The 288,358-nt window shown below is 40.0% G+C and overlaps 6 protein-coding genes across 14 annotated transcripts; 2 read left to right on the top strand and 4 right to left on the bottom strand.

The window, feature by feature from the left end:
- The first annotated feature begins 1,980 nt into the window (after positions 1 to 1,980).
- Positions 1,981 to 17,960, top strand: ufl1 (UFM1-specific ligase 1). Its single transcript, XM_044106518.1, has 19 exons — positions 1,981 to 2,280; positions 2,433 to 2,578; positions 2,652 to 2,680; positions 2,761 to 2,858; positions 3,683 to 3,797; positions 3,922 to 4,052; positions 4,216 to 4,274; positions 4,854 to 5,000; positions 7,882 to 8,057; positions 9,383 to 9,562; positions 9,653 to 9,779; positions 9,844 to 9,966; positions 13,043 to 13,163; positions 13,249 to 13,415; positions 16,232 to 16,362; positions 16,440 to 16,520; positions 17,127 to 17,212; positions 17,311 to 17,491; positions 17,557 to 17,960. Exons 1-19 carry the CDS (start codon positions 2,204 to 2,206, stop codon positions 17,761 to 17,763), a joined length of 2,382 nt encoding a protein of 793 aa, XP_043962453.1. The 5' UTR covers positions 1,981 to 2,203; the 3' UTR covers positions 17,764 to 17,960.
- A 6,025-nt stretch (positions 17,961 to 23,985) lies between these two features.
- On the bottom strand, positions 23,986 to 35,375 carry gpr63 (G protein-coupled receptor 63). Its single transcript, XM_044106361.1, has 3 exons — positions 34,752 to 35,375; positions 34,523 to 34,673; positions 23,986 to 28,238 (listed from the first exon to the last, which is right to left on the bottom strand). The coding sequence occupies exon 3, from the start codon at positions 28,042 to 28,044 to the stop codon at positions 26,914 to 26,916; it is 1,131 nt and encodes a 376-aa protein (XP_043962296.1). The 5' UTR covers positions 28,045 to 28,238; positions 34,523 to 34,673; positions 34,752 to 35,375; the 3' UTR covers positions 23,986 to 26,913.
- Positions 35,376 to 38,863: 3,488 nt separating this feature from the next.
- ndufaf4 (NADH:ubiquinone oxidoreductase complex assembly factor 4) lies at positions 38,864 to 49,325 on the bottom strand. Its single transcript, XM_044106360.1, has 3 exons — positions 49,141 to 49,325; positions 48,937 to 49,028; positions 38,864 to 40,044 (listed from the first exon to the last, which is right to left on the bottom strand). The coding sequence occupies exons 1-3, from the start codon at positions 49,274 to 49,276 to the stop codon at positions 39,739 to 39,741; spliced, it is 534 nt and encodes a 177-aa protein (XP_043962295.1). The 5' UTR covers positions 49,277 to 49,325; the 3' UTR covers positions 38,864 to 39,738.
- Positions 49,326 to 60,815: 11,490 nt separating this feature from the next.
- dse (dermatan sulfate epimerase) lies at positions 60,816 to 102,204 on the bottom strand. Of its 3 annotated transcripts, XM_044106891.1 has the most exons (6): positions 102,028 to 102,204; positions 97,598 to 98,063; positions 87,159 to 87,412; positions 76,286 to 76,525; positions 72,522 to 72,729; positions 60,816 to 62,935 (listed from the first exon to the last, which is right to left on the bottom strand). In XM_044106891.1, the coding sequence occupies exons 2-6, from the start codon at positions 98,017 to 98,019 to the stop codon at positions 61,189 to 61,191; spliced, it is 2,871 nt and encodes a 956-aa protein (XP_043962826.1). In that variant the 5' UTR covers positions 98,020 to 98,063; positions 102,028 to 102,204; the 3' UTR covers positions 60,816 to 61,188. The 3 variants fall into 3 exon arrangements, with proteins under 3 accessions (XP_043962826.1, XP_043962828.1, XP_043962827.1); XM_044106893.1 differs by lacking the exon at positions 102,028 to 102,204 and having other exon boundaries at positions 97,602 to 97,659; XM_044106892.1 differs by lacking the exons at positions 97,598 to 98,063; positions 102,028 to 102,204 and adding an exon at positions 90,690 to 90,812.
- A 2,257-nt stretch (positions 102,205 to 104,461) lies between these two features.
- On the bottom strand, positions 104,462 to 193,371 carry nt5dc1 (5'-nucleotidase domain containing 1). 7 transcript variants are annotated; one of them, XM_044105947.1, is made up of 14 exons: positions 192,641 to 193,310; positions 189,852 to 189,943; positions 187,176 to 187,247; positions 186,985 to 187,094; positions 185,272 to 185,351; positions 185,082 to 185,163; positions 131,367 to 131,541; positions 119,172 to 119,269; positions 116,127 to 116,248; positions 111,954 to 112,127; positions 107,961 to 108,129; positions 106,781 to 106,874; positions 106,588 to 106,684; positions 104,462 to 106,423 (listed from the first exon to the last, which is right to left on the bottom strand). In XM_044105947.1, exons 1-14 carry the CDS (start codon positions 192,731 to 192,733, stop codon positions 106,391 to 106,393), a joined length of 1,491 nt encoding a protein of 496 aa, XP_043961882.1. In that variant the 5' UTR covers positions 192,734 to 193,310; the 3' UTR covers positions 104,462 to 106,390. The 7 variants fall into 7 exon arrangements, with proteins under 7 accessions (XP_043961882.1, XP_043961883.1, XP_043961885.1 ...); XM_044105948.1 differs by having other exon boundaries at positions 106,588 to 106,654; XM_044105950.1 differs by adding an exon at positions 188,229 to 188,283 and having other exon boundaries at positions 104,462 to 106,684; positions 192,641 to 192,655.
- col10a1b (collagen, type X, alpha 1b) lies at positions 176,790 to 185,009 on the top strand. The gene is made up of 3 exons (XM_044105943.1): positions 176,790 to 179,749; positions 180,165 to 180,294; positions 182,596 to 185,009. Exons 2-3 carry the CDS (start codon positions 180,180 to 180,182, stop codon positions 184,449 to 184,451), a joined length of 1,971 nt encoding a protein of 656 aa, XP_043961878.1. The 5' UTR covers positions 176,790 to 179,749; positions 180,165 to 180,179; the 3' UTR covers positions 184,452 to 185,009.
- Positions 193,372 to 288,358: the final 94,987 nt, after the last annotated feature.

The raw sequence follows: 288,358 nt of genomic DNA, 5'->3' as shown, positions 1-288,358 counted from the left end.
TTACCACAGAGCTCAAAACAGATCCAGAACCACCAGGTTCAGAGGGTCACTTTACTGCCCCAGAGAACCATACAGAGATTCCTGGTAAAATGGCTAAAAATGCTGGAAAAAGCCGTTAAAATGCTGATAAAGAGTCATAATAGAGGTCCCGGAGTGTCGAAGGACTTAGTCATTTTTGCTCCAAGTCCTCTTTCTGAACTCTCCCCTACAATCCTGCTAGTGGGATTTTATTTTTATAAGGTCTTGAAATCCTATTGGTCCAAGAGGTTTAAAGGTTATCACAGCAGCTGATACTAGTTGCGGGACTTCGAGTGTTATCCCGGCTTCTGTGAATATTTCAACCGCACAGGGCTGTTCTCTGGACTGCAGGCTATCAGACCATGGTTGATTTTAGCGGAAAAAAATGCATTTTTGACCGTTTTAGAAGCCCTTCTGGGGCTAAACGTCTGGGATTTTTCCTGCCTCCTGTGAATGTCCCAGAAAGGAAACAAGCACACCAGGCTACTCCTCAGACTCTAAGCTTTCCAGCAATATATAACTTTCCCCAGGGAAACGCATTTTTAAAGATTTTTATGGAAGTCAAAAAAGTACCAGGACCTCTCAGAGCTCGGGTCGCAGGACAGTGAGGTGCTACGGATTCAAACACCTTTGCATGTGGGTCCCTCTGGAAGTCCGAAAATTTTATTTCATCCCAGGCCTACGGGAGTCATATCTATCTATCTATCTATCAATCAATCAATCAATCAATCAATCAATCAATCAATCAATCAATCAATCAATCAATCAATCAATCAATCAATCAATCAATCAATCAATCAATCAATCAATCAACCAATCAATCAATCAAATTTTATTCGTATAGCACATTTCAGCAGCAAGGCATTTCAAAGTGCTTTACATCAAATCAAACACAAAAACACAATGCAACATAGAATCAACAATAAAAACAGAACATCAAGTCAGATTCCGTCATTAAATTTGCAATTGATTACATTTCAAATACAACTCTAAACAAGTGGGTTTTTAGTTGAGATTTAAAGGAAGTCAGTGTTTCAGCTGTTTTACAGTTTTTTGGAAGTTTGTTCCAGATTTTTGGTGCATAGATGCTAAATGCCGCTTCTCCTCGTTTGGTTCTGGTTCTGGGGATGCAGAGCAGAACCAGAAGACCTGAGAGTTCTGGAAGGTTGATACAACAGCAGCAAATCTTTAATGTATTGTGGTGCTAAACCATTCAGTGATGTATAAACTGACAACAGTATTTTAACGTCTATTCTTTGAGCTACAAGGTGTCAGTGGAGGGACTTTAAAACTGGTGTTATGTGCTCTATCTTCCTGGTTTTAGTGAGAACGCGAGCAGCAGCATTCTGGATCAGCTGCAGCTGTTTGATTGATTTGTTGGACAGACCTGAGAAGACGCCGTTACAATAATCAATACGACTGAAGATAAACGCATAGATGAGTTTCTCTAGATCTGGCTGAGACATTAGTCCTTTAATCCTGGAAATGTTCTTCAGGTGATAGAAGGCCGACTTTGTAACTGTCTTTATGTGGCTCTAGAGGTTCAGGTCAGAGTCCATCACTACTCCCAGATTTCGGGCTGATCGCTGGTTTTTAGTTGTAATAACTGAAGCTGTGCACTGACTCTAGATCTATAATAGAATAGAATAGAAGTACTTTATTCATCCCAGCAGGGAAATTACTTCGCAGTTGCAGCATAAAGACAAGAAACAGTAACAACTAGTTGTGGATAAAATAAAATAAATATAAAATATAAAATGCTACAAATTGTAAAATTATAAAGTGCTGTAAAATATAAAATGCAACTTAAGAGCAGTCCTTACAGAGATTCAAAAAATGCAGATATGTATATGTAATATATGTACAAATGTGGCGGGGGGCTGCGGATAATCGCCTTCTTCATTTCCGGAGTGCAATTGTCCCATTTCCAAATAAAGTATGCCAGTGTACTGCCAGTGGTCCATCTCAGTCCCTTTCTGTTTGCTGCAGCAAGGTGTACTTGCTGGATTTGGCCCAATGTTTTGGGGGGGAGGAGGTTTGACCTACAGGCTTGCCGTCCTACGTCACCGTATGTTGACGTGTTACTTTGTAGCAGAGCTATTCTTCAGTTAGCAAACTCCTGTGGACAGGTGAGGTAAAGTGAATCGCTGATAGCGGACTGTCCTCGTGCCTTGTTAGCGGAATAATGGCTGCTGACTGGGAGGAGATTCGCCGGCTGGCCGCGGACTTTCAGCGGGCTCAGTTTGCGGACACAGTACAGAGGTGAGACCGTTAGCCCGAATGCTAACATGAGCTAACCCAGCTGGTTAAGGCAGCTCACTGTGGGGACTAATTGGTTCAAGTTTGTAAATGTGAAGAAAGCCTTCGTGGTGTTAGTTTCTAAAGTCTCTACCATGTCTCTAAACCGTTTCCAGGTTGTCGGAGAGGAACTGCATAGAAATTATCACAAAGCTGGTTCAGGACAGGAAGTTGGATGTGGTGCACACTCTGGATGGGAAGGAGTACATCACTCCAGCTCAGATCAGCAGGGAAATCCGGGACGAGCTGTATGTCCATGGAGGTCGGTACAACATAAAAATATATCCGACAACCTGTTGAAACTGCAGATGGTTATATTTCAGTGTTTCCTGCAGGAAGAATCAACATTGTGGATCTGCAGCAGGTTTGTTCCTATTCAATGACCTTCCATCTCAATTTGCTGAAGTTGTTGTTGAGATGTCCTTTAAATGATACTTCCTTTAGATCATCAACGTTGACTGGGTCCATGTGGAAAATAGAGCCAGCGACATTGCCAAGTCAGACAAAGGGGTCCAGCTAGTCCTGGGACAGCTCATTGATGAGTGAGTACAAGCAGAGGATGACTTTCATCCAATCAGCTTTCAGTTAGGAGATGATTAATTTAATGTAATCAATTAACTCAAATTAATATGGTAAAGTCTTAGCCCTAATTGTTTTGCTTTTTTAAAGGTTGTATTGGCTCTAGTGGCTTTGATTTTAAAGTGATTAGGCAGGAAGGTAGGTAATGAGAGAGGGAGAAGACATGTAGCATGGGTCAAAAGGCAGGGACTCGAACCAGTGACGGCCACGTCAAAGAATAAGACCTTTATGGGTTGCGCTTGCGCCACCACAGCACCACCCTTATTTGACATTTTAAATTACTTTTTAAGATGCATAAATGGATTTTATATCTCTATAGACTCCCTACATACTGTATGCTCAAAACTCAAGATTTGAGCATACAGTATGTTGAAGGTAAAATTCTGAATATTACACAAGTCACATGTAGTTTCCTTTCATTTCTTTTTTTTTTTCCTCCCTCCAGGGGATCTTTTGTGGGCTCTAGTGTCCGTTATTTGAAAGTAGGCTGAAAGGAAAGGGGAAGACATGCAGCAAATGTCAACGGGTCCGGGAATCGAACCCGGGACGGTCACGTCGAGGACTCAAGGCCTCCAAACATGTGTCGCGCTATTCCCTACGCCACCGCGGCACGCCCATTTTCTTTCATTTCTAATAAAAATGTATGAAAAGCCTAATCTAATCCTGTTCTTAATCCCCCTCCTCCAGACACCTGGCTGACCTCCTAACTGAATAAGGAGGGAGATAATGAACCTGAGATGCAAATCCTGCACACATTGAGCTGTTTTCTGTATCCTGTGCTGTGCAGCGCCTACCTGAACCATCTGGCTGAGGAGGTGAACGACAAACTCCAGGAGGCCGGTTTGATCAGCATGGCAGAGCTGTGTAAAAGCTACGACCTCCCAGGAGACTTCCTAACTGAGGTGACTCACCTCATAATGATCTAAGACTTGCCCCAGGCTCAGATATTCAACCACAGTGGAGTTATTGCTGAGTCAAGCATTTGAGGGTAAAAAGCCCCATCAGGATTGTTTTTTCTCATTTCAGGAAGTGTTGAAACGCCTGGGAAAACTAATCGAGGGAGAAATGGACCAGTACAACAGAGGAGTGATCTTCACCAGAGCTTTTGTTGCACGTCACAAAGCCAGAATCAGAGGCCTGTTCAGCGGAATCACAAGGTACAACTGAATACTCCCATAACATGTACACTGAGAAATGAGGTGGCTTATTGCCACAGAAACAGTGTGTGCACATCACACACATGTTTGGACTTATTGGATATCCAAACAAAGTTCCAAGAACTTTGTTTGGATATCAGTCTGGTGATGTTGTGCTCTGCAGACCAATACCCATCAGCAGCATGATTGCAGCGTTTGGATTTCAGGAACACCTCCTGTACAGTAAGGAGACTTTACATTGATCAATTCATATCATTTAAGGGGGCAGTATTATGTATAATTTACTTTTTTGAGCTTTACATCTTCTTGTATTGAAGCGTTGCTTTTATTCTTTCATGCATGTTTGAGAAATCATTTAATTTCCTGCGGCAACCATTCAGCTGTGCAAAACCCTGGGTGGTCATAGCCCCGAAGCTTGGCAGTTTCCAAGCTTCTACCACACAGAGCAGCCCTCCTCTGGGACTTCTCTACTCAACTCCTCCAGACTAGTGACCAGCAAAAACCAAACACCTAGTGAAACTGCGCATTTGCTGAGTGCAATGCTGGGAAAAACATTGTTGAAGGTTTAATAGTGATGTTGTGATAACTTCCTGAAGGTGGAGTTTCAGGAAGCCCAATTTCAAGACGTCAAATTTCTTTGGTTGTGCTTAAAAGAAATTATAGCATTTCTATAAATTATGAAGGTAATACAATTACTTGATAAAGCTACAAAATGGCAGTATATGCCGGGAAAATACATAATACTCCCCATTAAGTGGTGTTTTGTTTATGTGGGTCTTGATTCGTGCATTTTTGTCCCAGCTGTTTTGGAGGAGCTGGTGAACAGCGGACGTCTGAAGGGAATCGTAATGGGAGGACGACAGGACAAGGCTGTGTACATCCCTGACATCTACACCAGAACGCAGAACGCCTGGGTGGACTCCTTCCTTCAACAGAACGGATACCTAGGTATTTGCTTTTGTTACTGGAGAAATACACTAGATCAAAGGAGATCAAACCCTAGATCAAGTCCAATCCTCCACCCTCCATCGCTTTTCCAAAATGAGTGAGTCAAAAGGCTGACTTCCCACACTAGCAGTAACTCAGCTCTGCAGAGACCTGCTAGTAAGCCAGTCATTTGATCGAGGGGTTTTAGAAAAGGAATACATCTAAAAGTTGCAGGGTGGCAGTTCTTGAGGACTGGGCTTCAGGATCCCAAGGCAAACATGGTTTACTTAGGCATTGATTTATGACCTCAGCTGTTTGCAACAAGCGAAGGGGAAAAATATCTCTTTCTGTAGAACCTTGAAATATCTTTAATTTGGTCATCTTACCCTTTCCTCACAGCATTTTGTGACTAAATGGGAAATAATACATTTTCCCTTAGATTTCAAGATTACCACTCTCTTCCATTCTTAACCCTCTGTCTGTCTGTCTGTCTATCATCAATAGATATATACATACATACAGTGCTTTGCGGAAGTATTTGGCCCCCTTTTCAACCTTTTGCCTCTATTCAGGCTTTAAACATAAAGATCTAAAATTTGTATAATTTTGTGAAGAATCAAGAATCGTGAGGTGGGACAAAATTTATTGGATATCTTAAACTTTTTTTAACAAATAAACTGCAAAGTGGGCAATGTAATATTATTCAACCCCATTACTTTCAGTGGAGCAAAGTCACTCGAGAAGTTCAGTGAGGATCTCTGAATGATCCAATGTTGTCCGAAATGACTGATGATGATAAATAGAATCAAACTGTAGAATGAAGTCCCCTTATAAATGCACCTGCTCTGTGATGGTCTCAAGGTTGTGTTTAAAGCTCAGAGAGCATCATGAAGACCAAAGAACACACCAGGCAGGTCCCAGATACTGTTGTTGAGAAGTTTAAAGACAGATTTAGATACAAAAAGGTTTCCAAAGCTTTAAACATCTCAAGGAGTACTGTCAAGTGATCATATTGAAATGGATGAAGTATCAGACCACTGCAAATCTATCAAGACCCAGCGATCCCTCTAAACTTTCATCTAGAACAAAGAGAAGACTGATCAGAGATGCAGCCAAGAGGCCCATGATCACTTTGGATGAACTGCAGAGATCTACAGCTGAGGTGGGAGAGTCTGTCCATAGGACAACAATCAGTGGTACACTGCACTAATCTGGTCTTTATTGAAGAGTGGCAAGAAGAAAGCCATTTCTCAAAGATATCCATACAAGTCTTGTTTAAAGTTTGCCACAAGCCACCTGGGAGAAAATGTACAAAAATGTGCTCTGGTCAGATGAAACCAAAATCAAACTTTTTGCCCACAATGCAAAATAATATGTTTGCCGTAAAAGTAACGCAGCTCATCATCCTGAACACACCATCCCCACTGTCAAACATGGTGGTGGCAGCCTCATGGTTTGGGCCTGCTTTTCTTCAGCAGGGAAGATGGATGGACCCGAATACGGGACCATTCTGGAAGAAAACCTGTTGGAGTCTGCAAAAGACCTGAGACTGGGACGGAGATTTATCTTCCAACAAGACAATGATCCCAAACATAAAGCAAAACCTACAATGGAATGGTTCACAAATAAACATATCCACAAATTAGAATGGCCAAGTCAAAGTCCAGACCTGGATCCAATTGAGAATCTGTGGAAAGAGATGAAAACTGCTGTTCATAAGCGATCTCCATCCAACCTCATTGTGTTGAGCTGTTTTGCAAGGAAAAATGGGCAAGAATTTCAGTCTCTCCATGTGCAAAACTGATGGGCATACCCCAAGCGACTTGCAGCTGTAATCCCAGCAAAAGGTATTAACTGAAGGGGGCCGAATAATATTGCCCCCCCCCTCCCCCCCCAAAATAAATTACGTGTTAAAATAATTTAAAATGGCCAATAAATTTTGTTCCACCTCACAATTGTGTCCCACTTGTTGATTCTTCAAACAAATAATAAAAATTTTAGATCTGTATGTTTAAAGCCTGAAAAGCTGTTGGCAGACATACACTGTTTGGTAAGAAAAACAACCAATTAGAGGAGGGTCTTAGTGCTGTCAATCACTGATTGGTTGTATAATGACTCTAGGACAGGGGTCTCAAACTCCAGTCCTCGAGGGCCGCAGTCCTGCAACTTTTAGATGTGCCTCTGCTGCACCACACCTGAATAGAATAATTAAGGCTCTGGAGAACTGATTTACACAAGGTGGAGGTATTTAAGCCATTTCATTCCAGCGTTTTGTACCTGTGGCACATCTAAAAACTGCAGGACTGCGGCCCTTGAGGCCTGGAGTTTGAGACCCCTGCTCTAGGACTACCAGGAGGAGGCAGAGGAGCTTAGTTCTTTTCACAATTTATCTGCCTCATATTATACAACATGATGGCAATTTTAAAAAATATGTAAAAAAGAAAACATATTTTTGTAAAATTTACATGCTGTGGCTTTAAGAAACAAATGGAATAATTAATTTGATTCTTATATCTCCGATTTTATTAACAACTCAACATTCATAAATATCCATTCTGGGACGTTCATATTTTATGCTTCACTTTCATCAGTTCTACAGCAGAATGCTCATTGAATTCATGGCCTCTCACCTCCAACTAACATCCTGTGTGCAGTCTGGTGGTGGCTCAAGTCTAGGACGAATTATGTAAACTATGCAAACCATAATTAACCATTAATGACTGTAGTCATTAATGACAAGGTTTTGCATCATTTGTAAAAAAACAAAAAACAACCAATTTCAGCTGTTTTTAGCTTCCTTCTCTAGAACTATTCTACCCTTCCGCACCAGCTTCATGTTCTCCTATGATATGTATCTGCTGCTCTCTTCAGCTTGAAGCATCTACTCCTTTTCTTTCTGCAGAGTTTGATGCGTTGCTCCGTCTCGGGATCCCTGACCCGTCCAGCTACATCAAGAAGCGCTTCAGATCCAGCAAGCTGCTGTTCCTGCGTGCCACCTGTGTAGGTCAGGCTCTGGTGGACCAGGTGGAGGCCTCTGTGGAGGAAGCTGTTAACTCTGCCACATGGACCGACCTCCAGGTAGTCAGCTCAGATTACCATGACAATCTCTTCACCCCCCACCTAGCTCCAATTAGACGTATGGATATAGTCATATCCACACGGAGGGATGAATAAAGGAGGGATAGTGGGTTCCTCAGCTAGATTTGGTTTATTTATTTGAATATTATGCACCATTTATGGTGTCCAGCATAAGTAGACTGACAAGACTATACATACAGTTGAAAGGGTGTCATTCAATAGTCAAGTTATGTTCTTCAGACAACCAAAACAGATCAGTTTTTATTTTGCGTTTTGATCAACATATTATTTCCCAGATTCTAATAGAATGTTAAAATATAAAATTAAATCTATCTTCAACCACATAAAGTTCACAAAACTCCCATAAATGTTTTTCTTCTGGCAACCCCCTTTGAATCTTCCCACTTCACTCTCCAGAGGCAGTGTACATGTTCTTAATGAATACATAGAGACCTCTGTCTTTGTTATGTTTAAAGTGGCAGTATTATGTAAAATCCACTTTTTGAGCTTTACGTCATATTATAATGTTATTCAATGGGGTGGTGCTTTGATTCTTTCATGCATATATAATAAATCTCCTTCAGCAACCATTTAGCTGTGGAAAAAATGCTTGAACCTAGCCCCATCTTTGAGATGCAGCTCCTCAGAGCTACAGTTTCCAAGTTGTTCAGCTTCCTCTTAACTGAGCAGCCTTCCGCTGCGATGCCCCATTCATCTCCACCAGACTAGCCAGCAGTTGTTTGCAAAAACCTGGTGGAACTCCACATGCGCTGACTTCATTATTGGAAATACTGTTCAGTAAAATGCTGTTCAGTAAAATGCATGTAAAAAAAATGCTGTTAAAGAGGAGCCATCTTGTGGTGACTTCCTGAAGGGATAGTTTCAGAAAGAGCAGGAGTTTTTAAAGAGAAAGATGCCCAATTTCAAGGCGTTAAATTACCAAGTACTTTTAAGTCATATTTGCTATATACAGCATTTTTTTAACAACCCAAGGTTATTATATTCCTTCCTGCTGCTCAGGAAGTGATGGTGCCATTTTACACCACCATGCGCTTGGAAAACACATACTACCCTTTTAACTTTACAACCATCTCGGTTTGAAATGCATCCTTAATCTGAATGTAAATTTTAAGTTTGGGTTTTCTGCCAATGTTTTGCCACCCCTCATCTGTATACATCTTGAACATATATTGTTCAAGATGTATAAATCACAGGATAGATTATCTTTATAAATATGTAAATCTCAAAGAGAAGAACTAGAAATTCCTGCTCTGTGAAGGTTTGGCCTTTTTCTAGTTCTCATTGAGCTTCTGGTCGTGTTCCAGTCGGTCCTGCCCAGCTGTCTTTCCATGGAGGACATGGGGATGCTCATCAACCAGGCCCTGAGGAACACCAATGTGCAGTCGCAGGCCAGAGTTCTCGGGGGCACTGTGGTGGTCAGTGAGAAGTTCATCGGCATCTGCCAGGCACTATTTGAAGATGCTATGCAGCAGAAGGCCCAGAAGGTACATTGTCTTGTCCCTGGTTCCTCCCTCTGTGGAGAATTCCTGTGCTGAGCCAGCATGATTTCTGATTTCTGCTTCTGTGCTGCTCAGGAAGTGAAGAACAACCCAGTGTTCCTGATAACAGAGGAGGACCTGAAGCAGGCGTCCGCTCTGGCCGAGAGCGCTGCTACCTCCAAGAAGGAGAGAAGGGATGCCGAGCGCAGGAAGAAGGCTGCAGGTCCGTCTACTTCAGTAGTGGCGAGATCTATGTGAGCGTTGGGCTCTAACTTGTTGTCTTCCAGAGGGTAGCGGCAGCACCAAGGCTGGTGGGGGGGGCAACGCCAGGGAGATCCGCATCCGTAAGACCAAGAAGAAGGGCAGGAGGGACGAGGACAGCGACGAGGAGACAGGAGCATCACAGCAGAGTATGCCGGCACCATTCTCTTTGACAGAATGTAACAGTAGCTGTATTTTCTCTACAAATATGTGCAATTTTTTGTCTATATTCTACTGAAAAAACACAATTTCTCAATAATGGTGTTTCCATTAAAGAAGGAATTAAAGTGAAATAACACATGAATAAGCTTGTTCACATGATAAGTCATTAAAAGAAAACAATGCACCGACTGATCTAAACAGTAACGTGATATATTCTTAATTCAGCCATGGCACTAGCACTCATCTACTGGCCAATCAGAAGAGACATCTGTGTCTCATTCAGGTGCTGGAGTGGCTGCGTATGCTGCTTTTTTGGGTAAATTGTAATCTGTGATTTTACAGAAGAGGTTTGGAGCCAACATTTTCGATTGACACACAACAATATACAGCAAAACAAAAAACAACCATTATCCTTCTACAACTTCCTGTCACTTTCTGCCAGGTCAACACATCCAGCTGTTGATCATATGATGAGTGTTATGCAAAAAATGTATTTCCATTGTAGTTTTGTGAAATACATCTATTTCAATGCGGCCAAAAATCCACCTCACCCTAGTGTAATGACTTTTTTATCAAAAAAATGTTTTTGTTTTTTTTTTCCTCCAAAATCCCAGTGTTTCCATTATACATGTAACCACTACTTAATTTAATTAGCAATAAATTCTGTTGAAAAGTTACTTTTGTTCTAGGGTGACACAGGAGCATATAAGTTTTAACAACTCAGGTTTATTTTTTTCCCCACAAAAAGAATTGCCTTAATAAAATTAAGGTATAAAACTTAAATTGTAACCACTACTTAATTTAATTAGCAATAAATTCTGTTGAAAAGTTACTTTTGTTCTAGGGTGACACAGGAGCATATAAGTTTTAACAACTCAGGTTTATTTTTTTCCCCACAAAAAAAAAAAAGAATTGCCTTAATAAAATTAAGGTATAAAACTTAAATTGTCCACCGTTATCAAAAAATCAAATTAATATTCAGAAAAATTAGGGTAGGTTTTCTAAACTGTAGCTTTAAAGTTCATTTCAACAAAGAAATTACATATTCCAGTTAGTCCTTCAATATAACTGTTCAGTCAGTCAGTTCAGTAAATGTGCACATAAATTGTCAAATTTGAAAATGTTCATGAACAAATAGTTTATGTAATAAAAAAATTAAAGGATTGGGGGCCTCCTTTTCTCGTTCAATAATCTTATCTGTTGTCCAAGCAAAATATCAAGCTCCAGTAGCATCAGTCCCTCTCCGTCGTCTCAGGCTTCAGTCCGAGTCACAAAGATGGAACTCCACTGGGTCGTTCAGACATCAGCCATCCAAAAAAACCCAACCTGCACGCAGAACGTTAAGGATCATGCAGGTATACGGAAATCAGAGAGATCTTTCAAAAACGCTCAGTAATAAAAAACTTACTTAACAAACATCACTTCATCATAAACAGTCTCACTTCACAGAGCTATGGACCTTACCATAGGGGCCGCTTTTCATTGGCTGATGCCCATTCTACGTAGTGGTGCAGCTATCACGTGCATATCGTATTTGTGATAAGGCCAGCTATATTATAGTAGCTGATATAAGAAGGGGTAGGGTAGGGTAGCTGATATAGAAAAAAAAAAGTCAGATTTTTTTGTAGTGGTACTAATATTCTCCCGTACTTTTAGATCTTTCAGACAAACAGGTTTTATTTTGAAAGAACTCTTCTCCCTCCAATACTTCCCGTTAGCGTTACATTATGATTACATTATGATTACGTTAGCTAAACATTATCATTACAGCATAATGGCAGTACTGATACAACAGGCTACACACGCTACACGTAAGACTGTGTAGCCTGTCTGCTACACAGTCTTACGTTAGCTAAACAGATCAATATCCAATGTGTAGTGTATCTGACATACAGTAAAGATTTTATTGTAGCAGAAAAGTTTTTAACGTAATCTTTGCTGGTTTTGGGGTGCAGGCAGTTGCCACGGTAACAGGTGTGCTTAAACTACAAAGAGAGAGAGAGAGTAAAAAGGTAGGAGTGGTTTTGAGTTGATCACCTGTTCGGGTTATTTTACCTTTGTTTACCTTTGCTGTGGCTCATTACAGCCGCTGTAGTTTCTAAACGTTGGACTAATTACCTCGTTCCTTTGTGAGTTTACATCATTCACAACAAACATCACATAAAACAAATAGAATTCATCAAATTTTAACAAACGGCTTCTACCGCGATAATTATGTGAAATTAAATGAATTATATTCCAACTTCAGAAGATTTGCCTTTACCTTTACAGAGTTCTTTGGTTCCTCCTATCAGGCTGTAGCTTCTCATATTGAGGTCATCAAACCAAATTTCAGATCTACCATAACTGACTGACACCTGTTGGCCTCAGGTTTGCAACCAGACTGTGACTGAGAAACCAGTAACCTCTTCCCAGATGATGACATGACCTTGTTAGTTCCTCCGTCCACTGTAGTAGCGGATATATTATGAAAATCCGGTAGAATTGATGCACTAATCAAGTCACGTTCACATAGAAACAACACACGGTGAGGCTTTGTTTGTGAGACTTGCGGTCATGTGGGTCGGGTATGGGCGGAGCTTGGTAAGGTACCTGCTACTTACACAGCGACACCTTATACTCCGGTTGGGTTTTTTTTCCAGTTTGAAAAAAACTGAGCAACGTTAGCTCCAGCTAGGAAGCCATTCTGCGTAAGTAAACAGCTGAAAATAAAAGAACAGACTCACCGGAGAAATCTCAGAACAAACTGTACATTATCCAGTTCAAGATAAACAGATTTCTTTCATATTAGAGCAGCACTTATGAGTAGTAACTTCTCTACTTCTGCTGAAATGTGCTTAGTCTGACATTTCTTTTCCCTTCTCTGCTCTTCTTACTCTTCTTCTCGTACTTCTCTTAATGGAAAGACAGCTGTGTCTCTGGATGCACATTAAAGCTGCTCACTGAGCTTTTCTGTTTGCTTGGCACCCAACACCCTGGATTGTCGGGCTGTTTTCCTTTCTGAGTGGCAGATTTAGTGGGAGTTTTGCATTGAGGCTCATCAGTGTATTCTACTCTACCAAGGTCGCAACAGGCCAGCTGAGGCTCCCTTCATGGCCCAGGAGGAGATTGCTGCTATTCTGGAGGACAGACTAAATGACTGTCCTGAAGACATTCTGTCTGAGCTGGCCGAATTGCTGGTCAGGTAACAATCCGCCTGTCGATCTCCCACATCTGGCTCACCTCACTTTCTCCTCACACAGCAGTCAGTGTCCTCTCTGTCTCTACAGGCCTCTATCCAAAGCTTACCAGGAAGTCCTGAGGACCGTCTTTATGTCCTCCAACAGCTCGCTTTCAGCAGCCTGCAAGAAGAAGAGCATGAAGGATCTCCAGGAGGAGATAAGCAACCTGTACAACAACATACGGATGTTTGAGAGGGGCACCAAACTATTCTCAGGTCTGCACCGCTGCACTGTTGGTCTTGCATACAACTGAATCAGTGCTGCATGCAGCAGATCACTAGTTTATCAGGTATGAAATATGAAATGGAGTCTGTGATTTTACAGAAGAGTTTTGGAGCAAACATTTTAGCTCCAAATGCCATCCATCCATCTTCTTCGGCTGCTTATCTGGGGTTGGGTTGCAGGGTAGCAGCTTCAGAAGGGAGGCCCAGACGTCCCTCTCCCCAGCCACTAGTTCCAGCTCCTCCGGAGGAATCCCGAGGCGTTCCCAGGCCAGCTGAGAGACATAGTCCCTCCAGCATGTCCTAGGTCTTCCCCGGGGCCTCCTCCTGGTGGGTCATGCCCGGAACACCTCACCAGGAGGCATCCTGACCAGATGTCCGAGCCACCTCAACTGGCTCCTGTCGACTTGAAGGAGCAGGGGCTCTGCTCTGAGTCCCTCCTGGATGACTGAGCTTCTCACCCCATCTCTAAGGGAGAGCCCAGCCACCCTACGGAGAAAACCCATTTCGGCTGCTTGTATCCATGATCTCGTTCTTTCGGTCATATCCAAAAGCTCACGACCATGAGGTTGGGAACGTAGATTGACCGGTAAATTGAGAGCTTTGCTTTTTGGCTAAGCTCTCTCTTCACCACATCGGACCGGTACAGCGCCCGCTTGACGGCAGACGCTGTGCCAATCCGCTTGTCGATCTCCTGCTCCCTCCTTCCCTCATTCGTGAACAAGATCCCGAGATACCTGAACTCCTCCACTTGGGGCAGGACACCCCTCCACCCCCCAACCCTTTTCCGGCTGAAGACCATGACCTCGGATTTGGAGGCACTGATCCTCATCCCGGCCTCTTCAGCCTTGGCTGCGAACCGCTCTAGCGAGAGCTGCCTGATGAAGCCAATAGGACCACATCATCTGCAAAAAGTAGAGTTGTGATCCTAAGACCACCAAAACGGATCCCCTCAACACCTTGGCTGCGCCTAGAAATTCTGTCCATAAAAGTAATGAACAGAATCGGTGACAAAGGGCAGCCCTGGAGGAGTCCAACTGTCACCAGAAACGAGCCTGACCTACTGCCAGCAATGCAGACCAGACTCTGACATCGGTGATACAGGGACGTGACAGTCTGTATTAAAGGGCCCGGTACCCCATACTCCTGGAGGACCCTCCCCACAGGGCTCCCTGAGGGACATGCTTTCTCCAAGTCCACAAACGCATGTAGACCGGTTGGATAAACTCTCATGCACCCTCCAGGACCCTGCTGACGGTGTAGATTTCTTGAGTTCAGATCGGGGATGCCGTTCCTCCCAACCATGCCCCTCCAGGTTTCACTGTGACCCATGTGAGCGTTGAAGTCCCCCAGCAGAACAAGGGAGTCCGCAGGAGGGGCACTCTCCAGTACCCCCTACACCCTAACCCAAGAAGGGTGGGTAATCTGAACTATTGTTCAGCCCGTAAGCACAGACAACAGTCAGGACCCATCCCCCCACCCACAGGTGGAGGGACGCTACCCTCTCGTACTGAGGTTAACCCCAGTTGCTCCCCAGTTACAGGCGCCAACTGGGGAGCAACAAGTAGGCCCACTCCTGCCCAACGCCTCTCACGTGGGAACTGCAGAGTAGAAGTATGTCCAGCCCCTCTCAAGGAGACTGGTTCCAGAACCAGAGCCATGTGTCGAGGCGAACCGACTATTTCTACCCGGAACCTCTCAAACTCACACACTAGCTCCGGCTCCTTCCCCACCAGAGAGGTGACCTTCCATGTCCCAAGAGCCAGCTTCTGCAACCGAGGATCGGACCGCCAGGGTCCCCCTCCCTCGGGGGATCACACGCTGCACCCGACCCCTTTTGCCCCTCTCACGGATGGTGGGCCCATGGGAAGGGGGACCCACGTTTCCTCTTTGGGCTGAGCCCAGCCGGGCTCCATGGGAAAAAGCCCAGCCACCAGGCGCTCACCATTGTGCCACCCCTCCAGGCCAGGCTCCAGAGTGGGGCCCAGGTGACCAGCGTCCGGGCGAGGGAACACGAAGTCTAATGTTGCCGTTCGTGATCGGGGTCTTTGCGTCTGGTCCCTCACCTAGGACTTGTCTGCCTTGGGTGACCCTACCAGGGGCATGAAGCCCCTGACAGCATAGCTCCTAGCATCATTGGGGCACTCAAACCCCTCCACCACGATAATGTGGATATATATATATATATATATATATATACTGTACTGTATATGTATATATATATTACATTATTAGGACTAACAATTGAAAAAAATAAATATGAATAGAAGTTTTCCTTTTCTAATGGATTAAAAAGAAAGTTTCTAAAACAAAATTATATGCTTAATAGGTCCATTAGATTTGGTATCTCATAAATTCACTTAAATATTTTTAGCAATCAGTATTCTGGTGCTTGAATTTCTTTTGAGAAAATTACACCTTTGCAAACAGCCAAAATATTGTTTCTGCTTTTTGACCACTAGCCTACCTTAAATCATGGTTTTAAACTTGTCCTGTGGTTTTTAACTGTTCGTGATCAAAAGTAATTCAGACAACAAACTTAGCATTAAATATTTAAAATAACAAATGGCAAATAGTAACTTTTCCAAAGTTGCCTTAAATTCTGATAATTTGTTGGTTGGTTCAGATTCTAAAAAAACAGGTGAACTAGCCTTTTTCTCTGCTGAATTAGTACCATGTTCATTCCTGATTTGATAAGATGATTATTTTAAAGGTCGAAGTTCTGTTTAGAATAAGTGTTTCAAATATCTAGAAAATAGAAGCTTTGTGGAGTCAGCATCAGTTTCCAGTTCTGAATCTGCTTGGTACAGATGAAACTCAGATCCAGATCACCAAACACATCCTGAAGACCCTGTGCACTCATGTGACCAACATTCTGGTGAACTTCCTGGCTGCTGACCTGATGATGTCTGTCGACAACCCCAGCACCATCACCACCGAGGTCTGCTTCTGAGATTCCCACTGAAACCAGCCATGGTTTTGATGGGTCTGATGACACACTGTCCTGTGTTGCTTCAGGTCAGAGTGAAGATTCTGGGCAAATTGTCAGAAGAGACCAGAGGTCCTCTCATGAAGCTGCACAACTGCCTCAATGGCAAGGTGAGCTGTGAACTGGAAGGTGGGACTCCTGAAGAAAACATAGGTCAGTGTTACCCAAAGTTAGTCCTCAAGGGCCGGCATCCTGCATGGTTTAGTTCTCTCTCTGGTTTTACACACCTGGATCAAATGATGGCTCATTAGGGGTGGACAGTCCTGATCGTCGAGGGCCGGTATCCTGCAACTCTTAAGATGTCTCCCTGGTCCAACACACTTGAATCCAATAGCTGAATCACCTCTAAGTGCCTTGACTGCATAATGAATTACCTCATTATTTGACTCAGGTGTGCTGAAGTAGAGAGACATCTAAAAGTTTCAGGAGATGGCCCTTGAGCCCTGGAGTTGCTCACCCCTGCAAGAAGAACATTGACTTGCTGAAAAGGTCATTACTACTACCAGGGCAGTGTTTCTCAATTCTGGTCTTCATGTCCCCCTACCCTGCATGTTTTAGGTGTTTCCCTTCTGCCACACATCAAAGTGAACCCCAGCTATTGGGCTGGAGGCCTGTCTCCAGCCCAATAGCTGCTGGAGACAGGCCTCTTGTTTCTTTTGATTCTGATTCTGAAAACTGATGTCCTGTACTCTGAAATCTATTCCTGTTTATTCCAGACAATGGAAGAATTTCTGAGTAACTTGGAAGCCTCTGCAGAGGTCTGCGGCTTCATGCTCAAGAAAGGAGACAAGAAGAAAGAAAGGTAATAGGAGCACTGGGATCTGAACTGTATCTGGATGTTTTCACAAATATTATTAATGTATAAATTTTTATTAATGTGTATTAATGTGCTGCATGTAGACAGGCTCAGTTCCAGCACCGCCAGGCCCTGACGGAGCAACTGAAGGAGGCGGAGGACCCAGCGCTTGTGCTGCACCTGACCAGTGTGCTGCTGTTCCAGGCCTCCACCCACTGCATGCTGCATGCGCCGGGCCGCTGCGTTCCACAGGTTATCGGCATACTGACGGGCCGCATCCCACCGGTACGTCCGGCACAGGTCACTGCAGATCCACAAATACCCAGCAGCTGATGTGTGTTTGTTTCCAGGAGCAGCAGCAGCTGCTGTCTGCCTACCAGGGCCTGGTGGTGAAGCAGCTGGTGTGTCAGAACCAGAGCAGAAAGCAGGACGAGGAAGATGGTGATGATGAGGAGGAAGAGGAAACCAGGAAGGTCCGCGCACAGTTGCTTACCCTAACACCCCAGGTGAAGCAGCTGGTGCTATCCCAGAGGAAGACATCTGTCAACGAGGACTGAAGAAAATAAAACATCCTCCTTGCTGCTCCTGCTTCAATATGGAGTACAGTAATCCTGCATGTCATGACTTATAAATGTGGGAATCATTTCAAATCATGAAGTGAAATTCCTCTGTCGGATGAGTCTAGTAAACAACATTAGCATGGAAGTCCTCGGTGAAGTTCTGATTTTCATAATAAAACTGCTTCTTATTTCCACATGTGATCAGTTCATTTCCCCTCAGTGAATCATTTCTCAGCATGCTGAGCCAAACCAGAGGAATTGCTGTGACATTACAAAAAGCATGCATTAGGAGCAGAGACTGAACAGCTGCACAACTACACACTGCAGATCGTAGGTGGCCCATGGGCCAAATTTGGCCCGCAGTGTGTAGGTGGCCCGCCAGGCCAGCTCTAAATGACTACTAAAGCTGGCCTGCCATTATTATATAGGTCCCCAACCTTTTTATCGTGGCAGACCGGTCAAGACTTGACAGTTTTTCTGCGGCTGGGTGAGACGGGCTTCTGCATATGGCTTAGCTCATATGGCACAATTTTACATTTTTTGCCCCGATTTTCCCCATATGACAATCTTAGAACCTTCCGAGTTCTACGATTGTCGTTCCGATCTAAAATTGGGCTTATTCAACGTGTTGGATCTCGGACCGACTACAGCAGCGTGTGGGGTTTTTCCCTGACTGGGAGCAGGAACGCAGCCTATTGAATGTGACAGGTAGCCAATCAGAAAGCGCGGTGATTTAAGCACGGAGGGGATTCCCAAACAGCTGAAATGGCGCGAAGAGAGTCCGGCGGACATCGGAGATTATATGTGGAAACAGCATGAATGTTTATTCTTCATTTTGTACGAGAAATATAAACAGAAATGATAAGGAAAGGAACAGAAGCGAAACTAGTTCCGCAGTTGATAAACCCGGTAACTTTTCAGCTATCCATCATTAACGTGACATGACTCTTGCTAGCTTAAAATGAGTCCACAAATTACCTACATCGTCATCCGTGTTTGTTTACTCTAAATTCATGTATGGTATGTTGGGGGTTTTATGGATTTTCTTCTGGAATCGGGATGTTTGAGTGAAATCGATTGTGTGTGACACCAAAATGTTAGATTGTTCTTTGAGTTGTGGAAGTTGGTAAAGTGTGTCCGTTAAAGAACGCCGTACTTGGCGTCCGTTACGGTGCGCTGGCAGTACAACGGTCAGTATTTGCTGTGAATTCTGAAGGTAAGCAATACTGACCGCCAGCTCCTCAATGTAGCCAAATGTTACTTTTAATGTCCAAATAGTTAGTTTTGTATCGTTTTGTCTTTTTCTTCTTTTTATGTTGACACGCAGTATTTGCTGTGAATTCTGAAGGCGAAGCCGCTGCGCTGTCGGGTGGTCCGAATAAACGGTCTGAACCGCGATCGCAACCGCCGTGTGTGTCCGATTCCTGCCTCAAGTTTCCTTCCGATTACAACAATTAAAGAAAACGTCGACTACTTTAGTAGTGTTCAAGTTGGAGCAGGGTTGAGATAGATCTGCTTGGGTAGGGAAAATTAAGTTCCGTTCAAAACACTGTTGAAGCAACTCTTTGAGGCTTTGGTCCCCGTTCTGTGACGTGCGGTGAGGTTCTTAGCTGGTTAGGGATTGACTGTTAATGCTTCACCATTAATAGATTTACACAGCATTAGTAGGTGTGTAAATCTGTAATCAGTTTAATGCAGATTTGTATGTTTTTGTTTACATACAGAAATTTCACGCATGTGCACAACGGCAAAACGACTATTTCACATGCCATCCAAAGCCCCACTGCCACCGTAGAACAATCTCGTTCACTCAATGACACTTGGAAACCTGGGTATTATTAATTTAGTGTTATGCTCCACAGCAAAGGGAAAAGTACAACTCAAATCGACTTCTTTCTCCCCCCCTGTGTCGGCTGAACTACACACAGATTTGTTGCCATAGCTACTGACAACACCACCACTTTATGTTTCAGGAAAAATACTCAATTATTTCCCACACAAAGAACAGAACATTCATTCTTTTGTGTTATTTTTCTGTTTATTTTGCTGCTAATATAAGACAGCACTTTGTGGGTTGTTTCTTTTCTGCAGTGCGCACGTCTCAATAAAAACAAAGCAAAAGAATGCTATTGCAATGTTATTTAAACCTAAATCCTGTACCATTGATGCTTACAAGTACAATGTTCTGGTCCTGGAGAACATTGAGTACTTGAGTACTGCAAATCTTTGACTCCTTAGGTAGAAACTTTTTAAACCAATTTTAAATGATGTTTTATAGTTCGGATCAATTGGAATGTTTGTGTGATTGAATTGAAATAATTTTTTGTAAAGTGCCCCAAGAAGCTATTTGTTGTGAACTCACAAAGAGTTGTGAACAACGAATAAATAAATAAACTAAATCTATTTTTATTATTTTATTAATCATAAGACCACCCCACCTACAGAGAATTATGTGGTGTGGTCTTTTTGAGTCTAATCTATTTACACAGATTAGACTGGAGATTGGAGGGCAAAAAGACTTTTACATTCCTTTATTCCTTTCACATTATCCATAGCCATGCTGCCACTTTGCTCTGTTAACTTACAAGTGCTAAGTAGTTTTTCTCATTTAATCCTGGAGGATCAGAGTGTGTTGCTCATCTCTGAATCAGCATTCCTAGAGAAACAAACAAAAAACAACCAACAGAATAATATAAACACATATGAGAAGTGGAGATTATTTGCAGATTTATTTTATACTTGAATCATCTTCTGAGAGTAGGTGGCTCTGTTTTTGAACCACTCATCCTTTTTAAATTGAAATTCCTCAGACATTTTTCACTGGGTGTCAAAGAAGAAACCATAAGAGACGGGTAAAAGAAGAGAAACTGGCCTCTGACAGAAAAAAACTTGTTTCCATGGCAATTTTGAGCATGTGCTCCTTTGTATGATGACCTCACAGATGCAAAGCCCTGCTCATTACTGCCTCCTCCTCCTACATGGATGCGGCGTGTCTGCCTCCACACTAAACATGCTGCGGTCACATAGGAAGCTGGGCTTTGTGTTGGCAAAACTGCTTTGCCTGTTATCACAAAATTTAACTACATTACACCGAATTAACATCTGAAGCTTTTTCTTCCTGATACATTTCCTAACATAGAAAACATTGTTCTATATAAAACCATTTTGCTCAGCTTTTCTGTTCCCTATAATTTCTTGGCTTGCTCTCATTCCTTTGAAGAGAAACTGGAAATTATAGTCAAATATTACAGGAATATCCATCATTTTTGTATATGTGGGGGGAATTGTAGACATATCAATATAAAAATGTATTCAAAGATTCAAAGAGTTTTATTGTCATACCATTTTGATATGATTTGAACATACACAATGGTTGCTTGTGGTGTGAAATTCAAACTCAGGTTCAAGATTAACAAGTCTAAATAATAAATAATGGTGCACTCTATACTACACACGTCCAATATACCATGTGTAAATAAATCAATAATTTTTTTTAAAATTAAGTTGTAGCTGAATTAAGTGCAGCTTGAGTTCAGGACTCTGGAGTTCGGCTGAAGCTTTCTCAGCCTGGTGACTGAACAGACTGTGTGCAGGATAGTGCAGGTAATGTCAAACTCCTGCACCGTGAAGTGTTGAGGTCCGAAGTCTCCTTCCTCCTCGACAGATGGAAGGAAGAGTGATCCTTCCTTCCATCCAAGGTGGACCCTGGATTGCTACATGTGGGCCTCCTCTTCACTCTTCTGCGATATAACCAAGGATGGAAATCAAAAATTTTCTCCACCAACCACAGTGACTGGAAGAGAAATTTTTTGCCGGCTACTCAAACATTTCACCAGCCACTGATTTTTTCTTTTGAAGATTACAAACCCCACCTGTCCAAGCAAATTATATAAAATAAAATGTATTCTTCTATGAAAACCGATTTAGTGACGATAAGTTTACTAAAAGCTTATTGTCACTATATATTATAATTATGATAAATTATGTATTATAATTTAACTAATTTAACATAACAAAGCATGGACACCTTAACAGAGGTGTAAAGCAGTAAGTTCACTTGAAGTAATTACTAACAGAAAAACTTTAACTACACAACCTTAAACTTTTTGCAATCATTTTCTATGTTGAACATTTTGACATTTTGGCTACAATTCCCCCAGATAGTATTAAGTTAAGATGTGTCTAGTGACTTTTTAAAACAATTTTTAAATGGTTTTAATAACTGTTCCATTTGTTTCCCCTTAATTATTACGTTTTCTATTGAAATTCACAATTATTCTTACTTTTACTAAAAACATCTCAGAACATGCTCATCATTATTATTATTATTATTATTATTTTCCCTCCAGAGGGTTTTTTTTTGTGGGCTCTAGAGTCCCTTATTTGAAAGTAGGCTGACAGGAAAGGGGGAAGGAGAGGAGGGAAGACATGCGGCAAACGTCGGCCGGGTCCGGGAATCAAACACGCGACCGCCACGTCGAGGACTCAAAGCCTCCAAATGTGGGTCGCGCTATCCCCTACACCACCACAGCACGCCCAGAACGTGCTCATTATTAATTCCACGGCCGTCATTATTCCTGCGTTATCCCAGAGCTTGTCTGACTACCTGCTGGCTTAGTGTTAGCTTTCCCCACTCACTCAGACCTGCCCTCCTGCCTCTTCGTGAACATGTTCACTTTTAACCGGGCAGCAGCTTATCTGAACTCTTCCTCTATTAAGGAAGACTTCAATTTTAGTTGTTTAATTTAAATAGCTTAAATTTAGAAGCTGGGATGTGGCAGTAATTTACCCTCCCCAGTTCAGCTTGGCAATGTAAAATGAGTATGTATCTTTATTGCACTGCACCCATGCTTTGGGTCATGACCGAAGGAATGAGATCGCATATACAAGCGGTCAAAATGGGTTTTCTCCATAGGGTGTCTGGGCTCTCCCTTAGAGATAGGGTGAGAAGCTCAGTTATCCGGGAGGGACTCAGAGTAGAGCCGCTGCTCCTTCACGTCGAGAGGGGCCAGTTGAAGTGGCTCGGGCATCTGGTCAGGTGTTCCGGGCACGTCCCACCAGGAGGAGGCCCCGGGGAAGACCCAGGACACACTGGAGGGACTATGTCTCTCGGCTGGCCTGGGAACGCCTTGGGATTCCTCCGGAGGAGCTGGAAGAAGTGGCTGGGGAGAGGGAAGTCTGGATCTCCCTTCTGAAGCTGCTACCCCTGTGACCCAACCCCGGATAAGTGGCAGAAGATGGATGGATGGATGGATGGATGGATGGATGAAATTAGTCAGTTTGTGAAGATTTTCTAAAACACATCTTAAATATTTGAAAGACAATGTACCTTGGGAAGCTGAAAGAAACAATGTTGGCACTTGCAATTCAGTGAATTCAGGTCTGTTTTTAATTTTCCCAAGTTCTGACTAGCTGTACTTTATCTGTGTGGTTGTACTTTGTGTCTAGGAAAAAGCAGCCACTTAGGGCGCTATCCCCTACACTGTGGTGGTGTAGGGGATAGCGCAACCCACATTCGGAGGCCTTGAGTCCTCGACGCGACTGTCGCGGGTTCGATTCCCGGACCGGACTGACATTTGCCGCATGTCTTTCCCCCTTTCCTGTCAGCCTACTGTCATATAAGGGACACTAGAGCCCACAAAAAAAGTGACAAAGGGCAGCTTTTTTTGGAGTCCAACTTTCACCGGTATCAACACTCTAACACCAGTCGTACAGCCACCTAACAATCCGTATCAAATTTGAATACAAATGTAAAGTTAAATGCTGCATCAAACCGGAACACATTGCTTCTCATTCTTCCACTGCGGGTCTGCTCTCATTTAGACCGGAGCTGTCCTGACTGGGGAACATCGCCTTTTTTTTAAAGTTTGCTTTATTTTTAGACTATCTGCAAGTCATTATGATATGAAAAATACAAAAGAAAGTAGTTGAAGATATAAAAGTAGTTCAACAATCTCGATTACTTCATTAAAAAATTCAGATGCCTAGACTGCCCAGACACATGGAAAATCAAGCAAAAAGCCACTGAAGACCGTTTACCAATGTAAGAAATGTCTAGGTCTTTATTACATTCAACAGTACAGTACACCAAAATTGCACATTTTCACCAGATAATAGCAGCATTCTGACTGGCAACAGACTAATTCATAGGCACAATGAAAACATTAAAAATACAAATATACATTTGAAATGGGCTGTGGCACTTCAGCTGTTCATTTGCATGCTTCAAAAAAAAAAAAAAAAGAAAAAAAGAAATCCACACTATTGTACATGCTGTTTCCCCACCATCGCCTCATTTTCAGTGTTAGGAAACAGACAGGGTCAATAAAAAAGTCAGCCTCTCCTTTACTTTCCAAACATAACTCTCACAGAGTACAAGTCATTCAGTGCAATCCTGGTTCAGTAAAGTCTTTTCATTTGCTTTTCGTAAAAATCAACTTCTTTAAATGCTCGTCTCCAGAAAAGCTGAGATGTGGAGAAGAAAGTGATCAAAAATCTCACGAATCATTTGAGGTACTCCAATATTTTCAGTACCATGATTATTAAAATTCCTTGAGTCACATTACCTGCCTCAAAGCTTTGTTAAGTTATGTTTTACTATGTAGCGCAGCGTGTTACAGACAGGTGATTATTTTTGTTGCGTAATGTTCTCACTTCCAGCTTTGACTTGTTCGGGTTATGCTAGAAGCAAAACTTCCAATTTTCAAGTTTTTCCAAGGAATCCAAGGGGATTTCATTGATTGATGATAAAGTCCAGCTTTTAGCGTTTTTCGGGACACCAAAGAGCATCCTGAAAATGACTGGCATGGAGTATGACAGCAGTTCTTTTGCCTAGTTGCTGGTTCGGTGCACAGTGGGTGTATGAATATGGGTGGAGCAAAGACTGATGCAGATAGACAGAACTCAGCAGGCTCCTGTAGCTGATGCTTAGTGTGAGCGTAGCTTTACGGACAAACCAGAAAATAGATTTACTTCCATGGATACAACAAATGGATGGCGACATACATGTTTCTGTGTGTAACGAAAGGTGCCAAATCCCATCGTGCACTTGGACACAAAAGCTAGAAGTGGTTGAGACTTCACCAATTAAATTGACTGAAGATGATAGACATTTTTTATAAGTGCCTTTGTGAGCCTGCTGCTTTATTATTAAGCTGAATATAATTTAAGATTTTGCCAGAATTTTTGTCAAAGTTAGTCAGCTGTTATAAGTTTTTAAGCTACAGGAAAGTAATTGCTTTCCTGTAGCACAAATACATAAATTTTAGCCGATTTTGGCCAGTATGTGCCAGTAGTTTATTTGATAAAAATTTTTATTTAATTACTCACTTAATTGACAGAATAATGAATACAATACTCAAATAGTAAAATTATTGTTTATAACAACAGTACAAGGTTTTATTCTACTTTTGTCTAATTCCAGCAGTGTAAATTTGTTTAAGAGAGAAGATACCACAATTCCTGTGGCTGTGAACATATTGTTGCTTAATTTTGGCCAAAGTCTCTCATAGCTTCTTACGTTTCAATGCAACTTTGGTACAAACGTATAATAGACCTGAAACCTGTACATGGACTCAATTTCACTTACTAAAATAAAACCTTTCTAATACAAAAGCAGCCTCTGACGGTGGGAGTGTCTTTGATTTAAGATGATTTTAATGGTTGTTCGATTATTCAAGCTGGGAATAATTTTAAATGCATATTCAGACTCAAAATGCAACCACACTTCCATTTTCACCAATACAGTGAGCTTCAAGATTTAAGGCTGGGGGAGATAACAACTTCAATGGGAGATGTAAATGTAATTAGAAATCATGCATAAAGATGGAAGGCAGGATATTTCTGAAAACATGGTAGTAGAACCTTAACATCTGCTATACAATGTTAAGGCCATAACCAGGCACAGTTTAGGACCAGTGCCTGGTTATGACCACTGAAGATCAAAATTTAAGATCAGAAATTTGAATCTCAAAGGACATGTTTGGGTCTGAATATAACTTCTTCCTGCTCAGTCACCAAGAAACAAACTGGTTGCCAATGATGACATCACAGTTGTGATGAGTTGACTTATGTCTGATAACGTTCTGCAACTGCATCCATCTGTACATACAGCCTGTAAACAGCAGGTTCTGATGTGACAGGATTAATTGCAAGCTGCAACTGATGAGTCACTGAAAACTGCAGTTGTTGAGAATGAAAAGCTTGTTTCAAAAAGGAAACAAACTTTCTTGTTTCCTTTTTGGATGGTGGTGACTGTTAGAAGCACAGTATAGTGGGGGCTTTGGTAAATGACCTGTATAGTGGACACCAAAACACTTCACACTACATTCAGACATTCACCCTTTCACACAGTGGTAATGGCCCTTGGGCACACTTACAGAGGCTGCCATGTACCACTGAACACCATCAGCAAGCAATGCGGGTGAAATATCTCAGCTAAGAACTCGTGGACAGAAGTGGACAGAGAGGGACTTGAATGGGTAAACTCCTACCACCATCCCCATTTTAGGTTTAGGTTGGGGCTTTAGGTTCAGGTAGCACACACTACCAAAATCAAAATGTCAAAAATGTTTGAGAAAAAATTTGAGAGAAATTCATGTTTTCTAGAAAAAAAACAGAAATGCTGAAAAATTTAAACGACAAACGTTTCCTTCCATTGTGTTGCTGTTGGTGAATGTGTTTCAAGAGGGGTATAGCTGTGGTAATAGCTGTGGTATTTACTTGTAGCAAAAGATTATGGAGAGTTTAAAGTAGAAAAGCAATATAGGTTGTGAGGTTGCTTTTACACAGTGTCAAAAGTGTACAGAAATACATATAATATATAAAATATCTCCAAGTATCAGTTAACACCCATAATAGCAGTATTAATATCAAATATGCGTGCATCCCTAGATTAAACCCCTGGGTATTTGCAGTGTTCTTATATCACACTGCACATGAGAACACTCCAAACAGATCTTCTAGGTATCTAGGAGTCTGTCCTTTCAGCAGCTACTTATACCAACTCAGGCCCCCTGGCTTTTCAAAGCAGTGCTACTTTCAGCGTGAGATTCTACTGAGAGAAATAAAATACCAAGCAACCTCAAATGCAAGTTACATGTATTAAAAGTGGGGTTTCTAACAATATTATAAGAGTGGATTTTCCCTTTAAACCACAGAGCGATGCTCTCCACATACATACACAGCACTGGGCTGGATGCGTCTCTTGGTGTTGCCCGGCAGCTGAGGAAGAAACTTGAAGTATTTGGGCATGAGATCGAGGCAGGCATCTCGGAACTTTTTGATCCTCCAGTAGTAGATGAGAGGGTTCAGGGCAGACTTGAGGTAGCACAACCACAGGAGCCATGTGCTGATTTGGAAAAAGCTGTCTTTGTGGTAAAAGCCAAAACTGAAGGTAGTCACCAGACTGTAGGTAGTAAAGGGCGCCCAACACACTGTAAATACAGAGAAGAGGATGAGGATGGTGGTGAAGGCACGGGTCTTGAAGCGCATGTCTATGTTCATTTGGAAGGGCTTCTGGAGGCTCAGCAGGCCCAGCTTGCTGGCCTGGCTCAGACACATGCTGTCTGGGTGGCTGTGGATGCGAATGGCGTTGTGGCGGATGGTGTTCAGGATCCCCATGAATGTGTACAACATGACCAGAAAAGGTATGAAGAAGAAAACTAGCATGAGGATCAAGACGTAAGCATGGTATCCTGGGTCAGTGCTGTAACCAAAAACACACTGAGGGGCTCTGGGGGGGATTTGCAGGCGAGGGGAACCTACAGCCAGAGGAGAGGAGAAAACCGAAGAGAGCACCCAGGTGATCACAATGAGCAGCTTGGCTCTCTGTGGGCTGAGCTTGTCTTGTTTCTGGACAATAATCAGAAATCTGTCAATGCTTATTATAAGCAAAATAGCGCCACCTTCAATCACAAACAACCAGAAGAGCATGGCAGACACCCGGCAGAAAGTGTTCCCAAAGATCCATGTAGTGGTCATAACAGTGACTAAAGCGAACGGCATGTTGAAGATGGCCAGCATCATGTCTGCAAACGCCAGGTTGGCCAGGAGGATGTTGATGGCAGAGCGCATGGCAGATCTCTGGTACACCATCAGGCACACCACCACATTTCCTGCAAGGGCCACCAGTAGGATGGTTGCCATGACAAGGCTGAAGAAGACCTGCAGAGGTAGGCCGAGGCCTGGGGCCATTGCTAAGGACTTCTCCGTCGGGGCGACTGGCTGCGGCGCAGACCCAGAGCCCAGGGACGTGTTAGCCATGGAGACGTCCTCCATTAGCACCGTCTCTGATGGGTTAGAACCCCCATGACGCAGTGGTGAAGTGTGTTAATGTCCCACAGTTCTGGAAGGAGTACAGTGGAGCGAAGCCTTCCTTCCCAAAGTAAGTGTGCATCATCATGAGAAATATGGTGCTGGAGGTCCATATGTCCCTCCTAAGGTCATGGTGTCATCTTCACAGCTGTAGAATCCTAGAATTCAAACACAGACAAAACAGAACACATGAATCAGATCAAATAAAAAACATTAAAATGATATTTCAGATTTATTTAAAGAGGGAGTTTTATAGATAATGAAACCAACGTGAGTCTGAGGAAAACAGAGAAATTCACAAACTGAAAAACGATGGAAGACTGTTCAAACGAAAAAGACCAATTTAAATTTGTTCACTCACAAACGTAGGTTCATTAGATACAAAACATTGAATTTTATGTTTATACTTAAAATTACGTGAGCTAAGAAGGGCTATAACAAGGTGTATGCCATGCCACTGTTGAATATTTTTCTCTTTTCTGCTACACAATTCCAGCAACCCAGCATGGGTAGAAGCAGAAGAATTCCCAGTTACCTTCACACAACAGAATTTACAATATGTTGTAAATATGTTTATGATATGTTGTAAATTCTGGAATGTTTTTTCCCAAAAAATTTATTTGGTAAAACTTGGTGAACTCTTGGTAAGAGTTCCCTGGACTCTTGGAAGGCCTGTTGTTCTACAGGCAGAACAATAAAACTTGGTTTATACTTGACACAAGATATGGAATACATTTAAGATATATTTTCGGAGCATCTATACTCTATGCAGCTCATTCCCAACAGTACTGTATGAGGTGAGTTTGGGCACTCCGATAGAGTTCCATAAAAAGATCAGAATGCAGACGTAACATGGGTCACGCAGCTCCAGTTCCAGGATTGAACGTAGTTCATTCTCAGTGTTTCAGAAGAGTTTCTATGGTAGCTTTATGAAAATAGATTTTCTTGCTATTGTGAAGCATTAGCTTACTGTGCTGTACCCCAATTTATCATTTATTTCATGTCTCCAGTTTTACTTAATTAAGCATTTTTTCTTGCTAGTTGTATCTTAACTGCAGCTATTTCATGGTGAGAATGATTTATTTAGTATTTATTTATTTCAGTCTGTCTATTATGCGTTTTACAGTATCCATTACAATTTAAATTTTAAAAGTTTTTTTTTTTTTTTTTCATTTTTGTGGTAATTCGAGATACTGATCAACATCAATTAAAAATGTTTATCCTTTTATCTGCACAACTGATGTGAGAGCAGCAGAGTGCTTTGGAATGCTTTGTTGCTGCTTGGGGGTTACTCTGAATATCACCATAACAAAAGCTGTTTCCACATTTCTACCTTCTCTTTACAGAGAAGGTAGAAATATTCTGCGATGCATCTAGATAGTCTTATACTATTATAAGACTATCTAGATGCATCGCAGAATATGTGGAGAGCCATTCGTGAACAAGATCCCGAGATACTTGAACTCCTCCACTTGGGGCAGGACACCCCCCCTGACCCAGAGAAGGCACTCTACAGTTTTCCGGCTCAAGACCATGGCCTCGGATTTGGAGGCACTGGTCGCCATCCTGGCCGCTTCACACTCGGCTGCGAACCGCTCCAGCGAGAGCTGCAGATCACGACCTGATGAAGCCAAAAGGAACACATCATCCGCAAAAAGCAGAAATGCAATCCTAAGGCCACCAAAACGGATCCCCTCAACACCTTGGCTGGTCTAGAAATTCTGTCCATAAAAGTAATGAACAGAATTGGTGACAAAGGGCAGCCCTGACAGAGTCCAACTCTCACCGGAAACGAGCCCGACTTACTGCCGGCACTGTGGACCAGACTCTGACACCGGTCATACAGGGACCTGACAGCCCGTATCCATACTCCCGGAGAACCCTCCACAGCGCTCCCCGAAGGACACGGTCGAACGCCTTCTCCAAGTCCACAAAACACATGTAGACTGGTTGGGCGAACTCCCATGCACCCTCCAGGACCCTGCTGAGGGTGTAGAGCTGGTCCAGTGTTCCACAACTAGGATGAAAACCACACTGCTCTTCCTGAATCCGAGGTTCGACAATCTGACAGACCCTCCTCTCCAGAACCCCCGAATAGACCTTGCCAGGGAGGCTTAAGAGTGTGACCCCCTGTAATTGGAGCACACCCTCTGGTCGCCCTTTTTGAACAGGGGGACCACCAACCCAGTCTGCCAATCCAGGGGAACTGCCCCCGATGTCCATGCGATATTGCAGAGTCACATCACCCAACACAACCCTGCAACATCCTGAGCCTTAAGGAACTCCTGGCGGATCTCATCCACCCCCGGGGCCCTGCCATCGAGGAGCTTTTTAACCACCTCGGCAACCTCGACCCCAAAGATTGGAGAGCCCAACCCAGAGTCCCCAGGCTCAGCTTCCTCAATGGAAGTACTGAACTAGCTTGGTAAAAAAAAACAAAAAAAAACTGCTTTCTGGAGACATGGACTGTGTTGACATTTTAAACGTTACCCAATGGCTACCGTTTGCCCATGACATATGTATGGGCATCAGTTCGATGTCAAGAAGATTACCAGAAATTCTGTACTGTAACCAACTGACCGTCAGTGAAAAGAGGGAAGTTCCAATCCAAACGGCTGTTAATGTTAATTCAATATTTTAGTTAGATAGAATGTATGTCACAGTATCATGCAGATTTAACATTTGCACACGATATTTTTCCTTCTTGTGTATGTTTTTTTCCATCCTTTTCTGCGGAAAAACATCCCGTATAATAAAATGAATCCATCCTCTTTTTTGCAAGCTTTTTCCATTTTTATTTGTTTTAAAACCTAAAAGAAGAAATAATTATTTTTTTTCTTTAATAAGTACAGTAAATACTACAGTACCTATACTGCTGCCTCACTCTCTTTGTATTTGGGTCTAAAAACATACTATAACATTCCACAATGTTATGTCTTTTTAAAAATTATTATTATTATTACTGTGGGTAAAAACAGCTCTTTGAAACCAAGTCATTTAATTTATCTTTCTTTTTACCTGAACAACTTGCTGCTCAGTAAGTAAAGTAGAAACACTGTTCCACGTATTATTTGTTTTGTAATAAAGTATATTACAACGGTTGACCGAAGGGTCTGTTTATCAAAATGTAAATGCAGGAACCTCTCCTTGACTGCTAGACCCAGAAAATGGACAGATGCTGATTGGTTACCTAAGCAATGTTGCTGCTATGAGCAGACTGTCTTTTGTGCTGATCTTAGTTTTCTCCTATTTCTCTTAGTTAAATAGGAGTTAAGATTAGTTTCATATTTAGGAATAAAGTCCGTCCTGGCGTTACGTCCTAGGGTTAGGATCCTGGCTGTTTCTCAATGATAAAACTACTTCCCACCTACTTTTGGGAAGCAGTTGGCCATCTCTAGGCAAACCATAACAACCATAATTTTAAATTTTAAGCTAATATTTTTTACTAGCTATTATAACATTGTAAGTGACAAAGATTGAACAGCTATTCACAGGCATTTTTGTCTGTAAATCTCTTGCTGATCTCTTGTAACATAATCTGTTAAAACCGAGCAAACAGCCAACATTCACCATAACTACTGGTGTCTTATAATTTTAGCAGCAAAAGCAATAATTTGAGCAATCCTATCAGTTTTTGGTTTGCATGCATAAACAATTAGGCTGCATAACTATTATTGCAGAGTGAGTAATTTCCTTTATCATTTTTACCCTGAAAAAGAAAAAGAAAAATAATCAGTTATGAACTCATTATTAATCTCATTGAAAACTCTACATGAAGACAATTTTATTTTGGCAACAAAAAGTGAGAGCTTTTTTTAGTTCATGAAACAAAGTAAGCATAGCTGGTAGAAAACACTCAAAGGTATGGCTCCGTTTTTCAAAATGAGATGCAAATTATGTTCGCTGCAATATTTGCGATGTGAAGTACAAGGCCAGCGGTTGAAACATGTCTAGTTTGAGAAAGAACCTGGTTAAGCACAAGATTCTTCTTATGGCCGACGAGTACACAATTTTTGACAGCCTCAGACCTACAACTCCTGCATTAGCCTCCATTACCATGCCTGCATCTGTCAGCAACTCTTCATCTGTAGCCAGAAACATGCACCAACAAATGCTTAATACATTTGGAAATGGCGACAGAGACATTTATGATGCAAGTGAGGAGAGATGATAAATAGGAGTACATGAAGCTGGCTTTTAATTTGTGCAATAACAAAACACTCCATTGTCCATCTCTAGAAGAGTGTAAGCTCTGAAGAGTTTACACTTTAAAGAAATTTGTCAAACATTTGTTATGTTACAATACAAGGAGTTGGACATTGTCTTGACATATTTCTATGTACTTACAAATAAATATTAAAAAAGGAGAATGTTGGGCGTGCTGTGGTGGCGTAGGGGATAGCACGACCCACATTTGGAGGCCTTCAGTCCTCGACGTGGCGGTCGCGGGTTCGATTCCCGGACCCGGCTGACGTTTGCCACATGTCTTCCCCCTTCTCCTCCCCCCTTCCTGTCAGCCTACTTTCAAATAAGGGACACTAGAGCCCACAAAAGAGCCCCTGGTGGGAAAAAAACAAAAGGAGGATGTCTCCAGCTGGCACTCAGAGAGCATCTGTAATCAGAACTGTGGCTATAATAATAATAATAATAACAACAACAACAAGTGGGTTGTGGTCTAAGAGAAAAATTCAAATAATTGACAAAAAAATGGTTTATTATCAAAAAAACAACACAGACAAAAGTAAATTGGTACCGTCGAGTACCGACACCGATTCCCAGGTACTGGATGTTAGTACCGCATCAATTCAAGTACCCATCCCTACTTGCCAGCAGCTGCAGTTCTGCACTGGGTCTCATGCCACTCCATTTTTGTTAGCATTTTGTGAAGAATGAAGTTGCACTCAGTGTCTTCTTCATAGGTTTTTGTGTGAAATCCTTCAGTGGTTCTTGGTGCAGCGTCACTACAGGTGAACAGGTTTTTCATAGGGTTAGTTCATTTCATACTGAAGTACCAATGGAGGATATCTGGAACCACAGTTTGCAGACCCTGGGGTACCTGATGAACCTCTGCCCTCAGTTTCTCAGGTTTTCCTATTCTGAATTTGGCTCTATCATTTTCTCATTAACTCCTACCAAATTCTCTGTTCCTGCTAAAGTAAATCATCCCCACAGCATGATGCTGTCCCTGCCAAGTGTCCAATTTTTTCATAGGTATACGGATACAGTAAGTGCAGCTGATGTAAGATATGCAAGGCAAGTTTAGTTCTATAGTAACATACATTCACCCCTTTACAAACATAAAACAAATGAAGAAAACATTTTAGCTTAAAGGGGCAGTATCATATAAAATGTACTTTTTTGAACTTTACATCATGTTATGTTATTCTGTCATCAAAAACATCTTCATAGTCCTGCCTTTATTATTTCATGCATGCCTGAGAAATCTTTTAATCTCCCAGGGCAACCATTCAGATGTGCAAAACGCATGGTTGGACTAGGCACCACCTTCTAGGTGTAGCATCCCCTCAGACTCAAGCTTCAAGCTTCAAGTTTCCAAGCTTCCGCCTCACAGAGCAGCCCTCCCCTGTGGCTCCCCCACTCTGCTTCTTCAGACTAGCCTGGAACAATTAGCAAGCACCTCACTAACATTATGCATAATAAGCATAATAACCGCTCATTATGCAAGTTACTTCTCAGTGCAATGCTGGTAAAAGCATTAAAAGGTTAATAGCAGAAATGTTTAAAGACACAGAGGCCCAAGTTCAAGACATTAAATCAGGAAGTAGGATGTCTTTTAAGTCATACTTAATATATTCAGCATTTTTATAACAAATGAAGATAACAGTTACTTGATTATGCGATAAATGGCACTAGGTGCCTGGAAAACCCCCCACATAACCCCCAACTGTTTTATAATAGGACATTTAAGAAAAAAAAAAAAAGCTCAGATTTAAAAGGCTAATTTAAACAGTGATCAGGAAATCGTTTATCAGAAAGATCCTAAAAGGTTATACTTTAAATTATTTGAACAAGTGTGAGTACTTCTGGAAGGAACTGTGAAAAACGCCAAGATAAAATAAGCTAACATGCTGCAGCGCATTCTGCCATTTTAAAGACATTAACTCACATTTAACATTATTTGATGTTAATATTCATTTGTGAACATTAGAATAATTCACTCTACAGTTGGCCAGAAGCAGCTTCTGTGTTTTATCTCTAAAGCTGTTCTATGTTGACTTAAAAAAAAAGTCGTTTTAGACTGAGGGAAGGCAGACCATGGAGGTGACCATAGAGGACCAGGCCTGCTGTCCATTCACCTCATCCAGCTGAGGAGGCTGGCTTGGGCAGCCATGTCAAACAGAGCAGCTTTATTCCACCAAGCAGAGATTATCTGATTCCGTCACTATTATCTGACCGAGTTCAGCGTGTTCCAGATGATTACCTGCTGCTGCTTCCTCCCATGGTGGAGCTCAGAAACGACTCTAGGGTGGAAAATCAGCCGTCCAAGAGGAGCATCCGAGCGACCAGGCTCTCCGTCCGGCCTCGGTGTGTATGAAGATCCCTCACCAGATGTTCTGCTTCCAGCTATCAACCTGTTTTAGGACAGCTTTATCAACAGCGCGACAGCCGCTGATGAAACCACCTACACGGATGAAATGTTTGATCCTCACTGGCGTTTCGGCGTGGCTTTGTTTCCACCAGCACCGTTTTTCCTTGTTTTCAAAGAGCAATCCAAATTTTTTTCACCGCGGTTTTCCTCCGTGTTCGATCCTCCAGATGTTCTCTGAAGCTAAAAGCTGTTAGCAGCTCCGGCTGTTCGGAGTCGAGTCTTCCAAAACTACTCTTCACTGAGGGGAGAGCTGCGGAGCAAGGCCACACACAACCACTTCTTGCTTGGGCTTTCAAAATAAAAGTCCACTCATTATTTACACCCGCTGCGGCTTAAAAACGATTTAATCCCGACTGGTCTGCTCTGTTTGACATTCATCACCATTTTTATTGTGACTAACAACAAGTCAACTCATGGCTAACTCAGCTATAAACCCTCATTTAAAGGGACAGTATTATGTATTATCCAGCCAAGTGCCATTAGCACAATCAAGTAAGTATGATTTTCAGTTGTTATAAAAAAAAATGCTATATATGAAATCTAACTGAAAATGAACCTCTGTCCCTTAAAGAAGTTCCTACACTCAGCACTTCATCACAATAATGTTCCTCCATTAACCCTTTAACAACATTCATGGGTCTTTGACTGAGAAATAGTGATGAGCTCAACAGACCAGCAGTTCCATCAAGTGTTTGATTATTGCTGCTGCCACTAGTCTGGAGGAACTGAAGGGGGTGGGGGGCTATGGGTAAGAGCTGCTCTGTGAGGCATAAGCTCGGCTGGAGACTGCAGCTTTGCCAAGGAAGAATTTTGTGGAAATAGGCAGTGCTTTGTTTTAGCAAGCGTTTAGGCACCCTGAATTGTTGCCATGGGAGATTCAAGGATTCCTCAAACATGCATGAAAGAATCAAAGCAATACTCCAGGGGTGTCTTTGTTGTTTTTCATTGTAGCATGATATAAAGATCAAAAAAGCTCATTTTACATAATATACCACCTTTAAGATCTGGTCGTTGTACAGTCTTGTGGTGGAACTTTATCAGTCTGCGAGTGAAAAATACCTCTCGACATAAACGAGACACAAGCAAAAAGCATAAGGATTGGGGAGAATTTGAAAAGGAAATATTCTGATGCTCGGCTTCTTAAAGGTACCCAGAAGCATGAACATATAAGGCCAATATTGCCCTCTTTACACTTGCTGCCTTTTTCATATCGGATAGTTTAAGATTCTTTTAACAATTTATACAATTTTAAATTGGTTGGCCCCTTCTTATCTTTATAGGATCTTTTGAAACTTCAGTCTTTATTGTTTTACCCAATTATTCTTACAGTGACTTTAAAGGTGGAGGGTATATGTGGCTATCTCAAGCAGTAATGAGAGGTGGGACCCATCCACGGTGTCCATCCTCATCTGTTGTTGATGTGTCCAATAATTGTGCTCAGCATTTTGGGGGTAATTAATTACAGCTTAGTAATTACAGCTCAGTTTGGTTGGTTTTTCTGTATAAATATTTAACATAGCCCTGCGACAGACTGGCGACCTGTCCAGGGTGACCCCATCTCTTGGCTGGAACGTAGCTGGAGATTGGCACCAGCAACTCTCCCGACCCCATTAGGGACAAGGGTGAACAGAAAATGGATGGATGGATGGTGATAGGGTTTTATGTTAATTACAAATCTAAATACTTAGGACTGTAAGATATTATGTCTGCTTTTAAGTGATGTTAGCAGCAGAAAGCGTGCCAAGTCGGGGAGCAGAAGGCTTGGAGATAAGAATTGACACCTAGGAGGAAAGTACATCAAAGACTAAGGGTCAAAGTTTTATGACCTAGAGGGACACGAGAACTGAAGTTTGCGAACCACAGGGGGTCGGGAGATGATCCAGAGAATCTCGGGAACTGGAAATACAGGACGACAGCATTGTTTAAGAAGATACTTGTGACTGACTGTGTTGACAGCTGTGTTTTCTGTTTGCCACACCTTCCATGCAAATGATTTGTTTTCCCCCTTTGAGAGTTGCAGCGTCCAATGTGATAGGGATCCTGAATGCGATAAAAAGAGAGGAGCAGGCATATGTGTTTTCAGAGCAGTTGGAGATTGTAACTGAAAACACATCTCTGTCTGTTCTCCTCGCGAGTACAAGAATCTAACTCTCTTGTCTTTCCTGTGTTGTTTAATTTGTCTTTAATAGGTGTTTAAACCTGACAGATGGATATTTAACATAAGCTAAATAGCTTGTCTTCACAAAAGCAACTTTTCATAACAATATAAAAGCAGAAAGCGATTGGAGTTTTCTAATCTTATTCTGAAAAACCAGCAGTATTTCCGTAATCACATGCACACTATGTGGCTAGCTTGAAGTTTTTGTGATCCATGCGGACTTGGGCGAAGTGCATTACCCACAATTAATCGCTGCATGTGTCGTTTTGAGTTAAAATGCGGAATTATGGCAATGTTTTGTTGGTTTTCTTTGTCTTTATTGAAAATTCAAAGACAGGGTCAGCAGAAAATATAAGAAATAAAAAATAATAGTCACAAACTAACTGTGAGGAAAGTCAAACAAAATGTAAGAAATCCAAGACGACTTTCAAATCTTAAAGTAAGCTATTAACATATTGGCATAAAGATTGGACTTTGTGATGTTGGATGTTATAATGTTAAGCACTCTTAAATAAAATTTGTTCTCTTTAAAAAATGGAGGTGATTATTAGAAAGCCGTATTTGTGAATAAAAACTTAGCCAGAGGATTGAATAATTAATATATTTTAACTCGTTATCCCCTGTTAGACCAAATTTTATTAGAATAAAACCTAAAGATGCAATATATATCCACTTTTGAAAATCTTTCTAAAACTGAAAGAAGTTGCAACTGAAAAAATATGTATTGTCTGAAAATCTCAGTCACAAAATACACATGAATTGATTTATATGTTGAATTTCTTAAGTAGAAAGTAATTATAGGGAAAACTTTATTCAATTCATCTAAAATTGATGCACAAAGAATATGAGAACTCACATCTAGACATTTTTGTGGGAGTGGAATACAAAGGCATTTGGTTCTTATTTTCTTTAAAGATTTCATAATTTTAAAAATATTTTCTTCTCAGGCTAGAGGAAGAAAGTTGAATTCCTTGTGAATTTCTTGTAACATTGTTGGTCTATAAAGTCAAACATTCATAATTTATTTTAAAAAGGATATTTTAATTCCATTTGTCCTTTTATTTCTCAAAATGTAGCATCAGGCCTCTTTCTATTTGTTAGCACATCTGCTCCACTTTATATCTAACTTTGAAGCACATAAGAGACCTTTTTTTTCAAGAAACAACTCAAAATGTAATCATGTCTCTTAGTCAAACCGCAGGGAGACTTGCCTTTACGACTGTTAAATTCAATGTTATTACGTGTTGATAAGTAGTTTTTATCATGTTGGAAATATAATGTTCACAGAGCAAGTTGTCTGTCACAAAAAGAAAAGAAAAAAAACAAGTTTCAAGTGTGAAGTATTGAAATTTTTGCTTCACTCTACTGAGCATGTGCAATTAGATCAAACTTTGCTCTGTATTCAACAAGTCTTAGCAAAACATGTTTGAACAGTGTGGAGGTTCCTCCACAATTAACCCAGTGTTAGTATTTATTTAAACGTTTTCATACCATACATTTATAATTTCATTTGTTTGTGTGTTTATTGTTTTAGGTTGTTTACTATTATGGGTGCACACATTTAGTAAATACCTTTTGTTTATGGTAATTATTAACTATTTTGTTTTGCTGAGTTGAAGGACTGGCTGAGGGAGAAGACTGGTTGAAAGGCAAACCAGGAAGTGGAACAAACCATCAGGCTGCTGGACGCAGGGGACCTGATGTTAAAGAACTTTCCTCTTTCTAGTTATAGCATAAGTCCTTAAATATTTTGATGTTAGGTTTGATTTGTGTTTGTTATGGTGTTGTAGTTAAAATATGTTGGTTTAAATTAATCGTTTATGTTTATACATTGTTTGTCTTTGTCTCATCTCCCACCCCTTCTTGTGTGTGTGGGCTAGCCTTTGTGTTTAAATTCCCCTGTGTGTTCATTGTGGAAGGTCAGTTTTGGTTTGTTATCCTGAGTTAGGTATGCTTTAGTTGTTTTCTTTTGGGCCCATTTTTGTCATATTTTGGAATTTGATGTTCTTTTTTTTGAAGAAATAATAGGAAAATAAATAGAATTTATTCTTTTTATGCCTTTGTCCCTGTGGTTTACTGGACGGACCGTAACAAACAGCTAAACATCTAGCAATGATGCTGGAAAGCAAAAATACTGTACATTTAGAATCAATGTTTTTCTTGTAGTTGTCTATTTTAGCAGTCCAAGTGCCAAAACAGAGAACAGTCCCACCATTTTGGATGTCAAAGTTACTGTCCCAATTCTCAAATTTTTGAACACTAGTAATCTGCACACTTGAACACTTATGTTCCCTTTGATTGAGTACACACTTTATAGAGGGTAGTAGGAGAACTGAGAGTATTGGTGCAGTTCAACCACAGCAGCAGGGTGACCTGAACAGGAGGAGGCCCTAAACAACAAAAAGAAATAAATAAAATAAAATAATAGTTCTACTCATTCAATCATCAGCATAACTTTGGATCAATAACAATTTTTGTCATTTGGAAAATAATTCTACTTCTTTTGAGTTAAATTTAAAAGTAAATGCACAAACAGTACAAGGTACTTTGTCATTTATGATTCGTAAATAGAAATTAAAATCTGTAGATCTTCACTGTAAAACAAACAGACAAAAAAAATACACTTTGTTTTGTGCATCTCTACTTTGCACAACAGGGGAGCCCTGAACAACCAACTGGAGAAGAGATTGTCGTCTTCATGGACTTTTTTTTAAATCAGATCACTGTGAAAATATCTGGGGGTTTTTGTTTCATCTATTCATATTAAAAATGCTTTATTGTTCCATATAACATCACTTAAATCATGGGAAAGCTACATCCTTTCCCACTCTAACATTACAGAACATAAATAAGTGAGGTAAAAGCTTCTCCATTCCTCCTGACTCCATTCTTAGGAAGCCTTTATTTGCTTGGCAGTTCTACTCTTTGGAGGGATGACCTCAACCTTGAAAGGGACAAAGAATTCAACCACAGATTTTGTGTCTTTTAATTCCAGGCAATATTCCTGAGCAATCTTTTCCGCCGACCAGGTCCGGGGCTGGTGCTGGTGGCTGCCGAGAGCCGTGAGAGCTTCGGTAAGGGTCAGCTTCCCTTTAGGAACATCTGTGAGCTCAGGCAGGCTGAACACGCTTCCTGGTAAACTGACTCTGAGGGGCCTCCGGTCGGCTTCTTTACCTGCAGATGCATCCCCCGAAAACTGTGGAGAGATGACACAGCAGGCAGTTGGAAACAATTATTTTAGTATTTAAATAATCTATTGATTATTCTGACAATTAACCAAGTAATCAAATAAAACATTTGATAAAATACTGGTAACTACTCCCATAAAGTATTAATCAACATTGGCCCAAATTTACATTTGCATTTCTAACAATTAACTTTTCTGCAATTTAAAAAATGGAATTGCAACAATAATCTTAAATAAATCTCAATTTTTAAGTAACCTGGATAAAACGTATTAAAAAAATTTGAAATTATATTCAAAATAATACAATTACATGCATAAGAAGGTTTAACACATTAAAATCTATGATGTTAATTAATGCATTAAATGTCCCGACAATAATTTTTAGCAATAGTGGCATTGCGGTGCATAATTTTGATGTAGAAATAAAAAATTAATTTTTGTTTATGTTTTACAAATAACATAAAAAATGTGGTATACTTTGGCACTTCGCCCAACCAAATCAGATCTTAACAAAACTTATATTTATTACCGCTGTCCTTAGTTTACATAGCCAAAGGCCAAACAATTTAGCAGATTTCTTCTTAGCAACACATAGATTATTCAAATTGGATCATCTCTACAACAATTTGTCAAAAATTGTTGTAGATAAATTTTTGTCTACAACACAGATTTTGTGTGTAGACAATAGGCCTGTCGCGATAAATGATAAATCAATTAATCGTTTTAATTATTGGCTTTATCATCTCTTCCGGCCTTTTTCTCTTTCTGTTGATGACACTAAATGAATAAAGGCTCAACTCTGATGCTCTCCACTGACCCTCATTTCCTCAGTGTAATGTCCAGTTCACGCTACACCATCTTAGAGCTGTCGGCCGATTGTCGGCCCATTTTCAAAACCTGAGAGATCACACATTAGCCAACAGAAATCCTAGGTAGAACGGTTCAGGTTCGATCTGCCGTGTGCTGTCCAACAATAGGTACAAAATAATGGCTACAAGTCCAGTTAACTAATTTTAAAACCAGGCATTAATCAATGCTTTACTACAATCCAGGGCCGTGCAGAGACCGATGGAGGGGCAGGGGCTCAAATTTAAAAAAGGGGCACATTGAACAAAAACTCAGTACAACATAGCTGCAGCTGATCCAGAATGCTGCTGCTCGCGTTCTCACTAAAACCAGGAAGATAGAGCACATAACACCAGTTTTAAAGTCTCTCCACTGGCTCCCTGTAGCTCAAAGAATAGACTTTAAAATACTGTTGCTAGTTTATAAATCACTGAATGGTTTAGCACCACAATACATTAAAGATCTGCTGTTGTTATATCAACCTTCCAGACCCCTCAGGTCTTCTGGGGTTCTAATTGGATCCTACTATATTATTGCCATCATCCGGGGAAATGCAAAGCAAATATAATCTATATTTTCCCCAACAGGTATAAAGTTTCGGTTTCTGCTGCTGACAATACTGGAGGTCTGAGTTGATCTGAGATTGTGGCTGTTAAACAGACCAGAGGAGAGAAGGTCTCTGGTTATAAAGTTATGAAATAAGCAAATTTGCTGTCATTTTACCAGACTCAGATATACTAATGAGCTTTCAGGATCGGCAACATAAATTTCACCTAGATAGAAAACATTTCCTTAAATATCTCCAACTCAGAAACTTCATAAGAACAAATCAAAAATAATAATGAGTTGACAAAACCTGCCAAGTCAACTTTAGAAAAAATGTTAACAAAGGACAGTTTGAAGAAAGGCATCATATCAGAGTTTTATCACTCAATGATGTTACATACTTCTGAAGGATCCCATGATAGAAAAATACTTCTGCAGGAACAGTGATGTCATTAGCTCAAAGATCATGACATCACTTATGACATAGTGATGTCATAGTCAAAGACTTAGACTCTGTCAGAGTCCCTGTCAGGGTCATTGTGTTCCAAGAGTTCCAAGGTAAGACCACTTTCTCTAATTGCAGGCGTTAAGAGACTCATAGCGATTGCTAAGAAAATGAAGCGTTCAACGCAGGAATCAAAAACCAAGGCCAAGTCGGTTCAATTACCCAACAACGATCCCGAATCCCAGGAGAACCTCCAGGAAAATGAATCTGAAAAAGCCAGAGACGAAACACGGCCATCCATAGTGCCAGAGGAAAACCAAAGAGCATATTCAATATGCAGGGAGAGGCTTCTGAGTATTGAAAAAGATTTACGGATTCAGCTGGAGAATGTGTGTCAGCAGAAGAAGGAAAATAAAATACTGGAGGTTAAACATTTTAAACTTTCCAACAAATACAGAAGGATTACAACGAAACTTCAAGAAAGTACAACAAGAATTGAGGAACTAGAACGTCAGGTAAAATTCATGGAGCGAACTATTTCAGAGAAGACAAATTCTCTCATGTCTGAAACTTTACGGAGGCGTGAACTGGCTGAGAAAGTGGCAGGACTGAAGGTGTACAAAGATCGAGCGCTGGACGCAGAAAAACAGGTGAAAGAGCTTAAAGATGACAACCAAAGATTGAAAATAAAGCTAGACGCGTCTCAGGTAAAAGCAAACTCATTTAGAAAGGAAACAGAGGATCTTAAAGTTGAGCTTAAAAAGCAGGTGGAGCTTGTGAAAACTAAAGAGAACACAATTGGCAGTCTTAAGGTCGCATTGGATGCAAAACAAAAGAAAATCGATGCTCTAAAAGAAGAGATTCAGAGACAACGCAAAATTACACAAGAGATAGAGCTGGAGGCGAAAAGAACTCGCCAGAATGAAGAAACTTCAATAAAGCGGATGAAACACAAAGACGAAGAAAATTTGAGCCTACGAAAGGAAGTCACGTCATTATACAAGTCTTTGCATGATTTGGAGAGAAAGATGTCACAACAAGATCTGCAGTGCCACGTCCTCCAGGAGAAATCTGAACAAGCTCATACAGAAAGAGCAACCCTGCAGAGAAAAAATCAAAAACTGGAACTTTCTACAGCGAATCTTGACAAAGAGGTTGTTGAAACCCAGAAGCTCCTGGAAAAGTCCAAGGAAGAAAATCACTTTCTTAAGAAGCAAGTCGAACAGATTAAGGCAAAGCTGGCTGAAACGATTGAGAGCAGCAAGAAAAATCAGATGAGATTTGAAAAGGACCTCCTGCGTACACGGGAGGATTATAAGAAACTGAAAACGCAGAGAGAAGAAACTGTGACAACAAACAGAAGAGCCGCAGAAGTACTTCTCTGTAACAACAGAAAAATCGGAATACAGGCTGATATAATTCGCGAACAGGAATTCAAGATTGCAGAACTGACTAAGGAAGTTCTGCGACTCCATAAGAATGAGCAGAAATTTCAATTGGTTAAAGCAACTTATTCTAAGGTGCAACGGTTGGGGCTAAATAAAGAGAATGGAGATATTATACTTCTCCCAGACACCGACAAGAAAACGGAAGAACTCAAAACGTATCGCTCTGAGAACCGCAGATTGTCCACAAAACTGGAAGAGAAAGAGACAGAAATTAAGGATCTCAAGCTCGAGGAGGAGAGACTGCAGAATATGGTGAAACTTCTCCAATCTAAGTTAGACCATCTGCCGGAAGATACAATGTTTAAAGTGCATGAGAGTCAGACCACCATCAAAGCTCTCAGAAAACAGATAAAAGCACTAGAGGCAGAAGTAAGTACAAATGTAGCAAGAATAAAAATACAAGAAATCGAGATCAAGGAGTTGAAAAATAAGATTAAAGACATCTCTTGTTCAAAGACGGAAAAACTTCTGCCCGTTGTGTCAAAAATTAACAAACCAAAATCTGAGGACTCAGAGACAAAGACTACGGTGAAACCCCAAAATATTGTTTTTCTACCGTCTCTTCAAATCACGTCATATGGAAAGACAAAACGTTAAAAGGATGTGATTGTTTATGCTTGACTGCCTCTGGGCAATCACAATGACAGTGAGACCTGGAGGTGCGTGGTTGATAGGAACGCAGTTCGATGATCGACTTTCTGCAGTCGATCACTCGGGTGACGAGAGGTGTGGAGCTGTCCACTGACCACTACCTGGTGGTGAGTTGGCTCCGGTGGTGGGGGAGGAAACCGATCAGACCTGGCGGCCCAAACGTGTTGTGAGGGTCTGCTGGGAACATCCGGCAGAATCCCCTGTGAGGCGGAGCTTCAACTCCAATCTCCGGCAGAACTTTGAACATGTTCCGGGGGAGGAGGGGGACATGGAGTCTGAGTGACCATGTTCCGTGCCTCCATTGACCAGGCAGCCTATCAGAGCAGTGGCCCTAAGGTTGTCGGTGCCTGTCGCGGCGGCAACCCTCAAACTTGTTGGTGGAGACCTTCGGTGAGGGATGCCGACAGGCTGAAGGAGTCCTATCGGGCCTTTTTGGCCTGTGGGACTCTGGAAGCAGCTGATAGGTACCGGCGGGTGCAGCGTCATGTGGCCGAGATGGTTGCTGAAGGAAAAACTCAGAAGTGGGAGAAGTTTGGAGACACCATGGTGAAAGTCTTCCACAAGGCTTCGAGGCGATTCTGATCCACCATCCGGCGTCTCAGGAGGGAGAAGCTGTACAGCACCAACACTGTCTATAGTGGGGATGGTGTGCTGCTGACCTCGACTCGGGACGTTGTGGGACGGTGGGCAGAGTACTTCGAAGACCTCCTCAATCCCACCAACATACCTTCCATTGTGGAAGCTGAGCCTGGGGACTCTGGGTTGGGTTCTCCAATCTCATGGACGAGGTCGCCGAGGTGTTCCAAAGGCTTCTCGGTGGCTGGGCCGTGGGGGTGGATGAGATCCCCCCAGAGCTCCTTAAGGCTCTGGATGTTGTAGGGTTGTGTTGGCTAACGCGACTCTTCAATATCGCATGGACATCGGGGGCAGTTCCCCTGGATTGGCAGACTGGGATGGTGGTCTTGCTCTTCAAAAAGGGGGACCGGAGGGTGTGCTCCAATTATAGGGGGGTCACACTCTTAAGCCTCCCTGACAAAGTCTATTCAGGGGTCCTGGAGAGGAGGGTCCGTCGGATAGTCAAACCTTGGATTCAAGAAGAGCAGTGTGGTTTTTGTTGTCGTGGAACACTGGACCAGCTCTACACCCTCAGTATATACACAAACCTTTTCTGTGGACAAACTACAAAGCGTGAAATCTCACCTAAAATCACCTGGAATCTGACTATAGTCATTGTTATGTTATTTGGACCAGGAGGCATCAAACCCGATGTTCTTTCATGGCTTTAATATTTTATTGTTAAAAGGTAAACTGAACCACATTTGTCACATGTACTGCACAGCATGTGCTGTGTCACAATTGTGCTAGGTTTAGGTAAATTGTAGTCAAAAGGAAGGGGCTGCACAGTGGCGCAGTTTGTAGAGCTGTTGCCTTGCAAGAAGGTCCTGGGTTCGATTCCCGGCCTGGGGTCTTTCTGCATGTTCTCCCTGTGCATCGTGGGTTCTCTCCGGGTTCTCCTCCCACAGTCCAAAAACATGACTGTCAGGTTAATTGGTCTCTCTAAATTCTCCCTAGGTGTGAGTGTGTGTGTGAATGGTTGTGTGTCCTGTATGTCTCTGTGTTGCCCTGCAACAGACTGGCGACTAACATGGACTTGCACCATTCAGCAAGATAAAATGAGTGTATAAGCTAAAATTAGACAAAATGCTAATGTAATCCTAAATGCTGTCAGTAGCAGGTGGGGCATTATCAGCATGTTGTCTGTAATTGACCTACTTCATTCAGTACATTAAGCATTGCTAATGAATAAGATAAATAGCTAATAGTTTATTTAAGGTAAAAGGCTAATGCTAATGAAGTGCCTTGCTGTTCATAAATGGATGTGAAACTTTACGCGAATGTAAATAGTACTTTTCGTCAGTTTTTGTTTAAAGATGTAAACAAAAACTGCATCATCACAGCATCGAATGACGCTTTAATGTCATGCATCGAAGCTCATGACATGGATCTATGGGGCTATTTCATTCTCACTAAAAGAGAAAACAGTTGGATTAACAGATTAACTCCAAACAGTTTGATTATTTTAAGGTGATCAAGGTGTGTATACAATCACATCTACATAAGCATGCGCTGTGTCACAATTATGCTAAGTGTAGGTAAATTGTAGTCAAACGGAAGGGGCTTCAGAGTGGTGCAGTTGGTAGAGCTGTTGCCTTGCAGCAAGAAGGTCCTGGGTTCGATTCCTGGCCCGGGGTCTTTCTGCGTGGAGTTTGCATGTTCTCTCCCTGTGCATGCATGGGTTCTCTCCGGGTTCCTCCCACAGTCCAAAAACATGACTGTCAGGTTAATTGGTCTCTAAATTCTCTCTAGCTATGAGTGTGTGTGTGTGTGTGTGAATCAGTGACGTGCGGTCAGGGGAGGCAGGTGAGGCAGTGCCTCACCAGCCATCATGGAAAGAAAGAAAATATATAATCATAAAGTAATTTAAATTGTTATATTCATCCGGTGGATTGTACTAAAAAATATTTATTTTTCATGTAGCTTCACCAATTTCGATTTTTATTTGTTCAAAATCGCTGAATTTTCTTATTTTCCCATTCAAATGCTTGGAAGCGATGCCGGTGAGGCAGCAGCGAGCTCTGCCTCACCTTGGATTGCGCAACCCCTGGCTCTGCGCTGGCTGCTAAGCGGAGAGAGCATGTTGCTGCTGGCGTCAATAAAATGGTTTAAACAAATTTAATATGTGAACTTATTTCCAATAATTTAGCTTATGTATATAATGTACAGTGCTTTTTGTCACCAACTGTGTTTGTGTAACGTGTTTCGTGTAATGAGCGATTATAAACGGCAGAGAACAGGTTCGAGGTGAGGCAGGCAGTTCTCTTGCCTCATGGCAGGGGGCGCTCAAGATCCCAGACGTTCGTCTTGTTCACTCCTCAACTGCCGAGTAAGTGACAGCGAGCTAGGCTAAACGATTCGGGAAGCAAGTCAAGTGCAGCGATAGATTATAATAGAGATAGTGATTTTTTTTCCTCTCGCTTATCCCGACTTTCGACATGGATGACTACATTACAACACTAAAAAAGTTTTCTCAAGTGGACTTTCAATCGAAGCAGGAGATAATATGTGTGTTTTGTGAGCTACAGTTTGTATGTGTAAGGGTGCAGAAGTGAAACATAACCTGTAAACTGCTGTCAATCTATGCATCTATTTGCAAATCTGATTCTGATGACGTCAGTGCCTCACCAGCTATGAACCTCACCGCACGTCACTGGTGTGAATGGTTGTGTGTCCTGTATGTCTCTGTGTTGCCCTGCGACAGAGTGGCGACTAACATGGACTTGCACCATTCAGCATGATAAAATGAGTGTATAAGCTAAAATTAGACAAAATGTTAATGTAATCCTAAATGCTGTCAGTAGCAGGTGGGGCATCACTAGCATGTTGTCTGTAATTGAGCTACTTCATTCAGTACACTAAGCATGGCTAATAAATAAGATAAATAGCTAATAGCTTATTTAAGGTAAAAGGCTAATGCTAAGTTCCCTAAACTGAGAGAAAAAGATAATGCAGGCTAATATTGCATTGGCTGTGGCGGTGCACTTGCCTGATGGGGATGTTAAGGCTTTTATTTTGGGTTCGATCCCTGGCCTGGGGAAATGAATCATTTCAGTATGAAATGATTCATACTAAAAGTCCTGACTGAATGAAAATCATTATAACCTATTTATGTCACGTTAACGAAGAACAGCTGAAAAGTTACCGGGTTCATCAACTGGTAGCAATTTGGCTCCAACTCCTCCCCTCCTCATTTCTATATTCTTTACACCAAATGTTTTATAAACACACCACACACTACAGGATGATCGGTTAGAAAATCACAAGCAACTATCTTAAGGGGAAAATGTAGGTGTGAACTATTGCATCAGGTAGTCGATGTTCCATCTTCTCTATTTAAATCTAATCATTACTGAAGGGCAATATGGTTTATTTATTTACACTTTGGTGTTTTTATTCAAGTACATTTTTGTTAATGGAGACTGAGAATCCATTTTATTTTTGGTTGTTTTGTTTATTTTATCAGTTCCAGTGTTAAATGTTCTTTTGAAAATAAAGTGCATCTATCTTTGGCAGGAAATCACATGAATTATTATGTCATTTCCATTAAATCAGTGTACAAAGGTCTTCAAACAATACTATCGTTTATAGCAATAATTTTTGAGACAATTAATTGCTCAGCAAATCGTGACAGGCCTAGTAGACAACAAAATCTACACACAAATTTTTTGTGCGCCTAGTTAAAATGACGCTTTAACTAGGCCATTTTATTAGAAGCACATGATTTGATCTGAGCCCTTTCACTGATGCTTTGAGTGGATGTTCAGGATCATTGTTCTGCTGGAGGGTGGGTTCCCATTCTCAAACCCTCCAATAGGTTGTTTTCTGAGACTTCTCTAGAGTGCATCTGCATTCTTCTTCCCTTCACTGAGCTTGCAGAATAACAGCACCCCAAAGCATGATACTGCCATCACCATGCAGTAATGATGCTTTGCTCAACATGATGTGCAGTGTTAGATTTCTGTCACACATAGCTCTATGCATGCAGGTCAAGCTGAATTAGTCCTGACCCAGGTGGACTCCATTTATTAATCACATGACTTCTGAAGTGTATTTGTTACACTGGATTTTAATTAGCGGTATCAGGGTAAAAAGGGCTTCATAAGTAGATATACGCTTCACTTTTAGGATTTTAACGTCTAAAATATATTAGAATCATCCGAGTTTTTTGTTTAATAAACAGACATGCTCAAGTTTGTGTTGGTCCATCAACTACAACACCAATAAAATACATTCAGTCAAGTCCTGTCCTTCCTGGTCTAACTGAGGACAGAACTGAATATTCTAAGGTCCTGCTGTCATTCAGTAGAGACAGGGACAGAGATAGAGACAGATAGGACTCAGTCTGACCTCTGGAGCTGCTGTTGGATCCGTGGACTCTACATACACAGCCCTGAGATGTTCCAACAACGACTCGTTCTTCTTCATCACCAACTCCTCGACTATAACACACAGAACAAACCAGTTACCACACATAACCCGAGGCAAGTTCTAGAAAACCGAGCCCACAGTGCGTATGACCCTTGAGGTTACACAAGCAGCTCAGCCTCTCACCCTCAGAGCTAACGGCGGACGGCGTCGCTGTGGTCGCGTGCCGGGGTGCTGACCTCGGCTTCTTTTTGGAGATCTCTCGCAGCGCGCGGTCCTCCACGTTAAAGTTTCGGAAAATCCGCGCGAGTCGAGCGCCCATGCTGGATGTTTTCCCAAAACCCACTATTGCTTCTTCTTCTTCTTCTTGAAATTTATTGGCGGTTGGCAAGAAACATTTAGTGAGCATTACCGCCACCAACCGGTAAGAAGTGTGGACCACATGAAATAAAAACAAAACAAATAACAAAAAAACTATTTCCGATTATACAACTTACAGTGTTTTAAAAAATCAAATATAGCCTTATATCATATGCTTCCTGAATCCTTTTGCAGTAAATCAACAATATCAAAATTCATTTTTATATTACTAAGGTTCCTAATTAACTTGTTTCTCTGAATCCAGTAATTCCTACAATGCAAAAATAACATGGTCTACAGTCACATTTCCCTGTCTGATGTTTCCCTATCAAAAATAATGAGCTATTCTGACATTACAATCAGTGTGTCCGATTGTAAGTCATGAAATAGTTATTTTTTGTTCTGGAAAAAAATTATTGCCAAACACTGTCAGGTGAAATCACTCAATCAGGTTTATTTGCATATTGTGCACAATATAGAGAGCTTGTAAGACAGTCAATAATGAAGAAGTTCCGAATGAAAAAGCTCCCTCAGGCAGAGTCAACACATACAGTAGGTTTTATACCAGGGATACTGGATCCAAAACATGGGAGAGACAGTCTGGTTCCCATCCAGCTGTAGGAAAACAACTTCCAGCCGTGTGTGTGTGTAACCCAAACAGGTTCTTTTGGTGAAAGTTCACAAGCATTTAATAAAATATGATCAGCAGATGTTAACTTGTAATCATTTTCCACCACAATTTCCCCCTTTTTAATGATAAGAAAAGATGTAATATTTACTATTAATCGCACATCAAATTTTCTCCCATTCCCACTAATTATATAAAAGGAAATTTCAAAAGTTTTTATGGTGAGAAGTGAAAAATTATTCCATACATTTTAAGACATTACATATTCATTCAGTCCTTAAAACATTATTCTGCTAGATCTAACAAAACCATATATGCAAGATACAAAAACCTGCCGGCATTCATTCGTTCATCCCTTTATTGTCACTTCTGTTAGGTAGGAAAAGTTATCCTGCAACCTCTCTTTGCTGGAAAGACGGTCTTCTATATCTTTTGTCATCTTTAAGAAAACCTTAAAAGGAGAAATGCTGTATTTGGAATAAATACCTCATTTAATTCTAAATTCTTCCCTGCAAAATAAGTGCATGCATTTCAATCTTTAGACCTCCCTAACACTTGATATTCATGAATTATTACATTTTATGTTACTTATGTTAATGAAAATGTAGGTCTTATACTTGGGTTAATTATTTCAATCCTAAATTAAAATTTAAAGTTAAGGTAATACTAAGTCATCCTCTTATGAAAATCTAATTCAAATTTAATACAATCGCATCCTCTTTGATTTTAACATAACCCGTGTTATAATCAGCAAGTAAAATCTTAATGTTGCCCCATTTGATTCTAATGCACCCACTTCAAAATAAAACAAATCAATTTCAAATGTAACATCATCCTCTTTGATTCTAAATAAATCCAAATTATAAACAACCAAGCAACATCTGATTTCATTCTCTTTGGACAAAATTAAATATATAAAAATCCATGTAATTTCTGAAGTTTTATTTCTCTTTTTGAGTGCATATTTAAAGATAAACACGCAGGAGGGGGATATATTTTTGTGTAAATCAGATATTTTTGTTTTAAGTAAAAGATGGTATTAAGAAAGTCATTGTAAGTATAATTATGAAATAATGCATAAATTCAAAAAGCATTCATTGGTCATTTAATTTCTTCAAGTTGGTAGCTCAGCATTAAAAGTTAGAAATGTCTTAGATTGAGTTTTAATCTTTATGGAGTTAACTGAAATTTTGTCAAATCAGATTTTTATGCTACTTTAGTAAAAATCTCAACATGTATGTTAACCCCTTCACTTTTGATTTTATGCACATTTTCCTTTCAGTGTTGCAGCCTGACGTTGCATATTAAGACATTTAGTTCATTTATCTAATCTAAACCTTAAGTTCTTATTTTAATGTGGTAACAGAGAACATAAATTAGTGGATTTCTGATGCTTAGCTTGTAATTAACCAAGTCTAAACTTTTAAACTTATCACTTTTAATTTTACACATATTTGAGTTCTTTTAAGTTGACTTTTCTTATGGTTAAGAAAATGAATTTCTAAACTTGTAAACTTTCTTTGGAGTCAAACAACTAAGAACTATCATAATTAAGTTACCCAATTTCAGGTGGTTTCTAGAAAACCCCGTTAAAGCTTATATTGGTGCAATAAAGGTTTTGATAAGTGTCCATTCAAAAACCCAACAAGGAAGCATAGATTTTCCCACCTGGAAAGTAAAGTGTTTAGAAGCAGGAACACTGATTACAGTCGATCTGCTCAGGAGGATTTGTTGCCTCCTCTCAGAAACGTGTTGGTACAAATCTTCACTCTCTGCTTCAGCCTCTCGCCAGTGGACCAGCAATAGTTCTAAGTGGAAAGCCCTTCAGAAACATTTAAACTAGATGTTATTCTGGATGTGGTCCTCTTTGGTGTCTGAAGTTGTAGTACTTGATACTTGGTAGATTGAAGTTTTGCTACTCATTCTGTTGTTTCAGATTTAGAGTTGTGATCTAGACGGACATTACAGAGAGGTTCTGGTACTACCTTGCAGTGGCTGGAGTGGATTCAGGTTGTTCCTTCCTGAACTTGCAGGTGTGTTGGTCATGAGTTGCAGCTGGAATGGCGTCTGGAACGGCCTCTGCCAGCTTAAGGAAGAGATTGCGTGATGGAACCACCTAGACCCATTCTTCTTGAATTGGGTAGGATATCCTTTTTAAACTGCAAACATCTTTGCGGAATCCAACAAATCAGCTTTGTTGTTGCTCTGCCTCTTCATCCTCTAAGTGGGGCCTTTATTTACGATAAAGGTCTCTAAGATACTCTAAAGTTTGGTTCCCTCAATTTAGAAAACCAAAACTTCAGTAAACACCTTCCTTATTTACAGATAAGGACTTTCACTAGGACTCATCCTAGAAACCAGTGGTTCCACTTCCTCTATAAAGATTTTTCCTCAGTGTTTCCAAGCAAAACAACAAATCTTTATGAGTGTCTTTTCCTCTCTGACAGACACCCCAAGTAGATATCTTCAAGGAAAATCTTATTCTCTTATTTTTAAAATATATTTATTTTCATTTACATTTTTCTTCTTCTCTTTTTCTCCTTTATCTATTTTAATAACCCGTCAATCTCTATTTCCCTGGTTGAAAGATTTATTAGATCCTGTGCTATTTTGGATTTTATAATTTAGAATTTATAAAATGAATTTATTAGCCTGATTAAGTATATCATCAGAAAACAGTGGATTGATTTTGATGATCCCAGCGCTGGAGCCGTGGAGCCGACCAGCAGCCCTCTTCTCTTTAAATCCTAAGCGAGGTTTGAGGCTGGAGCCTAGTGTCCAGGTCGGCGCCTTGCTCGTCAACATCCTCGAACGTCCAGTCGAGGCATCCGGGTCATGGCACCAAATTATTGTGGAAAAAAAAATTATTTCCAAGCACTGTCAGGTGAAATCACTGTCAGGTTTATTTGCATATTGTGCACAATATAGAGAGCTTGTAAGACAGTCAATAATGAAGAAGTTCCAAATGAAAAAGCTCCCTCAGGCAGAGTCAACACATACAGTAGGTTTTATACCAGGGATACTGGATCCAAAACATGGGAGAGACAGTCTGGTTCCCATCCAGCTGTAGGAAAACAACGTCCAGCCGTGTGTGTGTGTAACCCAAACAGGTTCTTTTGGTGAAAGTTCACAAGCATTTAATAAAACATGATCAGCAGATGTTAACTTGTAATCATTCTCCACTACACTTTTCTCTCCTGTTTCATTCTGTTCTTCTCATTTGTCCAATTCTCTTTTGGACTTTATTAAACCACTGTCCTTTCCTTTCTTCAACCCATAACTTTTGCCACTTTTCTTTCATTTTTGTCTTTAATTATACCCTTTATTTCTATTAAGCTAAAACCAACGTTAATGTCTATCTTGACCTGATCGGCACGCTCCTTAGCCATCATATCTGCAATTTCATTTCCCTTAACCTCATGATGTGCTGGAACCCAAACAAAATTTACTGTTAGTCCCATCATATTGATTCTATAAAGTGTTGTGTTTCAATCAATATATCTGGTCTACTGTCTGATTGATTATTTTGCAAACTGACTAATGAAGTACTAGAATCTGAGGAAATTATTGATTTTAATGGTCTGACGAACTGCTAAAAATAAAGTAAGCATTTCTCCTGTATCCACTGAAACTCCATCACTAATCCTTTTTCCTACTTTAATTTGAAACTGTGGCACAATAAATGATATCCCTACCCTATTAGTTGTATTTTTGATGCATCTTGGTATTTGTAATTATAATACTGATTTAAGTATTCATGTACTATATATTTATTCATAATGAGAAATTTATCTTTGTTCTTTTTTTCTAATAATGAAAAATGTGCTTCCTCACCAGGAAGTATCCAAGGTGGTACTGCAGGTACTGTCTGATATATATCTAATTGATTTAAATTAATTTCATTATCTTTAGAATTTATTGTCCTTGCAAAGCTAAAGAGCTTTGCAAAGGAAAACAGACAATTAAACAATTGTCTGTTTTCTTTTTCCCATCCAGTTTAAGCTCCTCTAATGTTGGATGATCATTTCTTTGTCCCTGTAAATTTGACCAGCAGTTTAAAGATATTTGATCCATTCTAACTTTAAGAGGCATTTCTTCCATTTCAACCAGTAATGCTGCTGTTGAAGATGTTTTAAAAGAACCAGTACATTTTCTTAAAGCCTGATATTGGATAATATTTAACTTATGAAGGTTTGTATCTGCTGCTGAGTTATAAACTATACATCCATAATCCAAGACTGACCTAATTAATCCAGTATAAATTGCTTTTAATGAATTTCTATCAGCTCCCCACTCCATTCCAACAAAACACCTCATGTCGCAACACATCTTTCAACATTTATTGATTATTTTCTTAATGTGAACACCCCATATCATTCTTTCATCAAATCACATCCTAAGAAATTTAAATTGTATAACTCTTTCCAAATCCTAACCATATAACTTCAAATTATTTTTTTCCTCTTTTCCTTGTAAAAAACATTATTTTAGTTTTCTCTACAGAGAGTTTAAAACCCCATTTACATGTCAATTTTTCTACAACTGAAATTGCTGCTTGAAGCTTCTTTACACTAAATTCTAAATTTCCTCCTCTTTCCCACATTGTTCCATCATCAGCTAAAAGTGAGAATCCCATTCCACCCTCTACTTCCTGAAACATATCATTAACTACCACTGACAATAAGAATGGACTTACTATACTTCCCTGTAATGTCCCATTTTCTAAATTCAAACTTTCAGAAGAATCCTTCCTTATCCTCTCTTGTATTTTTCTTTGTTCTAGAAGTTTTTTAATCCATCTAGACATATGCCCATTAAAGTCCCCACATCAAATAACTTTACTCTCTAAAAATACCCCAAATTCCTCCATTAAATTTATTGAAAGTCTTTTACATGGGTTATAGAAATTGATTATTTTAAATTGCCCATTTACTGTCCAAATTTCAATAATTCTATATTCTCATTCTCTTCCTTTAGCCAACAGTCCAAATTGAATTCCCTGTTTTATGACTGTTATACACCCTCCTCCAGATCCTCCCTCTCTGTCTCTTCCAATGCTTTCATATCCTTTTATAACAGAATCGAGATTTGGTTTAAGCAACGTTTCCTGAATACATATAATATCTAGATCTTCTTCAAACTCTTTAATAAACCCTCCTGTCCATTTGCAATAAGGCTTCTAGTGTTCCATTGTAAGATGATCAGTTTTTTGTCTACTTGTCCTCCTGCCTTCCCTTTTGCCCCTAGTCTCTTATGTGTTCCCAAGATATATCCTTCATACCAAAAAAATCAATTAGTTTGACTTTTTTCTGTGTTGTGCTTTACTTGATCTGTACAATGAATTACATACACAATGAACAACATAACCTTTTGAACTGTTAACACAGTTTCAGTTCCACTATATGTATGGTTCAAACAGAATATGTATCTTAAAATGCATTGATATGTATAGTGGAAGCAGCTTAGCGCTGCTGACATTAGTTTCAGTGAGGTGCTTGCAGACACTAACATCTAGCGCCTTCCTGAGACTTTGTTTATGAAGACCCTTTTTTGAACGGTCTTTTGACCCAAATGGCTTTATTTTAATTATGTCATTTTACCTTACCAGTAAAAGAACATACTGGTAAGGTAAGTTGTCTTTGTTAGTTTAATAGCCTTTTAACATGTTTTGTGATTATTTTGTATTTTATGTCTTTGAATGTTTTGGTTGTTTTTCCCTGTAAATCACTTTATGCAGCTTGTGCTGTTGTCTATACCAAACAGGAAACTACCTTTAACCCTTGGGGGAACAGCCAATCAGTGTCAAGAAAAACAAATGGTGCTCCTGGATTGCCTGATTTACAAGCACCAGCCAATAGTGTATGAAGTAATTTTGCATATGGGTATTTCAGCTTATAAAGCTGCATTTTAGTTTGGATATTTTAGATATGCTCCAAATATTTTTACTCAAATAATTGGGAGTTATGGTCTAAAGGAAAATCCGTAAATAGTTGAATCTGCGAAAAGAGAACTGTGAATATTTTGTGTGTCCATTGCAGTCAAGTCAATTAATGTGCCTTACCACTTTGAATGAATTAATTAAATGAAAAATTACATTCAGAGACCTTTACAGTATCCAGAGAATTATTTGAGACAAGGTTTCCGCATGGTAGTTAATTCAATGAGCTCAAATTAAGACCAGTAAAAAGTAGTAAGAAGTAACTAAAGGTAGTAAATTTTTTATCGTCCCTTCAAAATATTTTTAATTTTCCATTGATGCTCACTTATTGTTTTAAGTTTATTTAACTAAAATCTGTATTAAAAAAATTATAACTACCGTACTGGCATGACCTGAGGTGTCACTGATAGACTCCAAGCTGCTGTGCGCATGCGTTGTGTTGGAACCAATACTAGCTAGTCATTTTGTGCTTCACCAGTGGCGATTCTAGCCAATCCTATTCAGAGGTGCTGTATCTCAGCACCCCTGAATATGATTGTCATCCACCCTATAAAATACGGAGTCGTGCCATATTTGACCGTTAAATGTGCGTCCCGTATTGAACCGATACATAACTGTCCGAAAGACATGCCTATAATACAAACAGCAACACTAAGTTCAATAATAATGGCCAAAATAAAACACAGGAAATATTAAAGTCATCTGTTGTGGCGGGAGCTAAAGCTAAAGGACCCCAGAACGCTACGGACCAACGCTGCCGTCACGGTTGCCTAGAGACGGACACTACGCAGCCGCGGTGAGCTGACATCAACCCGCGTCATTTTAAAACGTCCTCGACCCGATTCCATGTTCTTAGAAGCAAAAACGCTTTTAAAAATACAGACGTGAGTGAAAAGACTCGCATTACAAGCTGAACAATTTCAGTTACGAGGGATACCGTGTACATCGAAAGAGAAAAAAAATGTGTCCATTATGGCACACGGTGCTAGACACAATGGCTCAGGAGAGGAACACTGCAGACCCGTCAGAACCTTAAGAACCAGACATCAGCGTCTCTTCATCCTCAATCATCTCCTGAGGCTGATATGGTACAGAATATTTGGCTATGATTGACTGAGTTTCTTATTGTGATTTTAGTTGACTATTATGGTTTGATTATTTGCTTAGGATGTTGAGTTTGGATGATATTTAATAAATAATAGCATTAGCCAAAAATAAGTGGTCATTTAAAGCAGTGGTCCCCAACCTTTTTAGTACACCGGACCGGACCCGGACCCGGACCGGACCGGACCGGAGGGGGTGGCGGCGGCGGCATGTAAGGATCGTGAGACAAATGCCGTTGTTTCTTACGAGGGGGGAGGGGGTTCATTGTTCATGAACTGTGAACTGAAATAGTAAAACCCTGACTCATAATGTCTACTTTTCCATAGACGGACAAACATTCTTGTTCAAAGAAGAAAGGTCAACAGCTGCATAACATTCAGATAAAAGGGTTAAGCAATTTCTAAGTATAATTTTCAAATAAAGTTCAGGTTAATGACTCATTTTCTCTAGTCATTAACCCAAACTCCTACCTTCTACCAGATATTGGCTGGCATGATGTAGTCTTGAGGTTTTGTTTCAAACTGATGAAATAAGCTAATTTGCTCCCATGTTACTAATTAAGCCATTATAATATCTATTTAACCTCTAGAACAACCTGGATGCAGAATGATTTATAGATCCTAAAAGCTCAAAGGGGTTTGATGTTAGCAACTCTGAGACCTAGAATTATAAGACTGGAATGTCAACGCAAAGAAAACTCAGTAGCTGCTGGTAGGGGCCATTCAGAGGCCTCCAGACACTCAGGGGCCCCTAGAAATTGTAAGACAGGCCATAGATCTAAACTTGTAGCATCATTTATAGAGAATGACAATGTTACTAAATTTTATTTAATGCATTCAGCTGAGAAAAATAAATAGTACATTTAGGATTTAACTAGGACATTTACTTTGTAGAAGTTTAAAGAATCATCTTGATAGTTTGATTGTTGTTACCATGGCTACAATATGGTGTAATCTTTGTCTTTGAATTAGGTTTGTTCACAAATACATCACAGCAAATAACCAATAATCAGTGATTGATTTTAAACTGGGCCAATAAACCTGGTCTCCCTCTCACAGATTCACCTTATTAATATTTAAACATGTTAGTGATGCTGAGGTTCTTAGTAGGACGGTTCCGGAGGGAGGGGGGTTCTGTCCAAGGCCCCATATTACCTTGAGCCGGCCCTGCATGAGAGCTGTTGCCTTGCAGCAAGAAGGTCCTGGGTTCGATTCCCGGCCCAGGGTCTTTCTGCATGGAGTTTGCATGTTCTCCCTGTGCATGGTGGGTTCTCTCTGGGTTCTCCGGCTTCCTCCCACAGTCCAAAAACATGACTGTCAGGTTAATTGGGGTCTCTAAATTCTCCCTAGGTGTGAGTGTGTGTGTGAATGGTTGTTTGTCTTGTGTGTCTCTGTGTTGCCCTGCGACAGACTGGTGACCTGTCCAGGGTGACCCCGCCTCTCACCCGGGACGCAGCTGGAGAGCAACCAGCAACCCTCTCGACCCCATTAGGGACAAAGGGTGTATAGAAAATGGATGGATGGATGGGCTCTGCATGCATCACGGATAAAAAGGGCAGGGGCTCAAGCCCCCCCCCCTCCCTAACGATGATCTGACAGAGTTGGTGTATTTTGAATTGTGAATTTTGCTGCTCATGGACATTTGTTTATTTAAACTTTACAATGATCTGTGAACCTTGTTATCAAGTTGTCTAGTGTTGACAAATAGTAGCAAACTAATAATCTATTGAGAATAAAACATTGGCTTGTGAAATTGAAATGTCATTGCATTTTACAGATATTAAAAAAAAAAACATATATCCTAAGTTTTTTGGATTTAAGATAAGCACGAAAAATAGTGCTTTCTGTTTTACATATATGAGGTTTTGGTCAAGATAAAGTCACAGTTAGACTTTCAAGTAAGTTGGGTAAATTTTTGTCTTACATCTTAAATGGGTCAGTGCACCGATTGCAGCTTTTTCGCAGATCATAGATTATCAATCTATAAAACGTTTGACCTGCCGATTTTGATTTTAGCTAGTGCCATTTTTTGATTGAAATGTCTATCAAAAAGCTAAATATAGGAAGAAAGTCTCTGAGTTGGTGACAGTGGACCTTGCAGACATGACCTGGTAGGCCGGTCTATCAGTCAAACCTCTCACTGAAGAGCAGAAGAGGAAAGTGGGCAATTTTTAGTCCTTTGCTGAAGTAGAAAAGATCAGACAATGAGATTGGCTTCACGTAAATATCGAGCGATCACCGATCTCCCAAAATTGAGGAAATCTGTGCGAAATTGGCTCGATTTTTATTGGTAGTAAAAATATTGTAAAGGTAGTAAAAAGTAGTAAATTCAACTCTGGGATTCCTGTATGAATCCTCTGAGAGGACCCAAAAATGTAAAAAGAATTTTTTCAGCCTTTTCCATCCAGTGTCATTATGTAGTTACACAACTACTGGAAGACTCATTTGCAAAACATACAACGTAGTCTTGATTTCACTCATTTGGTGTAAGGTTAAAACCAAAGCAGAAATTACAGCCACCTGAATTTAACCAAATTGTAGTTTTGCTAAAAATACAACTGAAGTTTAAATGCATGCAGCCCTGGAGGACAATGGACCTTACCAAGCTCCGCCCACAACCGACCCACGTGACCGCAAGTCTCACAAGCAAAGCCTCATAGCGCATTGTTTCTATGTAAACATGACTCCATTAGTGCATAATTTCTACCTGATTTTCACAATATATCAGCTACTACAATGGACAGAGGAAATAACAAGTTCATGTCATCATCTGGGAGGAGGTTACTGGTTTCTCAGTCACAAGCTGGTTGCAAACCTGAGGCCAGCAGGTGTCAGTCAGTTATGGTAGATCTGAAATTTGGTTTGATGACCTCAATATGAGAAGCTACAGACTGATAAGAGGAACCAAAGAGCTCTGTTACGGTAAAGACGCCATTTGATTGTTAAAATTTTATGAAATCTATTTGTTCTATTTGATGTTTGTTATGAATGACGTATAATCACAAACAAACAGGGTAATTAGTCCAACGTTTAGAAACTACAGCGGCTGTAATGAGCCACAGCAAAGGTAAACAAAGGTAAAATAACCTAACAGGTGATCAACTCAAAACCACTCGTACCTTTTTACTCACTCTCTCTCTTTGTAATTTAAGCATACTTGTTACCGTATCAACCGCCTGCGCCCCGCAAGACGAGCAAAGATTACGTTAAAAACATAACATCCAGTCCGTTACGATATCAAGTTTCCAGGCTTGATATTTATTTCTGGATTATTAATCAGCGCTTCCCTGAACACAGCGATGGTTGATTGACTAGCTGTAGCTACTTGGTGCTAGAGAGGCTAACACGAGTAACAATTTAGTCCAAAGCCTTTTCTGCTAAAATAAAATCTTTAGTGTGTGTCAGATACAGTACACGTTGCATATTGATCTGTTTAGCTAACGTTAGACTGTGTAGCAGACAGGCTTCAAGGTGTAGAAGTTGTATCAGAACTGCTATTATGCTGTACTTAGCTAACGGGAAGCTCGTGTTTGTGAGACTGCCACCCACGTGACCACGTAGAATGAGCATCAGCCAATGAAAAGCGGCCCCTCTGGTAAGGTCCATCCAGTGTGATGGATTGTCCTCCATCACACTGGCATGTGCTGTGTGTGGTGAATGAAAGGTTGGTTGGATGATTGGTTACTGAACGCTTATAAATTCCTGTGTAGAGTGTCAGTTCTGGATAATGCCGTTAGTTAACATTTCTGCTGACTTCCCCCAAACATCTGTGGGGGAAGTCAGATGTTTGGGGGAAACATCTGACTTTCAGGCCCCATGAAAACCAAATGGGTGAGATAAGCATGTATCTTTACTTGATAAAAAGGCAACAAATGTTAAAAGCTTACTAGTCTTATTACAGAGAATGATAAGACATTCCTAGAAGAAAGAATGATATTCAGAGGGTGGAAATCAAGAAGAAAATGTATAATTAAAAACTGAGTGGACCAAGATTGTACTACATCCATACACTTAGTGCTCTTTGTCTTTTTATGTCATTTTGGTTGTTTTCCTGGACAATTACAAATTAACTTTTTAAAAACCTTTTTAAACATTTCTAAACAGTGGCCTTAATGTTTTGCTGTCAGGCCTGGCACAAAGAGGAGCGTGTTTTCAGTTCACCCTGAACAGACAGGACATCCTGTCATGCGGAGGAGTTCAGGGTGTCAGCACTGTGTGTGAGAACACGATGAGTAAAGGTACAGCAGGATGAAGCAGTCGATCAAAACGATGGTGTAAAAGCACCTCTGCGTGTGCAGGCTCCGCCCCCTCTGAAATCGAGTAAGCAGAACAGCCAGCAGTAGGAAGAAGGTAGTGGTGTTCATAAGCAGGAACAGTCTAATGTAGGAGGGGTTACCAGAGAGCCCCTCACTCCTTGCTGTGGTCACAATGTGAACCTCCTTAAACCTGCGGCCTTTAACTAAGCCCCCCTTCCTGTTCCTGTGACCAGCTGGATAATCCACAAAGGCCCTCGAGTCTGCATCCCCTTCCTCTGGACTGTCCTCATATGTACGCTTTGATATCCTCTGTCTCTCTTTCTTTTCGTTGACCTCAATTTGTGCAAAAATGTCAGGCAGGCTCTCGGACAGCTTCTCTCCAAGGTTTAACCTCTTTCCCCCCTTGGCCTTGTTCTGTTTCTTGGACATAGCAAACATCTTCTTAATAACCTCCTCTGTCTTCTTCTTGTCAGAGAATTGGAGGAGGCGCTCAGCGGTCCTACGGAAGCTGGCAGTGTTGAGGACTTGTCCCAGGATGTGTCTTTCCATCTGCTGGAAGACAGGTTTGACATGCTGGAGATTGTCCTCCATCACACTAGCATATTCTTCAACTTCCACAGGGAAGTTGTCTACAACAGCTGCTGCTCTCTCAAACACAATCTTTTTGTGGTCCAGCAGCACTATGGCAAACACAGGCTTGCTGGTGACCTCCCCTGTCAGAAGGTAGATGGTGTAGGTATGGTCTTTGGTGGAGAGGTAAATATCCACCCGTTGATCATCCCCACGTAAGCTGAAGCTCTGTACATCCAAGCCTGGTCCAAAGAAAATATAGGCCACCCTCGTGTGCGGGTACCTCAGTGGCATTGTTACATTCACGTAATTGGAGCCATTATAGGGATACCCTCGAGGGTAACTCCAGTAACCCACCACCCCTTTGTTACTGGAGTTGGTGTCATCCATCCAAAACATCTTATAGTTCTCCTTCCCATGTGTTACAAACGCTCCATGAACACCATCTACTTTTGTACTCTGAAATGGCAGCTCTGTGTTGTGAAAGAAGGCACTCATGGCCCTGGTTGGGCTGCCTGGGTCCAAGTGGATGTGGTCAACCATGAGCAGAAGCTGTGGGTGAAGAAGCAGCAAGTTCCTCTGGAAGTTCTTGATTTTCAGTTCTGGGTTATAAGCTGAATGCCCTTCGCCACGAATGAAGACCATTCCCTCTCTCTTTATAGCAGCTTCCACTCTGCCCTGGGCATCAGCTGCAAGGCCCACCTTGTACTTTAACCACTTAGAGTCACAGGCTTCTGTTACTTGTCCAGCCCATGGTTTAAAGCAGCTTCCAGATAGGGTTGAGCCAAACAATCCCACATTATTTAACAAAGTGTACTTAGGTCCATACAGTGCCTCGGTGATGAACGGGACACCGTTGGGTGCAAAGGTGAAAGAGTTCTGATCTGGGTGCTCGTGACCAGCGTTGAAGTTCCTCCAGCCTTTGATCCACTCTTTGTACTTGTTATTGTGAACGATGTCAAAGATGGCGCGTCCCCCTAGTTTCCCAGACTTGAAGGACAGAAAGGAGCTGTTGGTGCCAGAAGGCAAAGCACTGCCATACGTCACCACACCCCAGTCCTCGAAGTAGTGGAGCTGAGACGTTCCAAAGTCAGCTGGGGGTTTGGGGATCAGGCCAGGGTCATACCTGCATCACAAAGACGAAGCAATAATCAGATGGGGAAGAGAATGTAAACCATACCAAAAAGACATCTTTAGCCACTTTTAAAGTCTGAGTTGTTTGTAACTTGACATAAAACTGATCAGCGATAGTGTAGTGATCAGTTTCATGTCAACATAACCTCTTATGTTGCTCAGGTAAACCAAAACATCCCTGTCCCAGCGACATTTTCTTGCTTCAGGAAACAGGAATGCGAGTTAAAATCTCAACACATGCTTTCAGTCAGGAACCAAACTTGTAAATTGAAGGACACTTAATAACTCCCCTGATTGCTTGACCTCCTAGACACAAGGGTTTCATTTGAAAAGAAAAAATGAAGGCAAATTTAATAAAAGCATAAAACAGTTACAAGTTCAGATCTCTAAAGCAAAATCCATTTACAAAAAGACTTACATTACATCCAAAAATCCTTTCTGTCAAGCGGTCTCACTCTGCTGGAGGGAAGAACTAAAATGCTACACCCAAATCTAACCAAAAAGTCCCAACTTAACAGAACTGAGTGAACTCTTGCTTATATCAGTGTCCTAAGCTACGTTTTAAGAATTATTATGCACGACTAATACATGAGAAGGGATTACAGAGAAATAAAAAATAAAAATGCGTTTGTCTCTGAACACAGGGGCTCGGAACAGAATTCCTGTGTAGAGCCACTACATTTAGAAGAGAAAGCATCGATGCCCTGCTCCGCTGCACGCCTAATATGCAGTTCCTTTTAGCTTTCAACAAGATCTTTTGTAGGAAGCTCCTCTGTCCACAACTCCCCTGTTTGCTTGACCTCAGGTGGTGCCAGGCAAGTCCCTCTCTGCAGCCTCTAAATGCTGTGACCTGAACCTCTGAAGGACACCTCCAGTCTCCAGCCTGGAATCTGACACTGACGCTGACCTCTGGGCCTTCAGCGTCCTTCAGCCACAGAACTTGTCAGTGGCTTTTAAATTTTCACACTTGGGATTAATGACAGATATGTATGAAAAACTTTGGAATTTTTTCCTTATTCTCAGATTTAGATAAAAACCTGAATTTGCCTTTTGATTTTCTAAAAAAAAAAAAAGAGCTTCTACATTAAAATCTAGTTTTCTCTAGTTTCAAATCATTGATCAATTTGATATTTGAGATATTAGGCACTCATGAATTCCAAAACAACAACAACAAAAAGCAATTCCAACATTTTACTTCTGGGTTTTCTGGAAACCTTGAAAAGGATTCAGTTAAAAAGCCAAACAAATTCCTGTTCCAGTTCGAATTCAGCTGATGGAATATCTCAACAACCCAAGGGACATCTATTGGGAAATCTATCGATGACTTGGTCTTCTATTAAATTTTTTGTCTACTGACATTCAAGATATTAAATGCACATTGCACACCACGATCAGCTGAGTCAGCAAAGCTGAAGAAAAGAAGTGGAATTGGTGAAATCTGCGGCTTTGCGGCATGCTCAAAGAAGAGACAGAAGATGAAAGGATCAAGGTGGTGGAGGAATGTCAGAATATAATCCCAAACTACAAAGAAAAGCTTCTGGAGGTGATTGATTGAGACTATTGGCAAGGCCAGAGCTGGCGAACCAGTTCAGCATTAAGAGCTAAATAAAGCCCATCATCACCATAAAGAGCCACACAACAATTTCAAGATTAGCTTTATACCATGTTGCTTGCTGAAAAAGCTTTTTTCTTTGTCCCTGAGGCTTTGGTGGGACACCTGATGGTTTAAATTTTTTTTAATGTGTCTTTAGATCTGGGTTGTACTCTGTTATAGCTACACAAAGCAGCTCTTTCACGTGTCAGTGAAAAAAGGACAATTATTAGACTTGTTAAAGTGTAGCAAAAATTCATTCACAGACATACAGAAAAACTCTGAGCTCCGTCTGCCAAACTGGCAGATGTACAAGTGTCTCATGCAGAACATTTTTGAAACATGTAGGACAATTTACTTGAATGGCTCAGTTTGTGGAAACCTCTACCATTTGCATATTTTACACTGTAGTTTAACTATTATTTTTGGTGTGACAACCAAAGATCATCACTGGCCCCCTTTTAGCCCTCTTTAAAAACTTCCTGGATTCATTCCTGCTCAAAAGTTTTAAGGGGGCATTTAGTAAATATTAATATTCAAGCATTAATACAAATTAAACCTCACTCAAAAATTAAACACAGTAGGTCTGAGAGAAAACTTAATAATTCTTACTCTCATAGGAGTCTCTGTTTCTTTGTGATATTTCTCACTTTTGTTCTTTTTTTTCTGCAGTAGAAAAATCGCTCCTAATCTGAAATCCACAAACCTGCCACTCTAAGCTTCACTGCGATACGCATAGCATCAAGCCCGGATTTTAGATTTTAGCTTACCGGGGCTCTAGTCCAGGGCCCTGGCACTTTTGGGGCACCCACAGATGCTTTGTATTTTTGTGAATGAATAAGATCTCAACGCCTTAATTTTATCACTGGCTAAGAGGATTTTGACGGTGTTGTTGAAAAACTGTCTGATTTGTTCTTTCAAATGTCCATCATGAAAACTCGATTTTTCTTGGTCCAAATTTGTCGCGTCTTACACAGTGGGGAGGAGCACCAGTAAGTACCGGTAATACGGTACAACATAGGAACAACCCATATTAATCAAGAATCTATTATTTAATCAGCTCATACTGTATCATTGTCATTATGTGGGCACAATGCAAAGCAAATATAGTCTATGTTTCCCTGATAGGCATAATGTTGCTATTTCTGCTGCTGACAGTCCTAGAAGGCTGTATTGATCTGACACTGTAGTTGATAAACAGACCAGAGGAGAGAGGGTCTCTGGTAATGAAGCATGTTATGAAATAAGCAAATTTGCTGCTATTTTACTAAATAAGCCCTACTGCTTCTACTTAACCTCTGTAACAACTTGGCTACAGACAGCTTTAAAGCTCAAAAAGCTCAGATGGGTTAACTCTACATAATGTATTGATGTTAGCTCTTCGGAAAGATCTAGAATTGTAAAGTTGAGAGAAATCAAGGCAAAGAAAACTCAGTACATCCTGGTAAGGCTCTCCAGACATTCAGGGGCCCCTATGAATATTTGAATTGTAACATAGACCATAGACATAAACTTCTAGCATTCATTTACTGAGAATAACAGTGCTATTAAATTTTATTTAATGCAATCAGCAGAGAAAAAATAAATAAATAATACATTTAGGATTTAATTAGGAAGGCTACTTTGTAAAAGTGCAAAGAATTTTCTTTAGAGTTTGGTTGTTGTGTTACCATGGCTACAGTATGGTGTAATCTTTCTGTTTGAGCTGGGTTTGTTCACAAATACGTCACAGCAAATAATAATCAATAATCAGTGATTGATTTTAAACTCAGGCAATAAACCTGGGCTTCCCATCACAGACTTCACTAAATTTATATTTAAACACTATTAGCGATGCTGAGTTTCTTAGTAGGAGGAGGGTAGGGGGCTAAATCTTGATTCTGTGTAAGACCCCATATTACTTTGAGCTGGCCCTGCGTGAAGAGCGAGCCGCTGCACATCTCTGCTGGAATCTACCTGGAATCCCCTGGTGTTCTCTGCCAGTCTGCCAATGCTTTTGGGACATTTATATCTATTTAATTGTGGCATGTTTGGCTTTATGCTGCAGTTTGAATTATTGGTACAGTATTTTCGCTGATTTATGTGATTTTTTGTGAACTCCAAATGTTATGGGCCGAATCTTTCTTAAGCATTTGAGGTTGTGCAGTAACTTCTATTCACAGCCGCGCACCTCCAGCCTGATCTGGGCTATCAGCACCGAGTTCCCTAGTGTTAGTTCAGAGTTCCCTAGTGTCAGTTCAGAGTTCCCTAGTGCCCCTAGTGTCAGTCCCGAGCCCCCTAGCCTCCCCAGTGCTTCTCCCGAGAACCCGCCTTCTTGTGCTCCTCACCCTGCCACCGGGCGGCCCCAGGGACTCTTCGTCGCCCTCAGTGCGGACGGCCGCCGGACCGCCTCCGTGGTTCCCGTCTCCGGCGCCGCGGACGCCCTGCGACCTTTCCCCGTGCGTTCCGCCTCCTGTGCCTCCGCCCACCCTGTGGGTAGTTTTTTGTGTGTTTTTGGACACTTGGCCTCCGCCCACTCAGTTGGGTGTGTTTTTTGTTGTTTGGACTCTGGCCCCCCGTCCGACTCACCTCCACCCACCCTTGTTGTGCTTTCTTGGAGCCGCCCTTTAAGGGGGGGTTACTGTCGTGATCTGTGTTTTTGTGTTTATTTTGAGTTCTTCTGAGTCTCCCTGTTGTCCTGTCTCCCTTGATTAGTTCCCAGGTGTGTCTCGTTCCCTGATTACCTCTTGTGTATTTTAGTGTCACCTGTGTGTCTGTGTCTTTGTCGGATCCTCGTCGCACTTGGCGTCCTGTTCATGTAGTCCTGGTTTTTCATTAAATTCATTTATTTACACTCCAACCTGGTTTTCTCAGTGTCTGCCTCACCTCCACCATCGCAATTCATGACATCTTGCTTCACTTTAACGTTAGATTAATGAAGCAGAGAGCGAACAGTGAACAGGTGTTACCGGGGCTTTGAGGTGCATTGTGGTGACAATCGCGGTAACTTTTCTTTATATCAGAATGTCTCATAAAAAGACAGACATTCTTCATATCTTTCGATGGGATTGACTCAGGTTGCATTTAGTCCAGCACTGGGGTAGCTTGATAAAATTAAAGTTAGGAGTTTTCTCTGCAGCTCAACCATCCACCCATCCATTTTCTGTACACTCTTGTCCCTAGTGGGGTCAGGATGGATGCTGGTGCCTATCTCCAGCAAACGTTTCAGGCAAGAGTCGGGGTACACCCTGGACAGGTCGCCAGTCTGTCGCAGGGCCTGCAGCGGAACCATTTCTGTGTTTAGGGGAGAGAAGGGTTTTTTGCTATTGCAAAGACAATTACGAAAAATAAATATAAACAGTATTCTAATTTCAACATCATACCTACATTTTTATTCACAAACAAGTGTATTTTGAAAATAAATATTCTTGCCCATAATTTGATAGTTAGAGGGTGCAGATCCGTTCCCCTCCTCCTCACCATGGAACCGGTCTCTGAACAACATGGAGGCAGAGGCACTGAGAATCCTGTCATTATTAACTGAAGGCAGACAGACTAATTTATTTTGCAAAATTATTATATTTAGCTAAATATTATTGTTGAGCAGGCCTCCTGACACAGATAAAAAAAGGGCACCAAGGATAAAAGGGGCAGGGGCTTAAGCCTCCTCTGTCCCCCCCTCTGCACGTGCCTGATGCTCGAGGACAGAGGGATATCACTAAAACAGGGGTGGGCACTCCTGGTCCTGGAGGTCCGGTGTCCTGCATCTCTTAGAGTCTCCCTGGTCCAACAACCTGAATCCAACAGCTGAATCTCCTCCTCAGTGCAGTCAGGTTCTCCAGAGTCCTGCTAATGACCTCATTATGTGTTGAAGCAGAGATGCATCTAAAAGTTGCAGGAGACCGGTCCATGAGGACCAGGAGTGCCCATCCCTGCACTAAAAGAAAAGCTTTATTTCTGCTGGCAAAAAATTGTGGTTCTGATTTTTGTTTGCGTCAACAAACTCATTCTCTGAGAAACTTGATGGGCCAAAACGTCCAAACTCTCTGTTTGGATGTTTTTCTCTCATACTAGCCACCTCTTTGGAAATGGCAGTAAAGCCAGTCAGCTTGATTTTGATGTGCGCGATGGCACAAGTTACACCACCCTCCTTTCAAAATAAAAGTACACCTCTGGTTTATGTTTGATTTAAACTTTAAGTTTCTTTCTGGCAGCTATAAAAGTTCAAAGCTTTGTGTTAATTTATTTGCTAAAGAATATTATGTATCTGAAAATATATTAAGATATATTGTGCGGGAAAAAAATGTTCTCCAAACCGCGTATGTGTAATCTCAATCAAAATTGGTGACATTTGACAGGCAAAAAACCTTTCTAATTCCACAAACAATACGTTACCAGTGACTTCTCTCACTTCAGCGTGAGATGCACAACAAATGGGATATTTAATTTAATGCTGCTAAAGTGGCCTTAGTAGCTCTTCTATTTCATGTGTATTGAGTTTTTAATAAGCGTCACAGAAACTGATTTTGTTGCCCAACTTTTACCGAGTCTTTCAGATCTTCGCACGGCCGCACGTATTAACTCTGGCTTCTCCTCGTTTTTTTTTTTTTTTACACAAACAATGCTAAATAATAAAGAGATGGAAGTGAAGCCTACCCAGTAGATCCACGGAAAGAGGAGGATGTTGATTGGTGTCAGACATCCAAAGGAGAAGGTGAAGCAACAATGTTTGATTAATTGGGGAACGTTTCGACTAGATTAAAATGTTTAACCCTCAGTCTTAGCGTGACGCTCAGGAAGAGCAGCAGATGTCAGCCAACAAGTGACCCATCAGCTCTCCAGTTCAGGAAACATCAAAGAAGCTCATAAACCGACGACCCGCCAGAACCGACACGGTAAAAAGCTCCACCGGGATCCAAACCACTCTTAGAACTACGGGAGGTTCAAACTCTGTGTAACAGAGTTACAAATGTGCTTTTTGTTAAATTATTATTTCTTATTCATTTTATATTGAGAATTTGTGAATTTTATCATATTCAGTTATTTTTATGTATTTTGTTGTGTTTTGCCTCTTGGGGGGGTCGCTCTTCTGCACTCCGTCTCGTTTGTGTGAATATTTCCAATGTCTCTGATGTCGCCCTGTCGCATCACTTCCTCTTATCTTTGAAAGTTGTTTATCCTTTAATCCACTTAGACAAACAGCAACCATCACAAAACGTTCTCTCACTGAAAACACATCAGAAACATTTCATCAAATCTACTCTTCTTCCTCACCCTTAAGCTGTAATGACGTAGATGAGTTGGTAAAAGATTTTCAGTCTAAAGTTTCAGATATCATTGATTCCATTGCCCCAATTAAAATGAAGGTTGTGTCTGGTAAGAAGAAATCTCCATGGAGAAATGCACAAATAGTTAGATCTGCAAGATAAATCTGCAGAACGAAAATGGTGTAAAACTCAACTTCACGTTCATTATGACATCTATAAAGAAACACTATGTTACTATCATTTAACACTTAAACATGCAAGACAGGCCTTCTTTGCAGATGTCATAAACAAAAACATTAACAATGCTCCAGCTTCATTAGCAACAGTTGACAGACTCACAAATCCTCCTATCACGTTACCACCTGAATTTCAGTCTATTGCTGCCTGCAACCAGTTTTCCAGTTTCTTTTCAGAGAAAATTCAAAAAATCAGAGGATTAATCTGCACATCCACTATAAAGTCAGAACCAACACTGAACCCAAACAAAACAAATACAGGAAAAATGACCCAATTTCAACTACTTAATTATAAAACCCTAGAGGAAATTATAAGTCAATTAAGCTCCAGTTCCTGCTGTCTGGATGTTCTACCCTCACATTTCTTTAAGAAAGTTCTGCCTGTTGTTGCTACTGATCTGATCCAAATAGTAACTCATCACTCTCATCAGGCGTTTTCCCCCAGGCTTTGAAAACAGCAGTAATCAAACCACTGGTAAAAAAGAACAATCTAGACAAATCACTACTGCAGAATTACAGGCCGACCTCTGACCTCTGACCTCCCATTCATCAGCAAAGTTATTGAAAAAGTTGTGTGTAAACAGTTAAATAGCTTCCTAATGATAACCAACTGCTTTGACTCCTTCCAGTCTGGTTTCCGGTCTCACCACAGCACAGAGAGTGGCCTAGTCAAAGTGTTCAATGACATCCATATAAATACGGACTGTGGGAGAACCACAGTGCTGGTTCTGGTTCTGGTTCTGGTTCTGTTGGACCTCAGTGTTGACCATGACATATTACTGAATGGACTGGAGAGTTGGGTCGGACTCTCCGGTCCAGAGATTAACTGGTTTGAATCGTACATAAAGAACAGGGATTTCTTAGTTTCAATTGGAAACTTCTCATCAAAGAGGTCAAAGGTCACATGTAGGGTACCCCAAGGTTCAATCCTAGGACCCCTCTTATTCAATATCTATATGCTTCCACTAGCTCAGGTTATAACAGGAAATAATATTAGCTACCATAACTATGCAGATGACACACAGCTCTACATTATGATGTCACCAGGTGACCTTTGACCCCATCCAATCACTGAACAGATGCTTAGAACAGATAAATGTGTGGATGTGCCAAAACTTCCTCCAGCTGAACAAAAACAAAACTGAAGTTATTATTTTTGGACCTAAAGAGGAACAATCTAGTTATAGATCTAGAGTTATAGATCTAGAGTTATAGATCTAGAGTCAGTGCACAGCTTCAGTTATTACAACTAAAAACCAGCGATCAGGCCTGAAACCTGGGAGTAGTGATGGACTCTGACCTGAACATTTCAGAGCCACATAAAGACAGTTACAAAGTCGGCCTTCTATCACCTGAAGAACATTTCCAGGATTAAAGGACTAATGTCTCAGCCAGATCTAGAGAAACTCATCCATGTGTTTATCTTCAGCCGTATTGATTATTGTAAAAGTCTCAAAAATTATATTACATCAAATCAAACACAAAAACACATTGCAACATGGAATCAACAATCAAAACAGAACATTAAGTCAGATTCCGTCATTAAATTTATAATTGATTACGTTTCAAATACAATTCTAAACAGGTGGGTTTTTAGTTGCGATTTAAAGGAAGTCAGTGTTTCAGCTGTTTTACAGTTTTCTGGAAGTTTGTTCCAGATTTGTGGTGCATAGATGCTGAATGCTGCTTCTCCTCGTTTGGTTCTGGTTCTGGGGTTGCAGAGCAGAACCAGAACCAGAAGACTTGAGAGTTCTGGAAGGTTGATACAACAGCAGCAAATCTTTAATGTATTGTGGTGCTAAACCATTCAGTGATTTATAAACTAACAACAGTATTTTAAAGTCTATTCTTTGAGCTACAGGGAGCCAGTGGAGAGACTTTAAAACTGGTGTTATGTGCTCTATCTTCCTGGTTTTAGTGAGAACGCGAGCAGCAGCATTCTGGATCAGCTGCAGCTGTTTGATTGATTTGTTGGACAGACCTGTGAAGACGCCGTTACAATAATCAATACGACTGAAGATAAACACATGGATGAGTTTCTCTAGATCTGGCTGAGACATTAGTCCTTTAATCCTGGAAATGGTCTTCAGGTGATAGAAGGCCGACTTTGTAACTGTCTTTATGTGGCTCTCAAATGTTCAGGTTAGAGTCCATCACTACTCCCAGGTTTCTGGCCTGATCGCTGATTTTTAGTTGTAATTACTGAAGCTGTGCACTGACTCTAGATCTATAACTCTAGATCTATAACTCTAGTAATAATTCCTCTTTAGGTCCAAAAATAATAACTTCAGTTTTGTTTTTGTTCAGGTGGAGAAAGTTTTGGCACATCCACACATTTATCTGTTGTAAGCATCTGTTCAGTGATTGGATGGGTTCTGAGCATTTTAAGCATTTATTCCAAACAGCAGGGCTCAGTTTCTAAAGCATGGGCCTTATCTGCACCTGAAAGAGGGAAAGCATAGATATGCAAGTCACACTACCAGTAAACAAAATTCAGCAGCTTACCAAATGAACTCCGTGTGCAGCGTGCACCATCGCTGGCCCTTTCCAGCCTGGCCTGGCCCTTCTGTAATCCTGTTTTGATTAATCAGATCTGCCAGCCAATTCCCACTGCCATTACGCAACACATAGCGATCCAAAAAGACCAGCTGACTCTCTGGCCCGTAGAACCAGTTGTAGTTGGAATCTGCGATGGCCACGGTCCGCTGAAATCCTGGTGGGAGGATTCAAACAGAGACAGAACTTCAGGCACAACTAAAAGGCAAAGTGGAAAAAAGTCCATTTAAAAATCTCTTTAAACAATATGTGGCTTTGTAGATTACAACAGTGATCTACAAAGGGCTCCTTAGAAAATACAGTCTGTGGTCACAAGTATGATTTTGTTCTCACTATCCTGTACTTTGCAATTACATCAGAAAACCCATGGTTTCTGGTGTTGACAGCATTCTTTGAAACCAGTTATAAAATCTACAGCATCTAATGACTTGTCTGGGAAACAAGTATGTTATTTAGTAGTTTGTGGATGAGGATTGAGAAAGCGATCAGACCCAGGAAATAAAGTGGAATAATGTGTTTAATGTAGTACCTCAAGAAACAAAACGCCAGAACAACAGGTGAACAATGAGGAGTGAACACAAACTCGGGTAGATGCAACAATGACAATGACAAAAAGACAATGATTAGGATCCAGCAGGGAAACAAAGAACAGGTGAGGTTAAATACACAGGAGATAATCAGGAGAACGAGAGACAGCCGGAAACAATAAAGGGCTAGACACGACAACACAGGGACTTAATTAACTAATAAATACACACAAAACCCCACATCCTCACAAAGAATGAACGCAATAAGCATCAGAGAAAGTAGAAGAAATACATAAAAGCCCATCAGGTAGATTTTACCAGAAGTCTATTTCTTCACAGATTTAACGCAGATCCTGAAAACTAGACCCAAAAGTTTGACAGTAGCAGATTCTGTCGTCGATGTTACCCAGCTGTACTGTTTATTCTATTTTATTTGCTTTTCTGTATTGTTTTTATTTCATGGGTAGTCTGTCCCTTTAAGAGGTAAGTACATTACTTTACGGCAGCCTTTCAATTTTGGTTACTAGGGGAATTGCATGGCTTCATACTTTCAGAGTTCCTGGAGAGCTGAGACATGCCAGATTCTGCCTACCTTCCCCGTATCACCTGGCTTCTTTGTGCCTGATATAATGTTTTCCTGCTAGCTGAGCATTATTGGTGATTTGTAATGTCGTATTTATTACCAGTTTTATGTGCTAAGTCAACTGTAATGCGGTAATGGTTCAGAAACCAAACTCTTGTTTGATGGGTATTGTGAGTTAAAATGACTGCTAGTCACAAAAGTAAAGTTAGTCATGTTAAGTGAAATATTAAATTTTCGTCAGTGTTCAAGAGGTGCTCATTATTTTATGGAATTATATCTTTGTCATAAAGAATAATAAACTTTGTTTTAAAATGGACCCCATTGAGGGTTGAGAATTTCAGAGCTGCTGCTGACCGTCTCTGCCTACCTTCTGCAGATTGCCTGACTTCTTTATGCTTGATAATATGTTTTCCGGCTAGTGCATTATTATGAACAAAAGTCAGCAAGAGAAACATTAATGAAGGGTACGTTTGCCTGTGGAGGAAAAGCGGGAGACTGCTGGGTCATCTGTCGTCCACAGATGCTGGGTCTGGGATGACCCAGGCAGTCATCTGACTGGGATGGCGTCATTCTGGGTTGCCATCCCAGTCAGATCTTTTTCATCTATTTTTCATATGAACCAGACACACACATGCCCACACACAATAGAGCTCTGTATGATTTATTTTTTTTTTGCTGGCCAGCTTTTCTTCATTTTTTAAAAATATTTCTGGTAAGGTCCCTAAAAAGATTCTTTGTTCAGTAAATTATTTTCCTTGGTTACATTAACATGTCGTAATTAACGTCAAGCCACATTTAAACATAACATGGGCGCTAAGACGCTCGCGCTGGTTTAAACACGCAACGGAAACGTTGCTTCTGTGCAGAGGTGTTAGAAAACTCCGGAGCTAAAACTGTCTCACAAATGCACAGAACAAGATTCACACTTGTATTTTTGATGAAAATACAAATATCTCTTGATTTACAAGCTGATTCTGGCCTGTGAGTTGTGTTGCATGTGTGTGTGAATTTTGAGACTCCCTGACATCTCAATCCACAAATGTCTTTTTTTAAAATAAATTGTCTATCTGATTGGATGATCACCAACCATTTGGATAACTTCCTTGTTTCAGCCAATCCTATGAGTGGACCCCCACTTTGGGGTCACCAATGTTTCAGCCAATCACATTAACCTATTCCAACAGTGCTGTAGCCATGTAGAAGCATAGACAGTTTAGGCCTCAGTCTGGCTTCTGGCAGCGACAGAAGAGCAGTAAATGAAATATCTGTCTTAACATATCTAGCTATTTATCTCCATGTTATGATTAATATTAAGCAATGTCATTGTGCAACTATCAACACAAGTTAGCAATATAAGCGAGTAAGGTGTTCTACCAAGCTATGCTAGCACTTCTGCAAGCTAATAGCATCAGGCTTTGTGAATCTTGTCCTATGCATTTGTGAATTATGAGACAGTTTTATCTCCAAAGAATACTATAATTTGAGTAGCTTTTTGTACTTATGCGAATAGTTTTACTCCACTGTACTTTTTTCTTTTAATTGAGTAATGCTATTGCTGCTCCTGAGAATATTGATTTTGCATTTAAAGAAATTGTTTATGGAAATTTGAGCATAATTACTCAACATTTAACACATGTCACTGTTTACATCCTTGTTTATTTTGTACTAATAAACATGGTTATTTTATTTGAAAAGTCACAGAAAGTGACTGTTTATGTATAAATATTAAAGTAAAAGCTTGAAAGAGAGCAACCTGCCAGTGGAAAACCACCTTCAGGGTTCATTCACGCCAAATGTCTATTGAACTTGTTTAGCTGCTTTAAGCAAACTCCAGTTCATTTGCCTAGAAAGTTTGCTTTGTTTGAGGATGTGTGAATGCAAAATCAATCTCTGATCCGGACCAAAAAGCAAACTGTGTCCACCTAAAAAGCTAGGTTTCAGTTTAGTTGATGTGAACTGTGGTGCAGTTCAAATGCAAATGTGAATCAGACCATTACCAGACTAGAGACCCCTCCTCAAAGCAGTCCACCAGCTCTTTGTACTCACCATCTCTGACTGCATAGAATTTCTGCAGATGACAGAACATTTAAACAAAATCTAACACATGCAGCGTGAAAAGGAATGGTGAGAGTACAGGTCCCTGTACTCTCACCATTGTCAGTATCACAGGTCCTGTGATACTGACAACCTCATTAGATATTTTAGTCTTCTAGGAATGGCTTAGATAAATGATATACATATGCTAAAATGGCTCAACCAAAGTCCAGACATAAATCCAATTCAGAATCTTTGGCAAGATATTTAGAGAGCTTCTCCAACCAATCCCAATGAACTGTTTTATAAAGAAGGTTGAGCAAAATGTCAATGTGTGCATGTGAATGCTGGTGGAGAAATGCCACAAATGAGTTGTTGTTACAGCACTGAAAAATGATACATCCACATATTTCTGTTACCAAATATATAGATATAACTATACCCTACGTTTTGTTGGTCCATTACATGAATTCTTCACTGACATTGTAGAAGCATGAAAACTTTTCTCAGGGCGCATCTTTACAAAATAGATTAAATTCTAAAATTACTTCAGATTTTCACCCAGTTACCTGGTAGGATGGTCCTGTAGAGGAAGGCAAAGTGCTTCAGTAGCCAAGGATGGCTGAAGTGGCCGATGGCAAAGTGGCGCTGCACCAGAAACATGTACTGGAATAGGGAACGGGTGGTGTAGGTCCCATAGGCCACACCCTCATAAAGTGAACCATCTGTCACGTCCTGCAGAAGGACCATAGACTTCTCCATGATGGACAGAACTTGCTTTGTCCACAGGTAGGCTTCCTGAAGGTAACCTAGAACGCATTACAACAGGATGTCTGAGTTTCAACTGTAGTTATAGTGACAGTTCTTCAATTAGATCAGATTTTTATTGGTCATTAAACAACTAGCATTCAACTAAGCCAACCTTTACTCCTAAACACAGTTCTGTTTCAGCTATAAGGGTGAAACAGAGCTACACTGTCGACTCTTGTCATTTTTCTGGGTTTCAGAGATATTTATTGTGGGGGGAGAGAGGGGATAGAGTGGCTGCTAGGGTTAGGTTTCTGGCTGGGGCAGGGGCTGCTAGTAGGCAGCCATATTTGGTCAAAAATGAAGTCTCTGTTGAAATGTATGTTGCAATCTGAGTTTCTCAGAGATCTGTATTCTGAGGAACATTCTCTCTCCACTGCATGCTACTCATGTTACATTTTTCTGCCAGCTGTAACTGTGCAATTTTAACTACCTTTAGAGTTTTTTCCAAAATTAAATTACGTAGTGTTTCATAAATTGCCAGTCTAATAATCACATTTGTTTTAACCTTTAGGCTCTTTCTCAACTTTCATATCTTATGGAATCAACTTATAGATTAACTCCAAAGTAAAAATGTTAACCTTTTCCTGGACAACATTTGTGGAGAAGATTTCCCAACATCCAGAGGGGGCCAGAAACAGTTGATGGTTTTAAACAAAAACCTAAGAGCTGTAATTTGATCTAGTTTTTCATTGAACCATAGCCAAAGAAACTAATCTGTGACTTATACCCATAGCAGCCAATGACACAGTGGTATTCTTTGCAGCACGAGATGGTGCATTGTCATATAAGAGGGGAGAAACTCATGGTGTGGTGACCATCCTCCTTGACCTCTGACCACAACCCTATTGAGAACGTTTGGAGTTTCCTCAAGCAGAAGATCTGAGGGTGGAATGCAGTTCATATCAAAACAGCAGCTCTGTGAAGGTATTCTGACATCCTGCAAAGAATACAGGATACGGGTTCTATGGATGCAAGAATTGTGCAGGTGATGTCAAAGAAGGGGTCCTATTTTAACATGGAACTCGGTCTGTAAAGATGTTTTTTGTTGAAATAGCTTTTGATTTTAGTACATGTGATGCTGCACATTCAAAGAATGACAGTTTGCAGTTCTTTATAATCCATAAAATGTTTAGAAAATCTGCTGTGCATATTAATTTGGAACAGTGCATTTTGAGTTTTTCATTTTTGAAAAAAATACTGTTCTCATGGGGAGCTTTGTTCAGTAAAATTTGATTTATACTGTAATAGGTCATGACTTGAAAATTATACTAACCATCATTTGTATTGACCATTTAAGAAAATCTAGAAAAATGGCACATACATAATAATAGAAAGGCAGATTCAGCTACTGGAAGTGAAGGTTGCATTCAACAATCTTTATGGCAACGAAACAACTCTTCCTAAAACAATGAAGAGTCTGCATACCCTGCCCCATGCAGCCCACCCTGGAATCTTCTGGGAGCTAAATCGAAACACACCGTAGTAGATCTGATGAAAGGGCCAGTGGCGATAAGCCCTCACCTGGATGAGTCAGCATAATCAGCTTTGAGCCAAAACCCACATCAAACGTAAACATCTGCTGCACCGAAGGAAAACAAATGAGGAGAAACTATTCCACCGGCGCCTGTTTCGCAAGACAAAACGACCAGCCCGAGCAATAACGCACTCCCACTCCGTGGGAATCCCACTGAAAAACAGATTTGCTGCTCTTCAACAAGAACTTGTGAGGGAAACTTCACCTTCAGACATCAGCCACTATGTACGAAGCACTTTCGCCCTCCAAAGGGAACACTAAGAAAACCACAAATATACCAAAAGTACTTATTGTCGGAGATGAGACAGTAAATGGAATCAGCTGTTTCTGCAATGCCAAGAAAACCAGAGTCATGTCCTTTCCCAAATACACTGTTTCTGCTATTACAGAGAAAATACTCTGACCGCAGATCAGCCGAATATTGAAACTCTAGAAAATTATGGCATCACTGTACTCTGAAGCACATTAACAGAAAACCATAAGCTCTAGAGAAATTACGAAAACATTTTACCGGAGCAGACATGCGTATCAATGTCATGACTGAGTTTCATACCAATAGGGCAATATTTGTGGCCGTGAGGGTGATTTTAAAAGAGTGTATTTTTAGGACTTAGTGATTGCCTGGCCCCATACACAACAATGGAGCAGCTGGTGAGGTCCTTGTTCTGGGGGTCTTTTTTGCTTTTTTTGTCGCCATGTTAACTCAGAATCCCACCAGAAATAGTAGCTCCAATGCCGGGATCAAGCCGCACGTTTTGATACCACTTTTGTAGGTGTGCACGCAGCGGTATGAGCCACATTAACGGTCATGGAAGAAGAACTAAAGAATTACTGAAGAAAATTTCTGAAGAAATTTAAACGGGGCCTGCCAAAGCGCGCCCGTCGGTCTGGACCTGGCGTTTTGACGCTGAAAGTCAGCATCAATGCCACAGAAAGCTGCATTGAGATCGACGGCATGAGAAGAATCACAAGAACATTGACTGACACGGACTTGCGCCATTCAGAGTGTTAAAATGAGTGTATGAGTTAAAATTAACCAAAATGCTAACATAAGTCTAAATGCTGTCATTAGCCTGTGAGGCATCACCAGGATGTTGTCTGTAATTCACTTACTCCATTCAGTATACTAAACATGGCTAATAAGTAAGAGAAATAGGTAATAGCTTATTTAAGTTAAAAGGCTAATGCTAACGAACTGCCTAAGCTTAGCTAAGTAGTGGTCAATAGTGTGTGGGAAGTCATAAGCATCTTCACTAACATGGATTTGCACCAGTCAATATGATAAAGTAAGTGTATCAGCTAAAAATAGCCAAAATGCTAATGTTAGCGTGAATGCTGTCAGTAGCATGTGGGGCATCACTTGCACGTTGTCTGTACTTTACTTACTCCTTTCAGCATACTAAACATGGCTAATAAGTCAGAAATATAGCTCATAGCTTATGTAAGCTAACAGGCTAATGCTAACGAAATTAGCATTAGCTGAATTTACCTTTTTACCACATAGCCTTTGCTGATTCAGTGGAACAAGTACGAGACCAGATAACACTGAAACACACACCTTTCAGCTTACAGGGTTCTTAATGAAGTTAAAGTGGACTGAAGAGTTGTAGCTGATTTGGTGGATTTAAACAGCTGAAACTTTACATAGAAACTGGCATTCTTCAGCTAACCCTAAACTGAACTAAACTTAACCATGTGAAATTGTAGACGGTTAATATATGTAAACTTAACATTCCATCCTGCTGTCATGAACATTTTCAATCTGACTTGTTTTAAATTAAAAAAGATCATTTTGTTTGTTCTCAAGTGAGAACAAACAACAAAAGGTGTGCATAGAGCTGCCATGCACAACAAGGTGGAAGTCCTTCATATTACTTCCAAATCCAATTTCTCCCCGTCCATCTTTTCTATAATCTTATTATAGAAAAGATAAAAAGATTATAGAAGGGTAAGAAGAATCACTCATAGATTGATTCTTCTTTCACTTCCTACATCCCCTCTCACACTCAGTGTGACATCAGCTTTGATTCTTATATGAATAATTAATGTCTACTCCAGGCATAAAGGCTGGAAAGATTTTAAATGACCTTAAAAATACTTTAGTACAGTAATGATTGGTTTAGCGATTTGCTACTACAAATTAGCTATGGGAGTTACTGTAGGTGAAGAAAGAGGAAAGATTCAGCTTTAAAAAACCTGAAAGAGTTTATGATGTTGAATAAAACAGAAAGTGTCCCTCTTTCACATATTTCCAATCGTCCAGCTGAGGCTATAGTAGGCCTCCCTCTCTTTGCTGCTCTGCACTATGTATGCTGCCTTTGTCGCACACCTTCTACTGTAAGAACAAGTTTGCCCACAAATGCTCTGACCACAGCTCATTCAGGGTTCCAGAGAAGTTGGTGGAATTGAGCAGACACCCACCCAAACAGGCGGGTCTTCCCTGTGGATTTTTCCTGACCAGTGTTTGATTTGGGGACCGCTGGCCAGGACAGAGCAGGTATTTACCCCCAAACACGAAATATAGTTTGGACACACACAAATAGCACATTGATACCAACACAGCATTATTGCTCATACAGGGAACACACTGCAGTACCCTGTCTCTACGCAGCAATATTAAAACAGTACATACATTTCAGAATTGCACCTTTTAGGGTGGGAGCTCTGTACCCTCTAGGTTTTTACAATTATTTGAACAGTAAATTAGTTCTTATATTAGTTTTCAGTAGTCCTAAATTCAAGTATTATAAATAAACACTATAAGCGGAATAAAATACTTTGAAATTTTTCTGGTAAATGTAATAAAAAGGGCAATTATAGGTAATGTTAAATCAAAGCACCTCCACATTTATTCCCACTTCAAAGTGGCTAAAACTGCACGCAAATGTATATTTTCTTACTCACACTCAACTATTTAAGCTCCTGACTGCTGAAGTGAGTGAACAGCACAGTTAGATCAAAATAACTGTCTGCACCTTCTGATAAAAACTATATTGGTAAATCAGATTAAAAAAGAATTTAAAATCTGTTGCTGTCAGTAAGTTTGCAAGTCTAACCCTACCTAAGTGAGTTCACACCAAGAGCAGACCACAAGGTGCAAAAACGTCCTTAAAAACCCTAAAACATCAATATTGAAGGAGGCTCCTTTTACTGTTGATATGAAAGTCTGTTTCTGTTCAATCAGAAACAGATGGCACAGTTTAACTTTTAGAGAAAATGTACACCAAGGTTCCAAAGAGAAATATGAAAAAATGGAACCGTTTCATTCAAAATAAATAATTTCTGTTATTGATAACTAATTAACAAATACTCCATTAAATAAATATACGTCACCATAAAATAAAAGCGAGATAAATGTAAATGAAAATATTTTTGATGGGGAACTTATTTTGTCAATCACCGTTTTGTTTATTTTCAAGATTTATTTATGCAATTATTTCATTGTTTATTTATTTCATAATGGTGTTTTATTTTGTGACACTTTATTTTGAAAGCTACTTTGAAAGCTAATTTCCAGACTATAGAGCGCACCTTACTTACCTACAAAATCTTTTTTTAAAACTGGAAATGTACATATGTAAGCTTCACCGGGCTACAAGCAGCTGGTATCTCCACCGCTCTCGGATTTTTACAAGGCTGCGTCCTTCATAAATCTGCTATAAAGGACTCAGCCCTCCCTCTCCAACGCCAAACCATGGATTCGTTCACGGTGCAGCGGCTCTATTTCCCTCCTGCACTGCCAGATCGACAGCCCTCAACTTAAAAGCTGCATCATATGAACTTCTTTGTGTTGTTTCCATGATGAGGGGGTAGCTATATTATGAGTTTGAAAGCATTTCTCCTTTGTGCCTGCTGCTAGCATGTGTTTGTTCTAAATAAAAATTTACGCTTTCTTCTTTTGACTTCCAATTTTGACTTCTAATGATTCACTTCCTGCTAAAGAGCCCCCTGGTGGTTGGAGAAAAATCCACAGAAAAGCCGCACCGGGCTATAAGCTACATGGTTCAAAGTGTGGGGGACCAGTTGCTAGGGACTTTAGATCAAGGACCCCCCCCCCTTCCATTAGATCAAGGACCCCCCTTCCATTAAAATGATTCTATTCCTTTTTCCCTATGAATATTTTTGTTTTGTTTTGTTATTAAAACGCATTGTGTTTTATTGTCCATGTAAAGCTGTACATTCATATATATGTTGACAACTATTCTAGCTGGAAGTGAAATAAGTTTAGAAAGGGATCAGTTTTGAACAGGCGCTAAGGGCAGCTTGGGGTCCTAAGTGCTTGCTGTGTTGAAGAAGCTGAGCAGTAGTAGATAACAGCCTGAGTGTAACGCACGTGGGATTATGGATGTTGTTCGTGTTTCAAGAAATAAAGGAAAGTAAAGGAAATTTACTACAAACGCATGTCTCGACATCATTTTTGTTCGAGTGTGCAACAAAATATTGGAGGTTCCACCGAGATTATTAACGCTTCGTCGCGGGACTTTCTTGAGTGATGCTAACCGGAGCGAGCAGCGGCGGGAGCGCTCTTACACTGTGCGCGACCGACATGGAGGAGTTGGCAGAGACCGTCTCTCAGCAGCTATGGCTCTTGCAGTTGGATCAGCTCAAAGAGGTGTGTGCAGAAGCTAAAATCCAAAGCGGACATTCTGTAACGAGGCGAGCGTTAATACGATTAATAACAGAGTCCGTTGATGCTGTGATAAATGACGAAGAAGAGGAGGTAGCGAGGGGCTATCTTCGGAGAATGTTAAAATCAGTTGAACTGATATCGCAACATTCTGAAGTTACTGTTGAAGAGGAGGCAACGTGTAACACGTCACAAAGCACCCAAGCTGTAACCGAACAAATGGACTTGGCAGAAAAATACTCGCAGCTCCACCTTAACAACCAAACTTTGCAAGAAGAAGTACGGAGGCTAAATGAACGTATAAATGGTAAGCCTCAGAGAACAGTGACTGAAAATGTGATGCCAACCACAGCAAATAGGCTTCCAGAAGTAACCATACGGAGGGAATTTAAAATATGTGGTCAGATAGGGGAGAAGGGTCAGAAAGACAGGCTCTCATACACAAACTTAATGCATCAGATTGAGAGAGGCTTGAGTAAAGGGCATAATGATGCTGAAGTAATAGAAGCTGTAATAAAATCAATCAGCCCTGGTTTAAGCATTCGGGACATGCTTGAAATTAAACGTGATCTGACCCTGCCCCAGCTCAAAGCAATTTTAAAGGGACATTTTAAAGAGGATAGCTCCACTGATATCTATCAAAGACTGATAAATATCACACAGGACAGTCGTGAATCTCCCCAAAACTTCCTCTTCAGGGCAATCGAACTGAAAGAGAGGCTGTTGCTTGCTTCAAGAGAAGTCGATGCAGATGAACAGTACAGTGCCGACTTCATTCAGAGGAAATTCCTGAGGTCAGTCAGTACTGGACTGTTAAGTGACAACGTAAAGTTTCAGCTAAAGCCTTACCTTGATGATCAAACTGTGACAGATGAGACTCTTATTGAAAAAATGAATGAGGCGGCAAGTGTGGATTCAGAACGACAGTCCAAACAGAGGAAAAGCTACAACACCAAAATTCCAAAAATTAACGAGCTACAAACAGAAATGCAGATCAGGCAGCAAAACCAGGCTGCACCTCACGTCAGTTTGGCAATCCAAGAACAGGCAGCTGAAGTGGTGAAACCGAAAACCCGTAAAACATCTGCGCCCATCAGTGCAAGGGAGTCAGAGTTGTGTGAAACAGTAAGACTGCTCAGAGAAGAGATTGCTGAAATGAAGAAAAGCATGACCAGCTCTCAGTCTACTCACCAAGCAAGAAGGAATGTTAAAAGGGGATGCAAAGGATGTGAAGAGCACAACATAAGTGATCAATGTGAGCATTGTTTTAAGTGTGGACAGTTGGGACACTTCTCCAGGGGCTGCAGGGGACCAAAAAGGTTGACTGTGAAACCTGATGGCATGAATGTGAACATGCAAACCTCCACACATTCACAACACACTGTACTCCAAGGAGAAGCTGAGGAAAAGGTGTATAGCGGCTCTGTGAGCGGATTAGGCAGCTGGAGGCACAAGTGGGAATGGATGAGAAAGCAAGAGCAATCGTAGGTTCCACTTATGCCAGTCACCTCTCCTTACATCAGCACACCAAGCTGAGGGCTCTGATAGGAAATAAGTGCATGGTGGACTGCTTCTTTGAGGATGTGCCAACCAAGGCGTTGTGGGACACCGGCTCACAGGTCACCATTATAAATGAAAGCTTGAGGAGATCCCAGCTTCCCCACATCAAGTTACGCAGCACAGGTGAGCTCCTAGAGGAGGGAGAGACTTTGGTTGGGAAAGCAGCAAACCAGACTCCCATTCCCTTTTCAGGTTGGGTTGAAGTAAAATTCAAACTAGGATCAAAGGGAGGCCTGAATCCAGAACTGCTTGTGCCAGTGCTCGTCTCTAATGAGCCTGGAGTGGCTGAGCCACCAATAATTGGCTACAATGTCATTGAACATTTAGTAAAGAATGGCATGGAGCACCACCCTGGTGTCACATCCATAGCAGTAAAAGAGGCTTTCTCATTCGACTGCAAGAAGGCAGATGTGTTAATTCACTTAGTAAAAACAGCTAACCAAAATAATGAAGAAGCCATGGTGAAAATAGGACGTCTTAAAACAGTGATTATGCCAGTAAGTGGAGAAAAAGGATGCAAGAAGCCTACAAGTTGGCATCTGAGACAGCACATAAAGAGCGGAACAGGGCAAAGATGGAATATGATCGCAGAATTCATGGAGTGGAACTGCAGCCAGGATCTAGGGTCTTAGTGCGGAATTTCAAGGAGAGAGGAGGACCAGGAAAACTTAGGTCGTACTGGGAGGACAAGGTCTACATAGTCACTGAAAGGAAACATAAGGACAGCCCTGTCTATGCGGTACATCCTGAAAAAGGCACAGGGAAGATCAGAGTGTTGCACAGAAATTTACTATTGCCTTGTGATTTTCTGACTGCTGAAGCAGAGGAAGATGTGAAAAACATGATGGACAGGAAAAGGCAACAGCAGAGTAGAAACAGGAGGAAGCAAGGAGATTGTGCTGACAAGAATGGTGACAACAGTTCTGATGACGAAGACAACTGGAGGTTTATCACCCATCCAAGAGTACAACCTGAACAAGTTGAAGGTCAGCAGAGGAGGGATGCAGAGGATGCTCAAGTGGCTGCAGCACCAGAGGTGGAGCGGGAAGAAGAAATGGCGGCAGAGGAGCACTCATCATCTGATAAAGCAGATGAACAAGATCCTGTGGAAGCAGCGTCATCTGATGAAGCAGACGAACAAGGCGAGGCAGTGTCATCCGATGAAGCAGACGAGAGAGGGACGGAACCTGTTTCAAGACAGTATCCTGCTAGACAACGAAATCCACCCAAAACACTCACATACAGCAGGCTAGGCCAACCAACACTTATGGTTAGGCACAAGTAATGTTCAGTTCATATTGGGTTTAGGTTACATTGTTCCATTATATGTTCGGGTTACGGTACACAAGTTAGGTAACTATACAGGAAAGTGGGGGATTAGAGTCGTAAGCTTTAAGTATATTGATAGCTGATTAGTGCACAGCTGGAATTTGGACCGCTATTAGGTTGATTTAGACTGATATATATGTTGAGCATATAGTAGCATAAGCGGGTCTGAATAAAGGGTTATGGGGCAGGAACTTAAAGTCAAACTTTACAGTCTGTGATACACAACCTGCAGAGATGGCAGAGTGACCATACAGATATTACCTGGCCAGTAATGTCTATTGTTTCAACATGACATGAAGAGGGGGATAGATGCCATGTTAAGAACTGTTTCATACAGAAAGGTGTACCAAGAGACTGTCTTCCAAACCTGTCCCCATACCAGCTGAAGACTCAGTACCTCCAGAGATGTCACTATGTCGGGACGACATTTATTTTGAGGGGGAGAGTGTGGGGGACCAGTTGCTAGGGACTTTAGATCAAGGACCCCCCCCCCTTCCATTAGATCAAGGACCCCCCTTCCATTAAAATGATTCTATTCCTTTTTCCCTATGAATATTTTTGTTTTGTTTTGTTATTAAAACGCATTGTGTTTTATTGTCCATGTAAAGCTGTACATTCATATATATGTTGACAACTATTCTAGCTGGAAGTGAAATAAGTTTAGAAAGGGATCAGTTTTGAACAGGCGCTAAGGGCAGCTTGGGGTCCTAAGTGCTTGCTGTGTTGAAGAAGCTGAGCAGTAGTAGATAACAGCCTGAGTGTAACGCACGTGGGATTATGGATGTTGTTCGTGTTTCAAGAAATAAAGGAAAGTAAAGGAAATTTACTACAAACGCATGTCTCGACATCATTTTTGTTCGAGTGTGCAACAAAAGCGTGGGAAAAAGTAGCAGCTTATCGTCCTAAAAATACGATGCTTGTAATTTTCCACGTGTTATAAATGTTATATAGAAGAAGGGTTATATTAATGCTTACTAACACTAATATTTAGCACTTTGGATGGGTATAGTTTCTCAACAAATAAGCAATTTACCCTTACTTATTAAAGGATATTCTAGTCTAAGAAAAAAATGTTTTTGTGTTATTGTAAAACGACTCAAAAGAAGACTTTTATTTTTCTATTTAAAAGAAGAATATTGGAAAATTTTATAGATTTTTTTTTTGTTCTTCCTTCAAACCTTTCCCTTGTTTTGATTAATTCCTGTACGTTTTGAGGTCCAGAGGACGTCTTTGGCATAAAATGAACTCGCTATTCCAGAAGAAAGAACCTGATACCAGCTGTTAGAAGGAGGTGGAAATGTGATGGTTAGGGACCTGTCCATAATTGTGATATTATAGTATTCTTTAATACGTGAGCTTGAGGAAAACATGAGAATATGTGAAAAATAAAACTTAAGCTGAAGCAAAACTGGACCCTGTGGCATAACAATGACCCAAAACACACTAGTAAACTGACCAAGGACTGGTTGAAACACCTAAGAAGGTCAGTTGTGGGCTGAAACATAAACCTGTGACTTGATCTCAGGAAGATGCTGTGGGGGGACTAGAAAAAGGCAGGGAACCCCTGTGGGTGGACACCCACCTTGGGTCATGTAGACCAGGCTTCCGGTGAGCAGAGCCACACAGTTTGTGGGCTGATGATTGTGCAGGTACTGGAACCCCCAGCCACGTACATAGGACTTCTCGTACATCAAGCGAGATGCATTGCCTATCACCTGAAGGAAGCGATCCTGTTGGCCTTTGTTCAAGTACTCATACAGGAAGTCGTAGGCCGTGGCAAATCCAACCAGCGAGTGTGCCAAAGGAACTTCATCCCAGGGGGCATCCTTCACCAACCTGTAGTCCATACACAGGGGAAAGATGGAAGAAAGCTATCAGGCATACAAGAAGCAAAAACACAGATAGGTCAGCAGGTTTTCCCTTCTTTCAGTAAAGTCTTAGAAAACAATTTGACATTAACAGGTAAACTTTACCATCAATTAACACATTGATAGCAAAAACACTTTAATAAGCATTTTCACCCCACAGCTGCAGCTGCACCAATAAAGATTCAAAGAGTGAATCAAAGTGCAGAGTGAGCAGAATTTCAATTTTTTTTACACAGGTTAGACTCCCAGAGTGCTGAGGTTATGGAATTTCAAACATGCTATCTGCCTGCTGATAAGAAGCATGGATGTTGTAGAATCATTCTGTGCAGGGTGATTAGAAAGAAATGAGCATGAGATGTGACTCATATAAATATTATCTGACTCAACGTATCAAACTGATTTTTTGGGTATACATGGCTCATGATACCCATGAGCCATGATACCCAGACTCATGGGTCTGGGTATCATGAGTCTGGGTATCAGACTCATGTACAGAAAATGTACAGATTTTCTGTACATTATTATTACATTACATTATTACATTATTACTATTACATTATTTTTTGGGGTTTTGCTCTGAAATCTTTCCTTGGGGATCAGACGCTGGTGCTTCAAAAATAACTTCTCATTTATTTTTAATTCAAGTAAAAAAATTGTTTCCAAAGAAGCTGGTTGTCCACACAGTCATATGTCCAAGTGCAACATTGAGTGGAAGGAAAAGCAGAGCAGGAAAAGGCAGACAAGCATCAGGGAAAACTGTGTCCTTCAAGAGATTCTGAGGCAAAGCCCACTTAGGAGTTTCATACGAGATTCACAAGAAGTTGTATGTTTGCAGACAGAGACACCTTCTGTACCTTCTGTGCCTCTATCTGTAGACCTAAGGTTGGCAGATACAGTGAGATGATAACATCTCACTGTATCTTCCATCCATTAGTCTATGGACAGAAGGATGGGAGAAACAGTGAGACACAGACAATTGGAGTATCTGGGGGGGGGGGATTAGAGGACGGTCTAGTCACACCCCCAACCCGCCACAAGATGCTACCCTGGGAGGTTGCCCAACTTGCCCATAACAGAATCTGGCTCTGGCTGATTCATCACAATTTATCACTATGCCTAACTTTGTAAGCTTGAAATATAAATATGCACACAGCTTTGCAAACCCCTCTTGCTGCACTCCAACAAATTAAAATTCAAGCAGTTATCTTGCATTTGTAATCTCCAGTACTCAACAGTAACCAAGAAAAATTTTCGCCACTACACATGCATAGAAATAGCAGCAAGCCTGTTCAGGAGTCAACTGAGAAATAAAGTCTATTTTATTTTCTAGTTCTTGCATGCCCAACCGTTTTATGATACCACGAAGTCCATATCAAACATGCACATTCTCAAAAATGTTTTATTGTCTCAAACCAAGCATGTCTGAAGATTCTTAGTTTTCCAAGTTTTTATATTCAAGAAAATGTACAGAAAGTCACTTTGTTTTAAACGTTGGTTTAGAAATGTTCCTCTACATTCATTTCCTAGGGACAAAGGTGTACAGAAAATGGATGGATGGGTGGAAGCAACCTATTTGCATGCAGTATGTGGACTGTTGCATGTAAAATTCACTAACAGTGAATATTGTGCTAGTTTCAGTATTGGACCAAAGAAAGCAAGGCAAGAGCAAGCCTTTGAAATTGTGACGCTTTTGATGGATCAGATAGACTCAAGAAATTGTAACAGTAGCTGTGAAGGGGGACCCAATTTAATTTTTTGTCCTGGGGCCCAAGATTCCTAGCAGCGCCCCTGTCCTCACCACATTGCTTAGGATTTGTTGCTGCGGCTTGCGCAGTGTTAAGGAAAGAGGAGATCAGCTGCACATGTAGGCTGCGAAATGAGATGCAAGTGATTGGTTTTGGTGATCGGCAACAAGAGACCGTGATCGGCGATCACTCATCATACACTTTTGCATGGAAATCGGCCAATCGATTGGCCCACCTCTAATTAAAACCATAATTTACTCAATGGCCTGGGTCCACTCCATCCATCCTCACTTGTCAATACAATTCATGACACTTATTCCACTCCAAGCATTAGAAGGATCAGAATGAGTCACCATCATTCAAGATTTGGACCACAAGTGGATATTCAGCATGTCAGAAAGAAAGACTCAAAAACATATATGTAACTTCTATTGTGTTTATTACAATAGTCAGTAATTTCAAAGTATTAATAAATTTGTTTTATGTTCAACTTTCTGTAAGTTCCATGACTCTCAACCTTTCTACACAGCCCAGCACTCTGGCAGAGGGCAGATGGAGTTTCAGAAACTTGAGTGCAGCTCAGATTTATTTTATGTCTCAGTTTGCCCACATGGCAAAGACAAACAGAAAGGATTTGCTGAGTCACTGGCGAACTGTAAATCAAAGTGTGCTAAGGCACACGCCTGCATGTTTGCTTAGACGGATTAAATAATGAGGAAGAGAAACACAGAGCAAGCTGTCCCAGAATTGAGACTCTCCAATAAAACATGCTTCTTGGAGTAGCTGCAGACATAATTGGAGGTCATGAATACCACAGCTGACGGATCTTGGAGCCACTCTAAGAGGTTTAGTGACCGTAATAAAGTGCAGCCAAGGGGAAATTTGCTGTGTGCTCATACATTGTGAAAGCACGTGCTCAGTGGCTTTTCTTTTCTGCTCTGATATTGTGAAAAAATGGCATGGAAATCCCACCAATGTGATTCTGTCTGTCTGATCCTCCTGCATCAAAGCAACAACAACAAAATTTTGAGCTCTTGAAAATCCTCTCAGTCCTTCTCTCTAATGGGGAACAGACATGTAGCTGAGGTTAGAGTTAAACTTCACTTACATGTGGACAATCTACGTTCAGTTTTAGTCATTTTTGGTTCGGTTTAAACTCACATGTTGACCTGTGTTAGAAAGACTGGAACAATAGGCATGATTCTGTCCTGGCGAGTTCAAGTACAGACAAAAATACTGTTGACAGCAAAACATTCAGACTGGCAACGAGGCTTGGCCAGACATCAGACCAGTTCCCTCTGTTTTTTCTCCAACCATGTAAACTTTCATAGCATCAACAAGAAACATGGTAAAGAGCATGTAAACAACTGACCAAATTCAAATGATCCATTAACCACAAACAAACCAAGAAATCCAGAAAACATTATTTCAAACAGTAATCCTGAATTTGGTTTAGTTATTTTTGTCTAACATTAATAAAGGCAGACAAATATTCAGCACCTTAGTCATTTTTAAGTCAGTTGAGCAGACCAATTTTACGTAGATCTCCTCATTCATTGAAATCTTGAAAATAAAAAATCAGGTCATGAAACTCCGTCATACTTCGTCTCAACATCCATCTCTCCTTTATGACGGTAGCCATATTTCAAAACATCGGCGCTTGGATCCTTTGTTCAGTTTTTTTCCCCCCTCTGCTCCATTTACAACAGTGCAGTGTAGCTACTTCTACTGGTTTAGACAGGCAACCTGTTGATTACTTTGAACACTGCTGCCACCTAGTGGCCAGAGGCTTGTTTATCAGTTAAGCATAAATATAGATAATTATAAAGTCCTGCTTCCCGCGTCCCCCCTGACAATTCGCCACTTCCCACCATTTGAGAAGTACTGCTTTAATTTATGCATAGCTATGGTGACACTTTTTCTGTAAATGTTGCGGTTCAATCACCACAGTATGCTGAAAGCTTGGAGCAACTCTAATTGAATTCTTTTCTGATTAATTGCTCCAATACCTATTTGACCACTTGGGGGCGCTCATACACCACTGTCTTCCCTTTCCCAATGGTTAGTAGATCCTCCAGAATAGAAGGAAAAAAACAAGACAGTCTACTCACAGCAACGTGATCTACTCATTGAGCAGAACTCAACTCAACTACTCAACTACTGAGTAGAACACAGTGGAATCTTCACTAACATTCATAAGCAGCACATCCATCCATCCATCCATCCATTTTCTTCCGCTTATCCGGGATCGGGTTGCGGGGAAGGGAGGCCCAGACTTCCCTCTCCCTAGCCACTTGTTCCAGCTCCTCCGGTGGAAAACCAAGGTGTTCCTAGGCCAGCCAGGAGACAGTTCCTCCAGCGTGTCCTAGGTCTTCCCCGAGGCCTGCTCCCGGTGGGCATGCCCAGAACACCTCACCAGGGAGGCGTTCAGGAGGCATCCTGACCAGATGCCCGAGCCACCTCTGTCTGTTGATCTCCCACTCCCTTCTTCCCCCATTCGTGAACGAGATCCTGAGATACTTAAACTCCCCCGCTTGGGGTAGTACACCCCCCCGGATCCGGAGAAAGCACTTTACCCTTTTCCGGCTTAAATCCATGGCCTCATATTTGGAGGCACTGATCCTCATCCTGGCAGCTTAACACTCGGCTGCGAACCGCTCCAGCGAGAGCTGCAGCTCACAACCTGATGAAGCCAATAGGACCACATCATCTGCAAAAAGCAGAGATGCAATCCTAAGGCCACCAAAACGGATCCCCTCAATACCTTGGCTGGTCTAGAAATTCTGTCCATAAAAGTAATGAACAAAATCGTTGACAAAGGGCAGCCCTGGAGGAGTCCAACTCTCACCGGAAACGAGCCCGACTTACTGTTGGCAATGCGGACCAGACTCTGGCACCGGTCATACAGGGACCTGACAGCCTATATCAAAGGGCATAGTATGCCATACTCCCAGAGAACCCCCCACAGGGGTCCCCAAGGGACACAGTCGAACGCCTTCTCCAAGTCCACAAAACACATGTTGACCGGTTGGACGAACTACCATGTGCCCTCCAGGACCCTGGAGTGTAGCGCTGGTCCAGTGTTCCACAACCAGGATGAAAACCACACTGGTCTTTCTGAATCCGAGTTTCGACCATCTGATGGACCCTCCTCTCCAGGACCCCTGAATAGACCTTGCCATGGAGGCTTAACGCTTGTGCATGCAAAATTGAAGCGATACAGTTGAGTCCGCCTGGGGGTTAGAATGGGCCCTGCCTAGGCGAAAATGACACAGTTGATAAGTTACCTCTGTGTTGCTGGCTGTAACCCCAAGGAAGTCAACCTGTTGCTGCAACAGTGGTGTAGAGCAACACAAAATACTAGAGTTCACGCTAGATGCCGGCATGCAGCCGAGTGAACAAAGTTAGCTAGCTCCTCTGTGTTCCTGGCTGTAACACAGAGAAAGACCTACTGCTCCAGCTATGATTACACAGCAAAAGTGTGTGCGCGTGTGTATGAGTAAATAGAGATCTGGGCAGCTCTCTGTTCGAGTAGTCCAGCAGGATCTTTGGTGACAGAGAGAGATCTACGTGCTGCAGCTGTGATTACACAAGGGGATGTGTGTGAGCATACGTCTGTACATGTGGTGTGTATGCAGGGGGTGCACTCGAGTACCTATCCAACAGGGGCACTTATACATCCCCTGTTGTCACACACTCACCGACAGGGGATTGTGCGGCAAACAAGGGACGGCACTGCAGCGGACATACACACTCCAGCAATGACAGCGAACAAGGCGAATCGGCACTTGGTTTCTTGATGCTGCTTGAGAAACGTAGGGACAAACTCACAAGACAAAAATAAAAATTGTTAGCTAAAGACGTAACATGTAAGTTGAAGCGAGTTTGTTGACTGACATTGTCAGCCTGTTGTGAGCCAACAATATTGATAATCCACCAAGACCACTAAGGGACTTTGTGAAGAGAGTAGGAATTGCGTCTTACAATTGCAAGCAATCTATCTATCTATCTATTATTTCTGGGCTTTATTGATCTTTGGCGTGAAGCATGAAACAACATACACACTCCAAAGAGAGAAGAAAATTATCCTTTTCTCGGCTGACCACACCTACCTTGGCAAAATATTGAACTCTAAATTTTCATACACTTGGTCAGACATCCGTTCCCGACCGGCGTGCCTACTTGAATTATGTGACAAATAGTCATTGTGCTATTTGGTGACATGTATCACACTGAATAACACTCCTTCTTCTCCAAACGGACCACATTATGGAGAACACATGAAGAGAGTGGTGTTTGACACATGAAGCTTTGTAGAAATTCAACCTTAGCAACGGGTAGAATCGGCAGCATTTTACAAGCTACATGACTTTGTTCTCTATGGTGTAACATCACTTGATAATTCATTTGATATGTAGAATGGGTGGCTATTGTTCTCATGTTGTTAACTGTTGCGTTGTACGTTGTGCCAATAAATGGCTATGGTTATGGTCACATAAATGAGAATCTCACAAAAATCATTGTTCTTTGTTGTATCCTTTCTACCACCATGCATTTCATAGTGTGCCGTCGTGACCTAACAGAAAGCTATTGCTACTTAGCATTATTGCTAATGCTAATTAGCACTAGCAGTGGAAAACCACAAGAGTACTGTGGCGCAGACATGTCAGACCTGACCCTGTTTTTATGTACAGGATAAATAATTTACAGAATAGCTGTGTGACAAAAGGATGGTTTATTATGGTTTTTATGCACACACACACAGACTAGGTTACCATATGAAATGGTAAACGAGATGCACAACAACTCACTGTGATACTCACACACACACCTAAAAGCATGCCAGCAGGCCTGTTATACCAAACCTGTTGGGAGGGTCTGCTGGGAACGTCGCATTACAGCATGCCAGCAGGTCGTGTTACACAAAGCGGGTTACGATAGACCCCATCATTGCACACAAAGGTCAAGAGTGTGACCACTCTATAATTGGAGCACACCCTTTGGTCCCCCTTTTTGAACAGGGGGACCACCACCCCAGTCTGCCAATCCAGGGGAACTGCTTCCAATGTTCATGCAATATTGCAGAGTCACGTCAGCCAACCCAACCCTACAACATCCAGAGCCTTAAGGAACTCCAGCCAAATCTCATCCACCTCCGGGGCCCTGCCACCGAGGAGCTTTTTGACCACCTCGGTGACCTCAACCCCAGAGATTGGAGAGCCCAACCCAGAGTCCCCAGGCTCAGCTTCCTCAACGGAAGGCATGTTGGTGGAATTGAGGAGGTCTTCGAAGTATTCTGCCCACCGGCCCACAACGTCCTGAGTCCAGGCCAGCAGGAGACCAGCCCCACTATAAACAGTGTTGGTGCTGCCCTGCTTCCCCCTCCTGAGACGTCAGATGGTGGACCAGAAACTTGGGCCAAAGAATTGGCCAAAGAATTGGCCCAAAGCCCATATGGCTTTGGGCCAATTCTTTGGCCCAAGTTTTTGCATCAGCAACCACCCGAGCCACATGCTGCTTCGACTGCCGGTACCCATCAGCTGCTTCTGGAGTCCAACAGGCCAAAAAGGCCCGATAGGACTCCTTCTTCAGCCTGACAGTGAAGGTGTCTACCAATGGGTTTGAGGGTTGCTGCCACGACAGGCACCGACAACCCTGCTGCCACAGCTCCGGTAAGCCGCCTTGACAATGGAGGCACGGAACATGGTCCACTCAGACTCAATGTCTCCCACCTCCCCTGGAACGTGTTCAAAGTTCTGCTGGAGATGGGAGTTAAAGCTCCGCCTCACAGGAGAGGTCCGCCAGAGGTTCCCAGCAGACCCTCACAACACATTTGGGCCTGCCAGGTCTGACCAACATCCTCCCCCACCACTGGAGCCAACTTACCACCAGGCAGTGGTCAGTGGACAGCTCCGCACCTCTCTTCACCCGAGTGAAATCAACTAATACACTAGCTCCGGCTCCTTCCCCACCAGAGAGGTGACATTCTATGTCCCAAGAGCTAGCTTCTGCACCCGAGAATCGGACCGCCAGGGTCCCCTCCCTCTGCCACCACCTATCACACCCTGCACCCGATCCCTTTGGCCCCTCCCACAGGTGGTGAGCCCATTGGAAGGGGGACCCATGTTTCCTCTTCAGGCTGAGCCCGGCCGGGCTCCATGGGTAAAAGCCCGGCGACCAGGTGCTCACCAACGTGCCCCACCTCCAGGCCTGGCTCCAGAGTAGGACCATTAGGTTTTCTTAGAAAAACAGAACTATTTTCTGTGCAGTGGTTTTCAGGTGGTGTAACGAGAAACTCAACACAAAACTTCCCTGTTTTCTGAAGAATTTCTTTTTGGAGGTGACTCTATAAACAACTATAGCAGACTTGAGTATCTAACAGCACAAATAGCAAACCATGCTCAGACATGTCTGTCAGTCAGTTCTTTCTCAGCTCCCACATCCAGGCAGATTTTCTGTGCCCCACTCACAGCAAAGCCCATATCATTCCCAACATAACTGCAATTGCTTCTAGAGTTCAACAAACTTTGAAAGCAGAGAACAGCCGAAAGTACAGAAATTGTGGAAATATTCTCTATATACACTAAGATGATCAAGTCTGTGCTTAGTAAAAGGTCCACTTTTTTTTACCTAAGCATTTAGATCAGGTGGAAGGTGCAGCGCCGGAGTTATTTGCAGTCTACTTTGGTTGAGAGGAAAATGTCGAGAAGTACCACCCTACTCCCAACTTGTACTGAGACAATATGGGTTGTTCTGCTTAAGAATGTCAGTAGCATTTGCAACTCAGTTGTATTCAACGACTTAAACTTTTTGTAGTTCTTTGAATCAGTTGTATTTCTGATTCAAAGAACTACATCAGGTTCTAAAAGGATGACTTGTCCCAAGACACATTTATTACAAAATAGTCAGCCCTGTAAAAGGAAAAAGTCCTCCCTGAATTTCCTGGACAAATCCTTGATGTATATTTGTTAGTGAAGCTGTCATGTAACACTGTTATATCACTGCATGGACTATAAACAGGAATCAGAGCCATGTGAAATTGTCCTTGAATAGTCTCTATTCAACCTGAGATTCAGTTTTGACTACTCACAGAATTGCTCTAGGCTCCCCAATAAAAGTGTCCTAATGGACACTGGCAGAAATCAAACCCTTAAATCTTACCATTGAAAAATACAATGGGAAAAAGCCACGTGGGTAAGGGTTAGACCGGTGTGGGTTAAGGGGTTCAAATAACTTTTAGGAGTATTATTATTATGATGTAGCTTTTGCTTTACTTGAGTAATTATATTATGAAGTATTGCTATTCTTACTTGGTTAAAACATGTTTTAACCAAAAATTGCCCGGGCAGACAGACACACACACCTGCAGTTTTTGTTAAAGTTTCATAAGTTTTATATTGAAAGAAACTGATTTGGGAAAAAAATTATTTTGTCTAATTTTGTAATTTTTTGCTACTTATATGAATTATTGTACTTTTGATCCTTAAAATAACAAAATTTCCACTTAGCTTTATAATTTGAAACATCTGATTAGGTAATTTTAAAATATTATATAATTAATCATTTCATCAGTTACTTATACATGAGTACTTGACTTTTTACCAAATGCTCTTTTACTCTTACTTGAATAATTTCTTGAACGGCTACTTTTTACTTTTAGTTCAACACAAATATGTTGAAGTAGTGCTATTCTAATTTGAATTAAAATATTTTGTATTCTACCCAAAAATGAATTTACCATTTGCTCTACCCACCTCTGACTATTCAGCACACATCTGAACATTTCATTTCCTCTTCCTGGAGGAGTGGGGGAGGGGACGTGCTGCAAACAGCTGCTCAACATATTTCCTAAACTACAGCTTTTTCTGCCCCAAAAGAAGCTTTACTAGAGTTCTACCCACAGAAGCACATGAGAACACGCTGGAGACTATGACAGGAGACTGTGGAGAAGACATCTTCATCAGGTCCACCACCTCCAATCCTTTTCTGAACCAGACATTGTTTACTCTAATGCTCTAACACCAGAACTTAACCTTACCCCATAATCCTAGCCTTTACATCCAACCATATCCCATACCCTGTAACCTTTCCCCTAACCCTAATGCTAAACTCAAACTACAGTGATAAGTGGTTAGTTGTATATCAATAGCAGACGGCCAGTCATGAACCAGAAAAGGAGTGGGACAAGTTTACTGTTGCATAATGTGCCAGCTGGAAAGAATGTCTTGAAGAATTAGAAGGTGTTTCAGCCTGTGGTGCTGAGAGACTACAACTGCTTATTATTGAATTAGTGGATGGAAGGAAGGAAGGAAGGAGGATACCATTTAACATTCACTTTCAGAGTGACCACACCTTTATACATCAGTTCACATCTGATTGTTACAAGTAAATTAAAACAGAAAATCTACCAACTAGGCTGAGCCGCCATCCTCTCCATGTAGTCCTTGGCCAGGTCGAGGGCCCCGGCCCTGTGCGGGTATAGCAGGCAGAACATGGACAGCACACCCAAATTGTTTCCATAGACCTCATTCCAGCGGGCGGTGAACTCTGTGGGGCTCCAAGGGGGCAGGTACTCCTCTGGGTGCTCCAGCATGGTCTCCCCGGCCTCTCGGATCCTCCTGGCCATCTGCCGATGAGTTCCTGCCGCTGCGTACTGGAGCTCCTCCACATCCCCACGGCTGAAGTACAACATGGGATGACTGTCATAGTTGCCTCCCATGAAGGGAATTCCGCCGGCAGGGTCCACTTCAGCTGCGGGAACTGGAGCAAGCAGGGGCCACAGCAGTCTTATGAAGAAGACTGTGGGGGCCCCTCGGGTGTGGGTTCTCATCGTCTCATCAGAGAGGGGACTGCTGCATTGCCGAAGAAGTTCAGCTGAGAGGGAGAAAAGAGGATTAGGGAAGGCCAGCCAGAGTTTTCGTACAAAAGCCCTGCATTCCTTGAATAATGAGTTCCAGCTGTAGGCCTGATGATGCAGGCTTTCCATACTCATATCTGCCATTACTGAGCTGTGTCATAAATGCCTGCAGATACATTATTCTGGTTAAGACAAGCAAACCTTAAGTCAAACCCTCCAACTTCACAATGACCCAAAAGTTCTGCTCGGAACTGGCCAGGAAATTCCATGACTTATTTCAAGTTTTGGCTCAGTGGAAAAGTTCAGATGGGATCCAAATGATTTTAAGACAGGAGTCAGGAATCCCAGTACACATAAAATTTTAACACAAGATGACATGTAAAGCTGGTATTCCTCCTCAAGCTAATTTGACATTTGACCCCTGAAGAGGTTACATTCCTTTGTGGTGAACACGAGGCTGAAGAGTGGGGACTAATTTATCGCACTGAAGTATCACTAGGAGGATAATCACCTTGAGTTAAAAATGACTGGACAGATTTCAAATTAGGTCACTAAAACAGCTACATTTATCCTTGTAGACGGTGAGAGATTTAGTTATTAGGGTTATTAAAAGGGTCCGTTTTCTGTCAGTTCTATGTCTTTTAAATGGTTCAAGATTTGCCCTTAAAAACCAACATATTTGAATATTACACTTGATAGTTCACTTGCAGCCACTACCCGTAATAGAATAAAAAAGCTTTATTCACATTGCCATGGACTGAAATCTTTGTACATTGCTAAAGATTGAGCTAAAAAACAATTAGATTTTACATGTGCTTCAATACTGATAATGCAGTCTCAAATATGTATCTTGAGCTTTGTTACTCTGTTAAAATGAATGTGTAAAGCATATGTTCACAGAATTTGTGGGAGAGAATGAGAGACTATAATATTGCAGAAGGTTCCTACTTAGTCAATCCCCCATTTTACACCTAGACATTCTCATATCATTCATTCCTACTTTTATTTCATACCTGTTTCAGATCTATGTACTGAAATCAGAACCCATAAGAAGATTTTCTTCTAGTAGACCATGAGTATAACTTTAAAAATTAATTACATTTTTTTTAGTCAAAGCAGTGATAGGCATCAACTGATCCTTGGCAAAACAACAAAATGTGTGAGAGTATAAAAGGCCACAAGAGCCTAATGAAACCACACTAAATGTAGAGCTATGACATTGTGTTGATTCTGACAGCGAAAGAAGGAGAAAAGAAAACTAGCACCTTTTCACTACATTCAGTCAGGGGAAAAAAAGGTGAAATTCACCGATTTTTCCACTCAGTACATTGAAATAACCAGAACCACTATCCAAATATGGAGAAGCAGCGTTTAGCCTCTATGTACCACAAATGTGGAACAAACGTCCAGAAAACTGCAAAACAGCCCAAACACTGAGTTTCTTTAAATCAAGGCTCAAAACATACCTATTTAGATTTGCCTTTGATTAATAGTATGTTGAACAATAATCAACATATTTTATATGTATTTGCTTGATGACTTTGATAATGGCATTTGACAAAATGTAATATTTATTGTTTGTTTCATAATAAATGACTATATGTTGTTTTTATGATTATCTTTAAAAACGATAATTATCTTTGTTGAAATTGATTAATAGGAACTTTTCACTTTGATTATAGCTCATAACCCATATAAGGAGGCTTTAGTCCTTGACGTGGCTGTTGTAGGCTTGACTCCCGACCTGATGACCTTTTCTGCATGTCTTCCCCATTTTTCATTACTCACCTTCCTGTCTAACTACACTAAAATAAAGGTCACTTGAGCCAAAAACACTTTAAAAATATATTTATTTGTTTACTTCTTTATTTAGTTTATTTGAAATAATTTGAGTAAGACTGACTAAAAGTTGTCAAGTTAAACCAACTTAATAAATTAAGTTGGATGAACTGAATTACTTGTTACCAATTCAAGAAATTCAATTAAGTTGGTTCAACTATTTTCTTTTGTCTGTGTAGAATATCCAATGACTTTATTTTACTCAAAAACAGACTTTGGTGTTTCCAAAAACATTTTAAAAAACCCACAAACTTATTTTAGATGTTTGTGGCAGAGGTGACCATAGTCCGTCTTCCTGTCAAGCTAATGTTGAATAAAGAGATGTCAGATATTACTGTGTTGATGATGTAGCCTTTGTCCATGCTGCACATGCTCTACAATGCACCTACAATTTCATCTGCTTTTTAAATTCATTTCTTCAATTTGGTACAAAAAAATCGTTTGTTTCTTGAAATATTTTATCCTTAGTTTATTTTTTTAAGATGTTTTGAGAAAATTCAGTGTAATTCTTCACGATTTTAAATTTTTTAGACCACGTGACAATAACTGTAATAAAGATATGCTCTATTTTATTATTATTAACTATTATTATTATTATTATTATTATTAATCTGTAACTGCGTTAGATGTAAATGAATCTGCTTTACTAAACACGGAAACTATATATATATATATATATATATATATATATATATATATATATATATATATATATATATATATATATATATATATATATATATATATATATATATATATATAGTATGTTTGGACACACCTTCTCATTGAATTCAATTAGAAGGTGTGTCCAAACTTTTGGTCTGTACTCAGTGTTCCAAATTATTATGCAAATTGGATTTAAGTGTCATAAAGATACATTTTTTGTTGTTCTATTAAATTTATAGATTGTATTGTGTGTCAGGGCTCTTTGAATGACTATAATTAATTTCAGAGAGCTGGTTGATTAGTTTGTCTGGTGAGCTCAATTAAAGGAAATCTACTTAAGAAGGATGTTCCACATTATTAAGTAGGCCACAGGTTTAAAGCAAGATGGGAAAGAGAAAGGATCTCTGCTGATGAAAATCGTCAGATAGTGTCATGCTGTATGACAAGGTATGAAAACATTAGATATTTAATAAAAACTGAAGCGTTATCGTACTGTGAAGAGATTTGTGGCTGATTCAGAACAAAGATGGGTTTGTACAGATAAAGACAGAATGAGGACGGTTTCTGTTAGACAAATTCCTTGGATTAAGAGAGCAGCTGTTAAAATACTCTTACAAAGCAGCAAACAGTTATTTGAAGCTGCTGGTGCCTCTGGAACTTCAAGGTGGAGGATCCTCCAGAGGCTTGCAATGCATGAACCTACTATTCAGTCACCCCTAACCAGAGCTCACAAGTAGAAACAGTTGCTGTTTCCATTTGCAGTTCTTTATAATGCATAACATGTTTAGAAAATCTGCTGTGCATGATAATTTGGAACAGTGAATTTTGAGTTTTTTTAATTTTGAAAAGAAAAATATTGTTCTCATGCAGAGCTTTGTTCAGTAAAATTTGATTTATACTGTAATAGTTCATGACTTGAAAATTGTACTGGCCATTTAAGAAAATCTGAGAAAATATCACTTGCATAGTAATTTGGAACATAATGTGTATATAAAGTTGAGTGTGTAATAATGAAACTACAGTTAATCGGGTTTCCGCGTTACTCACTAGAAGTGGGATTCCTCTGAGCTTTTGTCACAGTGAAGGGCATATCTGTTTATTAACTAAATCACTAAAACCACGATGAATACCCGACTTCCATCATCGGTCCTCCGGCTCCACCGTGGACCCGAACGGCACTAAACAGAACTACTTGTTTCATGAGAAGCCTCCCCTTCCGCCGCTGTCTGACGACCTTTTCTTTCTCCAACTTTCATCTTCTTACTCCCTTCTTTCTGAGACTCTCTTTTAACATCTCACACCTTTATCACTCTCCGTGACTTTTCAGTTTCAAACTAACCACTCACGCAAAAACAACCCAATATTTAGCCGAGATTCGTGGTCTTGGTAAGCCGCATCCACAACACACAGGCAACCCCGCTCCCGTCGACCATGAAAAGCCTTCGGCAGTAGAGGAGGAGAACTTGGTCAATTTACCTGTCAGAAGAAAGCCCAAAGCCCAAAGCCCGACCTGGAAGCCATGTTCCGCCGTCTCTCCAGATGCGACTCCAGCTGGATCACCGATAGGTTGGACCGGCGCTGATTTGGTGTTCGGAAACGGACCGAAGTTATGGAGTGAAGGAAAGTCTGAGGGGAGGGAGCTCCGTGCTGGGGAACGAGGAGGGGCAGCAGGGGAGACAGGCTTCATGAAGAGCTGATGAAGGAGAGCGGGAGTCCTCCTCCCATGGCCCTCAACTAAAGCTGCTCACTTACTCTGTCATTCCACGAGACAGCTGCTCAAATGGATTTAATCAAAAACATCCAAAATCTTCTTCAATAACCATAATTAACTTGGTGACTTCATAAAAGTTCACTTAAATCTGTGTTTATTACACAAGTTATAAATATGCATCTGTGTTAATTTCTTTGAGCAATATTATTGTTGGTTTGTTGGGTGTATGGAGTTAAATTTGTTTCACAATTATTCAATTAAAAAAAACATAATTTCAATAAAAAATAAAATAAAATTGTGATCAAAACTTTTGGAATAGTAATGATTTTTTTAAATAAAAAAATGGTTTAAAAAACGATTTTAAAAAAATTAAAACCACTAACTGTTGGCTCATGAAGTGAAAAAGTTATTTACAAAAACTTTTATTTGCACGTCAGAAATCTTTGGTTGCGATTTTCTATTTTTTGGATGCGTTTCTCAAATTTTTGCTTGCGATTCTCACATGAACATCCTGGGCAGAGCCTAAAAACGAAAGATGTAAGACGTGTCCCTATTGGTTAGCGCTGACTAAAGCGGATGCCTCAGACTCTCTCACACCTCAGAACTGCAGAGCTTGGTGCTTTGCTTTGGTGATGGTACACAGAATGTGAATAGTAAGTCATCTTAACAAAATTAAAGTGTCCACGCTTTTTTTAAAGAAGAAATCTTACGCAACTTCCCGTTATCATATTGTGCTAGTTAATGTTAAGATTAAGTAAAGTTCCCCTGTCTTTATGCTGAATTCGTTTACCAGCGCTCTTTTGTTGTGTTGCAAAATATCAAATGTATCAGAAAAAAAATACGTGTCGAATTATATGCAATATGCCAATGTTATTTTATTAAATTAAATTGGTGTTCTCCTAATTCCCTATTCCAGTATGAGCAGCAGAGTGCAACTGCAGCAGGACAGTGTGTAACTGAACAGAGCAAGTCCCCCAGCTCCTATGGAGGATCAGAACATGAGGATGGAGAGATCACAAAGTGTCCAGTCAGAGATGGACAGGTAGGAAAGAAAGTGTTGCTTTTAAGGCCCAGGTGTATTTGGTTAACTATATTTCTGTAAGTCAGTTTCTTTGATGGTTTTTAAACTAATACCTCTTCTATATTCCATTTTTCAAATTAATTGTAGGACAGATAATGGGCATATCCTATACTGTGTCTGCTAGTACTTTAAATTTATTTCAACTACATACTTTTACAAGAAAATTCAGATTTTAATATGCATTTTCTTAGTGCTAAATATTTTAATTTACTCTTACCCAGGGACAGCTGGTATAAGTGGGCCAATATGGCTACGCCCACCCTGAAGTTGGGGCCGGACTGGGATTGTGGATATCCAAATCCAGCAAAGAGATAAACGGCAAAACGAGAGTTTCTCAGTAACTTGGTTTAAACGAAAGGAGTGGCAAGTGTAGCTAAGAAATCTCTTTTCTGCTTTCTGTGTTTGCTCTTTGGAGGAGACAGTTGTTAACCTGAAACATTTGTCGGAAAAAATAAAAAAACAGAAATTCAGCACTAGCCACATTGGAAACAGTGTGAAATTGTCCGTGTTGGTCCGGCTCAACGTCGCCTGTCAACTGGATGAGGGCCACCGCATTGCTGCACAATGAGCTGCTGAGAAAAAACCAGACATGCATTATCCCTGATTGTGGATGCTGTCTTTAGCCGCCCTCATACAATGCTTCACATCCCTTTGTGCTGCCTTTATCTTCTCCTTATCTTTAGTCCTGAAAGCTGCTTTCTTCTGGTTGAGGACAGCCTCGACTCCTTGTGTTACCCATAAAGTTTGTGATGTTGAGACAGTCTCTCAGGGCTCCTCCACTGCAGGAGTCCATCTTCTGATGGAGCGAGTGGAGATACCCTGCCTCTGTACCAGGGTGTGGGGCTGTACGTACACCGGTTTGTGGTTTGAATTGCCCAGTGGGGGAAAGAGCAACCTTATATCCATCTTTTACATTGCTGTACAGTAAATCAGTTATCCTGTTTTTCCTGGTGGGCCAATCAATATTGTTTCAATGTCAGGCTACAACATGGATTCAGTGTGTATGCCTAATATTGTTTCAACGTTGATTCACTCTTTATTTTTCTATATCGGATGTGACTCCAAATGAAAGTCATGATTCTGTCTATAGAACAAAAACAAACTAGAACATAAAAAAGTGTAAAAATCACAGAACATTTTATTTAGTCGGCAGCAATACCTTAACACCTAAACACAGAAATAAATGTCCTCTGCCTTTCAAGATCTAAGACCACCAATAAGACCAACATAAGGCAAATGTGAAAATAATTTTCATGTCAGATGAAAGATGTACAGGTACAATCACAACAACTGTATGCAAAAAACCCTTAAACACACAGTACAACCAACAATTCACATTGGATGACCAATCTGACATCCGCAATGCTGACTGTTTAGGGGCAAAAATCTTGTCCCTTCAATTGTGAGAAGATTTCCATTTTGAGGGGACTCTCCCATGTATGTGTTCTGGGTGTATAACCCATCTTTTCACAAATACTGGAATATACTAAGGAGAACCAATAGAGCAAATGGACAAACCAAGAAGGCCATAGTCAACTGATGACACAGAATCGATCCAGAAGTGGCTATTTATTTTTGGCACAGTAGGTTTGAATGATTAACAGTATGGCAGTGAATTCTCAGCAGTCATTAGATTTTCCAGTGTTTCAGACCTCACTGGCCTTTCTCTTTGCCAGTGTACATTGTCAGAAACAATTCCCTCATTTCAGTATAGCTGTGAAATAAACCAACGAACATGTTAGTCTGTCTTGTTCCTTGATGAAGGGACAATATGGTTTCTTAATCAAGGTTTAAGTGGTGTGTTACAAGCAGTTCAAATTTATTTCAAATTAAATCAAAAAATACTTTATTGATCTCCAAAGAGAAACTGAATGTTGTTGTAACTCGTTAATTCAGATGAACTGGCACGTTATACAAGACCTCCACAGATTACATAATGGAAATCAGACATGGGTATTGAACAAAGTACAAACTCCATCGAGTGCTTGTAATGATGTCTTCACTCAGTGTTTTAACTGTCTGGCTGTGCAATAAGAGCAGTGCTATTGTGCACAGTACGCTGTCTGTTAATCTGAGAAATAAGTTACATACTGAGGAATACATACCTGACTTTGTATTTGAAGAACTGATTGCATGTGGATAACTAGCTTGGAGGTTAGGACTGGTTAACCAAGGCTTGTTGAGTAAACACTTTTTTGTGGCATGTCAGTGCTGGCATGTTCCTTTAGTTGCACAATCCCATTGGCATGTTTTTAAACACACATATTTTTGTGATTTTCCCTGATTTATCTGTATGGCAGAAAAGATTGAAGTGATCCTCAAAAGGAATGAGGGGTTCCTTAAACCAAAAGGGGGTTTTGACTGTTTATACACCCAAAAGTTCAGGTGTTTAGAATCTGGGTTCAGAGAACCAACCAAATGAAACGATTAATAGAATTTATAGATCTTAGTCCCTTTGGATGTGTAGACACCATGATCAACTATATAGTTCAAGGTTAATCACAAGTCATGCTAATCATTTCCAAAATACACTCCATGTGGTTAAGATTAACCTCAACAATTCTTAATATCCACCAAAATACTTATGCAAACTTGAGTGATCCTAGCATTTTATGGCAAGACTTACTGCAAATGGACATAATAACCATTCAAAGGTCGGTTAAAGCATGTTTTAGTGCACACATGAATAAAGTACACATGGTCCACATCTCTAAATAAGCACCCAAAAAGCACGCCACCTTAAAATAATATTGAGGACATTCAGTATATTCTTCTGTCTTTCAATATAACCATGAAGAGACCTACATGTCCACCTAACACAAAAAAGGAAAACATTGTGCCCATTGTGTGGCAACAGTAACATCCACAGAGCAAGTTTTACCTCATCTGAAGGTTACTAAAATATAAACCATCATAAAAAAAAGACTTCACAAAAACAGTGTTGCACACAATGAACTGGGATGTGAAGGTATGAGTCCTCCAGTTCAGCACACAGCAGAACTTGTTATTGAGGTAATCAGTTCACGGTAAGAGAGACGAGCAAAAGTTTACCTTTTTTTAGAGCAGATGGGAGGGATCACCTGTTTAAAACAAGACAGGAATAGACACACACACACACACACACACACACACACACACACACAGACACGCAAATAGTGTTTTCTTGTATTTTCATAGGTTTGGGACACTGAACCACAAAACAACTTTCGAATGTAGGTGTCAATACAGATTTACTGTGGCTTACATTCACATGGTTTATCTGAATGGGTGAGGAGTGAACACACCCCGCAACACCAGGGTTGACTGGAAAACTACAAGCAAAAAAACAGAGGCACATTCCTCTTTTGAGGCAGAGGGGTTAAGGAGGATTTATTTTTCTCTTCATTATTATTCTGTTTTCTACCACAACATCCCTTTTTTAAGACAGATTCTCACACCTCTTCAAGACAGAATCTGGAGGCTTCGGGTAGTAGCCGATAGTGCAGGGCTTGTCCGGGGAAAACCTGGGAAACTTGTAATCCAGGGGAAGATCTAGACAGAAGAAAAAGATGGTGATTGAGTGTCTGGCTTGCTCCGGATTAATAGATTAATAATTGGTTATTGATTAACGGTTCAAGATTCGATAGTGAAATGCACTTTGTGTTGTGCACATGCAGTAAATGTTCACGTCAGCATAGATAGAACTTAGCTGTATCTCTCAGACACCACACTATTCATCTGAAACTGAAAAATGTCCTGGGTGAATTTTCATATAGATTGAGTTAATAAGGTAGTATCAGTAAACATCGCTGACATGTTTCCAGGCTGATGGTGCCGAGTTCATGGTGGAGGTTGCTTTCCTTTATTTAAGACCCATTCTACAGCACTGTGTTGGAATTTGGAACCAATTTTATGCGCGGCTTCACATCTGTGTCTGGTTCAATTACTGCTTTGATTTGTGTGAACATCTCTGTGTTGGAACAGAATGATGGGAATGTTTGATGTGGCTGTGTGAGGTTTTATTTTAACCACTGAATCTTTAACATCAAGCTGTGATTTCCACACACACTCAACACGATGAGTTTTCATGCTGCATCTTCATACCATATGGACAGATTTACAAGAAGTAGCATGTATATGTTTGTTCTGTTCTAGTGGAAGAAAATCAAAGGTAATCTGACAGTTTTCTTGAATACTGACACAATAAACATATATTTGTCCTGTTTTTGAAGTAAGCTGATTTTTGCAACGCCACCTTTTGTATTAGTTTTTCCAAGTATAATTTGTGGTTTCTTTGATGGCCTACAGCATGTCCCAGCGTTAGCGAATTGCTAATGTAAAATGCTGCACAAACACAAAGATTATCATGACAGGTCTACCTGTATGTTTTAATCTGTCTGTACATACAAATGATTTTTAATGTGGAGCAATAACCATTCTCAAAGTTGTCAGAATAGACACCAGTGGTGGCTTTGATTTGCTTCAAAAGGAATATAAATTTATATATATAACCAGTACAGACCAAAGGTTTGGACACCCCTTCTAATTGAACTCAATTAGAAGGTGTGTCCAAACCTTTGGTCTGTACTGTATTTTTTACAGATATTTCTGTAACTGCTATGTTTTTACCCCACCTACCTGCTATGTGCTCCACACTGGGGATCGCCATGGTACTGTATGTGTGAATACAGTGACAGCACCAGGTCAGCTTCTGGTGCTCCTCGTCGCCCCCTTCGCTTTTGTGCATGTCAACAAAGTAGGACCCCCACTGGTTAGACACGGCAGAGGGTGACTTCATGCCTTGCTCCTGCAGAGACATTTCACACACAAAACAAACTGCACTACTTTGTTTGAAGACTAATTTTGAGACAAGTTCAGCCATGTTTCAGGGAGCTCAGAATTCCAAAGAGCCCAGACTTCAAGCTTTTGTCAACAAACCAAGAGTCAGAATTGGCCATAGAGACCAATTCTGAAATAGCATGGAGAACAGGAGCTTTAAAAAAATGGTTGCAGGAAAAGCTCTGACACTAACACTGACAGCAAGCTTTTAATCATTTTATAATATCATAAATTGCAATCTGATCTTTTTGGGTCATTTGACCTCTTTTGAATATCTGGTTATTGAGGTAAAAGGCTGTAAACAAATTTCACTGTTGTCTTTGAAAGTACAATCTCCATTGACTCACTTAGCAAAACAGCTATTATCATAAAATGTTCTTTCACAGACAACAGCAGAAACCTTTCATCAAATCTATTATTTCACCCCGCCCTTATGTCACAACCATGCAAATGAGTTGGGAGATAACTTCCATTCTAAAATTTAAGGTATCATTGATTCCATCGCTCCCATTAAAGTGAAGGCTGTGTCTTCTAGGAATAAGTCTCCAGGGAGAAATGTGTCAACAGGTAGATCTGCAAGAACACTTTTCTGAATGGAAATGGTGTAAAACTCGACTTCACGTTTAAAAAAAAAAAATGAAATCTACAAAGAAAAACTGCGTAGCACTAAAACATGCAAGGGAAACGTTCTTTATGAAAATCATAAACAAAACATTAAGAATGCTCGAGCTTTCTTTGCAATAGGTGACAAGTGGTGTATTCACTGCTGGGTTTGTGAGCTTGACCTGCAATCAAACAGGGCCTGCAATGAATTTCCCAACTTCTTTGCAGAGAAAATAAAAAAAATTACAGAATTAATCTGCACATCCACACAAAATTCAGTACCAATGTTAAACCCAGAGAAATGCCAAAAGAAATTACTAAATTTCAACAAAACTATAAAAGCCTAGAAGAAATTATGAATCAATAAAGCTCCTCTTGTTGCTGTCTTGATACCCTACCTACACCTTTTCTTAAGAAAGGTCTGGCTGTCATTGCAAATGACCTGATTCAAATAGTAAATTCATCTTTTTTATTGGGCGTTTTCCCTCACGCTTTAATAACTGAAGTTATCAAACCCCTGATGAAGACAAATCTGGACAAATAACTACTTCAGAATTACAGGCCAATCTCTAACCTCCCATTCATCAGCAAAATTATTGAAAAAGCTGTCAGTTTAGTAAATATCTTTAAATATCTTCCTAATGATAACTGCTTTGATGTCTTTCAGTCTGGTTTCCGTGGTTACCATAATACTGAGATTGCCCCCATTAAAGTGTTCAACAACATCCATACAAAAACAGACCACTGATAAATAAAAATCTGGACAAATCAGTTGACAACTGTCGGGACTGTCGGGTTCAAAGCTCAACTGGTTCAAATCTTATGAACAAGGAAATGCCGCTTCTCCTCGTTTGGTTCTGGTTCTGGGGATGCAGAGCAGAACCAGAAGACCTGAGAAGTCTGGAAGGTTGATACAATAACAGCAGATCTTTAATGTATTGTGGTGCTAAACCATTCAGTGATTTATAAACTAACAACAGTATTTTAAAGTCTATTCTTTGAGCTACAGGGAGCCAGTGGAGACTTTAAAACTGGTGTTATGTGCTCTATCTTCCTGGTTTTAGTGAGAAGCGAAATGCAGCATTTTGGATCAGCTGTAGCTGTTTGATTGATTTGTTGGACAGACCTGTGAAGACGCTGTTACAATAATCAATACGACTGAAGATAAACACATGGATGAGTTTCTCTAGATCTGGCTGAGACATTAGTCCTTTAATCCTGGAAATGTTCTTCAGGTGATAGAAGGCCGTCTTTGTGACTGTCCTAGTGTGTCTTAAAGGATCCGACACACTAGGGAACACCCTCTTTAGGGCGTAGCTTATACAGAGGCAAACGGAGGAAGTTACCAAGTGTTGCTTGTTGCCATTTCATCCTGCTAACTCCTAAAGGTAGCTTGAGAAATGGACCAGCTGTATTTTGGTATTATAAATGGAATTCATGAATTCAACTCACTGACTCTTTCCCAACCTCATACATCAAGAACTTAGCATGGAGAATGGTTAAATTATACCACAATTATCTTCAACTGAACAGAAACAAAACTGAAGTTGTCTTTGGACCTAAAGAGGATCGATCTAGAGTCAATGAACAACTTCAGTTATTACAGCTAGAAACCAGCGATCAGGCCTGAAATTTAGGTGTAATGATGGACTCTGACCTGAACCTCCAGTACCACATAAAGACAGTTATAAGTCGGCCTTCTATCAGGATTAGAGGACTAATGTCTCAGCAAGATCTAGAGAAACCTATCTATGCGTTTATCTGTAGTTCCGATGATTACTCCTACAGTGCCTTTACAGATCTGCCCAAAACAATTTGTCAGCTGTAGCTGATCCAGAACACTGCTGCCCGCGCTTTCACTAAAACTAGGAATATAGAGAACATCACCCAGAACTAAAATCCTTACACTGACTCCCTGTAGCTCAGAGAACAGACTTTAAAATACTGTTGTTAGTTTATAAATCACTGAACGGATGTGTTGGCACCACAATACATAAAAGATCTGCTGTTGTATCAACCTTCCAGACTACTCAGATCTTCTGGTTCTGGTTCTGGTTCTGGTCTGCTTTACGTCCCCAAATCAGAATTGATTGAAATCAAAACCAAATATGGAGAAGCCACATTCAGCTTCTATGCACCACAAATCTTGTTTCCTAATCCATAGGGTTCACTATCCCAAATTCCCAGAAGACTGCAAAACATCTGAAACACTGAATGCTTGTAAATAGAGCCTCAAACCCACCTGTTTAGAGTTGAAACATTATCAATGAAACAATCAACATTTTGATGTGTAATGACTGCACTTGACAATTGTTGACTGTGTTTTCTACATCTTTGTATTTTCCTTTGTGTGTTTTTATAATGCAAGGCACTTTGAGCTGCCTTATTGCTGAAATGTGCTAAACATTATTGTATTATATTTTCAATACAATACAATAATGTTCACTGATTAATTCATTATCTTGTAAAAGACCCAGAGACGACTCATTGGTAATTCCCTTTCCAATCCACCTGATTTGTTCTAAAATCTCCTGATATTTTAAGAAATTCATGTGCAATGTGCTTTAACTAGATTCCCACATGCAAGAGAAAGAGGATCTCAGCTTCACTGATCCTCCACCATACATAACTCGCTTTCTGTCATACTAAACTGACCTGCAGTGTTTGCTGTCAAACATTTTTCTTTCCTACCCAACTGTATGTTGTAACAAAAAAGCTTGGACTTATCTTTGCTTTCAGAGCCAGGTTATGCAACTGAAACACAAATATCACACATCTTAAAGGGGAATGTTGGGGTTGCCCCATGTGCTGCGGCTGCATTTCTCTCAGGAAGTAGACGGTCAGTTGGGTCAATCCTAATGGAGCTGAATGTGACTTCCTCTCTAAATCAGACACACAGTGACACATAAGACTGTGATGCAGAGGAAAAATAGGGAAGTCAAGCCTTCGTCTGCCACATTTGTGCTGACTTTTCATTCTGCAAATTAGAACTGTGTTGATTAATATCATCTGCTGCTGTGTGACACAAAAAGCTGCACTGTGTAAAAGTTTCCTTTCTACGTGGTTCATTTCCATTTGTTTTACACATTTTCAGCAACATTCATTTTATGGAGATTTTCAAACAAGGTGGAGGGTCTGGAAGAACAATGGTTGCTAAATGGAAACAGCTTCCTCAGTCATCAGACTTACCTCAAATTTTCCCCTTTTCTCCTGCGGCTCCACCTGAGTCTTGTTGGACAATGCTGCATCACTCTTCGGGACGCCCTCCCCCTCCATTTCTTCCACTATCATTACAGTCTCCCACTTCCCAAAGGTGGTGGCAGGGAATATGTCTGACCTCATGCTATCTCCAAAATACGCCACCTGCAGATTCAGAAGGACAAAGCACCGTTTCATTTCAGCCATCTCACAGGGACCCTGCTCTCAGGAGCAAGTAAAAGGAACCACAACAATGTCTCTAGAATGAGAGCCTTGCAAAAATATCCACACGTTTTGAGTACCTTCACACTTTGTCCTGTTACAGTCTCAAGTTTGAATAAAGTTAAATGAAATAGTGAAATGGAAAAATATGTCTGGTTTTCTAAATTATTTACCAATACAAAAAGGGTGGTGTGCATCTGTATCAAGTCCCCTTGCTTCAACACTTTTGTCTTTTGGGGTTTGTCTCTACCAATGTTACACTTCTGGAGAAGGAATTTTTCGCTCATTCTTGGGTATAGTGAAGAGCTCAGACCAGAGCCTTCAGAAATTCATAAATACAGTTACAAAGTCAGCCTTCAATCACCTGAAGAACATTTCCAGCTTTAAAGTAGTAACGTCCCAGCAAGATCTAGAGACTCATCCAACCTTCCATCTCTAAATCAAGGATAAAAAAACTATTTGTTTTGATTTACAAGAACTGGAACAAAAGTAATGTTTGTTGCTGTTTCATAATTACTTACTGTATGATGTTTTGATTGTGTAAGGCACTTTGAACTCTTGTTGCTGAAATGTGTGACACAAAATACATTTAATTTGACTTTGACTATCTCATTTTAATATGAAAATGCTGTGACGCAAATACGCCATCCACTTCAGCTGCATACTTTGTGTTTTTGTTGTACTGGAAGATAAACCCAGTCTCAACCTCTCATTAAAGAAAGAAATCGATCTTCACATCATTTTTGCATTACCACGGTATGAATTTGACACCACCATTTATCTGTATAATTGCCTTGAAATGAAAAACTGAGTAAACATCACACATAATAAACATCACTGAAGTAAAGAAGCTACTTGTACTGTCTGACAAGTAGAATGAGCCCCCACTGAGTTATGTATACCAACTCTTGTCATTAGAACTGGCAGAAAAGCAATGGTGGCAGAAATTATATTTCCAGCATATTTTCCTGGAATTGCCCACAGCTGGTTCGATGAAAAGGCAGCATCTCATTGCAGAGCAGAACCGATTTCAGAGCCAAAAGGTCACTCTAATAAATATTTACAGAGGCCAAGAATTCCAGCACAGAAGCAACACATCATAGAAGGGCCAAAGGAAGTTATTGCTGACTAACACACATGAAGCTTTCATGAAGCACAGAACCATAAAGACATCAAGACAGCTGGTTAGACTTGAACTAACTATTATTTTAAGGGACAGTACTACAGTATGTGTTTTCCAGGCACATAGTGTCGTCTTATACCATAATCAAGTAACTGTTACCTTAAGACATATGTAACCCAGTTAAAATGGTTCAGGTTAACACCTGCTAAAATGCACCATCTGCTGGTAAAAAGTTGTATTGCATTCACCTTAGAAAGAGCGGGGTATTATGGGTAATCCTCAGAGCCATGAGGATGACTGACTCTGCTATGTCATACAAGAATATTATTTATGCATTTTCTAAAATATGTTTATGGTTTCTGTTTTTGCAAATTATTGAAATATGTTTAATTTAGGTCACGCTAGTTCTGCTATTATGTCGTTTCTGTCGTGTTTTAGAAATGTTCCGTTTGTCAGAAAGAATCGCCTCGCCAGAATTGCCTCAAAGCCATGCAGAAGTCTTTCTCCATTGTCTCTCTGGATTCCTCCCTAGCCCGAGTTTTTGCCTCAGCAACTACATGAGCCTCATGCCTCTTAAATGCCGGTACCCGTCAGCTACGTCTGGGGTCCCACAGGCCAAAAGAGCCCGATAGGATTCCTTCTTCAGCCTAACAGAACCCTTCACTGAGGATGTCCACCAACAGGTTTGAGGGTTGCTGCCCTGACAGGCCCCAACAACATTGCGGTCACAGCTTCAATAAGTTCCCTCAACAATGGAGGCAAGGAACACCGTCCACTCCGACTCAATGTCCCTTACCACCCCCAGAACATGTTCAAAGTTCTCCTGGAGGCGGGAGTTAAAGCTCACAACTAATCTCCATATCATGGTGCAGCAAATAGAGCCGTTGCTCTCGCTGTCCCACTCCTTCATCTGATGTTTTTTCTTTTTCATACGTCTTTATTGCTTAAAATAAGTCCATAAATTATTCCCATTGGTTTTACATCATCCACCAATGTTTATCTACTCTAAATTCACATATGGTATGACGGGGTTTTGCAGGATCTTCTGTCTGTATTCGGAATGTTGAGTGAAATCAGTTCATGTGGTTTTTGAAAGTCCTGCCGTGTGGCTGGAACCACACGCAGTGTGATCAAACCTGTCATACCTCAGATTGTTTTCAGGCTTTGAAAATCTGGGCAGAATAGGCTACCTCTCAGATATTAAAATCTGATTGGACGGAACACCGATAATCCATATATACGACGCAGCGCAGACAAAAGAAATGTTATAAAAAAAGAGGATAGAGAATAGAAAGTAAATCAATAACGTTTTACTGAAGAAACATGAATTAGGTTGTAAGTCATAATGCTATTATTAATGTAATTCATAATATTAGTGATTTTGCTAGTGTTCAGGCCTGCAGAGGAGGCCTTACAGGCCCTCATGGCCCAACACTGGAACGCATAGAAAGCAAGTGGACCAGAAACCGCTCCAAAACCAGAAAGCAGACACAGGGCATTCTGAAAAAGTGCAACCAAAACAAACTTAAAACAAACATCTCCAGAGCCAGTGGGAGAAATGGCTCATGGTGTTTTTACAAAGACAAAAGAGAAATCCTCCACCAGTTAAAATCCAACACCACTCCATCTTTGCTCACATTTTCTGAGGAAGGAAGTTGCGCTCAGTTGCTTCTTCAGAAGTTTTTATGTTGTTCCCTTCAGTGGTTCTTGCAGAAGTAATGTTGCTGAAGTACTTGTCCTTAAGTTCTTGGTGCAAACTGACTTTCCCTACTAATGTGGGACATTCCCAAGAAAAATAACTTTGGTAACACTTTATTTGACAGGTTGTGAATAAGACGGGTTATCATGACACCGTCATAAACATAACACCTGTCATGAACATGAATATGTCTTCATGAATATTTATAACTGTTGTCATAAAGTGCCATTCGGTAAATCATGACACTTTTAATATGAAGTTGACGTTATTCAAAATGTCTTCGTTATGACAACTTGTCATTAACCAAGAAATCATGATCTGACATAAATTTGTTCTAAAATTGTAATAGTTTTCACATTTTAATGAGGGTTTTCCATAATATATACCCTTTTAAGGTTTGGCAAAATTACACAACCGTTTGCGTAATAAGTTGCATTTTATAGAAAGGTCAACCCAGTTTACCACAATAATTGGATTGGATGCTTGCAGGGACCAAAAAAAGTATTTTTTCAGCTAAGAAAATTGTTTTGAAACAAAATGTAAATGACGTTCCCAACCGAAGGGACACAATTGAACAACATACAATCCACTGGAAATATCAGTTTGTAGTTGTTGTAGAGACAGACATGTTCAAAAGTCTTTAGGTTGTAGAAAACAATAATTTTACAAAATAAACTCAAAAGAAAATGTATGAAATCTCTTATTTACTTAGATACACAGAAAACTGAGTGGTTACTGATTACTGGGCTCAATTCCCAGCTTTTGGAATTACATAAAATATGACGGAACACAATTTAAACCAGAATATCTGTCAAAATAAATTAAACTTGTAGTTGTCTTGTGTTTCACATTGGAAATAGTATGTTGCGAGATTGAGACTCCACAAGCAATACATTCCCAGTATGCTGGCAAAAATCTGCCCTTTCAACAGTCTGTCCAAGAGCCACGTTTCTCCACTTCAACATCCTTGTGTGAATCTCTCTGAGCTGATTTATCACAGAGTCCTCATCCCTTTTATTCTCTGCCAAAGACTGGAGTTTTGAGTCAACCTCAAAGTGAGCTGTAGATACCTTTCTACTACATGCCTGGCATTTTGCTCCTATAAGAGTCAACAGCTTACCTTGGGTTCTGGTTTTCCTGTCATGGTCTTGAGCAGCTCATGGAGGTGTGGCCAATTGCCCTGGGAGTACCACCCAGGCTTGTCTAGAGATGGAAGCCCCTCTGTTTCTTCCACATCATTCACTGTAGGAGCAAAAACCGGACAAGACAACAGAGTTTAGTTTCATTAAGCAAACTCTTATGCCATTCTGGAATAAAACAACATTTGGTGAGAGTGGCGCTGCTAAAAGACGACATTAGATTTGAGTTGAATGTGACAACAATTTCTGACGCCTCATATTCTATTGCAATATTTGAACAGTGAACTCATGTATTTGTGACACTTTATGTAAACTTAGAAACACCGCCCTGTGCAGGAGGAGCGCCACTAAAAGTATTGAAAATAATATAAAATTGAATATTTGAGGTGAACTGATCATTTTTTTAAACTAATTTTTAAATATGACGTTTCACACAGACATCTCATTTATAATCTTCACCTATTCAGTTTTTTCATAATAAAACAGCAAATTAACCATGCACCACACAATGCATTTAGACTTTTAGTAGAGGGGATGATGCTCAGTTAGTGTAAGAATGGGAAATTGAGGGGACTTCAGTGAATTTGAACTTGTCTTTTAGAATTACGATCTGGCATTTTCATTTGCAACCCTCTGATTTACAGAGAATGGTTCTAAAGACTCCAGACAGTCATGAAACAGAAAGGGATTCAACACAGTACAAGCCAAGTGTACCTAATAATGTCACATCATGCTGTATGGATGTACTGTAAACCACAACACTTTAAAATGTGTTTCAGAAAAGAGAAAAACAGTTATTTATCTCTTGTTGATTCTTTTAACAAAAATGTTATTCTGTTAGGAAGTTGAAGATGTAATGTTTTCAGTAACAAAGTTCATTTATGCAGGTCAAAATGAATTACTCTTGCAGTGCATACAGGCTATACAACCATAAACAAAAGATGTCTGCAACAGAACATCATGAAGTACCCACTTGACGCCATACTTGATAAGTTCATCTATCTATCTATCTATCTATCTATCTATCTATCTATCTATCTATCTATCTATCTATCTATCTATCTATCTATCTATCTATCTATCTATCTATCTATCTATCTATCTATCTATCTATCTATCTATCTATCTATCTATCTATCTATCTATCTATCTATCTATCTATCTATCTATCTATCTATCTATCTATCTATCTATCTATCTACATTCTTTAGACAATTAAGAAAGTACAGTGTTGTGGGTAATTCTCTGAATTTGGTTTTGGGGTCTCAGGTTACTAATAAATATACCACAAAAAATTGTGTTTTTGAACACTGCATCTATTGAAGTACTGTTTGAACCTCCAAGGAAATATGTCTCCTCACCTTATGCGTAAAATCCAAACATTAATACGAATTTCTATGTTACTTAGGTTGCTTTAAATTCAACCCCATAAAGGAACAATTTAATTCCTGTAAAATTCCATAACATAATTAAACTAATTCTTCCAGTTCCTTTGAGATCACCTGTCCATTGATTAAAATAACTCATTTAAATATATTTTATCATATGATATGACGAAAGCAAGAAATTTATATGCGTTTCCAAGACCATTCTTTACATTTTCCCCAAACAACAATAAATATCATTTACATGTGTAACAGTGTTGAAAGGTTGAGCTTGACGATGACGATCTATGGATAAAAATAATCATATATACAGTACAGACCAAACGTTTGGACACACCTTCTCATTGAATTCAATAAGAAAGTGTGTCCAAACTTTTGGTCTGTACTGTAGGTGAGAAACTAAACCAACACTTAAATCTCTTTACAGTGTGAGCAGAAGAAGACTTAAGTGATGTCACTTCCAAGGTGCTGAGAAAATGATTTATAAAAAGGAAGGATTGGTATGCTGTTTAGAGGTTACACAAAACTGGAGGGACATGATTTAAAATGCTATTTTATAAATATGTATATGTTTTTCTCATATTTCTTTTATTTAGGTTAAAGTATATCTAAAAATGTTTATATTAGTAGAAATGACTTGCAGTTACTAGCTATTTTTATTTGTTTTATATTCATTGAAAAATGAACATTGGTCAGTGGGGACATGCTCATTTGGCTGACCTCTATGCTTCAACAACCCATAAAATGTTTCAAAACATAATTTTTAAAATAAATTAGCATGTTACATTTCCAAGACACATGGATATTTCCATTTCTTGATTTTTCTTAAAAAATGTTGCTTGCATTATATGAAAATCTTTGAGAGAAACCTGAGACATAAAATGCACCAAAGTCAGAGAATGACCCTTTTACTAGACAATTTATCTTTTACAGTGCCAGTAATGCTGAAAATAATAATGATAAAGATTTTGTAGTATGCTGGTACAGTGATGTATTGATGTTAGTCCACACCCATGCCACTAGAGGCAGTAGCAACTAAGGAACATATTTAGAAGTACACAGAAAGCTACAAAAATGGGCTCTTTGCACGTCATCTTCCGCGTTTGTGGAAAAGCGGCTCTGTTGTTTCGGATCTATTGAAAATGTCATTTTACACTCTGTGCTTATCCAAGGTAACAATTAATGATGTACATAAATCTGAAGCCCCAACAAGTAATCTGAAGAAAGGTTTTAAGATGTTCGCCTCGTTTTTCATTCACAGATACAAAGGTGAGTTTTACTTTAAACTTTATGACTAACATTAACTTTAGATTATGCTAGTAGGCAATATTCTCTGACATTTTTCTTGTAAAAATGTGCTATTTAAGTAAATAAACATTTTTCATCCATTCTAACGGTCAATGTTTTTACCTTACTTTGTATTTATTTTCAAGTACATTATGTGACTTTATTGTCGTCAGTGTCAGAGACCAAGTAAGGGGGACTTTACAGTTCAGGCTTTTTGCTTCTGAAGCATGAGGAAGCACAACAACCCCATAGCTCAGCAGAAGGGCAGCTCTGGTGTCGGAGTTGTAGTTCAGAGTGAACTGACTGCTAATGTTACTGGAGTGCAGGTAAACAGATGAATGTATTGCTACTCACTAAGGGTCCTAAAGGGCCTCTGATGGGGTATCAAGGAAAAGAACCCAGGCTTCAGGGCGTTTGTGATGATGACGTCAAACAGCTGCTCAAAGTCCTTCCTGTGACATCAAGACAAAAAACGTTTTGCTGAAATACACTGAGTAGAGGAGCAGCACAAAACCAAACAGTCTCACTTGCCTTTGTTCCTTAAGAAAAGCATGCAAAACTAGACAGTGTTGTCAAGGCACCATTGAAACAAAGTATTGAAGCAGAGCAGATTTCTTAATGTGAATTATGAAAAAAAAAATTATTTCCACATGAGAAGCCCATGAATGGAGGCATTTCCTAAAGCTTTTTGTGAGTAAGGAGGTATCTAGACCTTCAACCTGAGACATATACCTTTGAAGGGTTAGGAGCTCTGGTTGCCTATATAGAACATACTTGATCCCTAAGGGGAGTTTGCTTATTAGTTGACAAGATAATAAGCAAACATAACTCCATCCAAGGTGTTAAATATTATACAAATATAAATATAAACATAAAAGAGTTTATATAATATACATACGTAAGACTGTAAGTAATTCAATATGACTGAATATAAATAAATAAGGATGCACATGCAAGTGTTAAAATATAACATATAAATAAGTGCAGGAAAAATTAGATTTAAGTTACTCAGACTCGGACATTGTCTGCCCAAGTCTGAGTAGACGAGGCTCAGACTGTAGCCATTATTTCTGCCTGTAATGGCTACAGGCATTACACATCAGGAAGTCAAAGTTGCCTCAGTGTTCCTAACAGTCCAGTTTATTGTCAATGTGGAGTCCCAGACATTTATAGTTCTCCACAATGTCCACACTGACTCCGTGGATGACAACAGCGGTTACCGGCATGGATATCATTACTAAAAATTAAAATAAACCAATCAGCTCCACTGAGGGAGCCCTAATCAGCTGCTTAGTTTGCTTATGCCTTAGGCCGGCCCTGAGAACAAAGGTAGGCAATTTCAAGCCTTGTGGAAAGACGTGTCCAGTCACTAACACACAGGAACCCAGCAGTGGAGTTAGACCCCTCTGTAGACTGGAGGTGGTTATTTCTCCAGTTCATTTAAATTTAGTGAAATTTTAAAGGATTATGCAATTTTTTGATATGTAAAGATAATAAATAAATGCTACTTTTGGCAGACTGTTTACACTAATAGTGGAATAAATATTACTAAAAAATATTTTGTCTTTTTGCACTAAAAACAATTTCTATAAAATCAAAGTTTCTTTGAAGCCAGAAAATGTTTTTATACCCTTTTGTGCAAGTTTGATGTATTTTTCTTTTAAAAACCTGAAAAATAGAAATACAATTATTTTGTAGTTGAAAGAAATTTTAATAAATTTCCTACTGTTGATTTTGTAGAAAAAAGTTATTTTGTTTCACACAGTGAAGTACCTTATGAATATTTTACATATGTACAACAAACACATCTGCAAATAAACAAAATTTTTGCAAATAATTGGGAGTTGTGTTGGGTCTATTTTAGTTCCTAACCTGCAAGGAATCAACCAAAAACACAAATAGCTTTTCTGCAGAAGAGTGAAGTTTGAGGCAGACGTGGAGAACCGCCATCAAACACTGTCTGTGGTCAACTCCACCGGCTCTCAGTCCCCAACTGCCTTTTATTATGATTACAAGGAAAGAGGTTGGGCTTTTTTACAAAGTCACACAAAGAATGGATCTTTACTACAGGATGTTCTGGAACCTTCTGTGGACATGCCCTTACAAGGGCACGAGGCTGACCGTTACAAATCAGTTTCATCAGGAAGCTGATAACAAAAGCAATTAATGACCACAGCAGCTGGAGACACAGGAATGTGTAAATGTTTCTAGCCTCCAGGCAAACATCCTAAAAACAGTTAATGATGTACCACAAGAGAAAAGAGCCAAGTAAACAACAAACAAAATAATAATATGAAAATATAACCTTTCAAATAAACTCATAAGTAGGCCTGTCACAATAACAAATTTTGCTGAGCGATCAATTGTCTCAAAAATTATTGCGATAAACAATAATATTGTTTGAAGACCTTTGTACACTGATTTCATGGAAATGACATAATAATTCATGTGATTTCCTGTCAAAGATAGATACACTTTATTTTCAAAAGAACATTTAACACTGGAACTGATAAAATAAACAAAACAACCAAAACCAAAAATAAAATGGATTCTCAGTCTCCATTAACAAAAATGTACTTGAATAAAAACACCAAAGTGTAAATAAATACTGGATTCAACCAAAAGAGTTCAGATTATGAAGTCTGTAAACCATATTGCCCTTCAGTAATCATTAGATTTAAATAGAGAAGATGGAACATCGACTACCTGATGCAATAGTTCACACTACACGTTAGTTCACTCCTACATTTTCCCCTTACAACAATCTTAGAACTTCTGCCGATCTAAGATTGTCTTGTGATTTTATAACCGATCATCCTGTAGTGTGTGGTGTGTTATGGTACATTGTTGTGGCCGCTCCGATCTAAATCAGGGGTTTTCCCCACTGGGATCGTTAACGCAGCCTGTTGAATGTGACAGGTAGCCAATCAGAAAGCCGGATTCTCCTCCTGCTTTCTGAGGGGAAATTACAGAGGGGAATCCCAAACAGCTGACACAGCGCAACCCGAAGTCCAGCGGACATTGGAGATGATATGTGGAAACAACATTAATGTTTATAAAACATTTTGTTCAAAGAATACAGAAATGATGAGTGGAGGAGTTGGAGCTAAATTGCTACACAGTTGATGAACCCGGTAACTTTTCAGCTGTTCTTCGTTAACGTGACATAAATAGGTTCTAATGATTTTCATTCAGTCAGGACGTTACACTGACACCAGAGACACATGCACTGCAGGTAGATTGTAGTAAAGCATTGATTAATGCCTGGTTTTAAAATTAGTTCACTGGACTTGTAGCCATTATTTTGTGCCCATTGTTGGACACCACATGGCACGATGGAACCCGATGGAACCGTTCTACCTAGGATTTCTGTCAGCTAATGTGTGATCTCTCAGGATTTGAAAGTTGTCCGACAATCGGCAGACAGCTCTAAGATGGTGTAGTGTGAACTGAACATTACACTGAGGAAATGAGGAAGGGAGGGTCAGTGGAGAGCATCAGAGTTGAGCCTTTTTTCATTTAGGGTCATCAAGAAAAAGAGAAAAAGGCTGGACGAGACGATAAAGGCGATAATTAAAATGACGTCAATAGTTTTAATTTATCTTACGATTAATTGATTTATCGTTTATCGTGACAGGCCTACTCATAAGTAAATAAACTTAGATAATTTTTCCAACAAGTTCTGTTCCATAGAAAAATTCACCAATACTGTACTGTGAAAAGGCAACATAAATATTCTAGGGTGACCATATTTTCATTTGGGAAAACCAGGACACCTTGGAGGGGGAGCGGCGGGGGGATCTCAGTTCCCATTGTTGAGGAAATATAACTATTTTGAGTGTTTAATATAGTTAATCTCACAGCCATGTGCATTTAGGTAGATTGAACATTCTTATCTGGACAAAAACTAAACAGATGTAAGCTAGGAGACAGCCAGGAGGCAAGAGATAAACATTCTCTTGGAGGAGTTTAACCAAAACACTATTCTCTTGAAAGGCTTTAAATTAGGTGGGCCATAAACCATATCTCCCCGGCTCAGAGGTCGAAGGTCGGGGGTTTCTCAGAGAGGAGAGCTGCGTCTGGAGTTGGTTACAGCCTGGTACTAACGTCTAATTTTAATACATCTTTAAGTACTAATCGCATGTTTTTGATTAAGGTATATTACCCAAGTTAGAAGTATTAATCTAGTAGATGATGAATGTATTTGAAAATGTATTATCAGTGACAATTTCGGAATCAAGGGAAAATTGTTTGAATTAGAAAAGGAATTCTACCTCATTTTGTTCTGTGAGAGGACAAAGATTTAAGTTTTTGGAGATGCTGAAATCAGAAAAGCAGAAAACTAAGTTTGATGAAAATAACTTATAATTTTAACAAGTAGTAAACGACTTTTGATTTCTGCCTTAACTGAGGGGAAGGTCTAAGTCTTTCCAAGGTAGCTTTTGGTTGGTCAAAACAGGGAACGCCCTATTTGCATATATTAACAAAAAGAAACGCCTTCATTAGAAAAGTGAATGCTCAAGAATACGAATTCAGATAGTTGGTTGATTCTGCTTTTTTCCTGACGGCTCTCTCCAAAGACGCGTCTTTGTCCTTCTTTCTGTCTTTGTTCTCTTCTTTTAATTCTCTGACTCAGGTAAAGAATGTACTTCTCTGTAATCTGCAGTTTCCTTGTTAATTCATATGGTGTTTTCCTATTGGATTAAACTCTGTAACACTGTGACGTCAGCACGCCTCGTTGTTTCCTTCCAGCCGTGAAGTCATCCGCTCAGGGACCCGGGAAGGAAGAAAAGAGAGCCAAACTTTTCCATACTAAGCTAACTTAAAATATCTTTTTCTTCCAACAATATGCATAAAGATGTCTGTGGCATGCACTCACTTAACATAGGCCTACGTAATCCTACCATAACATGATATTTACAGTTGGTTTTCAGATCCCTTCCACCTCCATTGGACACCGAGACATATGTGCCTGCTTTGCACACTGTGCACAAGGCCTCCCATTTGTCTCGACCCGGTCTGAAAGCGGGGAAACTCTTTTTGTAAATCGTCGGTAAACATACATTTGCGCTTTGGCATGTTGTTGGCATACTGACAGCCACGTTATCTATCTTCTGATTAAGAACAGGGCTGCCTGCACTGATGCGGGATTACGTCACACGCAGCGCCGTGCGCAGTGCCCTAGTGCCTGTAAATTTAATGGTCCAATGATGGTAATTTAAAAAAACAGGAAATTTCCTCACTTTCTAAAAAAAACTAGGACGCCCGGGACAGGACGTGAAATACGGACGTTTGGTCACCCTAAAATATTCAGCATGTAATTGAACATCCAGATGTGTTTCTCATGATTTTTATGACTTCAAAATCTCAGTATTATGTGATTTCCTTTTTTTTAGTTTTATTAAAACAAATCACTGCAATGGACTGGTGACCTGTCCGGGGTGACCCTATCTCTCGCCCACTGACAGCTGGAGACAGGCACCAGCACACCTGGCGACCCCACTAGGGATAAGCATGGATGGATGGATACCCATGATCTTTTTTTGTTATCCAGTAACACAAAGATTCAAGTCCCCTGTTGCAGGAGGTTCGGTGCAGTGGTAACAGTGACACCAGACTTTACCACAGACACTGGACCTCCATGGGTCTGGTCAGATCGGTGATGTCAGTATATGTGACGGCCCTGCTGTGCGGTCCGGTATGAATGTGTGCTGCATTGCTGTCAATTAACTATCACTTAAGGTCCTCTAAGTGGGAGGTGCTTCCATCATCCGGCCACCTGGGTGCTATTGTGGCCAAATTTGATGCATCTTACACAGTGGACAACTGAAAGTATGACAGCAGAGCGCAGGAACGAAAGAAAAAGAAAAGCGCGACAGAGAGGTGATGAAGAAAATATCAAAACTAGTAAAAAGTCATGGAATTTCATGTCAGGTCATGGAAAGTCATGGAATTTGCAAATAAGGGCAAAAAATGCTGTTTTTTCTGTAGTTCTCGGTCTCGGACATTGGGGATTTTATTTCAAGACCAGTCAAGAGCACAACTGTGGAATTGCAAACATATAGTCCAACTCACATGCAGCACTTCAAGACATGAGCAGTGTTTGTCTCAGAGAGGGAGAAGATGTCAGTCTAATTATCGGTAATAAGCGATAAGCATCACAATGTAATTTCTCACGATGGCGAACAACAGAAAATGCAGCAGAAAAAGAAGAGCGGGACAGAGAGGTGATGAAGAAAATATCGAAGCTAACAGGGCTTTTTAAATAGACATGGAAGAGAACCATAATTCTTCTCTGCTTCTCAAAACGTTAGTCTTGCTAACAGTGGTTCTATGGTACCACCAGACCCTGGAGCTGTGTTTGATCTGAGTTTGCTTTTACCGGGCAAAGCAAGAAACAGGAAGCCGTCAAAATATGGATGTTAATTTTAAAGCTTCAGAAGAGGTTTACAAAACATCAGAAACGACTCTTCACCAGATTATGCTTTGAAAGCCAGCTCGCAAATGTTGAGTACATTCAAACACCGGCTGATTTGTCCTCCATCCACCATGGTGGTGTTTTGCCTTGCATGTCGTATTTCTAACAATGCTAAGTCAGTGATGCTATGAAACAGGACGCCTGACTGGAAACACGCAGCAGAACGATTGAAAGCGCAAGAACACAGCAAAAGTCATGGAAAAGTACTGCGACTGCTCTGCTTGCGCACTTTCAACACGAACTTAAGAAAGTGCGACAATCTTTATGGTCCGTTCACACCAAATGTGTTTTGAGCATCAGGCACGTCTGATTTACATTCAAAGTCTATCTGGAGATGCATCGAGGGCCTTTGTGGCTTGATTTGAACCGTTTGGAGCGTTTGACATGTTGAGTGCGTCCAGTGCGTCCAACACTCCACAAAGACTTTGAAATGCTCCTGACGCTCAAAACGCATTTGGTGGGAACGCACCATTAGTCTCCAGCTGGCAGAGGCGGGAGGAACTGTCATATAGGCAATGGTCTAAAGTGTACAAAATGGCTCAAGTGCATAATATGATGTGAAGAAAGTTTACTTAGGGTTAGGATAAGTGTTAGGTATAAATGCCAGACAAGAGTAAATATAAATGTGAGTGTATGTGTTTTCGGTTGTAGAGGGAGTATCCTGTTTTACCTCCACTTGGTAGAACTGGATACCAACTCTACTTGGTATCCAGTTGGTAAAACTGGACAAAAATGAAACTTATCCAGTTTTGAAGCACAAGTTATTTGCATACAAATATATTTGTATATGACAAATCAAAAATCCATCCATCCATCCATCTTCTTCTGCTTATCCGGGGTCGGGTCACGGGGGTAGCAGCTTCAGAAGGGGGCCCAGACTTCCCTCTCCCCAGCCACTTCCACCAGCTCCTCTGGAGAAATCCCAAGGCGTTCCCAGGCCAGCTGAGAGACATAGTCCCTCCAGCGTGTCATGAGTCTTCCCCAGGGCCTCCTCCGGGTGGGACGTGCCCGGAACACCTCACCAGGAAGCATCCTGACCAGATGCCCGAGCCACCTCAACTGGCTCCTCTCGACGTGAAGGAGCAGCAGCTCTACACTGAGTGATGACTGAACTTCTCACCATATCTCTAAGGGAGAGCCCAGACACCCTGCAGAGAAAACCCATTTCGGCCATTTGTATCCGTGATCTCGTTCTTTCGGTCGTGACCCAAAGCTCATGACCATAGATGAGGGTGGGAACGTAGATCGACCAGTAAATCAAGAGCTTCGCTTTTTGGCTCAGCTCTCTCTTCACCACGACGGACCGGTACAGCGCCCGCTTGACGGCAGACGCTGCGCCAATCCACCTGTCGATCTCCCGCTCCCTTCTTCCCCCATTCGTGAACAAGATCCCGAGATACTTGAACTCCTCCACTTGGGGCAGGACACCCCCCCTGACCCGGAGAAGGCACTCTACCCTTTAGGGTTAGGGTTAGGGTGGCCTCTGAACGGACCATGGCCTCTGATTTGGAGGCCCTGATCGCCATCCCAGCCGCTTCACACTCGGCTGCGAACCACTCCAGCGAGAGCTGCAGATCACGTCCCGATGAAGCCAAAAGGACCACATCATCTGCAAAAAGCAGAGATGCAATCCTAAGGCCACCAAAATGGATCCCCTCAACACCTTGGCTGCGCCTAGAAATTCTGTCCATAAAAGTAATGAACAGAATCAGTGACAAAGGGCAGCCCTGGCAGAGTCCAACCCTCATTGGAAACGAGCCCGACTTACTGTCGGCAATGCGGACCAGACTCTGACACCGGTCATACAGGGACCTGACAGCCCATATCAAGGAGCCCGGTACCCCATACTCCCGGAGAACCCCCCACAGGGCTCCCCAAGGGACATGGTCGAACGCCTTCTCCAAGTCCACAAAACACATGTAGACTGGTTGGGCGAACTCTCATGCACCCTCCAGGACCCTGCTGAGGGTGTAGAGCTGGTCCAGTGTTCCACGACCACGACAAATCAAAAATATCAAGATTATTTTATTGTTCTTTATCAGCAGCTAGAATACGTCAGTGGAATAGTGGTTGATTTTAACCGTGACTATTTGAATGACTCATCCCTTTTATTTTCTTGAGTGTGAAAAAATATCAGTGTGTTGCTGTCTTTCCACCGACACACCAGAAACTAACAGAGCTCCTCCACAGCTACATCTACCCCCTCCTGTAAAATAACAGGAGGATGTAGATCAGGGGTCCCCAAAGTGGTCCTGGAGGGCCGGCATCCTGCATGTTTTAGTTCTCTCTCTGGTGGCACCAACAACATTTTCAGCATGTCAGTGTTCTTCTTAGGCCTTCTAACGAGCCATCATTTGATCCAGGTGTGTTAAACCAGGGAGAGAACTACAACATGCAGGAGGCCGGCTCTTGGGGACCGACTTTGGGGACCCCTGATGTAGATACTCAACCGCTTCCACTCAAAGTGCATCATGATATGGTAAGTTCATTCCAGATTTTGCGACTGTTATTGAGCCACTACGTGCAGTGCTCAGAGACTCCACAGATTTAAGCTTCAAGTGCACAACAGAAGCACAGTCTAGTTTTACTTCACTTAAAGAACTGAAAGTCAACAGTCCTGCCTTAGCTCTGTATGACCCTGAGTTAGCAATCTTTGTTACTACTGATGCTTCAGATTATGGACTGGGTGCGGTGTAAACACAACTGCATTCAGATGAAAGTGAGAGAGTTGTCGCTTTTGCATCCAGAACTCTTTCTTCTACAAAGCGCAAGTACTCCATGGTCGAGTGTGAAGCTCTTGCCTGTGTTTGGGCTGTGGAAAGGTGGAGAATCTACTTCTGGGGTTGTTGCATTGTTCTTCGTACAGATCACCAAGCACTTACGACTTTATTCACCTCTAAAGGTTCTGGCTGTGCTGGACTAAGGATTGTCAGATGGTCCGCTCGACTGCTCTGCTTTACGTATGACGTCACTTACCGCCCAGGACACCAAAACGTCACTGCTGACTGCCTGTCCAGACTACCAGTAACTGGTGAAAACGAGGCAACAGAGGAACCTGACATGATTGCAGCTGTTTTTAAAGAGTCACTGTATGCCATTTCTCTTCCAGAGTTCACGTCTGCTAGTGAAACCTGCCCAGAACTGTCCATACTGCGCAACCAGATTGAAAAAAGTTGGCCTAAATGCAAACAAGGTCTTCCAGAGAACCTTGTTCCATACTTTCAGATAGGACATGAGTCGTCAGTTCATGGCTCACTGATATTGAGATTGACAAATCGACTAGTTGTTCCTGCTTCACTGCGTTCCAGAGTTGTTGATTTAGCACATGAAGAACATCAAGGCATTGTCCGTACCAAGCAGAGACTGCATGAACTTTTCTGGTGGCCACAACTGACCAAATTTGTACATTCTGTCATTGATTCTTGTGTTAACTGCCAGTACAGTGATAAGGTAGCCATAACTGCTCCTGCTCCACTTACTCCAGTTGAATTCTCTAGTAAACAATGGAAAAAAGTTGCTATAGACATTACAAGTCCATTTGAAAATGCTACATGGGACTGCCGTTATGATATTGTACTTACAGATTACTAAAGCAAATGGCCTGCGGTTGCATTCACTACAGATGTCGTCATTCGCTTTTTAGCCACTGTGTTCAGTAGGGAAGGTAATCCGATGTACCTTGTCTCAGATAACGGTTGTCAGTTTACTTCTCATGCATTAAGTAATTTTCTGAGAGAGAGATACAGCACTTAAGGTCCAGTGTATACTATCCAAAAGCAAATGGTGCTGTGGAAAGATTCAACAGAGTACTTAAGGACTGCATGCAGACATCTGAAAGAAGTCACAGTTCATGGAAAGAAGCTGTAACAGAATTCCTGCACAACTACCGACCTACTCCTCATGCAACCACTGGAGTAATCCCATCTGAACTACTGAGAAACAGAAAGATGCACACAAAGCTAAACATACTCCCAGTAGAACTAAAAAGCAAAACACATGCCCAAATACAAAAGAGGGTGAAACAAAAGCAAAATAAAATGAAGGAATACATAGACAAGAAAATGAGAGCTAAAGTACCAACAGTCAAAGTGGGTGACACTGTTTGTTTGAAATTTGAAATGAAATTTATTCGAACATGATACAAATATAAAAATAAAATAGTGCACAGTAACAAGAAGTGCATAAGAAAGAAGAGAAAATACAGATTTTTTGTTTCAGTTAACATATCATGCTCAAAATGGGGTAGGAAGAAGTGAGAACTTATAAACTCTTACCCCTAAACACTTGAGACTTTAGAGTCCTACTGTCATTAAAAAAAATCAAAATCAAAGTGGCAGTCAGAAGTAACAGTTACTAATATTTACCTATACATTTTCCCATTTTATGCTGGTTTATCTTTCTAAACCCTTACACCAAGTTGTTATCTTCAATACACACCTTATTGCTTTCTGTCCCCATGTGTGTATCTATTGAAAATTACCTCTTTGTACTTTCTTTTGAATTGTGTTAAACTATTGCTTTGTTTTAAATCTTCATGTAACTTATTCCATAACTTTACACCTTTAATTGAAATACAGAAGCTTTTTCTTGTTGTTCTAAAATTGCGGATCTTGAAGTTTGAGTGACCCCTTAAATTATACCCCCCTTCTCTTTCAGAAAACGTGCTCTGCATGTGCTCAGGTAACAACTTTTTAGATACCTTGAACATAAATTGAGCCATTTTAAATTCTACAAGCTCGTCAAATTTGAGAATTCTGGATATTATGAAGAGCGGGTTTGTATGCTCATAATAACCGACATTATGGATGATTCTAATGGCTCGTTTCTGTAGGACGGTTACCGGATGTAAAGAGCTCTTGTAATTAACTCCCCACACTTCACAGCAATATGATAGATATGGTAAAATCAGAGAGTTATATAGAATATAAAGTGATTTAGCATTCAATACATGTCTAGCTCTAGCCAATATGGATATACTTCTACTGAGTTTACTCTGTAAATGTTGAATATGAGGTTTTCAACTGATTTTGTCATCTATTATTAAACCAAGGAACTTATTAGCAAAAACCCTTTCTAGAGTTACATCCTCTATTTGAACTTGGATTTCAGTATTTTTATAACAGTTCCCAAAGACCATGAATTTCGTCTTGTCCAAATTTAGGGATAATTTGTTATGGTCAAACCATATCTTTAACTTACTAATCTCTGAAGTGACTGTTGAGAGAAGATGCTCTAAATTGTCTCCTGAGGCTAGAATGCGTTCGCAGACCTGAGCACGTTTCCAAAGGATCTTCAAGATTTACAAAACCACGGACTGTCATGATGAAAGTTGGACAAAGCACTTTATTACTATGCGACGGACACAAGTGGAATGCTTCAAAACTTGCAAACTTTCCAAAACAAACCTTAGCTAGTTCAGAACAAAATAGTGATACTGTGTTTGATACCGTTGAACTGCCAGGAAACACTAATAAATCTGCTGCTGCACTTAGAAGAAGTCAGAGATCTAGAAATCCACCAAGATGGTTGACAGGCTTTGTAAGATAAAGTGGAAATTTATGTAAATCACTATTGTTCAGACTGATATTAGTGTTCTATAAGACAAGTAAAGATATACTACTGTTCTACTAAAGTAAAATACAGTAAAAATAAAGAGGTTTAAATGTTCATACTATAATGCTTATGGTTAACAGTGAAGCTGGTCATTTTATTCGAATGCCGACATTCATTTAATGTACTGTTGCTGTCTTAGCTAATATGGTTCGTAAAATTTTCTGATTACTGTTGGTTTATTGAAATGGTAATTTTACAAACTTAGCTTTCTGCTGTGAGTTATACAGCGCAAATGTTACATGCAAGTAATTGCTTCAAGAAAAGGGAAAATGTTATGTCCTGTTATTGCATGAAAAGGACAGAAGAGGGAGCTTTGAATATGTATGCGACAAAATACGCTGTATGTAGAGAAGAAGGGGAGAACATGGGAGAGGAAAGAAAGAACTGAAGCTGAACTACGTCTCATGGTGCTTATTTCCTACCATTTCAATATAGCAACAACACAACAAGTGTCTTACCCTAGGATGAATTCACAGATGAGCTTGCAGTAGTCACTGTGGGAGCTGGTGATGAGGATGAGGATCTTCCCAGCAGTCTTCATACTGCGCAGCCAGGTCTTCACAGAGTCTGAGCAGGGCTGCAAGTAACGGGCTGGATCCCTCTTTATACTGGGGAAGTAAGTCCCTGCATCCTCTGTATAGAGACACATTTAGTAAGACGACTGAGTGACCGAGTAAGCAAGGCACATTTAGATAAAAGTTTAATTTAATTCTAGTTAACCAACTGAGATTGGTCATGACTGCTTCACGCTCTGAGGAGAGGCCCAGCACGCAAGTCAGGACATGAGTTTCAGTTTCTGCATATCTACAGTAAGCTCACGTGCACACCGAGAATTTAATAGAAGATATTAGCTAGAATTAAAAATGCACCAATAAATTGGCTCAGATTCCCTGAATCAGGACTTACAGAACACAAGACCAATCTCATCCATCAATCTTATCCACCTCCTCAAAGTCTGAAAATCAGCAACTGTCCTCATCTGCTCTTACTGTAGAGCAAATGACACACCTGCCCGCAAGGTCATGTCTGCATGTGCATGGTTTCAGATAGTCATCCCACGATTACCCTCTTTACAATTTTCTTGCCATATTTCATAACTTTTCAAACAAAATCAGTATCTGAGAAAATCAGAATCAGCTGATCAAGGTAAGAAATGCTGAAACGCACACAGCAAGGGCTCTGCTCATGCTCCGAGTGCAGTGGAATGGGCTGTGAGTGAGTGGCTGCAATGTTCTGTTTTTCAGGAAACTGTGTGTGTGTTTACTAACACACATCTATGTAGCCTATTTTGGACTTTGTTTGGATATTTTTGTATTCATATTTTTATTGAGATTTTTACATATAGAACAAAGGTGCTTTCATAACCCAGGGTGCAAAAATGTTGAGTATAAACAAAATTGCATTCATCATTAACTTCCAGGTGCATATTTTAAGGAACAAATAACACATGCAGAACATCTGCAAAAGTAAAACATAAACAAAGAAAATCTATATTGAAAAAACATACATATGCATATATACACAGCAGATAAACAAAAGCATATTATATACCGTAATTTCCGGACTATAAGCCGAGACTTTTGTCTCAGGCTTTCGTCCCTGCGGCTTATACAACGATGCGGCTTATTTATGAATTTTTTTCTAATGGCCGGTAGGGGCGCTGGAACAGAAAAGGTAAGAGTGAGACAGCTGGAATATATCTGTAGAGGAAGACTAATGTAACATCGTGCTTTGTGCATGAATAAAATGAGCTTGAACAGACCCTCATCATGGAGAATGCAAGAAGAAATGCATATGATGCAGCTTTCAAGTTAAAAGCAATCGTGTTGGCCGATAAAGAAGGAAACAGACACTGAGGAAGAAGACTTCCATGGTTTCAGTGCACAGGAGGAGGAGGATGACGGCTCTCCGTGACTTTTAACCGTATGTTATTAAAACCAGCCCTGTTAGTGTTGTTTTGTTATATTGCTGCTGTTCATTAAGAAAAGCTATGGCATATTATTAAAACTTTAAAAACACTTTCTGTGCACCGTCTTTCTTTGTAAATATCTCATGTTTCACTGTAGGCACATGCGGCTTATACACCGGTGTGGCTTATGTATGTACAAAATGTGTTTCCTTTTAAAAATGTAAGGGGTGCGGCTTATAATCAGGTGCGCTCTATAGTCTGGAAATTACGGTATATATATATATATATATATATATATATATATATGTATGTATGTGTGTGTGTGTAAAAGCAGATAAAAAATATAGAGGATCAGTCAATGATGAATAACTGCAGAGGGTCAGTCACAACAACCTGAGGCGAGGATGCAGGGGAATATCCCTTCCCGTGTATTGTTGAATTGCTTGTTATTTTGGTGTTTTGAAGGAATATTAAGCTGCTGTAGTAGAGTCATTGTAAGATCGCGAAGACAGATAAAAAGTTAACAAAAAAGTTCACATGTTTCTTGTAGAAAAAGTGATTGGCAGGAGCTTCCTCTTGCACGTCTTAACCCCATCAGTCACAAAACTGGAAGAGCACCTTCTTTAGTATATTTCATAATCTTCTGCAGACCAATGGGCTTATGAGGCCAAGCCTAGTGTGGTGTAGCCCTTTTTGTAGGGTTAAGGTTTAGAAGTGTGATGTGACGGAAGGTTTAAATAGGGTTAGGGTAAGTGTTTGGGATAAATGCCTAACAAGAGTAGAATTACAAATGTGTGCGTGCGTGTGTGTGTGTGTGTGTGTGGTGGAGATTCATACAGTTATAAATGGGTCTTTGTGCTCAGAATGTGGACGCAGTTGTTGGCTTGATTCTAACCAGTTGCTTTAGTCCAGATCTGGGTCCATAGCACCCGAAACAAAATGCTTTTGGAGACCTGGTTGTAATTTGGAAAAGTCAGGGTAAAGAGAATTGGTCCAGATTCCCCGAATCAGGATTGACAGAACACAAAACCAATCTCATCCATCGATCTTATCCACCTACTCAAAGTCTGGAAATGGGCAGTATGAAATTGATCATAATACTTTTGTTAAAAAAGTGACAACAAAATATTTTCAACCTTTTTCAGTGTTTTTAGGCACAGGCATGGCTCTGATGACCAGTGCTTAATGCCTCATAAGTCATATTCCTCCTCAACCATCTGAAAACAGACTGCTTCAGAATCGTAGTGATTAAAAAAAAGTGTGGCTCTTACCACTAAACTGCAAACAGTAACTGCATTTAATGATATTTTTGAATGTATTGATTTGTACTGGTGCTTTCATGGAACAGTCAAGGAAGAAGTAAAAAACAACTGCAATAATACAGTTAGTTTTCAGGGATCATGAATTGAAGTTTATCATCGTCATGCTAAATTTATTGTGATCAGAAACTTTTCACAAAATTGATAGATGATGCAAGAAAGTCCCATTGTGTCATGTTCCGTGTTTTTCTGTGTGTTTATTCTGATTTTCCTGTGTGTCCAGTCTCCATGTTGTCCTGTCTCCCCTTGATTGCTTCCCAGGTGTGTCTCGTTCCCTGATTACCTCCTGTGTATTTAGTGTCACCTGTGTGTCTGTGTCTTCGTCGGGTCCTCGTTGTTTGTCACGTCACTCAGTCTGCCTGTTTTGTTTACCACGCTGTTTATTCTGTTGCTACCGGTGTGAGCCCTGGCTTCCGCTCAGCCGTGCCGCCAGAATTTTGTGGATTTATCTCCGTCATTAAATATCATTTTTCAACACACCCTGGGTTCCCGTTTGCTGCCTCACCACCTCACAACCACGCATTATGACACATTGTTTAGTCAGGTTGTGAGGGATTTATACAGACCAGCCAGAGAGACACTGAATGGTTTCAAGAATATTCTTACAAGAAATTACAAAAACGTAGAAAAAGAAATGGTGAATTGGGTCCAAAACAGCAATAAAAATAACAGACTATAACTTAGGTAGTAACTCAAAGAACTCAAACACAGACTGACCTAACAAACAAGACATGAGGGAAACCTAGATCATGTGTCAGCAACCCGTGTGCTGATACACAAAGGTAATTAAACACCCAAAACTTAATTAGCAAATCAAGTAATTAAACAAATACTAGCAGAACCAAACTGCCAAAAAGAAGAAAACTAAAGAAATAGTCAAACTAAACTAAAAAAATAACCAAATTTCCAAACCCCCCTCCCGTCCCCCCCACCACCCTGGCAAATAAATATTACCCGCTGAGATTTCCTCCATATAAGGAAATTCAGGAGCTCTTCTGTGTGGCACACGAGCAGCAGCTCCAAAGGAAACCGATAACTCAAAACAAAAAGATATTAATCTGCTGCATATGACCAAAATATAGCAAACTGACAAATATAGTATGGGAGGTGCCCTGTGTACGTGACTGAAGAGATTTTTAAGAAGAATTGTATGTTTTAATCTTCACCTCTCTCTAGCTAGATCTCTGAGAATAAATCATTTTCCTATCACTCTGATTTTCCTAATAAATATCTAAAAAGGCAAATGCGCATTTCTCTGATTCAGTGCCTATTTTTTAACAAAAGGAATTTTAAATACAATAGTTAACTAAATGTGTGAATTGCAAATAATTAACTAAAGAAGCAGGCCAATTAAAAATAATCTAAAATCTAAACTATTTATTAATTAATATGTAAGCTCATTTTAAGGATGAACAGAAAAACGGTTACCATTCAACATCTCTGTCAGCTGTCACACAGGGTCTCGTCTCGAGATTGTACATTTATTCACATTACATGCATTTTTCAAATCTTACATAAGTTCTCAATTTTTTTAAATAAACATAAATCTGACCTCTTAACAACACACTCAGCTGAATGCCTGCTTTTACACAACAAATCCAAATTTTATGTGAATGGCCACAAACCCGATAAACTGTTAGCGACCATGCTCAAGGGCTCTAGGGCAAGGCAAAGATATTTCTAGAATTGGAAAACAAGATGGCAGTATAGTCACGGATCACGGTCAAATTAATGATGCATTCAGGGACTTCTACGAGGAGCTCTACAGCTCACAATCACAGACCAATTCCAACATGACTGTTGATTTCCTAGCTAAACTTCACATCCCTGTAATTTCACCAGAACTTAAGAACAAGTTAGATGAACCGATCTCCCAGGCAGAAGTCTCCCTAGCAATAGCCTCAATGCAGTCTGGCAAATGCCCAGGACCGGATGGTCTCCCCTCTGAATTTTTCTAACAATTCTCAGACTTACTCTCTGTGGAGCTCAGCTCCACCCTTACTGACTGTTTTAAAGAAGGGTCCCTTCCTCAGTCATTTTATGAAGCTTGCATCACACTTATTTCAAAAAAGGGCAAAGATCCAGTGGAATGCACCTCATACAGACCTATCTCTCTCTTAAATACAGATGTCAAAATCTTAGCCAAAATTCTTGCCCGTAGACTTGAAACTGTTTTACCATCGGTTATTTCAAAAGACCAAACAGGCTTCATTAAGGGTCGGCACTCATATTTCAATGTTAGAAGGCTGCTTAATATCATTTATTCCAGCGCCTCAGATTCAGATGAGTGTGTTGTCTCTCTGGACGCTGAAAAAGCCTTTGACCGGGTTGAGTTTGACTATCTTTTTGTGGTCCTTAGTAGATTTCATGGATTAAACTATTATACCAGCAACCGTCTGCCACGGTTTGTACCAATTTTCAGACCTCAAAACCTTTTAAATTACAAAGAGGCACCCGTCAGGGCTGTCCTCTTAGTCCCCTGCTTTTTGATCTGGCCATAGAGCCCCTCGCCATTGCACTTAAAACCAGTAAAGAGATTTCCGGCATTTGGAGGAATGATATACAACAAAAAGTGTTGCTTTATGCAGATGACCTTTTACTTTTTGTTTCCAAACCATCAACCTCATTGCCTTTTGCTCTGGATATATTTAGCCAATTTGGTCAGCTTCTCCCAATAGGTAATAAAGCCAATATGTCAGATTTAGCCAATCTGCCGTTCAGAATTGAAAGACAAAAATTCACATACCTTGGTATCACAGTGACAAAAAAAACCTGTTCAAAGAGAATCTGATTCAACTGTTGAACCAAGTGAAGGGATCCCTCACAAAGTGGATGCCCTTTTCCATGTCCCTTGTGGGACGTATCAACTCAATTAAAATGAATATACTATCCAAATTTTTATACCTCTTTCAGGCATTACCTATTTTTATTCCTAATACTTTTTTAATGAGCTAGACTTGACTCTCTGGTCTTTTATTTGGCAGGGTAAACACCCAAGGCTTAATAAATTACAACTCAAAACACCTAAACAGCAGGGTGGGTTTGCCTCCCCCAATTTCCGGTTTTATTATTGGGCCGCCAACCTTAAAGTTAAAGAAAGTACATTTTTCATAATACTGCCTGTTTAAAAATTTCAAAAGTAATTTGAGGTGATCTCACTGCTGCAAGACAATTCTAGAATAGCAAGAGTAATTTACTAATAGAGTCAAACTCTGAAAAGAAGTGGAGGATGAGGAAAAGGAAGCAGCTGGGAAGATGCTCGTGATCGATGGTCTGATGAGAAACCGTCTATATATTTGTATCTGGTAGTTGGCACACAAAACCTTTAGGAAAAGGAAAGTGACTAGTAATTGAGAAGGTCTATTTTACAAGCAAAGCTAAACAGGCCTTAGGAAAACACGTAGAGTATGTACTCAGTAGCAGATAAGTTTACCTTGGCAGACGATCGAAACTTCTCAGTAAAATCACTGTCTGTTTAATATGACACATAACATTTATCCTGTGGTTTATTTTTCTGATCCGACAGCAAAAAAATGATTCTGTTTTTTTGTTAGTGTGGGCATTAAAGAGCTCTACAAACCCATTAAAACCTCTCATTGTACTCAGCAGTATAAACTCAACTCTAACGTTCTTTTAACTACTCGATAAATATGCAGTTTTCCATTTGCACTGAAAATCAAACCACTCAGCTATCTGTCCATTATGACAAACAGTACTGGAATAGATGTCTGAGTCCAAACAGAAGCAGGAAATTCTGAATATCACAAAACAGCAATGCTGCAGGAATGTGAGTTTAGCCACCATCATGACAAAAAGTTTCTTTTAATCTACGGTATCCTGAAAAAGAAATTTATTAGAAAATCCAATCAATTCATATAAACAGTTCTTCTAATTTGCGGTGTTGACTGTCCTTCTATAACTTCTAAAAAATATTTATAGTCTTTTAATTAAAGTAATGCAATCAAATTCATTGCAATTCTTAATTAAAACCTGTTCAGTTGTATTTTTCAGCTTTACAGTCGTGTTAATTCTGAAAAGTGTTCACATGCTGCCTTCTGGAGGCAGAAGACAGAAGTACTTCATGGAATAAAAAAGCTCCACTGGGCCCTGAGAACTGCAGTGGAGGGTCCAACCAGAAGATGACGACAAAGACAAACAATCTTCCCATTCCTCCACGAGGGGCCCTCTGCTCCCAAAACGGAAAAGAGTAGAATGATGTAAATAAATGTTTCACATGTAAACATTTGACAATAAACATTTCTATGAAGTGGTAATGCTGTTGACAGATCATTAGCTTTTCAGCTAAACAAAAAAGTGGGTGAAGCCAAAGATTGATGCTGAGTTAAAGTGTGGCTGCTGGTCTGAGAGCTTGTCCTGCCTCATTAGCCAGGAAGGTGTCAGCTGAAAGAGGAAACTCTGAGTGTCAAATCCCATATCGCACAGAGTATGAGAGTGTAAACAGAATCTGAGCTCACAGGGTCCTTTGTGTTCTGTTTGACAAATCCTGTTTCACATAGACCCAGATCAGCACTTTTCTTCTGCAGTGGGAATTTACCACCCACAAAGATGACTCGAAGGGGCAAGGACAGTTCACAGAAGTTACTGGTATTCAAATCAGAATTGATTTGAATTCTGTTTCCCACTTTTACAATCGACTGCATCCTGCTTTGTAATTCTTAAAAACCAGAAATACAAAGAAAGAAATACATGCAAGCAGATTTTTCTTACCTTTTTGATCAAAAACTGTTACTTTATATTGAGAAAAAAAGTTCTTAGTTCCATAAATGCACTAATGTCTAGATGGTTAAACCTTTAAAAGAATAAAATGACATATTGGAAGTGACACCATTATTGCTGTCACACTCTGTGACTTCCCATTCCATAATGCCAGGAGTAATATCAGCTTCTCTGAGAATAACTTTGGCAGAATTACGGAGCTAAACAATCTCATAATTCACAAATGCACAGATCAAGATTTACAAATCCACGAGCTCCACAAATGTACAGAACAAAATTCACACTTGTATTTTTGATGCAAACACACATATATCTTCATTTACAAGCTGCTCTGGCCTGTGGGTTGGGCTAAATTTGAGAGAGAATTTTCAGTCTTTTGGCTAATTTTAGCATACTGAATAGAAGAAGTCCATGTTAGTCAACATGCTTGTAATTCTCCAAAAACTACGGAGTCCACTGCAGCTTTCTTTAGCATTGATGTTCATTTTTAGCATCAGCGCCCTGGGCTCCAACCGACGGACACACTTTGGCAGACTCCGTTTAAAATTTCTTCAAGTTTATAATTTCATTTAAAGAAGTGTTTAGATGTTGCACCAAAACAAAAGCCCAATCTTTTGTACTAATACGTTAATAGCTTAATTTATGTTTTGAAATTCCTCTTTGATTTTGTAACATTTTTCTGTTGCATAAAACAATTGGTGATAGTTGTGACTATCCTTTTTTTATTTATTCTTTTTTCAAATAATTTTATCAGGTCAAATTATTTGTTACTCAAAACGTCACATGCAGCAATGTATATGTAAAAACTACAGCTAAATCTGACAGGATGTGGGCTTGGTCAAAATGTAAAAACGGTGTCCAGAAGGGGCGGGTCAAAAAGTTGCTGCACAGAATTGGGACACAATAGCATGGGCAGGGATCTGAAGGACACAAGAACGAAACAAAGGTAGAAGTGGGTTGTATTTGATCCAAAACAGAGAGAAAGTAGCGCAGGGGAGTAGGAAATAAATCTTAACACTAAGAATTGACCAGACATGAGGAACACATAGTAATAATACTGCACTGTTAAAAGTCATAGTAGAATTTACAGTGACTTACTGGCAGCAGGGTTGCAAGCCAGTTACTGTAATTTTTACAGTAAAAATTTTTTACAGTAAGATTACTGTTATTTTTTTACTGTAGCCTTACTGTAATTCTATTACAGTTTTACAGTAATTTGTATTACAGCCTTATTGTAATTTGATTGGTTTTACTGTAATGTACACTAGCACAGTAATGATATAACATGGTTACTGTGATCTCATCACATTTTTATCATAATAAAATTACAGTAATCCTGTAGTAGAATTACAGTAAGTTTTCATTTTACAGTAGTTCATAAAACTGCATACTTTGCTAGCTTTTAAAAGTTTAAATGTGAACTTGCAACTTAATTTACCAAACCCTCATAAAATGTTTTATTTATCTAATAAAAAAAAATATACACATATATATTTTAAAATCGCTTTAATTTATTGTCGATTTAAATTGGACAAACTGGAGCAAAACAAAATATAGTGTTTTGCAGCAGCAATATTTGCTTGTTACACAGAAGTCAAAGTATTGCAACAAAGTGAAAAATACTCTGATCTAAAAACATAACTGATACATTTACCCTCATGGTAATATTGAATAACATTTAATACAATTAATTAAATAATCTTTACTAAAACAAAAGTACCCATATGTCAAAGTTTCCAAGCAAACTGCATGTCAAAGTCATAAAAACAATGTTTCACCATTTTTTTCATGTAAAACTCGTAGTCAAAATTCTAAATGTCTGTCGTGTTCTTCCTTTGAAGGAAGGGACCCAGCAAAGTCAAATATTGAAGTAACATACTTTCAAAACTTTATTGGAAGCCCTACCGTACATCTTAAACATTTGGGCAAGTTTAAGACTTGGTGAAGAGCCAAACAAAACCAACAGGGATGAATTCTGAGTTGGTCTCAGTCCTGAGCTTCTCCAAGAAATCATCAAAGGGTTGCTAGAAGATAAAGAAAAAGGTTTTAATACATGAAATAAGCAGCACATTAAACTCCTTTTCAACCTCTCTGTCTTTAACTGACATAAATGCAAAGATTTAGTGGACAGACTCTCTCTGACCTTCCTTCACTGTAGCTGTCCTCCTGTCTGTATCTGTTCAGTCCATTTCTAATAGACAGAGAGACGGGCAGAGAAAAAGACAAACAGGGAGAGAGATGGAGGAATAGAACTGATTGTCTGTAATGTGTAACCTTACCATTTAAAAATTCCACTGGTAGTCCATGAAAGAAGAAAATGGAGACACACAGGTTGACTGTTGTCCTAATGTTTTGCATAAGTCGTCCTGTTTTTGATGTCACTTTTTCTTTTGCAACTTTTGTTCCACTTTCTGGGTTGAGGCCTATGAATCTCTAATAACAGGTGGGAGATTGTTCCAAACTGCCCTTTTGTTTCTTTAACTGGATATTACATTTTTAAACTAGATGCCTATGAGCGACCAAACATGTTTTGTAAAGACATTACTGAAACAGTTCTTATAGTTCTCATCTATGATACAATACTCTGGGTGCCAAAATGAGCTGCTGGACCCGTTTGGGCCCTTGATGCTGTTTCCTGAAAAATAACAATGTTCAGTGATATTAGTTTTAATTTGAACTTAATCCTCAGGTACACAGAGACATTTCCATAGACAGATCCATTCCTCTGTCTTTATCCATGTACTATGTTTGCAGACAGAGACACCTTCTGTACCTTCTGTGCCTCTATCTGTAGCAACCTAAGGTTGGCAGATACAGTGAGATGGTAACATCTCACTGTATCTTCCATCCATTAGTCTATGGACGGAAGGATGGGAGAAACAGTGAGACACAGACAATTGGAGTATCTGGGGGGGGGGATTAGAGGACGGTCTAGTCACACCCCCAACCCGCCACAAGATGCTACCCTGGGAGGTTGCCCAACTTGCCCATAACAGAATCTGGCTCTGGCTGATTCATCACAATTTATCACTATGCCTAACTTTGTAAGCTTGAAATATAAATATGCACACAGCTTTGCAAACCCCTCTTGCTGCACTCCAACAAATTAAAATTCAAGCAGTTATCTTGCATTTGTAATCTCCAGTACTCAACAGTAACCAAGAAAAATTTTCGCCACTACACATGCATAGAAATAGCAGCAAGCCTGTTCAGGAGTCAACTGAGAAATAAAGTCTATTTTATTTTCTAGTTCTTGCATGCCCAACCGTTTTATGATACCACGAAGTCCATATCAAACATGCACATTCTCAAAAATGTTTTATTGTCTCAAACCAAGCATGTCTGAAGATTCTTAGTTTTCCAAGTTTTTATATTCAAGAAAATTTACAGAAAGTCACTTTGTTTTAAACGTTGGTTTAGAAATGTTCCTCTACATTCATTTCCTGTGGAACTGGTGCGATGAGGCGGCAGTCTATTGTCTTCAACCAGCTGAGTGAAGACCGATGTAATTTGTGCACATGAAAACGCAGAGCAAGTAAACATAGTTGTGCACAACGCGGACTAGAGACCGAACACAACAAAGCTGATACTGTTCAAATTTTGTTGCTGTCTGCTGTCTCAGAAAAAGTATCTTTAGCTGTTCGTAGCTCCCCTTGTGTAACGCGGTGCTGTGAGCTAGATAACCCTGCGCTGGAGAGAGGCTTTGATGTGAAAATAGATGGTTCTTTAATCTGCACTATGTAATATTAAGGCATTATTATAAATTATAATATATATACTGTAGATATATAATAAATATAAGTAAATTATTATTTTATCAATAAAAAGAGAAAAAAAATTGCTCTTGAAGGTCCCTTGTGGCTGCAGTAGGTACCGCACGCTTCACCGGTAACATGAGCTACTGTGGTCAGAAGTTAAGTAAGCAAAAGAATGTCTCAAACAAGGACTATCTTTCAAGGAGTGAGAAAAGAAAACAAAGGAAAAGAAAAGAAAACAAAGGAAAAGAAAAGAAAACACTGTAATGTAAAAGATTTGCAAAGCTGCTAATAGAAACCTGGCCTGAATGGTCCAGTTCAACAGCCAAACATTTATGCTACACCATTTGTATTCATGCGAAACTGAGTTTGAACTTTAAATGTGTTGATTCTCATGGTTGGCTCTATATTTTTGAGGACTTTTTGGCTTCAAAATGCCATGTTTGATAACGTTGGATAATAATTAAAACCTGTCAATGTTTGACATTGTCTAGTAAAATGTTAAGTGACGAGCTGCTAGGTGACGAGAGGCTGCAGTTGGGATTTGTTGTTTGTTGCTGAACAAAATCATTTAGTGGCTAAAACAACCATTATTTTTACATCAACTTCTAAGTTATGAGAAACTTCTGTTAAAATCATTTGAAGGCCCAGAATCAACCCGGTACTGGTACCGGTCCACATTCTCAAGGGAGAAAGACTCACCTGGTATAAATTTAATTTTTAGCTATTGGAGTAACGCTTAAGAGAAATTTATTTAAGCAAAGAATGTAGAGTTGCACCGATTGCGGTTTTCTGGCCGATCCCTGGTTACTGACTTTTAAAAAGCCTGACCTGCCGATTTTGATTATGACTGATATGAATTTTTTTTGTCTGAAATGTCGCTAAATATAGCAAGAAAGTCGGTGAGTTGGTAACAGTGGGGTGAATATTGTTAAGTGGAAACATTCAGACGTGACCTGGTGGGTCAGTCTGTCAGTCAAACCTCTCACTGCAGAGTAGAAGAGGACAGAGATGATTTTTAAACTTTTGCTGAGGAAGATAAGATAAGGGGATAAGATGGGATTCAGCAGATCACCATCTGCTGAATTAAAATTAAGGAAATTAGAGATCCGAAATTAACTGGTCAATAAATCCATTGGTCAATAAATGTATCCTATATTGTACATATATGTAATGTAAACAGCACTGCCAGAGTTGCAATAAGTTTATAGCAGGTTTGTGAATGATCTAATGATCGAACTGTTGATTGCAGCCAGTCCACATTGTTAGCAGAACTAGAGGGCCCCAAAACCAAATTTTGCTTAGGGCCCCATGGAGGCTTGGGCTGGCCCTGGTGAAAAATAGAATCAAAACTGAAGTAAACAGCACTTGTGTTGCACATAATGCTAGCTGAGAAATAACTGAAGTTAGCTTTAGCAAACATTGTGATGGAAGCGAGAGTAGCTCAATATAACCACATAAAATTATTTTCATACACAAACAAACACAAAACTGCAATACAATGTTTTTTAAAACGTACTTACCCGGTGAAAGTCATTGTAGGCTCCGCCCTCTACTCTGTGAACGTTCGCCTCCAGCCGGTAAATATCCCACAATGCAACTGTACATTAAAACTTTATAGTACAGCTGTAAATTTCCGCACGTGATTCAGAGGTCCAACCACGTCCCATATACTTTCCATACGCATTTCAGATCACAGTAAAGAGCTGTATTTTCAAAACCCAGCCAACATTGTTTTTACAGCCATTGATTACAGTGCAGAGTAACTTAAGAAAGGACTAACTTTCTTAAGTTAGAAAATTAGTCCTTTCTAACTTAAAGTTAAAGTTACCTTAGTTTGCTTGTAAGGTAAAACAAGCAAACCAAAGTGTGTTTATGGACTTATTTACATTAATCTCACTTAATGTATTTGGTTTAGTGATGACAACTTACTTATTTTGTGCTCGATTAACTTGAAAGTTACAAATCTAACAATCTTAAATTAAATTAACTTAAAGGAACCTTTTACTTTGACTTTACTTAAAACAGTTGGGTTCAATGCCAGTTGCATATCCTACATCTGACCAGTTCAATATATTATGATCATCCAACTCACTTCATTAAGTTTATCCAACTCAATTTACTAAGTATTATAACTTCATTCATGAAGTGTGTGTAACATGAAAATTTAAGTACTTCATAAATTAAGTTGTATAAACTTAATTGAATTCCTTGTTCCGAATTGAAGCAATTCAATTAATTAGTTTCAACTAATTTTTTTTACAGTGAGGCTGATCTTTCAAAATAAGACACTAAGGAAAACAGTAATAATGGTGTTAAAATAAAATAATCAAAACATCAAACAACTCTAAACAACTCAGACTGACAGTAAACTTCAGCAAATAAAGAGACAAGAAACAGACTAATTAAAATTTTTTTTAAAAAATTGAATACTGTAATTAGGATGAAACAACTAAAATGCAAAAGAATTACATTTATTTTAAGAGTATTTCTTTTGTGTTTGGCTGTTTTAAGATTTTATAGTTGGTGTTTAGGTATTGTAAATAATGTCTTCCAATAACATAAAAACCAAGGAATATTTGAGAAATTTCTGTCAACTTTGCACATTTTTAAACTCAAAACCATAGTGGGCTGGTGGATGACTGTCGTAGCACTCCTACCTCCGGGCTTAGCAAGCTTTCTGGGCAAGACCTGGTTTGCCTAACCTGTGTTTCCAGAAAATGCCATATATTTGATCTGGGTAAGACAGAAACACAAAGTCCCCATCAACCCTCCTGTTCTGCTTTAACGCAGGCTGTCCTGTCAGCGGTTATATCACTGTGTCTCTGTAGACAAATTTCAACAAGTCCTGATTAGAAGCAGTATGTAAACCGCTGGAGTGTGTTTGTTTTTGTATGTGGATGTTGTAGTGCCATTTGCCTGGCTGTGAATGTAGGACTGACGTGCCCTAAGGGTCCAGAGGTCAATGGCCAGGCACCAAGCCTGGACAGCCGGAACGCTGAGCAGATTTAGTGAGCCTACCACAGCTGGCAGCAATTCAACCTTTCACACAAACAGCAGCACAAATCAGGTTCAGGCACGAGAGGTTTTCACAAACAGCCACACCAAAATGAAGAAGAGCAGAAAATTCTTCAGCTCAACATTGAATCACTTTGGGAGGCAACTGGAAAAGCAAAAACCAAGAAAAGATTAACTGGACTATTTTCTTATTCTATATGAGAAGCATCAATCTCTTTTACCATAAAATTTGTGCCGAATCTCTAAAGGGAAACTATAATCGACTGTGTTCTGTCTTGTGTTGCATCCAGACAATATAGCATTTTGAAGCACCTGTCTGGACCACGTGGAACCCACTGGCTAGGCCATTCTGTCTGGACTTTCCATTTTTAGCACATACACCACAAATTGCTGCATCATGTCCCTCACTCTGCACATTTTTTTAGTCTTTTTAAAGTGACAGAAGAAAAAGGATGTTACACTTGTGATAACAGAAATGTAAAAGAACTCAACAACCACAGAGGGCTACGTTGGTATAGTTGTTGTACAAAAATACATTCATAGTAATGAAGTTTCCCCTTCTATTTTTCACATTATTTTGGATTTCATTGCTTCTAGTTTAGAAAATCTGTTTCTACTGGTTTAGATTATTAGACTTGATGTGCACATCAAGTCTAGTAGTCTAGTAATCTAAGGGTACATAAGCATAGAGCTTATATATGCTTATTATCTTCATGCTTGATTCAGTGAGAATGGCTGTGAGTAATAATTTTATGGAGAATGAGAGCATTTTCTCTTTCATAACTGTGTGTATATTAAAGGTGACAGCCTTCTATAAGGTGATAAACACGACATGCATCTTGGGAACTTTTTGTTGAAAAGGCAATTTTAAATTCCTTCTAAACAATGTGAGAATGTAGTAGGAAAGCAGCACAAGATAAATTTCTGCCTTACTTATTATCTGTTTGATACAGCATGGAAAGTCGTCTCTTTCTCAAAGTGGAACAGTTTAGACATAAGACGTCTATAAGTATCTGAAGGTGGTTCTTCACTAGCGGGTCTCCCTCTTTGTCTGGTTCTGTTCTACCCGAGTGTTTCTCTACTAAGAAATAGACTGCAAACTGTTTCCCAGTAGAGAACACACTGACAAATATAGCAGATATCGCTCATAATCTGTTGGTAACTGACAACAATGTAGGAATGTTTATTAATATAATTTTGGCTTGTCCATTTGGATATCACCACCAACTGCAACACTGGCTGTTCAATGTTATTAAATATTATGACACCAACCTAATTTGTGTAGCGACACGTATTGTGGAGTACAGTGTTGCTAAAAGAAAGTTCAGAGACTGTGTGGTTCCGTTCCAGGATCTGAGTCATAAACACACACGAGGCTTCTCGTATTCCTAAGTAACTCACAATCCAGGTACTTGGGAACCAATTCTAATGTTTTTCTGATCAGTGCTGGTTACAAAAAGCAGAAACTGTTCACTCTACATTACGTTTAGAATTTTTTGAGGTTTATGATTTGTTAATAATATCTTAACATAGAGAATAAATGTCTCCAACATCGTAAATTGACACTACAGTGCTGGAAGAAAATGACAACATCCAGAACAATGGCAGCTGAAAGAAAAAAAACAAAAAAAAAAAAAAAACAGACAGTGGTTTTTGGATAACTATGCACAGATCACTGTGGGGGACAGTGACGCCAGTTGCACAGTCACTCTTCCCTCAGAGAAAACGTGCGCGACAGTGTAATCTGTCATTATACTAAACCAGAGTTATATTTAGTCAGATCTATCTTAAGAAAACTGTGTGGATTTATACTTCAAGGTCTGAACTCAGAATTATCATCTTCAAATACCTTAATGAGTGTAGAAGCACTGTAAATAAACTGAAAATGTGCTGATTCCTAAATATGCCTTCATGTTTTAGACAAAAATACACAAGCTAAATTGAACTTAAATATACTGAACATAATCACAATTGCAGCTTTCTGCTGACTTTGTGAACAATGCCAAAACAGCATAGAGAGCAAAATGTGAAAAACCTCAGAACAAGTCCCTTCCAGTCGGTTTTTATCAGATGGGTGTGAAGCCCCCTGTAAGGACGTGTAAGTGCAATCTCCATGACAATCAGACAATAATTTCTACTTTCAATTTTAATGTTAGATATATTCAAATTCCTTAAGTATTATACAATCTGATCTAAACAGATACAAATAGACATCTGTTATCTAATCTTTGATGCTGTAACTGCAGGTGCTCAGAATTTTCACTCTGTTGCAATGTTGACCAGATGCAAACTGCCTGCAGTTTTGATGCTCATATTCACATTGTTTTTTCATGGAGTTTACTGTAGCGGAAGAGGGTCATAGTATAAACCCAGACTGACAACCAGATTATTTACAAAAGTTGATTAGCTGTTAACAATAGACTTTATTTGAGACATATTTATTTAGATGCAAAAACAATACAGTAAAATACTGTAGGCTGTTTGTTTTTAATAACTTTAAATAAAATATTGGTACATGGATGTCGCCATATTTATGCTGCATTCAATTTTGCGTAAATGAACATGCTAGCAGGGCCGGCCCAAGCTCCATGTGGCCCTAAGCGAAATCTGGTTTTGGGTTATTCTATTTCTGCCAATAATGTGGATTGCTGCAATCAACAGTCAGAGGATTTGATCATTCACGCATATGTTATAAAGTTATTGCATTTCTGACAGTGCTGTTTACATTACTTTCGATATGCATGTATTTCTAGGACATCAATTTATCTGTGCTGACTTTCTGCACAGTAGTCAACTTAAGTAGTAAGTAGGTAATCAGGAGAGTTGGCAGACGGACCACTGAGCTCATAAAACTGAGCAGCAGAATGGCTTTAGTCCTGCATAAGTCCTTGTTTAAATAAATTATGACAATGTATATGCAGGTTTTTTAATTAAGTGTTTTTGTTACAGGGGAACTAATATCTATTCAAATTCTGAGAAAAAAACCACAGATCCACAAACTCTCTCCCATGACCAGCAGCTCCATGCAGCCAAAGCCTCCCACATGTCATCCACTTTCACCATCTTATCAATTGTGACGATCCACCCGGAGCTCTGTGTTCATCTGTGGCAGTTTAATCAGTTTAATCCATCCAGTAGCTCCAGTAACAGACTCCCTTCAGTTGGAAACTCCTCTATTAGATCAATTTAGCCAACATGTCTACTTGTTTTCTTTGGCCACTGGGTAATAAATGCTTACAGTTATGTTACTGTTTGTGCTGTTAGATACATAAATTATCATGCTTAGCAGCAAACAACATAATGCCAACTATAGGCCTGTTGCAATAAACGATAAATCAATTAATTGTACAATAAATTAAAACTATCAACGTCATTTTAATTATCGGGTTTATCGTTTCTTTCAGCCTTTTTCTCTTTTTCTTGATGACACTAAATGAAAAAAGGCTCAACTCTGATGCTCTCCACTGACCCTCCCTTCCTCATATCCTCAGTGTAATGTCCAGTTCACACTACACCATCTTAGAGCTGTCTGCCGATTGTCGGCCCATTTTCAAATCCTGAGAGATCACACATTAGCTGACAGAAATCCTAGGTAGAACGGTTCCATCGGGTTTAATCGTGCCATGTGGTGTCCAACAATGGGCACAAAATAATGGCTACAAGTCCAGTTATCTCATTTTAAAACCAGGCATTAATCAATGCTGTACTACAATCTACCTGCAGTGCATGTGGCTCTAGTGTCAGTGTAACGTCCTGACTGAATGAAAATCATTAGAACCTATTTATGTCAGGTTAACGAAGAACAGCTGAAAAGTTACCGGGTTCATCAACTGTGTAGCAATTTAGCTCCAACTCCTCCACTCGTCATTTCTGTATTCTTTGAACAAAATGTTTTATAAACATTAATGTTGTTTCCACATATCATCTCCAATGTCCGCTGGACTTCGGGTTGCGCCGTGTCAGCTGTTTGGGATTCCCCTCTGTAATTTCCCCTCAGAAAGCAGGAGGAGAATCCGGCTTTCTGATTGGCTACCTGTCACATTCAACAGGCTGCGTTAACGATCCCAGTGGGGAAAACCCCTGATTTAGATCGGAGCGCCACAACGATGTACCGTAACACACCACACACTACAGGATGATCGGTTATAAAATCACAAGACAATCTTAGATCGGCAGAAGTTCTAAGATTGTTGTAAGGGGAAAATGTAGGAGTGAACTAACGTGTAGTGTGAACTATTGCATCAGGTAGTCGATGTTCCATCTTCTCTATTTAAATCTAATGATTACTGAAGGGCAATATGGTTTACAGACTTCATAATCTGAACTCTTTTGGTTGAATGCAGTATTTATTTACACTTTTGTGTTTTTATTCAAGTACATTTTTGTTAATGGAGACTGAGAATCCATTTTATTTTTGTTTTTGGTGGTTTTGTTTATTTGATCAGTTCCAGTGTTAAATGTTCTTTTGAAAATAAAGTGTATCTATCTTTGGCAGGAAACCACATGAATTATTATGTCATTTCCATTAAATCAGTGTACAAAGGTCTTCAAACAATATTATTGTTTATCGCAATAATTTTTGAGACAATTAATCGCTCAGCAAAATTTGTTATTGTGACAGGCCTAGCCAACTACAACTTAGAGTACCTCATTGCTATATTAATGCAGTAGCCTGGTGTAAATATATTTTTCTAGACAATGTGAAACATTGAGAAGTTTTAATTATTGTTATCAAATCTTATCAAACAGGTTTTGAAGCCAAAAATCCTCAGTAATGTACAGGGCCAACCATGAGAGTCAACACATTTAAAGTTAAAGATCAGTTTAACACAAATATAAACAGTCTAGTATAAAAGCTTGGCTGTTGAACTGAACTGTTCAAGGTCGCTATCAAGCCAATTTTCAATTAGCACTTCCACAAATCTTTCTGATAAACATTACATTACCAAGACACATGAAAACATACTTTTATCTTGACTTTTTCTCTATTCTTCCTCTTTCTTTTCTCTCTCCCTGAAGGGTAAGTACTTTTTTGCTACACTATTTTGCTAACTTATCTTTCACAGGTGATTTGGAGGTTTGGATGCGCTCTGCACAGCAGCTCATATTATATATATTAGCAGCTTGTTACCAGTAGCCTCAACTGCCTCAACTGCCTCAAGTCATAAAAGGCAGCAAAACATTTGCCTGACAGGACAGTTCCCATGAGAAATCAAAGTATTTCGGTTAATAAAGGTTAAACAGTTCATGCTCTAATACTTTTTATAGGGAGGAAAGAGAACCATTTTCCTGGGAACTGATGAAGACAAAATATTTTTTGATAATTTGCAAAAAGGTTAGTCAAAGTTGTTCTGGTCTGATCAGAAGTCTTATCTCATGTCACATTGGAGTTGACCAGAGTAAACAGGAATCAGAACCACAGTCAATGGAAACATTATGAGAAAAAAAGGCTTTCAGACAAGTACTTAAAACAAACATGATAAATTGAGATTTTTCGATAGTTTTTAGTTCCAGTTCATCAAAATCCATAATCACCAAAAGAAATAAACTGATGTATGAAGGTTACATACATAAGTATGAACTGGAGAGAGACAATATGTGAGTGTGTGGGTGCAAAATGGTGGTACAAAGTGAAAAGAAAAATGAAATGTAACCAATTATCAACACATTTTTGTTAAGTCATTTTGTTTTTTGATATAATATTATTAAATAACTGTTCAGATATTTAACTAAGAAATCACATAAAAACAATTTAAAATGCCCCAATGACAAGGTAAATAGAAACCAATTTCTTTCCACTTCCCAGTTATCTAATGGTTTGTGCTACTCTATGACATAAAACCCAAATAAAATAGACAGCTTTGATTTATTTTAGCCCTGGGACTGAAATCATGTCTGAAATATGTTGATCAGTTTTTAATACCCAGCAATGTGCAGAAAATAGTTGCAACACAAGTTAACTTTGAATGAGATGCAACTGTGCCCGTTGCTGTTTTCCAACATTTTGATCAAAATCAAAAGAACAGTTAATTAGATTTGCATTGTTTGTTTGTGACTGTACAGAATGGCTTTTAACTGTTATTGTTGTGGACAAAGCACGTTTAGCTGATTTGAAAAGAGATCACAGGCCAGATCAAAGCAAAGCCAGTGATGCAACATCATTTAGAAAGCCAGTCATAACAGTGTACATCTCCACCCTAATCACTGACGTCTTCCTGCACAACCAATGTATACATCAGCAAAGCTGTGCCAGAGAAACAAAACCGACAAAAACAGCTAACAGATCATTTTATAGATGGAAACATGGTGCCACTGACCCCAGCAGAGATAAACTGACTTGTATATGTCACACATGGACTCATGGTGTTTACATCGGGCTCTGTCCTTAGAGACAGAGACATGAGGAGGGCAGGGCTTTCCTGAACGCATCTATACAAACAAACCTACATCTAACTGCACACGTCTTCCGTTTTAATCAGCCATGGTTCCCAGGAGTGAGCCGATATCTACATGCATCGACAGTTTGATTTGACCATTGTGTGAGCATGGTGGTTATTCATGTTAATTGTTGAGACCAATACTCATCTTGCAAGAAGTATTCTGACCCCATGAACCTATCCAGATTACAACCGCAAACATTAAATGTAATTCTTCAGGATGTCATGTAATAGATCAACACAAAGTGGAGCATAAATCTGAAGAGAAAAGAAAATTATGAATAAGTCTGAAAAATGTGCCTTGCATTTGTTCTCAGCCCCTTTATTTGGGGTCCCCTAAATAAGATCTAATGCAACTAACTGCTTTCAGAAGTCATCTTATTATAAAACACAGTCCATCTGTTTTATTCAGTCTTTGTATACATACAGCTGCTCTATGAACAAGTTTGTTGTGTAGATGTTTAAAGCAGGGTAGGATTTTAAAAAATATGCCAAATTAATGACTGGACTGATGATTCCAAACTGAACGTGCAGGATTGCTTTCACATAACGGACTGGGAGACGTTTAAGGGACTGATGTTATTAGTAGCTATGTGACTGTCTGTGTGTGATTCCAAAAAAAAAAAAAAAACTGAAAATATTTCCTAAAAGTAAACCCTGGATGTCAAAATTGTTGAAGAATTTATTGAACAAAAAGAGAAAAGCATTCCATGAAGGAAACCTCAATTAGGTAAAATTGCTTAGAAGCTAAATTAAGCTCCGTATTGGGTCAGAAAATGCCCTTAGCAGAGTAAAACATGCAAGCTCATGTTCTGACTAAAACCAGGAAGTTAGAGCACATAAGAGCAGTTCTCCAGTCTCTCCACTGGCTCCCTGTAGCTCAAAGAATAGACTTTAAAATACTGTTAGTTTATAAATCACTGAATGGTTTAGCACCACAATACATTAAAGATCTGCTGCTGTTGTATCAACCTTCCAGAACCTCTCAGGTTCTGGTTCTGGTTCTGCTCTGCATCCCCAGAACCAGAACCAAACGAGGAGAAGCAGCATTCAGCATCTATGCACCACAAATCTGGAACAAACTTCCAGAAAACTGTAAAACAGCTGAAACACTGACTTCCTTTAAATCTCAACTAAAAACCCACTTGTTTAGGATTTTATTTGAAACGTAATCAATTATAAATTTAATGATGGAACCTGACTTGATGTTCTGTTTTGATTGTTGATTCCATGTTGCATCACTTTGTGTTTGATTTGATGTAAACACTTTGAAATGCCTTGCTGCTGAAATGTGCTATACAAATAAAATTTGATTGATTGATTGAAGTAATAAATCAGAGGAGATCCTAGAACTGTTCAATGAGCAAATCGTACAGAAAACTAATGCTATTCTTGCAGACAGTTCTCTCCCTTTACATGCTGAGTTCCAGTATCTGCCTTCTGTTCTGGCCTCCAGCTCTGACTTCTTAGTAGGAAAAGTAACAGGTACAAAGTCAGCCCTCTATCATCTCAAGAATATTTTCAGAACTAGAGAACTAATGTCTCAGTTCTCTAGGTCTTGAGAAACTCATCCGTGTGTTTATCTTGAGTTGCATTGATTACTGCAACAGTGTCTTTACAGGTCTGCCTAAAAGAATCAATCAAACAGCTGCAGCTGATCCAGAAAGCAGCTTCTTGTGTTCTCACTAAAACTAGGAAGATAGAGCACATCAACCAAGTTCTAAAGTCCCAACACTGGCTCTGTGTCACTCAGAGAATAGACTAAAATACTGTTGGTAGTTTTAAATCACCACCAAAAGATCTGCTTTTGGTAAACCTTGCAGATCTCTCAGGTCTTCTGGATCTGTTCTGCTCTGCATCCCAAGAACCAAACATCAAGAAGCAACATTCAGCTTTTGTTTTAGTGCCAATCTGGAACAACCTTCCAGAAAACCGCAAAACAGCTGAAGCACTGAGTTGCTTTAAATCAAAGTTCCTCAATTATTGTCTGTCATGTCTCCCAAGGAATCATACATTTTTTTTCATGCCCCCTAACCCTTCGCAAATCAAAATATAATTGCAAATCTGATAATATTTCATAATTTATTTGTACAAACCACCAACTCCACCATTCTACGACCTGATTATCAAATCAGCTAAAATGAACGGTTGCAGATTCTTTTATTATTTTAAATCTCAAAACAATTTCCAAGTTTGGTTTATTAACCAAACTAGGTTTGATTGATTGGTTAATAAATCAATTCATCACAAGAGAATCTCTTTTGAGAATATATGTGATAATCAAAAGAGAAAACATGGGATGAGCATTTTTAAAGCAAGGCAGTAACACTTTTTAAAATCATAAACATTGGTACTGGTTTCTTCTGCTTGTTTTTCAAAAGGTATGTAGTTTTTATTTACATATTTTGTGCAAAATTTGCAACAATATTATTTATAATTCAGCTTGAATTCACATTTTGAAATCACAGTAAATAGACTTTGTCTATGTCCTGGCTTTTTTCTTTGAGCTACAGTTAGAATGGAATAGGGCCAGACTGTTTTTTGCTTGTTTCAAATATTGAACATCTTGTGAAGTTATTGCTATGATATGTGTTTTGATGGTGGACCCAAATGTAAAAAGGCAGAGAGATTGAGTAAATGAAGAATGTATAATGAAAAAAAGGATGGCCAAACTTAACAAATCCCAGAGAGGACAGGGAGCCAGAGTAGAACAAAAACCATAAATCCAAGAACAAATCCAGCTGGGAACATGGGGAAGAAACAGGGAAAAAAGCAGGATATGCTGGGAGGGACCAGCAAGGAGTGTGAGCAAGAAAAGGGTTTAAATACTGTGAGGGTGAAAGCTGCAACAAAAGAGCTGAGATGATGAGGCAACAAGTTTCAGATGTGAGGGGAGAGAGAGAAAAAATGGCACAGGGGGCGAGGGAGAGTACACAAAGGATTAATAAATGAATCCAACACTAAAGGATAACTAGATGTATAAAAATAATAAAACTAGATTAACAAGGAATAATTAGAGTCAAGAAATGAACAATTATAAAGACTAAGGACTGAACTAAAGTAAAACAGTAACAAGACTGATCTAATTAATTAAAGAGATTAAGGAAAACAGAATAATCAAATTAGAAGGAAATAATCAAAACTGCAGCTTCTGATAAGCTAAATATAAGGCACACTTGTTGGAAACAATGTGTCCCTTTTTATCCACTTCGCAATTATGTCCTACTTTGTGTTGTTCTCACATACAATTGCAATAAAAAAAACTGAAGCTTGTGTTTCGAACGTGACAACATGCTGGATGGTTGACGGACTATGAATACACTCTGTTTGTAGCAGTCATTAAGTTAACTTAAACTGCTCATGCTCATATGAAAGTAATTGAAAGTAGCTGACATTAAAAGTGGTAACTTATGTGATGACTAACATTTGAAGGAGGCTGGAACAAAACAATACCGCTGAACAGGGCTCACATGGAGGTTCTGAGCAGTACCAGTTCCTTTTAAAGTCAACATTTGTTGGATTTCAAAGGCTGTGCTGTCACTTAATTAAACTGCAAACAAAAGCATCAAATTAACTCAACTTGTCAGTTTGCAGACTAATTTAGACCAAAGGCTTGTGGCACGGATGACTTCAGTGTCTATTTTAAACCTTTATAAAGCCATAAAAACATGGAGACAGTTGCTATGTCAACATGCAAGAGGACAATGTGCATGTTTCTTGGTTGACGAGGCCTTCTAAGCTGACTGTGGGTATGAGATGCAGGGTTTCCCACAGAAAACTTGCTAAGCCCAATCACAGAACTGGGAAAAGCTGTATGAAAAAAATAAATATTGATAAAACTTTTGAGATATTTCTAAAGATATTCAAAGCACTTTACAATAAAAACTGTCCAACTGTGCTTTTTAAATACAGGCTAAGACACAAGTAAGAAAAAGAATAATCTATATAAAGAATTCATTAAATATAAAACGCTTGAAGCAGAGAAAAACCTATGAAAATAAACTACTATGACAAAATATAAGAAGAAATATTCTAAAATATTAGAAAATAAACAAAACATTAAAGGAATATGAAAAAGCAACTGCGGTGTGAATGTTGGGCGCTCTGGGCTTCATGCCCTGTTCAATGCATCAACTATTAACCTGTCTTTAAAGAATGATTCTGCTCTGCTGGTGAAATGCTAAGCGCAGCATTTTGCTAGCAGCTACCAGCAGCTATAAAAACAAGCAACGATTAGCCTGGAGGGATGGGGGCTAAGTAAAGTAAAGTAGGTAAGTAAAGCCTGGCAGCCTGCCAGACTTATACTGAGGGAAATGCTGGCGATGTATTCAAGTCAGGATGACAAGTAATATAGTAATAATTAAAAATAATTTACCGCTGAGGACCACTTGGTCATTTGTTAACTAGGAAAGCCGGAATATTTTAATTTAAGGGCTTAAGTTTAAGAAAACAGTCCCAGGTATAAACCACCATTGTTAACGTTTGTACACCCAGAGACCAAGGTACACGGCATTAGAGGTTCCTAGCTGAGGATGCTGAGGTGAAGTGGTCAGGAAGGCCCTGGGTTTGAAGAGAGCATTTTGGTATTTTTGCAGACTAATTGCATGTTTGCAATGGAAGTGCAGTCTTACTTTGGATTTGGTGTAATACCCTGAAAACCAATGGTACCCTTCAACAAGGCAACCCACACTCTCAGTAAAAAAAAAAAAACTGTAGGAATTTATTTCAGCTTATAGGTAAAAAACTAGAAGTTTTTTTCAGGTAACCAATAAATCTCTAATTAAATAAATTGTCCAAGGATTTTTAACATTCACTAACAACCATTCTTTGCCTATATATGCTCATCCTTGCAGGGCTGCAGGGAGCTTGTCATCAGCGGCACATGGGACAAACAATCATATATATATACACTCCTGATCAAAATCTTAAGACCAGTCAAAAAATTGCAAGAATTTGCATTTTGCAACATTGAATCTCAAGAAGGTTCTAAGTAGAGCTTCACAATGTTAATAGGACAAATCAGTGCAAGAGACAAGAACATTTGAGCAGGGAATTGTCTGAAAACTGCATTTACTCTCAAACATAATTTTTTCAGCTGATCAAAAGTTTAAGACCATAGCTCAAAAAACCCCGAAAACCCCCCAAAACAACAATCAAAGTGTCAAAAAAAGGACTCAGTAATGAGTAGCTCCACCATTCTTGTTGATGACTTCAAACAATCGTTTAGGCATGCTTGATGCCAGTGTTTCCAGGAGGCTAGTGGGAACGTTGCTCCAAGTGTTGAAGACGACTTCATGAAGGGCATCCACTGTCTGAAACTAATGTCCATTTTTGTAAATTTCCCTTGCCATCCATCCTCAAATGTTCTCAATTGGGTTTAGATTCGGGGAACATGCAGGATGGCCCAAAAGAGTGATGTTATTCTCTTGGAAGAACTCCTTTGTCAGGCGGGCATTGTGAACTGCAGCATTGTCCTGTTGAAAAACCCAATCATTACCACACAGACGAGGGCCCTAAGTCATGAGGGATGCCCTCTGCAACATCTCCACATAGCCAGCTGCTGTTTGACGCCCCTGCACAACCTGAAGCTCCATTGTTCCATTGAAGGAAAACACACCCCAAATCATGATGGCGCCCCCACCACTGTGCCGTGTAGAAAACATCTCAGGTGGGATCTCCCTGTCATGCCAGTAACGTTGGAAGCCATCAGGACCATCAAGGTTAAATTTTTTCTCATCAGAGAAGACAACTTTCTTCCGCCTTTCAATGTCCCATGTTTGGTGCACCCTTGCAAAGTCCAAATGGGCAATTCTGTGGTGTTGAAGAAGATGTGGCCTGTTGGATTCACTCCTCCCATTCCGCTAGGGGGCGCTGTAGTTGCTTTGCATTTGGGACGGGAGGGAAGATGAAACCAGTGAAGAAACTTACGGCAGGCCAGTAATGTACTGAGACTGTCGTTGGCTGGAGCTAAACGCTAAATACATCATAAAATCACATCTTATGAGTGTTGCCCAACGTGGTAAGTTTTATTAATGATGTTAGTTGTGAGAAAATATGATTTTTTGTTATCTGTTCGAAGCGTGAGCTCGGTAAATTTGCTAGAGCTAATTAGCATATGCTAGCTGTGTTTTACTGCTCTGTGATGTTTGAATGCCGATGTTTATTACATTAAGAAATGTTCTAAGAGTAAAATTTGTCTTATAACCAGTTAAGTCAATCCTAGCTCTTAAAACTATGTTTAAGTTTGTTTATTGAATATTGCAATACTAAGTATTGATGTTTTGTTTTTACTTTATTTACAGTTTAACCGGACAGCATGTCTGTGTAAAAGCACTGGGCAATAAAAATAACAACAGCTACAACAACAACGACTATCTTATGTTCTTTGTAACATAAAGTTAAACACGAGGCAAACATGTCTGAAACCAAAGATTCTGCGGGAGAAATAGACCTTGCTATACTAAAGAGAAAGAGAGGACAAGCTAAAGCAGCTGTAACTAAGATGATAACATCAGCAAACGAAAAAATCAGAGAAAATAAGCCAGAAGAATTAAAGTCAGTGCTGCAGAGCCTCGACTTAGCCCTTGCACAACTGCAGGAGGCACATAAATGTTATCATTCTCGACTCACTGATGACATCGACAGAGAAGAGTCTGATGCTTATGAGAAGCTTATCATAAGGAACGTTCACGACTTGCGTCATGAAGCTCTAACCTGGCTGCAAGAAGAAGGAGATGGAGCTAGTGTCAATCCATATGTTGATGATGAGTTGGATGTCACTACTCAAGTTAATTTGTTCAGTGAATCTCCAGCTGACATAAATGATGAAGATTCCACATCAGCTGAACTAGAAAAAATCCAAGCCATAAGAAAGAAAGAGAAGGAAAACTTTGAGCTGTTGCTTAGACTCAACAAAGAGGAATTTGAGCTGGAACTTCAGCGACTACATCACAAGGCTGAGCTGGATGCACAGATGCTACATAATCAGCAAAAGATGCAAGCACTAGCGGCAGATCTCCATTCTACACCTAAAACTGGAAAAATTCCTACTACACTGCAACCCTCGCCATCCCAGATGGCAGATGATTCGATCTCACAACTGCTAGAGTTCTCAAGGCAGCAGTATCAAGCCCAAGTGGACAGTCTCAGGCTCCCACCAACAGATCTAATCAAGTTTGATGGTGACCCCCTTCAGTACTGGAAGTTCATGAGGCTTTTCACTGCAATGGTGGACAAAGAGTCTGTTTCCGCTGAAGAAAAGTTAACTCGTCTGCACCAATACACAGAAGGAAAGGCTCGAGATGCTATTAGTCACTGTCTATACAACCCCAATCCCAGCGCAGGTTTCAAGGAAGCACTCGACCGACTAAAATCAAGGTTTGGAAATCCTCATTCAATCTCCCAAGCTTGGGTTGAAAAGGTTTTGAACTTTAAAGAAATAAGAGACAATATGCAGCTCAGAGACTTTGCAGACCAGCTGAGAGGTTGTAAGGACACGCTTGCTGCCATGAAATGTGAGGAAGAGCTCAGTGGTCGCCGCACATTATGCGAGATAATTAGCAAGCTACCATCAGATCTCAAGGCCAAGTGGCTAAATAAAAATTATGACATCACAAAGGAAGGACGTCTACCGAAACTCAACGATGTTGTCAGCTTTGTGGAGACAGAAGCTGAAAAGAGATCTGATCCAGTCTTTGGTGAGTTGATTAGCTGCAAGAAACATGAGAAGCCAAACAACTTTACATCACCTACCAAAGTCTCAAAGAAACAACATCAAAACTACCCCACCACTGTCAAGGTGGCTGCAGTCCATGAGAATAAGTCCGCACGTACCAAGCAGCCAACTTATTTAAAATGTCTTAAATGCTCCGAGCACCATTTCTTAAACCAGTGCCCAGGCTTCCGCTCACTAACAGTGCCGGAACGCCTTATGTTTGTTCAAGAAAACAAACTATGCCAAAACTGTTTCATGATTGGGCACAGTGCTGAGATTTGCACTCGCAACTGGGTGTGCAGTGTGCCTGGCTGTGGACAGAAACACAACAAATGGCTGCATCCTAACCACTCTAACAGACAGATTACAACAGCAGGCCAGGACCGCAGTGATGACAATAAAACCACCCAACAAACACAACCTATCAGATCACCTAATGTCACATGTGGATTCGCTGGCGCTGCAAACGGTAAAGTTTGTTTACCTATTGTTCCTGTGGTCGTTAAGGGCAAAGCTACAAACATCAGTTCTATTACATATGCATTACTCGATCCTGGAGCCAACACCAGTTTAGTGTCAGAAGAACTGACCAAGAAGCTAAAGGTCAAAGGCAAGCCTTCAAGGTTAGACCTTGATACTGTAGGAGGAAGCCAAGAAGGCTTATTTACTCAAAGTGTTGATCTTGAGATTGACTCTCTGTATGATGGCAGCATTTACACACTTAATGGTGTGAGAACACTTAAAAAATTAAACATAGGACTTAGCTGTCTCGGGACAACTGACGAGGCAGCCAGATGGGATCACTTAGCAGACATCCCTATTCCCAGCATTAAGTCCAATGATGTGCACCTCGTCATTGGACAGGATGCTCCCCGTCTTCTCAGACCTGAAGAGTACCGCGTAGGAGGTGATAATGACCCTTACGCTACCAGAACAGTACTCGGCTGGGCCATAAATGGACCCATTGATTACAAAGATGTTAGGACGGCTAAGGCCTACTTCCTCAAGTCAGATCAAAGTCTGCATACACAGGTGGAAAGATTTTGGAAACTTGATGACCCCGCTCAAGAGAACAATCTGTCGATCAATGACCACAAGGTGATTAAACTGTGGGAAAACTCAGTTACCAAAGAAGGCTCACACTATACCTTAGACATACCTTTTAAGAATGAGGCAGTGACACTACCTAACAATATCAACTTAGCGACACGGAGACTACAACTACTGGAACGCAGATTAACAAAGGACAAAGACCTGAAAGACAAGTATGTTAAGGCGATGAAGTCAACCATTGATAAAGGATATGCCGAAGAAGTCTCAGTCTCGTCGCTTGACCACAATGATGGGAAAGTTTGGTATCTCCCACATCATCCGTAATAATCCTCGCAAGCCTGGAAAGGTGCGAGTTGTCTTTGACTGCGCAGCAAAGTACGACGGAATATCTCTCAATGACGTCATCCATCAAGGCCCAGATCTAACAAACAAATTAATAAATGTGCTGATTCGCTTCCGACAAGGTCCTGTTGCTATAATGGCGGACATCGAGGGCATGTTCAATCAGATACATGTAACTCCAGAACACAGAAATGTGCTACGGTTCCTGTGGTGGAAGGACCACGATCCTAATAATGAGGTAGTTACATACCGGATGACATCCACCTCTTTGGCGGAGTGTGGTCTCCAAGCGCAGCAAGTTTTGCATTGAGGAAGTGTGCATTAGATCATGCACATCTATATGATGCAGATACCATCTCCACTGTAGAAAGAAACTTCTACGTGGATGATTGCCTGAAATCCTCAGACTCACCCCAACAGGCCATCCGTCTAGCAGCTCAGCTGATAGACCTACTCATGCAAGGAGGATTTCGCTTGACAAAATGGACAAGCAATTCAACTGAAGTCCTACAGTCCATCCCAGAGGAGGAACATGCAAATCAAGTACCATTGTTGGACCTGGATGGAGATCCATCTTTGGAAAGAGCTCTGGGAGTGTTCTGGGACATAACAGATGACTGCATCACCTTCATCATCAAGGTCAAGAACAAACCCAGCACAAACAGAGGCATCTTAAGCACAATAAGTTCAGTTTATGATCCCCTGGGGTTAGTTGGCCCATTCATTTTACGGGGAAAGGCACTGTTTCAGGCACTATGTCGCTTGAAGCTAGGTTGGGATGAAGCTATCCCAAGTGACATTGCTGAGCAATGGGGCCGGTGGTTAGATGACCTACCAAAACTCTGCAAACTGCAGGTGCCTCGATGTCTCAGACCTGAAGGTTTTACTGCAGATTCAGTCACCATGCAGATTCATCACTTCTGTGATGCTTCTGAATTGGGTTATGGTGCTGTTAGCTATCTTAGGGTTGTAAGCAACAATAACATCTACTGTAATATCTTCTAGGAATAGGCTGGCTCCTGTCAAACCAAGCACTATTCCAAGACTAGAACTGGCAGCCGCTGTAGTAGCGGTACAGCTTGATCAAAAATCCGTCAAAGCTTGAGCTACCCTCCTGGATTCTGTCTTCTGGACAGATAGCACTATTGTCCTGCATTACATCAGGAATGAAGAGAAACGATTCCAAACCTTCGTTGCAAATAGAGTTTCACAGATCCGTGAAGTCTCACAAGCCTCACAATGGAAACATGTTTGCACAGAACTAAACCCTGCAGATGATGTTTCAAGGGGTCTGTCTGCTGAAGAACTTACAAACAGTGAGCTCTGGCTCAAAGGCCCTGCCTTCCTGTGGCAGGAAGAAGAGTTATGGCCTTGCCAACCTGAACTAGGAAGCTTACCTCCTGAAGCAGAAATAAAGAAGTCAAGTCAGACATATGCAGTGTCTTCCAAGCTCACCATTCAACCAGCAATTGACTGTTTCATTCAGAGGTATTCCTCCTGGTACAAACTCAAACGAGCTATCGTATTGATCCTACGAGCTAAGAATATCCTTCTGAAGAAGTCTGATCCCAGACTATGTGATCCAATAACACCAAATGAAATGAAAAAGGCAGAAGTGGAACCACCATTCCAGAAACTATCAGGTCGGAGATCTTGTACTGATTCTGCACGAAGGCACACCTCGCAGTCAGTGGCCTCTTGGTTTGGTCACAGATGTCAACATTGGAGATGATGGACTGGTGCGATCAGTGCAAGTAAAGACTCATAGAGGGACTTATACTCGTCCAATACACAAGCTGTGTTTACTAGAAGGAAATATGGATGAGTAGATTCACTTACCTTCAGCTTGTATGGGTTCTCTATGTTAAAGATGACTTTCACTCAATCTTATGTTCTTGATTATGTTCAGAGTTAAAATTGAAGAGTTATCTAAGGTTAATACTTTACGCTAACTTCTCGTTCACCAATTTACCTGGGATGAACATCTGTAGAGTTCATCGGGGCCGGGATGTTGGATTCACTCCTCCCATTCCGCTAGGGGGCGCTGTAGTTGCTTTGCATTTGGGACGGGAGGGAAGATGAAACCAGTGAAGAAACTTACGGCAGGCCAGTAATGTACTGAGACTGTCGTTGGCTGGAGCTAAACGCTAAATACATCATAAAATCACATCTTATGAGTGTTGCCCAACGTGGTAAGTTTTATTAATGATGTTAGTTGTGAGAAAATATGATTTTTTTGTTATCTGTTCGAAGCGTGAGCTCGGTAAATTTGCTAGAGCTAATTAGCATATGCTAGCTGTGTTTTACTGCTCTGTGATGTTTGAATGCCGATGTTTATTACATTAAGAAATGTTCTAAGAGTAAAATTTGTCTTATAACCAGTTAGTTAAGCCAATCCTAGCTCTTAAAACTATGTTTAAGTTTGTTTATTGAATATTGCAATACTAAGTATTGATGTTTTGTTTTTACTTTATTTACAGTTTAACCGGACAGCATGTCTGTGTAAAAGCACTGGGCAATAAAAATAACAACAGCTACAACAACAACGACTATCTTATGTTCTTTGTAACAGTGGCCTTTGAAGATGTTTTTTGTTTCTGAAGCCCTTCTCTTGCAGATGCCGTCTGATGGTTATCGGGCTGCAGTCAGCACCAGTAATGGCCTTAATTTGGGTAAAGGATCGTCCTGTGTCTTGACGGACAGGCAATCGGATCCTGCGGCTCAGAGCTGGTGAAATTATTTTGGGTCTACCACTTGACTTTTTTGTTCCATAACCCTCAGGATCATTTAAAAAATGCAAATGACTGTCTTACTGCATCCAACCTCAGCAGCGATGGCACGTTGTGAGAGGCCTTGCTTATGCAACTCAACAATCCTACCACGTTCAAAGTCCGTGAGCTTTCTTGCTTTTGCCATCAGGAGGTCTTGGCAGTGTAAAGACTTCACAGAAAATGACATGGAATCCAGATGTTTGCACAGCTTTTGGCTTTTAAAGACTATGGTCTTAAACTTTTGATCAGCTGAAAAAATCATGTTTGAGTGTAAATGCAGTTTTCAGACAATTCCCTGCTCAAATGTTCTTGTCTCTTGCACTGATTTGTCCTATTAACATTGTGAAGCTCTACTTAGAACCTTCTTAAGATTCAATGTTGCAAAATGCAAATTCTTGCAATTTTTTGACTGGTCTTAAGATTTTGATCAGGAGTGTATATATATATATATATATATATATATATATATATATATATATATATATATATATATACACACTCCCACCTAAGGATAATTTAGAGAGACCAACTGACCTAATAGCATTTTTTGGACTGTGTAAGGAAGCTCGGAGTACCCAGAGCGAACCTCTGCAATGGTAGAACATGCAAACTCCATGTCAGCCAGGATTCTAATCAAGGACCTAGTCAAGGTAACTGTGAATTAATAAAAGCAAGAATCAGCATAGAATTTAAAAAATAGAAAACTATCAGATTTTTTTAATTCTATGCATACATTCTTAAGCCTTAATTCCATAAAGGCCTATGGACTTGGGTATAACGCAACGCCATTGGAGTGTTGGGTCAAATAAGGTTGGGAGGTAATATACTAAGATGTTTAAGGATTATACGATATTAATACTACATCACAAGCCTGTCCAGAGAGACCATAACACCACACACCATAGGCCTCCAACCCTGGTCCTGAGTGAAACGAACGGCTCGTTACCAGGCCTTTACCAAACTTGATTCAGGTGCATCGGAGCAGTATTGTTTCTAAAACCTGCAGGACAGTAGATCTCAAGAATCAGGGGTTTAGATCCCTAACATACATTACAGTTGGTTTTATAGAACGGCTCTTTAGTAAAAAAAAAAAATGCAATTTGCTCAAATCAAGGGCTGATCAGAAAACAAATCAAGAATTTGCTCAGACTCTTTTGCTCTAGCACTTCTACATGCACTCATACACCACATCAAAACATTTGCCTTACACCACTCACACTGACTTTCACAGTCCATGGTAGTTTTTCTTAATATCCCTCTTTCTGCACTTTAACCTCTGCATGGTCTCCCATTTTTGTTATTACTTTGAGTCAACACCCACACTTCCACATATTGTGCAATTAGAGTTGAAGCAATACATTTTATTGCTGGCAATATGACCTAATCCGTACAGGACGATTTACAGCTCACACAATTTCTGATAAGCTTCTTTGAACTGGCACATTAAAAACGTAACATCCAAATGTTAGAGCCTCCAGCAAGCAATAATTTCTCAATTATTGCTTGCTGGTTCCAGGCTCAGTACAAATTAAAGTGTAGAACAAGGTGCTGGTTTCTACCACGCTAGGTGGGAGTAGTCCTCATCAGGAAATGAATGATCTGACCAGTTTAGTACAAGGATGACAAAAAGATTCAAAAGAGCACACAATTCACAGCTAAATATAGTAATATCCGACTCATAGGCTGAATTAGTTTTGTTCTGATGTAACTAGGATATTTGAAAATTAGATAAATTTATGTACCAATTTAAATACCAGTCAGTTCTGTCCCGAAACATTTAACCTGAGGGTCGAGGGAGTGGATTTTTCTGCTTCAGACTTATAGCCCCCTTTCCACCGGCTCTGCTCCGCTGTACTCGGCTCGCTTGGTTTCCAGAGGAAATGTTTGCAAAGCAAGCGCAGTAGAGCCGAGCAGGTGGAAAAGGGGCAAAAGAGAGAAGGAAAACATTTCAAACTCACTGCAACACGGAAATGATGGAAGCTACAAACCAGCAGTGAACAAAGAGGCCGGCTTTTCTTTGCATCAGATTTCAATATTCAGTAGCAGCTGGATGTAGCAGTGAGGAATGATTCATCTTACATCTGAAGATGCATGTTAAAGTCCAGATGCTAACTTTCCTGGGATGTAGTAGCCCAAATAAAACAAACAGTACTCTGCAATTTTCCTAAAGGGAGTTTACAGTAGGCCCCATTTAAGTTCTTAATAGTTGTAATGGCTTTCATTGAAAGCAAGTTCACATGCATTTACACAATCTATTCATCAACTGTAGTCCAAGTCAAACCAGAGATATTTACCCAGCAAGTGAGATAAAAACTATTTATAACTTGTAGTTGCTCATTTGTAGTTGCTGGGTTTCTGCTGGATTTGGAGAGAAAAACACAACTGCCACTGAGCTTCCATACACATTCCTCCCACTCTGTCAAGAACGGCTCAAGAAGATTCTTTCCAGCCCAGCAACTAAACGGACAAAAATAACAAACAATGAGCATCAAGAGTAGCCAGGTGACAGAAATCCAGCCATATTGTGGTCTATTCAGGACACAAACCACAAGGACTGTTTTACATTACATTGCAATAAAGAGAAGACGACAGCAGGGAGTGAATCCAATATATTAAAGGTTTAGGTTCCCCATGTTCTTTGCTTTTACAGTCACTGTTAAGGAGAAAGATATCAACTGTTGTACGTTTTGTGTGGGTGTCCATATGCAGACATACAAGTCAACATGAAAATGTAGTTTGCATTGAAAAGTGTTTGGACACAGTTGGCCAGCCTCCCATCTCTACCACCAGTTCAAACTGTCTACAGTGTCTTGAAAAATTTTTCTTACTTGACTATTTTGCTTAATAAAGACTTTGACAAATTATAATCTAAAAAGTGTGGAATGCACCTGCATTATTTCTGCTATGACATTTGGATGATGGGGTCAGAAACAAGATGAAAGCATGGATCCATCCTGCCTCATATCAGTGGTTCAGGCTATAGAAAATATAACAGACTAATCTGTAGATTGTGCCCTTAGTATATTGTTTGTTTTGCCTCTTTTTGTATTTGTATTGTTCAGAGAGAAGATGAACTGTTTGATGTGAGAGTCTGCTTCTCTCTGGAAAGACTGTTGGTCATTTTGAATGAGTTTAAGCTCACTGATTTATTTGATGTGGTTAACTAAAATGTTATACATGTTTAAAGTAATGTTTCATGGAAAGTTGTATATTGTTTTTTAACCATTGAATGTAGAATGCTTATTTTGTGGTGCTTTTCTGTATTTTTATTGTGGGATCCGTTTAATAAGCTCCATACTGTTGCTTTTCTGGTATAAAAACATTATTTTGTTGTTCTCAATTTGGGGGAACTTTTTAAAAAAAAATTTTAATAAAGCTGTTTGAATTAATTGCCTTGATAACACATTTCACAGGGGCCTTCTTTTATTTTATTTATGCCAAATCGAACAAAAATGAATGCTGCTGAGGACAGTCAGGACATAAAACCCACCTCCATTTTTTATAGTGTGATGTGTTTAGCTCAGTCTTCCACACTTGGTCACATAAATACACACATATGTATACACAAACATTATGAGCCCAATGCATCATTCCTGCAAGGACCACAACTGATCGTGGTCAGTGATTGCAGTAAAATTCTTCAATAGGTTCAATAGGACCATCACTGGCTTGATGGTCAAATCGAGTTTAAAATCTACTAAACTTCTGACTGCAGAGTTTGTCACACTAAAACAACTCTTACTTTAGTGTTAGCAGTAGCAGTGCCAACTGTTTGTTGGGGTGCTTTAGTCACTCCAGGGGATCTAAACTGTGACATTTCTGGGGTCTGTTTGTGGGTTTGGGTAGCAGTTGTGTTTCTTGCACTGCATAAGGCTCTTGTGGTGCCAAAGTTTTTAGCACAGAATGCACAGAGCCTGGTATGGGTTAGTAACAGAAGTGAGCTGGTGGCAAAATAGAATGTTGTCCAGCCAACAGGTGATATATTTGCATTTACCCATGACTGAGGTAAAGTACCTAGCTAGGTATCTAGTTAGCAAGGCTCTATTAGGAGCTTGTTACTGGTAACTTCAGCCACCACGAGTCACAGAATGCATCGAAGATGTCTACTTGTGACTCAAATTTTTGCCTGACAGAAATGCCCCGCTAAAGATAAAAAGACATACATAGCATAAGGTTAAATAGTCCTGCCACCATAAAATTGAAGACCTGCGAACAAAGTGTTTAACACTTATGTTTACATGTTAAGGCCTTAACTTTAAATAGATTATCTACAATTTATTATTTTTTTCCCCACCAGGGGGTCTTTTTGTGGGCTCTAGTGTCCCTTATACCACAGTAGGCTGACAGGAAAGGGGGAAGGAGAGGGGGGAAGACATGCGGCAAATGTCGTTGGGTCCGGGAATCGAACCCGCGACGGCCGCGTCGAGGACTGAAGGCCTCCAAACGTGGGGCGCGCCAACCTCTACGCTACATCTACAATTTTTAAGGATGTGCAAATACCCTGCATTAAAATACAATAAGTAAAATACAAGCTTCAAGGAGTCTGAATACTTTCACAAGGCAGTGTCTGCTTCAACATCAAATGAAGGGAGCCAATTGTAAAAACAGAACTATCAATTAATTAGGTGGTTTATTTTCTAGGTTTTAAAGAAAGAGTGACCTGTTAGCTTCCTCTGCTCTGATCCAAATGGTTTCCCTTTGACTATCACATTCAGCACATGCAGGCCAAACAAACATCTCCTCCCAGAAAAATCACTATCTGATAAAGAATGTTTGGAGAATCTTCTCTAGAGACTGGGGGGGGTTCTGCATCACAAGATTAAACAACAGGAAACATGCTGCCTGTTCATTGATGGGCTGCTGTGACTTCACCCTTTAACCAGAAATTAAAATTCATTCCTATGCTGAGTCTCTAAATGATTATTATTATTTTTTTTATGTAACAAAATGTGAATTTCTTTGCCAGCTGCTTTCCTTTTTTGTCTGTGAGCACCATAATTATTCTGAGCCCTGCGTAATTTGGTAAACACTTCTTCCACAAAAACACACACATAATAGCACTGGAATGTTAAGACTTGGGGTTTGGCCTCCAACACCTTTCACCGCTAACGCCGCCTCCATAGTGAGTTGGCAGTTGGTTGTACTCTGCTGTGCATCCCAGAGACACTCTGAATCAGGGGAATGCATGGGAGGTGGTTAGGCTACGAACTTTTTGTACAACAGACAAAACAAGAGTTTTATAGTGATGGCTGAAGCTCTTCTGCACAACACATGCCATTATCACTGACCTTCATTTGACCATTTTCTCTTGTGACTCAGAGCTGTGTGTGGATTTCTCTTTACAGATATTTTTGGTATTCAAAACAAAGATTTATTTGGTCCCATGGAACTCATAGTCTGGATAAGAGTTTTGCATTTCAGTAAAATTGTGGAAACCTTAAACTCTGTACAATACATGCTATACCACAAAGAAGTTTCTAGTCCTGGGTTTGACTAACAGAATGTGTGAGTTACCAGCAGCTCCCTTGTGAAGTCTGACATTGTAAAGCTGCACAAATATAACAAGTTAACAAGTCATGTGCAATCTAGTCAGACCTTTGATGGAAATGTACCATGTTATGGGTCTCAGTAATGCCAAATAACATTAGAAGGAAAGCCAGGAAAGGTTTTGTACCCATTTAAAATTCGGCCATAACTGCTACCGGTTAACATTGGACCTTCATATGGACTGTTCTGGAATCCAACATTGTGTAATTGCTATTGTTCCTTTTTTGTGTGAACAGTGGACCCTTGCCTGTTCATAGAATCAGCTATACCAGTATTTCTCAAACTTTTTTTCAGGTCAAGGCTCACTTAACCATTTTAACAAACAGTCACAGATCACCTAACTTGAAATTGCCCCACAAATAACATAACATCTTAATATATGGAACCTGAAATAAAAATATTTAACACACTTTTGTCATGAATAATTCTACTCAAGGCATTTTCAGTTATTTACATATTGTGAAAGTGCGGTTTCTAAGCTTCCCAATGATCCAAACACACTGAAATAAAAAAATAAGATGTTCTTTACCACAAGTGTTGTGTGCATTAATAACATTTAGGCCTATTTTTACTAGCACAATTAGAGAATAATAGTATTTGAGTTGCTTTGGCAGAAACAACAATCCTCTTTTGCACCATCCATTTTCTTACTCCCTCATCCTTAGCGAAATCAGGAGAGGTAGTGATGCCTATCTCCAGGGGTCAAAGGGCGAGAGGCGGGGTACACCCTGGACAGGTCGCCAGTCCATCGCAGCCTCTGTTTCACCATTAAATATAAAAAATATACACCAATTTATTCATCTATTGTATTTAACTAATTTAATCATTTTCAATTAAGAAAAAAATAAAAGTAAAAACAAAGAGGGGTTCTCACTAACTGAGAATTGAGTCCTTTCATTCACAGCTTAGAGCCGTTCAAAAGAATTGAATCACTTGTGAATGACACAGCAATACCTTTAGCATTGCTAAAGTCAGGTATGACTTGGCTTCCTCAGATTATATAAGTAATTACATTTTTAAGGAGTTGTTTTCTTTCCACCACTATCTTCAGATTTGTTTTTTCTTTAATACAATCCTTTGGTAAACTAGCTGCATGCATCACACATCACACATGCAGTACCTTGTGGACCACCAGTGGTCCAGGTACCACAGTTTGAGAAAGAGAGCTGCACACAGATTCCTTATGTGGAATGTAACTTTAATTATTTGCAGAAAAGCCTGCTCTTTATGAATGTTTTTATAGAGTATATAAAGAATTTGAAAGAAAATTCAGTTTGAAAAGCTGAAATACTTAATTGCAATGCTACTTGATAAGTATATTACTTTACTGCTTTCTAATCTTGGGGGTATGCATTGGCTATACCGCCAAGAGTGAAGATAAGGAACACCGTGGATGTTAGCTTTTGCAGTAGTGCTAAGACAGTTTTTCACTGTGGGTATTAATGCATACTATGGTATATTTGATGTTTGGACTAGGGATTTTTATAGTGAGTTTTAAGCATTTGCAGAATTTAGCTATTTGCGGGTGACTGTGGTCTCTAATCCCGGTGAATACCTGTGATTCACTATATATTTTTTATTTTCTTTTTAAAAATGATATTGAATTGAATTACAGATTCTACCTTAACTTCATAAAAGATTGACTACCATAAGTATGAGTTCAAAATAAACATCTGTTCAGGGTTTCCTCCAGAAAACTTGCTAAGCCCGATGGTCAGGACACCAAATATAACCCCAGCAGGCCACCTTGTTTTTTTGTATTAAATGTTATGTTCACAGGAAATGTAAACATATTACTGAATATTTATGTTACTGGAAGACATTGTTGACACACAACACAATCTCAAAGGGATCGAAAATCTAAATATGTTGCAATTTTCCTATAACTAAAAAATGACTGTTTGTGAAACGTAAAAAAACACATAATTACTTCAATAATTTGATAACTTTTGTTCTATTTTTCAAACATGGAGGTCGCCATTTTTTAAAATAAATATTTATCAAATAAAGTCTATTGTTTTCACTAATTGTGGATCCCTTCAAAAACAACACATGGAAAACATAGTAAACTATGTTTCACTATATAAAACATAGTAAAATCTGTAGCACATCTGTTAAATCCCAATTAGGTGATGAGCCAGTGGATTTAAAAGCACTATATAATGCTGATGGCATATAAAACTGGCCCAAGGCATGAATGAACCAACAGCTGCTTATGGCCGCCTATAGACCCAGGAGGCCAGGAAAGCCTGGTGCCCCGCTTATAATACTCTGGGGAAATCCCTGACTATTTATTTTCATAACCACACAATATCTTTGCACAATTTAAATTTGTGTATTCACTGATGATTCACTGATGCAGAGATAAAATGCTTTCATTTTATAAATAATCCAATGAAAAAAAGCAAATGTTGTCAATGTTTGTTTGGTGTGACATTGGTCAGGACACTCCTGGGAAGGTTCTCCACCGTTACATGTTTCCTCAGTTAGTAGAAAATGGTTCTCTGTGTGGTTTACTGGAGCTCCAAAGCTTTAGCAATCACTTCATAATACTTACAATTCAAGGACTTTGTTTTTAAATTATATGAAGTGCTGCTTTTTAAGATTTTTTTGTCTAACAGGTTCAAAACATTTTAATTCTTCAAAATAATGTGAATGTGACTTGTGACATTGAGCTTGGCTTTTCAAAAAAACAGGTTATTCACAGCTAATTTATGATTTATTAAGAGGAGTAATCACTTTTTTTTCCCTAAGGCCAGGTTTATTTGGGTAGATTTTTCCCCTTATTAAATAAAATCTATATTTCAAACCTTTTCTATTCACTTTTGTATAATTTTTGCCTTATAATTAAATTAGCTTGATGATTAGAAACATTACTCTTGACTAAAGAAAAATCAAAACCAGATGGAATTTGTAAGGCATAAAATGCTTTTTCATATTTACTGTGTCATCAAATTGTCACTGTTTCATAACATCATTAAAAGTAGCATCTGAACAACGCACTGCAATAGAAAACATAGTATACTCAAACCACAATACTTTTAATTATGTGAAAGAAAATTCATTTTTAATAGCAACTAAAGATACATGGTGTCAAAAGATTTCAAGTATTTTGTTCTTCAAGATGCCATTCACTAATATTTCTAGTGGGTGATTCAAAACAAGGGGTAAGCTCTGTGAATCATGAATGTTTTCATAAATTTCTGCTAGCTGCTGAAAAACAAAGAATTACCACAGCATGATAATGCCTCCACCTTGCTTTGGATGGAGATGGAGTGTTTAGGGGAATCATTTCCTGCCCCCACAGGGATTTCTATGTAGGCCAAACAATTTTGGTCACACCGAACCAAAGCGCCCCATTCCACATGTTCATTGTGTCTTTTACATGATGTGTGCAAATTGGTTTTATTCTAGGACTTTCTATGCTACTCTTCCATAGAAGCCAGAGTTATGGACAGTTTGCAGAAATATAAAGTAAAAAAAATAAGTAAATTCCCACGTTGCAGTTATACACCAAATTGCTTAATTAATTTTTATATATGTCTGACTTGTTCAGAAATTTTCAGCCTTGTTTTGAGTTTTCATCGTAACATAGGCTGAGAAATCTGATGTGGGAAATCAACACATTTCACGAGTTGTTGAGAAAGACACATTGTAACATCTACTCTGAGCTGGGGGAATTTAAACTGGAGTGGGAGGAGCTGTAAAAACAAAAAAGGTCTTTATGGCACTCCTGCTTTGATTAAGATAATTAGCACTCATTACCTGCTCCTAAAATAAATCCTAAAATCACAGCTAAATCTGATTTGGTAACTTGAGAGTTCAACATCTGGAGCTTTTCATTCTGGTTTCACATGGATCATCATTTTATAATGACTCACTTAGACAAAAAGAACTTAAGAAAAGCTTTTTGGGTCCTATGTTGAATTTCATATGGCCTCAAGTTAGTCAAGCTTCCAACCATGATTTTTGTTTCTGAGTCCCCATAATTGCAGCCATTGGAGCCAGGAGGTCCAGCTTTAGTCTTTCCATTCATAAAGTTCAACATGCCTTTTTGTGGCACATTGGGTTTATTAAAACACAAAAGTGTTTGAGTCACTTCCCAACTCAAACACGCTATCTTTAGCTGCTGCTTCCTGTTTTCCTTTACAGGCTGCAGCTCATCAACCTGCAATTATTTCCTCTTTCACTCTGGCTAAAGGGTGTCCTCAAACCTCTTGGACTAAATAAAGTCAAAGTGAAGTCTAAATGAGAAAATTGTGATGGAGAAAAGACCAAGGCTCAAGTCGTAGTTTCCACAATGCTTCAATCACAGCGAATAAATAACTTTTAATTCTTCACATGTCAGCTCAACTATAGGGCGTGTCAGCAGCAGTAAGTAATGTAACTACCAGTAGCTTTACTGGGCGAGATAAACCATAAACAAGCCACAACATGCTGGTTAAATCCCAGCTGATCCATCATTTAACTTAAATCCTTTCAAAGATGCACTGCTAACATCTTTGCACCAGACATCACAGTGTGTACAAAGGTGGTGTTTAGTCAAAATGACAAAGTCTTCAGCATGTGATGAAGAAAAAGTAAATGAGGTACGGTAATGTAAACTTTTAAAGATTTCAAAAGTTAGTTATTGGTAACACTATGAGATCTCCTGCATATACTGAAGAACTAAATGAAGGAATTTAGTTTATGCCAGAACATGACAATGCTGAAAGTCATTAGGTTCAAAATATAAAAGAGTGGTTCAGGGAAAATTAGACACTTTTTCACACAGAGAATGGCCTCCACAGTGTCCGGACCTCAACCTCATTCTCTCATTAAGAATCCCCCAATATCACTATAAGTTCCTGGTAAAAAATTAATGCCACACTGGATGGAAATAAATCTGGTGACCAAAATGCCACAACAAATGCTAATCTTAGCATTTGTTGTGGCAAATGCTTTGATTAACTGGTCCAACAAAATATTAACATGTATGGCCTATTTTTACTGGCTCTTATATTTGTCAATCTCCTATACATATAGCTCCCAACTATAAATATGAAAAAGGAAAAAAAAGATTAACAAATGTAGTGATTAAAGAAAATACATTTATTTCAGTGCTTTTCACACATCCTAACAAACTGAACTAATAATTGCATAAGTGCACTATAGGAAAAGTTTAAGATTTTATGCTTTATGTTATGTCAAGATAAAAAAAGCACATTTATAAGACCACCCATGATTTTATAATCTAACACGATACAAATTTCATCATATGTAGTCGTTCACATGAGACTGTCTGCAGTATACCAAGTGAAGGCCACAATTTCAAGACAAAATCATGAATGGTGAGAAAGTCACAACAGGCAAAGAAAATCACAAGTATGACCACAAAAGGAGGAGTAGAACAGCATGAATAGTTGTCATGAAGACATACTTTGGTAGGTGTAGTAATCCACTTTATACCTCTTATAGCAAAAGTGTAAAGTTACTAGAAAAAGGCTGATCTCCAACCTCCCATTCATCAGCAAAGTTATTGAAAAAGCTGTTTAAACAGTTAAATAGCTTCCTAATGATCACCAACTGCTTTGACTCCTTCCAGTCTGGTTTCCGGTCTCACCACAGCACAGAAACTGGCCTAGTCAAAGTGTTCAATGACATCCATATAAATACAGACTGTGGGAGAACCACAGTGCTGGTTCTGGTTCTGTTGGACCTCAGTGTTGACCAGGACATATTACTGAATGGACTGGAGAGTTGGGTCGGACTCTCCAGTCCAGAGATTAACTGGTTTGAATCTTACATAAAAAACAGGGATTTCTTTGTTTCAATTGGAAACTTCTCATCAAAGAGGTCAAAGGTCACATGTGGGGTACCCCAAGGTTCAATCCTAGGACCTTTCTTATTCAATATCTATATGCTCCCACTGGCTCAGGTTATAACAGGAAATAATATTAGCTACCATAACTATGCAGATGACACACAGCTCTACATTATGATGTCACCAGGTGACCTTTGACCCCATCCAATCACTGAACAGATGCTTAGAACAGATAAATGTGTGGATGTGTGAAACACTGAATTCCTTTAAATCTCAACTAAAAACCCACTTGTTTAGAGTTGTATTTGAAATGTATTCAATTGCAAATTTATTGACGGAATCTGACTTGATGTTCTGTTTTGATTGTTGATTCCATGCTGCAATGTGTTTTTTTGTTTGATTTGATGTAAATCATTTTGAAATGCCTTGCTGCTGAAATGTGCTGTACAAATCAAATTTGATTGATTGATTTAAATGAAAACATTATGCTATGGTAACAGAATGCAGATAGATGGTCATGTTTAGTCATTTGCTACACATGGAAAAGACAGTTGATGAATATTTCAAATGTAGTGCAGAAAACAGAGGCTGGGCATCTTGCAACAAAAGTTCAATCATCATTAGGGTTCATTAAAGTGTCTGAAGGAGCATTATGTCACGTCTGTTGTAAAACTGCAGCATGTTCAGCTGTTTGGAGGAGCAACACAATGGTTAGAGTGGTGGACCCTTCCCAGGAATACCACCCAGCCCGACCCACACCAGGAGGTGGAGGCTTGGAGCTTCCACATCACCCTGTGTCAGAGAAACATTCTGCATGGTTCATCTCCGGCCCTAATTACATGTTTATGTGCACCGACTGCATTTTGCCATGCAGAGCAAGCGCTAACCCAAAACCGGTATGTGAAACTAAGTATCCGTTTACATTAAACCTCACGATAGGCAGATATAGATGCAGAGGTAATCATTCTGACATACCAAGAACAGATTTAAAAAAAAAAAAAGAAAAAAAAAACGCCTTGGGGAAATAAAACTTGCTGATGCCACACTGTGGTCACAGCCACTTTCATGGTGAGAAGTGGTGCTGTATCTGCAGCTGAGAAACTTGTTAAATGTCGACTCCACCCCCCAGCCTACTCTGTCATTTCATTCTGAGAGTTTACCAAGGATGTTGTACAGCTCAGTAAGTGTTCATCTGCGGGTGCCAAATTGGTAGCAGATTAAATTATGCAGTTAAGAAGAGGAAAAGGCTTCCAAAAGTAGATTTGGGCCAGTTCTGGCTTTTACACGATGCAGATAAGCAATAATCCATCTATTAGTTTGGTAATAATCTATTAGCCACAAATCATGTCACCAAATGTAATTTATACACCGTTACTGGTCACTAGGTGTCGGACCAGATGATACATATGAAGAATATGAGATGAGATTTTAACCTAATTATTGAGAATTTCTGATTTTGTTTTAACAGACAAATTACGTATTTTAGATACTCTACCGTACTGACTAGGGCTGGGCAATAAATCAACAATATATATTGTTACTACTGGGGTCGTTTAACCTAATTATGCAAATGAGTGTGCAGGTGCCTGTTTTTGATTGGTGCCTGGAGGACAACGGGGGACGTCCGATTGGTGGCCTCCCGGAGGTGACGGATATAAAAGCTGGTGACTGACTTCCTGCCATCCATCCTCGGCTCATCCCAACTGACCACAATGTTTGACATCATGTAAAGTTCTGGAGTTTGTAGGAGTGAGCTGCCGTTTCTGTTTTCTTAGGTTTCTCATGTTTTTCTTAGTTAGGGAGGTAAGATTTTCTCATTTGGTTTATTTACTTTCAATTAGGTAAGTTGGTTAATACTCAGATAGTTTCCTTTTGTTTGTTGTTTTTGGCATTAGCTCACTCTGAAGTCATACGCTCCACTTGTTGTAACATCTCAATCAAAAAATACATCTTTATAAAATAAATAGAATTATAAAATGTTCAACTTTGTGTGTTTGGCTGCTTGGGATCTGAAGAGGACGGATTCTTTATGTTATGATCTGGCCACGCCTAGACGGGTCGTAACAATATCGTGACGTGTCCGATAGAACGTTGAATAATTTCACTGAACTCCAATCCAGAACCAAATGACATTCTGGGAGATTTAGGCAGAGGAACGACAGCTAAGTAAACTTTTTTCTGTCCGCTCAACTTTCCATGAATATGGATATATTTCAACAATATTATCATACTGATATAAAGATTGGGTTTTGTGATGTTGCAATGTTTAAGCAAAATCGTAAATAAAGTTATTTCACTTAAAAATGGAGCTAATTTTTAGAAAGCGGTAATTGTGAATTAAACTAAGCCAGAGGATTAGATCGCTAATATCATAATTGAACTCTTCATCCCCTGTTAGGAAAAGCAAATTTTATTATGATAAAACTTAAAGATGGAATACATTTCTTGTACAATATGTAGTTTTGAAAATCTTTCTAAAAACATAAAGTTGCAATTGAAAAAATGAGTATTGTCTCAAAATCCCTGTCACAAATCACACAGGAATTGATATTTATTGGCATTAGCTCAACCTTATCTCAAACTAACTTTTAGCCATATAAAAGATGTTTATTTTTTTCTTTTGAGTAACAGCTGTATCATGGGGATACAGCTGTCAAATTGCAGGGAGAATTTTCTTTAAAACTGTTAAGTTGAAAATTAGCACATTTTAATGTGTATTTTTTGCCATTTTGGAAATATAACAATGTTTACAGAGAAAATTGTGCCTGTCACAGAAGAGAAAAAAAATTTGTTTTCAGACAAAGTATTTAAATAATTTTTGTTTCACTCTACTGAGCATGTGAGATTCATCAAATTTTGCTCTGTATTTAACAAGTCAGAACAAAATCCATTTGGATACTGAAATATCTCCAGCAATAACGTTGGAACACAAAAATACCTATACTGTATATTTCAAATTGATTTTGTTGTTTTTTGTAATTGTAGTTGTACTTTTTGGCAGCACAAACAGTGACCAGTCCCGCCATTTGGGATGTCAAAGTTACGACAGAGGGCGTACTGTTACAACTGTCACATTTTTGCATGCTTGTAACCAGCACACTCAAACCCTTATGTGCACTTTGAGTCCACACTTTATAGAGAGGTGTGGACTATCCCAATACCAGTGCAAGTATTGGGACCAGGACTGTATTTCTCTTTGACAGGAAATCAAAAGAGCCACAGAAAATACAGCGGAGCCAATTCAGTTTCATCATCTGATCTGATTCTTAAAGCCATAAATACACTTTAGCTTGAAGCAGCTTACTGCATCAATACCACAGATGTACACAGCTTGAAATTATTCAGCAAAAATCCTGCTTCTTAAATTTCTTTTAGTTTTTTTTTTTTTTTTTTTTGCTCTTTTATTATATGTTTAAGATCTAATTTCATGTAAAGAGATATTCAGAAGCCTCTGTGAGCTACACTTCTATTAGTCATCAGGATGAAGAAGAGAATCTGACAAAACCTTACTTCTGCCTCCTAGTGTCTGAACAGTGAACTGTTCTTCCCTGCATCCCTCTGCTAAGCCTAGGACTCACACAGCAAAGCAGGCCTTTTGATGTGAAATTCAAGCCTGTATATAGATCATTCGATTGTCTCTGCAAGCACAGCTAGAAAGATCAATTTTTGAAATTACAGGTCAAAATATGTGATTAAAGCAAAGCTGGAAAAAAATAGTATGTGGGAAAAGATGTTTACTGTGGGTTTTATCCTGCAGTGTCTTCAGAGAAGAGGAAAACAGTGTCAGACTCTCACAGCCTTTAATTTTCCAGAAACACATTTTGAGACAGACCACTTGGTCAAAAAGGGCCTGTTTTTACACAACAAAAATAAAACTGTTTGTGCATTTACAAGGAAAGAAAACCCCACCAAACCTGGAATTCAAAGTCAACCAAACCTGCAAATAGAGGGATTTAATGAAGCCTGGGTCTGATGTGGACAACCAGTCAAATGAGACTGAAAGCACAGTAATGCTTCAGTAGTGCTAATGATGAACAGTAGCAGAGCTCAAGTCATCCAGAGGGAGACTCTCCCCTCCGCTACTCCACACAGGCAGAGAGAACCAGGCAGCAGGCAGAGGAAGGAGGGAGGGAAGATGGGAGAGAGGGAGAACCGTCACTCTGAAGTGACAGGCCTCTTTGGGACATGGCACCCATCATTAAAGATGACATCAGAGCAGGGAGGGTCTTCCGTGTGAGGTAGATGATTCCATGATGCTGGAGAGCAGCTCAGTATAAAAACCTTGAGCCCAGCGTGTTGGGAAGCAGCAGCTGCCACTCACACTGGCAGACCCACTCTACGACTAAGGATATACAAGTACCGTGCAGGGACAGCAGCCTCCTGACACCCATATACCCCACCCCACTACTTGTTTCTTTGGAGCGTAAACCTTCAAGGTAAGTTGGCCTTGATTTCGGGTCATTGCATGATGGTGAGGGAGACTCCCAGGTGCAGCCTGGCTCTGAACCCAGGGAGGGCTCATGGTTGGAGGTAGAGTAAGTTTGATGAAGCATTTGTTTGAATTTACAGAAGTAGAAGCATTACTGTGCAATGTTTGCTGACATATGTGCTCAGCATCCGCCAGAAAGGCAACATTAACAACATTTTCAGAGTTCAAACAGAGTCGCATTTTCGAGGTTTGACTGGTTTATGAAATACCTGATGTGGACTTGTTGCCATTGTCTGAGGAACATCTTTACTGCTGTTACAAGTTATAAGCCCATCTATGCTGATTGAGGAAAAACATGAAAGATGCAGCAGAAATCAACACACCTCTAATTTGTTTACTTTCTCTCCTGTTTGTATGTTCAGGTTTAGCTTCACAAGATGGACTTAAGGGTAACAAGCCTCCTTTTTATCCTCCTGGCATTGGCCGAGGGAACCCCCGAGAGATACTACGCGCCAAAAGTGACAAAGGTCCCGTACCCCGTGAAGAGTCACTGTGAGTCACTTCAAGTCTTGCACTTTTTATTTAGCCTTGCAGACGTTTATCACACTGTAATGATTGAAATGGCAATAAGTCTATTGTAAAAGAAAGGTTCATCGATGAGTCATCTCAGGTCAAGCTTAGTGGACAATGCAAGTGACTCTGAGCTGGTTTCAGGCGCCATCTACTCCATGCTGGGTCCGGCAAATCCAATCAAGTAGAACCATTAAGAAAAGAAAAGTTAGAAGTTACAAACTTGTGAGCAAGTAGTTCTAAATATGTCTTCAGAAAGTTCACTGAAGAACCTAAGCTTCTTCTCTCCACTAAAAGCATGGAAGACCAAAGCCCAAGTAGTCCACTAGGTCTTTATGAAAGCACCTTATGGCTGGACTAATCAGTGCAGCTACATTAATGTGAGTTAAACTGTAAAGTGTAATTCAGACTCTAACTTATTATACTCTTCTAAATCTCCTAAAAAACTCAAGCAAACCCAGAAAAAGCACTTTTCATCCAAAGAAGTTCTCAGCAAGCTGTAAAATCAAATCATTATCCTCATCACCCCTAGCATGATTAGCTTTCAGTAAAACACCTCCTATTCACACCGAGTTAAAATGTTGGCTCCTACATGTCTGTGCCACCCTACGTTATTAAGGCCCACCTAGCAGATCAACTCAGCTCCTGTGTTACACCTGCTAGGTGGGGTAAGGCTGTTAGAGAGCTTTTGTGCTAAGAATAAAAAGACTAACAACAAGGGAGCTGTCGTTTTTGGTAAAGCAATAAAATAAAGAACAAAAGAACAAAGCACCAGTCACTATGACGCAACTGCTTGTTAGATGTCTAATAATATATTTTATTACTCAAGTTAATGATTCAAAAGTTGTGTTCAGCACTGTTGATGTGGTTTGACTGTAAGTCTCTAGAAGAACATAACTGCAAATAAAGCACGAGGGCTTGGACTAGACCGATCGACAAAACAGATGCAGGCCTGCTCCACCCAAAGGTCTCATGGTCTCCAAATCCCACCACAAACTTGAAGAAATTATCTCATAAGTTGAGTCTAATACATGTTTCATCTTGTTTTAAATCAGAATTGTTGGCAACTATGGCAGATCAGCTGAGACAGAAAGGCCGGACACAAAGTACACAGGACAGTAGTCATTGTTCCCAAGTCAGTAAAGTTCCAAGTCCAGGTCAGCTGCTGGGGCCAGTATCATCACCTTCAGTTTTGTGGTCTTACTGCCTGCCAAGAGCTCTGCTTCTGGCATAAACATCTTCTGAGAGGATTCAGGCAGCAGTCGTCATGTGGCTGGAAAATGACAGCCCTGTCAGAGTGATTTCTTCACTAAACACTGTTTCAAAAGACTCTTTACCACAACAACAAACCCTTTTCTGACAATTCTGATTTATTGATAAATAGAATATTTTAACAGTTTTCACGAATGCAGACTATTACCTATCCAAATCTTAAAGCTTATTGGGATAGTAGTTTTAAAGTCAGAGTGGGGGAGAGTGGGGCATTGCCCTTTTAATTCAACAAACACTTAATTCCTTTTTAACTATTTATATATTAAAGGGGTAAAATATTTTAGTTTAATTGAAATGAACCAATGTTGCACAGGATTAATTGGGTATTTATTATCTTTAGCTTCCAAGATAATATGTAAGATCTCACTTGTTTAGAAATTCATCTCATGTATTTAAACAGGAAATAGAAAGAGAATAAAATCTGTCACATTACGATTTTCAGTTTTATGGTAAATAATTTAGAGGACAATATTAGATGTGTGAGCTTAGTGCATGTACCTCATGGTGAGAACTGTAAGCAAGTGATGCTGGTGATGAGGAAAAGTAGCTACGTATATTTTCAGTGTAGAAAATGAAAGCGTGCACTACAGTGCGGGTACATGGAGGTGCAATAGACAGGAACATGTGAGCTGGTTGGTGTGTACAAATCAGCTTTCCTATGCTGGTTGTGGAATAGGAAACAAACACAGGCATCATCACAACCCACTCCATAATCATAGGGAGAGGTGCTTTGCTCAAGATGTGCTGTAGTTTTTAGTATTTTACATCTTTCACGAAAAGTCAACGGTTTCGACATATGAAAACACCCGCAAAATATATCTGCATTTGACCTGATTAATTCCTTGGATAAGAAATTCCAAGGATTAATTTCTTGGATAAAGTGATGCTTTTAGTACCATTTTTACTTTATGCAACGAAATATTGCACGAAATATTCAGAGGATAAAAACAAAACAGGAAGGACTGGTGTACTACCAGACTAATGCTTTGTTGTTTTTCTTCTATTCTTTAGCTGTTGCAGGACCACAAGGTCCTCCAGGACCACCAGGTGAGCCAGGACCAATGGGACCATCTGGACCTCCTGGAGAAAGGGGTGTTGGTCATCCTGGACCTCGGGGCCCTCCAGGACCACCTGGCGCCTCTGGCCTCTCTCAGGCTGGCAAACCTGGTACCCCAGGTGCTCCTGGAAAACCCGGAATCCCTGGTGCACCTGGTGAAAGAGGATTAAACGGTGCAACTGGACCAATGGGACCAAGAGGTTCCCCCGGTACACCTGGAACCCCTGGACCTGCTGGACTTTCAGCCACTGGAAAACCTGGACCAGCAGGGCTTCCGGGTCCAATGGGTCACAGAGGAGAACCTGGTTTGAAGGGGCATCCTGGTATCCCTGGTCTTCCTGGTCCTAAAGGAGAGAGAGGCATTGGTGTTCCTGGGGTCCAGGGTCCACCAGGTGGAACTGGGCCAATGGGCCCATCTGGCATGCCTGGCAAACCTGGAGTTGGCAAGTCTGGTTCCCCTGGCTATCCGGGAGAACCTGGTAAGGCGGGAATGCCAGGAAGGGATGGTGCCCCTGGGCCAATGGGTTTGCCAGGTCTTAAAGGTCACACTGGACCTCCAGGTGTAGGAGCACCAGGAAAACCAGGCCAGAATGGTACCCCAGGTACACCCGGGCCTATGGGATCCAGAGGTCCACAGGGACCTGCTGGTCAACCAGGCTCCCCTGGTATGCCAGGTGTTGGTAAGACTGGTGAACCCGGAATACCAGGATCCAGAGGAGCTCCAGGAAGTCCAGGAACCACTGGTCAGAAAGGAGAACCAGGCCCAACTGGATTTACTGGTCAACCAGGTGCTCCCGGTCCTATAGGGCCAGCTGGTCCACAGGGTGCAAGAGGATTTCAGGGTGAGTCAGGCCCAGTAGGACCCAAAGGTGATATTGGTATGGTTGGTGCACCAGGCCCAAGAGGATCCAAGGGTGAGCAGGGAGCACAAGGCTTTACTGGAAAACCAGGTGTTCCTGGTGCAGTAGGTCCCCCAGGAGTTCCAGGCCATAATGGAGCGCAGGGTCCAAAGGGTTCACAAGGCCATGGTGGCCCTCCAGGAAGTCCTGGTGCAAATGGTGTACCTGGACTTAAAGGACACACAGGGGCCCCAGGAGCACCAGGTAAAAGCGGTGAACCTGGACTGCCAGGAGAATCAGGACCAGTTGGCCCCCCTGGTCCATCAGGCCCCCCTGGACTTAAGGGACACCCAGGTCTCCCAGGTCCACCTGGTCCAGCAGGCCTGACAGCTAAGGGAATTTCTGGCCCTATGGGTCCCCCAGGACCTCCAGGTCAGAGAGGCCATGATGGTCTCCCTGGTCCTGCTGGTCCTCCTGGTCCACCTGGTCCCCCAGGAGAGATGGTGTACCACCATGAAAAGAGTATGCCAATCAAGTCCCACGAGGTTGTGATGCCTCATGAAGTGATGAAGGCTCCCATGTCTGCCTTTAGTGCTGTGCTGACCATGGCCTACCCCCCTGCTGGAACCCCTATTGCTTTCAACCAGGTTCTTTACAATGGAGAGAACCACTATGACCCCCACAGCGGTGTGTTCACCTGTCAGATCCCAGGTCTTTACTATTTTAGCTTCCACGTGCATGTCAATGGTGCAAATGCATTGGTGGCCCTCTACAAAAATGAGGAGCCTTCGGTTTTCATCTATGATGAATACAACAAGGGCTTCTTGGATCAGATGGCAGGCAGTGCTGTTTTTATGCTGCACCCGGGGGACAGAGTCTATGTTCAAGTTCCCGATGAGGAAAGCAATGGTATATTTGCTGCTGACAATGTTCACTGTGGCTTCTCTGGGTTCTTGATTGCCTCAACGTGATTTAATGAATCCCTGTAAACCTCAAAACCTTACAAGAAAACATTAAACTGTTCAGAGAAATAGATTAATTTACACAAATTGAAATAAAGATTGTAAATCTGTTTTACCGTTTACCAACCTCACTCAAAGTGACAAGGGTTAAAATTAATCAATGAACCGAGATACCATTTTTCTAAAAAATTTAGGCCTCAAATTTATCCTTGTTCCCTGTTCACTCTATGCCTTAGAAATGAAACAAAAACATAGAATGATATTGGAAGATTTCTTAAGTGGTGCCCTACAGTTACCTGGAACCTTTACAGATACTTTTTTATTTGTGTTTGTTTTTTTATTCTTGTTTGTTTAAGGATTTCCTTTAAATTTACAAACAAAAATATGCAAAACTGATCTAATATATGTTATAAGAGATCAGCACATTTACACCAGCACTGTGACTACAAACAGAACATTGGAGGAGAATTTCAAACTGCTTTTTTGTAACTATATCCCATTGGATGTGTTAAGTTATGTACCACTTACTGAGAAAAACATGGAATAAAAGTACGACTTTGAAAAATGTCTTTGAGTTCGTTTCATGTTTTGTCAAAGTCATTAATTGAACTATGAGTATATTTAAGATGAACTGGGTACCTTTGAAGGCAGATGTATTGTAATTGTGGTCAATGGCAGCCAACATGTCTTTCCAAAAGTTGGAGTTCACCTCATTTCCCCGCTGTTAAAAATGGGAAAAAAAATTGGATTGATATAAAACTATTCAGATTTGTTCTTAAAAAATTTATCTACACATATAAATCCCTATAGTTATTAAAACACATATTACCTTGTGTAACATGTCCACAACTTTTCCGCAGAGCAGAGCCCCCGGAAGATCAAAGTAATTGTCATAGAAGTAGTATTTTGCTGCAAAAAATACACATAACAGTTAAACCTATTCAATTCAAATTCATTCAAAAATACTTTACCCCAAAGAAAAATTAAATGTTGTTGTAACTCATATTAATTCAAATTCTTCAAAGAGTTAATGTAGATAGTGATGGCTGTTGGCAGGAAAGATATCTTGTAGCAGTCTTTATTACAGGTAATTTGAAGAAGCTTCTGACTGAAGACATTCTTTTTTTTCAAGACAGTCTCATGAAGAGGATGGTCAGGGTTGTCCATACCGGTAATTTTCTTGATTTTATGAAGAATCCCTCTTTGCATAGTTATCTACACAGGTTCTACATTCGTCCCCAGAACAGAACCAGTTTTTTTTATCAGGTTGTTGAGCCTATATAGGTCCCTGCTTCTGATGCTGCTGCCCCACAGATGAAGAAGAGATGATGCTTTCAACAACAGACTGATAGAACATCTGCAGCATCTTGCTGCAAACCTTGAAGGATCTTAGCTTCCTCAAGAAGTAAAGTCTCCTCTGTCCCTTCTTATCAACGGCTCATTGTTGTGTCTCCAGTCCAGTCTGCTGTCCAGATGAACTCAGAGGAATTTATATTTCTTAACTACCTCCACTTCTTCTCCCATGATGGAAATATGGTTTGATCCAACTCTGTTTCTCCTGAAATCTACAATCTTCTCCTTTGTTTTGTTTACATTCAAGATAAGACGATTGTTCCCACACCATGACACAAAGTGGTCCACCAGCTCTCTGTACTCTGCTTCCTGTCCATCTCTGATACAACCAACAACTGCAGAGTCATCTGAGTTGGACTGTGCTGGTAGTCTAAAGTGAAAATAAATTGTGAGAGCACAGTGCCCTCTGGTGCTCCTGTGTTGCTGACCACCTGATTAGATACACAGTCCTTCAGTCTCACAAACTGTGGTCTGTTTATGAGGTAGTCATAGATCCAGGTGATTGTTCAGGTCTCCATCTGTGTTTTCTGGAGTTTCTCACAGAGCAGATCAGGCTGAATTGTGTTAAATGCACTGGTGAAATCAAAGAACATGATCCTCACAGTGCTGCCTGCTTTGCCCAAATGACAGTGAGTTTCTTGAAGCAGGTGCATGGTAGTGTCTTCAACTGTACCTCCACAACAATATGCAAACTGCAGGGGTCCTGAGATGTGCTTCCCTGCTTACTCAGGTGGGCCAACAGGAGTCTCTCCAGGACCTTCATGGTCTATAGTCGTCGACGACTGATGGGTGAGTTTTCTTCCGTACTGGAACTAGGCAGGATGTTTTCCACAACACCAAAATCTTGTCTTGGGTTGAGCTGAGATGCTGCATGAAGAGGTGCTGCATAATCCCACAGAGCTGCTCTGCACAGGCCTTCAGGACTCTTGGTCTGACACTATCTGGACCTGCAGACTTATTCTGGCTCAGCCTCCAGCTACTGCTTCACCTGACGTCTACACACAGAAAAGTGGGAGGGGGACGAAAAGGGAGCAGCAGCATCTCCTGGTTTGGTTGAAGACAAGCTTGTGGAAGCAGAAGCGACTATGACTGAGATGAAACATAGAACATCTAAGGTTTGACGGAAAAGCTGTGGGTCACATACTGGTGGAACTTCTTTCAAAGATAAATTACGACATAACCATCCCACCTGATCTTGTGAATGATGTGTTTAGGCTGTTGAAGTGCTTCCACTCCCGTTTTGGCCCATAATGTTTCATGAGTTCTTCTGTGCTGAGGTCGTTGGTTCCATGTGTTGCCCTATTCAAGCAAGAAACATCCAGAAATACTTTTCAAAATTCACTGGGATCTATGTATACATTTTATGACAAATAAGCAAACCTTAAAACAGTGCCGTCTTCAGCCAACTTCACAATGTTTCCATCCTCCAGATCCACCACCAACCCCTTAAAACTGGAAACAAAATGGAAATTTAAACATAAGATGAAGCTAAAATTTAAGGTTTTATCTCATTACTATGAAGTTCTTTCAATATTTTGGGCATTTTTGATTTAGGAATATGATTTTAACAATAGAAAAACAGTCAGTGGTCTGGTTTTAGAAGAAATGAACAAAAATAATACAAGGAAACAAAAATAGCTAAGACTCGTCTAGATGCGTCACCGGAGGGCAGCGTAAAACAGTGCCATGGCAGCAGATTGGCAACATGATAGCATATTGGATTTCTGCTAAAATGTAAGCTAGGAGGATAACTACAGTCAGGAACCTGCAAGAATCAAAAACACACCTACTGTTAAGTGGGCGTGCCAGAGAAGGACAGAGCAAGGCAGCAGCATTTATATATATGGATGGATATATATTACTGGATTAGACGTTATATGACTTATTGTGTGCCACACACGCGCCATTTATTTCCATTGAGTCAGGAATATCGGTGGTCAGGAAAATGCTACAATTGCGCAAAGAATCTGAAAAAAGGATGCAATATTTTGCGGTTAATTCAACGCTATGACAGTCATAGATAACAAGGTTCAAGGGTTTCACATTTAACAGGAGAGGAAAAAGTTTTAATTTAGAGAAAATATAGAAAAAGTGAGCAGTGAGTTAGTTATGCTAGCCTAACTGTTGCTAGCCTGCTATTGACTTTGATAACTAATCAACCGCCGCTGTGTTCAGGCGAAAATATATTGATAATTGCAATATTGTAACAGACTAGATGTTCTGTATTGGTGTTTTTGCATGCTTTTTTGTGTGGGAAATGTTTGTTTTTGGTGTTGATTCCCCTGATAGCACTGAACGAAATCTCTGCTTTGTCTGCTCATTGAACTGTTGTCTGCCGGTTGCCATGGCAACGGCTCCGCATGTAGGGTAATGCAGACACACAGAGCAAGGAAAAGCATAATAGAAGTGGTATTATCTAGTTTTGTTCTTCACCTGTTTATCAGCTTCATTGTACCTTTATTGTGGCGCACTGCAGCCGCTGCAATTCCTAAAAAGCGACAAAAATATTCGATATTTATAACAGTCATCAAACTACGGCTCCTACAGCATATTAAAAATAAAACAATTGACAGAAATAAGAGAAATTTGCCCTTTCTTGCATCTTGACAGAACTAACAGAAACCAAACTGTTTATAGGCTTGTATCATGGAGAATTATGTCTCAAACATCAGTTTTCTCAACTTTATTTTAAATCGTTTTTAATAGATATATCTGATAATAAATGATGGCGCTACTAATATTTTCGTGACAGATTTCTGCTCGTCCTGCATTGAATAGGATGGTTTTCTGGACACAATGCATCACATAGCAACTAATAGGCACTGTCCAATCCAGTAATACATATCAATTAACAGCATCATGAAAGACGTAAAAATAATTATACATTAAGAAATTATATTTAATCCTCAGTGCTACATGAAGCTCATTTTGAAACAATATTTTGCAACAAGTAAATAAAAAAAAAATAAGTATATATATACTTGCATATCCTGCCACCCCTGTAAAATCCTTGCCCCCCTCTTGCCACCCCATAGACATTTTTCTAGATCCGTCCCTGGCTTTAAGTAAAGTGTTTGAAACACCAGTTTTAAATACTGAATACTGAACATAAATACATTTTTCATTCGACTGATTGAAACATTCAAACAACGATGGCTGTTTTTTCCCGTTGTGTATAATGTAGTCAGCCTGCCATTATACACACTTACTGTACTTTAAAAACATTCTGCATAGACCCAGGTCAAAAAATATATGATGAATTAATTTTACTAAGCACATTGAAACAGCCTGTGAATAATTCAACAGTTGGATTAAGGGGCTTTAAATTTCCTGTTGTGGCCACTGTTTGACTTGTGACAAACAAGCACCAGTCAAGCTCTACATGATACTGTTTCTGTGTTTAATAGATCCTGTCTGTTTTGTAAAGTGCCTCAAGCTTACAGTTGTTGTGAACTGCTGCAATACAGAAAAACTGAGTCAAAATTAATACATTAAAATTTTTTGAGTAACAGAACTTTAGATTTTAATTGTTTATTTAACTAGGAATGCACCAATATTATCATTTCTAATAATAATATTGCTGTTATGAGCTGTTATTTCTGCGTATCGTATTAATATACAATGCAGACAACATCGATATACATTATCGATAGCTGATATTGTATATTATGTTCCACTGACATCACCACTGTTTCTCTGCTTCAGCTAAACTCCCCACAATAGTTTACTGCATCACTGTCACATGACCAAACAAATACCACATGACCTACCCTCTACCCTCCCCACCAGAAACAAAAAGCAACAAGATGGAAATAAATATAGGCTCAGTTTTATTTTTCAGACCTATACAAATATATTAAAAAAGGACTACTATTGGCTGATTCCGATGTTAGTGTTTAAATATTGTGCATCCCTAAATATAACTAAAAGGAATTCACACTGTGTGGTAAATCTATGAATTGAAATGCACCTGTAATCTTGAAATCCATTTGGTTTTTTATACCTGTGTGCCAGGTTCCCCTGCAAGCTAAAACCCTCCTTCAACAGGACACCCACCAGAAATCCCAGGTAGCAGGAGTCAGGTTCAGGAGGTCCTTGTCATATCCCTTGTGCTCCACCAGATACCTAGCAAAGCTCTCATAGATGAGCTGTAAACACAGGAAGAAGGAAGGAGAAAGTCAGAAAGTGGATATCACAGTCTTGAAATAAATAAATGTAATGCAAATATGTACCCTCCTTTCAAGTCTTAAATTTGAATAGCTGCTGGAAAGCAACTTCATGTGTGAATCAAACCTGAACCGGAGGTGCAATTTTATTTTTGAAAAGCACGGTAATGCCTTGCTATGGAGAACCTTCATCCATCCATCCATCCATCCATTTTCTGTTCACCCTTTGTCCCTAATGGGGTCAGGAACGAGAGGCGGGGTCACCCTGGACAGGTCACCAGTCTGTCGCAGGGCAACACAGAGACACACAAGACAAACAACCATTCACACACACACTCACACCTAGGGAGAATTTAGAGAGACCAATTAACCTGACAGTCATGTTTTTGGACTGTGGGAGGAAGCCGGAGAACCCAGAGAGAACCCACCATGCACAGGGAGAACAAGTCCATGCAGAAAGACCCCGGGCCGGGAATCGAACCCAGGACCTTCTTGCTGCAAGGCAACAGCTCTACCAACTGCAGCACTGTGCAGCCTGCCTATGGAGAACCTTTTCATTCAAAATAAATAAATACTGTTATTAATAAATAAATATATATGTCATGAAATACATCAATAACCCCATGAAATTAAACAAATTATTTAAAAAAAATAATTTGTAGTACGTGCTGTGGTGGCGTAGGGGATAGCGCGACCCACATTTGGAGGCCGTTGCAGGTTCGATTCCTGGACCCAGTGACATTTACTGCATGTCTTCCCCCCTCTCCTTCCCCCTTTCATGTCAGCCTACTTTCATATAAGGGACACTAGAGCCCACAAAAAGACCCCCTGGAGGGGAGGAAAAAATTAAATTAAATTTGTACCTTTATGGGTATTTATTTATTTCAAGATTAATTTATTGATTTTATTGTCATTTATTTATTTCATACTAGTGTACTATTTTGTGACACTTTTGTAAAGTTACTTTGCGTATTTATAACCTTTTTTTGTTTTTAGAAACATGTCTGACGTACAGGGACAATAAAAGTACTCCAATAAACATTTTTTGGAGTACAGGAACTAGTCTCCTGTTTAGTCGAAAGTTCCTCATAAACTGCTAAAATCAACACAAGCCTGTGATCTTTGCTTTAATGGGAGCAATGGAATCAATGATATCTGAAATTTTAGAATGGAAGTTATCTACCAACTCATCTACAAGATTACAGAATAAAGGTGGGGAGGAGAACTATAATCGATTAAAAGTTTTTGCAGTGTTCTGTGTAAAAGAATGCTATGTGATATTAGCTGTATTACTAAGGGAGTCAATGGAGACTGTACTTTCAAACATAACAGCAAAATGATCAGACAGGGCAACATCAGTTACAGAGACTTCACAACAATACTCCTCTATTAACCTTTTAACAATGTTTTTAACAGCATTGCACTAAGAAGTAACTTGTATAATAAGCTCATCAGAAGCTTATTATATTAAAGTTTGGACACACAGTTGTGGCCAAACTTTTGGTCTGTACTGTAGTTCCATTGGGTGTTTGCTAATTGCTGCTGGCTAGTCTGACAGAAGTGAGTGGGGGAACCACTTAACTCCCACATAGGAGGGTTGCTCTGTGAGGTAGAAGCTTTGAAACGGCATATCCAAGGAAGATCAATAGGACCACATCATCTGCAAAAAGCAGAGATGCGATCCTGAGGCCACCAAAACAGATCCCCTCTACACATTAGCTGTGCCTAGAAATTCTGTCCATGAAAGTAATGAACAGAATCGGTGACAAAGGGCAGCCCTGGCAGAGTCCAACCCTCACCGAAAACTAGTCTGTATCAAAGGGCCTGGCATCCCATACTCCCGGAGAACCTCCACAGGCTTCCCCCAAGGACACGGTCACATGCAGACAGGTTGGACGAACTCCCATGAACCCTCCAGGACCCTGCTGAGGGTGTAGAGCTGGTCCAGTGTTCCACGACCAGGACGAAAACCACACTGGTCTTTCTGAATCCGAGAAGTTGTTCATGTGAGGGTTCAAAGAGCAAAACAATATGCAGAAGTCTCAAAGTAAATATATGATAACTCCAGTCCAGACCTACTTTTAACATTCTTAGCTTGCTTACAGTGCATGAGTCATTACCTATGTGATCCTTTCTAGGGAAAAATAGTCATCATACAAATTCTATTTCACGTGCATTGGGTACATTTACAAGGATGCCGCGGAGAAGGTTATTTGGCATTATTGTGTTTCCAGAGCATGCAAACAAAATGCACGAGAAACTGTGCGAAACAGGGTGAAAATGGACCTCAGACCTGGTTAAACCGGTCTGAGGTTTAACCAACAGAACCTGCGATGTTCCAGCTGTTCTCTGCGGGACTCAAAATATCAGCAAACGCCTCGTCACAGAGTGTTAGGATCGGGCTCCAGCTCGGCCTAAGGGGGATTCAAAGTCACCCATACACGAGACGCCGACGCTCCAACCTGTGAGTCACGCAAAGTGACTGCAGCAGTGGCAGCGTCGCTTCACCACGCACACACATCAAAGCACAGAGCGCTCCGACACTCATTCCCAGCAGCCTGCTCTTCGGGCATGAGCCAGAGCAGACTGACCGCTGAGCATTTCTCCGGCACAATGCGCGAGGACAAGTCGAACCGTCGCGGCCACCGTCCAGTTATGTATCAGCAGAGCGGAACTCACCCTGGAGGTCTCCTTCAGATGGTAGCGGCACAGCGTGTGGTCCAGGTCGAAGCCGATGATGTCGCAGTCCGACAGGCTGAAGTATTCGGACATTGTCGCGGTGCTGAAGCTACAAGGGTGGGAGTGAGAAAAAAAGAAGCGCTCGGGAGCTAGAAGTCGCGCGCGGCTGTACAGCACTGACTATGTGACGGTGACACTGACGGACAGACAGCGGGGGCGGGACCGGGCTCCGCTGCTGCTCCGCTGCTGCTCCGCTGTGTCTCTGCTCAGAGGGAACCGCTGAAATAAGCACAGTGTTCTCAGTTCTCTGTTAACCTGAAAGTCTGATTACTGAGATGTTAAGGGCTGCAAGTTCTCCATATGGAAGCAAAAGTTGAACTCCAGGCTGTCAGTGGAGAGCTGACAGCGTGCAACACTTCCGGATGAAACCGTAACACATGAATTATAAGCTCCTGAGCAAAATAGATTTGTGTGCGCTTCTTTGTTGGAGAAAAGAAACAAATCTATGTAAAACATTTAATGTAGGTTCATTTTAATTAATTAAAATAGATTTTTTTAAAAGTCTAATATTTTTAATTTAAGTTTGAGGGAATGAAAAAATATATACATCAGTCCCATGAAAATATTTTTTATGACTGCGGTTATGCCAGCCCGCACTCGATTTTGACGTGCGCGATGGAACAAGGCGTCACGGCGCCTTCCTTTACAAGCTTCTTTCAAAATAAAAGCACACCTACGGTTTATGTTTGAGTCACGCTTCAAGTTTCTTTCAGTGGCTATAAAAGTTTAAAGATTTGTGTTTATGCATTTGCAAAAGGAAATTATGTATCTGAAATGTGATGTAATTATGTATCTAAATTAAAATATATTGTGTGAAAATAATCATGTAAATACATATATGAAACCTCAATCAAAATTGGTGACTTTTGATAGGCAAAAAATCTTTCTGATTCCATAAGCAACTAGCTACCAGTGACTTCTGTCACTCCAGAGTTACAGAGTGACACCTGTAGACGAGGGTGTACCGGTACCGCACGGCTCCTTCTTTAAGTTTTGCTCAGAGCTCCAGAATGATCAGTCTAGGCAATCTAAACACTAATAAACCATCATTAACATTTTCCAGCAGATCAATATGGTCTCTGAACACACACTCCATCTGAATCCTTCCACTGGTGATATTCTCCATCAGAGCCTATACAAGTAGCTGCACACCTTGGCGCAGCTACTTGTATAGGTGTGATTGTCTGAGCACCTTGATCACCTTAAAATAATCAAACGTGTTTGGAGTTCATCTGCTAATCCAACCCTGTTTTTTTTAGTAGTGAGAATGAAATTACCCCATAGATGCATTCCATGTGCTTCAGCGCACAGACATCTTTGAGACAAAAACAAAGGAAAAGTACCATTTACATTCGAGTGAGGTTTTCACTTTTTATTTTTATTTTATTTATTTTGTGTGTGTGTTAGGTTATTGTATGAAGATAAATTGTTCAGTTTCATGTTTATGTTTAAACAATAAAATATTAAAAGGATAAAAAAACATCGGTTTGATGCTTCTTGGTCTAAATAAACGATCAAATTTCAGTGTATTTAGGTGAGTTTTGACGCTTTGTAGTTTGATATTGTTCACATAAAAAGTATATTTACGCAAACTTTGATGCAAAGTTCATTTTTATATGTGCCGACTTGTGCGTAAAAAAATCGCGCTGCACATCTTTTGTGTGTACGCACGCTTTATACATGAGCTCGCAATGCAGTGCTGCTAGTTTTAGAGTTTGTGAATGTTTTTGTTTAATCTAAGTCTGGAGTCTTCTACCGCCGGTACCGTAGGTGAACGGACTTGACTGGCAGCAAAAATGCTAAAGTCCTGCAAAAGGGACTAAACAAAAAATAAGAATTGATAATGACATTGGGCGGGGGTGGAGGGGAATCCGCTGTTACTATTTAATATCTAAATGCTTTTATGGGAATGTGGATCTTTCAGATTCATTTTGATCATATTTCCCATTTTATTGCGTCATGTAGTGTGTGGTGGTCTTGACCTTCCTTGGTCTTGTTTTCAGACCCTTAAAAGTCTTGGTCTCATGTTAGGTGGTCTTGACTACAACACCACACACTTCACTGACTCAGAATTCATCATTTCTTTTGACCTAATATGTTAACACCTCTCCTAGACTCTTAATTGACAGAGATGTTAACATATGTTTGTATGTTAACATCTCTGTACAGTCTTGTCACATTATAGTGACAAGACTGTTTTGACTTCAGACGCTTTGAAAACTATCGGACATGTATCTGATTTAGTTACATATTTGGAACTAAATATACAACATAATTCTTTGAAGAATTAATATGTTACAACATTTATTTTCCCTTTGTGATTAATAAAGTATTTTTGTACAAGGACACTCAGTGGAGACCCGGAAATTCAACCACACACAGCAGTTAGCAAAGGAAAAAACAGGTTTAATTAAATTCTCTGACTGGTTGCTGCTCAGGATGAGGTTGTCAAACATAGCACGTTAGAGCAGTGGACGGGTGGAGCTGGGTAACCAAGGATCTGACGTCAGGAAGGTGCAGGAAACCAGATAGAACAGGCTACTGTGGAACAGTGGCGGAGCTAGACTTTTTTTTAAGGGGTGGCCAAAGGGTGAGCAAGGCTTTATCAGACGGGTCCATATACAGGATGACCATATTTTCATTTAGGAAAACCAGGACACCTTGGAGTGGGTGGGTGGGGGGGGATCTCTGATTTCTGTAGCTAGCTAAAATAATACTAAATTAAAAATAGATTAATTAAATTAATTAATATCACTAGTCAGGTTATAATTCAAAGCTTTCATATGACATAGCCTGCTTACATTTCAGTCATTATAAAACTTAACAATGGTTTTTCACATATTCTTACCACACACATTTCAAGCAAGAGTTGGGAGATATATCCTGGCCAAATGAATAAAACATTACAGGGCAGCATGTGCACTAAAACATGTTAAACGAATCTGTCTAAAACACGATCTCTCAGCACTAGCATGGCTAATATAATAAATTAGGCACTACGGAGCGGTGCACAACCTTTTTTTTCTTTTTAGAAATGTATGACAAGTGCCACCTCTCATTAGGAAGGTAACTCAGCGGTTACCGCTGAGCGGTAAAATGTTGTAAATACCTGCAAAACTCCTCAACCGTGTACTCTAAAGCCGCGGGTGTGTTTTGGATCAAGCAGGAACCACATGTCAACTTAACCAATGAACAGCGTCAGTGAGCTGCTACTGCGTCGGGCTGCCTTCAGGGACAGTCGGAAATTACAGTTTTCCTGGCAAATCTTTGCCGATCTCATAAGTATATTTTAAAATGACCATTTCCAGTGGGGTGGCAGTAGGGGTGGCAAGGGCTCTGTTGGGGGTGGCAAATGCCACCCCGGCCACCCCTCTGGTTCCGCCACTGCTGTGGAAGCAATGAAGATTTCCACAAGGAGATCCAAGAGACAACACCCAGGGACTTTAACGATAGTCAGGCCGAGGTCATACACAGGAGGACAGAGAGAGCAAATTTAGCTTGAGGGGCAGGCAATACTCGGTGGTCTTGAGGCAAAGCTTGGGTCAAGGTCCAGAAATCCAGAACAGAAGGGATCTGTGTAGGGCTTGGCAGGGGAGTGATAAATCCGTGGACAGAAAAAGGTCATAGAAACACAGCAGGTTTGGAAGGAAACGCTGGATCTCTATTGGCTTGTGGCTGTTGATAATCTGGCAAGGAGGCAGAGGCTGAGAGGTGTTTAAGTAGGGTGGGGCCAGTCGGACCACTTTTTTCAGTAACGAGTAATCTAATGCGTTGCTATTTCAAATGCAGTAGTCAGACTACAGTTACTTATCGAAATCACTGTGCGTGACTATCTTCTTTTGTTTTTTAATCGTATTTCCTCTACTCGTCTTGTCGAGTGACCGACGTCTCTATGCGACAGAAATGTAAACAATGGAGGGAGATGCGCATTTTGTTGGTGGAAAAACTGGAATTATTTTGAGTTTCTGTCGCCAAGTCCGATTATTACAAGCGGCTTTGGGCTTCATTTTTTTAAAGTCGCTTGAAAATTTAATGAGCGGCGGGTTGCTCATTTTTGGGCTCGTTTTTGAACGTGAAGTTACTCATTTGGGCTTGGAAATAAGCAGAGACTCATAATAAATCCCAGAATTTGTCCGTCATTAAGGTAGTCTTACTCAGTCTCTCCCTGTCCATCATTTCCCGGATGATCGTCCCGCTGTGTCTTTGTTAATGTCAAGTTAATGTATTACCTCTGAATGACGTCGTGCTTCACGTTGCGCTCCAGAAAACTGCAAACATCGAGACCAATACGAACAGCGCAATAAACGTGAAAACAGCCACAAATAAACGTGTCCGTAGTTGGCAATAATTATAATGGCAACTTAACACCATTCTAATTATTAATATTAAGATAAGTGTCACAAATCTGTGCAGCCATCTGATCTGTGGAGCTGCAGGAGGAGCTCTGTGCGCTGCGCTGACACCAAACGCAGGGCCGTAACGCAGAATCTGGAGGCTGGGGGGACGGGGGGCTTTAAAATCCTTCTTAGAGTTTTCCAGACAACAGTGGACCACACAAACTACTCACGTTTTTTCTTTTGTTTTGTACTGTTGTAACCATTACACAATCTCATTTCAGTTCAACCTTATCAGTGGAGACACATTATTGATGTTACCATTATAAAATAGCTGACAATTAAGTATTGGCAAAGATCAATGTGATTTTCACAGGAGGCGGAGTGTTGTTGTTAGCAGCTGCTGAAAGTAACTAAAAAGTTACTTTTAATGTAACTTAGTTACTTTCCAAATCAAGTAGTCAGTAATCTAACTAAGTTACTTTTTCAAGGAGTAATCAGTAATCCGATTAAAGTTACTTTTTCAAAGTAACTACGCCATCACCGGGAGGGGCCCAGGTGGAACAGGTAAGCAATCAGGTGTGGCAGGTGAGCTGAATGCATGTTTCAGCACAGCATGGACAGGACAGAACATGAATCATGACATTTTTGAATTTGAATTGAATTTTAAGACTATCATATTTTGATATAAAAGTTTATCAAATGGGTTTTGATGTACTTACAGAATTTAGAAAAAGTTATTTGCACAGACAACATGTGAAAATATTCATGCTGGGCTTTCCTTTCACCTTTCTGAGCTTAGATCTATCTGTCCGGCTCTACCTTTAACAAATTGGTTTTATGCAGCTCCCAGCCACAAAATACTTCACGGTTTATGTTGCCATGTTATGACATTCACAGAGCAACAGCAGCACTTAACAAACAAGCAGGAGTGTATACATGAAATATGCTGCTGTGTGGAACAACTTCAGAAGCTTGTTTATGTCAGGGGCCCTTGTACCCTCTATTAAATCTAAGACCCCAGCAGTGTTGTGACAACAGTCGAGATGTAGCTAATTGAGTCTTCAAAAGCTTTGATATTTAGAATTAAGTGGGGGAAAATGTGTTTGATAAAGCACTTCCTTCTGAAAGGAAGAATAAAAGTTCCCTGGTCTAATTTCAAACTTCAAAGCACAGCTTCTCTGACTAAATTTAGGTCACATTTCCACAGTGAGTAAGCATTGTGAGGCTGCCTCTTTGAATAGTAATCAAGTTGAAGCCTGTGAGTAAACATGCCTGTCTCCATGGCAGCAAGCACTTCACCCCTGTGACCTCAAGCAGATGAACTTATAAAACTCTTCAAATGATTAACAATCATTTTTTGTTTCCTACAGGAATGTGAAAACAATATAGTATATGCATGCTAAAAGGAAAAGCACAGGAATTTACAGTTTGCTTTAAGCCAATGCGGTTGTTCTCTAGCAACTACATTGTTATATAACTCACATGTAATTCACATGGGGTGGTAGCAACGGTGATAGGAGTTCATCCTGTTTTTACCTAGATGTTTTACAAACTCGCTGGTTTGATTCCTGTTGTTTGTTATCCTGAGCACTCCACCCACCTTACCTGATGGCAGACAGAAGGGTCGATGATTCAAAATGGCAGCCTTGCTTCTGTCAGACTACCCCAGGGCAGCTGGGGCTATAATCCAGTAGTTTGCCATCATGGCTGTGCTATTTAACATCTCAATATGACATAAAGGGCACTATAAAATTAATTGTTATTGTAATTTATTTTCACAGCAGACTTTGTTCAGGTTTGTTTGTCATTTTGTCAGAATAACTAAAGGTTATGTAAGTTTTAAAAACCAAATGGACATACTACACCTTTGACATCTTTACACTTATATGTTGTTAGGTATAATTTGCATGATAAGTGACTGATTTACAATTATATGTTAAGCATAATTTACATGTCGATTATTATAAACATTAATCATAATCTTCCCTAGCGGGAGCTTGCACTTTGGTTCAACTTCAAACCCACAACATGTGACAAAATAGCATATCTCAGTTTCCTTTGAAAGACAAGGCGGATACGGATAGTGTGACTGTTTGCTATCTTTCTATGGTGACCAAAGAATCTGAATCAGCCTTTATTGTCATTGTTCACAGCAAAATTCATTTCAGTACAGCCCATCCATAGACTGGTACCTGAAGCTGCAACCCTGAGGCGCTGCACTTGAATCTGAATGTTGAGTCAGTCTCCCAACCAGAGGAGGGGTTTGCGAAGGTCGAGGGAAACAGTCAAAGTTTAACTAACCTAGTGTACTTGTTTTGTTTTTCCAAAATATCTTTATTGGAATTTTAGCAGTTTAGACAAACAGCTTGAACATTTTGAAAGTATGACAGCAGTAGAAGTACTTTTCTGGTCAAAATAAAATACAAACAAAAAAACAACAAAATGCCTCTCAAAATCCTGGTTTTTATGCAACCCATCACATATTCTACATATGTGATGGGTTGTGATGACTTTATATTGAGATATTAAATTCAACAGTGTATGTCCTCTAATAGAACTGTCTTTGGGAACCGCAGTCAACATGTTCTTAAGTCACTTGTATTGTCATCCGAGATGTCTGGTGGGGAAGGAGCCGGAGCTAGTGTGTGAGGTCGAGAGGTTCCGGCTAGAAATAGTCGGTCTCACCTCGATGCATGGCTCTGGTTCTGGAACCAGTCTCCTTGAGAGGGGCTGGACATACTTCCACTCTGGAGTTGCCCAGGGTGAGAAGCGTCGGGCAGGAGTGGGCATACTTGTTGCTCCCCATCTCGGCGCCTGTACGTTGGGGTTTACCCCGGTGAATGAGAGGGTAGCCTCCCTCCGCCTACGGGTGGGGGGACGGGTCCTGACTGTCGTTTGTGCTTACGGGCCAAACAACAGCTCAGATTACCCACCCTTTTTGGAGTCCCTAGAGGGGGTACTGGAGAGTGCTCCACCTGGGGACTCCCTTGTTCTGCTGGGGGACTTCAACGCTCACGTGGGCAATGACCGTGAGGCCTGGAGGGGCGTGGTTGGGAGGGATAGCCCCCCTGATCTGAACTCGAGTGGTGTTCTGTTGTTGGACTTCTGTGCTCGTCATGGATTGTCCATAACTAACACCATGTTCAAGCATAAGGGTGTCCATATGTGCACTTGGCACCAGGACACCCTAGGCCGCAGTTCGATGATCGACTTTGTCATCGTTTCATCGGATCTGCAGCCATATTTCTTGGACACTCGGGTGAGAAGAGGTGCGGAACTGTCCACTGACCACTACCTGGTGGTGAGTAGGCTCTGGTGGTGGGGGAGGATGCCGGTCAGACCTGGCAGGCCCAAACGTGTTGTGAGGGTCTGCTGGGAACGTCTGGCGGAATCCCCTGTGAGGCGGAGCTCTAACTCCCATCTCCGGCAGACCTTCAAACACGTCCCGGGGGAGTCTGAGTGGACCGTGTTCCGTACCTCCACTGTCGAGGCGGCTCATCTGAGCTGTGGCTGCAAGGTTGTTGGTGCCTGTTGTGGCGGCAACCCTCGAACCCATTGGTGGACATCTTCAGTGAGCCGTCAGGCTGAAAAAGGGGTCCTATTGGGCCTTTTTGGCCTGTGGGACTCCGGAAGCAGCTGATGGGTACCGGCTGGCGAAGCGGCATGCGGCTTGCGTGGTTGCTGAGGCAAAAACTCAGGTGTGGGAGGAGTTTGGAGAGGCCATGGAGAAAGACTTCCGAGGCGATTCTGGTCCACCATCCAGCGTTTCAGGAGGGGGAAGCAGTACAGCACCAACACTGTCTATAGTGGGGATGGTGTGCTGCTGACCTCAACTCCGGATGTTGTGGGCTGGTGGGCAGAATACTTCGAAGACCTCCTCAATCCCACCAACATGCCTTCTATTGTGGAAGCTGAGCCTGGGGACTCTGGGTTGGGCTCTCCAATCTCTGGGGTCGAGGTCGCCGAGGTGGTCAAAAAGCTCCTCGGTGGCAGGGCCCCGGGGGTGGATGAGATCTGTCCAGAGTTCCTTAAGGCTCTGGGTGTTGTAGGGTTGTGTTGGCTAACGCGACTCTTCAATATCCCATGGACATCGGGGGCAGTTCCCCTGGATTGGCAGACTGGGGTGGTGATCACCCTCTTCACAAAGGGGGACCGGAGGGTGTTCTCCAATTATAGGGGGGTCACCTTCTCCGGGTGAGGGGGGGTGTCCTGCCCAAGTGGAGGAGTTCAAGTATCTCGGGAGATCGACAGGCGGATTGGCACAGCGTCTGCCGTCAAGCGGGTCCGTCGTGGTGAAGAGAGAGCTGAGCCAAAAAGCGAAGCTCTCCATTTACTGGTCGATCTACGTTCCCACCCTCATCTATGGTCATGAGCTTTGGGTCATGACCGAAAGAACGAGATCACGGATACAAACGGCCGAAATGGGTTTTCTCTGTAGGGTGTCTGGGCTCTCCCTTAGAGATAGGGTGAGAAGTTCAGTCATCCGGGAGGGACTCAGAGTAGAGCCGCTGCTCCTTCACGTCAAGAGGGGGCAGTTGAGGAGCATCTGGTCAGGATGCCTCCTGGACGCCTCCCTGGTGAGGTGTTCCGGGCACGTCCCACCGGGAGGAGGCCCCGGGGAAGACCCAGGACACGCTGGAGGGACTATGTCTCTCGGCTGGCCTGGGAACGCCTTGGGATTCCTCCAGAAGAGCTGGAAGAAGTGGCTGGGGAGAGGGAAGTCTGGGCCTCCCTTCTGAAGCTGCTACCCCCACGACCCGACCCCGGATAAGCGGAAGAAGATGGATGGATGGATGGATGGATGGATGGATGGATGGATGGATGGATGGATGGATGGATGGATGTCCAGATCCTTGATATACATAATGAAGAGATTCCAGATGAACGCAAACAAATCCTATTTGCCCTTTAATACATATCTAATCTTTTCCAGAGGGAGGGCAGATAACATCTGCTGCAGCCATTGGTTTACAGTCAGTCTATGAGTCTTTTCCAAAACAACGATATACATCTTTTTGCATTGAGCAACAAAATAGTCAATGACTAGCCCAAACTCTTCTTTTGTAATTTATATACATTTATAAACTTCAGCTTATAAATGTTTGTTCGTTTTTAGCATAATTATGTTTTTCATGGTACAGTCCAAACACAAACAGCTTCAGATCCAAAATTATTTGTTTGGAAATTATTTTCTCAGTTACATCTTTTACCTCTTTCCAAAACAGTGTAATTTTCCTACAATACCACATACAGAGAACCAGAGTTCCTCTGTCTTCTGTACATTTTAGACTTACATCAGGTGTTAAGTAAACCCGCATTAATCATTTGAACTGGATCATTTTAAGAGCGGTGTTGATAGAACTGGTGTGGACCAGTTTATATGCTGTTTGCCAATCTTCCTCAGATAACTATAGCAATAAGTCTTCTTTCCAAGCCTTAAGACTAGCATGAGATCCTTCAGATGTATGTAACATCATTGAGTGATAAAACTCTGATATGATGCCTTTCTTCAAACTGTCCTTTGTTAATATTTTTTCTAAAGTTGACTTGGCAGGTTTTGTCAGCTCATTATTTTGATTCCTTCTTATGAAGTTTCTGAGTTGAAGATATTTAAAGAAATGTTTCCCTTCTAGGTGAAATTTATGTTGCAGATCCTGAAAGCTCATTAGTATATCTGAGTCTGATACATAAAGATTCTGAATCATTTGGACTCCTTTGTCTTTCCATACTTTAAATGTTGAATCAGCTCTTCCAGGTACATAAAATTGGTTCACTTGAATTTTTTTTATATTTCTCCATACTCTAATCATATTCTTAAGAAATACATTTTTGGTATGTTTCAGAAGGTTTAATATTGAATGTGAATATAAATATAAAGGGAGAGTCAATTTTAAATCCTGAGTCTCCATGTCAGTCCAATGAGGAGAAAGATTACTGTAATGAAACATCATAGATCTCAACTGCACAGCATAGTAATACAAGTGAAAGTTTGGGCACTTCAAGCCTCCACGGTAATAAGGGAGGTATTATTATTATTTGTGAAAAGAATTCAGGAGGAGGCAGAGGAGTAAAATTCTGAAATATATAGAGTAACTTTGGCAATATGTTCATTTTTATGATATCTATTCTTCCAATCATAGATATTGGTAATGGCATCCATCTTTCAAAGGAACTATTTACTTCATTCAAAATGAGTTTGTAATTGGTCGCAGCTACCTGTTCAAGATCTGAAGAGATTTGTACCCCTAAATATTTAAATTCATTAACTATTTTAAACTGTAATACATCTGAAGATGGGCTAATTCTTTCATTTGTGTTTAATAACAGAATTGAAGATTTGGTTTTGTTTATTTTGTATCCAGATATCTCACTAAATAATTTAATTATTTCCACAATAATTTGTACTGATCGACTTAATTTTGATATGAATAAGATCACATCATCTGCGAACAAGGAAATCCTGTGTTGTGTAGGTCCAACAGTGATTCCAGTGAGATGAGGGTGTGAGCATTTTGCAATAGCAAAAGGCTCTATTGCCAGAGTGAACAGTAAAGAAGACAATGGGCATCCCTGTCTGCAGCCTCTATTGATCTTTATTGACTTAGATATGTTTCTGTTATTATTTCAGCAGAGGGATTGTTGTATAATATTTTGACCCATTTTACAAAATTGTTTCAAGAATTGAATTTTTCCATAAGTTGAAAAAAGATATTCCCAGTGAACCCTATTGAACGCCTTCTGGGCATCTAATGATAAAAGAATCTGAGGTATCCTTATTATAATGAATTATGATTAATACTCGCCTCATGTTATGAAAGCCTTGCCTCCCCAATATAAACCCGTTCTGATTTCAGTCAATTGAATTTGGTAAAACCTTTTGTAAACGTTGTGCTAGCAGCTTGGAGATTATTTTCAGATCAGAATTTAGTAAACTAAAGTTCTCACATTTATTTGGAGCTCTGCCTGGCTTCGGCAAAAGGATAATCATAACAGTATTCATTGAGGGGGGAAATAATTTGAATGAAAAATTTCTTTAAACATATCTAATAATGGGGTCAAAAGCTTGTCTTTAAAGGTTTTATATAAATACATTGGAAGGCCGTCTGGTCCTTCTCTTTTCCCTGATTTCATATTGTCAATAGAATAGAATAGAATAGAATAGAATAGAATAGAATAGAATAGAATAGAATAGAATAGAATAGAATAGAAGTACTTTATTCATCCCAGCAGGGAAATTACTTCGCAGTTGCAGCATAGAGACAAGACACAGTAACAACTAGTTGTAGATAAATAAAATAAAACATAAAATATAAAATGCTATAAATTGTAAAATTGTAAAGAGCTGTAAAAAATAAAATGCAACTTAAGAGCAGTCCTTGCAGAGATTAAAAAATAAAAAATAAATAATTCAGATATGTATGTAAATATATGTACAGCAAGTGTGCCACAATGCAGTTGTGCAAAATTGGGCTGATAACTAGCCCTAACTCTTCTTTTGTAATTTCTAGATTCAAGTTGTCCTTTTCTTCCTCTGAGAATTTAGGTATATTTAAATATTTTAAAAATGTATTTGTTTTCTAATTTTATGCTTATTTTCCTTTATGCATTTCTTCATAGTAGTTCTTAAAGGCTGCATTAATTTCTTGGGGATCTTGCAAAATTTGTTCATTTGATATAATAGATGTGATTGGTTGTTTAGTTTCTAACTGTTTAATTTGCCATGCCAGTAACTTGCCAGACTTGATGCAGCTCTTGAAGCTGAATATTTATCATATTCTGCTCTCAAAATTAATAATTCCTTTTCTACTTGTGGGTCCCTTTTATATCTTCCAATTGTATTCTAGTTTTTCAGTTTGTTTTGTTTTAGATCCTGTATAACTAATAATATGTCCTCTAAGGCCTTAAATGCTTCCCATATTGTACATGCTGCTGTTTCTTAATTTGAAAAAAATTGTCAATTTGTTTCCCTAAGTATTTTACAAAGTTTTTGTCTTGTAACCATTTATGTTGGAACTGCCATTTCAGCGGGTCTCTCTTGAATTTATCATCTTTATAAACCAAACAACATGGAGCGTAATCTGAAATTACAATATTGTCATAGGAGCAATCTTGAATTCTAAACTGCAGCTCTGTAGAAAATAAAAAGAAGTCTATTCTAGAGTGGGTTTATACTTGAATAACAGGAGTATGCTTTGCTAGCTGGGTTTTTCTCTTTCTATACATCCAGCAACTTCAACTCCTTCATCATTCTATGAATTGCAGCTCTACAGTTGTTATGCAACTGATCTATTGCGGTAGATTTGTCCATGTTTGGATTTAATGTACAATTAAAGTCCCCAGCCCCCCATTATGTGTGATCCCTTAAGAGTTGAAAGGGTGAGGAATAAATCATTGTAAAAATGACTGTCATCCACATTAGTTCAAATTAAAGTTTCCGACATTAGGGTGCCTTAACATATTAGGTACCTTCCTCTTTTGTCTTTAATGTGTCACATTGCATCATGAAGTGGCATGGATCAAAATGAGATCATGTCAGCATAACCTTCATTAAACATAGTATGAACTTATCAGAGTATCTACACAAACTATTGAAACATTTCTTGGGAATTATAAAAGAACAGCATTGCAGTATATCTTTTTACCGCATCAAATTATGCCTTTAGAACAAATTGAACATGTCGCTGCAGTACTTCAAAACAGAAAAGATGACAAATTCAATGGATTTTAGGCAAATGTAGTTATATGTATAGGCCAGGAGGTGGCATAGTCCACCACAAAAAATATAAAACATTTTACTTCACTAAAATGTATTCACTGTTAATGTTTTTGCTTTGTAAATATTTTAAACTATTTAAAAAAATATTGCTATATTGCATTTTTTTTCATATCTTTGCTTGAATTCTCAATAATTTCATAAGAAATTTCCATTTTGCCATTGTCTTTGATGAGATTTGGGTTATTCTCAAATTCTTCTTCAACATTTTTTTACAATCAAAAAATAGTATTACCTCTCCCATTTGGACCATTTTCTCCAGAGCAGCAATACAATAATAGAAGAACTACCAAAACTCCTCCAAAAAGGGGCAGATATTGAAGGCAAAGTATCGAGTCATTTGCATTTCTGTTTTATTCCACAAACTGGATGCTACTGGTGTAGATTATCTAGTAAAAACAGGGCATTTTTATTTTTACAGTGAAGCACTTTTCCACTAAAAACATATAAATTGTTGCAATTTTTTGTATTTTTGAATACACAATTCTCTTCAACCTTAAGATAATTTGGTGCTGGTTATTTTTCATGCCTGACTCTATTTCTAACTTTTCTTTAATATCTTGAACCAGGTTTTATTTTCTAAGCCAAATTATGAGGACAGAAGAAAAATTTGGTGATGAGGAACTTTTCTACCAGTTAGAAAAAAATAATAAAACAATATTAAAAAATTTAAATACCACTATTCTTCAAATAAAATAAGAAAGAAGATAAAAATATTTTCGGTTTTAAAGAAGAGACTCAGCTGAATCATTGCTGTGGGATTTTTCTTCTGCTGAGGGCAGCGTGTGACTTTCCTCTCCCCAGCCACTTGTTCCAGCTCCTCCTTATTTTATTTTCAGAACATTTTTATTAATTGCTTCATTCATTTTGAGAGGGACACTCACAGGTTGTTCCTTTATTGTGAAAGATATCCACTATATGATCACTATATGATCTTAATTATTTGCTATTAATTCTGGCATTAGTGACACTGTAAAAGATAAATTATCTCATAAAACATCATATTTTTTTTAATTTTCTTAAGGCTGTAGAGCTAATTAAATGACATAAACAAGACCTTCATAAATTATAAATAATATCGATACACTGTAAAATGTAAAAGTAAAGTGTACTCAAAAAGAAAAGTGACCTGAACTCATTCCAGCTTACTCTGTTGACTATACTAACTTAAACTTAGCAAAGACAACTTTCTACTGAGGCAAGTAATCAAACTCATCAGCAGCAAGTAACCCGAACTTGGAGTTATGAGTGAGCAAAACGCATCTGCATAACCAGCAAAAAACTCGGCATCATTCGGCAGCTCTCGTTGAACGCACATGCGCATTGGACACTGACGGTGATGACGCGTGTTTGAAAGAAGCTCAAACTGTCAACAATACGGCGGTTGCTGCAGCTAAGTTTGGTCACGGTAAGTCCCACTGTTTTTTAGCAAACTTATATTCGTTATCTCAGCCGTATAATTCATCCGTAAGTCCAGGTTTTGAGGTTAACTTTATGTGTAATGATTTAGCGATGCCTGGGACTAACGTTAGTCGAAAATATCATGTTTATTTAGTGGCAACAAGATGGAGCGGCAGTGCAAAAAAAGCTATCCGGGCGCAAAACAAAAAAGGAAAAGGGATAAGGATAAAGATGTTGGCGGGTTTAAAAGCCGCTGTACTGTTATAGAAGGCTTTATGATGAGTAGACTGCCATAGGAGGGACAGATGTAAACTGTCGGAGAAGCAGCAATGATGAAGAAGTGTAGGGTCACCAGAGATGGGTTTCTGAAAAGGAGGACACTTCTTTTTTTGTTGGCGGGGGGGTAGAATCGGCGGACACACATGCGCCAACGGGGGGTGGAGATGGGGGGGCGGGGGGGAACATGTGTGTACATGTGCTGCGATTTCTTTGCCATACAAAGAAACCTGGAATGGAGTAGTGGAACGGAGTGGCAATGTAATCACAATGCACTGTAAGCTATGTAATGTGTTTTGAGGCAGTTGACCAAAATCCCTAACGATTTTTAAATTCCCCCCAGACATTTTTTTAGGTCTGAAAAGTAGGACATGTCCGGGAAAAAGAGGACGTCTGGTCACCCTAAAGAAGTGTTATGTTGATATGTAATTGTGGTGTTGCTTCTATTGTTGTTAGGACTGCGAAGACCCAGACGTGTCTCACACCCCCATTGGGATCCTGACCATCATTCCTGAGGACAGGCAGGCCTCCACTGACTCACTGCACCTCCAGTCTTCAAGTACTGCCATCATTTTGGAAGGAAGTCTTGTCATGAATGATCTTGGGAATCTTCCACATGCCATGTGCTTGCTCTTTGGACTTATTTATTCTCTGAATTTGGAGTACCTTCAACAACTGAAGTACACCTTTGACTTCATCCAAAGGGTGCTTCTGTCACTTGGACATAAATCCCTAAAACCAAAAATACAATCACTCAAAAATCTTCTGATGCAATGAGTGAATGTGATGTGACATTATGGATCAACGTTGGTATTGTTATTGGAAAAGTGATTTTTATTTCTTGTTTGATTCTTTTTTTGTTGGAGAGAGCATCATTGCATTTGCAGACTACTAAATGGTTTTATGTTAATGAGGAGAAACATTACTTCACTTCACTACTTCATTATTTACTTTATCAATGTTATGATAAATGTTAGGCTCTAGTATTGAGAATTTAGTTTCTGTTTCACACCAGTCAACAAAGACATTTAAGCAGGGATTCTCAAAGTTTTAAAGACTGAGGGCCATTTGAAGGATTCAATATTAGATTGAAGGCTACCCTAGAAAAAAAGTCATGTCATTTTTTTCCCTAAAAAAAGTCTGTGGAAAACTTTGTTTCCAGGTTAGTGTGTATGTAACCACACTTGAGAACCTTGTATTTAAGGTAAACTTGTTTAATTATTAAACATTTTTTTCCATTCAAACTGTTGTCTGTTGGCTCTTCGTTCCAATAACTTAACACTTTTGGTTCATCTTACTTGAACATATCAAGGCAATCAGTTTCCTGATATTTTGCAAGTAATGTGAACTCTTAAACGTGTAAGTATAACTTATTTTTATGAGTACTGCTTAATTGACATAACTCACAATTTGAAGTAGTCATAATTGACATTTTATAGTAAACTTTACTAATGATTTTGAGTTAATGGCACTCAAGTTTACTGCCATTGCATGAGTTGTCTGAATGAATATTTTACAGTTAACCCAATTAATGATTTTGAGTTAACGGCACTCAAGTTTACTGCCTTTATCTGAGTGGTCTAAACATAGTTATTTTTAGCAATAACACCTTAAAATGAATTAGCTACTTTACTTGAAGATTTTGAGGCAATCGGTTTCCTAACTTTTTTTTAAGTAAAGTGAACTTATTACTTTTTACAGTGTAGTTACAGAAGGAATAAAATTAATAAGGAGACATGAAAAGCAATATGACCAACCATGATAAAAATACCACTTACAATGTATACATAGGAAACTTAATTGAGAAAAAGTCAATAACACACAAATGAATTAGTTAGCAGAGAATAACAAATCTTGTTGTTACAGCCAGGGTTGTTAAACAGATACAAGGAAAAATTCACATTTTTGATTATATGGTGCCATGTATATTATTCTGAGGGATTTTTTTTGTTGGTAGAGAAAAAAATAAGATTAAACTATTTAGATTACCAAGGTGAAAATTTTTTTAGAGTCCAAAACTATAAAATTAAACACATTCATAGAACCACAATATCAACAATTTGGCATCGAGTAAAACACTTAGCATGCTTTAGGTAAAGGTTATCATTTAATTTGGGTAAAAAAGATTATTGTGTAACCCAGTGGTCCCCAACCACCGGGCCGCGGACCGGTACCGGTCCGTGGACCAATTGGTACCGGGCCGCGCAAGAAATAATTAAATATGTCCGTTCTATGTATTGAGTCTGGAGGAGCTTTTATTTTGAAAATCGTACACCGGATGCCGAGGGTTGAGTCTTGCGCCAGCTCACAAGTCGATCCTCACAACACACGCAGTCCCCCCCCCCCCGTTCGTCGATCCTCACAACACACGCAGTCACCCCCCCCCCCCGGTCCGCAGGACTTTTACGAAGGCTTGGGCCGGTCCGCTGTAATAAAAAGGTTGGGGACCACTGGTGTAACCCACATAAAGTGGGTATGCCTCTTTAAGAGAAGAGGTTAAGGAAGCTGGGTGGTCTACCTGGCCAATAGGAAATTTAGTTTCCAGAGCGTCTGAACCAATCAGAATGCAAACTGCCGTTGTGGGTCCCGCTCTTCTCCCCCGGGTCTGCAGTACTGTTGGTTTGCCCTAGAGATCCGACGTGCACTGTAAAATGTAATAAGTTCACTTTACTTAAAAAAAGTTAGGAAACCGATTGCCTCAAAATCTCCAAGTAAAGTAGCTAATTCATTTTAAGGTGTTATTGCTATAAATAACTATGTTTAGACCACTCAGATAAAGGCAGTAAACTTGAGTGCCGTTAACTCAAAATCATTAGTAAAGTTGACTATAAAATGTCAATTATGACTACTTCAAATTGTGAGTTATGTCAATTAAGCAGTACTCATAAAAATAAGTTATGCTTACACGTTTAAACGTTCACATTACTTGCAAAATATCAGGAAACCAATTGCCTTGATATGTTCAAGTAAGATGAACCAAAAGTGTTAAGTTATTGGAACGAAGAGCCAACAGACAACAGTTTGAATGGAAAAAAATGTTTAATAATTAAACAAGTTTACCTTAAATACAAGGTTCTCAAGTGTGGTTACATACACACTAACCTGGAAACAAAGTTTTCCATAGACTTTTTTAGGGAAAAAAAATGACACGACTTTTTTTCTAGGGTAGCCTTCAATCTAATATTGAATCCTTCAAATGGCCCTCAGTCTTTAAAACTTTGAGAATCCCTGCTTAAATGTCTGTTGACTGGTGTGAAACAAAAACTCAATTCTCAATACTAGAACCCAACATTTATCATAACATTGATAAAGTAAATAATGAAGTAGTGAAGTGAAGTAATGTTTCTCCTCATTAACATAAAACCATTTAGTAGTCTGAAAAGTGCAATGATGCTCTCTCCAACAAAAAAAGAATCAAACAAGAAATAAAAATCACTTTTCCAATAAGGGTAAAGGTATCAACGTTGATCCATAATGTCACATCACATTCACTCATTGCATCAGAAGATTTTTGAGTGATTGTATTTTTGGTTTTAGGGATTTATGTCCAAGTGACAGAAGCACCCTTTGGATGAAGTCAAAGGTGTACTTCAGTTGTTGAGGGTACTCCAAATTCAGAGAATAAATAAGTCCAAAGAGCAAACACATGGCATGTGGAAGATTCCCAAGATCATTCATGACAAGACTTCCTTCCAAAATGATGGCAGTACTTGAAGACTGGAGGTGCAGTGAGTCAGTGGAGGCCTGCCTGTCCTCAGGAATGATGGTCAGGATCCCAATGGGGGTGTGAGACACGTCTGGGTCTTCGCAGTCCTAACAACAATAGAAGCAACACCACAATTACATATCAACATAACACTTCTTTAGGGTGACCAGACGTCCTCTTTTTCCCGGACATGTCCTACTTTTCAGACCTAAAAAAATGTCTGGGGGGAATTTAAAAATCGTTAGGGATTTTGGTCAACTGCCTCAAAACACATTACTGTACATAGCTTACAGTGCATTGTGATTACATTGCCACTCCGTTCCACTACTCCATTCCAGGTTTCACATGTGTGTCCGCCGATTCTACCCCTTGCGGTGTGGTAGGCGTGTAACACACATCTTCACACACAGTTGGTTGTGTGTGAGACCACTGACTGACATTCTTCACTCTTATTGATTTTTTTGGAATTTTGGACAATACCACCTTTTGGACCAGTTTTATTTCAGACATTATAACAAATTCTCCTCATGTGAACGACGTCGAGTTAACCTAAATTGGAAATGAATTTAATTAATCTGTTGACTAATATAATTTAGAGCGTAGATTACCAGGGTGCACCCAAAATATTTGAAACTAAGAGTTAGCACTTGGCCAAGTATTATTGTTATTATTTTATTTATTTTATTGTGTGTAATTTTATTTTCAAAATTGTGTGTTTTGTGCAACTGTCAATTGTATGTTTTTATGTCACTAAAGCCAGTTTTTAAATCTATCCAACTGCCTTTGTGTGTCATTTAAATACTCCACTGTGCTCCGATAGCCGAACCTATTGGCCCATTTATCTAAAATATATACAATACCCTTCTCTACTGTGTTACAATTGCACAGTCAGTAAATTTCTTCTAATTGATGTTCTGAGTAGCCAGAAGAATACAATAATGCCTTCATGAGCTCAGAGGTTCAAACTGATGTATAAAGAGGATGGATGCTCTCTGCTAAAATATGCCTTACCGTCTTCTATGTTCTTTCAGCAAACTATTGACAGAGTTGTTTTTGGTCTCACCACTATTTACCTGCTGTTTTACCTGCCATTCAAAGTGTTCTTAATAGTTTATCTGTTACTTTCAAATCAAATCGAATAAAATTTTATTATTTTAGCACATTTCAGCAGCAAGGCATTTCAAAGTGCTTTACATCAAATCAATCACAAAAACACAATGCAACATAGAATCAACAATAAAAACACAACATCAAGTCAGATTCCATCAATAAATTTGTAATTGATTACGTTTCAAATACAATTCTAAACAAGTGGGTTTTTTAGTTGAGATTTAAAGGAAGTCAGTGTTTCAGCTGTTTTACAGTTTTCTGGAAGTTTGTTCCAGATTTGTGGTGCATAGATGCTGAATGCTACTTCTCCTCATTTGGTTCTGGTTCTGGGGATGCAGAGCAGAACCAGAACCAGAAGACCTGAGGGGTTCTGGAAGGTTGATACAACAGCAGCAAATCTTTAATGTATTGTGGTGCTAAACCATTCAGTGATTTATAAACTAACAGTATTTTAAAGTTTATTCTTTGAGCTACAGGGAGCCTGTGGAGGGACTTTGCTTTGACTTTGCTTTACTTTGCTGCTCATGTGACGAAACCAGCCAAGGAGATGAAAAATTAAAACACTTAACATTGTCTTCTACACAAGCTCTAGGTGGGTGACCCCAAGATCATTGAGTGTTCTTAAAAAATACAGACACTGAGAACAGTTCTTAAAAATATAGGCAGTGTTTTCAGCAAAGTTGAGTTGGCTGTCCAGGAATGACCGGAGGTATTTAAAATCTGTCAACAGGTTGGCCATTGAGAAAAACTGAAACCATTTTGAGGTCTTGTTTAGTTAATTTAACTAGCTCTACATCCTTAAGAAAATAAAAAAAATAATAATAAATAATTAATAAAGACTTTGTGCTATTCTGATTTAGTAATTTAATTATATTAGTTGTGTTACCACCCCCACGCCATTAGAGGCAGTAGTAGACCCCAAAAGATCGGACTAAGGAGCAGATTTAGAACTTAACAGAAAGCTATAACATTTGTTAAAAACTGTTAGATGCGCAGAAGTAAATAAGAGGCAAGTTCAAATACATGCCGAGAGTACAACTCCTTCTAAAGGTAAAGATAGTCCACAGATTTCAAAAGAAAATAAAAACGGGAGCCTGCGGATAATTTCTGGAGTGCAATGGTTCCATTTCCACATAAGGCATAAGTCTGCCAGTGGTCCGTCCTCTTCCCTTTCTGTTTGCTGCAGCGAGGTCCTTCTCACTTCAGCAGCATTAGTTAACTGCTCTCCTTTTGCCAGTGTATTTTTTGTATGTGGGTCCAAATACTCTCTCAAAACGTGACAAAAGCGATTTAAAATGAGCCCGACTGTCCGTCGATGTAATCTGGAAAGGTAGATAATTCCAGAGAATATGAGCAGCAACGGACAAAGCCCAATATCCTTTTCTCTTAAGTCGATACCGAGGTTTTTCAATAGAAGCTGATTATTTGATCTTAAGGTTCTATAACACAGAAAAACCGTTAAAGGATCTATGTAGCCCAAGAGGGGACACAGAGGGAAAAAATAACTTTCTCGACTTATTTACGTTTCACAAAGCACAAACTTGGTTCTAAATATCTTGCCATTAGAGCACAATAATCTAGTCAAGGTTTGAAAAGTCTAGGTGTTGTTTTTTAACAAGAGTGATAAAAGATACAGAACCTGGTGAAAAATGAGGTGGAATCGACCTTTAGGCATTTCCCTAATCAGAAGTTGCAATCGGTAACCAACTTCACCTTCGTAGCTAAAATTGGAGACCACCTTCAGCTTCGTGTCTTTTAGCACAAAATCCTCATCTGTGAAAGATCTAGAAAACGTGAATCATCCACCATGTCGGTCGTCTAAAAAACTACAACACCTACACTCGTCAAACCGGGACTAGATTATTGTCAACTAATAGCAGAATATTTATAACCAAGTGAGGGATTTGTGAAACCTTCTTCTGATGTGTGAAACCTCAACAATGAGCAGTTCTAGTGTGATCCAAATGCATAAAAATGATGAAATCACCCTTTATTGAAGTTCACAAATCAGATAAAGGTTTCACAAATTCTACACTTGGTTTTATATATTCTGCTATTAGAGCAGAATAATCTTGTCCTGGTTTGAACAGTCTATGTGTTCTAGTTTGGGAGTTTGAGTAGTTTAGTGTGAGCGAAATGTAAACAAGGGGCTGAAATCGCTCTTTATTGAAGATTGACAAATCAAATAGAAGTTTCACAAATACCACACTTAGTTTTAAAATGTAGCTATTAGTTGAGAATAATCTAGTCAATGTTTGAAGATAAAAGTGTGTCACTGTCCAGACGCACAATAAGGGTTCTAAAATCACCCTTGATTGAAGTTTCACAAATCTGAAGGTTTCACAAATCACAAACTTGGTTTTAGATATTGAGAATCAGTTGTATCAGTTGAGAATAGTCTAGAGAGTTTTTCATTATGTCATTGTGTTAAGCAGCAGGGTTTACATCTAATGCTAGTTTATATTTCTGCTTGATCCTGCAGGATCACCAGCAAGACAGCTGTTGCTTATTACTTTTTAACTCTGATCCTGCAGTTGAGCGCTAGCTCTGGGCTTCCTGAACTGTCAAGTGCTCTAGCTAAAGCTGACAACTAGTAGGTGCTAGCTAATGGTGCTAGCTGGCACCCGTAGGCTGGGTCATTTGAGGGATGATGCTACTGAATTGAGGCAGTCTTTGAAATCACGTTTCTATTATTTCTGCGTGTTCAGGAGGAGAAGGCCAACACATTTCTCTATCTCAGGTAAGCACCTCTCACAGTTTTAATTGAAGTTAGATAACTTTAACAAACTGACAAAGAAATGTTTCCCTGTAATTTCTGTGAGCCACATTATTAATTTACATGCATTGCAGCTGGTAGGAAATAGACATTTTCTTACCAGTTCCTACCAATTTAAATTAATGCTAATTTAAATTAGCATTAACATTTAATGCTAATTTTCCCAGACACAACTAATGTTTCTGTAGGAATGACTGTTGTCAAGAAAATCCGAGATCATCCCACTTCCCCATGCTGGAGATTTTAGTTTAACAGTAACAATGAATAAAGTTATCGTTAAAATTAATTACTCAAGTAAAATCTAGACCCAACATTAGACTTAAATGTCAATAAAATCAATTTGGTTGTGTGTGTTGTTTCTGTCTCCTGCAAACTTTGCTTTAATTCTACTTTTTTCTATTTAATCATAAGAAATCATAGTCAAGACAGAGAGAGTCATGAAACAGGAAAAGCAGTTTCCTGGAAAAAGAGGAAGTAAGTTTCCAGCCTGCAGATTTATAAAAATAGTTCAGACTATTACTTAGCATGAAAGTTTTAAAGAAAGAAATCTAAATATTGTGAGTAATTGGATAAGATTCAAAGTAAAATACTTATATTAATATTGGTTTACTTGTAATAATACTTACACTTACATTAGTGGGAACTCTTACAAGTAAAACAAGTAACTGTAACTGATATCAAATAATAAGAATCATGGATTATTCTTGGTTTCTTTACAGAAAACATTTGTAATAACCCACATTAAGATTATAATAAGAGTAACTGATAAATTATGGTTATCATAACATTATAAATGAATGATAAATCAGAGAAGCTAAAGAAGTTATAAATGTGATTTTCACTCTGAACTTGAAATGGTGTAAAAGGTGTAACTGAAATTAAAGATCACTGATGTATTGGAGGTGGATGGAAGGTGAAAGGTTAAGGGGAAAAGGGGAACTAACAGGAGAGCAGAGATGGTCAACACCTTATTTGGAAACAGGTTGTTAAGCAACCTGAGACATTAACACAGACATCAGGACACAATGTCTCTAAGACAGTGATGGATGTGAGATCATCTGTCCAAGCAGGTAGCCAATCAAATAAGCACAGCAACAGTGCTAGCTAATGCAAATGAACCAAAATCAAATAATCTATGGTTGCTGAAATGCAATGAATTGATGTTCTATGTGAGGAATGGCAAGGTGTGGGTGTCACTCAGAATCTGACTTCTCGGAAAAAGGGGTCGTGTCCTACGTGACCGGGTTGATGTGACCCAGGTCACAAGTGTCACAAGTGCATTAGTGTCACAACTGCATTAGTTCGCAATCAGGTTGATGTGACCCAAGTTATAAATGTCACAGGTACGTTATTGCGCAATCTTCAACAGTCCCTAAGACAGAGATCTGAGTTGACGATTGGGGCCTGGTTGAATAGGCGGGCAAATGCACGCAGCACCCCTGCTCTCTCTCTCTCTCTATCTGTGATACATGCCCACAAGTGCAGAAAAGTATAAAACCATGAGACCGAGGTGATACGATGTTCTTCGTCCCCGGCGCTGAGACTCGACACAAGAGCGGCAAGAAGACCAGCAGAGGACTACACCCTGGAACCAAGAAAAGAGCCTCACAAGGAGGACAACGGAGCTCCTCACGCCGGACCAAAGGGCGAGATCCACCGACCCACTGCCTTGGTTCCTCATTGGATTTCCACACTCTGCTCTCGACCCAACGATCTCAAATTACATCGCAACGGACTTGGGGAACTGAACAAAAATCACAGGATCGACCAAGAGCTGTTCGGCTGGACGAAGCAGACAGTTCATTTTGTTTCGGGTCCAAGGAGACTCTGACCAAGGACTACAAGGACTTCTGTTGCCGAGATCTAATACCACCGATGGGTAGGAGTTTGCCGCACCCCAAAGCCTTATCTTATAGACAGATGACAGTGTAGGGAGGTTGTTAGGTGAAGGTTGAATTGATCTAAATTATATTGATTTTCTTTGTATGGTAATCTCAAGTAAATTCTGTATGCCTGTCATTTTCCCTGCTAAAGCTTGCTTAATAAATACATATATTTTAAAAATTCTGATTAGGTTGTGGACATTGAAATTAATTGAGTCATTTGAAATTAAAGTTCTTCTATTTATAGTAAAATCAGTATTCATGATTCTAGTAATGTGGTGGCTTCAGACTTTCCTTTGGTGAGAGTAAAATAATGACCCTGGGACTTAAATCTTAGTCACTAAATTTTATCTAGCCGGTTCCAAGTGCACGTTACAATTTTAGAAAGGGAACTACCGTTAACAGAAGTGGTTATTGGAGCTATGCAGCTGTGAAGGCTACTCGGTTGATTGCTCCTTAACTGAAAAGGGTCATAACTTCTGGATTGGAGGTAGTCAGAGCTAGACGAATCCCTTTCGCCACCAGTTTAAATAGATTATCTCTTATAGATCTTGTTCAGGGTAAGACCCAGGTCTTAGAGATTCTCCGGACCTGTTAGACAGAGAACTGGTTCAGTAGTCAGCCCGAGGAGTTGTGAAGAGAGGGCGGGGCTGGCTATTGCGTAGTAACAAACACTGTATAGATATATTTAGATGTTTAAAATATTATAACAGGTCTATGTTAGGTCTATTTTGGCTCCCAACCTGCAAGCAATCAACCAAGAACACAAGTTACTTTTCTGCAGAAGAGGGAAGAGAAGCCAGACACAGAGAACCGCAGTCAAACACTGTCTGGGATCAACTCTGCTGGCTCTCAGTCCTCAACTACCTTTTATTGAAACAGATCCTAATCACCTGAATATTGTAGCTCTAAACAGCTGCAACATGGCCTAATTGATTACACAGCATTTAAATACAAGCTCTTCTTTTGAGTCTGAGTGTGACTATTGACGTGGCATTGTTTCCTGTGTCTCTCTGCGGATATCATCTTGAGATATCATCTCAGCGAGTCACAAGCTTCTGGTCACCACTGTCCCCATGTCCTGGAACAGTTAATAATGTACCACATAAAGAAAAGGAGCCTAGTAAAAAACACAAAAGAATAATAATATGAAAACATAACCTTTCAGCCTCTCCTTGGGCTGCCACCTTATCGTGGTGGAGGGGTTTGAGGGCCCCAATGATCCTAGGAGCTATGCTGTCTGGGGCTTCATGCCCCTGGCAGGGTCACCCAAGGCAGACAGGTCCTAGGTGAGGGGCCAGAAAAAGTTCAGCCCGAAGACCTCAATGACGGATAAAAACTTTGGTCTTGGTGTTCTCTCGCCTGGATGTGGGTCCCCAGGCAGGGAAGTTTCTTCTTTGGGAAAATCGTTCCCTAAGATGGTTGTCACTACATGCGTTCTGTCTTCAGATGCCTTTTTCTTCAAAGTTTAGTTTTCAGTCTGAACTCTTTTAAAACTCCCACAATGGCCTGGTATGGAACATCGTTTAGAATAATTGGAGATGTTGTTCTGTAATACAGTCATATCTTCTTCTGAAAACTCTGTTTGCTCTGCATTTTCTCCATCCAGTGTTGTTTGCTTCCTATTGAAAAGGTAAACATCGTAGCCCATGCTGTCGTCTTTAGAATCACTGATATCAAATTCGACACCAGGAAATAGTGTCTTGACAACGTTCCACACTCCAGTTGTTATCAAGTATCCAGCTCCAAACGTCAGCGGAAAAAACATGGTGGCTGCTAAGAGCTTTTCCATTGTAAAAATCCTTGTAAAATGCCGTGCTAAAAATCCAAGAGCTGCTTGTGTACTTACCTGATGCTTTGAGAAGGAAGCATTCATAATCTCAGATGTTCTTTGATCTATGACATAGATCTATGTCATACAAGTCAGGGCTGTGCAGAGACCTTTGGAGGGGCAGGGGCTCAAATTTAAAGAAGGGGCACATTGAACAAAAACACTGTACAACAACATAGCAACAACCCATATTAATCAAGAATCTAATTGGATCCAACTATATCATTGCCATCATCTGGGGAAATGCAAAGCAAATCTAGTCTATATTTTCCCCAACAGGTATAAAGTTTCTGTTTCTGCTGCTGACAGTCCTGGAGGTCTGAGTTGATCTGAGACTGTAGCTGTTAAACAGATCAGAGGAGAGAAAGTCTCTGGTTATAAAGTTATGAAATAAGCTAATTTGCTCCCATGTTACTAATTAAACCATTATAATATCTATTTAACCTCTAGAACAACCTGGATGCAGAATGATTTATAGATCCTAAAAGCTCAAAGGGGTTTGATGTTAGCAACTCTGAGACCTAGAATTATAAGACTGGAATGTCAACGCAAAGAAAACTCAGTAGCTGCTGGTAGGGGCCATTCAGGGGCCTCCAGACACTCAGGGGCCCCTAGAAATTGTAAGACAGGCCATAGATCTAAACCTGTAGTATCATTTATAGAGAATGACAATGTTACTAAATTTTATTTAATGCATTCAGTTGAGAAAAATAAATAATACATTTAGGATTTAATTAGGACGTTTACTTTGTAGAAGTTTAAAGAATCATCTTGATAGTTTGATTGTTGTTACCATGGCTACAATATGGTGTAATCTTTGTCTTTGAATTAGGTTTGTTCACAAATACATCACAGCAAATAACCAATAATCAGTGATTGATTTTAAACTGGGCCAATAAACCTGGTCTCCCTCTCACAGATTCACCTTATTAATATTTAAACATGTTAGTGATGCTGAGGTTCTTAATAGGATGGTTCCGGAGGGAGGGGGGTTCTGTCCAAGGCCCCATATTACCTTGAGCCGGCCCTGCATGAACAGCTGCTGCGATGCACATCTCTGGAATCGACCTGGAATCTACCTGGAATCTACCTGGAATCCCCCGGTGGCCCCTGTCAGTCCGCCGATGCTTGGAGACATTTTGATTCATTTCATTGTGGCGTGTTTGGCTTTTTGCTGCGGTTCTAGTTATTGCTACAATATTTTCTCTGATGTTTATTTTGTGAATTCGGCCCAAATGCTCTAATTGGGCAGAATCTTCCTTTAACACTTGAGGTTCTGCAATAACTTCTACAGCCGCGAACCTCCAGCCCAGATCCCGTCAGCAGCGGCTTTAAACCGCCTGGTAGAAACATTAAGGAGAAGCAGAGCAAACAGTCAGCAGGTGGAACCGGGTGGTACTGGGGTTTGAGCTGCGTTGCGACTTGCGGTGGACCGACTCAAGCTGCCTGTAGTGAACCAGGCTTTTAGCAGAATGATTAAGTTGAAGTCAGAAGTTTTCTCTGCAGCTGAAACATTTCTGTGTTTAGGGACGAGGCGGATTTTGTCCCACTATTGCAAGAACGATTATAAAAATATACAGTTTTTTTAACGTCAACATCAGACCTACGTTTTTATTCACAAACCAATGTATAAAAAATATTCTTGCCCGTAATTTGATAGTTAGAGGACACAGATCCGCCCCCCTCCTCCTCACCATGGACCCGGTGTGTGAACAACATGGAGGCTCTGAGAGTCTTTATTAGACTGAGGGCAGCCAGACTAGTTTATTTTGCTAACTTATATTTAGCTAAATATTATTGCTGAGGGGCACAAACAGGCCTTCTGATATACAGATTAAAAATAAAAAATAAAAAATATAAATTTTTAGAAAAAAAAAATTTCAAAAAGGGCACTAGGGGTATAACCGGATCCCTTCTGCGTTGTGCAGGTTATTAGTTGTTAGTCAGGCCGTGAGTCGGTTTCGCTTTCATCGATTTATTCTGACGAAAATATTAAACAGAAAAATAATCGTTTTACAAGCTGCCCGCTCCAAGTCCTACACAAACAAAAATACATAACAGACATTAACTTAATAAATCTATAAATAAACTGGATGTATTTAGATAGAAAATAAATAGGACACACCTCTCCCGCAGGACAACATGACAAAAAGGGAGGGGCTAAGGGACGCAAACATTTTAAAGACAAAACCATAAAAGAAGAAATAAAAAGGAGGGGCTACTGTTCTTAAAGTAACACGTTCAAAACAACGACAGCTTTTCAGTCAGGTAGAGAACAATACAAACAACCAAAAAAAGACATTTTGTGTAATTATAACATACAACCAGGTTACAGGGGCATCATGGATAAAAAGGGCAGGGGCTCAAGCCCCCTTCGCCCCCCCCCCCCTCCTCATCACGTGCCTGATAGAAGTCGTCATAGCAACAATGAGCTCACTGTAGTTCTGGGGCAAGGTCTTGCTTCTGATTGTTGCTATAGAAACAGTTAGATCAGTTCTACATGACTCAAACTATTAACCCTTTGCCACTGAGTCACTTAATCATTTGAGGTGAATTATTAATCATGACGGATGATGAAAATTTATATTTCAAGAGGCTAGAGATAAAAACATGGATTTAATAGTTAAATATTAAGTGTAGATTGCCAATGTTATATTAAAATGATTAATTTAAATAGGTTTTTATCATTCTATCAGGGTTAGGGTTATATTCACATCCACCTCAAAAATATGTAGTTGCACCCCTGATGACTCATCATGCCCTGTGACAGACTGGTGACCTGTCCAGGGTGACCCCGCCTCTCGCCCTGAACGTAGCTTGTCCCGACCCCATTAGGGACAAGGGTGAACAGAAAATGGATGGATGGATGGATGACTTATCACGAACATCAAATAAGATAGCTCAAACCTAAGTAATTGATGGTGATATACACTCTAAATAAGAGCTGTTCACTTTTTAAATAACCAGCCCTTTGTTTTTGAATTTTTTGGTATATTTTCTGATACAGTGGTATTAGACAACACTCTTTCTGCATTGAGTCCATCTAGTGTTATCTATCCTGTATCAAAAATAAAAAGTTTTAAAGAGAAACATGTTTCTCCCATAAGGGAGGACGGAAGGATGGAGATACACTGTAAAATGTAAAAGTAAAGTGTACTCAAAAAGAAAAGTGACCTGAACTCATTCCAGCTTACTCTGTTGACTATACTAACTTAAACTTAGCAAAGACAACTTTCTACTGAGGCAAGTAATCAAACTCATCAGCAGCAAGTAACCCGAACTTGGAGTTATGAGTGAGCAAAACGCATCTGCATAACCAGCAAAAAACTCGGCATCATTCGGCAGCTCTCGTTGAACGCACATGCGCATTGGACACTGACGAAAGTGGACGCGTGTTTGAAAGAAACGCCAAACTGTCAACAATACGGCGGTTGCTGCAGCTAAGTTTTGTCACGGTAAGTCCCACTGTTTTTTAGCAAACTTATATTCGTTATCACGGCCGTATAATTCATCCGTAAGTCCAGGTTTTGAGGTTAACTTTATGTGTAATGATTTAGCGATGCCTGGGACTAACGTTAGTCGAAAATATCATGTTTATTTAGTGGCAACAAGATGGAGCGGCAGAGCAAAAAAGCTATCCGGGCGCAAAACAAAAAAAAGGAAAAGGGATAAGGATAAAGATGTTGGCGGGTTAAAAAAGCCGCTGTACTGTTATAGAAGGCTTATGATGAGTAGACTGCCATAGGTGGGACAGCTGTAAACTGTAGGAGAAGCTGCCGTGATGAAGAAGTGTAGGGTCACCAGATTTGGGTTTCTGAAAAGGAGGACACTTCTTTTTTGTTGGCGGGGGAGGGTAGAATCGGCGGACACACATGCGCCAACGGGGGGTGGAGATGGGGGAGACGGGGGGTGGAGGGGTAGAACCAGCGGTAGCTTTGCCATACAAAGAAACCTGGAATGGAGTAGTGGAACGGAGTGGCAATGTAATCACAATGCACTGTAAGCTATGTAATGTGTTTTGAGGCAGTTGACCAAAATCCGATTTTAAATTCCCCGGACATTTTTTAGGTCTGAAAAGTAGGACATGTCCGGGAAAAGAGGACGTCTGGTCACCCTAAAGAAGTGTTATGTTGATATGTAATTGTGGTGTTGCTTCTATTGTTGTTAGGACTGCGAAGACCCAGACGTGTCTCACACCCCCATTGGGATCCTGACCATCATTCCTGAGGACAGGCAGGCCTCCACTGACTCACTGCACCTCCAGTCTTCAAGTACTGCCATCATTTTGGAAGGAAGTCTTGTCATGAATGATCTTGGGAATCTTCCACATGCCATGTGCTTGCTCTTTGGACTTATTTATTCTCTGAATTTGGAGTACCCTCAACAACTGAAGTACACCTTTGACTTCATCCAAAGGGTGCTTCTGTCACTTGGACATAAATCCCTAAAACCAAAAATACAATCACTCAAAAATCTTCTGATGCAATGAGTGAATGTGATGTGACATTATGGATCAACGTTGATACCTTTACCCTTATTGGAAAAGTGATTTTTATTTCTTGTTTGATTCTTTTTTTGTTGGAGAGAGCATCATTGCATTTGCAGACTACTAAATGGTTTTATGTTAATGAGGAGAAACATTACTTCACTTCACTACTTCACTATTTACTTTATCAATGTTATGATAAATGTTGGGCTCTAGTATTGAGAATTGAGATTTTGTTTCACACCAGTCAACAAAGACATTTAAGCAGGGATTCTCAAAGTTTTAAAGACTGAGGGCCATTTGAAGGATTCAATATTAGATTGAAGGCTACCCTAGAAAAAAAGTCGTGTTATTTTTTCCCCCTAAAAAAGTCTATGGAAAACTTTGTTTCCAGGTTAGTGTGTATGTAACCACACTTGAGAACCTTGTATTTAAGGTAAACTTGTTTAATTATTAAACATTTTTTTCCATTCAAACTGTTGTCTGTTGGCTCTTCTTTCCAATAACTTAACACTTTTGGTTCATCGTACTTGAACATATCAAGGCAATTGGTTTCCTGATATTTTGCAAGTAATGTGAACTCTTAAACGTGTAAGCATAGCTTATTTTTATGAGTACTGCTTAATTGACATAACTCACAATTTGAAGTAGTCATAATTGACATTTTATAGTCAACTTTACTAATGATTTTGAGTTAACGGCACTCAAGTTTACTGCCATTGCATGAGTTGTCTGAATGAATATTTTACAGTTAACCCAATTAATGATTTTGAGTTAACGGTACTCAGGTTTACTGCCTTTATCTGAGTGGTCTAAACATAGTTATTTTTAGCTACTTTACTTGAAGATTTTGAGGCAATCGGTTTCCTAACTTTTTTTAAGTAAAGTGAACTTATTACTTTTTACAGTGTAGAAAGTTCCCTTAAACAACAGGTCTTCATCTGAGATTTTTTGTTCGGTCGACTGGTCACACCAGTGACCAGTCTACAGGAAAAAAGGTTTAAGAATTTCAGAATTTTCAGTCAGAAATGATCACACTGCCTGGTTGAACTTCCAGTTTCCATGTATGCTTGTGTTCAGGTTAACACAGGTGAAACATACATTTAAGCAAATGTTGAGTTTTTATGATGTTCATGTAGTGCATCATTCTGACCTTTGCTTTGTTTCCGTTTTCCAGCTGCAGAGAGGATCTTGCGGTAAACACCTGATTGACAACAGAGTCTCAAGCTCAACCTGTGACTTTGAAGACCATATCCATGTTGCACACCCTTCTGAGCAAAGTCTAGATTCAGTGACTTGTTACTCTTGTTCAAGCCAGATCAAGATGCTGCAGGTTTCGCCTGGGAGACCCGATGTGCCCTCATGAAAATAAAATGAAACTCATTTTTCTGAAGACCATATCCCAACGCTGAGTCTTCATCTCACCAGATAACCAAGCCGAGCTCATTCATACATTCCTCCCCTTCCTGCAATAAAAGTTGCAAAGATACTTATATCTTTGTGGCGTGGTCCTTGTTAGTGAATAATTTTTTAACGCAGCAGTTTGAACATTTTCATGTTTTGAGGTATGTGTGACAAAGCCAGAATGTACTACTGTTTAAAGATAATAGATGTTTGTTGCTGTATTCTTGTTTTGCTAGCTACAAAAAAAACAACTGACTGAACATCCTTTAACCTTAGTCATTTCATATTTTTTGCTCAGGCTATACATTATTTGCCCCATTCCTCACCATAAGTAAACAGAGACAATAAAAATAAGCTCCTACCTAATGCTTGGTGACTGCTTCATGAATCATTTATATTGTAGAAAAGCAAACTCTGAGAGAGAATTAATAGGAAAGCACCAAAGTATGCAAGGGTCAGATTTTCCCTCCGTTATTGGGGCTGGGAATCAATACCTGTAATTACTAAGCTGCTTTTGACTCCAGTTTCAAGGAACCGTTTTCATCTTCTTTCAGGCTTTTGTCTGGCTTGGTGTGGGACTGTTAATAGAATCCAGACAGGAACTGCAGCATTCTGTAGCCCTCAGTTAATGAGGGTCAAATTCTTAATTTCAGGATTGAGTTGTAATATAATTTCCCCTGTGAAGTTGTGACTTGTGCACTTAAGCTGACCTATGTAAATGGTGACCCAGGTAAATAGAAGAATTGAGAAGGAGATGATTATGCTGAGAATAACCTCCCCCATAAGTGTGGGATAGGAGCATGCTCAGCTCCAGCTCGCTCCACTCTCTATACATCCTGTATGTTTGACACATGCAGCTGTAGGCTAACTGTCAGATACAGAGGGGGACACGGGGAGGCAGGGGGGCTCAGAGTCGTGTTGTTTTTCCTCCACTCTGGTATCTATGCGTAAAAATGTGGCAGCACTTTGAGGGCTCATGTTTATGCATGACTGGCATCCTGGCTCAGATTTGTTTTAGCATGGTGAGAAAAGCTTGAAGTTCAGGTGTGTGTTCTCTCTGGTGGACACAAATAAAGAAAGTTTTGCTAAAAGAAATATCCTGCCAGTACACCTGAATCACATTAAACCCTTTATTTGAGCTGGGCTGTCAGTTTGCATTCATTTTCGTAGCTCTTTCATCAGTGAGCTGGTTGGGAATAAATGAGCCTTTGGTTACAGAATACAGGAGATAATTGAGAATCAGTGTTTTTTATTAGACAGACCAGTACGAGAATGCTCTAAATGTTTCTGGAGGCTTGTATGTAATGAATATTGGTAATCCAAATGAAAAAATGCTTTAGTATATTTCAAACATACTTACATTTGCATGAGTAAATTTTAAGGGTACTAAGTATTAAGTGTACTATAGGGTTGCCACCCGTCCTGTAAAATATGGAATCATCCCGTATTTGGCTGTTAAACGTGGCGTCCCGAATTGAACTGATACGGGACGCGATTTGTTCCGTATTTCTGTAAATGTCCCATCGACATGCCTATCACACACATATCAACACTAAGTGTAACAATAATGACCAAAATAAAACAGGATATATCAAGGTCAGCTAAATTGTGGTGGTGGGAGCTAAAGGACCCGCAGAACGCTAAGGACCGACGCTGTTGTGGGTGCCTAGAGACAAACACTACACAGCCGCAGTGTCTGCTATCAGCCCACGTCTTTTAAAAACATCCTCTACCCAATACTCCACCGTCCTTAGGAGCAAAACCTCTCGTAAAGATACAGCCGTGAAAGGGCTTCTGTGTTCAGAAGTCCACTTTTTGCAAGGTTGCAGAGTAGATAAATAGTGCTTACGCCAGCTGTCCCAAAATGGACCCTGTGCCACTGATGTCAGGACAAGTCAAAGTCATCAAAGTCTCCTACAGGTGCTGGACAAGGACCCACTTTCTGTGTTAACAATGTTGCAGGTGTAAGAATGAACGTATCCATAGGTTTCATGGGAGACAGAAATTAATGGTCTGTTGTTCACAATGGCAGTGACCTCTGCCATGAAGGTTACGAGCATCTCTTGCGTGAGTTTGGAAGACCCCATCTGAAGAAACATTGAGTCCAAAACGTGGTGTGTGACACCAATCATCCTTTCCCACACTCCCTCTATATGAGAAGAGCATGGGTTGCTGAAGGTCCAAGTGTAGTCATGATCTGAAAGAAATCTCTTCACAGATTCTCCATCAATGTTTGATGGAATTCCTAGGACTTTTGAGGCTCCATTGAAATTAGTTCCTCTATCAGAGCGGATGTGCTTCACTGGTCCTCGGATTGCCAGGAACCCTTTCAATCCATTTATCAAACTGGAGGTATCCAGAGATTCAATAACCTCGATACGGGTAGCTCTAACACATAAACAGGTGAACAGAATAGCCTTCCTTTTGCTCTCCGTATGAACTCCTCTTGTTCATCAGGCAGATACAGGCCAGGGGCCAGAAACATCTAGACCAATATTTGAAAATGGCGGTTCCATGCTGAGCCTGTCAGCTGGGAGATTTGCCATTTTTTGAACTTCACACCTTCCTCTGAGCTCTACATGTGATACACTCAAATATGAGCTTACTCCTGCACTGTTTGCAACCAAGAATCCAAAAACATGCAGATCTGATGGCTTTCAGTAAAATGCCTCCCTTGATGTCGAGTCACTTCATGATAATGACCCACTATCAGGGCAGTGACATGATGACGGCCAGGTAGAATCAAAAGTCTTTTTTCTTCAGATCCCAAGCTTGCCTCATGAAGACAACCTCAGACCCTTATAACTCCCTTCTTGTCAATGAATGGATCCAAAGACTGGGCCACTCTTTGGAATGCTTTGGTTAGAAGATAGTTTCAGCTCTTCTCCAAAGACTTCATGCTGAACAGTTTTGAGGATGACTGTAGTACTGCGGTTGAGAATATCCACTGATAAGTGTGGGGAAGACAAATCCCAGCCATTACACTAAGATGTGACATCACTCTGTTCCTTTCTGAAACACTGAGTGATGTGAATTAAAACAGCAACTGCTTTAACAACTGTTCTCTAGCATGAAAAGAAATTGAAACGATGAGATCCAAGATGCTGAGACACCACTGTTGACAGAGTTGACACTTTTCTTATTTCAGGATCATGTTCTGGCTCCAAAAGCTCAAATGTTTACTATTTGAGCTTTTACTGATTTACTGATTTGTCTTTAGTTTTGGACAAAAAGGCCAGGCCAGTGAACCATATTATGTTTCTCAAATGTTCTGCTTATACAGGACGTGCAGGGTTGTGCTCCGTGTCCACATATTGTGGCAGTGTGCTGCGTCTAATTTTCTGGACTCGGTCGTGAACAAATACATAAAATCTCCATTTCTCATTGTAAATGTACCCCAGAACAATTTTACTGTCTGTGTAAAAGGTGATTGTTGTAAAATGGATGTCAATTTCAGAGGCAGTAACCTCAGACAAATTTACTGCCATAACTGCGTAACAAAGCTCCAATCTGGGTATAGTATATCTAGACCATGGAGAAAGTCTTGCTTTACTTGCTATCAAACCTGTGTAGCATTTTCCATGTCGATCCACAGACTTTAAATATGCAGCCGCTGCCACTGCTCTCTCCGAGACATCTGAGAAAACACAAGGTGCCACCGTGTGCTTAGCAGCAGATGGTGGCACTTGTGTGTAAGATCTAGGGATCTTAAAATGCTGCAACTAAGAGTTGTTCTCCAGCTCTCCCACTATGTCTTCTTTTCTGGGGGAAGGTGAGCATCCCAGTCAGCGGAATCTGTAGTGAATTCATGAAGAAGTGCTTTACCCTGAATGGTGATAGGAGACACAAATCCAAGTGGGTCATAGAGACTGTGGAGAGAATTCCACGCTGAGTGAAGGCTTTTCTCTCCTCTTGAACTTGGTAAGTGAAACTGTCTGAATCCAAGACCCACAGCAAACCCAAACTGCGTTGCATAGGCAGATTATCGGAATCAAGATCGAGGTCTTTGTAGCACGATCCGCGCAGGAAAAGCTTTCCATAACTTTTACACTGTTAGAAGCCAGCTTATGTAGCCTGAGATTTGAAAAAGCTAACATTTCCTACATCCTTTTCAGAAGGCTGATGGCATCCTCTGGAGACGGAAGAGATTTCAGGCCATCATCTACATAGAAATCAAATTGTCTAGCATCCTCTCCAAAATCCTTTTGACCGGCCTCTGCTGCTCTTCTGAGGCAGTAAATAGGTACTGCAGGGGAAGGGCTATTTCCGAAAACATGTACCTTCATGCGGTAATCTGTCATCGCTCCTTCAGGGTTGTTATTCTTGAACCAGAGAAACTGGAGAAAATTGCAGTCTTCTGGTTTGACCGTGAAACAGTAAAACATTTGCTGTATGTCTACTGAAAAGGCGATTGGTTCCTGTCTGAACCTCAGAAGAACCCTGATGAGGCTATTATTGAGGTCAGGCCCTGTCAAAAGTACCTGGTTTAAGGAAAGTCCATTATGCTGTGCACTAGAGTCGAAGACAACTCTTATTTGAGATGGATTTTTAGTGGATGAAAAACCCCAAAGGAAGGTAAATACCAATGCTCCTCTTCGGGTTTCAGTGAAGGTGCTTCTGCTGCACGCCCATTTTTAAAGATCTTTTCCAGGAAGTCAAAGAACTGCTGTTTCATCTCAGGTTTCTTTCTGAAATTTTGCTGCAGTGAGTGGAGTCACTTAAGCGGTTGACAGGGAGCTGTGGTCGCCATGTCCTTTTCATCCTGGTGTACTTTTCTGTCCATGATTGTAAGGAATTGAATGTCCTCCATTGAAGGAGCCGACAAGTCATCATCAATGGGTTTGGTGAAAGACATCAGCATCACAAGTGACGAAGCCTTTGTTTAAAGAAGAAACTGAGATGGGGTCATCACAGCAGTCTTGCTCTTTAACCGTGTAACTCTTTGAACATGGCTCAAATAGAGAGGGGTGTCCATTTTTTAAGATGTTGGTGTAACAGGAGGTCACCACAGATGGCTTATGAACATTTCCAATGCAAACATCACCAACAATCACCCAACCCAAATCCAGCTTTTGGCCATATGGTGCATTATGTGGGCCATTTACTTGTTTTCTAGCCTTATGTACTCTGATAATGTCTCTGCCTAATAAGAGTACAATAGGGGCTTGCTCCTCAAGCTTGGGGATATACTTTGCAAGGGGTTTCAAGTGCCTATGGTTCAAAGCCTCTTTGGATGTCAGGATTTTTTAACAATTATTTGGGATCTCGTTGCATTCAATTAACATTGGTAAAGAGAGCTGAATGCTGCCATCATTAGCCACAAGCTTGTCTGCCATCTGTTTCCATGGTTCCTGCACAGGTTTTCAGGAAATATGGTGTGGCTATCCCTGATATATTGAGCAAACCTAAAATTCAGACCGTACAAGTGATCTATTACTTTGATCATCCAATATTACATACATCTGACCAGCAGGAAATACTTTCACAAGACTTATTTTAGAACAGGAATGTTCTGAGATTTCCTTGTCCCAGATTTTTGTGCATGTCCTGGAAACAGCCGCTTTCTTGTTGTCATTCATTTTCTCCCCGCCGTTCTCTGATATAGAAGAATCTGGGGTGTTCGACCACAGTGCAGTCCCTGGGTGTAGGGCTGTAACATGTTCTTTACTTCCACACTCTGTACAGGGTATCTCTTCTTCACAGTTCCTTGCCAAATGTAGAACTTTGCAATACTTAAAGCAAATTCCATATTTCTTCAGAATTGCCTTTCTTTTTTCAATGAGCATTCCCCTGAAGATTCTACATTTAGAAAGAGGATGAGGTTTGTTATGTAGCACACAATGTTTGGCTGTTGTGATGGGTCTACTGGGTCTACTTGCAGATGGAATACTGGTTTGAGCGGAGCCACAGTGCTGTCCTAGTAATGTGTTTGTAGAGACCTCGGTCTTCAGTACAGTGAGAGGCTTATGAGGACCCCACGAACTGACGCTGTTGTCATGGTTACCTAGAGACGGACACTACGCAGCCGCAGTGAGCTGCTGTCAACCAGTGTCTTTTTAAAATGTCCAGCCGATAAAACACCGTCCTTAAAGTAAAACCTCTGGCAGAAATACAGACGGTAGTGGGAAGACACGGGCTAAACAATCAGAGTGAAGTTTAATAGGGACATTAAAATAAATGTGTCGGTGACATTCAGTGGCAACCAGTGTATGGAAGTAAATATGTGCCATCAGAATTTGAATAAAAAAATACCTCTGAAATTTGAATGTTGTATATTAGTGCTTACTTTTTCAGTATTAAAATAAATTCAGAATATATTTTTAACCTAAAAAAAAATTCAATGTCATTATTTTTGCAGTAAAAAAAAATTCGGTGTAATTTTTTTACATGGTTGCAATTTTCAGTTATTAAAAAAATTCACATTCCTATTTCAAAGTGATCAAATTTTCAATATACATATTTTTCACAGTTTAAATTTTCAGTGTTAAAAAATTCAGCATATAAAAAATTCAACTTTTCAAAATTCAAATGCAATATTTTCGTTGTCCTCCAATTCAACTTGCTCAAATTCGCCGTCTCAAATTCAGCGTCTAAAAATTCGCTGTAAAAATGGCCAAGGTTACTTCAGGTCACAGACATTAGCAATGGATGTCCGATTCCAACATCCACCTAATCACGTGACACAACCGTCATATTGAAGAAATACCAGCATCACCCAGGCTGGCGACCATGGAGTAACGCAAACCCAACGGTGAGTTTAATGCTTTCATATTTCTATAGTATATTTTATTTTGTGCATGAAGTTTGATACATTATCTTAAAGCCTGATTTAAAACACGGGTTGGGCCGTTGTTAATCTTACAAATTGTAGATTTATTTGTGTTTTATATAGTTTCTATAATTTTAATGAGAGAAGAGCACAGTAGGATTGCCATCCCTTTCGTAAAATACGGAATCGCCCCGTAACGAGACGCGATTTGTTCGGTATTTCTGTTTGTCCGACAGTAACGCCTATCACATGCATATAAACATTTAGTGTAACAATAATTACAAAAATAAAACACAAGACATGTTAAGCTCAGTTAATGTGGCGGGAGCTAGTAAGGACCCCAGAACGCTTTGGACCATTGATGATGTCACGGTTGCCTAGAAACACTAGGGCGCAAAAGAGGGTTAGCAGTCGTGGTGAGCCGCTCTCAACCTGCGTCTTTTTAAAACGTCCTCAACCGATACTCTACCATGTCCTAGCAAAGATACAGGAGAGGGAAGACACACATGCCAGGCTGAACAGTGTCAGTGAGGATGAATGCTAGCAATTGTAAAAAAAAATTAAGAGGGAAACTGAAGAAATTATACTGTCTCTTTATTCTTTAAAACTTATGGTACTGCAGTTTTAGTTTCTCTAGTGAAATAGAATGACACTTTCCATCTGCTAGATCCTTATTTTAATTTCTGAAAGGTGGGAACCCTACAGCACAGAGCTTTCCTGAGTAAAAGTGATCATTCTCATGAAGTGTACATTTCTTTTTAACTAATCCTTTTTCAACTGCTACTTTGTCTTTTATATATTTTGTGACTACAGGGTAGTCAGGATGCTATTGTTGAATCTGCAAGCCACTTACTTAATTTACTAACTGAAAGACCACGGAGTGGAGGAAGAGGAGACATGATGAAATTCTGGACTGGATGGGAAAATCTGCCAGCAAGTCTGTCTGTGGAGATTGTTGGTGGAAACTACACCACATGCTACAAAACACTAAGAATTCCTTGTCACTACTGGAATTACAACTCTTTCAGTGAGGATTTTGTAGCATGCATTTCCTCTACACAGTCTGGCTTTGGCTTGCTTTGAGTGATTGACCTGTTAAAAAAATAAATAAATAAAAAATAATCTACATTTAAGCTGTAGCAGTTCTTTGTTTGTGAATCAGTTTGTTAAAACAAAAGAGTTTTGTTGAAATGTAGAATCAATTCAATTTTCTGATTTTGTCAGATCACAAGTTCGATACATATGTTTAAATGTGATCATATGTATTACTCATTAGAGCGACAACATTGCTGTTACTCTAATTTCTCTAGTTTTGTCAAATTCAAAACTAGAGGAACTAGAATAACACAATGTTCAGAGTAGATATTTCATTTCTCTGAGTCAGTACTGTTTGTACAGGCAGTTTTAAATATGAAACTGAAATTGTTTTTTTATGCAAAATTTTATTGAATGTACTTAGATGAGTTCATATATGCTTTAGGTATTAGAAAATAAACAACATAAGACAAAACTTTTTCTGATTCTTATAATTCAAGTAATGTAAAGCAATACAACAATGTACAAATGTACCTAATGGGTTCCTTTTGAGTAAAGAAAAAAACAAACAAATTACAAATTTAGAACATTTTTGTTCTCTGACATGTCTACCATAAAAGCACTAAAATTCACCTCTGTGGTAACATGATCAGCATTTTGCTTTACATTTCATAAATGGTGAATTTTTAAACTGGCACGGAAGCGTATTGCTGTCACAGGAAAAAAAATTGAGCGCTATCAGGTTATAACGTCATATGTATCTTATTAAAATGTGATAGTTATCTTGTTAAAACATGATTGCCTTCTGGTGATTTTGGTTGCTTGGTTACAAACAGCCGTTTGCTGTTATTCAGCTATTGTTATTAAATAAAAATCTGAACATAAAATGTTCAGCAAATACATCTGAGCCTCCGTTATAATCTTTATAACCTCTGTCAAGGCACCGTGGGGTTCAGGAATTGGATGATGTGTACGACCAAGAACCCAGAGCAGGTTAGGAGTCATGTTGCTTCAGTTGGAAGTGGGTGATTGTCCCAGCCACTGCAGAAAGTATCCAGATCATCCTGCAGACATGGCAGGAAGACATAATGGCAACAGAAGAGGAGTGCTTCATTTGAAATGTCCAGGTATCCCTCTTCTTTAAGGTAGTGTAGCACGTCATAATAGATGCACGTTACAGCCGTCCACAGATCTCTCCACAGTCGCTCAGTCCTTCAATTATGGAGTAATAAACGATTAAAAACTGCCCTTCAAATCTCATCATATTGAAGATCACACAAAGCTAATGTTACTATAGACCGGCGGTTTTCAAAGTGTGAGGCGCGCCTCCCCGGGGGGGCGCCAGAGCACTTTAGGGGAGGCACGGTGCGAGGAAAAAAATAAACCGGAAAAGCCATCTGCTTGCTGTCTACTGATGTGAGAGAAACGTCTTTTACGAACACGATCAACTCTGTGGATTTAGGAAAAAGTTGGTGACCGAAGTTTCTATGCAACAGAAATGTAAACAATGGAGGGAGATGCGCATTTTGTTGGTGGAAAAACTGGAACTATTTTGAGTTTCTGTCGCCAAGTCCGATTATTATAAGCGGCTTTGTGCTTCATTTTTTAAAGTCGCTTGAAAATTTAACGAGTTGCTGGTTGCGCCTTTTTGGGCTCGTTTTTGAACGTGAAGTTACTCATTTGGGGTTGGAAATAAGCAGAGACTCAATAAATCCCAGAATTTGTCCGTCATTAAGGTAGTCTTACTCAGTCTCTCCCTGTCCATCATTTCCCGGATGATCCGTCCCGCTGTGTCTTTGTTAATGTCAAGTTAATGTTTTACCTCTGAATGACGTCGAGCTTCACGTTGCGCTCCACAAAACTGCAAACATCGAGACCAATACGAACAGCGCAATAAACGTGAAAACAGCCACAAATAAACGTGTCCGTAGTTGGCAATAATTATAATGGCAAGTTAGCACCGTTATAATTATTAATATTAAGATAAGTGTCACAAATCTGTGCAGCCATCTGAGCTGTGGAGCTGCAGGAGGAGCTCTGTGCTGCGACATCAAACGCAGGGCCGTAACGCAGAATCTGGAGGCTGGGGGGAGGAGGGGCTTTAAAATCCTTCTTAAAGTTTTCCAGACAACAGTGGACCACACAAACTACTCACGTTTTTTATTTTTTGTACAATCTCCTCTTCAGTTCAACCTTATCAGTGGAGACACATTGTTGATGTTGCCATTATAAAATAAATTACAATTAAGTATTAGCAAAGCTCAATGTGATTTTCACAGGAGGCAGAGTGTTGTTGTTAGCAGCTGCTGAAAGTAACTAAAAAGTTACTTTTAATGTAATTTAGTTACTTTCCAAGTCAAGTAGTCAGTAATATAATTAAGTTACTTTTTCAAGGAGGGGGGGGGGGGGGCGCAGCAGGCATTGTGCTCCTTGGAGGGGGGCTCACCCTTTCATACTTTGAAAACCCCTGCTATAGACATTCAAAAGCATCACATATTGAAACTTGTCATTTGTACAAACCTTTGATTGTGCACACTCTTCCCATATAATTAACTCCGAACGATCACGGAGTCTATCAAAAATATGATTCAGCAAAAGTTCCTTGAAAAGAGAAAAAAGAAAAAAAACATTTAAAAAATTGTCAGTAAAATAAAAAAGTATTTTGACATCAGTAGGTCAGCATTGACAAGTCACAGTAATCTAAATTAAATTATGATATTTAATCTAAAATAAGTTAACAGATGTACTTACAAGCATATATTTTCTTGAAAATGAGTTAAAATCAACTGAAAAAACAAAGGCGGTTGTTTATAGTGTTGCTAGGTAACAGAACGAGGTTTTAGGCAAAGTAAAAAGAATGTAAATTAATATTGTATATCAACAATTGTCAGATAAGAGAAGCAGTATTTTGGATGATGTTGTAATGAAGTCACCTGAACAATACGGTAGCTGATCAGAATGGGGTTGTGGTTATAATTAATGTCGGAAAGTGTTCACAGCCCCTCTTTGAAGCACACAAGGCAGCGATATTAGCGGTAGCATCTCCTGAAAAATTACGACTTTACTAAGACTGCCTGTCTCAGTCTCACCTAAGACAACATACAAACAACCCAGAATGTCGCCACCCATCAGTTCTCTTTAAAGATTCTAGACTTGACCCAAGTGGTATTTCTTTTTGAAATAAAACTGGGGAAATTGGACGTGGGACAGCGGGGAGGGGCTGGGGGTGCTAGGAGGTAGCGAGATGTAATATGCCGGTACTACACGGTGTAAGATTAACAACGGCCCAACCCGTGTTTTAAATCAGGCTTTAATTTAATGTATCAAACTTCATGCACAAAATAAAATATACTTTAGAAATATGAAAGCATTAAACTCACCGTTGGGTTTGCGTTCGCCTCCATGGTCGCCAGCCTGGGTGATGCTGGTATTTCTTCAATATGACGGTTGTGTCACGTGATTAGGTGGATGTTGGAATCGGACATCCATTGCTAATGTCTGTGACCTGAAGTAACCTTGGCCATTTTTACAGCGAATTTTTAGACGCTGAATTTGAGACAGCGAATTTGAGCAAGTTGAATTGGAGGACAACGAAAATATTGCATTTGAATTTTGAAAAGTTGAATTTTTTATATGCTGAATTTTTTAACACTGAAAATTTAAACTGTGAAAAATATGTATATTAAAAATTTGATCACTTTGAAATAGGAATGTGAATTTTTTTAATAACTGAAAATTGCAACCATGTAAAAAAATTACACCGAATTTTTTTTTTACTGCAAAAATAATGACATTGAATTTTTTTTAGGTTAAAAATATATTCTGAATTTATTTTAATACTGAAAAAGTAAGCACTAATATACAACATTCAAATTTCAGAGGTATTTTTTATTCAAATTCTGATGGCACATATTTACTTCCATAGATTCCTCTCAAGCTACGTTCTGGGCGAGAGGCGGGGTCACCCTGGACAGGTCACCAGTCTGTCGCAGGGCAACACAGAGACACACAACCATTCACACACACACTCACACCTAAGGAGAATTTAGAGAGACCAATTAACCTGACAGTCATGTTTTTGGACTGTGGGAGGAAGCCGGAGAACCCTGAGAGAACCCACCATGCACAGGGAGAACATGCAAACTCCATGCAGAAAGACCCCGGGCCGGGAATCGAACCCAGGACCTTCTTGCTGCAAGGCAACAGCTCTACCAACTGCACCACTGTGCAGTCCCAGACTAATCTTATGTAATAAAATAACAGAGAAACAACAAACCACTCCAATAATACCAACCAGCATGACTGTATTTTATTACTGCCAATACATTGCAATAATAAGATACTATTAACCTGAGAAGTGTAAACAAGCATGGTGCAGTGACGGGTCTTTTTTCTTGTGTGTACACTGGAACCACACTTACATGCTTACCCAAAAGAGTAGTTCATACAGCTTCACATGTTGGAGAGGAGACTGACTCCTCGCTCTGCTCAGAGGAGTGGAGAAAACCTCAAAGGGAGGTTGAAGAGTTCATTTTTCAATTTACTAAAAAGAGTGGGAAAAAAAAATGTTAGCTTTGAAGAATAAAGTAAAGCGGGCTTGCCAGGAGCTGGATCTTGTGCGTGATTTGCATTAAAGTCTGCACATCAAAAGTCAGGGATGACCTCTTTAAATATTTAAATGCAGTTTGTAACAAGCAGCATCACAACCTCTATCAAAAGTTGATGGATTCAGGCAGAAAATGGGAAATTCCTTCCACTCATCAGCCTGCAGTCACTACAGTCATCCCTCCATCTTCCCCCAGGAGTATAGCTTCCTGACAAGTAGCTGAGGCAGTGTTGAAGAAGATGTTTCCCCCTCCAGAAGGAGCTCTATAGTCCACAGCATTTTATGGGGGAAGGTGTGTGTGTGGGGGGTTGGGGGGGTGCTGTCATGGCACTTCTGCTAGACAGCAGGAACAGCAGCTGGCTTGTTTGTGGTCCACGCTGCACAAAACATGCGCTTTCTTTACAGCAACAAGCATGTCAAAATATTTACAGCACATTTCAGGAAAATGACTGACACTGTTAGATCAGTGAATGGAGTATGACAAGCAGATCTGTAAAAGTGTGCATAGTTACTGGGCTCTCAAAGATGCTCAGAGTGGAGCACAATAAATCTAATTCAAAAGTAATTCTGCTGTGTTTCTGGACAAACACAATCTCCTATTATATATCAATTCACTAGCACGGACCACACCACAAAGATAAATGTTTAAAGATTTATTGATGAATGGATGAGGGGTGAAGGGAGAGGAATGAACAGGAGGAGGGACCAAGGCATCCTTCCCTCCCCCCATCCCTCCATGAAGGGATGAAGGGATGAATGATCTTGATTTGGTTATCTGGGAAAATGATGGAGGGTTTGGGAGGTGAAGACTTTTCATGGGGGTTTGGTCTTCAGGAAACAGTTCCTCTTATTTTCCCTGAGCCAACATAGGATCCCTAAAAGAGTCTGATTTAAATTGAACATAGAAGAGACTGAGCTTGTAATAAATCACTGAGGTTGTTGTAGATGCTTGAACAGTGAGCTTATGATGACCAGTGTACTAAAACGTGAATCATCTGATTGGAGATAGCCTGACTGGATGCGAAAGAGAAGGGCAGAATACAATTTGAGAGACATGTCTGATCTTAACAGAGCTATACTGAAATGGCTGGAGAACTGACTTAAGTGGCTGGATTACAGGATTTCTCAGATGAGCTGTGGACCTTGAGATGAATGTTTGCTGAAACTCTGACCTGAACATAAATATTGGCTCATATTGAGGATGGAAGAGATGAAATCGATGAGAGAAAGCATCAATTTCTCAGATCAGTTGACTTCTCTGGAGAGTAATATCTGAATGTTCTAACTGTGAATGATGATACACAAAAAACCTGGATGAATGAAGGACTGTGCTTGAAGAAATAGAACAGGGGAGTTGGTTAGCTATTATGGAAGAAGGTAATGGAGTTGAAGTTGGATGAGTTTCTGAATCTGAAGCAGAGTCAGAATTTGAAGAAAGTGACAGAACATTCCAGTAACTTACTGGAATGTGAGCTGCTTGAACCTGGAACTGATGCTAGACTGAGACCTGAATCATTGAATGGCTTCTTAGCCCCAGAATACGTAAAGATCTGCTGTTGTTGCATCAACCCTCCTAACTTCTCAGGTGTTCTGATTCTGGTCTGATCAGCAAAACAGCTACCCTACAATAGGGTCAGGAGACTAGAGATAGTTCGACACCTGGCGAAATCTCATGGTATCCCATGGACAACAAGAGGTGCCTTCCCCCCCCTATATGGAGTAAATATATAGATGGTACTGAAGCTTATGCAAACCAAGAAAAGGACAATCCTAGCCAATGGCAGGAATCATTCAACAAAAATTTGGAAACTCGCACATCAATAACAGGCTGAACATTATCCTTATCGTAAAGCGCCTCAATGACAGGCGTGGACTCTATCAGGCGACAGTCTGGTTTAAAAGCCCTCCCAAAGCGTGAAGTTAGGCAGTGAACAACATCCTCACCCACCCTGTCTGGAGGATGAACAGAGCCAGCAGCATCAGGAAGATGAGGTAAGGAACCAGCAGTCGCCAGTACTCCTGTTTCCATAGAGGAGTCCTCAGGGTCATGAGACAGGTCACTATTTCCAACTGATGGAACCGAGGACCCCGGTTCCCTGAACCCATGAAGCAGTACAGTCATCGCCATCACTGCAGGACGGGGAGTCAGGTAGGGAAGGCTCAGCAGGAACAGCAGTAGGAGCCTCACTAAAACTTTCTGTTCCATGTAGATCAGAAACCAGAGGGACCCTAACCACACGGTCAGTATGGCTGTTCACATTGTCATCTGAGGTCATCCCCACAGGTAAAAAGTTCACATCAAGAAGGAGGTTGCGATGCACCACATGCTCGTTGCCATGACGATCTCTAACACGATAAATATGGAGAGCAGGTTTGGAGGCAACCACCGTGTTCATCACAGGCTCCCATTTATCAGAAAGCTTTCGCTTTCCTCTGGCTCCCCTGTTCGCCACCAGGACCTGATCTCCAACTGACAGAGGATGACCCTTGACTCTCTTGTTGTACTGGTCACATTGATGTTTCTGCTCTACATTGGTGCTCTTCTCAGCTATCTGGGTCACGGCTCCTAGTGTAACCGGATCCTTTCTGAGTTGTGCTGGTTTTATTAAGTGATCAGGCCGTGACACGGTTTGTATTTAAAAGGATGATTTCTCGATTTATTCTGACGAGAACAACATACAGAAAACAACCGTGTTATAGTCTGCCCGCTCCACGTCCTCTCCCGCAGGACAACATGACAAAAGGGAGGGGGGGACCAAGTCTCACAACTTTTAAATGAGCAAAATAAACTTTTTCATACAACATACCTGACAAGAACAAATAAAACAACTGTGTTGCAGGCTGCCCGCTCCAAGTCCTACACAAAACAGAAGTACATAACTTATATTAACTTAATAAATCTATAAATAAACTGGATGTATTTAGATGAAAAATAAACAGCACATACCTCTCCAGCAGGACAACATGACAAAAGGGGAGGGTGCAAGGGGCTCAAACAATTTAAAGACAATACCACAGAAGAAGAAATAAAAAGGAGGGGCTTCCGCTCTTAAAGTCATACGGTTAAAACAATGACTGATTTTTTTTAGCGGTGTTTCAGTCAGGTAAAAAAACAATACAAATAACCAAAAAAAAGGGCATTTTGTGTAATTATGACAAAAGAGAAACACAACCAGGTTACAAGTGCACTAAGCTTAATCAAATATTCTAACTTAGCTTAATGCTTACTTTGAACATTTTCTGTCAAATGAAATCAAGCATATTCTTTTGAATGACTGACTTGCAGTATTCCCTCCTCCAGGGCCAGCAGGGGGCGACAGTAGATAATCGTCTGCATCATGTTTTGAAAGGCTTCGTGCAACATGGAAAATGAAAGTAGTTTGAAACTAGCTCCGCCACCAACCACTGAGGGGTTAAGGTACACCATGAACATGTCACCAGTGAGTCACAGGACTAGCACAAACATTGAACTGCAAAGAAAAAAGAAAGGTCCAGTTAGAGCAGGGTGTGGACAATACTGGTCCTGGAGGGCCACTGTCCTGTAACTCTTGGATGTCTCCCTGTTCCAACACACTTGAATCCAACAAGTGAATCTCCTCCTCAGTGCAGTCAGGTTCTCCAGAGTCCTGCTAATGACCTCATTATTTGACTCAGGTGTGCTGAAGCAGAGATGCATCTAAAAGTTGTTGGAGACCGGCCCTCCAGGCCTGGAGTTGCCCACCCCTGAATTACCGGTAGTCTTTTAGACTTTAAGCTTGAATAAAGGCTTCACTGTCAGGGTTCAGCTGAGTTTCTATTTTCCTTTTGAGCATTTTATTAGTGATGGTGAGATGAAGCCTCATGAGGCATTGTACCACTTGAGCCAAATGGTTCGAGAAAGGGTTCATTTCTTGAGGCTTCATGTGCACACGAAACCACCTACTGGCCAGGTGTGATGCATTGAATTTTTGTCTATTATGGGTCTTGGGAATGACTTCACAAAAGGTGTACATATGTGTACAATAAAATATTGTTTGAACAATAAAATATTGTTTGAATGTATTCTCTGTGTGTAATTATTCCCAAAATAGTGTCATGTGATATGGCAGGTTGTGTAATAATGTTTTTCTGTGACTCTAGAAAAATGGCATGAGCTTAATCAGGCAGAGGACAGTGAAAGTGCTTGTGGAACTAGGGAGGGGGTAGTGAATAGGCTAATGCTTGTGTAACTTGGATGATTTCATTCATTTTTATTAAGAAACAACAATTTCTCCACAGTTTTAGGTTTCAAAGGATTTCTCTTTTTTGACACTACTTCTCCAGCCTTTGAAAAGACACGCTCACATGGCACAGATAATGCCGGGGTGCATAAACAAATAAGTGCAAGTTTGTACAGATTGGGGTACAGTGACCGATGATTATAGTATAGTAATGAAATACCTTGGCTGGGTGAAGCTCCAGTTTCCTCCCTATTCTCATGCAAGGCACGGTAGTGTCTTAGCATGGATGAGGTGTTATTATTGTACCCCAACTCCTTGGTGCACAAATAACATCTCACCTTTACAGAAAATAAGAAACAGTGAAAAATACAGTTCCTCATAAGCAAACCTAATGCATCTGCAAATGTTCAGTTCACCTTACCTCTCGCTGGCTCCATCCTACTCCTATCCTGTCTTCGCGCTCCTAAATCTCCTATCTATTAGTGATGTTACGTGATGAGCCGAGGCTTCGAGGCGTGTGTCGAGTAATGGAGGGGGCGTTTCCGTAAAGCGCGTATCGAGGCTTGCTTCATTTAGGGAAGGAGCCGAAAACGATGACGTCCGAGGCCTCGCTGCCCGGCTGTACCACGTGACTGCTTCGGGAAATGGCTCAGATTTTGTCGCGCGGTTTGACAACTTTATAAACCCCAGGCTCCATTCAAAATGTGGGTTGTTGTAGGCGTGTAGCGGTCTTTTGAGAGAGTGGATAGAGTTTTGATAGTTTGGATAGCAGAGTTTGGATAGTGGTTATTTAGTTTGAGACAGTTAGTTTCGTGTTTGGAGAGTTTACGAGAGATAGATAGATAGGAGATTTAGGAGCGCGAGGACAGGATAGGAGTAGGATGGAGCCAGAGGTAAGGTGAACTGAACATTTGCAGATGCATTAGGTTTGCTTATGAGGAACTGTATTTTCACTGTTTCTTATTTTCTGTAAGGTGAGGTGTTTATTGTGCACCAAGGAGTTGGGGTACAATAATAACACTCATCACATGCTAAGAACACTACCGTGCCTTGCATGAGAATAGGGAGGAAACTGGAGCTTCACCCAGCCAAGGTATTTCATTACTATATAGTATATACTATACTATAATCATCGGTCACTGTACCCCAATCTGTACAAACTTGCACTTATTTATTTATGCACCCCGGCATTATCTGTGCCATGTGAGTGTGTCTTTTCAAAGGCTGGAGAAGTAGTGTCAAAAAGAGAAATCATTTGAAACCTAAAACTGTGGAGAAATTGTTGTTTCTTAATAAAATGAATGAAATCATCCAAGTTACACAAGCATTAGCCTATTCACTACCTCCCTAGTTCCACAAGCACTTTCACTGTCCTCTGCCTGATTAAGCTCATGCCATTTTTCTAGAGTCACAGAAAAACATTATTACACAACATGCCATATCACATGACACTACTATTTTGGGAATAATTACACACAGAGAATACATTCAAACAATATTTTATTGTTCAAACAATATTTTATTGTACACATATGTACACCTTTTGTGAAGTCATTCCCAAGACCCATAATAGACAAAAATTCAATGCATCACATGTGTTAAGATACAGCGGGCTGTGATTGTACACCTGGCCAGTAGGTGGTTTCGTGTGCACATGAAGCCTCAAGAAATGAACCCTTTCTCGAACCAATTGGCTCAAGTGGTACAATGCCTCATGAGGCTTCATCTCACCATCACTACTATCTATCTATCTATCTCTCTCCTAAACAGTTAGTTATCTATCTCTCTCCTAGACAGTTAGTTTGGTGTTTGGGGAGCCAAACACCACACTAACTGTCTCAAACTAAATAACCACTATCCAAACTATCAAAACTCTATCCACTCTCTCAACTGACCATAACTCGCCTACAACAACCCACATTTTGAATGGAGCCTGTGGGGTTTATAAAGCTGTCAAACACGCGACAAAATCTGAGCCATTTCAAGCAGTCACGTGGTACAGCCGGGCAGCGAGGCCTCGGACGTCATCGTTTTCGGCTCCTCCCCTAAATGAAGCAAGCCTCGATACGCGCTTTACGGAAACGCCCCCTCCATTACTCGACACACGCCTCGAAGCCTCGGCTCATCACGTAACATCACTACATTTTATCTTTTGTGTTCATTTCATTAAAATTATGAAGGTTCATGTGAGTTTGGCAGCACTAAAGTGATATGTGTGTGTTTTGTTCCTTTGATTACCTGATGGTGGCTGAACTCCAGCTGGATAGGTGAGCTCTGGCAGAGGAATAGTGTAGAACTATCATGGAGGAAGGCAAGATGATTTGGTAAATTATATAGTGGGAGAGTAAAACATTACATTGCTTGAAGATCACGTTAAAACTACAACCTATACCTCGAGGTGAGTTTCAGATGAGTTGCTCTGAAACACAAGGAGACAACATGTAAATACAAGAGAGGAACAAGATTGTTGAAATAGGACAACCCTGGGTTTGGCTTCAAGCCTGCTGGTCCTCCTTGATGAGCAAATGATTTACAGCTGGTGTCACAGCCCCACCATTAGAGATTATCATGCTGGAGAGGAGAGAAAAACAACAAACACTAAAAGATAAAAAATAGTTTATATCAAAAATAATAAGAAATAATTCAATGGGAGCACTGATTGAAAATGCATTCTGAGATATTTTTTGTTCATCATTTATACCCAGTCTGCTTTTGAGAACATATGGTCTCACTTAGTTTAAAACAAAGACATGGGTTTCTACAAGAAACATGTTAAAAAGCTTTTTGTGGAGGGAAATTTGTAAATGCAACATTGGTTTCAAGAACAAAAATAAAAATATCCCATCCCCAAAGTCATTATTTTTCTCATCATTGTGGTTTCTGAGTGCTATGGAGAGCACCTCTGATTCTCAGCCCACATACTCATAACCAGCTACAATTAGAAATATATTGAAATTTCTATTTCTACATCCAGCAGGGATCAGCTGGCTCTTAGGAGCACTGAAAACCAGAGAGCCTTGTTTGCCAACTGCAGGCTGTCTGCATCTGAAGCTCTTCCACTGGGAACGCTAATCATAGCAGCAGACTCAGAAATCAGGGTCAGGAAATGTGAGTAATTCAATGGGGTGTTGGGGGGGGCTTTTCAATAGGAGGCTCAGGCAAATTGGCTCATAAGATATCCTAGTCGGAGGCTCTTTCACTGTGAAAAATCATATCTAACACGAATTGGTAAAACTTTACTTCCCTCTCTCCCTCTGTCCCCATTAAAAATGTATTGATGGAAAGCTGCTAGTATTAAGCTGTTAACATGCATTAACTGCTTTTTATATTTGTTTGCTTACATTTCAAAGGTACCTTAATATTTTTAGTGTTAATTTTTTCAGCTACATCACTGTGATGTTGTCACAGACCTAACGTTGCATCTACTTTAGATAGTTTGAGACATTCTCCTCTTTTTAAGCTTTAGGTGCATTTTCAAGTTGTGATCAGTGACAGCAGTGGCTGCATCAAACTATTATTCCCAGAGACACATTCTGATGTCCAATATCCACAGAATGAAACTGTTTCATTTAAATACAAGATGTTTACATGTGCTAGGAAATGAGACAAGTATCCATCAAAAGATGATTAAGCAACAGAATATAGTATATATATATTTGTTTACTAATTACATTTCAAAATGGAATCTAAAAAAATATTTATACCCTTCTCAATAAACAATGGAAAAACCTTTAATGGTATACAGTGAACCCTCGTTTTTCGTGGGGGTTGCGTTCCAAAAAGAACCCATGATAGGCGAAATCCGTGAAGTAGTTACATTTATTTTTTACAATCATTATACAGTTTATGGATTTCTAAAGTGTGGTCTCACAACTATGTGATATAATTAATCTTAGATGAGCGCACATAATAAAACCAAACCAAGCGACAGAAGAATGACAAACGTCAGTCAGATATATGTTTGGCCTGTTAGCTTGTGCAGTTAATAAATGTATATTTCTACAACACAGATGTGTGTGTGTTGTTAAAGCTCCACAGCAGTGAAACTACTGTTCAGACCTAAAACAGGTGAGCAGCAATCATTCTGTTGGTTTCAGTACATATTCTGCATGCATCCCTGTACTTTCCAGTTGCTTTGGTCTTTGTTCCAACATCAAGAGTTCACCCTTATATCTGTCAGAGCTCAAGATGCAATGACTACCATTACGTGTCTTGCTGTATTTTCATGCTGTAGTTTTTACAACCATTTGTTACAGTGTACTGCAGAACCTGATAAACATTCAGCCCATAACATTTGGAGCTCACAAAATATCAAATAAACATGAGCAAAAACACTGTAGTAATAATTAGGACTGCAGCATAAAGCAAAACATGCCACAATTAAATAAATCAAGATGTCCCAAAACAACAGCACCCCCTAACTGTCAATGAAGAGCAGTGATGTGAAAAACCCAACCCATAAAACCTGGGCAACCAAGACAGCCTCTGTGGTTCAACAGTCACCAAACAGAAAAGTCTGATGTGAAGGTCTGTCCCTGCTAGTGCCTTATAAATAAAGTCTCCCTATTGATCCTTTTCACATCAAGCAGCGCAGCGGCTAGTTCGTTATGCAGGGCAGGGCATCACTAAGTGTTTAATATACAGATTTAGTTAAGACAGTGAGAGGCGGCCAAAGATAATTGACTGAGCTTAAAATCAATCACTTGGCTGTTATTTGTTGTGATGTATTTGTGAACAAACCCAGCTCTAACACAAAGCTTACAGACAGAGGGCCGAATAGGGGGCGAAAGTTAGGACAATTCCAAGGTCCTCTGACCGACAGGTGGCCCTCCCACAAAAAATATATCTTATATATTAATATTATATATTTTATCCATTACAAAGTTAATCATAGTGTTTTTAAAATTGTTTTAGCAGTAAAAATGAAATGTTACCCCTCCTGGAAGCATAGTAACTGCCACAGTCATTCTTGTTTTCCACTGACTGCTGCTCATCACCGTCATTGTATCGCGTTTGTTACTGCTTGACAATGACGGTGATCAGCAGCAGTCAGTGGAAAACAAGAATGACTGTGGCAGTTACTATGCTGCTATGAAAAATAATACAGTCACTTTTTCAAAAAGAGAGAAAAAAGATGAGAGTGTCAATTTAAAACCCAGATTTTCTCTAAAAAGGTGGTTAGTCTGCAAGTTTGTCAATCATTTAGGGTAGTTAGTTACAGACTAAACTTTATGGGTTTGCCTCCATTTCACTAGCATTTAATGAATGAATCAAAGAATTGAACAACATATTCATATAACTTGTACCTGTACCTCTTACCACACTTAACAACAGATGAGTCAGTCAGCAGTAGCTCTAACCCTGATACCAGCATAACCTTTAACCCCTGTCCCAGTGAAAAAGGTGAGCAACATTGTGTTCAATCTATGTGGATTTTTCCTGTCTCTCTACTCTTTTTACAGTTACACAACAAAAACAATTTATTTATTACTCACAGAAATTCAAACAATCTTTATAAAACCTTCCATTAACACACTTAGCAGTGACTGAATGATGCTGTCCTCCTGGTTCTGATTGGTTGTTTTTGGTCTGAACGTTGCTTTTCGTTAGACAGCAGTAGCAGCTCAGGGATGAGGTGGAGATTGATCTTTTCACTGTTTATCTGTTTCATAGCAAACTGTCACGAAACAGTGACAGCTTTAACAAATGTGAAAAAAATATTTTTTTGTCAATGTTATATTCTGCTGTTTGAACAAAATACATCAACATAGCATTTTTGGAGAAATCTGGATTGTCTCATATCTACGTTGCCTCTGACTGTTGTTGATGGGGAGAGACATTTCAATGAGCTAAAACTATTACAAAAAATGAAGCAACCTATTTGCATGCAGTATGTGGACTGCTGCATGTAAAATTCACTAGCAGTGAATATTGTGCTAGTATCAGTATTGGACCAAAGAAAGCAAGGCAGTTGCAAGCCTTTAAAATTGTGATGCTTTTTATGTGTCAGATAGACTCAAGAAATTGTCTATCTGACAATTTTTTTGTCAGATAGAAAAGAAATCTATTTTGTCTATCTGGTAAGATAGACAAGATAGCATTGTCCCATTGGGACCCAAAATTCCTGGCGGCGCCCCTGCTTACAAATAGCACCATATTGTAGCCGTGGTAACACAACGATCAAGAATGTCCTAAATATACAATTCATTTTTTATTTTATCTACTGAATGCCTTAAATAAAATTCAGTAGCATTGTCATTGTCAATAAATGAATGCTGAAGTTTTTTAAATCTTTGTCAGGTTCTGGGGTTCTTTGTGGATTCATCCGTCATCCAGCAGACCAGTGTTCCATCATCTCATCAATCCTGGAGTACAAGAGGAGCTGACTGCCAATAGTTCAACGCTTGAGTGTTAGCCAGCTAATGGTGTTTTTTCCTTGAGATATCCTGGATTCTCCTTGTGACAATCTAACCTGGTGTTTTGGATCAAGCCTCCCTCGTGACGCCGTGGTACGTATCCACTGGTTGTCCGAGTTCCCAAACTCACCTTCTTTGCCTGATTATAAGTTCCTCCTGGGTTCCCCGGCTGGCTTTCGAGCCGCTCCTCTGTCTCCGCTTCACCTGAACTTACCTGTCTGCCCTCCGACGCCAGTCCTCATTGACTTCAGGCTTTTCTGTGGCCAAGCGCTGGATCACCTGGGTCTACAAAGAGATATTGCTGAACTCCTCAGCAAACCCATCCCAAGCCGATATCATCACCTTCACAAGTAGGCGACGTCTCCGACGGCCGTGTACTCGCCATCTCTTTGCTGTGTTTTCCATAGTGTGCAGACCGCTCCGTGAGCCGTACCCCATAATTCAACCACGTATAGGGGCTCCTATAAATGCCTAGCAGCAGCTGCTGAGTTTTTTTGGACTTGATATCTCTGAGTTTTACAATTCTAGATCTCACAGAGGTGCTAACATCGAAAAATGATGTAGAGTTAACCCATCTGGGCATTTTCTATTTTTAAAGCAGTCTGCAGCCAAGTTGCTATGGAGGTTAAACAGTTAAACAAATATTAGGTTTTATTTTAGTAAAACAGAAGTAAATTTTCTGTTTAAAAAACTACAGTCTCAGATCAACACAGACTTCCAGCTCTGTCAGCAACAAAAACAGCAACTTTATACCTAATGCGGAAAACATAGACTATATTTGCTTTCCATTGTTCCCACATGATGACACTGATATAGTGTGATCCGATTAAATATTAGATTTTTCATTAGTATGAATTGTTGCTACATTGTACGGTATTTTAAGATCTTATTCAATGTGTCTCTTTTTAACTTTGAGCCCCTGCTCCTCCAATGGTCTCTGCACGGCCCTGAATTCCACATCGGTTTCTAATTGTGCAGCAATCAATTACAATGGTTGTTGGTCGCAGTATCACTCAATGTTTATTACTCTGTGAGAAGTCAGGCTGGCAAGGCTGAGGTACTATGTTGTATGTGTGTTTCATTTCAAACACCAGTTTGTTGAATCATGTTACTTTAATATTCTTCTGAACACTATGGGAAAATTAAAAATGAAGTTATTTCTCAGTGGACCAATTCCATCACCTCAATGTGGAGACGAAAAACACTCCAGGCTGGGCATGATAAACAAATGGCTGATTAAAAGCTGCTCTGCCAGCTCAGTGACCTTCAACGATAACCTCTGGATCTATTGGCAGCGCTTTCACCTTTTTGGAAGAGGCGGACACAATCTTAATAAACATGGAATAAAGCTACTCACTGCAAACCTTTCTTATTTTAACAACAAGGACAGCAACGTCATCATCGCTTCAGAAGAACAGGCTCGAGGACGTCTGATTAGGATGGAACCCTCCACGTATCAGGAGCCAAAACAAGCTGATACAACATCGACTGGAGACGGAGCGACTGGTTCCCTTCCTCCTCCGCCCCCTCCTGGCTCATCCACTCATTCACAGGATTCACAGGATTCACAAGACACCTTTGGAGAAATGTCTTCTGGACCAGAGTTTCTCAATTTTACAGACGGAATGAATCAACAGGTTCTACTTGGGACGTCTCTCCTTAGCACTCATGTAACAGACCTCACTACATTTAAGCCACCTGCCTCTGATTTCCCAGAGGATCCATCACTCTTCGTTTCTGAGGTCTGAGGCCGGGGTCCAGATATTATCTTTACACCCGTCTTCCCCCAGAATGTGTCTGGCCCCCCGGCACTACAAAACAGGACATTACCTATCCGGATCACTACAAGAAAAGCTACAAAAAACAGAAACATAAAATACAGCGGACCTAATTCAAACCTCAGACGGTTCCCCTGCCTAAAGGAACCTCAGATTCAAGAACTTTTGGCCTCCAAGTCACTAAAACTAGCTCTTTTAAATACCAGATCTCTCTGTGCTAAAGCTCTATTAATCAATGATTTCATCACTGAGCATAATATCGATGTTATGTTCTTGACAGAAACATGGTTGAATGACAATAATGAACCGATCGTACTAATTGAATCTGCACCTCCTAATTACAATTTCTTAAGTGAGAATAGAAAACATAAAAAAGGAGGAGGCGTGGCTTCAATATTTAAGAATACCGTAAATAGTAGTAAAATTTCTTTGGGTCACCTCACCTCTTTTGAGTATCTTGGAATTGAGATTAAAGGCCTCAAACGAACTTTAACACTAAATTTATACAAAACTCCAACATATGTGGAAAATTTCTTTACTGACTTGAATGAACTTCTATCTCTCGTATGTATTAATTATGATTGTTACCCACTACTTGAGTGGTTTATCAAGTAATTTTTACACTTGCTTGATTAAACATGTTTAAGGTATGCTACTCACAGAGTACAATTCTGGGGTACTCTAGCTGACCTCTATGCACGAACAATTCCTCTATGGATCACTTTCAAAAAACACTGCCATTAAATAATGTCCATCAGTGCAGCGGACATCCCACCCTATGTGAGATATCAGGAGTGCACAATGCTCTAATGTCTACCATCATGGCCGACATTAGAGCTGCCACTTTGAACTAAAACAATCAAAGAGCAATGTGCATGCTCTGTGTGCTGGTTTATTCCAGCAGCTCAGTTAGGCAGCTTCTCCTTTTTTTATATTAATAATATAAAAAATGGAATAAAAAAAAATAAAATCATGTACAAATCAACATCAATGAAATATGTTAATACACCAGCTCAGGTTATAACAGGAAATAATATCAGCTACCATAACTATGCAGATGACATACAGCTCTACATTACGATGTCACCAGGTGACTCAGAACCCATCCAATCACTGAACAGATGCTTAGAGCAGATAAATGTGTGGATGTGCCAAAACTTTCTCCAGCTGAACAAAAACAAAACTGAAGTTATTATTTTTGGACCTAAAGAGGAACGATCTAGAGTTATAGATCTAGAGTTATAGATCTAGAGTCAGTGCACAGCTTCAGTTACTAAAAACCAGCGATCAGCCTGAAACCTGGGAGTAGTGATGGACTCTGACCTGCACATCTAGAGCCACATAAAGATAGTTACAAAGTCAGCTTCTATCACCTGAAGAACATTTCCAGGATTAAAGGACTAATGTCTCAGCCAGATCTAGAGAAACTCATCCATGTGTTTATCTTCAGTCGTATTGATTATTGTAACGGCGTTTTCACAGGTCTGTCCAACAAATCAATCAAACAGCTGCAGCTGATCCAGAATGCTGCTGCTCGTGTTCTCACTAAAACCAGGAAGATAGAGCACATAACACCAGTTTTAAAGTCTCTCCACTGGCTCCCTGTAGCTCAAAGAATAGACTTTTAAATACTGTTGTTAGTTTATAAATCACTGAATGGTTTAACACCACAATACATTAAAGATCTGCTGTTGTTGTATCAACCTTCCAGAACTCTCAGGTTCTGGTTCTGCTCTGCATCCCCAGAACCAGAACCAAACGAGGAGAAGCAGCATTTAGTATCTATCCACCAAAAATCTGGAACAAACTTCCAGAAAACTGTAAAACAGCTGAAACACTGACTTCCTTTAAATCTCAACTAAAAACCCACTTGTTTAGAGTTGTATTTGAAAAGTAATCAATTACAAATTTATTGACGGAATCTGACTTGATGTTGTGTTTTTATTGTTGATTCCATGTTGCATTGTGTTTTTGTGTTTGATTTGATGTAAAGCACTTTGAAATGCCTTGCTGCTGAAATGTGCTGTACAAATAAAGTTTGATTTGATTTTTGATTTGATTTACCTTTCAAAATGATATATGAATATGTATGACAGGTGTTTAATTCTTTCTTCAGAATGTGCTGAGGTACTATGTTGTACCTCAGTCTGGCCAGTGAAAAGAGCCTTCTTGCTGTTTTTGCCAGGCTGCCCGCTCTCGCCTGCAGCTCAGGTTGGCCCGCTTGCTCCCTGAAAACGAACGATTACCAGATGGATGGATCTCTCCTCTAAGAGCACCTTACAATAAACGCTTGGAGCTTCAGTCTGCCTGAATCCAAAGTCTGAAGGATGCAAATCTATTTTGTCTGCTGTATGACGTACATTCCACTGGGGGTGGGATGTGGCATTCACCCATCAGCCCCCACCTCACCAGCTGGTCATACCCTTCTCTGACAAGATAAGTTGCAGCTCCAAAGTACAACAAGCAAAAACACTACTTCATTGTGGCCATGGCAACCGAGTTGGAGATGGCACCTCAGAATGTGCTGTCAGATTTGGGCTGAAAAAGGTACACAAAGACGGGAAGAAGCGGCAGGAGAAGAGTGGTGAGGACTTTATTTTGCTATCCAGATCTGCAGGGGCGGGGGAAGGGTGAATCACATATTATCCATGACCGGAATTTCACCCTGAGTGGAGACATTTCCGTCCGTTACATTAAATTCATGAACAGTAACTGGCTGCCATATATCAGCGAAATGAAAAATAGTAAAGCAACTTTCTCCCTCATTTGCAAACCCAGACAGTGGTGTCACTGCCTTTAAGTGTGGTGTTTTAGAGGAAGTTCTCGTCACATGTGAAACTTTTATTTGCCATTAAACATACTTTACACCTCCAGAAAATTTTAAGGTCAAAAGAGAATGAGAGTAAGAGTTCATTCCAATCAACACAGCAGAGAGTGGATGAAAGTAGCCTTATCTGTGGAGCCTTTTGATGTCTGGAAGTGGATTCAGAATGCCAACATGTTCTTGACACACATTTAGGAGAGCATCGCCCTGGGACTGGCAGTATGAAATTGACATTAATGAGAACTGAGCAAGAGAAGGAAGAAGGAACTCAACTTTCCCTGACTCCTTCCTCTGGAAGTAAGATCCAGGCAGATGGTGATGCTTTTCTCCATTTTTTTTTTACACAGCACTGTTATTTGCCGGGTGCTTCTGAAACAAATTCCATATTGATCATATGTTGCCAGATTTTGCACCCCTAAGTGAAATCAAATTTGTATATCAACAGTTTCATGACAAAGCAAAAACAAAACAGTCCACTTTATTATGCTGCCAGAGCTGCAAGTAACTTCATTCAACTAAAATCACATCTATCCTGTAAAAGAAAAAAATAATATTTAAGGACGTTAGTCTATAAAGATCATTTCAAACACCAGTTTGTTGAATCATGTTACTTGTGCAAAATGACATATGAATGTTGATGTTTCATCCTTTCTGACATTAATATTCTGACAAACACTGTGTTTGTCAGATATATGGTACATATGCACTTTTTGCTAGGATCCTGGGTTGATTGAGGTATTTTGGGGTTTAATTCTTTATTTCCTAATTTCTTTGGATTAGATGAGCCTTGTTTTTGTTTCACTATTTCAGTCCTTAGTCAGTGATTCTAGTTTGTTTATTTATTTTCTTAATTTCCTAGTCCCCAGGACGCTCTCCTTCGCCTGTCATTATACGTTATGTCTCTGAAGGTTCAGCATTGCTAAAACTAAAGACTTTAGCAATGCTTATACCTTCTAAGAAGTGATGTGTGTAACTGGGTTTATATTGTTAGTTATATATTTCCACAAAATATTTTCTTTAATTTATTTGTCCTCTTATATTTGTCTATCCTTGTGTTCTTCTGTGTCTGCTATAAGGGGTTTGGTCCTCCAGCTCCGCCCTTCTTTCTTCTTCTTTTGTTCGGGGTCCTCCAGGACCATTATAAATACTCAGTTATTAATTTCTTCTTCCCTTTTGATACTTGTTCCACTGGGGAGAGGCAAGTTTTATAATCCATTGTATTCCTTTCATTTATATTGTTCGAATGTTTATTTTTCCACCTGTATTAATGATGGATATTTTCAGTTATTACGCCTTTATAACATCTGATGCATGTTAATACTGTTATTTTGTATAGATCGGGCTGGCGAACTAGAGCACATGCTATGTGCTATTGCTAATGTCTCCCAATTGACAGGATAAATAAACGGAGACCGCCTCCAAACCCTGATTCGGAGTTTTGTGGTTTGTCTGATCACCACATAACACACACAACGCAGAAGTTCACCGGTCACATGCGGTGAGGTTCATAGCTGGTGAGGCACTGACTTAACCATAATCATATTTACAAGGATAGAGCCCCTGCATGTTGTTGTTTACATAAGGAAATTTCACGCATGTGGAAAACACTGCAGGGCAAAAAGACTATTCTTCTACGTGTCATTCATAGAATAATTCCATAACTCAGTCAAATTTGGACATGTAGATATCGCAGATTTCGTGCTGTGCTCCCACAGAGTGACAGCCAGTGAAGTTAGCGAGAGGTTTAGCAATCGAAGGTGAGGCTCAGCTCACTGCTGCCCCGCCAGCTTTACTTCTGAGCATTTGGGAAAATGCAAACATCCAGCGATTTTGACGAAAATCTAATCAGAATTGGTTAAGCTAAGCGAAAAATAGGCACTTTATAGCAGTGGTCCCCAACCCCCGGGCAGCAGCTCGGCACCAATTGGCCCACGGACCAGTACCGGTCCGCTGCCCGGGCTGCACAAGAAATAAATATTTCCGTTTTACGTATTATTTGAGTCTGGAGGATCTTTTATTTTGAAAATCCTATAACCGGATTCTCTTGGTTACCTCTTGCGCGCCAACATTGAAACCACAAGCAGGAAAATGAGTAAGAAGCTGATCAGATGTCTTTGGAAAGTTTCTTTGCGAAGGCGAACAAGCCCAGAGAAGAGACAGGAGAATGGATTTATCCCGGTAAGTGATTCCCACATTCCGGGTCTTTATTGAGGCCATGAAGCCTTCAAACTGCTTTGCCATGTAGAGACCAAACACACTGTGCATAACCAACACTTCGGGTGTCATTGTCTCTCATCACTTCCAGATGGGCCGTCTCGTTGCAGAGAAACAAGCTCAAGGCTCCCACTAGTCGTTATCGTGAGTTAAACTTTTCACAAAAGTAAAATGTTCGTATTTGTGGGGCATCTGTATCTTATTTTGAAGGGATGTGTAAATGTTACCATAGCAATCAGAGCCAGAGAGCTTTAGGGCAGTGGTCAAGATGAGAGGAGAAGAGCTTTTGAGTTTGATGTCTGGTTCACACGAAACGATTTAAGGATTGTCGGACGATTTTCCAAACTTCTGTGACCACACACACACACACACACACACACACACACACACACACACACACACACACACGAGCCAATAAAAGTACAACAGGTTCGATCGGTTCGTGTGTCCAGCCACAGGAGCAACACACCACACCACCGATCCCGATTCCAGAAGAAAATCCAGTAAAACCCCCAACACACCATAAATGTAGAACAATCAAACACAGATGACAATGTAGAAGCAGTAGTGATAGTTTTGTACTCATTTTAAGTGATAAAAGACATAAAAGACTGTTGTTCTTGCAAGACAGTTACAAAGTCGGCCTTCTATCACCTGAAGAACATTTCCAGGATTAAAGGACTAATGTCTCAGCCAGATCTAGAGAAACTCATCCATGTGTTTATCTTCAGTCGCATTGATTATTGTAACAGCGAAGATAGAGCACATAACACCAGTTTTAAAGTCCCTTCACTGGCTTCCTGTAGCTCAAAGAATAGACTTTAAAATACTGTTGTTAGTTTATAAATCACTGAATGGTTTAGCACCACAATACATTAAAGATCTGCTGCTGTTGTATCAACCTTCCAGAACTCTCAGGTCTTCTGGTTATAAATTGTCATGTCATTAAGAAATAAACTTAATTATTTGTTAAAACAGTAGAAGGACTTGCATAAGAAATCATTGTAACTCCAATAATGTTTATCCATCAGTCCATGTTCAGTTTCCATTGTAACCAAATGCTGCACCGTCTGATAGGACAGTACAACAGTACAGCTTCCTAACTGCACGGCTAGCTTTGCTGCTAGCATGTCCTGCTGGATTGGAGACATTGCATTGAGGACTGTCAAAACCACATGTAACACATATTGCATTTTCCCAAAAGTTGTTAATAATCCACTCCCAAATGTATGTGCAACTCTTCTTGATTGAACAAATTACCCATATTTAAAACACACATTCATGCTTTGAGATTCCTGTGATTAAATAAAATAAGTATCTGGTGTGCTATGTAGTGATGGGCAGATGAGGCCTCATTGGGTGTTGTTGAGACGTTTATCCAGGGTTGCACATATATTCATGCACACACAGCTGTTTTTCACATATAGCATGTTTCATTTATGCACAGAGAGCTTTTTGGAGGAATGAAACTTGACCTTGCATGTTTCACTTTCAAACAAAAGGTTTTCTGTAAAAGTGAAACTTAAGCTGACGCCATGGTATCAAGTTACTTCTAGGCAGACATTCCTTAGCTGACGTAGTTCATCAGACGACCAATAGGCGTTTCTTAGATATAAAGAATAGATTGTCCGTTTTTGATCAGATGCTGTTTGTTGTGACGTGTATTCACGTCACAACAAATTAGCCTGTGAGGGTAAGTGTCTTTTTCTTTTTAGAGCTAAAAAGAATAAAATAAGTAAAGTCTGATTATTTGAGTCGGCTGGTTTTCTGCACGTGTGCTCACATGTTTTTGGTCCGTCCCTGTGATTTTTTAGAATCACAATAGTGTATGGGACATTTCCCAAACTGTGTCGACTGTGTTGAAACTGCGTTGCCGTGTCACTTGCAGTGACAGCTGCTGGATTTAAAAAGTCCTTGTGGGCAAATTCAATAAAGACTGAAACCAGAATGAACAAGATTCATTTACATTTTTATTTAAAACCCTCTGTTACTGTTACAAGGGCTGCACAGTGGCGCAGTTGGTAGCACTGTTGCCTTGCAGTAAGAAGGTCCTGGGTTCGATTCCCGGCTCATGGCCTTTCTGCATGGAGTTTGCATGTTCTCCCTGTGCATGCTTGAATTCTCTCCCGGTACTCTGGCTTCTTCCCACAGTCCAAAAACATGACTGTCAGGTTAATTGGTCTCTCTAAATCAGGGGTGCTCAATACGTTGGGAAGGTTTTGAGTTGATCTTGACAGTAGGTGACAAACTGAATGCTGCCAGGACGCTGAGACCAGCACTTCCTCTTCTGACGCGCTTATCAAAATATTCACTAAGATAATCCTGTAAAATCCTGTACTTCACTGTGAATTAACCTGCATTGAAGACATAAACAGTATACCTAACAGGAGCCTAATAGAACTTCATAACAGAACATGTTCGAAAAGCATTTGCATTCACATTTCTAAAGATTTCAAAATGGCTGCGTATTTGCCAATGTTGGAAGTAATAATGCTAAAGCCTCTGTAGCTGTAGACAGTTTGTGAATTTATTCTCTTACTTGGGTTCAGTTTGACCTCCATTACACTGTGAGACATTTCACTCTCAGATTGATCCATGAATATCTTTCATTTGTACACAGAGCCAGATTATGGCAGAAGTCTCAAAAAGTTTGTTCCTTCAAGCATTTTCTACTGGATGAGCATTGATATTTAGTGAAGACCTGAGAAATCTCCTTTGTGCATGCCATAACACAGGAGAAGATAAAAGAGTTGGGTCACTGCCAAGCCTATAGTCATCTCATTTTACGCCCTTGACTGAAAAGCTAAATAGCTTTTCTGATTTTGCTCAGCAACAGCTATCAAAATAGAAATAAAAGCCAAGGAAAAGATGAAAAATATTGTGACGTTTTCAGCGACTTGACACAGTATAGTTTCACTATTCTCTTGCTTTGTAACTAAACTGATTCTGAAAAAAATCTACATTGACCACAAAGCAAGAGTATGTAAATAGGATCTCTAGCATGCTAACGTGAATATTAAGTCAAATAATTAGATTTTCTTGTTCAGCTGTCACCAACATTGAACTGACAATGAAGAGAGGATGGAGGATCACTCTATCTCTCTGTGTGGGATTAAAAGAGGAGAAATTAATTGAATTAAAATTATGTGTGTTAATCTTGCGTTGACAAAGATAACTTTGAATACAAAAATCATCTGTGAGTATTTTACAATGAGGATTGAATTGCTCTGAATGATAATCTGCCAAGTCTAATGTGGCTCTAGTGATAGAAGGAGGGTTGTCTATTGATGAAATGAGTGCAGACTGTCTGAAATGTTAATCTGATCGTTGGCATGATTATCTTGTTAAAGCAAAAGCTATAATATGGTGAGCAGAAGGGTTTGCATAATGCAAAGAAAGATTAGTGCAGAAATTGAAACTGAAGACAGTCCACTGTGTGCGTGTGTGTGTGCGTGTGTGTGGGTGTGTGGGTGTGTGTGTGTGTGTCCCTGTAACTTGCAGGGCTATGAAGCTGACCTGGAAGATTAGCTGCATGGTGTCACAGCAGGCAGTTTCCTCAGGTTACTGATTCTGTCTATGCATTCTACAATGACAGCAGTGATAACTGGAGCAAACTGATGCATGTCACCTTCACAATAACATTTGGCAATTCTAAAGTAAAAATTTTTGATGGCCTGTTTTAGATATAATAAAGGAATATAAAAGCTTCTCAACAGACTATATTTGTTAGAGGGGATGGCCAGACATAGAACTACCGACGGGTCAAACGACAAAGAAATCTCGGCACATGCGCCGAGCAAACAAGACAAAACCTCGTGTCGGTGTGCGTATCACTTTAAGGAAAACCACGTGACCGATAAAGTTCAACAACAAATTGTATTTATGAGGAAGAAACTGTGTCGACACGTTTGTGGGTTTTGTTGGATGGAGATTGTGTTCTTTACTTGCGTCAGTTTTTGGTTCGTATTTAAATACCAGCATAGATCAACCAAGGAAGAGGAAGGTTTTCTAGTGTTGGATCATTTTGATTTTATCACGGAGAATAAGGTAAAGGATTTTTCTGTTCTCATTTCCACTTTTGAACAGTTTTCCTTTGGATTATTCAAATTCCTTCCTAGAGAATATCAGAATTAGTTTACATGAATTAACTTGTATTTTTATTGGAGATGAAATCTTGGATTTGCTCCCAGGTTTTGTCTTCCTGTATTCAGAGCTCTTCCACAATGCTGAGGCATCACCGTGCCGGTTAACACTCCCTGATAGACCCTGGTGTTTCCAGAAAGCAGGAGATTGAACTGGACCTTCAACTCAACCATCTGCTCCCAGTTCAGGTTGGTTATGGTTCTTAACTGTGTTTATTTCCATTTTAAGGTTCTTGCAAATCATTCCATGTAATTATAATAAATTAGTAACACAGATCCATTTTTTTTTTTTCTCTGATGACAACATGTGGCTGCAGGTGAACATGGTAGTCGAAGAGAGCCAGCACAATTCAAATGTCACCATGATGCCATTATTGAGGTACAAAGATGCATCTCCAAGATCACAGGATCCACAATACTGGGAAACAAAAAGACATAACCCTATCTTATACTAACTTGCATTACATTTCTATGTGCGCCGTAAACATTAGTGCCCAGTGAAAGGGTGTTCTCAAAAGACCCTCAGTCCAAAGCTATAGCAGTAACATCCATCCATCCATCCATCCATTTTCTAACACCCTTTGTCCACAATGGGGTCAGGAGGGTTGCTGGTTCCTCTCCAGCAACGTTCTGGGCGAGAGGCGGGGTCACCCTGGACAGGTCGCCAGTCTGTTGCAGGGCAACACAGAGACACACAGGACACACAACCATTCACACACACACTCACACCTAGGGAGAATTTAGAGCAGGGGTGCCCAAACGTTTCGAGACCAAGATCTACTTTTTCTATCACCAGCCAGGTGAGATCTACCTCACAACACGAAGATATAAAAATTGTAAATTAAACTCTATTGACTTATGCTGTATGCAAATATATATCAGTTATAGCAGAAATAATAAAGTGATAGAAAACCTGATGCAGTTTCTTCCTCAGTGAGATTCTGACAGTGGGAGGAGGTTACTGGTTTCTCAGTCACAAACTGGTTGCAAACCTGAGGCCAGCAGGTGTCAGTCAGTTATGGTAGATCTGACCTTTGACCTCAATATGAGAAGCTACAGAGATGATAGGAGGAACCAAAGAGCTCTGTAAAGGTAAAGGTAAATCTTCTGAAGCTCGGATATAATTCATTTAATCTCACATAATTATTGCAGTAGAAGCCATTTGTTTGTTAAAATTTGATGAAATCTATTTGTTTTATGTGATGTTTGTTGTGAATGACGTAAACTCACAAAGGAACGAGGTAATTAGTCCAACATTTAGAAACTACAGCGGCTGTAATGAGCCACAGCAAAGGTAAACAAAGGTAAAATAACCCGAACAGGTGATCAACTCAAAACCACTCCTACCTTTTTATTCTGTCTCTCTCTTTGTAGTTTAAGCACACCTGTTACCATGGCAACCGCCTGCGGTAACATTATATCCAAATGACAAAAATAAGTGTGAATTGACAAGGTTCAGGTTGTCCTGAAAAATATTTATATAATAATATTTATCCAAATTTGTCAAAACAACCATTTATACTATGGTCCCCAGAGGGTTAATCGTCAGTGGTGAACCGCGGGGTGGACAGGCTTTACGGCCGTTTTATCTCCGGACGCTGTAACCAGTGATGGGCAAAAGTACGTTTGGGAAGAAAACTTGTCTTAAACAGTAAAACATGTGTGTCTGTAGGCTTAAAGAATACTCTGATATCCAAAATGTGATGATTTTGAAAATTTGGACCTTTATAGGTAGTTTTATCTAGAAAAATCAATGGAAGTTTTATTAATATTTGATTTTAATTTAATTGATGCATTATGATTGTTCAAAGTCCTTAGAAACTGTTCAAAATCGTCTTCAGAATATGACCAAACGCCCCTGATTTGATCTAAAAACAATGTATGGGCTTTTTAGAACATTTTTGTATGGCCGAGGTCTCTCATTGGGCCATAAAAATATTTGCATAAGCAGGTGCAAATTTTTTGCCCATCGCCGGACCTTTTATCTGGAGCAAAAATTCTCCACTGAACTCAAAATCCTTCCTTGTGAGGTTTATTTCCAATAGACTCTTTTTCTAGTCTTTTTTAGGGTTAAACATCAAAAGTTAAAAATGTTGTCTTTAGTGCTTTCTTTGATTCCCAAATATATCAGTGTGTGTGAGAGAAAGTGTCAGTGACTTAAAATACTTTGTAGAACAACGCTCTATGAAGTTGGTCCTTTTACTTGTATCATATCTGGGAGATATGACACATTAAATATGACGGACGTTGTGACGTATTGCAGCAATGGACCGATCCGCTCAATGAGGCGTCTACATATTCATGTCTGTAGTTGAGTCCACAACAAGCTGCCTGTGAACGATGTAAACCCTCTGCCTGACACAGACGTTTAGGTCAAAATAGGTAGTTCGATTAATCTGCATTATGCAATATTAACCCTCTGCTGCCTGAGACTTTTAGTTTCACCCCCAACCAAAACCTCCTGGTTGGGGGTGATGTGGGAACAGACCCTGCAGCTTTGCTCTGAGTCTGTAGAGGTTTTCAGTAGCCCCTCCTGAAAACCTTTAAAAGATTAAAAGATTTTGCTTTTCTTTTAATGCTTATTCTCATACTTTGTGTAACTTAACTGTGATTTTATGTTGTACAGTACTTGTGACTTTGTGTCTGTGAAAAATGCTTTACTTACCTCAGACCAGAATTGTGGACAGCAGATGTCCCCAGAACCTTATTCATTTGGATAATGTTTTTACATGATGGAATGAACAAATATCTGAAAATCTGGTAAGATGATACCAGCCAAAAATGAATGAATGATTAATATGATTACTAAAGTACTTTTAAAGGCATTGGTTTGAGACCGTGCAGAGGTAGATGTATCTTTTTCATTTTTTGTGTGTTTTTGCTGAATTGTAACCCCAGTTCTAAAGTATCAGCTGAAAATTTTTAGTTTAATATTCTTTTACACAAAATCTTTAAAAATATGACAAATGAAGCTACGTCTTTGAGTGCAAACATAAAACTGCTTTCATAAGTGTGCATTATAAATTGGATTGAAAAATATAAAATTCATAGTTTTGCTTCGTGCCGTTTTCCATGTCATTCCAACTTTTTCATCACTTTAAAGTTCTACTTGGTTGCCAAAGGACCCCAAACTGAATTATTAAGAATTACCCAAAGATTGAGAGCTGAGCATAAGCATACAGTCTTCAGAAATCCAGAGTGAAGACGGTTCAAACCAAGGACAGCCTGTTTTATCAGCACACTCCAGCTTTGATGCTGCCTGAACTTCTACCATGTTTATTCTGAGGAGGAGGAGGCTGCCCTTTTCTACCTCTTAATCCACCCAATTTATTTGTCACTCTATTTAAAGGGCGATCTGACTTGGGGATTTAAAAGATTAGTCACTTTTTTAAAAGGTAACATTTGATGAAATTGTTCTTTTTAAATCTCTCCATGGAGGAGCAAACATCTGAAGAAGCACTTGAAGGAAAGTGAAACATATCAGAGACGGCTGTGATCTGGAATGTGTTGGTAAAGCAGAATTAGGGGAAGTAAATGCCAAGAGCAACAGCTTTCTTTTAATAACACGTCAAATAAAGAAGAGTAAAACCTCCCTGCAAAAAAGCTGTAGAATTACAAAGAACACTGTATATGTTTATGTAAAGTATCAGTATATGAAAACTCATTTTCATCTCCGCCTTTAACAGAAGTTCTAACAACCAGTCACTTATCACTATATTAGACACTCAGAAATATTTAACACTAACTTTTAAGATTTATGTAATTTTATTACAAGACAAATTCCAATTTACATTTTTTAAAGATAATTTTAACATAAACCAATCTGTAGATGTACTTTATTACACTAATGAATATGCATCTAATGAGGTTTTACATGATGCCTAAAAAGCATATTTATTTTTAATGTATAATCCTCAGGTTTATGTATTTAGTATTACTAAAGTATATTAGTACAATATACTAAATTAATAATTAGTATATTTACTTCAAATGCATAAAGTAATCATATAATTATCAAGCTACCTTTTCAAAATAAATAGCAAGTGTTTCTTTAATTATATATAATTTATGGTTATGTAATAAACCAAATTAATGAAATGCATCATGTTTATATGATGCAGGTAATAATGATGCATAAGAACAACCAGACCACCTTCTTGATTCAATAGCTTTATTAACATTAAAGCCCAGAATTAAACATTTCAAAGATATGAAATTACATGATTAAAAATTGCATTAATACCAGGTAAATCAATGGAAAAATTTGATTTTCAATTCCTGAAAGTTTGGCTGAGTCCAAGACTTTCTGGTATACCTTGAATGTACACTTCAGGCTTTTTGGATAGCTCAAGTTGAGTATGTAGATCAGCTCATAAAGCATCATGCAGGTAATGGAGAACTTCCACTAACTGACACCATGATCTCTGCTCAGACAGTGTAGATGTCCATAGTTTTCTCTGCAATGTCTGCCTTGGCTTAGCCTCTCTGGATTCAATGTCTTGCAATAGAAAGAGAACAGAATGATGGACTGTGTGACCCTAATCTTGACCACAAAAATTTAAGCAGCTCATCCTTAGGCCAACTGATTTAATTTGAAGAGATTTCTTTAAAGCACTGAATATATACATACATGAGAATAAGATGGATGCAAGTTTAAGGTAACACTGACCTTAAGACCTCTGATCACCTATTAAAAGTTTGGGGGAAAAAAAGTCACAAGGATGTATTTTGTGTTCATGTAAACATGAAATTATACACATCATGCAATCAAACTGTGCGCTGTTGTGGTTGCCTAGAGACAAACACAACACAGCCGCAGTGTCTGCTATCAGCCCACGTCTTTTTAAAACGTCCTCTACCCAATACTCCACCGTCCTTAGGAGCAAAACCTCTCGTAAAGATACAGCCGTGAAAGGGAAGACGCAAATCCCTGACCTGCAGCCCCTGGGCGGTTTTAGATGGGGGCCAATGAGGTACCGAAGAATATATATTAAAAAAATGTCTTTTGTTAATAGGCAGAGGTGGATTTTTTTTTTAACCTTCACAATTTTACTTTAACAATGAATTAAAAATTAGACTGCTGCACTTTTAGCTGCTGTATGGAGATAGGATCATGCTCTTTAGGATCATGCTCTCCATCTGAAAGAGATCTGCAACCTGTATTTTGTGAAAGGAAGAAAGTTACTAAGTTAGCTTAATTTGGAAAAAAGCTTGGCTCTCTCTTTCTTCCTATTTCCCGGGTCCTTCCAGTGAGCAGCGTGTGCCAATCAGGAAAGGCGATGCGTGATGACGTCACAGAATTACAGTGTTTAATTCCACACAAGAAGCGTATGAATTAACAAGAAAACTGCAGAGTTACAGAAAAAGTACATTCTTTACCTGAGACAAAAGAATTAAAAGACAAAGGGACAATGACAGATAAAGAAAAGGCAAAGACATGTCTTTGGAGAAGGCTGATGCCAAAACGGCAGAAAATAACAGCAATCTGAATTGTTATTATCATGTTCGATCTCTTATAGTGAAGGCGTTTCTCTCCTTGTTAATGTATTCATTAAGGCGCAGCTTTGTATGACCAATCAGACGCTACCTTGGACGCCAATAAAACTTAGAACTTCCCCTAATTTTACGCAAAAGATCAAAAAAGCCATTTGGTCTCCGACAGGACAAAGGAGCAGGGCCAGCTGCATCTTGGTCTTCCCTGCTCTGTAGCCATTTGGTTCAATAAAACCATAAAATAAGACTTCACAGATACCTCTGAATTTCGAAGTGTCTCCTTTCCAAAGTTTAACTCAGTAATTTGGTTTTAAAGAAAGATTATCTTCATCAAACCTGGTTTTGCTCATCTGCAGTCAGCATCTCAAAAGATTTAAATCTTTGCCTTATCGCATAAATCCTGAACAATTTTCCAATACTAAACAGCACATTTTCATTGAAACAATTTCCATTTGATTCAGAAATTATCATAGACAGTACAATTTTCAAATACATTCAGCATTCACCATTCTAAACTTAGATAATACACTTTGGTTAAAAACTTGCTATTAATACTTAGAACATGTCTTAGAAATTAAATGTTAATGATCTCAACATTCTATGTTGTATTTTAGTTTAAACCATGTCAGATGTGGTTCTGTGAAACCTTTGATGTTCTGTGAACCATACAGGCTTCTGCCCTGCAATAGATGTTAATTTTATGGCTTCCTCCTGGGCCCTGATAACACTCCTAAAGAATCTTTTTGATGTACTTCCTGACCTCTGATAGTTATCCTGTTGGATAGTTTAGTTGTAAATCCTTGACACAAAATTAAGAAATTTGTTCAAAATCAGACTGTTCATTATAACCTTTACACCTGGGGTAAGATTAGCTGTATTAAGCACTAAAAATAATTATTTTCTTCAACAATTTCTAGAGATCCAAGTGGCTCTTTGGCTCACTTATATCAAATGATGAAATATTGCTCTGATTTTGTTTAAATCTTTTTAACTGTTTCCATGAAAAAACACTGACTGCCTTGGCCCCTGTGGTAAATTTGGTGTAGAACCAGCCTCCAAACCTAACTCCTTATCTGTATACATATTTTGGTAATACTCTTTACAATACCAGAATGTTCACAGAATTTTTATACTTTTGGCTGTCTGGGGATACAATTCGTATATCAAATTAGGTGTTATGATCAGTTACCCACTACTTGAGTGGTTTATCAAGTAATTTTTACACTTGCTTGATTAAACATGTTTAAGGTATGCTACTCACAGAGTACAATTCTGGGGTACTCTAGCTGACCTCTATGCACGAACAATTCCTCTATGGATCACTTTCAAAAAACACTGCCATTAAATAATGTCCATCAGTGCAGCGGACATCCCACCCTATGTGAGATATCAGGAGTGCACAATGCTCTAATGTCTACCATCATGGCCGACATTAGAGCTGCCACTTTGAACTAAAACAATCAAAGAGCAATGTGCATGCTCTGTGTGCTGGTTTATTCCAGCAGCTCAGTTAGGCAGCTTCTCCTTTTTTTATATACAGATGCTTAGAGCAGATAAATGTGTGGATGTGCCAAAACTTTCTCCAGCTGAACAAAAACAAAACTGAAGTTATTATTTTTGGACCTAAAGAGGAACGATCTAGAGTTATAGATCTAGAGTTATAGATCTAGAGTCAGTGCACAGCTTCAGTTATAGATCTAGAGTTATAGATCTAGAGTCAGTGCACAGCTTCAGTTACTAAAAACCAGCGATCAGCCTGAAACCTGGGAGTAGTGATGGACTCTTACCTGAACCTCTAGAGCCACATAAAGACAGTTACAAAGTCGTCCTTCTATCACCTGAAGAACATTTCCAGGATTAAAGGACTAATGTCTCAGCCAGATCTAGAGAAACTCATCCATGCCTTTATCTTCAGTCGTATTGATTATTGTAACGGCGTCTTCACAGGTCTGTCCAACAAATCAATCAAACAGCTGCAGCTGATCCAGAATGCTGCTGCTGGAGTTCTGACTAAAACCAGGAAGATAGAGCACATAACACCAGTTTTAAAGTCCCTCCACTGGCTCCCTGTAGCTCAAAGAATAGACTTTAAAATACTGTTGTTAGTTTATAAATCACTGAATGGTTTAGCACCACAATACATTAAAGATCTGCTGTTGTTGTATCAACCTTCCAGAACTCTCAGGTTCTGGTTCTGGTTGTGCTCTCCATCCCCAGAACCATATGAGGAGAAGCAGCATTCAGCATCTATGCACCACAAATCTGGAACAAACTTCCAGAAAACTGTAAAACAGCTGAAACACTGACTTCCTTTAAATCTCAACTAAAAACCCACTTGTTTAGAGTTGTATTCGAAACGTAATCAATTACAAATTTATTGACGGAATCTGACTTGATGTTGTGTTTTGATTGTTGATTCTATGTTGCATCACATTGTGTTTTGTGTTTGATTTGATGTAAAGCACTTTGAAAGGCCTTGCTGCTGAAATGTGCTATACAAATAAAATCTGATTGATTGATTGATTGAATACATAATGCAAAATAATATAAATGAAAATCAAAAATATAACAAAACTTAAAATTCTTACTTTATGTAAAAGAATGCATAAAGGTCCTATTCTGTAATGAAATAATATGTAGACGCCTCATTGAGCGGATCGGTCCATTGCTGCAATACGTCACAACGTCCGTCATACTTAATGTGTCATATCTGCCAGATATGATACAAGTAAAAGGACCAAACTTAATAGAACGTTGTTCTACAAAGTATTTTAACAAACACATTTTGGAGGGAAAACTTTATACAAGCTTTATAAAAGTAACAATTTAATTTTAACCAACCCCAAAGTTTTGTTTAAAACACTTACACAGTTAACATTATATTTTTATGCAGAACAAAACTGTGCGAACTATTTTTAACAATATAAACATTATTAAGACTGACTGGCATTTTACCACCAGCACAATTAGGCAGCTTCAGTGTAACACTAATAATCGTCCTCCCAGAACAATATTTACATTAGAAACCAAAAATAAAAGCAGTATAAAACAGAAATAGCCTGCTACAGTCTAAAAGCGATAAACATGTCAATTAAACAAAACAGAAATAAAAATGTTTTGAGAAGGTTCATAAAATAAAAAAATAAATAAATAAAATTAACTCAGCTACACATGCTCTTTCATTCTTGTGTTTTATTTATTTGCTAATTAAGTAAATATCAATGTATATAATTAAATAAAATAATGATAGCTACTGGAGAGTACACAGAACATTACAAGAACAAAGAACGGCTCTCAGTGACGCTCCAGTTCTTTCTTAGTAAAAAGAAGTTCAGAAGACTCGGCTCGTTTGTGAATGTCACATCACTATATTGCAGACTTTTGGACACAGTGTTGTCACATACATGCGACACATTAGTCAACACTTCCGCACAATAATTCAGGCAGTGAGTCTTTTTTTTCCCATCACAAATGCTAATGCGCCTCTGTAAGCTAGCTTTGCTAACATCACCTTTTTTCGAGCTTCTTTTCTAAGTGTCCCCACCGTTTGTGAAAGCGAAGCTACTGAATTAGCTGTCACCATCGGATTTCTACGGTGGCCGACAGGTGCAAATGCGCAGCAAAAGAGAAAACATGCAAACAAAAAAAAGACACGCACACAAATTAAATGCGGCAAACAAAAAGCAAATAAAATGCAGCCAACAAAAAAAAAGACACCCCCGAATGAAATGCAGCAAACAAAAAGGGTTGAAAACGGAAGTGCTCCAGACCACTAGGGGGAGTCAAAGAAAATCGTATTAATTTCTATGGGACCAGATGCAAGATTCAGAGAAAGAAATTTGAAAGAAAGTAAAGGTACATATTACTATATTTCTTTTCAGATACGCCGTCTTTTATAATATTATAAATATTATAAAAGAAGACATATTATATTATTATAATATTTATAATAATATCATAAATATTATAAAAGAAGACATATTATATTATTATAATATTTATAATAATATTATAAATATTATAAAAGACGGCATATCTGAAAAGAAATATAGTAATACTTTCTTTCAAATTTCTTTCTCTGAATCTTTGCGCAATTCTATTGCCGACGATTAGACAGACATATTCTGCCGCTCACAGAAAACCACTGCGCATGTCCTGGAGCGCCGCCTGCAAGTGGAAGGTGGGGAAGGGAAGAGGAGTAATTGGTAAGTCGTGTTATTGCTTGTATTTTAATCGGTGCGTTTTGCATCCAGTGAAAATGGATTTAATGACCATGTTTGTTAGATAAACTGGACAGTATGCTGTAAGTTTAGTAATATTTCCACAGTTGTGGTCTTTGAGTCCTCAGCGCACGAGACCGAGAAACATCGAGACCAAATGCGGTCGAGTCCAAGACGAGAACACTGCAGGAGAGCAGTGGTCTCTCCTAATTGGCTAAACGAAGATGCCGCAGCACTGAGGAATATTTTTGTTCAAATTTACTGTCAAGTGTTTTGTAGTTACAAAACCATGAAGCCATGAAGTTTCATGGCTTCCCACATTTGGAATTTCACTAACTCGTTTTTATTATTATCCGTTTCATTGTTATCTGGTTAACAATGAAGAGTTGAAAAACCTACAAAACGCATACAAAAATTTCCAACATACATTTTTAGAGATACTTAGTTTAAATTTTTATAATGCATCATAATTATCATTCAATCATTAACTTTAGACATAAATTTCTTCATAAATTTTAACCAAATTGATTTATTTTATTTTTTTAAATTCAAGGACTCAATGATATAATCTTAAAATCCTATGCTTGATTAAACCAAACAATTCCTATATGAAGTCAAATATTTTTCCAAGTTAGACTTAAATTTGTTTTTCTCTCAGGACATAATTTTTGCATTAATTGAATTTTAGATATACATTTAATAGAGCCAAACTTTAAAACCTAGCAATGCAAATTGTTCCTTCAATAAATTCTACATTTCTCTTACTCCAATAAAAAGCAAAGACAGGCTACATTGTCAGCTGAGTCCAGTGAAATGCTTACCAGTAGAGATGGGTCCGGCAACACCGACTCGTCGGCGCATGTTTCAAGCCCAGAGACCAAAACCCGCATCGGTGCGCGTATTGCTTTCAGCAAGTCACGTGACCGATACAGAAATTGTTTGGAAATGACGCTGACACGCCAAACTGTGTTTATAAGGAAGCGAATCTGTCAGCGGGATGCATTTGCCAAAATAATTCTTGATCTTTTACGGTACAGCGTCAACTATGAAGCCTCAAGACAAACAAAATATTTCGTAGTTTGGGACCATTTTGATTTTACATCAGAAAGTCCATAGGTTATCACTTCGTTGTTCTTTCCAGTTTCTACTCGATCTATCTGAATCCAAATTCACCTGAAATTGACTTTTGTATCATGTTCTGCAGGTAAAGTGTTGCATACGTTTCTCCTTTTAAATCATACATTTCATAATTTATTCTTAAATTACCCTCCATAATTAAAAATCTTTAGATTGAAAAAAATTTAAATAAAGACAACCCCGCTATAAATAAATAATAAAAAAACATTCCCAGCAAAACACATCCGTAAAGATCTGTGTACAAAATAAATATAAAAGAAAAAATTAAATTTATATGAACAATATACAGCGTCACTAAAATCAGTTTTCTTTAAATGAATCCACCTCCTCAATGCTGAGGCATTATAGGGCATCAGAATGAAGTCCCAGATACACCCAGGATAAAGTCAGGTACACAGCCATTCTACACATTACTCAGTTGCTTTTTATAAATTATTTCATAAAAATGTATTGTTTACTTTATTTTTTCTACACAGGAGAAGTTGTGTCAAAAAAACAGAACGGACTAAATTTCAAAATATTGAAAAAATTAGGATTTTTTTGAATGAAAATTTGCAAGGGAAAAAAAAAAACAGTCCATAAGCATCCTCCTTCCAAACACGTTCACTTTCACTTTCATCACTTGGTACATGTTCACATTATTTATTGACTGTATCAAAGAATATCAATATATATTTTGAATTTCACTGAAGATATGACTTAATACAATATATAATATACGATAACATACAATGACTTAAATCTTATTGTACAGATTAAGTCATCAAATCAGTCTAACTGTGTTGCCTGTAGGGATTTTTAATGACCAGCAGGTGTCAGTATTCAGTGATGCAGTATCGACACAGTATCAATACAGTTTTGCTATGGGTCGAAACGAAACATGACGCCTCATTTACCCATCACTACTTACCATTGTCCTTTGTAAGTCTAAGACCTTTTCACAAGAATTTGATCAGTTTGCCTTTGAACTGCTGCTTTGGGGACGGTGTCTGCCTTCTTCAGCTCTCTTGCAAAACCAGCCAACTGCTTGGTGGATTTCTTATATTACCTGAGTTCAGGGTGCTGCTGATTGAACCAGATTTTTTTCACCTGCTGAGAAGGTGAAAAAACGTGTGCATAGTGGCACACACGTTTATGCACCCAGATCTGCACCCATAAGCAGATATGTGCAACATTGATGGACTATTGATGTGAAGGCTCCCGGGAAAACTTTTCACAAGTAAGATGGACATGTTATTGTTTATATCTTCTTACTGGAATATTACTGTATTTATGTTCACCGGCAAAATGTCAGTTAACATTAGCTAATGCTTGGTCTAATACCGGGGTTCAGCCCCTGCTATGAAGACTAACCCAGATTTAGTAAATCTATGAAAACATTTTAATTATTCCCTAACATTGATTGAGATTATCTGACACAAGAGTCCACCTTAGAAATAAAGCAATATTATATAAATATAAATATATTGTTAAAATGGTGAATTTTATAACATTCCCCAGTTTACACAAGCGGAAAAGACTATTATTTATAAGTAATTCTTTCACTATCAAAAGTAAGATACCCGCCCAAATCTCCTGTTTTTGCTTTGAAGGTTTCCTAAAGATTCACTGCAGAGCACGGATGAATCCAGCTGCTGAAACTCGTAAGATAGAAGTGTCCGGCTGGAAAACATAAAAAAAAGAACATATATAGATATATATGCAGTATGTATACATACAGTTGTGGTCAAAAGTGTACATACACTTGTAAAAAATCATAATGTTATGGCTGTCTTGAGTCTTCAATAAGTTCTACAACTCTTATTTTTCTGTGATAGAGTGATCGGAACACATACATGTTTGTCACAAAAAACAGTCATAAAGTTTGGTTCTTTCATAAATTTATTATGGGTCTGCTGAAAATGTCACCAAATCTGCTGGGTCAAAAATATACATACAGCAACATTAGTATTTGGTTACATGTCCCTTGGCCATTTTCACGGCAACTAGGCGCTTTTGGTAGCCATCCACAAGGTCCTGGCAAGCTTCAGGTCGAATGTTTGACCACTCTTCTTGACAGAATTGGTGCAGTTCAGCTAAATGTGATGGTTTTCTTGCATGAACCTGTTTCTTTAGCACTGTCCACATGTTCTCAATGGGGTTTAAGTCAGGACTTTGGGAAGGCCATTCTAAAACCTTAATTCTAGCCTGGTTTAGCCATTCCTTTACCACTTTTGATGTGTGTTTTGGGTCATTGTCTTGTTGGAACACCCAACTGCGCCCAAGACCCAACCTTCGGGCTGATGGTTTTAAGTTTTCCTGCAGAATTTGGAGGTAATCCTCCTTCTTCATTATCCCATTTACTTTCTGCAAAGAACCAGTTCCACTGGCAGCAAAACATCCCCAGAGCATAATACTACCACCACCATGCTTGACAGTAGGCATGGTGTTCCTGGGATTAAAGGCCTCACCTTTTCTCCTCCAAACATATTGCTGGGTGTTGTGGCCAAACAGCTCAATTTTCGTCTGACCAGAGAACTTTCCTCCAGAAGGTTTTATCTTTGTCCATGTGATCAGCAGCAAACTTCAGCCGAGTCTTAAGGTGCCTTTTCTGGAGCAAGGGCTTCTTTCTTGCACGGCAGCCTCTCAGTCCATGGCGATGTAAAACACGCTTGACTGTGGAGACTGACACCTGTGTTCCATCAGCTTCCAAATCCTTGCAGACCTGCTTCTTGGTGATTCTTGGTTGACTCTTGACCATCCTGACCAATCTCCTCTCGGCAGCATGTGATAGCTTGCGTTTTCTTCCTGATCGTGGCAGTGACACAACTGTTCCATGCACTTTATACTTGCGTATAATTGTCTGCACAGTTGCTCTTGGGACCTGTAGCTGCTTTGAAATGGCTCCAAGTGACTTCCCTGACTTGTTCAAGTCAATAATTATTTCAGATCCACACTGAGTTCCTTTGACTTTCCCATTGTAGCTTTTGTAGCTGAGTCTAATCACTGGGTCAAATGAGCCCTATTTAAATGGGCTCATGAGAAGTCAACAGCTGTAGTCAATCAGAATCACTTAGAAGAAGTGAAGAGGCCATGACATGAAGCTAATTTGATTGACACAACTCGCTACATCACCAAAATTGACATATTTTGTTGCTGTATGTATATTTTTGACCCAGCAGATTTGGTGACATTTTCAGCAGACCCATAATAAATTTATGAAAGAACCAAACTTTATGACTGTTTTTTGTGACAAACATGTATGTGTTCCGATCACTCTATCACAGAAAAATAAGAGTTGTAGAACTTATTGGAAACTCAAGACAGCCATAACATTATGATTTTTTACAAGTGTATGTACACTTTTGACCACAACTGTATGCATGTGAGTACGTATAGCCTGATATATATTATTCACTATTATTGAACCATCTTTGTTTCTCTATAAAATACTTGTATTCTTTTGTGTATTTATACAAATATGTATATTACAAATTAAATATATAAAAAATATGAGAGGCTGTATGCTTTGTAAGATAATGTTTATACATCAAATTTGAATATTCTATTCCTATTCTATTTTGTTTTCCCGACTAAGAATATTTAAATATGCTCACCCATGTATCAATCCAATAATATCCTGCTATGTGCAAGAGGACCTTTCAGTTATAGACGGTTTTCTGCACCACATGTATCGACTTTAATAAGTCTAATAAACACTTTGAAGAAATTCAACTGTAGAATGATTTAATTATCTCCCCTCAAAAAACTGGATATCACCTTTAAAATCACACATTTGTCTGAAAAATTACAATTCTCCATATGTAAGGCTATAAATTTATTAAATTAAAAATAGGATATTCTCTAATACTGTAAAGTAAAAAAAAAAACACAAAAATCTTTTTCACATATAAACTCAGTTATTTGTAACTGCAAAGTTTTTTGCTCTCTTAAGCCACCTCAGCTTTTGCCCAAACTCGAAAAGGCTTTCTTCCTCCAAAGAGACGCAGGAACAACTCATCTCAGTGACATCTTTTCTTTCTCTTTTCTTTCTCTCTTCTTTCTCTTTTCTTTCTCTCTTCTTTCTCTTTTCTTTCTCTCTTCTTTCTCTCTTCTTTCTCTTTTCTTTAGATGAATCTCATCGACAGAATATGAATAAACATGTGGTCACAGTCAAAGAGTAGGTTGAAAACCTACAAATGAAAAGAAGAAATATTAATTACAAATAATAATTAGTTTTAACTTTAATAATTTAATCATTTACTTGTAAGTTAACAGTGAATGAATAAATAAACTGTATTCCAAACAGTGCAATTAATTTGTTTCCATACACATGAAAAAACCCCACATTATATCAAACAAATCTATGTTTGTCTTCTGAATGCAATTTGAATGATGTAAACTGAGAATAATGTCCATTCCTATCACTGGTGTCTTTGAGGAAGCTTTCAGTTGAGGTTGTTTGTCTGAAGACAGATCATTGTGAGATCAAGATTTGGCTGCTGAGGATGAGTACACTTGATTCTTTGCAAGGTGTGTGACAGCTGGGTGGAGATGGTAAATTCATTCTTTTGCTGTTAACCCTTTGAAGTCCACGCCCGCCCTGTGGCGGGCATAACGCCATGCATTTAAAATACGTCTGAAAAAAAAAAAAGACATTTCATTTCTGTTGGACAGTAGAGACTTCAAACTTTGTAAAAGTAGTGGTTTTATATTGATTTTGTTTTATATTTACTTCCAAATAAGACCAGGAATATGATCGATCATGTTAGCCATAGCATAGTGCGCATTTTACGCATGGACTCGAAAAAATGGCTTTCGTGTTGCATTCGTTCAGTTTTTGGTCGTAAAACAACTCGCGATTGCACTCAACGTGCGTAAAATGCGCACTATGCTATGGCTAACATGATCGATCATATTCCTGGTTTTATTTGGAAGTAAATATAAAACAAAATCAATATAAAACCACTACTTTTACAAAGTTTGAAGTCTCCACTGTCCAACAGAAATGAAATGCACACTTCGCACGGCGTCTTTTCTTTATACAGAAGTCTTTTAAATGCATGACGTCATCCCGCCACAGGGCGGGCGTCGACCTCAGAGGGTTAAATTGGTTTAACAGCAAAAGTTAAACCATTTGCTGTTTTAACTTGACAGTAACAAAATGTAACAGAAATCCTGCAATTGAAGTGGCAAATTAGGGGATGTACTCCTGTATGTTTTTCCAGGTGGAAGTGGAGGATCACAGCTCTTTTCCTGTATCAGACCATTTTCCAGTGAAACACATACAGACCCACATTGTGGATTCATCTTCAATGGATATGTAAAGAAATACCCTGGGTTTGTTTTGTAGCTTAAATAATTTATAACACAAAGGAAGGACTTAAAAAAAACTCACAACGGGTCAGAAAATAGCGCTGACATACATCACAGCAAATGCTTTTGTAGTTCTCATAAGATCCCAGCTAGAAATTATATATAACAATTTCACTGCAATCAGCTGCTATTAAAAGCAACGAGGAAAAAGCTAAACACATGCAAGCAGTCGCTAAGAGACATATAAATCTTTCCATCTGCATGCACAAAAACATCAAGGCTGAGCGCACACATTGAGTATAACGCTGCAACGCTTTCGTTTGTAGCATCTGGTTTCATCTGCTGAGAGAATGTCACAGCATGAGACTGAAATGTTTCAGATGTTTACAAATTGAGATATCGAGAAGAGAAAACGTGGCAGCTGATCCAGGAGGGATGTGCGGATGCAAAAAGGAAGGAGGGAAGTTTGGTACACCAGACAGGAAACATCCTGATCTCTTTCTCTGCCTCTCAATCCCTCCAAAACAAGATTCCATAAATATATGATTGGACCTCGAAGAAGGAGAGGGAGAAAGTCAAACATCTCCCCTGTCTGAGAGTCACTAGTTGAAAGCATCAGTAGTCAGGACTGTGATGCACGTGAACATACTCCTGATCAGTGCAGTCCAGTGCTGCTGGAACTCCCACCTTTTCCTTTTCCTCATAAACTCAGGCCTCGTTTTTGGGAATCAATTAAAGCTAGAGCCGTCACCACACCATGTGTTCAGGGGATTAGTCGGTCACTCACTCTGATGCGCTTAGCTCTGCCTGTTCTCACAGCTTTACATGCTGAAACAGGCATACTTTACACACAGACAATATGAAACAGATACAACAGATGACAAGTGTAGATGCTTAATATTGAACCTTATTCTTAGCAGCCAAGATTCTCTCTTCTTTTTTAGATGCTCAACTGTCTTTACAGCAGAAGCAGGATCCAGGCTGTAAAAATCTCCCAGCAGAAAGACTTTTCTTTATTATGATAAATTTAAAGGGGAAAAGGATTGTAGGATTACATGGTGGTGACACGTGTCTCTAAAACAGAGGGGGTCAAAAGTTCAGCACAGCCCAGGGATGCCGGGATGGTGGGGTTGCTTCCAAAAGGCTGTGAAACTGTGCCAGTGCCACGGAGCTGTATGGCAGGAGATAAACAGACCCTGCTGCTGCTCCATGACGACGAGGAACGCAGAGGAGCAGACTCACCTCTCTGACATAGTCTGATTCCAAACCATGAACCGGACTGTCCTTGAATGAGAAGACAGTGGAATCAATTAGGACAGCAATGCCTTCCAAGCTATTCAGCTGAGTCTGTTTGCAGTTCAGGTCACAATTTTAAATACTCCCATCATGAACATAAACACCCAGGTATTTTGGACTTCAATAGCTTATTTGAACTGGCTGGAATGCATAAACAATGACATCTAAGTATAACAATTAGGTTCTGATTCCTATGTTTGGTTTCTCTAATCTACACAAGATTAACATGATCCATCCATTTTCTTCTGCTAATGTAGAGTTGGGTAGTGGAGGTACCAGCCTAAGAAGGGAGGCCCAGACTTCCCTCTCCCCAGCCACTTGTTCCAGCTTCTCCTGGGGAATCCCAAGGCGTTCCCAGGCCAGCTGAGAGACATAGTCCCTCCAGCTTAGTCTGGATCTTCCTCTGGGTGTCCTCTGTGTGGAAAGTGTCCATAGAGTCCATACCAGATGGCAGAAATTAGCTTTACACAGAAAGCTCATTTCAGCCACTTGAACCCGTGATCTTGTTCTTTCGGTCGTGATGCAAAGGTCATGACTACAGAAAGATCTACTGGTAAATTGCTTGATTTTTTTCCCCACGGATTATCTTCCTCATGGTAGGACAGTGAAAGTTGTCCAATCATGACTTTACTTCTAAATGTTTCTTAAGTTACATGCTGCAGCTTTAAGGAGATGTTTAATGTGAGAGAACACTTTCAGGCGACGTGCCAACGCTGCTACTTCTGTGAAATATTGCATCTCCGTAGCGCTTAGCTACGGTTCAACAGCGAGAGCAGAACCCAACATCTTAAACTGCTAGCTCGGTGAATGAAATTGTTTTCGGGCTACTTGCTTAGCTTTCTGACCATTATGCTCATCCGGATACGTGCTGGTAGCATAGGTGACGGCGCAGGGGTGAAGCACAACCCACAGAAGGAGGCCTTGAATGTGGCCATTGAAGGTTCGATTCCCAGCCTGGTGAGCTTTGCCCCATGTCTTCCCTCTCTGATTACCCTACTATCCTGTCAGAGCATTTTCAAATAAAGGCCGCTAGAGCCCCCCCCAAAAAAAGAAAAAGTTTTGGACAGGGTGTGGGGGGCAAGTAATGGAACTAACGTGGAAGGCAGAAGGGGGGTAAAAAGCAGTACTTTCCCTGCCAAAGTGGGAGACATGACAGGTATTGCTTCATATAGCTGTGCATTGCTTTACCTGCTGTCCGTCCGCTCCGGATGTCTATTTTTTCTGCAGTGAGCCTTGATATAGTCATACTCCATCAAAGTGCGTGTTTTGTAAATATCCTATTAAATTGGTTCTCTTGATGACGTGTTTCACCCCAAAGATATTTTTCCACCCAAACTTCCCCATCCTGTTCCTCATGACATTGTTTATGTGCTGCAGCGTCCCTGTGCAGTGTGAATTAGATACGCTGCACAATGACTTCCCTGGGCTGTGAAGTATGAGATACAGGCGATCAGTTTTTGTGATCGGCAATAGGAGACAGTGATCGGCGATCACAGATCATACACATTTTCTCGAAAATCAGCCAATTATGATCAGTGCAGGTTACTTACATGTAAGTACAGCAGTTACTGCAGTACATGTTTTCATGCTGCTGTAGAGCTACTTTGTTTGCTTTGTACTATCTAGGGCCGGAACTTTAACTTTATTTTATTTCAATCAATTTTATTTATAAAGCAGCCTTTATGCTGGAGGCAGTTCACATGTGGAGAGGTGTTTCTGAGAGGCTGTTTTTCTTCCAATGAAGCTGTTCGGTCCAAGGTCACAGCTGCAGCCAGAGCTGTGAGAAGACTGTGTCTTCATTGTTAAGCTGATGGGAATCCCATGTTTACGTAACTGCTGAATATTAAATGTGATGTATTTTTTTGATCTTTTATTTACTCTTGGAGTAGCAGAGAGTCTCAATGGTAATTTCTTTTTTCTCACCCTTGAATAAAGTAATAATCAAAATGCATTTGATCCGTTCTTGATTGACTCAGTGTTTCATATCCAAATAAGATTAACTAATAATGTGCTAAATTTGAATTATTAACTACATGGATTTTAACATCTTAAAAAACTTAACAACATTTACATTCACATAATGTGCTCAAGTTGTACTAAAAAGAATTGACCAGTCACTGAAGCTATTCAAGCCTAAAATAGCATCTCAATGCTAAACATGTTGCAGCAGCACAGACGACCCCAACATGAAAGATAAATGGCTAGAATAACATTTTGGACCAATCATATGGTTGAATAACAGATTAAAAGCAATAAATATCTTTATATTGAGCTCATATGTCTGTTTATTCACTAATAAACAGATTAATAAACATTCATAATTAATTTAGCAGCAAAGAGGGTTTTTGAATTGAAAATGTTACTTACATGTTAATTACATGCGATTAATTTATGACAGATCTTACAACTCAATATTTTATGGAGTCCCACCAATTATTTATTTCAGAGTTCTGTTTTACCCTTTAGTTCCTTCTGGTTACCGATCTATAACCTCCCTAAAGTTAATTACATTTCTGTAATTTGCTTTCGGTGCCAGAACATCTCCAAACATTTCGATCTTACAATTTCTGTTCCTCGATTGCAGACCTCTTACATTTCGGACATGGGGACAAGCACCTTGTGTGATGAGACAGGACTGAAAACCGAAAGCAGGGTGGCTAAACATTTGGTCAAATATAAATTGCTCCCTAAAACAAACTTTTCTGTCACTGCAAGTCTGAAATACTACTACTTCTTCTGCTGATCTGTATTGAGATTGCTGTTGTTGAAGTGAGAAATTCTAAATGAGTCTCATTTTAGATTAAACCTCCATCCAAGAGAAAATCCCAGAGGGTTAGAAATAGATTTAATCTGTTTTCGACCCTCTGCTCATCTTCTCCTTCAGAGGCAAACTACCCAACTGTGTTTTGCAGTCAGCAAACTGTTTGAGTGAAGACATACAGCTCACTCTTATGTCTCTGCCAGGCTTCTCTTAATCTCACCTTCTCAACTTTATACATCTGCACACACCATATCTGTGTTACTTCCAATCCTCCTGGTTCTGTTTGTTAAGAATGTTTTGTTTGGTTCAAGCATCATTAGGTGGGGTTGTTTCTTGTACCATGGTGTTGGTACCATTTATTGCATAGGGATCATGGGTCAGTTTCAGTACAACAGAATACTGGAAGAAGTCATGTTGCTGTATGCTAAAGAGGACATACCCTTAAAATAAAACACACCAGCATGCGAGCTAAATCATGGTTTCAGAAAACCAATAGCCCTTCTGACCAACATCAGCAGGCCAGGTCAGGGAAGTGTCTAAGGCCCAAACAACGAGGGCAGGCAGACTGGGTGTTGAAGTGGGGAAACACCAACTGCAGGATGAACTCCTACCGCCATCACCACCATTGAATCATCAATAAATATTGATTTGTATTTGTGTTTACAGTATATACTATATTAGAAAATAAAACAGAATATATTACAATATATTTTCAGTAATACATTGGTATATTTTCCTTTTGTAAATGATGACTTGATGCAATTTGATGGGTTTTCTTAGACAGAAAATGCGTAAACCAGTTTGAATAATGAACTGAAGCTGATGTACTGTTTTATAACCAGGATCAGCTGGATTGCTTGTGAGATTGAATTAAGATGTTTTTTATTTGGTTTTGGTAAGGTGCCTAAAATGATGTGTTGTAAACTGATGCTTTATAAATTGAATTGAATGTCTCACAATACGTCACAAACATAATAGGGATGACAGTTCCTAAGCAAGCTAGTCAGATTCAAACACCTGTAGTTAAGATGCAGCAGTAGCCACTTATGCTGTCTATGAACCCTATATTTTCATTGGCCAGTGTGAGATTTTCAGAAACCAACACATTTTTTGCATGTAGTAATATTTTAATAAATTCCCCAAAATGAGAGATTGAAATTGACAAATGATGACAAACGCTGGCCTCGCTCAACATGAGCATTCTAAAGTGAAGGTCAGAAACTCTGTCTGACGGGGCAGCCACTTATCACTGGCACTATGTTCTGAAAATGTATCTTGAACGTAATAGCTAATTAAAAGTTCAAAATGTATTCATGGCATCTTAAGGCCTAATAATGCCTTACTGGGAATAATTGACTCAGTCGTGAAAATATAAAAGGATAGAATAGATATGAATTCTCAACTAAAGGTTGTGCTTATACATCTGCTGGATACCATTTGTATGCCACTGTGAATGCTTATTGCTCTGAATCTGAGCCGTTCTTTCTGTGAATGCTTGTTCACAGAACAAAATAAAAGCCATGCTAGTTATTAAAAGCCTGGCTACCCATATCAGTCTGTAAGTATCAGTAATCACTGACCTAGTGCACAGCACACACAGGCTCATGCTTGAACAAATTAACTTCAGGAAGTAGCTGTGTCTCGACAATCTGATTGCAACATCTTGAGTAGCCAAACAGCTGCTGGAGTGGCTGATATCACCTAATGGAAGTAGGTACTTGTTAGTGTCAATATACTGCCACACTCACCTGGGGTCCTTTTCACATTATAGGGATGTGGGTGGCAGGGAACTGTTGATAACAAGCTTCTGGTGACATGCTGCCACATTCTGAAGCTGTATCTGAGATCAGTGGGGGTCAGACACAGAACACTAACCAAGAGGCCGCCATTAGGCTGACAGCTCAGCTACCATATGAAGCCCTCAAATTCAGTACACCTACCACCTGGCCCTGGAGTATCAAATCTCACTTTATAGGAGTCACATGTACTTGAAGCTCTTAATGAGTCTTAATGCCATGTTTATGTCTTTGCTTGATAACAGTACTGTAATGAATATCCACACAGTTTACCATGCAGTTTTGAGATAAGCTCAAATCTCAGCAGGGTAACTCACCACTTTACTGTGTTTAATTTGTCTGATGGTCTGATTTGTCCTCTCACACTGAAGCGCTGGTGAATTTTAATCTAAAAAGCAACTTTGTCGTGATCTGTGTTTTTTGGGTTTATTTTGAAGTTTCCTGTGTGTCTGAGTCTCCGTGTTGTCTTGTCTTCCCTTGATTAGTTCCCAGGTGTGTCTCGTTCCCTGATTACCCTCTTGTGTATTTAGTGTCACCTGTGTGTGTCTGTCTTCGTCGGGTCCTACGTCTTGCTACGTCAGTGTCAGTCTGTGTACGTCAATGTATGTCTGTGTTGTCGAGTCCTCGTATCCTGTTGCTACCTGTTGTGAGCATTAACCCTCCGCTCAGCAGTGCTGCCAGGTCTGTGGACTGTTTTCTGTTTATTTATTGTCATTAAACTCCTCATCACCACACAACTGGGTTCCGCTGCGTTTACCTCACCGCCTCCAACACACCACTTCTATGACAGAAGGACCCGACCAACACACGGTGAGGCACGCAGCCCAACATGGACCCGGAGGAGATGCAGGAGTTGAAGGACACCATCCGGGAGTATGAGGCTGCCATGGCCAAGCCGTACGCGGCGACACGACGGCTTGGATTCGCCATCCGGTTGGGTCTGTTGCTGGACTACTGGGTTCCACGTTTTCCGCTTCCTGAGCTGGTGGCATTGCAGAGGGAGGCAGAGTGGGAGCGTGAGGCAGCGCTAGCTGTCATGGCTGGAGAACCGCTGCCTCCCAGACCCCAAACTCTGTCCTCCCGTTCCACCACCCCAGCTCAGTCATCTCCGTCGTCTCAAGAGCCAGCAGCAGACCCTCCGCAGCCGGAGCCGCCAGCAACACTTCCGCCACCCGAGCCCGTTCCTGCCGCCGCTCCAGCCGGCGCAGCTCCGTTCCTGCCGCCCGCTCCAGCAGCGCGCGACCCGTTCCTGCCGCCCGCTCCAGCAGCGCACCGAGCTCCCGTTCCTGCCGCGCTCCAGCGGCGCGAGCCCGATTCTGCCGCCGCTCCAGCCGGCGCACCCGAGCCCGATTCTGCCGCCGCTCAGCAGCGCGCACGACCGATTCTGCCGCCGCTCCAGCCGGCGCACCCGAGCCCGATTCTGCCGCCGCTCCAGCCGGCGCACCCGAGCCCGATTCTGCCGCCGCTCCAGCCGGCGCACCCGAGCCCGATTCTGCCGCCGCTCCAGCCGGCGCACCCGAGCCGCCTAGTGAGTTCCCCGAGCCCCCAGCTCCTGGTACTCCTAGTGCTCCCCCAGAGACTCCTAGTGCTTCCCCCAGAGACTCCTAGTGCTTCCCCCGAGACTCCTAGTGCTTCCCCCGAGACTCCTAGTGCTTCCCCCGAGACTCCTAGTGCTTCCCCCGAGACTCCTAGTGCTTCCCCCGAGACTCCTAGTGCTTCCCCCGAGACTCCTAGTGCTTCCCCCGAGACTCCTAGTGCTTCCCCCGAGACTCCTAGTGCTTCCCCCGAGACTCCTTGTGCTCCTCGTCGCCGCCCCCGTGCGGCCCTAGAGACTCCTTGTGCTCCTCGTCGCCGCCCCCGTGCGGCCCTAGAGACTCCTTGTGCTCCTCGTCGCCGCCCCCGTGCGGCCCTAGAGACTCCTTGTGCTCCTCGTCGCCGCCCCCGTGCGGCCCTAGAGACTCCTTGTGCTCCTCGTCGCCGCCGCCGTGCGCCCTAGAGACTCCTTGTGCTCCGCGGGCGCAGCGGACAACCTCCGTGGTTCCCGCCTCCTGCGCCGCGGGCGGCGCCGCGGACCGCCTCCGTGGTTCCGCCTCCTGCGCGCGGACGGCCGCCGGACCGCCTCCGTGGTTCCCGCCTCCTGCGCCGCGGACGGCCGCCGGACAGCCTCCGTGGTTCCCGCCTCCTGCGCCGCGGACGGCCGCCGGACCGCCTCCGTGGTTCCCGCCTCCTGCGCCGCGGACGGCCGCCGGACAGCCTCCGTGGTTCCCGCCTCCTGCGCCGCGGACGGCCGCCGGACCTCCTCTGTGGTTCCCGCCTTCCGGTGCTTCCGCCCACCCAGTTGGGTTTGTTTTGTTTGTTTTTGGACTCTTGGCCTTCGTGTGCCTCCGCCCACCCGGTTGGTTTGTTTTTTGTTGTGTTGGACTCTGGCCCCCCGTCCAGCTCCCCTCCACCCACCCTTGTTGTGTTTTTCTGTTTTGGGCGTCTGGGAGCCGCCCTTTGAGGGGGGGGTACTGTCGTGATCTGTGTTTTTTGGGTTTATTTTGAAGTTTCCTGTGTGTCTGAGTCTCCGTGTTGTCCTGTCTTCCCTTGATTAGTTCCCAGGTGTGTCTCGTTCCCTGATTACCCTCTTGTGTATTTAGTGTCACCTATGTGTGTCTGTCTTCGTCGGGTCCTACGTCTTGCTACGTCAGTGTCAGTCTGTGTACGTCAATGTATGTCTGTGTTCGTCCGTGATCGCCTGTTGCTACCTGTTACGAGCATTAGCCTTCCGCTCAGCAGTGCTGCCAGGTCTGTGGACTGTTTTCTGTTTATTTATTGTCATTAAACTCCTCATCACCACACAACTGGGTTCCGCTGCGTTTACCTCACCGCCTCCAACACACCACTTCTATGACAAACTTACAGGATTGGATACAATATCCCATGTGTTTGTGGGATATTGTTCTGGGAAAGAAAGGTAAATGTGCTGTTCCTCAGTACTGGAGACAATTCCAGAAAAATCTAAAGACTGAGGAGACAGTTGCGTTGAATAGTTTTAAAGGCCTCTTGACAAACAAGGGAATGAAAACCTCTGCCTGTAGATATTCTATATGATTTGTTTTACTAAAGTCAGATGTTGAATTTGAATGTCTACATGTTGAAAGTGCCGTGTTTTCTTTATTGTGTTCTGCTGCTATTCGGCCCAGGACGGTTTTGGAAAAGGGATTTTTAATCTCAACAAGATTTTAAAAAAAATCTTAGCTGAATAAAAGTTAAAAGCATGCATCTACCCTTTTGGCCTCGCTCTCATCCTCTAGGAGCCTTAAAGAACTTGTGAGCTTCCTGAATAAATTAAGACAAAATGTGCACACAAATAATCAGGAGACTGACCATTCAGTTTCCCAGTGACAACAAAACTTTGGCCCATTCTTAGGAGAACTCTTCTGTCTTGATGCAGCTGATGAACTCTGAAACCTAACAAACACGTCTCTGTTTAGATGCTCACACACTTGAGGAACAACTATGTTTTCAAGATTTTTAGATAAGAAAGGAAGATTAGATATGTCTGCAATTTTCTCATGGTTTCTTAAGTGGAGGGTGATCACAGTTACCTTGAAAGGATCAATTAGTCATGTCTAATGCAGACAGTGATCAAAAGGAATCCTGGAAACAGTTGCATCTTTAATTTGCTCTCTTTACACCAGCTTTTTTGTCCTCATATTAAATGTCGTTATAATGCAACTTCCCCAAAACTGAAAACTAAATATCCAGAGAGTAGAGCTGAAAACTTCACCTGTAAATTTACAGTTGGCTTCTCTTTCACTGTGAGAGAAAACTCTGAATTAATCAAGGTGCCTGAATGAATAAAAAAATCTAACAAACTGTGACCCATTTGTGACCCCAGAACTCCAGGTCCAGGTGCAGTGATTATGTCTTTGTTTTAAGATGCACCACTTGTCAGTGGATGATGTCAGCGACTGGGAGATATTGCACATTCCCGGTGCGCTACAACGTTAGCTGTCAGAAACCCAAGAGGAGGCTGTCACCACCTTTGTACTTTGTGCACACACACACACACGCACACGCACCCACACACACACCTACACACACACACACTTCACACATCACATTTTCTCTCTTGTTTTTAAACTCTGCAATGCAAAAAAACACTTAGAAGTTATTTTGTGAGAGGAACTTTTTCAAAAATGGCTTCATTGTTGTCCAACGGTAATTGATGTCTTCACACAGAAAGGTCCAGAAAAAGTCCTAAATCCTGTCAGTTAAAGTAATCTATTACTCCTCAATGAGGCACAGTGATGACATCCAAAGATCTGACTCACTGATTCCCCCTCCCTAACCCTACACTATCCATTACTATATTTATAGCTTCATCTTCAATGGCTCCTACTTTAAAGCATTATTAAATGCTAATTCATGGCTGATAAGTGCAGTCCTTATCCACCTTAATGCCTATAATTGACAGCAGTGAACTTCACCCAGCCTTCATCAATCTCAAGCTTTTATCAGTTTTTCAAAAAGAAATAAATTCAGTTCTTCATTCAAAGGGGATTTACAGCAACCTGCTCAGAAAATTCCTGCTTTGTGAGTCTTTAATCGTCAGTCTGGAATGCCAAATAATAATTAATCCTTAAGAAATGAAGCTCTGTGGTGTTGGCTGGAATTAAGATCCTAACAAAAAGTCAACGCAGAGGATCAGCGAGCTGGTGAGACGAAGTTAACGTTACGATTATGTTCCACAGGATCAAAGACACATGAACTGAGATAGACAACCATAATGACCAGATAAAAATATATTTAAATTCAGGTAATCATTTCAATATAATACTTGTCACATTCAGACTGTGGATAAGCTACATCTTGCAGAATTTAAGGAAAGAGTTATAGCCACAAATTTCAATGTGTATTATTTGATTTTTGCTCCCTAATAGACAAAGTGGAGCATAATTATAAAGTGCAACGAAAATTCATACACCAATTTTGATAAATAATTTGAAAAGTGTAGCGTGTTGAACTTAGGTCCCATGTTTAGGGACAGCTTAGCTGGACAGCAATATTATCAGAAGTTTCCAGCAGGGAAATACTCTTTCTATTTTCAGATAGACAGAATTTGTTGGTGAAATTATCCAAACTTTGAACACGTTATGTAACCTTGATACTTCCTCCCTGATCTCGGTGTTCTTTGTTCTTCATGATCCTGTTTGTTCTCTAATGTTCTTCAAAACCCTCTGAGTCCAGAGACAGAACATTTGGATTTATTATTCCCTGTCATGATTTCAGCCCTTCAGTTCTGCCTTGATTGGGCTGATTGCCAATCAATCAGCCCAATCAGCCCTCATCTGCACTGAGCTGGTCCCTATTTAAACAGCTGCTCTTCACCAGCTCAGTGCGAGATCCTCTGTTGCCACCGTCACAGTTCAAGCCTTGTCTCATGTTCCACAGAGTTTTCTGATCCTGCCTGTTTTTGACTACAGATCTTTGCCTAATCCTTTTGCTGTTGGAAGTCTTGTTGCTGAACCCTGCCTGCCTCTGACGCTACTTCCTGCCTTCTGGTTACTGGATTTTCATTGCCTGAGTCCCTTCCGTTCATGACCCCAGACCGTTTCATGACTCAGCTACTGGTTGGTGGATTTTGTCCCTGTCTTCTGGTTGTCCCCTGAACCCCCCACCCCCCCGATCTCCCATTGTCTATTCACCCAACCCTCCCCGTCTGGACGCCTGACCCCTGTGGATCCCTTATCCCTGACCCACCGTTGTGACCACACCCTTCTACACCATTATTTTTTGTAACTCCCAACTCTGTCTCACAGGGCATTCCACCAGATGTTCCCAGCAGACCCTCACAACACGTTTGGGCCTGCCAAGTCTGACCAGCATCCGCCCCCTCCACTGGAGCAAACTCAAACCACTACCTGGTGTCCACTGACCTGGTGGTCAGTGGACACCAGGACCCGAGTGTCCAAGACATACGGCCACAGATCCGATGAAGTGATGACAAAGTCAATCATCAAACTGCGGCCTAGGGTGTCCTGGTGGTAAGTGCGGATATGGACACCCTTATGCCTGAACAAGGTGTTCGTTGTGGACAATTCATGACGAGCACAGAAGTCCAACATACAGCATTTAAGTTCAGATCGGGTTCAGTGTAAACCAGGGGTCTCAAACTCCAGTCCTCAAGGGCTGAGCTGTCCGAGCAGTTTTTAGATGTGCCACAGGTACAAAACACTGGAATGAAATGGCTTAATTACCTCCTCCTTGTGTAGATCAGTTCTTGCTAATGACCTAATTATTCTATTCAGGTGTGGTGCAGCAGAGGAACATCTAAAAGTTGCAGGACTGTGGCTCTCGAGGACTGGAGTTTGAGACCCCTGTTGTAAAGGGAAACGTGGCTGCAGCTGTATTTGGATTCAGACCAGAACTTAACTTTAAGGTGGTGGAGTCAGTTTTCTTTTATCTTGAATGTTTTCACCAAGGTGGCGGCATCCAAAGGAGAAGTAAAGTCTTTAGTAACACCTCCTCTGGTGATCTGGAGATGAGCTGGATGTAGCAGCTCCAACCGTATGTCTGTGACCTTCCTAAGATGGTGTCTAATGTTGCTGACAGCTGCCTGGGCTTTTGCCGTCTGAGCAGTAAGATCATTGAAGATGAAAATTATGGAATCCCCCCATCTTTATTCGCTGCTGGACGCTGGCAGATCGTAGGATGTCGGTACAGTATGCGTAATTATGAAAATGTGCAATTTCCTCTTCCAGTTCTCTTTCTATCCCAGCCATTGTTTCATATAAACAGATTAAGATTATAATCAGAATTCATCAGTATCACAAACGTTATTTAATTCCAGGATTCGCAGATCATGTGTTTCACATTCTATATTTGCATAATATTGTCCACTTGATGTCGCAGGAGAGCCAATGAAGCAGCATGGTTCATTGGCTCAGGAGTTGAACGATTGAATGGAAAACCTCAGGGCTTCATGAAACTTCAATTCGCCATCATAGCATGAGTATGGCAATGATGTGTAATTTTAAAGTGGCCCAAAATGCAGTGGGCAGAGGCCTCAGGTAGCTTTTGGTGTTTAATGATGATGGGTCCGACAACACCAATGTGTTGGCGAATGTGTCTAGCTCATCGAGTGAAACCTTGTGTTGGTGTGCATATTGCTACAAGAAAGTCATGTCACCAATACAGAAATTCTTTCAAACAGACACTGATGCTCCAAACTGTGTTTTATAAATCTGTCAACGGGATGTATCTGCCAAGAGATAAGATAAGATAAGATTTATTTGTCATTGTCATCAACATATTACAACCAGATTGAGACCGTGCTTGACTCCAGTTAAAGTGCAGGTTATATACACATACACAACACACAATATAAATATACATACATAAAAAGATGAAGAAACAAACAGCACAAAATGAGAAATAAATAGACATCAGAAGATGGTTGCAGAGCCTGAAGGTGTCGCAGAGTAAACAGAGTTTACATTTTTAACAGAGTGATGTCAAGAGCAGAAGTTCTTATGCCTTTGAATTTAGTGCCATGATTGTCATCGGGTAGAAACTGTTTTTTGGCGATTTGTCCTGGTTTTTATTGTTCTGTATCTCTTGCCTGATGGCAGCAGCTGGAAGAGACCATGTCCAGGGTGTGAAGAGTCATTTAAAATGTCCAGAACTTTGTTGCGGAGCCTGGAAGT

This window comes from Gambusia affinis, linkage group LG22 (genome assembly GCF_019740435.1).
Source record: "Gambusia affinis linkage group LG22, SWU_Gaff_1.0, whole genome shotgun sequence".
NCBI lineage: Eukaryota > Metazoa > Chordata > Actinopteri > Cyprinodontiformes > Poeciliidae > Gambusia > Gambusia affinis.
The sequence above is the reverse complement of the archived record's forward strand: the minus strand, read 5'-3'. Positions and strand labels throughout refer to the sequence as shown.

Bases quoted from the DNA above. Each gene is read 5' to 3' on its own strand.
- ufl1 (XM_044106518.1), top strand. From the start codon at position 2,204: ATGGCTGCTGACTGGGAGGAGATTCGCCGGCTGGCCGCGGACTTTCAG. The intron at 2,859-3,682 runs GTGAGTACAAGC...TGTGCTGTGCAG, and splicing joins CTGGGACAGCTCATTGATGA to CGCCTACCTGAACCATCTGG. The intron at 9,563-9,652 runs GTACATTGTCTT...TGTGCTGCTCAG, and splicing joins TGCAGCAGAAGGCCCAGAAG to GAAGTGAAGAACAACCCAGT.
- gpr63 (XM_044106361.1), bottom strand. From the start codon at position 28,044: ATGGAGGACGTCTCCATGGCTAACACGTCCCTGGGCTCTGGGTCTGCG.
- ndufaf4 (XM_044106360.1), bottom strand. From the start codon at position 49,276: ATGGGCGCTCGACTCGCGCGGATTTTCCGAAACTTTAACGTGGAGGAC. The intron at 49,029-49,140 runs GTGAGAGGCTGA...TGTGTGTTATAG, and splicing joins GTCCGCCGTTAGCTCTGAGG to TCGAGGAGTTGGTGATGAAG. The intron at 40,045-48,936 runs GTCAGACTGAGT...ATCTCTCCACAG, and splicing joins ATCCAACAGCAGCTCCAGAG to TTTTCGGGGGATGCATCTGC.
- dse (XM_044106891.1), bottom strand. From the start codon at position 98,019: ATGAGAACCCACACCCGAGGGGCCCCCACAGTCTTCTTCATAAGACTG. The intron at 87,413-97,597 runs GTAGATTTTCTG...TATGGACTACAG, and splicing joins ATGGCGGCTCAGCCTAGTTG to GTTGGTGAAGGATGCCCCCT. The intron at 72,730-76,285 runs GTAACTGGGTGA...TCCTCCCACCAG, and splicing joins CTACAGGACCATCCTACCAG to GATTTCAGCGGACCGTGGCC.
- col10a1b (XM_044105943.1), top strand. From the start codon at position 180,180: ATGGACTTAAGGGTAACAAGCCTCCTTTTTATCCTCCTGGCATTGGCC. The intron at 180,295-182,595 runs GTGAGTCACTTC...TCTATTCTTTAG, and splicing joins GTACCCCGTGAAGAGTCACT to CTGTTGCAGGACCACAAGGT.
- nt5dc1 (XM_044105944.1), bottom strand. From the start codon at position 192,733: ATGTCCGAATACTTCAGCCTGTCGGACTGCGACATCATCGGCTTCGAC. The intron at 189,944-192,640 runs GTGAGTTCCGCT...CTGTGTTTACAG, and splicing joins ATCTGAAGGAGACCTCCAGG to CTCATCTATGAGAGCTTTGC. The intron at 106,875-107,960 runs GTAGGTGGGGTA...TCTTCTGTCTAG, and splicing joins CAGTGTGGAGCACATAGCAG to ATCTTCCCCTGGATTACAAG.